Source organism: Mytilus californianus, unplaced genomic scaffold (genome assembly GCF_021869535.1).
Source record: "Mytilus californianus isolate M0D057914Y unplaced genomic scaffold, xbMytCali1.0.p SCAF_7, whole genome shotgun sequence".
NCBI lineage: Eukaryota > Metazoa > Mollusca > Bivalvia > Mytilida > Mytilidae > Mytilus > Mytilus californianus.
The window spans coordinates 32194088-32482445 of NW_026262723.1; the positions used below are offsets into that span (position 1 = coordinate 32194088).

General features: G+C 31.9%; 5 protein-coding genes and 1 long non-coding RNA gene across 30 annotated transcripts in view; 5 read left to right on the forward strand and 1 right to left on the reverse strand.

Annotated features, from left to right (window-relative positions):
- The first annotated feature begins 313 nt into the window (after window positions 1–313).
- On the forward strand, window positions 314–182166 carry LOC127708338 (interferon-induced helicase C domain-containing protein 1-like). The gene is made up of 14 exons (XM_052213191.1): window positions 314–454; window positions 5076–5808; window positions 6689–6730; window positions 10190–10450; window positions 10944–11102; window positions 13129–13217; window positions 15595–15858; window positions 18282–18444; window positions 18913–19008; window positions 19698–19888; window positions 20549–20693; window positions 21865–22089; window positions 24057–24224; window positions 181901–182166. Exons 2-14 carry the CDS (start codon window positions 5130–5132, stop codon window positions 182164–182166), a joined length of 2748 nt encoding a protein of 915 aa, XP_052069151.1. The 5' UTR covers window positions 314–454; window positions 5076–5129.
- LOC127709007 (antiviral innate immune response receptor RIG-I-like) lies at window positions 106736–130232 on the forward strand. The gene is made up of 14 exons (XM_052214250.1): window positions 106736–106871; window positions 108590–109347; window positions 111307–111345; window positions 112193–112447; window positions 113653–113811; window positions 114430–114521; window positions 115415–115678; window positions 116234–116396; window positions 121959–122054; window positions 123952–124142; window positions 125810–125954; window positions 126580–126804; window positions 127597–127764; window positions 129500–130232. Exons 2-14 carry the CDS (start codon window positions 108663–108665, stop codon window positions 130114–130116), a joined length of 3099 nt encoding a protein of 1032 aa, XP_052070210.1. The 5' UTR covers window positions 106736–106871; window positions 108590–108662; the 3' UTR covers window positions 130117–130232.
- On the forward strand, window positions 145755–171674 carry LOC127709011 (uncharacterized). Its single transcript, XM_052214277.1, has 10 exons — window positions 145755–145928; window positions 148222–148946; window positions 149368–149452; window positions 150797–150889; window positions 152381–152440; window positions 154781–155089; window positions 155872–156009; window positions 166307–166345; window positions 169256–169309; window positions 170641–171674. The coding sequence occupies exons 2-10, from the start codon at window positions 148239–148241 to the stop codon at window positions 171132–171134; spliced, it is 1980 nt and encodes a 659-aa protein (XP_052070237.1). The 5' UTR covers window positions 145755–145928; window positions 148222–148238; the 3' UTR covers window positions 171135–171674.
- A 6047-nt stretch (window positions 182167–188213) lies between the features above and the next one.
- LOC127709008 (antiviral innate immune response receptor RIG-I-like) overlaps window positions 188214–288358 on the forward strand; it is a 113300-nt gene continuing 13155 nt past the window's right edge. Inside the window, exons 1-15 of one of the 25 annotated variants that reach the window (XM_052214254.1) lie at window positions 226476–226549; window positions 232342–232432; window positions 235333–236197; window positions 236601–236636; window positions 238046–238327; window positions 242171–242329; window positions 243856–243944; window positions 245421–245684; window positions 246743–246905; window positions 248994–249089; window positions 250768–250958; window positions 251729–251873; window positions 252412–252636; window positions 256363–256530; window positions 257373–257855. In XM_052214254.1, coding sequence (XP_052070214.1) covers window positions 235567–236197; window positions 236601–236636; window positions 238046–238327; window positions 242171–242329; window positions 243856–243944; window positions 245421–245684; window positions 246743–246905; window positions 248994–249089; window positions 250768–250958; window positions 251729–251873; window positions 252412–252636; window positions 256363–256530; window positions 257373–257855 — 2932 coding nt within the window. In that variant the 5' untranslated portion in view covers window positions 226476–226549; window positions 232342–232432; window positions 235333–235566. Of the gene's footprint in view, window positions 188322–198880; window positions 199539–200442; window positions 200479–201519; window positions 201802–202746; window positions 202906–204753; window positions 204843–206145; window positions 206410–226475; window positions 226550–228149; window positions 228249–232010; window positions 232030–232341; window positions 232433–235332; window positions 236198–236600; window positions 236637–238045; window positions 238328–242170; window positions 242330–243855; window positions 243945–245420; window positions 245685–246742; window positions 246906–248993; window positions 249090–250767; window positions 250959–251728; window positions 251874–252411; window positions 252637–256362; window positions 256531–257372; window positions 258221–267197; window positions 268885–269293; window positions 269379–271225; window positions 271319–272563; window positions 274589–275414; window positions 276651–277706; window positions 277802–280408; window positions 280568–281354; window positions 281444–283015; window positions 283280–284033; window positions 284197–286008; window positions 286105–287251; window positions 287443–288358 lie in introns of those variants that run through there. The other 24 variants (XM_052214251.1, XM_052214252.1, XM_052214258.1 and 21 more) reach the window with 24 other exon arrangements.
- Window positions 206829–215684, forward strand: LOC127709012 (antiviral innate immune response receptor RIG-I-like). Its single transcript, XM_052214278.1, has 6 exons — window positions 206829–206989; window positions 207656–207751; window positions 209155–209345; window positions 210752–210976; window positions 214290–214457; window positions 214906–215684. The coding sequence occupies exons 3-6, from the start codon at window positions 209252–209254 to the stop codon at window positions 215502–215504; spliced, it is 1086 nt and encodes a 361-aa protein (XP_052070238.1). The 5' UTR covers window positions 206829–206989; window positions 207656–207751; window positions 209155–209251; the 3' UTR covers window positions 215505–215684.
- On the reverse strand, window positions 258201–265263 carry LOC127709013 (uncharacterized). Its single transcript, XR_007985467.1, has 3 exons — window positions 265042–265263; window positions 258631–258792; window positions 258201–258303 (listed from the first exon to the last, which is right to left on the reverse strand). It is a non-coding gene; the product is annotated as an uncharacterized LOC127709013 (long non-coding RNA).

A 288358-nucleotide genomic window follows, 5' to 3' on the forward strand; every position in this document is an offset into this window, starting at 1 on the left:
AATCATTGTTAATATATAACTTCCATTGCTTCTGACTGACTTTTTTTTTGGAGTATTCGCCATATCCCAACTTTGAACATCATAATCGTATGCCCCCACCCCCTTTGAAAAAAAATTGCATATATTTTTCTGAATAGCGGAAAATAGCTTAAAAAATAAAGAATAAAGAAATGAGGACCCACTCCCCAATCTAGACCCTCATACAATAACTCAACCAAATAATCAACCTAATATTATCAATGTGATCTGTCGACTATTGATTTATAAATAAGTATCCGTTTACAAAGTTCGTTATTACGTAAGCAAAGCTAAATTTAGACATAACAACTCAAGGACAAAATAAGTGTGCATACATGAGTTGTCTAGTTCATAAATAACTGAGCTGATAACTATAATGACTGGACCTAACAAGTACTTGAATCGGGGCGAATGGACTTGATATGAGATATCAATGGTAAGAATTTTTACGATTCTTGTACGATTCATTATAAATGTAGACTAAGACATTCCGTCATGAAGCCATACCTTTAAAAGTCTACTAGAATACATCAATATTATTATTATAATTTTCTATAATAATTTTCTTTATTGCTTCTTTAAACATGTTAAAATTTTGATATTCATAAATCGGCGAAAAAAAAATTGCGTTTTTTAAAACATCAATTCAGCAAATAATCCTTAAAATTCAAAGTTGAATGTAAATTACATTCTAGATTTTCTAGTTTCACTTTCGATTGATCGATCTTCCAGAAATTCATTTTAAAATCCGACTATCATGACTCTAATAGTATTATGATTATCAACAGGCTTTTCTTTAGTAAATACATATTGTTTATAAACTGCAGCTGAAAATGGCCACACTTCTGGTCAATGTTAACACACCAGAAAACAAAGAAAAGTAACGTGACATGTTTATCTGCTGGGGAGGGGGGCGTATATATGTATATTAAAAAAAAAACAACAAAAAAAAAAAAACAAATGGACGCAAATTTACACGGACCTTTTGACCCATTTAACAAAATTTGCTGACTCAACGTATTGATCATTTATGCACACAACCTCACATTTGATAAGGGAAAAGTCATGTGATTTAACAAATATTTTTGTTATACGTCCTTCCTATTTCGTACCATCCTGTAATTTAAAAAGAAATAGGATGAAAACACGAAATCATCAAATGCTTTAAAATTTATTTAGAAAATATATATCATCATTGATTAATCTACAACAAATGGACATATAAGAAGGATTATTAATTCATTTTGGTATCTTTAATAAAAAAGCAAACAGATGAAACCCATAAATATTACAAAAACAAATGCTGCCCGCATGTTTTCTTTTTAAATTAGGACATTGTAAGGGAGTTACCATTTGATGATTTTTATGGGGGTGCTAGGATGAAAAATTTTGTCCTGCATTTTTTTTTAAATTGTAATCCCTGTCCTGCCTTATTATTTTTCACTCTATTCGGTCCTGCCTTTTTTTTATTAGTTTATCCTGACTTTTCTTACATAAATTGTCATCCTGCCTTTTTTTTTGTCAAGTGGCTCATCCTGCCTTTTTTTTTTTTACTCAGAACACCTGTCCTGCCTTTTTTTTCAAATTTCATCCTAGCCCCCCCCCCCCCCCCCTATAAAAATCAAATGGTGGCTCCCTAAGGCAATACACAATACAATTGAAGGGGGGCAGGGGGTCTGGACCCCCCTTATGGAGCTTCCTATATGAAAAATACATTCCCCTTTTTTAAAATCCATGATTCCTCCCCCTATTCCCGTTCCATCCTCCTGTTTGCGTAACATAGGGTTTAAATCAGATTTGATTTCGATAGTAAATGATGTAGCAGATAATGCCAGATTTGTATTTCTTTGAACCCTCATGCTAGAACCTTAGGAAATGCACTTCGGAACGTTCAGTTTTCGAGATTTTATAGATTGTTTCAAACTCTCTCGCACGCAACCCGCTACCGCCAAGCACAATTCCGCGCCAGGTGGATACATTTATGTCAAACTTTCCCGCTTTGCTAGCGTGCTGTGATCGTATCATATATGTTGTTATGAAACTATATGATGAAATCAGCACTAATACGAATAAATCAGCGTGTGCAATACTGATGACATTACCATTATGATTATGATATTAATACAATTTTTCGGCATTATTACCTCTGATTCCAGTATTCCATCGACTCAAGCTGTCGTCCAAGATACATGTAAAGATTGATTGATTGATGTTTACTAAACATCAACTTGGGTTTAGCCAGGATACTAATTTCTGGTTGCAAATGCCTTACATCTCACCAATCTTTAGTTGAAGCGTCATTACACACCAGAAATCCCGATCCAACCGCGGAGGGCACGGATCGATATCCGAATCCCGAGCAGCAATTAATGAAATGTTTGTAACGGTGGATAGGTAAAATCTGGATCTGATTCCCACGGAGCATAATTCCTCTGTGGGAATCGGATCCATATTTTACCAACCCATCGTTACAAACTTTTTATAATTGTTCCGCGGATTTCGGATCGGGATACCCGGTGTGATATATATTTTTATGATATTTCGTTAATTTAATTTACCTTGAAAGGTTTTTAAAGTCCCTTGTTTTATGACCACTTCAAAAAGGGATATCTATAGTCTTTCCGTGTTACATTTTGAGCTCACCTAGACTTTGTGAGCTTTTCTCATCACTGTCATGCGTCGTCCGTCGTCGTCGTCGTCTGTAAACTTTTACAAAAATCTTCTCTGAAACTACAGGACTAGGCCAAATTAAACCCAACTTGGCCACAATCGTCTTTGGGGTATCTAGTTTAAAAATGTGTCCCATAACCCCGCCTACAGACCAATATGGCCAACATGGCCAAAAATAGAACAAAGAGGTAAAATGCAAGTTTTATCTTATCTTGAAAACCGCTTTGAATAGATAAAATATGACAGGGACAGAAATGTTCACAATGTTGAGATCTACCTACTGTATATTTACGTCGAAACTGTCAGACGGGTTATTGTCCTTAAATGACGAAGTATACCTATTTTTTTTCATTTTTGCCTATTATCTTGAAAACTATAATAATTAGAGAGAAACTTTAGATATAAAAAATGAACAGCACGACCAGTTCTACAAATATGTCGAATGTTTGAAATCGTGAGCCGACTCCTTATTGGAGTTATTGCTCTTTAATGGCTATTTCTACCATTTGTTTGCGTTTTTGTCTAATATCTTAAAATCTATATTAGATAGAGGGAAACTGTAAAAGCTAAATTGATCAACAAGACAAAATCTACAAATAAATCAATCTGGCTGAATTCGTAAGTCGATTCTTCATTTGAGTTGTTGCTCTATTATAACGATTTTTACCATTTTTTTTTATTTTCGCCTATTCTATTGAAAATTATAGAAGATAGATAGACGCCAAAAATAACAAAAATGATCAGTAAGACAAGATCTACAAATACGATAAATTTTGCCTAAATCGTATGCTGACTCCATATAGGAGTTCCTGCACTTAAGTGATGATTTTTTACCTTTTTTTTTGTTTTAGGCGTTAACTAAACACGCCAAAGAAGATAAAAAAAAAATGAGTTTTAATATAGGTGTTTTTTCATTTTCAATTCTATTGAATTAATCGCACATTTATGGATTTCAGAAAATCAACATGACCGTTCACATCTTACATCTAGAAATTGACAATCAGGGTTGGTTGAGAGTAAAACAATACGACAAAAGAGATGATTTCAGCTTCCCAATTGTTAACAATCCATTTTTTGTAGCAATATTCCAGTAGCGCCTGCATATGGAGTGTATATATTCCAGTTGATACATGTACGATATTCTATAGTTTGCAATTCCTATCATGATTTCCTTGATAGAGGGTTGCTCACCCGGAAGCTATCAAACCAAGAATTCCAATTTGTGAAGTTGAAATCATTTCTTCGAAGATTTTACGGACCCGATTACGAGTTGGTTGACCGTTATGGAATATCTATTTCACAGATGACGACGGATATTTTCCAAATGTCGTAACCACAATCCCGTCTTTTTTTCTAGAATGTGACCTACCGAATTAGACATATGACCGGGTTTGTTATTACACGAGCAACATGGCGGGTGCCACATGTGGACCAAGATCTGATTACCCTTCCAGATTTTTTCGGTGGGGTTCGTATTGCTCAGTCTTCAGTTTCCTGTGTTCCCGTGTTTTGTGTTTTGTGTACTGTTGTTTGTCTTTTGATAGTTTTTCGTTTAAGCTATGGCATTGTTAGTTTGTTTTCGACTGAAAACTGAGTTGGAATGTCCCTTTGGTATCGTTCGTCTCTCTTTAGTAAATTGTTCATGTTTTTGTACAATTTGGCATAGAAAGATGTCCACTACCAAAACGATGTATGTTGTTTCTGAAAGGTAATTAATAGAATTACTTCAAATAAAACTTTGACTTTTTTTGTATTCATCATGTTTGTTATATGTATCTCTCTGGTCCTATCTTGTCCTCGGAGGTTACAAAAAATATGCTTGTTTTCAATAGTCATACATCAATACAACCTTTTCTCTTATGCCCCAATTTGGCACTGGTCCTTGACATTTAGATTTGTTTTGTATTTAAAAAAAAACAACAGTGAACTTCAATTTAACCCCAGTTCCTAATTAAAATGTGCATGATTTAATCAATGTAAATAATAAATTCAAAACTTGCATTAATGTTAAATTCGACGAGTTAACATGAACCAAACGGTAAAAAGAGAAAGATTACAACACTCTTATGCGTAGGATTCCCTTTGTGATTGCTAACTTGAGTAATTATATGCATACGACTAAATCATTTCACATAACAAATGAAAGTCTTTGGTAAAGTTAATTTTAAGGAACACTTTAAGTTAAAATAGTTTGGGCAAACGGACCCACTTGAAATTGACGATTCAGTGTAATCGCACATTTTTCTACGATACACTTTTGTATTAAAAAGAATTACCTATTGTAGCATATACATGTACGATAAAACAATTTAAACAAAACAATAAAATTACTTTGTTCTACCTTGCTTTGTTTAAAAGTAAAAACGTTGTTGGTATGTTATTTCCAGAACGTCCATGAAAGAAGATTTTTTAGATTAAAACTATAACCAGATTATGCTACAATGGCTACAGCGAGTAGTTCTGGAGTGTCCCATAAGACCCACTATGCACGTCTAGGACACGCTTCACAGCTTCTCATACCAAATATGCTGAAAGAGGTTTTGGACCATTTTATACCACCAAACACTATCTATAAAACAGTTAGTAAATGTAACAAATTAAACAACCGATTGAAACCTGGTGAATGGGCAAAGATAAGAGATGCCGCTACTAAAGGCTATAGCGAGTTCGACATTTCTCTAATATACACCATTTTGCGAAATCTCTATCCAAACATTCAACCTTCAAGTGGATGGAATCATCCCAATGATCCAATGCCTCACGAGGTATCACTTGGAGATGACATGGAACGATGTCGAAGAAGCCGAAATCATATCTTACACAGAGGAAATACAACAGTAACTGATACAGAGATAGATGATATTTTTACTGACTTTAAACTGATTGCAGAAAGGTTAGAAGTTCTTCTTGGTAAGCAAAACAGAGAGTTTTCTTCACAGTTTGAAAATTTGAGAACATGTTGCATGGATGAGAATACAGAAAGAATGTATTTAGACCAGCTTCGTGAACTTATGGAGAAAGAAAAAGACACACTTGAATCAATACAGGCTTTAGAAGAAAAGGGAACACACACTGAAGAGCGAGTATTACAAGTTGAACATGAATTACAATCTCTGAAAGGTAAGTAACCCATTTAAAATTAATTTCATATCATGGTAATCGTGTACAAATCATGAAGAAACTATTGATTACTTCTCTATTGATTATTTCTCTATTTTTCTTTTTAATTTATGGTAATTTTACATATTATTGATTTGTATTTGCGCCACATCAAACTTTCTATTATTTGAAATCGCCAAATAAATGTTAACGTATCTATTTTTATCTGACCAAACTACTGATTGATATGAATGTCACGATTTGTCGTTTTTTTTTTGCTCTTTGGTCGGGTTGTTGTCTCTTGACACTTACGCCGTTTCCATTCTCTATTCTATATAAATAAACTCATCATAGATATACCAGGCTTCAAATTTTGTACACCAGACGTGCGTTTCGTCCACAAAAGACTCATCAGGGGGGGCTCGATTCAAACGAGTTAAAACGGCAAAATTTTACAAGGAGTTTACACTTTAGAAATCTTGTTTACATGCTGTCACTTAATAATCTATCATTTTTCTTGGCAAGCTTTATGTTTGATATTGAGTTTACGTATCCAAAGCAATGCATTACAATAAGCTCAAGATCGGATATGAAATACACTGATTAATTTGAATTTAAGTAATATTTTGTCCAGTCGAGTATTCTGCATACATGTTTGTATACTAAAGATGAGGAATTTATTAAAAGTTTTGATTGCAAAGCATATACGGTATGTCATTTCAAAATTCATTTTGATTTCGCTACTTTCTCATTAAATCGGAAGAACATATGGTCGCTGCACACTAATTGTAAATAAAGGAAAAGCATCAGGGAATTACAAATTGATTTATTAATCTGTTTTTACTTTGAAAAATGCTAAACATTTGTTTATTTATACATAATTATATGTTTTTATTTACAGATACAGTGCAGTCATTAAATACATCACAGGATGATCAAATTCGTAAGTTTAATCCTTGAAAAAAATATATATCACGTTCACTATTAACATTATCAAAGTTATCATGGACACATATTGTTGCAAATTTAATTACAGCGGCTCTTGTCAAAATGACACGAGTAAGGGAACAACCTCAACACTTGAAAACCAGAACAGAAATGGTTGTCGACAACACATTTGTCGAATTTAGTAGGTCGATATTCCAACAAATAGTGGAAAACTTAAGTAGGTAGATATGTTCTGTCAAATCAAGGACGTTTTGCTATTGTATTATCAAGAAGCAGAAACTATAAACAATATTCTTTAGGACTAAAAGGAGAAACAATCTAGCAACTCTTTCATTCAAAACCCTTTTAAAATGATGGTGGCATGTCTAAATGTTTCATTTAATAGGAAAATAAGAAGGTGTGGCAGGATTGCCAATGAGACAACTCTCCACCAGAGACCAAATTATGTAGAATTTAACAAATCTAGGTCACCGTACGGCATTTAACAAAAAGCAAAACCCCTACCTCATAATCAGCTATAATAACCCTAAAATGACAAATAAAAAACAATTCAAACGAGATAACTAACGGCCTGATTTATGTACAAAACAATAAAAGAAAAACAAATATTATACACAGAAACATAAGACAACCACTGAATTACAGGCTCCTGACTTGGGATAGGCACATACAGAATGTGTCGGGGTTAGACATGTTTGCTGGCTCCAAACCCTCTCCATAACCTCCATAACAGTGGTGTGACGGAACAACATAAGAACCATCTAGAAAAGCCTGTTGAAAAGGTTTTAACTAATCAGATCGATACAAAGCACGAAACAACTTACAAACGACACGAAGTAGATCTGACAGTACTCGCTGTTACCGAAAGCTAGTTCAAAGCCAATAACAACTATTACAAAAATCATGTATTTAAGACTGAACATTATGTATCTGAGACTAAACATTATGTATCTAAGACTAAAATACGTGTAATAATCTTCCTTTTTATTTCCTGTATTTCATGAATGTCTGTTTAATATCTTGGTATTTTTTTGAAAATTCACATTGATGATAAAACTAAGTTCAATTGCAAACAAGATAATGTCAATTTTCCTGTTGTCTACTACCAATTTTGGCGAATTACCCTCTTGCATATCCTTTTTACCAATGTTATGAGGAAGACGAATGCAAATCACATTTATACGTTCGATTCTGAATTAGTTTTTTTACTTGCAAGCGAAATTTAACAAACTTTTTGATATTAATACCTGCGTTGTTATCTTGCTGCTTTTGGTACTTAATACTGTAGGGAGATGGGAAACGTTGAGATAGACACGATAGAGTTTTCGAATACTTTGCCAGAATGTTGTTTTTGTCATGCGTTTTAAAAAATATTGTAAAATTCATAGGTCACGCAGCTATCTTTCTGGCTAATTACCAGATTTTGTATAAATTTTACATGTAAAAACAAACATTTTTTGCCAATAGAATCAAACCTTTACGACAGAAGTATAAAGTAAAGTTAGTCTTATAATTTGCATTAAGAATCGAAAAGGGAAAAATGGGAGCAAAAGACTCGAATTGAATTTAATTAATATTGTTTTATTTACAATCCTATTGGTAAGATTAACATATTAAATCAGACCTAAACAAATATTGAATTTTAGGAAAAACAGTGGTAATACATTGATTAGGCCTCATCAAATTAATTACCAGTTCGTTCTACTCCTACTGTTGAAAAAGAGGAGCGAGCGAGCAATATGTGATCTTAAATTTATTCTTTATGCTTTTTTTTCCAAAATTAAATTTTCAGAGGCGAAATAATTATTCTTCTAGTGAGGGACAAGTTTTTGATTAATTTTAAAACAAAATGAATGGAAAGAATTATATTCAAGTGAGCGGCATTGTTTTTCCAATATTTTATTTCTTTAATGAATGGATATTTTTTCAAGCAAACGGTAAAAGAACTTGGACATTATTTTTGCTTTATAGTTAAATACTTTTTGTATGTTTTTTGTTGTGCAATTACTGATTTTGTGTCATGGATGGATACCCCATATCCTTTGTTTTTCTATTATATGTCTATATGGCTTAGTTCAATTGAAAGGGCGCTCATGTCATTTCATTACTCGAAACTAATATGTCATCTCGTAACGATCGACAAAAATAGACACGTAAATTGAAAGAGTTATTTTATTTGCAATTGAAGCCAAATCCTTCCTTCAGTTGAAAAAAAAAATGTAAAGGAAATACCATGTTTTGTATCAGGAGGAAAGACGGGCAAGATCATGGTAATTTAATAAAAGTCAAACGACAAACAACAGTCTACATTTTATGGGTGCGGTCCTAACCTGTACACAAGTTAACTTAAAGCAGTCCTTACGACTGCTCTATAGGTTAACTTGGGAAAATTTTAGCAGACCTGTGAGTTAACTTTATCCCTAGCAGACCAGACCTCATGTCTGCTTTTTTAAGACTGCTGCAGACCAGACCTAAGGACAAGTTAGCTAGAGCAGACCTGTTTCCAGGACAGATCAGCTCGACCAGACCAGACCTGTGAACAGGTCTGCTTGACCAGACCAGACCTGAGGACAGGTCTGCTTGACCGGACCAGACCAGACCTGTGGACAGGTCTGCTTGACCAGACCAGACCTGAGGACAGGTCTGCTTGACCAGACCAGACCTGTGGACAGGTCTGCTTGACCAGACCAGACCAGTGGACATGTCTGCTTGAACAGGCCAGACCAGTGGACAGGTCTGCTTGACCAGACCAGACCTGTGGAAAGGTCTGCTTGACCGGACCAGACCTGTGGACAAGTTTAGTATTTAACAGAGCAGTCCTGTCAATCATGGGGACAGGTCTGCTTTTAAATCGGTTCAATTGATATTCTTTACCACGTTGATACAAACAATAAAAGCAGTCCTGTTTACAAGTTAACTTTGGATCATGTTAACTTTATCTTGGAAGAGCAGACCAGACCAAAGTTAACTTGGGAACAAGTTAACTTTATCTTAGAGGAGCAAACCAGACCAAAGTTAACTTTGGATCATGTTAACTTTATCATGGACCAATCCAAAGTTAACTTTTATAAGAACAGGTCTGGTTTGACTTTTGATAGCAGACCTGGTCATAAGTTAACTTGTGTGTAGGACTGCTTGTGGCAAAGTTAACTTCGTCCAAAGTTAACTTCAATTCTGGACATGGACCTGTCCTGAAGTTAACTTTTCGGGCAATCATTAAACAGTCCAAGGACCAAGTCTGCTTTTTAAGTTAACACAAATTCTGTCCTAGGACCTGTCACAGCAGTCATAAAACCGATCCTATGTTAACTTTAACCAGTCATAAAGTCTGCTTATTAAGTTAACTAGCTGTACAGGTTAGGACTGCACCCATCTGTACATTCAAGTAAAATATATCACAACATGTAGACACATTTGCAGTTTAATGTCTAATTGTAAAATATTCCTTTTGAAGTTGTATTTCGAGAGCCGTTGGAAGACAAGACCTGTTTCGAAGGCGACACAGTCAGCCTGGAATGTGTAATAGAAGGAGGGAAAAAACCAAGCAAGTGGTATAAGGATGAAAATGCCGTACGCGTATTGTCAGATAATTTTCGCGATGAATCTAAAGACCAAACCTATAAACTGACCATTCTTCATGCTACAAGAGAAGATGCAGGGGTTTACAAAATATTGATTGGCAATACAAGTAAAAATGTTCGATTAAATGTAATAGGTAAGAATATGAATAATGCAGGTCAAATTAAATAATCAGTCAATAAATCAAAAGAACAAAATTTTTTTATTAGATACATTAGCATTGTACTTTACAAAATATTTTCTGAAAAAAGCAATTGGTAATACATATTATAATTCAACGATTTCCTTTTACGTTTCTCATGTTTTGAATGATATAGAAGTAATCACAACTGCCTCACATGAACAACATTGAAAACTTTGATGAATATACAACATATATTGCCAATTGTGTTTTACGTATATTTTGATGAAAATTAATAATAATTTGTCAAACTTTATGTTTTACTGCTTCACTGTGTTTCTGAGTATATTTTAGGTCGACATAATTGAAAAAAACATCCTGAAAACACTAGCACTATGCCAGCAATGATATATAAATAAGGTGACTTATTTTCTATACGCATTATTATCAGCGTATTTTGGGGCTAGTTACATCATATATATAATATAGATTGGTGTTTCTTTTCTAGAAAGACCACCATCATTAGTAGAACTCCGTAGTTACCAACAAGAATTAGCAGAAATTGCTCTAAAAGGAGAAAATACAATCATTTGCGCTGGAACAAATGCTGGGAAAACGTATGTGGCTTTCCATGTAATAGAGAGTCATTTGTTAAAAAATCAAAGAGGTATGTTTTTGATGTTGTATGGGACACAAGAGGAAACGTCTTATATAAAAAAAAATACAAAAAATGTCTCTAAAACACATCTCCAATGAACTACAAACTGACATCCATAACATTCACATTACCTGACTCATTCGTTGGGGATTGTCGTTTCTGAAATTGTTTTCTTTATGCAAGCAAATGTGTTTCGTAGCCAAAAATAAATCATGATTAAATATAATATTAAAGAAAATGTGATGTGAATCGCAATATGAGACAACTTTTCACAAGAAACCACATGATGTAGAGGTAACCAACTTAAGGTCCCCGTACGGCCATCAACAATGAGCAAAACCTAACCGTATAGAAAGTTATTAAAGGTGCCGAAATGACAAAATGTAAAAGATTTCATTCGAACAAAAACCAATCAACACAAATTATTGAAATCAGGCTTCTGACTTGAGACATGTACATATAAAATTTGGCGTGGTTAACATGTTAGCTCAAACCTCCCCTTAACCTTTGTCAGTGGTTTTACAGCATATCACAAGAAAATACTATAAAAATCAGTTGAAAAAGACTTGACTCATTCGATCGACACAGATAACAAAAAGCTAAAAAAAAACCCAACTAAATGCCCAAAGTAACAATCTAAGAGTACTCGCAGTTCATCAAAGTGAGTTCATAGCCAATAACAACTAAAATCGAAAGTACATACCAAAAAGGTTAAGTGTAAAAACAACATAAACGGTCTGAGAAAAAAAAAAACATGCCTATGTGTAATGCAAAAATAAAAGTATTCACATTAATTATGACCGTACATTTTCAAATCTGTATGAGAGTCAATATTCAGTTTTGTTTTAATTTGTAACAACAAAAGCAATTTAAGTATCGATCAGAACCATATTCAAAGATCTTATTACAGTATTGAATTGATAACCTTTTAGAATAAGTTTATTTGAAGGATAGTTAAACAAGCATTTACTGTATCTCAATTTACGGGCTATATAAACAACATCATCGTAAAATTTGCCGAGGGTGCAAGACTCTCATGGGTAGTCAATGTGGTTAAAAACTCCCCTCGTCGTCGTCAGTAAAAGTTGGATGCAATATCCAGTTTGAAATAACTTGTACATTAAAGTCTTTTGTCTACATGGTCTATGAGAGAATTTTTTGCCATGGCATTGTCCGTTTGCTATCGACTTGAAATATCGATCGATATGTCGCATCTCTTTTACTGAGCCCAAGGGTGACTGGGGAATAGAAATATGGTCACTTTAGGTCTTCTTCCGACCAGCAGTAAAACCCTTGCCAAAGTGGGGCTTCCGTTTGACTGTGCAGGATGTATCAGTACACAGCCACGTCCGGTCAGAATGGAGACGTTAAATCCGATGCCTCGTATAGAGAGAATCACACTCACGTTAAGAACCATTGCAACAACTCTTTTATTGTTAATTTGTGCTCGTCCTGAACATGCATGAAATATTAGCCACTGGACGTTAATCAACCAACAATCAATCATTCAATATTTACTGAATTTTGCCAGGCACTTTTATTCATGTTTATGCATGAAAAAAAAAACGCTATTAAAGGGGTGCAATAGGAATAGCTTCAACCTGTCGATAGACTTGATGGCTAAAACGTGTATCAATGTTTTCAGTGAAATCAGTTTTACATTTACAACTTAAATCATCTCATCACACTGCCAGTAGGTCAATCTAGCACATTAATCATTTGCATTACTGAAGAAGGCTTTGAATGATGTGGCGCACTTAAATTTGCAGTCTGATTTTTCAACAAAACAATTTAATTGAAAAAAAAATATTTTGGTTGATAAGACATGATAAAAAGACATTAATGAAGTCTTATAAAAAATGAAAATATAGATAAAATTGTGCTTGAATGGACTACAAAACCTGCGTCAACAGTGAAAGCTTAATATTGAAATACCTTAGTAATGTGCAAATGGAACCAAACGTGATAAAAATAATCATCGTTAGATAATTTGATTTATATAGCATTAATTTATAAATATACAATTTATCTGTAGGAAAAGTTGTGTTCATAAACAAGACAAATGTTCTACTGGGACAGCAGTACAAAAGGGCATGTGATACTTTTACAACACTTCACTTTCAGGTATATGTTGATAGATCTACAGTCGTTAAGCTTACAAAATAATTTAGCAACATAACGTTCTTTCGGTTTTTTCCGTCATGACATGTAAAACTAATAACCAGTCAAGTTCGGTGCGATATGTGTACTGACTTCTAAGTTTATACTAAAGAAGACTTTATTAAACAGGACATTCGCCTGAACATCAATTAAGCAAAGGGAGCACCGTCTATAAATAGTTGCTTGTTTAGTATTCATTTCAACTAACTCGAGAGACCAAATTGAATGTTCATCCGAAAGCTCTGAATCATATGCACTTTATTATCAACTTCAAACAAATGTCATTTCATTTTTATGTTGGTAAAGCCGAGTATGATATCTATAACATCACGAATGGTGTGCCATGGTTTTTACAGTACATACATTTTACTACTAATTATAGAATTTAGATATTTTAATGCAAACAAAGAGCATAACCATCATTTATAAATTAGCAAAAAAAAAAAAACAAGAATAACTGACCCTACAGTTTTCTTATTCGTTAATAGCAGTTGACTTAAAATTCTCAATGTATTCAACTTTTGTATGAGCAAGTTTCAATTTCATGAGCCCACTTGTTCCAAATATACTATCTATATAAGAATGATACAATTTGAGCCCTATCTTTATATAACAAATACGTATAGTGATGTATGGTTTATTTATTATATTTTAAAGGCTTTTTTTTATTCAAATCTGCTTCAGGATAATAAAGATAACTATATTTCATAGATATTTTTTCTAGCGTATATATAATTGTAGAGCAACCGTCATTAAAATAAATGAATATTAGATGACATAGTCACCTATATATTTTAGTCCTTGATACATGATTTTTATTAGTTGTTATCGGCTTTGAACTAGCTGTCAGTAACTGCGAGTACTCTGAAATCTGTACTTGGCGTCTTTTTTTGTGGTTAGGGATGAGGGATGGATATATAGTACCCTGACAGCGTCTTTTATGTTGCTAGGGATGAGGAATGGATACATATTACCCTGACACGTCTGGTCTGTAATTTTGTTTGACGTTTTTCTTTGTATTGATCTGATGAGTTAAGTCTTTTTCAACTGGTTTTATAGTTTGTTTACTTATGTTGTGCTGTAACTTAACTGTCCCAGGTTAGGGGAGGGTTGAGAGCTCTCTCAAGTATGTTTAACCCGGCCACATTCCTTATGTGTCTGTCTCAAGTCAGGAGCTTGTAGTTCTGTGGTTGTCGTTGGTTCAGGTCTGTCTTGAATAAGTTCGTTAATTTTCTCAATTGAATTGTTCAATGTCGGATAGTTGTCTTATTTGCAATCATTCCACATCTCCTTATTTTTACATAACAGATCAGAGATAACCAAACATTTATATTAGTTGATAACCTAGATGATGATAACCTTGACATTGTCTTATATATTGTTTGGCAAATTTATCTTGATATTGATTGCCAGATTTAAAATGAAGAAAATATCACTATTTAAAAGTAACTACAATAGATAGTGGTATATATTTGTATGCATTTTTCCTCATATGAGTACAAAAAGGATGCTGATCAGTTGGAGGTATGCAATAAGTACCCATTAGATTAATAACTACCTGTTGAAATATCAATCACCAAACTCAGCAAACATGTTTTCGATTGAAATGTCAATCATTCATGTATAATAGACAATCAAAGAAATCGCACACTTACACTGAAATATTCAGAGACCACGTACACTGATAACACCACATAGTGCAGAATTGTACAGTCAAACGATATGGGACGCATCTTTGTGATAATCATATTGAGAACCATTATGAACGACTGCATTTATCGTAGAATATGGACTACGGGTGGAAATCTTGTTGTGCGAATATTAAACCATTTTTTCTTATTACTCCCCTACCGACGAAGTCGAAGGGGGCTATAGGTTTGCACTCCGTCCGTCCGTCTGTCTGTCTGTCTGTCCGTCTGTCCATGCGTCAGTACGGCAAATCAGTTTTCCACACTTTTTTCTTCGTCCTTGAAGATATTGATTTGATATTTGGTGTTTTGTTTTATCATGACAAGTTACAGATCAAGTTCGAATATTGTTCCGATCGGATGATTTTGTGCAGAGTTATGGTCCTTGGACATAGAAAATTCACATAAACAATCCGTTTTCCACACTTGTTTTCGTCATGACTGAAGATATTGACTTGATATTTGTTATATATAAGTTTGCATTTTCCACCAGTACAATGAATTTCTAACCGGTAGGGGACTATGTATTGCTATGCAATACTCTTAGAATGCTTGTTTGTATTCGAAATTGATGTTTGCATAACGGTCTTTCCTTTTAACCAAACTTAGAGAACAGTTTTGTCCTTAACTAAGAAAAGGGTGTTTTCTTTTAGGGTAAAATTAAGATATGGAGAGCTGATGAAGACGATAGTGAGAATTTTGAAACAGAAATTGCCAATGCCAGGTTGATATTTTTGACACCTAAATCCCTATGCAACCACTTGATAGAGACTGCAGCAAATAAAGTGTCAATGGATCTTTTTACCTTGATCATTCTTGACGAATGCCATCATACACATGATAAAAGTGTGTACAACGAATTAATGTCGTATTATAGGATAGAGAAATATAGAGAAAAGGCACATCGACTTCCTCAGGTACATATATATATATTGCAGTTCGATTAGAATTCTGCCCTATATGTTGAATTAATTCTGAGTTCACTGTACACCTTTAGTACAATTCTTCTCTGTCATTGTACTAAATAAAACTGAAATGCGTAAGACTATCATATCAGCGACTAACTAAAGGATCTTTTTTTGCATATGCAATAGTTGACAATAGAAAACCTATATTATAAAGAGCACAGGTTCAATAATTCGTACAGAAATTGATGAAATGGTCACCTAATTATTATTATATGAAAAAAAATATAGAAAACTAAGTAGATTCTATATGTCCCCTGAAACACACAAAAAAAAAGAAAATAGTTGTGATTAATTATTATATCTTGGACTCAATATAAATATATAAGTGACATCCACAATTTTAGAAATTCCAAATGTTAAAAGAGGGGCCTGTTGTTCAGTGGTTGTCGTTTGTTGGTGTGGTTCATAAGTGTTTCTCGTTTCTCGTTTTTTATATAGATTAGACCGTTGTTTTTCCTGTTTGAATTGATTTACTCTAGTTATTTTAGTGATCAGTATGCTAGTGTTTCTTATTGACAACATATTTGTTGAATTTGGAGGTAGAGTTTTTCAACAAATTGTCGGCATTCCTATGGGAACGAACTGTGCGCCTCTCCTTACCGACCTCTTTTTATTTTCATATGAATCGGAGTTCCTTCAGACACTTGTCAAAAACAAGAAGATCAAAGAAGCCAGGTTATTTGATTTCACTTTCAGATATATTGATGATGTTCTTTCCATTAACAATCCGAACTTTTCTGATTGGGTTCCATTAATATATCCACCAGAACTAGAAATTAAAGAAACAACAGACACAGCTTCCTCCGCCTCATTTTTAGACTTATACCTCGAATTTGACATACACAGTCATCTTAGTACCAGAATCTATGACAAACGAGACGATTTTAATTTTGAAATTATCAATTTCCCCCACCTTAGTAGCAATATACCAACTTCACCTGCATATGGGATATACATTTCCCAACTTATTCGGTATTCAAGAGCTTGCAGCTCCTACTCAGACTTTGTAAAACGTCACCAGTGTCTGAGCAGAAAGTTGATGAACCAGGGGTATGTCAAAGAACGTCTCGTCCTTTTTCTAAAAAAAAGTTCATCAGAAGGTACCAAAACCTTGTTGATAAATATTCGGTATCAACTTCACAAATAATACACGATGGTCTTGAAGTATAGATTCTGCGTACTGATGTTGTTTATCATGTTAATAACATGTTATAGTATTCTTTTATTTGTCTTTATTAATATTACTTTTACTGTTAAGTCTGTTTTTTGAGATATCCATTTGACGTGACTCTGTTCTAATGTATCCCGTCATACTTTGAACGACAAAATTATTTTATTTATTAATATTACTTTTACTGTGAACTTAAGTCTGTTTTTTGTGATATACATTTGACGTGACTCTGTACTTATGTATCCCGTCATACTTTGTACCACAATATTATTTTATGCATTAATATTACTTTTACTGTTAAGTCTGTTTTTTTGTGATATCCATTTTACGTGACTCTATACTTATGTATCCCGTCATACTTTGAACGACAAAATTATTTTATGTCTACCTGTGCGAATTTCAAACGCCCGATTTTACGCCAGTACTTTAAACCTTCCATCCTTTAGGGGTGCATTTTACATAGATAAATAAAATCGTATAAAAATAAAGCAAAATGAGGATGTTAAATTTGATGTATGCCTTTTTGTGCTTCTTCGTTACATTTGTGTGTTTTAATAGTGATTAAGATGATAACACAATGTTGACTGCTGTACCCCTATTTTTGACATTTTTATCTATTGTGTCTGTTTGTTTTGTTCACACATCGTTGTCAATATAATGGAATTTGATGCGACCGTCATACAAGTGAGAGGTTTAGCTAGCTGTAAAACCAGGTTCAATCCACCTTTTTCTACATAAAAAAATGCCTGTACCAAATCAGGAATATGACAGTTGTTATCCATTCGTTTGATGTATTTGAGCTTTAGATTTTGCCATATGATAAGGGACTTTACCTTTTGAATGTTCCTCGGAGTTCAGTATTTGTGTGATTTTACTTTTTAGGGTCTTCTATAGTTTGCTGTTCGGTGTGAGCCAAGTCGCCGTGTTAAAGGCCGTACTTTGACCTATAATTGTTTACTTTTTACACATTGTGACTTGGATGGAGAGTTGTCTCATTGGTACTCATACCACATCTTCTTATTTATATTTGAATGGCAAATGGAACCAAATGTGATATAACACAATATTATATTTTGCAACAAACTATAATTGCATACAATATACTCCATACCATTCCCCATACATCATACACTATACACCAGTACATCATGAGGAAAACAACCATTTAATATTTATCCGTATGCATGTCATGTTTTTGAAGATACTTGGACTAACAGCATCACCAGGTACAAACAAGGCTAAAGATTTGTCGTCTGCAAAGGATCATTTGAGGAAAGTGATGGCAAATTTAGATGTGACTAAATTGTCCGTTGTTCAGCGCCACAAAGAAGAACTGCTTCAATATACGTCTATTCCAGAAAAAGGTAGGTTGGAATTTAAGCTTTGATTTTGCACCTCTTCAAACATTGTCAAATTTGAATTGATTTGTCAGCTAAACTGTTTTTGGGGCAACGATCAGTTATTGAACATATTATTAGCGTGGTCAATAATAAATTGCTTTAAGAAATTTCAAATTCAACAAAAAAATCAAAACGATGTTTATCATTTTTTTATTATTCAAAGTATCAGATTGAATGAATATGCCAAGATTTAATCTGTATTCTTTATTAATAAAATTTATTTCATACAAACATGGTACCATGGTGAGACCTTTTGACTTACTAAACAATAACAAAGAGACTTCAAATATAATAAATACATAATTGAATCATTGTGAAATTGAAATCTAATATTTTAGTCGATGCAAGTATTTCTCACCTCTTAATATTCACAGTTCACCTGCTCATTTTGTATGCAGGTAGAGGTAAGCTCTAAGGTTTACTTTTTTGCAGTTCCTATTGCATCAACTACCAGAAAACTCGATCCTTTGAAAGATATACTATTTGGGGCTATGGAATATGTTGAAAATAAATTGAACTCTCGGATTGGTAAGACAATATACTATTTTGATATATGTTTCTCCCATAACTATTGAGATAATCCAAATATTGATTGTGTGGCATATTTTTGTTTTTTGATTGTTTACTTTTGATCTTCCTATTTTCATCTAGAATCAATTGAGCAGCGTAAATATTCTTGAATGAAGTAATTATATCGTTTTACATGTACATGTTACCTTAGTTGCTAATTCCAGAATTACAAACCAAGAACATATTAAACCCAATAGTTTGGAGAGACGAAGAGTTTTCAATACATCTACAAATTCAAAAACAATGAAGGATTACATTCCAATGGGTGCTTCAAATTTAGATGTTAAAATATGTATTAATTAAAATAAAGAATATCAACATGAGAATATGTCAGAATAATGTCGGTACATTGATATAAGTTTTCTGTCTTGTTTACCTTTTAGTAATTGAAAATAATATACGAACGCTTTTGTTATCTTCGTTCTGTATCTTACTTCATATTGCTACATTTTATTCATAATGTTAGACTATATTGCAATATTAACTTGTAGGGAAAGAAATTAAACAAAACACAATAGTAATATTAAAAATCGGTCTTTATTTTGCGCTTGTTAGAACTATTTGAAACCAAAAATCGTTATGATTTGTTTTACGAGCTTATTAAATTTGTGATTACAAAGATTTATCTATACAATTCTGTTTTTTAGTTTCAAATTTTTTGACTGAAAATCTACTCAATAATAGGGACTTATATGAAGCATTAGGTAATCCACCAGTACAAAGAACGGATGTACGGTACATACAGTGGATCGGAGAAACGAAAGAAAAAGTGGAGCATGTACTACATAAAGATACAAAAGTACCACGATTGCTTCACGCATGTCTCAGACATCTAGAGGTATATCTATTGATTGTTGATATGAATGACGTTGCTTATTTCGATAATCCAACCTAATAAATCATATCACTTTTTATTTGGGATTCACGTTAAACTGATGAAATTTGATGTGTGAAACGTAAAATATTTATAAATATATTTGATAACCAAAGGAGTATGAGCATTAAGGCCTGAATTTGGCGCAACAACATAAAGTGATTTTATTCCTCGGTGTATTTTTCATGAAACTTCGTGAGTAGCAAAGGGAAACAAATAATTCAAGAGAAGCTTAATTATAACTATTGAGATAATCGCACAAGCATAGAGTTGTTTCTTGGGTGTGCATATACTTTTCAAATCCGACATAGACTTAAAAATTTATCGACAACAGGGATAGTCAAGAAATTATACCAAATATAGACATTTCGTCGTGGTTTGTTGCCATGGTTACTTGTTTAATCAGAAGTTTATGTTTATTTTCTGAACACTTTGTATCTTAAAACAAATCTAAGAAAATGTCTGATAACTTTCCAATTTGCACTACTTTTTGTGGCAAATAAGGGCCGTATTGTTTGTTCTTCTGAAATAAGACATATTAAATATTCAAACAATGATAATGTCTACAGGACTATGAATTTATAAAATAGTTATTATTGAAATAATAGGGTTTTTAAATTTTAGCTTTATACAGAATGTTTGGAAATTAATTCATTGCTTGAAATTGATCAAGTTCGTGAAATTGTCATGCAGCGATATGCGGATGAATCTTTTGCAAGTCAGAATGCTAATACAAGTGAAGAAAGAGAAATCGTATCCAAGCTACGAGGTAAAATATACATTAGATATACACCAATATTCACTGTAATATATAACCACATGACATCAAATACTTTTCCGCGCATAAACATGCCTGTATGTCAATTTTTGTAGATGAATCGTGTGATTGTTGGTTTTATTTGAGAAGTCTTTTGTATTGTTATATAAAGAAGAAGATGTGGTATGATTCCCAATGAGACAACTCTTCACAAGAGACCAAATGACACAGAAATTAACAGCTATAGGTCACCGCACGGCCGTCAACAATGAGCATAGCCCATACCGCATAGTCAGCTATAAACGGCCCCGAAATCACGAATGTAAAACACTTCAAACGAGAAAACTAACCGCCTAATTAATGTACAAAAAATGAACGAAAAACAAATATGTAACACAGCAACAAACGACAACCACTGAATCATTGGCTCCTGACTTGGGACAGGCACATATATACAGAATGAGGCGGGGTTGAACATGTTAACGGGATCCCAACCCTCCCCCTAACCTGGGACAGTGGTGTAACAGTACAACATAAAAATGAACTATAAAAATCAGTTGAAAAAGGCTTAACTCATCAGATGGAAACAAATTAGTTCTTTACAACAATTTTTACGCACTATTACGTAATAGATAAAGTAATTAAAACTCCAATTGCTGTTGCATCCTATCTTTTATAGTAAAAATATTTAAAAGATAGAAATCTCTGCATTGAACAAGAAAAAGGAAAAGAACAGTGTTGTTGCAACTTTTCTACATCGTTTACACATAGTTAAATCATTGGCATTATGGGTATACTTCAAACAATTAAAAGTTGCAAGAAGTTTAAGAAAACTCCTAAAATGTAAAGGATATGAAAATTTATATTTTGAAAACCGATTCCAAAAAAATTTAAAAATTGTTTGCTATTTCCAAATTTTTGTCATTAAATTAAAAACCTCAAACGAGAAGTCATTTGGTCATTTTCTTATTTTTTGTCATATGTGTATGAACTTGAAAATATTCATATAAAATGAGGAGATGTAGTATGATTGCAAATGAGACAACTGTCCACCAAAGTTCAAATGAAGTGGATGTAAGCAGTTATAGGCAACCGTACATTTGTTTTCATAAAATGATACATCACTGATAACTTGTTTGTTTTTTAAACATATTGTTTAAAAGTTTCATTTACTTCTCGAAAGACGTGTTTGCTGAAATTCGAGAAATTGGAAGAAACATCGAAGGTAATCCTGATGTAAAAAATGTTATTGAAAGGATCGAAAACGAATACCAACTACTAAAGGAAGATTCCAGATTTATTATATTTGTAAAAACCAGAGCAACAGCGAAAGCATTAGCCGAAAGACTTCCAAGTTATCTACGTAGCACTCATCTAACTGGTTCTCACAAATCTGTAGAGGAAGGAGGTAATTACCTTTTATCGTATACAGACGAATTATATGTTTGATAAAAGGTCCCAGCTCGCAGCAAATTTTCAATCCTTTTATAATGGGATTGTCAAATCAAAACACATAGTTTTGACTTCGAAGTCATGTGAATTAAATTGTGATATACATTTTCACGTGTTTATTCTGGGCTTCTGTTGCTGAACTATAACTCGTCATGGTCCCACCATATATTACAAATTAATACGATTAATTGTAATGTTCTTTTTGCTTATCCATTGAGTGTAAATATTTACAAGCTATTCAAACTTTACATTCCGAATACAATAAGATAGAATTATTTGAATTGTGATTTGAAAAAAATTTATGCGCCAGCTAGCACCATAGTAATAATGATAATCATTCAACAACCACGGCTTTTTGGTGGGGTTTGTGTTGCTAAGTCTATATTGCTATATAACGTGTTATAGTATTCTTTTATTTGTCTTTATGAATATTACTTTTACTGTTTAGTCTGTTTTTGGTGATATCCATATGACGTGGCTCTGTACTTATACATCCCGTCATTGTGTTATTGTTCTATGATAATTTTTGTATTCTTGTCTTTCAATTTTTGCTAATATGCTTTGTCTATATGCTTGTTTGTGTCTCTTTGTTACATATGACGTGGCTCTGTACTTATTCATCCCGTCTTTGTGTTATTGTGCCATTGTAAATTTTTGTATTCTTGTCTTTCATTTTTGCTAATGTGCTTCGTCTATATGCCTTTTTGTGCTTCTTTGTTACATATTTGTTTGTTTTAATAGTGATTAAGATTATGATTATAACACAATGTTGACTGCTGTACCCCTATTTTTGACATTTTTACCTATTATGTCTGTTTGTTTTGTTCACACATCGTTGTCAATATAATGGAATTGTATGCGACTGTCATACAAGGGAGTGATTTAGCAAGCTATACAACCAGGTTTAATCCACTATTTTCTACATAAGAAAATATCTGTACCAAGTCAGGAATATGACAGTTGTTGTCCGTTCGTTTGATTTGTTTGAGCTTTTGATTTTGCCATTTGATTAGGGACTTTCCGTTTTGAATTTTCCTCGGAGTTCAGTATTTTTGTGATTTTACTTTTTGCTACTGTTCTATGTTAGGTTCTGTAGATTGTTGATTGTTAGTCCCTTTTTCGATATTTGCAATTTCGTTGTTAGTTCGTCCTCGACTTATGAGTTTGCAGATCCCTTTTGTATCTTTCATCTCCTTCTTTTCCATTGCATTATTGTTATCGGAAATTTTCTAACAATATATATATATATATAATATGCATTTCAACTTATTATTTAATTTTGCCTGCGAACTCTTTTAATTCGCCAATGATGAATGTTACGTAGACGAAATTCGCCTACAGCGTACCAAAAAGGCTTGTATCTTTGATGAGATTTTTTAAATTAAAGATTTATATTGACTCTAACATTCTTTAGGTTTATATATTTACATTTCTACGTATAGTTAAACAACTATTTACAGTATACATACGTTTTCTCAAGATGTAATTCCACTGCAGTTTATTAGAACGTCTTGTGCAACATAAAATTCGATGGTGGAAACACATGTAACAGTTTTGAACATTTGTTTTGAACGCTGAATGTTGTCAAAAATACAAAGACATTTAAACGTGTCATTGAACTGTTTTACCTGGCACATCATTTGTTTTGAACTTATTTGAGTTCTACATCATTTTAAGTTTTGTAGTAGTTTAAACTTACAGTTACCCTATCAACTTTCTTAAACTGTAAAAAAAAAAGATGCGATGTTTGAGTATGTTATTATATAACACAAAATCCATTGTTTTTTTTTAATAAGAATGATTTTAACAGATTTTTAATCATTGTACGTTCCTTATTAAATATGTGTTGTTCAAGTTCATTAGAAACTATTTCATCGACCAACAATGAAAGTAGCAATTGATACATATGTTCTTAAATATTAGGTCTTCCTGCTCACGAACAGATAGACGTGTTGGAGAAGTTTAGAAATGGCGAACATTTGTGCATTGTTGCAACATCAGTAGGATGTGAGGGACTCGATGTTCCGCAATGTAATATGATGATCCGATATAGATTCAGTGCAGATGAAATAAGCAGCTTGCAAATGCGAGGTATGTATTGTTCTATTTATGTGTCTGCTTCTTCTACTTGGCGTATTATGTAAAAACAGGAATACAAGCTTTGATTTATTATTTAATTTATTGATATGCTATTCTCAAAAACACAATTCAAAACTAATTAATTATGATAATTAAGATTTTCAGATTTATTGACAGAACCTTACATTGTATCAATAAGGACTAATTGATTAAAGGAATTTTACAATTTATCATTTAAAACATTTATTATTTATTGTGCCCTTGTACTTTATATCATCAGCAGTGCAAATGATGTACGTGTTTATGAGTTTAAACTTTTGTGGTCTAAAAGTATTATTATCTATTCTAGACTAAGTGTTAATTATGGAGAAGACTTCATGAGTATTATTTACTTGTGTCTAATCCATTTTGCTTAAATTGAACAAATAAAATATGTTTCAATTAACTCTATGCTAGTGCAGTTCAACTGGTGTTTGGTTGAGGATATTAAACATATTACCCAGCTAATGATATGAAAATTGTAAATAAATGGATCACAAATTTTCTACTTGTCAAATAAATTTGTTTGCCACATATGTTGATGCTACTGTACCTCTGTCACTTATTGTTTTTTAAGTTAGGATATTTGAAATATAAAGTTTACTGTATTAAGCCAATTTCCCAATGATATACACGGTTTGTCAGGTATCATCCATCAATGAAATATCGCGTAATAATTTCGTGTGTCTGAGGCACTTTTCTGAATTTACCTTCATATACATGTATGGGATGGATAATCTATTGTGATGTCAGTTTGAAAACTTTAAAACAGAGTATCGTTTTGGGTTTAATGGGTACAAGTCTTCAAAAACATAGAGTTTAATTCAGTGTCAAATTCAATGTCATACAATGTATGTCGAAAAAGGCAAAACAAACCGTGGCCGAAGGATTGTAGAGGTGTTGAACAGGGTTAACGTATCGTGTGAATGAGGGGAACTGGAACCGGGATAAGAGGTGGAATAAAAATAGGGATATGTTGGGGAAAACAATTTGACCGATTTCGTCTGCGAGTAAGGGGGTATAGAATTTGGAGTAGGGGGAGGAAGTTGGGAGATGAAGGGAGGGAAATAGGATTTAGGGATAGGGAAATTGAAATCAGGGACCACCTGTTTACCGCCTCATAGCAGAGCAACCAATATTCAGTCAACTAACCACTACAAATCAAAATTAAGTTGCAAAACAGAATCTTATAAAAACAGATAAGAACAAATAAAACAACAACATATTACAGATAATTATCAGATAGTTCCTACTCCACCGGTGTCACCATCTTGTTGTTGTTCCGAAAAACTAAAAATACACATTATATATTGAAATAAATCAATAAAACTTGTAATTTATAGGAAGAGTACGCAAAAGGGAAGGACGAGAGGTCATAGTTGGCACTACACAGGAATTTGAGACTGAAAAGAAAAACATCCAGAGACAGTATCTAATGACACAAGCCATAGACGAAGTATCCAAACTTAATATCACTAGAGATATAGCTATAGCAGAGAAAATGGTATATGACATTGAAGAAATTGAAAGAAGGAGCGCAAATATGAAGCTAGGTCAAAAAAGAAGGGGGCTATTTACTATCAATTGTAAATACTGTGGCGTTGTCATTACCGATGGCGACCTAATGCGACAAGTAAATGAGAAATTATTCTTAGTGTGTGACAGGTCAATGTTAGCCAGAGTTGATAGGAGGCAAATACCTAAAAAGAAACAAAGAGAATTTGATGGTTGTAAGAAGCTCGGTAAAGCATACGGGCTAGAGTGTGGACATAACTGGGGTTCAATAATTATCTACAAGGAGTGTGAATTTGTTGCGTTGTCACAAGACTATGTCAAAATATTTGACCGTCAAGCAGACTCATTCATAAACTGTGAGAAATGGTATGATTTGAAATTTAAAATAGAAGAGATATCTGATGAAGACTTTATGAATTACAATAGATAGATTGATTCAAACAGTACTTTCTTGAAGAATTGCAATTTTAAAACTTGTATCTAGGAATCCAATAATTTGACCATGATTTTATTTGCTGTTTCGTCCGAAACACATAATTTCAAACATTTGTTACCAAAACTAAAATATCAAAAGATAAAAGCATCTTTGTATAACAACATGGCTGACTACTGTTTAATATATATAACACATAGAAAATAATAAAACAAATACAAAAAAGTGACGCCCCTTTTCTTTAAACAATGAACATATAAGTTTAAACTCTTAAAAAAAACCTTAGTTTTTTTTAAAGCTTATTTGGATTTCAGAACATCATTTGTTGATACATAATTAAATATATTGCTATATTATTGATGACTGATTGTTTTTGTTTTTTTATTGTGCGTTTCATTTTACGACCTATTGTGTAACTAAGGAAAATAAAAGGTTCGCAAAGTGTGCGGGTTCAACTGGTTGAACTTTATGTATTTTTCTCAGTACAGTCTAGTGTTTGACGTTTGAGTGTATGTTTTTCCGTCTAACGTTTTTAGTAATTCCCTCAAAAATATAAAAATAATGTAATCCATAATTCGAAAATACGGATTGTGTATTAGTATAAATTATTAATGGGTCATGATTGACTGATTACTTTGTCAAAAAATGATTTACCTAAATTTTGAAATAAAACGCTTCTGTGTGGTCCGTGTTTATTTGTGTTCATTTTTTTCCTCTTTACAAATCAAAATCAATAAACAGGGAAACAACATAAAAACATGTAAAATAAAAAGTGTTTTCGTGTTCCGTTTTAATACATTGAAACAAAAAAAAAATAATAGAAAATACCCAAGACATTTGGATCAATTTTTCCTTTCGATGCTGAGTGTCTGTCATTAAAAATGTTGATAATGAGTCTTTTTCGTTCGTCTCCTTTAATTTATTTTTTTCTCTTTTTTTTTATTACTTCATGTAAACATTTATATTGATATACAAATATTTATATACAATATAATACACGCATAGTCAAGAAACAAGGATCAAGTACAAACTGTCATATATCATCTGTTATTTTTTATTTTTTTTTTTGTAATTTCTCTATTTTGTCAATTTCATATACTATATTTAAGTAGTGTCTCTGCAAAATTTTAACAAAAATTATGAAGACATTTTTCTTTAATTTCGATGACTATAAATCAGAACTTATTAGCTTTTTGCTTGACGAACTCTCCGAATGGAAAAGAGAAATTGAATACGATTATCGTTCAGCATGCACCCTTAACTTTTACTCTAATAGTGGTCTATTTTTAACCCATCCCTTAAAAAAACCTTATTAATTTAAAATTAGTTAATTGACTTGATTCTATTCACTAATGTCGTTGGTGTAAATTTATGAATCGTCATCATTAAAGGGATATTTCAATTCATGTACTAAAAATGCATAACACAATTCGCTCGCTATTGTTTCGAAACCTTCAAGATTTAAACTACTACGTGTAAAGTTTATTTAATGGATTGTTGTTAGTCCATTGTAACAGCGAATAAGAGGTTGTTCGTTTGGCTGACTGATAGCCATCGAGATTAAAGATTTTTAGAGTCTTTTTCTTCCGTCTCGTTTATCTTCGTTCGTTTTTCATAGTTTTTCTTATATATAACTTTACGTAATCATTTACATCTTTATTTATACTGTCTGTACACATTGGAGGTTTAGCTAGTTCGAAAACCAAGTTTAACCAACCATTTCTTCGGAAAATGCCTGTACCAAGTCAGGAATATGACAAATGATTTTCATTTGTTCCGTTGATAGAAAAACGTTGTTTTCGTCAGTTTTTATGGGCGTTCCCTTTTTTAATTTACCTTCGAGTTCGGTATTTTAGTTATATTTTTAGTCCCCTACCGACAAAGTCGAGGGGGACTTAAGGTTTGATCTCCGTCCGCCCGTCTGTTTGTCTGTCTGTCCATCCGTCAGTCCGGCAAATCAGTTTTCCTCATTTCTTCGTGCTTGAAGATATTGATTTGATATTCGATAAATTGTTTTATCATGACAAGTTACAGATCAAGTTCGAATTTTGTACTGGTCTGATAATTTTGTGCAGAGTTATGGTCCTTGTACTTAGAAAATTCACTTAAATAATCAGTTTTCCACACTTTTTGTCATCATGCTTGAAGATATTGACTTGATATTTGTTATATAGTTTACACCATGACAAGTTATAGATCAAGTTAGCATATTGTTCCAGAACAATTCATTTTTAACCGGTAGGGCACTATGTATTGCCATGCAATACTCTCAGAATGCTTGTTTTAACCAGAAATCTTATCATTTATCGGCAGAAAATTCAGGTTTGACAATTGAATCAGAAAAAGACAAAATAGAACAGCTATTCATACTGCCATGCAAAAACAGTGATGAGGTATCAATTTGATGATAGAAAAATAGACTAAAGATTTCCTTCCTAATTCGTAACTGTAAAACACCATCTGATAGTGTTACTGCATCTGGCAAATTTGAGATAATGCCCCTATTCCTGTATTATCAACACAAATGGCCTTTTTAAAAACAAGAGAACCGATACAGTAATTATGTATTACTTATATGTAAATTAGATATAGTCGTCTCATATCTTCGTAGCTGACGATACTCAGGTATGAGAAGACTACATCTCTTACGTAACATATTAATATACATAGCAAAGAAACAAAATTAAACTGCAGCGAGCAGTTGATATTTTTATGTTACCTAATGTATACTAATGGTAAGGTTGACGTGACTGTGTGTTAGTAGTGAGTGAAAGTGTGAGTAGCCTTTTTTCGGTAACTGTATGCTTGTATAATATATATTAGTTTAAAATACAAAATAGAAAGTCATGTATATATTTTTCAATGTTAACCCCCCAAAAACCATAGTCAGGTGGTCATTGATTGGATATTGTGAATTCCTAACTACTGAAAACAAACAAAAGATAAAAGAAAAGAAATAATGATGAAATACAAACTGTCATACATCATCAGTTGTGGCCACATTTGTTTTTTTTTAATGTTTACCGATCGTAATGACCCTTCAAAAAGTTTTGATATGTCTTGTCTGTATGTGCTGTTAGTGTTTGAAATTTTCAAAATGACTGTCGTTAACTTCAATATCAGGGTGAAATGCACTACTGATTGTAATTACAATTTGAGGTTTTATTGAAGTTTTTGTTTTGTAGAGAAAAAAATAAATAACGAATTTTTTTGACCGAGGAAGCCTTGAAAATAGGATTATGCCGAAATGAATTTGTGGAATAAAAGTAAGACGGGCTGTAATCAGCATGCACAAATTGTTATTACACCAAATAAAGATAAACAATATAAACTCATTTTGAAAGGCCATTTGTCTTTATACGTTTTGTTCTTTTTCAACCATAAACATGTGATAAGGAATGAATGTTCATTCGTGCCTACAACTTTTCAATGAGCATGCAGTAATGCTTGTAAACAATTCGTTTCACCAATACTTGGCATATTGAAGTAAGCAGTATTGACGGATGTGAAATGGTTGGTTCACATGGAAATAAAATGAATAACCAACCTTATTGTGTTTCAATAATACCTCATGGTGATAGTTATAACGGAGATCATATAACACGTTGCAATCAACGTACCTTTCATTTCTTATCTAAACATGTTTTTTTTTTCTGTTTACAAATAATGATTGCATACACAATGAAAGTAATAATATGAGCAATGAATTGTATCAAAAAAAAATAAACATTTCTTAATTCATTCACATGGACTTTACTTTGTTCAGAAGGAAATAAAAAAAAAGCTTAATACCTTGTAGTGAACATAGTATACAGTTTCTGCAAAAAAAATTATCGAACAAACACAAATATGTGTTTCACCTTTGTGTGCACCGGCATTAATGATTAAGGCCTATGAGTATTATATAATTGATGTGACTGGGGGTCTAAATCTGAGCACTGTCATCTTATTGTCAACAAACTATTTTACAGATAAAAACAGGTAAGCAAATAAGTTTTTGCTTTGTATGTATATAGTATATAAAAGAGTCTCATGGAATCCTTCCTCTATGTTGTGCGAATGGTGAATTAATATAGAAAAATAATGTTTACACCACAGGTCATTTTGCGGTCCTATTCGTGGTCGGCTTAAGACAATGTTGATTATATCCGAAAAATTGTTCAGTTTATAATTAAAATAAAACTAAACTGTTAAGCATGCATTTAAACACTCGTGAACTGAAACAATACAAGGACATTGTAGATAGATACTACATAAGTGTACGTGATGTGTCTTGCTTTCTTTTTAACTTGCACAAATAAATTTGACATTTTCTTATGATATGCGAATGTTGTACATATTGCGGCTATGTATTTAATGAGTGTGCTAGAATCATTCTGGAGTAGGGAACACCATGTGTTTGCTAAAATAAGAACAATCAATAAGGATAATATTGTACCCATTTCTAGTTAAACATTCAAATTAATATAAAATACTTATTTTCACAATGAATCACTAATTAAATATCGGCTTTGTTTTAAATCAACGTTTCATGATTCTTTATATGACTTTTATTACGTCACAACTTTTTTTTATTTAATACGAAATACGATGCAGAAGGCACATTTCCGTTGGACAACATTTGTCAGATCAAATGAAAACAATCGATATGGGTAATATCGTCCCTATTTTTAGCTAAAATTCCAAATAAATATCTTATTTTATAATGAAATCGCTAATTAAGTATAAACTGTTGGTTTCTTAACATTAACGTTTCAGTATTTTTTTAAATGACATGTATAACGTCACAAAATGCAATTACTTTTTTTTATTTGATACCAAATACAAATTACTAATACATTATCTTTTTTTGAATTTTCTTATCGTTTGTACAGAGTATTTCCAAATTTCCAATTCAGTTATGCAGCATGCAAATTTCCGTTGGTGTCAGAAACATTCATATAAATAATGATATCTGACAAACGCATGTCTTGTGAGCATCTAAAGGGTATCATTGAATGGATGATTAATTCTTGTTTTGATTTTTAAATTCCAGTAACCGAAATCACCGTCTTTTAAATTCCCGTGACCGAAATCGTCGTCTGTTAAATTCCCATGACCGAAAAAGCAATCCTTTGCATTCCCGTGACTGAAAACGCAGTCTTTTTTATTCCTGTGACCGAAATCGTCGTCTGTTAAATGACGTAACCGAGTTTTCTGTGACCGAAATTGCCGTTTTTTAAATACTCGTGACCGAAAACGCCGTCTTTTGAATTCCCGTGACCAAAATACACCGTCTTTTAAATACGGGGACCGAAAAGGCTGTTTATCATAGCTTCTTCTCTGATTTCATACAATAACATATTATGCCTTTTTTTAAGGAATACAAAAGAAATATGACATTACGAAATATGTTATGCAACATAATTCTGACCATCAACCATTACAGTAACTGTAGATAACTCCAATAATACTTCCTGGAAAAAATATAGAGGGACATTAACAATAACAAATTGCAGAAAGACATGTAAAACTACATTTGAGCCTAATATCCTTTACAATGCTTAAACATCGATATACAAAGTCGTGTTAAAATAAACTCATCACAGATACCTGGGTTAAAATTGTGTACGCCATACGCGTGTTTCGTCTACAAAAGACTCACAAGTGACGTTCGAATCAAAAAAGTTAAAAAGTCAAAATAAAGAAAAAGTTTGTATTAATTTTTGTATTCTTCTTGATTTAATTGTAGTAGTACCGACAATTTGATTGCAGTCCTCTGACTGTCTTTCAAACAGTTTATTCGTGTAATTTATGTGATCTCTTCTTTATTTTTCAACAAACATGACGAATCCTCTAAAATATACATTTCGTTTATTGTTTTGTACATAAATCATGCCGTTAGATTTCTCGTTTGATTAATTTACATTTATCATTTCGGGGTCTCTAATGTCTGATTATGCTGTATGGATTTTGCTCATTGTTGAAGATCTTACAGTGACCTATAGTTGTTAACTTCTACGTCATATCGTCAATGGTAGAGAGTCGTCGGAATGGCCATTATACCACATCTTCTTATTTCATATAAATGCACTGAATGGGCTGCTGTTTATACATATATCTGAAAAAAGTTTCGAAAATCTAACACATTGTAAACTTAATCATTTTCAAATCTTTTTGGGGTCCAAATACCTCTTATGATTTAAAATCTAGTTGTCACTGATTTTAAATGCGCACAGATTCGATTTTTTTCTATCTTTCCGAAAAAGTGTTTATGTTGAAGCACTTCGGCTGCACCAGCGCCCCGATCAACATAACATTTCTCAATTAAAATAAATGGAATACAAATGCTTGTATTTTCCCTTAATTTTCGCGTATATGTCTAATACATGTATTGATGTATTTTGTTATATGGTAAATGATCTTGTTTGTTTCTGAAAGTACATCCCGCAAGGAATTCGGATTCATTTCGAGTGCATATTTCACTCAAACTTAGTCTTATGATAACAACAAAGTTGTTCATCTTTTGAATTCTTAACCAAGCTGATATACTTTCAACTGGTTTCAATTTCGTACAATTTTTAAGAAGTAAGAAATAACGCTTTTTAAATCTACAAAATTGACACATGCATGCCTACAAGTTTAAATCATTTTGTTTTTATGGTCACGGTCTACTACAGCAAATCTAAAAATACCCACAGAATCGATGAAATAGCTGTCGTATCTTTAAAGCTAGCATACCTTGTTTTGTAAAATTCAATAACGTATAAATTATCGTTTGTCGCGAACAGAAGCTACCTATATACATGATATAAATCAAGTAAAGTAGTTGGAGTAAAGAGGTAAGTAATGATAAACATTATCAAATTTCCGAGCTTTGCTCTTACATGTACTGATATCGATACAACCTTAAATCAAACAAATGAATATATTTGGAACAATACTAGTGACAGTTACAACTATTCTCAGTGGTTCATTTGAATACTCTTCTGACTTACAGTTTAGAAACACAAAACACATATGTTCACAAGCCTTAATCTAAAAAAAAAACATATATTTAGTAATTGTTTGTTTTTCTATACTAGTAGAGGAAAATAATTTTGTTTCATTAACATATTATTTGAACTAGAATTAAAAAGCAATTATGTAATTGTACAATAACAAAATTCCGACACAGTGTTCAAAGTAACCTCTGTCTACTCACAATAATAACGTTAAGTTCGCCATTTTGTTATGCAATTAAAAATAATTTGATTTATTTTGATTAAGGGTCTGAAAATTATAGTTTACCTAATTATGATGACATAGTCTATAAAAAAATATTATCAAAATCCATATTTGACATCAAATATTTTATCCTTGAGGTTAACATATGTATTTCACCTTTGCAAATGCAAACCTGTGTGTATTTTGTGTTTCTTATTAAGAAGGATTTTACAATTTTTTGTTGACTTTAAATGGCAATGCAATGGAGAATGTCATGGTCTCTGTCATTAGTCATGTGATTTTATGTGTTTACCTATTCAATCAATAAAGCAGGTATTTGTGTCTTTAAAGTATGATATCTTGTTTCGTACAATACTTTATTTCGATTATATTACAGGTGTACTGTAAGACAAATTTGAATGGCTTGTACATGTAGAATACTATAAATGGACTAACGAGGTATGGTTAAGTTGGTCATTGTCACAATTGCTTTTGTCGTAACTTACACCTTTATATTTTGCGTTAATCAAAATCCTATATTTATTTCGTATTTGTTTTTTAAATAATGTATGTGTGTTGTTCCATTTGTTTTTGTCTTCACTGATGTAGTTTGACATTTATGGGCTTGCATTTATAAACAATTTGGGTTTTTTTTAATATGTCATTTTCGATTTGCACTATAACATACATAAATTAATCAAGATATAAGAAATATCATGTGAAATATTGTTTGATGTCAGTAGGTTTAGAGGTGTTCATATACTTTTTGATAATGTTTAATGTAAGAACAAGTAAAAGTATTTGTGTCTTTAGCTGAAGATAACTCAAAACAACCAATGTTTTATATATGATGTGATAACCATGATAACTAGCATTACATTTTCAATGGATCCAAATAATGGAAGGTTGGTAAATGGTGTACTGCATTTATTATATTTTGAATGATGAAAAATTAACCTTTATAGTAACATTTTGTTTTAATTCTTTTCTGTTTTAATATATTAAGCAATACTTAACTAGCAATGGATGCACTTACACCAGACAATGAGAGTTGGTACTACATGAAGCTTTTGGCGCTCACCCTTGGTATTGGAATGGAGGTTCTACACCAATACTTCGAGCAGAAAATCTTGAATACCATGGATTTCTACGTTTTTTTAGAAAAATTTAAACACTGTTTGTTTCACGAATGTTTTCCTTCAGTTCAGTGTTGCGAGTGTTCTCAAAAGTCTCTTGTTGTGCATTCAAAAAAAGGATGTTTAAGTGAACTCCAATTTCACCTATTGTTTGATATTGCTCCTCCATGCAAGCAGGACCATTATAAAACAGGACGAAATAATACAATCATCATGGATTGCTTGTGCAGAATTGACGCTAAAAGATCTATTGAGGTAGATTGTATGGATATAACCTTAATGTGTGCTATAATCAAGTCATGTTTATTAAACAACAACACATCCATACATGGAAATCCAAGGTTCCTAGAAACTATTAAAGAAACTAGAAATGTTTTGGCACACTCAACTGATCTTCGCATTTCGAAGTCTGAGTTTGACACCTGGATGGCTACAACCGAGCAAGCCATCATAGGAATAGCTAGTGCGGTGGGAAATTATTTCGCCAAATTGCAGCAGAGAAAAATAGATGCATTTAAAAATAATAAATTAACAATGGAAAGCATAAAAGCAATCATCGAGAGCAATGCTGATGAAGTTAAGAAGGTAGGCTTTGCATGAATATGGAGTAATTTATATTTAGAAACAACGGCATTGTCAATTAAAATAGTTTCTTGGACAGTTAGTTGTTTAAAATCTAAAGTTATGCTGAGAAAAGGGTTACAATCTCTTAGGGTCATGACCTTTGATCATTTTTACTATTTTCAAGTTATACATGTTATAATGTAAACAAAAACTTTTTTTTTTGTGTCCGTTCGTGAAGGTTATTTTATCAATTTATGGCGTATGCATTGGAGTCTGCATTTGGCGTTTGATAGCTCAAAAGCGTATATAAATTTCACACAATTATAGTTGACCTAAAGGATGTACATCTTTCAAATTTTGTGTAATGTTGGACCTCTCAAAAATCCATATTTCTTTTTAAAGAGAGGAAAACAAAACAAAAAACGAAAAATGCATATATTCTAAAACAACTCCGTTTAGGGAAAGGAGGCCAATTGATACTATTTATAAGTTATACATGTTATAATGTAAACAAAAACCTTTTTTTTTGTGTCCTTTCGTGAAGGTTATTTTATCAATTTATGGCGTATGCATTGGAGTCTGCATTTGGCGTTTGATAGCTCAAAAGCGTATATAAATTTCACACAATTATAGTTGACCTAAAGGATGTACATCTTTCAAATTTTGTGTAATGTTGGACCTCTCAAAAATCCATATTTCTTTTTAAAGAGAGGAAGACAAACACAAACAAAAATCGAAAAATGTATATATTCTAAAACAACTCCGTTTAGGGAAAGGAAGCCAATTGATAGTATCTCCGTTTCAAAATTTTCTAATAGCATTTTAACATGTTTGATAAGGTTTTGCATGTTTGCAGTGGCAAATTTGATACAAAAACCAAGTTTCTTCGTGTTACTATATTTTTACACGGTTGGTCTAAATTTCATGATACATTCAGTGTACCTAAAGATAATTCTGGAAACAATAGTTATCAACGTTAGTAGTGAATTTTTATATCGCGTATAATTTTATTAAATATTTCTTATTTTTTTAAAAAAATATCTTTTAATCCACGATTTTTGTTTTTCATTTTTGGACAAAATTCGAAAATTACCAAGGATTTCCTATCTAAGTAATATATTACCTTAGCTGTATTTGTCAACATCTTTCGAAATTTTAGGTCCTCAGTGCTATTCAACTTTGCACTTCTTTGGACTGTATAACCTTTTTCCAAAGCTGCACCGATAAGGTTTCTGTAGACGAAACGCGCATCTGGCGTACAACATTTTAATTCTCGTATCTACGATTTGTTTTTCATTACAAACACAATTAAAGCAACATTAAGAAAATAACATGAATGGCGAAGGGTGTTAAATGAAACATGATACTTCGGACCTAATTATCTAAACGTGGTTATATATTTCATCGATTGTATGTTCGTTGTTTTAAAAAAAAATTGCATACAAATCTATATCTTCTTTGAATACTTTAATTAGTAGTTTAACAATTCCAATCTTTAAATATCCTACAAATAAAATATTAAATCGACATCTTAAGATTGTAGGAGATCACAAGGATGTAAAAAAGGGTCAAAACCACAACATGCACAATATATGTCAGGAAAAAAAAAAACAACAAAAAAGTGGTCTTAAAATGAGAGATTGAAAAATTAACACATTTCTTTTTTCCAATGATTTGTTTTGTTTTCATTAAAATGTAGTATCCCGGAAATTTACAGAGCTCTTCTTCCCTATGTACTAAAAAACAACCACACATAGAACAGTAAAAAGCGGTAATCAGGGTAATCAAGAGAACAAAACAGTATAGCTTGGATGCACACGTGACAAAGACTAATGGAATACTAGATCCAGAAATTAGCAATTTAAAAAAAAAAGTGTAGCGATTTTATGTCTGCTCTTCATTTTAAGGTCAATTTGATTATCTAGTCCTAACAGATAAGCCTACACCCACAACAACCTAAAAACAATGTTCAATCGTTGAATTAGATCAAAATTAATCAATATCAAAGAAACCTATCATGATTATAAGGTAAAAATGTACAAAAACCCACAGAACTCGTAAAGCTATTAGTGATATATTAAGACATTTTTGACAATTTATCTAAATTTATCTACAAAACGATAATTTGTATATCAGAAACCTTTGGCATATATATTCAAATATAAATTGTTCCATGAAAATTATATCATCCTTTCTTAATTAATTGCAGAACCTTCAGACTCTTATTGAAGACCAGAGGAAAAATACAATGCTGATTAAAGATGAAATCATTGAACAGCTTATAAAATACAAAGGTGAACTAATTCTCCAGAAATAGTAAATCAATGTTTCGTTATGTGTTTGTTTCTAAAAGCGAAAACTTAGTTTAAAAGTTATGTTTTATAATAAGTTATACATTTGAAAAATCTCCCGCAATATTTTAGACAATTTAACAATTGTATTGCAGAAGTAACAGAAGACATGTTTCATTTAATATATATTCTTACTCTTACCTGCGGTATTTTTTGTAAGTGCAATGTAATTAGATGTAGCTGCGGTGTGCATTCAGAAACAACATAGTTGGTATAATGTCTTGCGTTAACATTGTTATTTTTTTATTGATATTCCAAAACATCTTTTACCTTAATCATGTTTTATTTCATTTTCTTTCAAGCATAGGATTGGAATGTTTTGCATGAGTGTGTGCGTGTGTGTCTTTTAGGATTTTGCGTCTTCGGGTTGCTGTTTCGGCGACATATAAAGCAAAAACCTTTTGACTTATATATAGGGATACATATAAAACATTTTGTGGGTTAGCGTATGTAACTTCCTTGAGGAATTCAAGGAATCAAAAAATCTTACAACCTTAACTGGAAATATGGACCTGTGCACACTGCATCATTTATACGTGTTTCTTTGTCAACAGTTTACATTCTGTATTGACTATTGGTTGCATTAGAATTTTTATCCTCTTTTAAATATTTGACGATTCTGCTCTGAAGACCTTGCCATCTTTTTTAAATTAAGGATTCAAAACGTGTATAAAACTTGAACTATGTGTACTGCTTATTTAAACAAAAATTGTTGAAAAAATTATGATCTGCTTGTTCTACTAGTGTATCGTTTTTTCCTTTTTTTTGTTTTTGTTACACTTTTTCTGTCTCTGAGTTTTTACTCATAATTGCGACAACGTGTATGTTATTCTTGAATAATGCCACATGTTGAGCAGGATCTGCATACCCTTCCGGAACACCTGAGATCACCGTCGGTTGTTGTTGGGGTTCGTGTTTTTTCGACTCATGAGTTTGTATATCCCTGTAGTTATCTTTTGTCTCTCTCTTGTTATATATGATTTTAAGTGTTGTTTTTTTATGTTCTTGTTGTTTTGATAAAACTTTGTTATGTAGCCTAAATATAGACTGTGTTATTCATTTGGATATATTTTCAGGTAAATTGGATGAGCTGTCAATCGATATAGGAAATTTGAGATTTGAAGTCAAAGAATATGCTGTTAAAAAGTCTGATTCTTGCACTCAAGATAGGATGTTCGTAACACAAGGTAGTTTTAATGTGTTCATAATATTTTTGGTTGTATTATTTCATAACTGCAAATGTATGGCATTCAATGTCTAACGTAGTCCTTTTTGCCTTGTTGTTGCAATAAAGGCGTTGAATAGCTTTCTTTATCATTACTCCACTCGATGAGAGAATCAAACACGCTCGTCGTTATGTTACTAGAGTGCAGTGCCTATTCCTCTGTGACAATAACATTGCATCACTCGCCAAAACAGAAAATAATTTGATTCTCAATTCATATTGTACAAGACTTTTATTTATATATGATTAAATATAATTGTTAAAATTTTTAGCAGAAATACGGAAACTGGCAGTTTTGAAGCGCACAAATCAAAAACAAAGGAGATAAGTTAAATTAAACTATCACAATCAACCAGTATTTGAAGACCCTGTATGATGAATTCAGTTTGTTTTCCTCTAATCATCTCAATTCAAACAGAAATAAGAAGATGTAGTATGAGTGCCAATGGGACAACTCTCCATCCAAGTCACAATGTGTAAAAAGTAAACGATTATAGGTAAAAGTACGGCCTTCAACGCGGAGCCTTGGCCCACACCGTACAGCAAGTTATAAAGGGCCCCAAAATGACCAGAGTAAAATAATTCAGCACTGGAAAACGGGAAACACTTATGAACAACATCAACAAATGACAACCACTGAACAACAGGCTCCTGACTTAGGACAGGTGCAAACAAATGCAGCGGATTTAAACGTTTTAACAGGCGCCAATCTTCAACCTAACCTGAAACAGTAGTGTAACATTACAATATAGAAGGACACACTATAAAATATCAATTGAAATGGCTTTACTCGATCAAATAGAGATATATACAAAAACAAATAAACATACACTGAACAAATAAATTTGATCTATGACGCAATATCAATACAATATTAATAAAAAAAAATCGGGATGTAGAACATTGTCAAAAAGACAACTCTAACCAGGTTCAAAATGGCGTTAAATGAAATAACGTACACATGTTAATTAAAATATAATATTTTTTGTTGCTAGGAGTTAGGAAATAATCTGTACAAAAAAAAATAAACTTGTTGTTCATAGTACGAAAACAGAAGTGAAAATTTATCGTCATACTAAATACTTATCAAAGGTGGTGCATATTGTCAAATTAACACGAAAGTACGATTTGAGAGTACTTGCAGTTACTGAAAGCAAGTTAAAAGCCAAAAATGATTAATAATAAAAAATCATGCATCGGAGACTAAAATCAATATAAATACATCCCAGGGATTTAGTGTTTTAACGCCATATACAGTCAAAGAGGACATTCCTTGTGCAATGCAAAAATAAAAGTATCGACAGGAAATAGGACAGTTAGAATTTAACCTCATAATAAATGTGTGTCGTGTTATATATATAGGTAAATTATATGGCCTTCAAAATACCGTTTCGATTCCTAACATCACTGAAGACACATTAATTATCGAAATCCGGTTATGGTGTACAAATTTTTGCACCTCATGTTTACGGTATACCATCTTTTCCGCAAGTTCATTGTTTACTGTCTAGTAATAAATTATCTATAAGATCCATTTTGTTACATCTTGTGATCCGTTTATTTGGCAATCGCCAATGGCAGTCAGCAGGGTTTAAGAACATCAGTCAAATGCGTTTTGTTAAAATATTATTTTTCACTTTTTTGGTCTTTTGGAAAATGTTGTTTGTGCTGTATTTAGACCCCTCTACCAAGAAATTTGTTTTGCATGCACACGTATAAAAATTGCGGTTTTTATCCAACGCAATCATAGTTTTGAACGTTGTTTTCTATTTAGACTTGTTTATATTTTTTCGTTTGGGCTTATATTATAATTGCCTTCGGGTCTATATGATCCGTTCATCCTATTTCGACTCTTTCAAAATTCAAGAGTCTATCCTACATTGAGGTAAATTATATGGCTGTCCAAATACCGTTTCAATCCCTAACATCATTGAAGAGACATTACAATGTAATTGTCGAAATCCGGATATGGTGAACAAATTTTTGCACCTCATGTTTGCGGTATACCATCTTTTCCACAAGTTCATTGTTTACTGTCTAGTAATAAATTATCTATAAGATCAATTTTGTTACATCTTGTGATCCGTTTATTTAGCAATCGCCAATAGCAGTCAGCAGGGTTTAAGAACATCAGTTGTTCGACCTGCTAGTCAAATGCGTTTTGTTAAAATATACTTTTTCACTTTTTTGGTCTTTTGGAAAATGTTGTTTGTGCAGTATTTAGACCCCTCTACCAAGAAATTTGTTTTGCATGCACACGATAAAAATTGCGGTTTTTATCCAACGCAATCATAGGTTTGAACGTTGTTTTCAATTTAGACTTGTTTATATTTTTTCGTTAGGGCTTATATTATATTTGCCTTCGGGTTTTTATGATCCGTTCATCCTATTTCGACTCTTTCAAAATTCAAGAGTCTATCCTACATTTAGGTAAATTATATGGCCTTCCAAATACTGTTTCGATTCCTAACATCACTGAAAAGACATTCATTGTCGAAATCCGGATATGGTGTACAAATTTTTGCACCTCATGTTTGCGGTATACCATCTTTTCCGCAAGTTTATTGTTCTGTTTGGTAATAAATTAATAATAAGATCTATTTTGTTACATCTTGTGATCCGTTTATTTGGCAATCGCTAATGGCAGTTAGCAGGGTTTAAGAACATCAATTTTTCGACCAGCTAAAATGCGTTTTGTTAAAATATACTCTTTCACTTTTTCGGTCTTTTGGAAAATGTTGTTTGTGCTGTATTTAGACCCCTCTAACCAGAAATTTGTTTTGCATGCACTCGTATAAAAATTGCGGTTTTTATCCAGCGCAATCATAGGTTTGAACGTTGTTTTCAATTTAGACTTGTATATATATATATAAACAAGTCTAAATGGAAAACAAAGTTCAAACCTACGATGAACAGAAAACAATAAACTTGCGGAGAAGATGGTATACCGCAAACATGAGGTGCAAAAATTTGTACACCATATCCGGATTTCGACAATTACATTGTAATGTGTCTTCAGTGATGTTAGGGATCGAAACGGTATTTGGAAGGCCATATAATTTACCTCAATTTAGGATAGACTCTTGAATTTTAAAGAGTCGAAATGAGATGAACGGATCATATAAACCAGAAGGAAAATATAATACAAGCCCAAACGAATAAATATAAACAAACGTTCAAAGCTATGATTGCGTTGGATAAAAACCGCAACTTTATACGTGTGCATGTAAAACAAATGTCTTGGTAGAGGGGTCTAAATACAGCATAAACAACATTTTCCAAAACTCCCAAAAAGTGAAAAGTATATTTTAACAAATCGCATTTGACTAACAGGTCGAACAACTGATGTTCTTAAACCCTGCTGACTGCCATTGACGATTGCCAAATAAATTGATCACGAGATGTAACATGGATCTTAATTATTAATTTCATACCAAGCAGAAAACAATAAACTTGCGGAGAAGATGGTATACCGCAAACATGAAGTGCAATAATCTGTACACCATATCCGGATTTCGACAATTAATGTCTCTTCTGTGATGTTAGGAATCGAAACGGTATTTGGAAGGCCATATAATTTACCTTAATTTAGGATAGACGTTTGAAATTTAAAGTGTCGTAATAGGATGAACGGATCACAAAAACCCGAAGGAAAATATAATACAAGCCTAAACGAAAAAATATAAACAAGTCTAAATTGAAAACAACGTTCAAACCTATGATTGCGTTATTATATAGATATATATATATATATATATATATATAAAGCAATATGCGGTATACCATCTTTTCCGCAAGTTTATTGTTTTCTGTTTGGTTTCAAATTAATAACTTAGATCAATTTTGTTTAATCTGGTGATCTGTTTATTTGGCAATCGCCATGCCAGTCATATACTTTTTCACTTTTTTGGTCTTTTGGAAAATGTTGTGTGTTCTGTATTTAGACCCCTCTACGAAGAAATTTGTTTTGCATGCACATGTATAAAATTGCGGTTTTTATCCAACGCAATCATAGGTTAGAACGTTGTTTTTAATTAGACTTGTTTATAAAGCAATATCTATATAGAAAAAAAAACGTCGACGTGTATTTATATAATAAAAAAAAAAAAAAAAAAAAGTTCGAAATAACACAAATTTAGTTATGTTTTAATTTGTTGATGACAAAATCGATATATGTGCCAATGTAAATAATATTAAAAAAACTCATTACAACATTAATAAAAAACTTTATAAGTTTGTTTAAAGGTTCGATGAGTTTCAAATTGAGAATTGAAATGGGGAATATGTCAAAGAGACAACAACACGGATCACATAGTGATTTCCGCGCTTTTAGTACAATATTATCGTAAAATTTAGGATGTGAAATACCGTTTGTAGTAAGTTTTCTACAGGTACAGCCAAATATTTGTATCTATGAAAGAATTTAGTACATGTTTTAAGTAATTTATGGTAACGAAATCCCTAACTTAATAATTTGCTAGTGATACATTGGTTACGTTCGTTAAAATCTATGACAGATCCAAAGGAACATCGCCGTCTAAAAAAGGAAAATTAACAATAAGTTTAAGAATGAAGTTTCCATTTAGACATTGAAATGTTTAAATCTGGAAAAGGACAACTACTGCTATTTATGCTAAATTTATTTAAAGTAAGTTCCTGTTGGTAAACTTCGGAAGTATATTTAGAGAACTCTGAATTATTAAACAAAACATATCATCGTGATAAAGATAGGTATTGTTGAATGTGTCAAATAATTATATTCAAAGAAGTACTATAATATCCTGGTCTGATTAAATTAAGGTTTTTAAACTTCGTAGTTTTTGTATGGTTCGTTTTGCTCAGTTTTTAATTTCCATGTGGTGTTTTGTTGACTGTTTGTTGTCTTTTAGTCGGTTTCAGTTTTTGCCATGTCTCTATCTGTTTGTCTTCGAAGAATGAGTTGGAATATTCCATTGTCACCTTCTGCCTATCTATTAGATAAAATAAAGTAAACCTTTTAATATTTATTCAGTATGAGAATTTAATGTCAATTTTAGTATCATGTCAAAAAAATGATAAAACAAAAAATTACCCAAATTGTATTGAGTTTGCATTTTATGTAATTTTTTGCGGGTTAGGTGCCAAAATGAAGGCGGCAGCTTGCAGTTCTGAAGCACTTTTAACAGATAAAGATGAACGTAAGTTAAGTATAAGAGTGATTCTTCGCAAGAGTTAGGAATCTGTCACAATCACCAATATTTAAAGGCCACATACAACTTCAGATAACTTCAGGATGACCTTCCCAGTAACATATTAGCTACAAATACGATACCCCAAAATTCTGGTCTGATTATATAACTTTACAGGAGTTGCACGGTAGGAAATATACATATCACACCTTTTCAAAATTAAAAGACAAATTCCTTTGTTTGACAAACCAAGTTCTTTTAGATAAAAATATACAGTCTTATTTTGCTAAGTGTTACATCTATATACGCAAGAAACAATATGCATTTAATAGCTTAATGAAATCTAACTCAAAATTGTAACCATTAAAAGTAAAAATTGTATTATTGTTACCAAAATCAGCATGTATAATGTGAACAAAAACACAATCCATTAAATAAACAAAATACATATTGTTTTTGTAGGCGGCAGGAAATGTCGTGTGGAATGGAGGCTCGAAACACCTAATACATGGAATTTAGCACAGATCAAAGAATCATTAGAGAAATTTTCAGGCCTGTTGAGACAATGGTTCGAAATAGAATTTGTCTATGTTGGTTCCTTAGTAATACAAACTTTAGTCGCAGCACATGTTATAAATGACCGATTTAAAATGAGAAAGTCCGTTCATTCGTTTTTGGAAAAAGTTGTTGAAGTTTGCCAGATCAGGACAGATGTTTCTTCAGTTATCAGAGTAGCTTTGATGGTTTCTAATGAGGCAGACGACAACGGTAAGAATATATTTATACTAGTAAAGACATTATTTTGGTATGTAAATTCATTTTTGATATCAAAGAAACAATGTTGTTACTTTGAAGTAAATTCAACTAATGTAAAATTTGAGGTAAATAAATTATACTTATTCTCATATATACATATAGAAGAAGGTAAAACACATAAGGAAGATGTACTCTAAACAAGTATAGGTTTTGATTGGAAGCCTGGAGGTGTGACCATATAATGACACCATCAATTTATATTCACGAGACATTGGTTTGTGAGGATTTAAAATTTGCTTATTGTTCAGTATCTACTTTAAATTGTGTGTAGTCTCTTTTAAAGTCACATAAAGGAACAATTGTAGCGTGTTCGCTTATAGTGCGAAAGGTTGTAGACTCGAACCACGGCCGGCCAAACCAATGAGTTTAAAATTGGTATTCTCGTGGCATTAAGAAGTAAGAGCGAAAAATTTTCGCCTCGGAGTCAGAATAATGTGTCCAAGTAAGATGACTACCTTCCTGTGGACTGTTACCTTGTGAACTAGCCCGTTACAAATCCGGCTCAGTATGTCAGTCTAGTAAAGCAGGGTTAATATTCATATTACATTAACATGTTCTGGTCCTGAATATGCATATTAATTTGCAACCATCAATCATCTTATAAAGAGACACGGACCAACTTCAAACAATTGATACTTAATATAAAAAAAAGGCGTTGATGAAATTAAAATATGTTTTAAACAAAAAGATATAAGAAGATGTGGTATGAGTGCCAATGAGTCAACTCTCCATCTAAGTCACAATTTGTTAAAGTAAACCATTATAGGTCAAAGTACGGTCTTCAACACGAAGCCTTGGCTCACACCGAACAGCAAGCTATAAAGGGCCTCAAAAATGACTAGTGTAAAACCATTTAAACGGGAAAACCAACGGTCTAATCTATATAAAAAACGAGAAATGAGAAACACTTATGAACCATATCAACAAACGACAACCACTGAACATCATGTTCCTGACTTAGGACAGGTGCAAACAAATGCAGCAGGTTTAAACGTTTAAATAGGTACCAACCTTCACCCTTACTTGAAACAATAGTGCAACATCACAACATAGAAAGACACACTATGAAATACAAGAAGAAGTATACTTAACAACAAAATTATTTTCATTTACCTGTGTATAATATGACGCAGGTTTTTTCAAAAGTGATGATTTTCTAAATATTGTTTAACATTTCACAGTGGTATCATACTTTAACTTTGTTTAATCTGTTTATTTACTTTTGACCTTAATTATTTATCCCTTATAATTTTTATTAACTATGTATTTGCATTCAGGTATCACAGATCAAATTTATTCGTTCATTGTGTGTTAATTTACGTTTTTTGATTGAGTTAAGCCTTCCAATTGATATTTTATAGTGTGTCTTTCTATGTTGTGATGTTATACTATTGTTTCAGAAAAGGGAGAAGGTTTGGTACCATTAAAACGTTTAATCCCGCTGCAAATGTTTGCACCTGTCCTTAGTCAGGAATCTGATGTACAGTAGTTGTCGTCTGTTTATGTATTTCATACGTGTTGCTCGTTTCTCGTTTTTATATAGATTAGACCGTTTGTTTTCCCGTTTGAATGGTTTTACACTAGTAATTTTTGGGGCCTTTTATAGCTTGCTGTTCGTTGTTGAAGGCCGTATCTTAACCTATAATGGTTTACTTTTATGAATTGTTACTTGGATGGAGAGTTGTCTCATTGGCACTCATACCACATCTTCCTATATCTATGTATCAATTGAAATGGCTTAACTCAATCGAAAGACATATTAACACAAGTGAGCATACACTGAACGAATACATTTGATATATGACACAATGTAAATACAAAATCAATAAAATAAGAGGTGAGATGTTAAACAATTTCAGAAAGACAACCATAACCTTGAACAAAATGCCGCCAAATAGAATAATGTACACAGGTAAATGAAAATAATTTTGTTGTAAGGTATACAGTATTAATGAAAAACGGAAATATTGTTGTTCATAGTACCAGAACAGAAGTGAAAATTTATATTGATACCAAACATTTATCAAAGCTGGTATATATTAAAAATAGAGAGACGAGATATAACACTAAACAAGTAAACATTGAATAAGAAAAAAAGCATTACAAATTGCATCAACAGGTTAAATTAACACGAAAGTACGATTTGAGAGTACTCGCAGTTACTGAAAGCTTGTTAAAAGCCAAAAACAATTAATAATAAACAATCATGCATCAGAGACTAAAATCAACTAACACGTCCCAGGAATTTAGTATTTTAACGTCATTAGCAGTCAAAGAAGACATGACTTGTGCAATGCAAAAACTAAAAGTATCGACAAGCAGTAGGATATTTAGGAGTTAACTCTATATAGAAAAAAATGAACGTGGATGTGTATTTATACATCCCGATTGAAAAGAATACAAGTTTTGTAATGTTTAAATTTGCTGATGACATAATCGATATTTGTGCCAATGTAAACTATATTCAAATCACAACACTTACTAATAAGTTTGTTTAAAGGTTCGATGAGTTTACACGGATCACATAGTGATTTCCGCGCTTTTAGTACAATATTACCGTAAAATTTAGTATGTGAAATACCGTTTTTAATAACTACAGGTAAAGCCAAATGTATTATCAAATCTTTATATCTATGAAAGAATTTAGCAAAAATTTAAAGTAATTTATGGTAACGAAATCCCTGACTTAATAATTTACCAATGATGCATTGATTACGTTCGTTAAAATCTATGACATCACTACACACATGGGCAAAACAAACGAGTTGGATATATAAAACCAAAGGAACATCACCGTCTAAAAAAAGAAAACTAACAATAAGGAATGAAAAATCGTTTCTTTTGTTTTCCCTTTAGAAATTGAAATGTCTAAATCTAGAAAGGGACAACTACTGCTGTTTATGTTAGATTTAGTTAAAGTAAGTTCCTTTGGGTAAACTTCGGTTGTATATTTAGAGAACTCTGGATTATTTAACGAACAAATATCATCAAGATAACGATAGGTATTGTTGAATGTATCAACCAAATGTAACAATGACGTGTCTTCACTGAGTTTGGTCATACACTGAGATTCATAGGAATAAATCTGCTATTAGCATGTTTATGTAAATTTTTTATTATTATTCATAAATGATTTATTTTATTATTAAAAATCGTGTTATTGGTCAAAGCATTGTCAAAATTAAAAATGTTTCAGAATATGATGAGATCCATTTAAAAAGAATTTTGACTGGGTTAATCTATGCAAAGGACGTACAATCTAAGGGAAATCTCTAAAACGTTACCTTATGGATGAACAGGTTCAAAAAATTTTTACTTCCCTTTATATTAGTGGGGATTTGCCAGACCTTTTTTGCATCAAAGACCCATGGGAAATCCATTGACAAATAACTACATGAAGGTGACTTGCTTCTAGAAAAGAAAACACTTAGTGTGAATATTTTTGGGTCAGAATTGTATAATAAATCAAATAGGAATCTGGAACCTGATAAGTTGTTCCTCAAATATTTTTGAGAATAAAAGTATGCGTCCATGTCAACGATACAATTTTCATGGTGAAATTATTTTATCAAAATATATTCCAGTAACCTTTTAAAAGTGGCCCTGGCATTACACATGTCGTTTGTTGGAATTCGAATAATCACAGGGATATAATTAAATCAGTTGGTGTAGCATGGCGACAGACATTGCCATCTGACTAAATCAACGGAAATGAACCATACGTTGTCATAAAAATGACAAAAATGAAATCGACAACGATTACGAATATGCAACACTGTCTTAATGTAGAGGAAGCCATATAATTTAACTTGTATCTAGACAATCTAGATACCAGTATGTTTGTATGTTTTTCTTTTGATGTAGACATATATCACTATACGATTCACAAGACAAAATTAAGAAAATAGCTTTCATAGATTGGAAAAGGTTTAAATGATTTTTTTCTTATAAAAAAGTTTCTGTAATAATTGATGTATCCGACATCGACCGCTTTATTAAGGGTCGTCATTAGTAAGCATTAATTGATTTTGACATTCATTTAAATCAATTAGAAACCAGAACTTGTAACTTTTGCTTCTAGAACTGAAACAAAAAAAGACCTCTTCGCTACACAATAGATATTGTGGATTCCTTTCATAACAATCTCAAGGTGATTTAATAAAATGTTTGGGAACGGGATCTACAGCTCTGTTATTGTGTAAACTTATACACCATTGGCAATAAAATCTGAAACGTTATTGGAACATCCATCTGAACGATTCTCATGAGTTAAACATTTAAAGTAACTGTATTCACAGGATTTTATTTTATACACAGTTGTGATTTAGAAGAAAACTGGCATGATTGGAAAAACAAATAATAATAACACCATAACAAACACAATTCTATTTTAATATTCTTGTCATGGTTAAAAAGTACACAAATTACACCATTAAAAACTCAATCCAAATTTGATATTCTTGTATGTGTGTATAAATAAAACAAATTTATTTCAGTTTTAGAAATTTACCTGTGATAACATAAACGTCACAACAAATACGTCATTTTTATGACTTTGGTACATTGATGTGATGCGGATTTTATTTTACGTTTACAGAGAAATACATAAATACACTTAAATAAAATAGTACATTTTAACATCTAAACGGCAATATAACAACGGATACCTCCCAAAACAGCACACCAGGACACTACAAACTGGTTGATGAGTTTCTCTTGGTTTAAGTTTGTTATCCGGATTTCTGTTTTGCATTTACTCGTGCAGACATTACAAATTTCAATGTTGACTACGTAAAGGCAAAATGTGTAGCATAGAAACGCAGTAGGTGCACGTGGCGCTAAAACGTTCGTTTAGTTTATATAAAGCTTGATCTGCACCAAACTGTAGCATTAAGGTTTACAATGGACAGTTTTGATTTACGTATTATCAGGTTTATCGTTACTTTGAACGTACAATTGACATGATGATGCAAGTCATTATATCATTATGATAAACCCAAAAATAATTTTATATAAGTTTAATCCGATTTTACCGAGATACATTATAGGTTTTTTAACAAGTGAGAATGGGATATCGTTTGATATCAACTCGAGTTATTTAATTTCAATAAAATAATAAACGAGCCTTCGGCGAGTTTATTATTACTATTTAACCCTCTTGCTGCCGGAGCAACACATGTGTCCACACCGACGAGCCTTCGGCGAGTTTATTATTACTATTTAACCCTCTTGCTGCCGGAGCAACACATGTGTCCACACCGACTGTGCCGGAGGGACACATATGTCCATGTTTTAATTGATGCAAGCTTCTCTTTATTGCTGTATCTCTTTCAAATAAAAGACCAAAAATTAAACAGTGTTATTTTTTTCTTCAATGGGTCACAAATGTAACGGTCATTATGGCGTGACGTCATATATCGAATGACGTCATTGTTGGGGATCTGTGCAAACAAAAATCTACTTTGTGTAAAACACCCTATTGTCATTGTATACAATTATAATTCCAGAAATCATACATAAGAATCCTCTAGACTAACCAACTGATCATTTTGTGTACACATGCATAACTTACTTTTTTTAACAATGTAAAAAAAAAAATATATCATTTTATGTACTAAATGAATAAAATCCATGTAGAAAAAAAAATAAATGCAAAGTGAAATTAAACTTCTGAGATCATTAATAGTGAAGGTTTATCAAGGTGGGCGGAGTTTTGACCATATCAGTAGCAACTGACTTACAGCAAGGTCAATACTGATATAACTTATCTCGCCAGATCTGAATTTTGATGCATAGGATGTGCATTTTCTTTATATATTTAGAATTGGTGAAATGGAATGCTTTCTTGCTGGTCAAACCTAATTGATTTATGATCAAAGGACAATCCTGAAGTATCCCCATGATACATGTGTGAATTAGATAGAAGTTCATGGGGTGCAAGTAGGAAAATCCTTATTTATTAAATTGTGACACATACATTTTTGTCATGAAAATGTAGTTTTAAATGAAATTATCTCCTAGATGGGTGCCCCTGTATGCCTGATTTTCACACATGGTGTTCCTTGACCAGCTATCTTCAAATCTGTGTCTCAGATTTCCAAAAACATCAATATAACAAATTTTATACCCAATTTAATTTAGTGATCTCTTATGAATTGAGGTTGCAAACTTCATTAAAGGGTCATCAGAGAAAGAAATGCAATAGAAAAAATCTGAGACACAGTTTTGGAGGTCAAACTGTGTTGCATAAGAATTTATAAAATATTTGTGGATGCTATGAATAACAAAGAAGCTAATTTCATTCAAGTGTGGACATCACAATCTAGCAACTAATTACATAATAATTAATTATGAAATAATTATGTCATAATGAAATTATCACGAATTTAAAGATTAATCTTTCTTTCTTCTTTTCGTACATCATCATAAAATTTAAAGGTGGATGAAATAAATTACATCAGTTTAAAGTTGTCTGATTGGGGGTGAAAAAATCTTTGAAAAAAAAATAATTGTGCTACCTTAATCATGTTAATATAGGAAAAAAGAGTTCTTTAAAAAAGATTTAATTTCGATTTTTGTCGAACCCAACCTAATATATTTCATTCACGTGTATCGCATTGTTCATGAATAAAAAAAGTTAAATGGACAAAGTGTTTACATATGTAACAAAAGTAGTTTCAGCATCATGGTATATCAAATAGTAAACCATGGGAAAAAAGCTTACAAACCAATGGATTCAAAAACTAGCCGTAGATCATGTTATAGATATGCAAATCATATAAAAATCATATTGGATTATAAGACTATCTTCTTTTTTGTGACATAATGCACAACTTTCTTGCACAACACTGTCCAATATGTTATTGATTTTTGCACAATTTAATCATGTTATGATATGACAAATCGCAAGATAAATAGAAAATGTAATTACAATGAGTAACATTCAATGAGCATAGACATCACATATTATTTATCTCGTCTCACTATTTTTTATATTTTCAACCTTTGATAAGTGTTTGGTATGACGATAAATTTTCACTTCTGTTCTCGACCTATGAACAACAAAATTATTTATTTTGTAATAAATATTTCCTTACTCCATTGTATACTTTAATACACTATTTTTTATTCATTTACCTGTGTACGTTATTTTCTTTGGCGATATTTTTTCCAAGAATATGTTTGTCTTTCTGATATTGTTTTACATTTAACCCCCTTGTTTTATTAATTTTTTATTCACATTGTGTCAGAGATCAACATTTATTCATTCAGTGTATAATCACTTGTTTTTGTTAGTATGTCTTTTTATTGAGTTAAGCCATTTTAATTGATATTTTATAGTGTGTCTTTCTATGTTGTGATGTAACACTATTGTTTCAGGTTCGGTGAAGTTTTTTGCCTATTAAAACGTTTAAACCCGCTGCATTTGCTTGCACCTGTCCTAAGTCAGGAACCTGATGTTCAATGGTTGTCGTTTGTTGATGTGGTTCAAAAATGTTTCTCGTTTCTAGTTTTTTATATAGATTAGACCTTTGGTTTTCTTGTTTGTATTGTTTTACACAATTCATTTTTGGGGCCCTTTATAGCTTCTTGTTCGGTGCGAGCCAAGGCTTCGTGTTGAAGGCCGTACTTTGACCTATAATGATTTACTTTTACAAATTGTGACGTGGATGAAGAGTTGTCTCATTGGCATGAATGAAATTCTAGGCCTTGAGGTTGAGTGTATCATTTGTGGTCAGTAGAATGGAATCTTCTTCAACACTTTAGAAGTTAAACCTACGCATCGTAGATGATGATCTTTCTGGAATTAGTATGCAAGTCAAATAGAAAGTCTCATCATTCCGTCAGGATCTGCGATTGTTCTAGTGATTTATTAACTATATAATTATAAGAAGATTTTGTAAACAAATATAAACATGTCACAACCCAATAATGTAAACATCTTATAAGACCACACAAAACAAATTAGGTTAAGGTAAATACTTATAATGAATACAATCTCATCACAATTTATCTTTCTCACATTTTTTTGTATCAACTTAAAACATATTATATTTTGAAACATAAAACTTGATAATCGGGACCAGACATGGCCCTTATCGAATGTTCTCCTCCCGTTTAGAGAAGTGTCAGAAACCCCACTAAACGACACTGTGAAGTTGTATTGTTTAAACTTTAGTTAAAGTAAATGTGATGTGTATGCATTGTGGAATGTATTATGTTTAAAAATATATTTTGTAAAATTATCACTTTATTCGACCTTATTTTACAATTTTATATGTATGGCCAGCCCTTGCCAATTGTAATTTTTGTAAAAAAGTAAAGAATATGGTATATAAAGAATATTTAACAAAGCAACATATTTTATATCAGAAAAACTGCAAAATTATGAAAAAAAATCAGGCTTTTAAAAAATTCACCATCTTTTATGACGTCACGAATACATTACGTCACTTTAAGTCAATAAGATCGGAACCTTTACATGATGAGGTAGAGAGGAAGTTCCTTCCTGTTCAGTTTACCAATAAAGGAGTTGATGCCATCAACATAAGCAACGTTCTACATCACAATGAGGTAACATCTCAAATTCCACTTTATTTTCAAAATCAGTCTGTTCCTATTGTATGTATTGTATCCTACAGTTTCACAAAACCATTACACCTAAAGTATTTAACTATAAGCAAGCATTGCAGGACCTTGATTTAGAACAATACTTAAAAAACCCTATGACATGTGACTGTTCCCACTCGCCTTATATTTACAGCCCCTCTGGCCATGTTATTACTGGGGATCTAAACATATTTCAACATGAACATCTCCGAAAGGTGATATATCATGGTCCAAAGTTTAGAGAACCCCAACACATCAATTGGAACCATAACTTCAAAATAATTATGGATACCATTGAAGACTACGCTAGAACATGGGCTAAACGAGAAGAATTCAACTTAACACTTTATCAGAATGGGTCAAACAATCAGGTCTGTGATAAAACTTCGCATTCATAAGTTGAAAAAACTATGTGAATGATCGATTAAAGTCCGTTTTCAGAGACAAAGAGGCTGTGAGATGTCTATCATCTCTTCACGATAAGTATGTTGTTGTTCTTGCGGACAAAGTTTCAAATAATATGCCGCGTATTGTCTATGTATGTAAAAGTACTACTACGAGTGTCTTGTAAAAGAATTAGAAATAAATGAGCACTCATGTAATCCCACATACAAAAACATATCATTTGACAAGGATGAGATTTTGGCGAATAATATGTCCTTCATGGCTTTAATGAATATTACATTGAACAGCAAATCGGAGGACTTACCATGTTTGTGTTGGAAACCTAAGCTTTACAAAATTCCTTACAAACAACGGTACATTGCTGGCTCATCTGCATGTTTTTCTAAAGAATTGTCCATAAGATTGACAAAGATTCTGTTCGGTATGAAAGAGGGTCGTCAGAAATACTGTACAACTGTTTACTTGCGTAGTGGTATTAAAGGGAAAATGAAATGAAATTTTTTTTTTTATGTTCATAAAAAAGTATAAATTCATAAATATTATAGTTTTATTCTGCTAGATAAGAGATCACCATCGATTTTAAATTGAGAGTATCAGTTCTCTGCATTCGGCCATTTTGTAATCTTCCCGGTTTACGAAACCACTTGATATTTATAAACCACAAAGGACCAAAACTAGCAGTAACCTAAAGTAGTCGTAATTGAGTGTCGATATCTTGTCACGCGTACAGTTGTTTTATTCGTCAAGGAAAGCATAAACAGGTAACCGGGTCACAAAATTGATTATAATAGACATGGTTGTGCAACCTTTCCTAACTAACTTGATACGGAAAATGTAATTATTTTTTTAGATAACTATGGTCTGTCGTTTTTGAAACAAGAAATTTAAATGGGAATTAGTTAAAAAGTCAAAGTTCAAATCAAAAATAAGTGTTCCATGTAAGATTGTTTTCGAAAATCTAATTTGTTCATAATTCTTTTAGTTTTATGTAATAAACTTATTTAAATAAATTCGGATCTTCCCTTATCTGATCACCAGCATGGCTAAAGGAATTATTCCCACAGGTATTGTGAGGTGACACGTCCAGGTATTCAAGCGATTTCCTGTCGGGCTAAAAAATTCTTATTACACAATTACAAAATGCAAGTTCATGCATCGCTTCACTTCTGAGGGTATTGATCAGTGTACACGGCCGATAACTTGTAACTTTCCATTTTAAAACTATCAGGTGTAATATACATCTTTGTCTTGTGTGTCCGATAGTGATATACTAAAGTCATTACTAAACTCATACGCTTGTTTACAAATAACATTTCTGGTGTAAAGAATGATATTTATGAAAATCTAAATAATTCCAAAAAAGATTTAATAAAATAAAAATCTATCTACATATTTTTCAAGGGTAAATTGGGGGGAAATGTAAGTATATACTCGTTGTCAATAATTATGGACATTTTGAAACATACAAATATTGATTTAACAAAAATGTACGCACTTGTCGATCATTGGTTTTTACGCCTAGATAGAAAGTTACGGAACTATGGATAGCCGCAATTTAAAATATAAACATGTATATTGAATATAAGAGAGAAACATCCAGAACCAATCTGAATTAAATACAGGTCGATATCTAACTTGCTTTGGTTCATCGAAGTTATGGACACAGTAAAATCAAAGATTTATATTCAATTAGATTGTTCTCGAACAGTTTAAGAAATTCGTCATCATCACAATTGTCGGGTATAATGTATAATAATGTGAACATGGTTTTATTAGTACCTTATGTCAATTTTCCTGTTCCGGGATGGAGGTCAAGTCTATCGAAAGTTACAAAATAAGAACGTTGTATTTATGAATTTACAAGAAGAATTCTGTGCTTGGACGTAGTTTTCTTTTTTTTATTTCAGTGATTTAAATTGAGAGAAACAATCTAATCAGAATTTAAATCGTTCCGTCAATCTCCCACCTAAGACTCCTATAAAATCATGAATGGTCATGCTTCACAATCATCAGAATTTTCTGCATTGGTACATTCTGTATCGTTAGTAATTAAGGTATAACAGAGCTACTTGTATATTACCTGTATGTAGTTAGGTGACGTCCCATGAGGTCTTACGTATACAGGTTCACATTTATAATGGTTTCTGATATAACAAGGTTTTATGACATTCAAACTTCTGCATGTTCTGTATACCAAATTTTTATCTTATTTTCAGACCGAATGAGGATGTGAATATTTTCCAGGAAAAATATTGAGTATCAAATTAATTTCGGGATTTTTTTCTTTCTTTGTATTAAATCACAGAAATTTAAAGAATATACTGCTTGTCCGCTTTAGGAGTATTCTTGACATTTTAGACAGACATATATATGTGTATATATGTCTCTGGTTTAGAGTGGGTTTATGAATGAATGACAAGTCTCGCAAAGGCACAAGATATAAAGCACATTGAAATTTATTCCGCCGGTCTATCTCCATTCAAAAAAGGAAAGTTGACGTTAGACTGATTCTGTTATTTTTTTTTAAACATCGTTGGTCAAATAGCTAAAGTATTTATACGTTGTGGGATTTAAAATATTTTAATAAGGGCATTCCCGATTAGGTAAATGTAAATTGCTTTGGACAGACCAACCTATAGTAATGTAACTGATATAATTTTTTCTGCACATTTAAATATTCAAGGTTACCGATGATAATTTAAAATAGTACAGTTTTTGGTTTATACTCTCGTTTTCGTGGGCCATTTTTATTTATAGAATTATTTAATTGAAAGTAATTCAGAATTTCGATGTTACACCAAAATACTCACCTATTTATTTAAAAACTGAGCTAACGCAAAATTTAAAAAAAATATATAACGGCGATTCAGGCATTTTGCCCCCATATTCCTCCCCAAATAATTTTTTTTCTGTATCAAAACCCGCACACTTCTCTTTTATCATTTTTTTTATGTTTTTCATACCTGAAACGGTGAACCCTTGAGGCCAAACAACACTTTAGTGGAGATCAAAAGATGAAAATTACATAATGCTTTAATTATCGTGAATTAAACCACGCCTTTACCAAGTAGTGTCAGTATAATACACATTCTATTTACACAGTACTAGCGGGAAATGTTTGCTATACTGAAGCAAGGAATTGTAAAGTAAGACAAATCCTTGACTGAAGTAAAAGGTGTGAATACAAACATGAATTTTTATTACACTATCAGTTATAAATGTTTGTTCAACATATCCGTCAGAACAAAAATTCATAAAAATATTCTATTGTATGATTTACTTTTATTACAATAATCATATCAGAAATCCCTAAAATATAAATCGTACATTTTGATTTAAAAAGTTGCACGGCTGATCACTTTACTCACTTAATTATTAGTTGGTTAATAGATACGCAAAATATTCGTCGATGCGCTTTAAATCGCGTTATTAGATGATTAACGAACAAGACTTGACATGAGATTATATCCACTCCCGGCATGCAATTAGACTTAAACTACGTCACAGAAGTCAGGAAGTTCGATCAAATAAAATTAATAATTCCTAATTTTTTTCTTTATTAGTGTTCATATCCAGATAAAACTTGGTGAATATGTTTTTTATGGTGTTATGAACATAATAAGATGATAAGTAAAAAATGGCGAATTTTCCCTTTAATCATATGTGGATTCTAAAAAAACTCTGAAGAACTTAAGGATAATTTTAAATCTCGACCTTTTTCTAAAATTAGTTCCATCATTCCCCATGTGAAATTAAAAAATCGTCTAAAAAAAAATATTCCACAATCCTTTTCAACCTAAAAATGGTAGCATACGCTATAGATTTATAACTTTGGGATACCAAACAGCATATTTTGTTAATAGTGAGCAAAATGTAAAACATGCTGCAAAGAAGAAGAAGTGATTAGTATGCTGAAGTTTCTTATTGACAATATATTCGTTTAATTTGGAGGTATACTTTTTCAACAAATTGTCGGCATTCCTATAGGAGCGGGCTGTGCACCTCTTCTCGCGACTCCTCCTTGTGAGTCGGAGTTCCTTCCGGCACTTGTCGAAAACAAAAGGATCGGAGAGGCCAGAATATTTGATTTCACATTCAGATATATTGATGGTGTACTTTCCATTGACAATCCAAACTTTTCTGATTGGTTCCATTAATACATCCTCCAGAACTAGAAATTAAAGAAACAACAGACACGGCTTCCTCTGCCTCATTTTTAGACTTGTACCTCGAATTCGACAGAAGCGGTCATCTCAGTACCACATTGTACCAGAACCTATGACAAACGAGACGATTTTAATTTTGTAATTATCAATGTCCCCCACCTTAGTAGCAATATACAAACTTCACCTGCATTTGGGATATACATTTCCCAACTTATTCGGTATTCAAGAGCTTGCAGCTGCTACTCAAACTTTGTAAAACGTCACCAGTGTCTGAATCAGAAAGCTGATGAACCAGGGGTACGTCAAAGAACAACTAGTCCTTTTTCTAAAAAGTTCATGCGACGATACCAATAAAATTGAGAATGGAAATGGGGAATGTGTCAAAGAGACAACAACCCGACCACAGAGCAGACAACAGCCGAAGGCCACCAATGGGTCTTCAATGCAGCGAGAAACTACCGCACCCGAAGGCGTCCTTCAGCTGACCCCTAAACAAATATGTATACTAGTTAAGTGATAATGGACGTCATACTAAACTCCAAATTATACACAAGAAACTAAAATTAAAAATGGTACAAGACTAACAAAGGCCAGAGGCTCCTGACTTGGGACAGGCGCAAAAATGCGGCGAGGTTAAATATGTTTTTTGAGATCTCAACCCTCCCCCTATACCTCTAGCCAATGATGAAAAAACAAACGCACAACAGTACGTACAGTAAAACTCAGCATAAGAGAAGTCCGAGTCCGATGTCAGAATAGGAAACAAAGGAAAATAAACAAAATGACAATAATACATAAATAACAACAGACTACTAGCAGTTACTGACATGCCAGCTCCAGACCTCAATTAAACTGAAGATTATGTCTTCATCATATGAATATCAGGAACAATCCCTCATGTTAGGGGTTTAGTATTATACCGTCATAAAATATATGAAAAGAACATAACCCGTGTCATGCCAATAACTGGTTTTAGAATAAATGTGTTTAATTCCGATGCAAAGACCCTATAAGTGAATTAATATTAAAGCCAAAATATGCAATCTTTAATGATCTGACAACAGTATCGTAACTATATCCCTTCTTAATACGTCTGTTTAACGGTTTTGTTAGCTTTTGAGGTGAATACTGACTTTTTTGTGCTTTGTAAAGAATATTACCATAAAAGATTGGATGTGAAATACCCGAACGTATAAGATATATGCATGTTGAGCTATATTTACGAATGATGTCCTTATACCGATGATAAAATTTAGTAAATGTTTTGGCTAGTTTATGATATCGAAAACCCTGGTGTAAAAATTTTTCAGTAATACATAAATTTCTCTCGCTAAAATCTAATACGTTGTTACATACACGAGCGAATCGTACAAGTTGAGATATATAAACACCATAAGATGGTGACAAGGGAACGTCGCCATCTAAAAATGGATAATTAACGTTAGGAAATGAAAAATCATCTCTTTTATCATAAATTTTTGTATTAAGCTTCCCGTTAATGATATAGATATCAAGATCGAGGAAAGGACAGTGGTCATTGTTGGTATTAGCTTTATTTAAAGTAAGTTCAACAGGATAAATTTCTTTAGTATACATACTGAAGTCGTCATTATTGAGAGCCAATATATCATCCAAATATCTAAAAGTATTGTTAAATTTTTGACCTTATTGATAAGTATTCCGTATCAACTTCACAAATTATACACGATGGTATTGAAGTATAGATTCTAGGTATTAACGTTGTTTATCTTCTTAATAACGTGTTATAGTATTCCTTTATTTGCCTTTGCAAGTTATTACTTTTACTGTTTAGTCTATGTTTGGCAATATTCATTTGACGTGTCTCGGTACGTATACATCCCGTCATTGTGTTATTATGCTATAGTAAATTTTTGTATTCTGGTCTTTTGTTTTTGCTAATGTGCTTTGTTTTCATGTATATATACCTTTTTGTTTATTTTTGCTGACATATTTGCTTGTTTTATAGTAGTTATGATCATAACACAATGTTGACTGATGTACACCTATTTTGACAATTTTACCTTTTATGTCTGTTTGTTTTGTTCACAGATAGTTGTCAATATAATGGAATTGTATGCGACTGTCATACAAGTGAGAGCTTTTATACAAATATATTATGCTTACAAGGGGTATTTGCCAAAAATTCCGGTTGATAGGTAAACAAATTTGCAGAGCCGTTAGGTGAGGGAAATTTGTTTACCTCGAAATCGGTATTTTTGGCAAATACCCCTTGTAAGCATGATATGATTGTTTAAATCCACCGAATGTTCTTAGTATCCATCTTGACCTCAGAAATTGTAGTGTAATCAGGTATCATACGGAGTTTCTGCTTGACTGTATAACTTTTGTATATATTGCAGCTGTGCTATTTGCGCAGTCAAATTGCATTGGCCGCATAATCATTTCTGATGTACAGTCACTGACCGAATATCTCCTTATTTATGACTTTGACAATGCGTTTCCGTTTAGTTTTATTTATGACGTCATTAACAATACAGGTTCGCGGAATTTTTACGTCATTCGCTCCAATTTCAATAATGATGGTTTTTATTCTAAATATTTCATTTGGAACAGTTGTAGGAGTTGCAGATTAACCATAAATTTGTCCTATTAGAATAGAAATAATTCATTGGGCTATTTTTAGACATGGAATTCCCCATCTGCCATGGTATTCGCTAGGAAATACACCGGCACATTGAATTCCCTTATGACAAATACAACGGCAGAGAAAAGAAAATCTCAATACATAGAAACTGGTGAAAAATACCATGTCTCACATCCAATCAAAATACAGCATTATTACATAAGGTGGATTTAAACTAGCTATGAAACCAGGTTTATCCACATCTACATAAGAAAATGCCTGTACAAAGTCAGGAATATGACAGTTGTTATCCATTCGTGTGAGGTGTTTGAACTTTTGATTTTGCAATTTGCTTAGGGACTTTCCGTTTAGAATTTTCCTCGTAGTTCGGTATTTTTGTTATTTTGCATTTTACTAATGACGCAAATGGTTGAAATCTTCTTTAACATTTGGACATTTTTGCATACGTTCTTCAATTTTTTACACAACATTATCGCAGCTCAATGTTTTAAATTTTTAGGGCCAAAATTAGAAGTTAGTTTGCTTCATACATATCTGAAGTCAAGGTGATTATCAACAACTAAATTGTTTACAAGGTAATTAAAACATTAGTGTACAAAAAATGACAGGATGCTCTTGAATTATACATTAGTTTATGCAATTGCAGAAAAACTTTAAGGGTTACAATGTCTTGTTAATCATGTTATACAAATTAAAAAAAAATCAGAGACTTACAAACAAATTTGTGTATGTGCTAAATGATCTACAGCAGCTGCTTTTTTTTATTTTGAGTACATAATTTTTTTATAATTACAGTGCTGTCTTTGAATACGTCAAATGATGAGAGCCGTAAGTTTTAACCTTATTAGATTAATATGTGGCATAAATGTTTCATTCTGTCATGAAAGATTTGTTTGTGATAAAGATATATGTATCTGTTTCTTGTACATTTTGTTTTCGATAACATATATTAGGATTTTAAATGATCGATAGTTCAATATATAGTCGGAAAGTTCAGTGGATCCTTATTACATGCCATAGTACAAAAACATCACGAATTACACCTTATAGGAAGAAGGAACAGCTCCTAGCAAATTGTTTAATTGCAATTCCTTATATAATGATGATATTTTTACATACGATTTAACTTTAATATTTTCTACGTCCAATTCAAGAGTAGTAAAATAAGATCTGAGAAGACTTTTCAACTACCCTGGCAAAGACATTTAGATTGCATTTTTAGCTGCTATTTAATGACTTTCATTTTTTAAGTTTATGTTGTTTAGTTTTAAAAATTTAGGAATTAGGGGCAAAAAAAGGGGCAAAAAACAAGCATTTTTCTAGTTTCATGACAATAACTTGTGTGTAAGTGTATAGATCATTCTGAAATTGTACTACACGGTTCTATATCACAAAGGGAAAGCTGGAATTGAGTTTGAGGGTAATTGCCCTAAACGTTAAGAATTTGGGGCAAAAAAGGGGCAAAAAATTAAACTTGTTTACAGTTTCCAGACAATAACTTGTGTTCGAGTGTATGGATCTCTCTGAAATTGTACTGCAAGGTCCCATACCAGAAAGGGAAGGCTGGGATTGAGTTTGGGGGTGCTGAATCATAAGAGAGTTCAAAAAATTAGGGAGGGGGATTTTTTTTTTTCCTTTTTTTCCCTTTTTTTTTTTAGATTTTCCATTTTAAGTTGGTTATTTTTGATCTATATATAAAACCAAATAATAATGATATGGTTTGATTTCATCAAAAATTGAAATATTGGGGTTCTTTGATATGCTGAATCTAACAGTGTATTTAGTGTCTTAATTTTTGGTCCCGTTTTTAAATTGGTCTACATTAAGGTCCAAAGGGTCCAAAATTAAACTTAGTTTGATTTTAACAAAAATTGAATTCTTGGGGTTCTTTGATATGCTGAATCTAACCGTGTATGTATTTAGATTTTGGATATTGGACCATAATAGGTAAATTAAAAAAATTTAAGTTCTTAGACCACATTCATTCTGTGTCAGAAACCTATGCTGTGTCAAATATTTAATCACAATCCAAATTCAGAGCTGTATCAAGCTTGAATGTTGTGTCCATACTTGCCCCAACTGTTCATGGTTCGACCTCTGCAGTCGTATCAAGCTGCGCCCAGCGGAGCATTTTATTTTAAGAATTTATGCTTAAGCTTATTTATTATATTAACATTTTTCTATTGATATATTCATGCAAGCCAATATTAAACTTTTGAAGAAAAATTCTTACAAATATCACAACATTAAGAAAAATCTGCAATTAGTTTCCAATAATATTATGAAGTATTTATTTTGCAGTTGTATTTCGAGAACCTTTGGAAGACAAGACCTGTTTTGAAGGTGAAACAATCAGTCTGGGGTGTGTCATAGAAGGAGGGAAGAAACCAAGCAAATGGTACAAGGGGGAGTATTCATCACGCTTGTTGTCAGATAATTTTCGCGATGAATCTAAAGACCAAACTTATAAACTGACCATTCGTCATGCTACAAGAGAAGATGCAGGGGTATACACTATATTGATTGGAAATGAAAGTAAAGATGTTCGATTGAATGTAATCGGTAAGAATATGAATAATCCAGGTCAAATGAAATAATCAGTCATTAAATCAATGAATAAAATATTCTCATTAGATACATTAGCACTGTATTTTACAAAATATTTCCTGAAAAAGCAATCGGTAATACATGTTATTATTCAACGATTTCCTTTTATGTTTCCATATCGTGAATGATATCGAAGTAATCACAACTGCCTCACCTAAACAACATAAGAACTTATATGACAGGGCTGACCTAGATAGAAATCCAGTTGGATAGCAATTAAGCCAATAAAGAAAAGGGAGGGGCCTAACTATCTTATCAATTTTGTTTATAGAAGTCAGCATGGTAAAACAGAAAACAATCACCTGTGGAATTTACATTTGTGTAGATATTTTAAATCCAATCTAAAATTAATAACTACATCAACTCTGTAAATACTAATTGTAGTTGACATCAAAAGATTATGTTGATTAGAAATATTAGCATGTTGATGATAGTTAACACTTGTAAATTTAATGCATTGGTGTACTTATTCTGTTTTGAAAGAAACTAGAAATATAGCAGTTCTAAATGTTTATCCTGTAATTATAAGCTAGTGTTTTGTAAACTTTATTTCCTTTTTGTGTAGCCTGTGCATTAGGATTTCTTGATTTCCACACTGATGTATAGCCTCTGTCCACATTATCATTCCAATGGCATATACTGCCAAATTTGATCTCAATTTATGTTGATCATCACCAAAGCAAATTTCTTTGTCTTGAAATATGTTCACAACATTATTAAAACTTTCAACATAAAATGTGTCTTTAGCAAGAATGTAATCTTGAGGATATTTATAGAAAGTTGAACTTTTTATAGCATATTCTAACATTTTTCTTACTTTTCCATTTCATTTTACGATCCTAGATGGCTCATAGTTTGAAACAAATTTGCACCTTGATGAATAATGACATTTTACATGGTTATTACAATAATTTTCAACAATGTTATCCAAACTTTCCTTAAGTTTTTTAGAATTTTTATCACAGTTACGGAAGGCCCAGTTAATGTGTGTTGCTATGGGTTTAACTTTATCTCCCAGCTGTTCACTCCACCTTATACCTTCTGAACGTTTAGTACCTTTCGAAATCCTGGTTACAACTTTTTTTACAGCCGTGACAGGATGCCATAAGTCATTCTGATTGACAGTAAATTGAGTGTCCCTCACAAATTTATTTACAGCCAAATTTTTATGGACACATTTTTATTCTCCAAATTTTCATAAATGTTTTGTGTTCCCAGTCTTTCGTGTCGTTGGGCAACTTCATCCTGTGACTTTGTAACATGTTCACAGTCCATCACTTTGTGAGTTTTTTATCCTAATGCTACAACTGTAGTATCTTTGGCATTTTTCCTTCAACCGTGTCTACCATCTGTCATGATGTTGATGCCATCTAGGTTATCATATGAAGAAATTTCAGCATTTATGGCATTGTCAACACTTTTATTTTCAGCGTATTCTTTATATTTTCAAAAGAACTTTGATCTCCCCTCTTTAGTGACGCAGACAATACCTTCTCCATTTACAAATCTAGTGTAATAAACTGGCAAAAGTCCACTACTATAAAATGCATGACAAATCCTGTGATTGACCAAGAACTAATCATTTGGAAGGTTTGAAGATTACGACCATAAATAGGAATGTGATCTGTCCTTGGTACATATCAGTCTTATAGATGCTGCATGTCCTTTTATAGTTCTTTTCAATACTTTTAGCTTTCCATTACAAATACTGGTATGTGCTTCAAATAGTTCTCCATATATACTAAAAGATTTTTCTGCAGTAACAAAGAGTCCTTGGTCTACATCCTGGCGTCTTGTTTGGGAATAGGTGGATGGAAAGGGATGAAGTTCTTTATAATTTTCACTTCGAAGTTGTTGTTTAATCCAAAAGTCTAAAAGTTCCTCTTTTATTAAACTTATTTTGTTAACTGGCTTATTTAAAGTTGAAGTCAAATAACTCTTTTCTCTCTGAAGTTTTTCCAAAATTCTACTTTTGGCTGTCTCATCACCAGGAATTCCAAAATTGGGAGGACGTTTTCGTGAAGAATCTTGTTTTTTAGTAGCCATGATCATGAAAGAAATTAAAGGAATGAGTAGAAATGGGATATGAAATAATCTGGAGATTATGTTTTATGATATTCAGCTACAGTTATTGCCAACTTAGAAAAATGTATCAAAGGGTTTATGAGCATTGATTTTAAATAAATAAAAGTGATCAATTGCAAATTACCTGGATTTTCCAATAAATTTTTTTTTTTTTTTTTTTTTTTTTTTTTTTTTTTTGATTTGTTGTCAAAAAGTAGTATTTTAATTTCTTGATTAATAAATAACTACATGAAATCCCCTAATTGCCTCTAAACTGGTTTACATATAATTTACAAATTTCATGAGGTCACGTGTAGAGTCAGCAACTTTCTATCTTTACACATAACCTGGTGATAAAATCCAGACCACATTATCTTTGAAGTCAGTAATATTTTGTTTGTTTGCATTCTACATAATCTTAACAATGAGTGATAAGAAAGTTACATTGGAATTAAGTGATCTTCAGTAAGAAACTATCAAAAAATTGTTTGGGCATAATGATTGGGAAATTAAAATTCTTGATGACTCTGCTGTTACTAGTGAAAATGGTGGGAATGCACAAAATCCAGGGTCCTCGGTCATAAAAATTTACTCGGTACTCGGAGTACAAAATTTGTACTCGAAACACCAAATCCAGTATTTTGATTGGTTGACTTCTGAGTCTGAGTACGATAATCGTGCTCGAAAGTTTTATGACCGCAAGGCCTGAGATGACCATAGAACAGAGCACTCAAACAGACAATAATTAAGAAGACGAAGACGATGATCAACATGGATTTGTCATACAGCAAGACCCATCCCAAGTAGAATGCAGATATTGCTTTTGTAAGCCATGCATTACTGATGAACAAAACAGACAACTGTGGTGGCATGGTCAGTCAAAAGTACCCCATCAAATAAACTCAAGTTTAAGAAAGGAACACTACAAAAGATTTTGGACTACGCTTCTCCATGGTGGTGCGTGTAATGATGATAGATATTTAGTTAGGAAAGCAGATGTCATGACCAGGGACCACATAATCAAAGATATGTCTGGCACAAAAGAGACATTATGCCAAAATGTGTTGTGACATTTGTGCGTTGTTGGTTTCCCAATCCTGGTTGGTTTAATGGACACATGTGGGAATAATTTTCTTTTTTCTGCTGCAGGATTTTTATTATTTAATTGAAAGTCATTTGTTCTGTATATAACAGAATTTTGGAGGGAAAATGATTGTGACCAGATAAAATAGAATATTATGGTTGTAGTTACAATTTTGTACAAATTAGCTGGATATTTATTTGAATCATGAAAGAAATATATAATGGATATAAGGATTACAATGGAATGGAATAATATAGACACAAAAGGTAAAGTGTTTATTGATACTTTGCAGGAAACATGGCTGCATGGCAACTTTTACTTCCTGTGTAAACAAAAACAATGTTTATATCCGCCTAGCTATCAAATAAAAAATACCACTGCTTCATGATTGGTTTGAGAAATATATAAGAGAATAAACTAAGTTAATATTTTTTTATTTATCCTGCAACAGATTATATAGTTCAGTTTTAGGTTCTGTGACAATTTCGTTTTTCTAAAAATCACTCTTTAAACAAAGTAATACTAAAAAAATGTCCCTGAACTGAATGTGGCAAAGAAATTTGAATTCACCACTATTTCATTCTGATAATGTACAAATTGGCTGATATGCATACTCTTTCCCTGAGAAAATTGATGAATATAACATATATTGCCGATTGTTTTTTTTTTATGACAATTAATAATTGTCAAACTATATGTTTTACTGCTGCACTGTGTTTCTGAGTATTAGGTCGATATTATTAAAAAAAATCCTGAAAACGCTAGAACCATGTCAGCAATGATATATACACAGTTGACTTATTTTCAAAACACATTGTTATTAGCCTATTTCGGGAATAGTTACATCATGTATATCAGTTAGATTGGTGTTTCTGTTCTAGAAAGACCACCATCATTAATAGAACTCCGTAGTTACCAACAAGAATTAGCTGAAATTGCATTAAAAGGTGAAAACACAATAATTTGTGCTGGAACAAATGCTGGAAAAACGTATGTGGCTTTCCATGTAATAGAGAGTCATTTGTTAAAAAATCCAAGAGGTATGTTGTGAGTGTTGTATGGGACACAAGGGGAAATATCGTATTTGAAAAAAAAAACAAAAACAATTACACACTATGTCTCTAAAACATCTTCAATGGTAGAATAACCTGACATACATAACATTCACATTACTTGACCCATTCAATCGTGATGGTCGTTTCTGAAATTCTTTTTTTTTTATTCAAGCAAATGTGTTTTGTACCAAAATAAAATCATGATTTAAACATAAAAATGAGAAGATGTGGTCTGATTCATTATGACATGTATCAGACAACTTACACAAAAACAAAATGACGTAAAAGTAAGTACTTAAGGTCCTCGTACGGCCTTCAACAATGAGCAAGCCACTTACCCTGCAGGAATTAAAGGTGCAGAACTTACAAAATGTTAAAGATTGCAAACAATAAACCAAAACAAACATGATAAAGAGTGACCAACCAACCAACAAAAGTAATTTAATTACAGGCTCCTGACTTGGGACAGGCACATTCATAGTGTGGTATGGTTAGCATGTTAGCAAGTACTCAAACCTACCAGTAACCTTGGTCAGTGGTGTTACAGCAAATCATGAGAAAATACTATAAAAAATCAGTTGAAAAGGTTTGACTGATCCGATCAACACAAATAACAAAAAGCTAACAAAAAGATTAAATGCACAAAGTAACGATCTTAGAGTACTCGCAGTTCCTGAAAGTTAGTTCATAGCCAATAACAAATTATAGATAAAACAAAAGTACACACAAAAAGGTTAACTGTAAAACCATCATAAACAGCCTAAGAAAAAAAAAACAAACAACATTTGTGCTATGCCGAAATTAAAGTATCATCATTAATTATGACCGTACATTTTCAAATCTGTAAAGAGTAAATATGCAGTTTTGCTTTAATTTGTAACTAACAAAAGGAGTGTAAGTACCGATAGAAACAATATTTAAAGATCTTATTACAGTATTGATAACCTTTTATAATAAGTTTATTTGAAGGATCGATAAACTAGCATTGACTGTATCTCAATTTACGGGCTCTATAAACAACAGCAACGTAAAACCTGGATGCAATATGCGTCAAAAGAGGGACGAAAGATACCAGAGGGACAGTCAAACTCATAGATCGAAAACAAACTGACTACGCCATGGCCAAAAATAAAAAGACAAACAGACAAATAATAGTACAGATGACACAACATAGAAAACTAAAGACTAAGCAACACGAACCCCACCAAAAACTGGGGGTGATCTCAGGTGTTCCGGAAGGGTAAGCAGATCCTGCTCCACATGTGGCAACCGTCGTGTTGCTTATGTTATTACAAATCCGGTAAATAGTCTAATTCGGTAAGTCACATTCGTGAAAAGGGAAGGGTATTGTAGTTACGACATAAGGAACATATCCGATATCATCTGTGAAACGGTTATTCCATAACGGTCAACCAACTCGTGATGGCGTCTGTAAAATTTACGAAGGGATGATTTCAACTTCACCATTTGGAACTCTTGGCTTAATAGCTTCCTTGTGAGCAGCAATCCTCTATCAAGGAAATCATGATAGGAAACAAAAGCCCGGGAATATCGTATCAATTGGGAGATATATACTTCGTATGCAGGCGCTGCTGGAATGTTGCTACATAGAAATGAAAATTTCACAATTGGGAAGCTGAAATCATCTCTTTTGTCGTAAAGTTTTGTTTTCAACCGACCCTCATTGTCAATTTCTAGATGTAAGTCAAGATATGAGGCAGACTGTATCTGTAGTATCCTTTATCTCTAGTTCGACGGGATAGATTCGTTCAACATAGTCACCAAATTTTGTATTATTTAGTGAGACAACATCATCTATATAGCGGAACGTAAAGTTAAAGGATATTGCTAACTTCTTATCTTTCTTCCTAAGAAGTTCCTGTATGAAGTCAGCCTCATTAAAATAAAGAAACAAGTCGGCAAGAAGAGGGGCACAATTGGTTCCCATTGAAATTCCGACAGTCTGTTGAAAAACACGTCCTCCAAACGTAACAAATATATTGTCAATCAAGAAATCAAGCATCTTGATAATGTCAGTTTCAGAGAATTTTTTGTTTGAATCAGAGTGATTCTTTACAAAGTAGGATTTATCCCTCCCCAAGACAAGATACTTGTATCTACGTTCGCCATTCTTTTTAATGAAACAAAGTAATATCAACTCTTTCAATTTGTCTTTTAGTTTGGAATGGGGAATACTTGTGTAAAGTGTAGAAAAGTCAAATGTTTTAATACTATTGCAAGATGAGAGAGTCTTAGATTGTATGTACTCTAAAAGATATTTGGAATTTTTTAGTATCCACATCTGATTCACGCCACCTCTAGAATAGGCAGTTTCACAATAACTTTGGAGCCCGTCTTTGATTGCTGATAAAATAGATGTTAATAATTTAGAAAGAGGTTTCGTGGAGCACTTGGAAGACCCAGCAATATACCGTTGTTTGTAAGGACACTTATGTAGTTTAGGTATCCAAAACAGTGATGGAAGATCCAGTTCTTCATCTTTGGTTGAAATTCCAAAGGAACATAGAACAGACCTATGATTATCCAGGATTTCCTCTTTGGTAAGTGTCGTGAGGGTATAGGTTGAGTTTCCAAGTGAATTGTCAATACCTAATTCATTTATCAAGCAGTTTATGTAATGATATTTACACACAAAAACGATGTTGTTTGGGTCAAACGTTTTAACCAAGTTGTTCTGTCTACATGGTTTATGAGGGAATTAATGAACGATTCTAAGTAATCGACTGAAACAAAATAATTTAACAGAAATACGAAGATTATGTTCATTGAAATCTATAGCCTCAATACAAACACAGGCATGTTGAACGAGTTTAAATACACAAACACCGTAAGATAGGATTAGTGGAAGGTCACTGTCACCAACAAGGAAAAGTAACAATAAATTTTTGTGATACTAAAATGTCCGAATCTAGGAAATGACCCTTATTGATGCTTAAACAAGTATAAAATGCTGTTATATAGATACAATGAATAAGCGTTGATTCTTGAACAATAAACCATAAGACCGGAGGGCGAATGGATTGTTTTTTCACGAATAAACACTTATCCATTGTATCTCTAACTTAAACTATTGTGTTGATGCCTTTTCAAAATTAAGCCTTTTCTAAATAAGAAGGTATTGTAAGTGAGTTTAAATAACCATGTCATTATGATCAACGATACATTAATGAATCTACGTTCACAATTAATTGTTTAGAGAAATGCAAGTATAACGTAACACGTTTGTCTTAAAATTATCAGGCATCTGAATATTATCTGAAATCTACAAAATAAGACATATTCGATCTTATTTCCAAGTATATATAATAAGTATGTTACCGATATTACTAGCAAGAAGCCTATTTCTAGGCACATCACGATTTACTCGCATAGGGATTTGCGAAATAACATATTGTAAAGATATGTAGTCAAACAGATGAAATCATACTATATTTATAAAACAAAAATGGACAAATTGAATGTAATTATTTTCTTTCAAAAAAATGAAATAGCCAAAAGTAAACGGATAACCCGCTATCATTACAAATATATCCACAATAACATACAAAATAAAAAAAAAAACGGAGAAACTAAAGAGTAGGGACAACAAAGAAAAAACAGGGATTCGAACCTTAACTGACAAGTCTCTACCTTTAACTTGACTCATTGATCATAACCATGTTAACCTCGCGGCTACCAGTTTATACTAAAAGATTGCCTATTACGTATATGTATAGGTACAAGCCCTGTGTGTTTGTTGTGCCGATGTGTATCATATGTTCATCTATATATATAAAATAGACATTTAAATTGCAACCCATTGGTAGCCGGGAGGTTCCGTCGATGTGTTGATGCCAGTCACACATAACAGATTTCAAGGAGCGGTTCGATTCCTGGTGAAGGCATATACAAAATTAAAAAAAAGTTAAGATTTTAAATTAATTCCATTAGTGAACAGAAATCAGTAAATTACCCAATTCAAACTGAATGAAATAAGGCACACAAAAGAAACAATTAAATATTATTGGTGAGCTCATTTCATCGACAGATTTAGAAAGCGTTGTTTCTAGAAAAAGAATCCACGGTAAATGAATAGGCTGACGTCACGACAATGGTTTAAATTTAAGTAATTTCCTTTTGTTTAGACTCTGTCCGTTTGTTTAGAGAATTATTAATTATATAACACACATATCATCAGTGTAAGGGCTAGTGTTGTTTATTGTTTGATTTAAGACTTATATTCACATATTTGATAAAAAACTTGCTTCCCATTCCGCCACACCTTAGTTATACTCTATGTTTTTTGGTTAGGGTCGTGTTGCTAAGTCTTTAGTTTTTTAATGTTTTGTTTTTGCAGACCGTTTGTCTATTTGTCGTTTATTTTTTGCCATGGCATTGTCCGTTTATTATCGACTTTAAATATCGGTTGATATGTCGCATCTCTTTCACTGAATTTGACCAGACACTGTGATTTATATATATACATGAACAAGACTGCATTAAAAGAGGTGCAATTGATGCCAATAGGAATATATTGAACCTGTCGCTAGACTTGATGGCCGAAACGTGTATTAATGTTTCAGGGAAACATTTTTATATTTACATCTTAAACCATCTCATCACACTTCTAGTAGGTTAATCTAGCACATTAACCATTTTCATTACTGAAGAAGGCTTTGAATGATTTGCCGCAATTAAATTTGCAGTCCGATTTAAAAAAAAAAGACATTAATGAAGTCCTATAAAAAAATGAGTAAATAGATAAAATGGTGTTTGAATGGACCACAAAACCTGCGTCCCCGGTCAATGCTTATTATTTGAAATATATTTGTAATGTGGAAATGGAACCAAATGTGATAAAAATAATCATTTTGAATTATAGACCATTTGATTTATATAGCATGTATTTACAAATATACAATTTATCTGTAGGAAAAGTTTTGTTCATAAACAAGACAAATGTTCAACTGGGACAGCAGTACAAAAGGGCATGTGATACTTTTACAACATTTCATTTTCAGGTATATGTTGATAGATGTGCATTTGTCAAGCTTGCAAATTAATTTTGCAACGTAACGTTCTTTTTGGTTTTTCCCGTATTGACATTATAGTGTAAAACAGTTAATCATTTATGTTCGGTGCGATACATATACCGACGTTAAGGTTAATAGTGAAGATAAATTTGTTAAACAGGAAATTCGTCTGAACATCAATTTGGAGAAGGGGGCACCGTCTAGAAATAGTTGCTTGTTTAGTATGTAGTTCAACTTACCCGAGAGACCAAATTGAATGATATCCCGAAAGCTCTTAATCATCATCTTTATCATGTTTATTGTCAACTTAAAACTGATGTTATTACTTTTTTGGTATTGATAAAAGCCTAGTATGATATCAATACCATCCTGGATGGCCGATACAGAACGATTGCCATCGTTTGTACATTCATTTAACTACTAAATATAGAATTTAAATATTTTAATGCAAACCAAAAGCATTACCTTCATTTATTAATCAGCAATTAAACAAGAATAACTATTATTACATTTGTCTTATTTGTTAATAGCAGTTGAAATAAAAAGTGTTATATAAGTTGATATCTTAGAAAGTGTCTTTAATTTTGTCTGGCAAGTTATTTTTGATATTCATTGCCAGCTTAAAAAACGAAGAATATATCACTATTAAAAAATAAATAAAATAGATAGTGGGAAATATTTATGATATTTGTATGAATTCTTCCTACTATGACTACAACATAAATGACGATCAGCGGGAGATCTGCAATAAGTACCAATTAGAATAGTAACTACTTGTTCAAATACATGAAATATCAATCAACCAAACTCAACAACAATGTTATCAGTCGAAATTTCAATCATTCATGTATAACCGACAATCATAGAAATCGCACACTTACACTGAAGTATTCAGAAGCCACAAACACTGATACCACAAAAGGAATGCATATTTTAGAGAAGTTGCGCATGATGTTGGTACGAATTCCATTTAGCTATAGATTTTCATAAAAATAAATGCGTAAACTGGTGAGCGCGATAAAAAAAATAGTAATGTTTGATTGGATTGAGTTTAATAAGCCGGAAAATATAGACAAATAGGAACCAAAATTTGAAATACAAAAATTATAAAACTTAATATATTTATATGCAAACGTCTATTAATGCAAACTTCTATTAATGCAAACTGCTGGTAATAGGAAAATTTCTATTATGGATCTGAAAGACCGACATATCAGGAAATGAATATTCTTTTGAAAAAAAAACAATTTCGGCCATCTTGAGTTTCATTTTGAGTTTCAATTTTAATTTTTTAATTTTTCGACAAATCGAATTCAAATTACCAAATTCATAACAGTTAACTTAGCTAATCAAATATAAGTTTGAACGCTTAAAACGTTCTTTGGAACAACGTGAAAATCGTCTGATAGGGAACGTTGTGTAACGAGCACTAGTATGAACATCGTGCTTAACGTCACATGTACAGTCGCATCAATATGTGACGCATCTGTGCAATAATCATATCTGAAAACTGATATAAAAGACGGCATTTATCGTCGGAAATAGACTACGGATAGAAATCTTGTTGTGCAATTATTAAACCATCTTTTCTTTTTTATATTCGAAATTCATGTTTGCATAACGGTCTTTCCTAGTAATCAAACCGTTAGGTAATAGTTTTGTCCTTAACTGAGAAAAAGAATGTTTTCTTTTAGGGTAAAATTAAGATATGGAAAGCTGATGAAGGCGAATGTGAGAATTTTGAAACAGAAATTGAGAAAGCCAGGTTGATATTTTTGACACCTAAATCCCTATGCAACCACTTGATAGAGACTACAGCAGATAAAATGTCAATGGATCTTTTCACCTTGATCATTCTTGACGAATGCCACCATACACACGATAAAAATGTGTACAACGAATTAATGTCGTATTATAGGATAGCGAAATATAGAGAAAAGAAACACCGACTACCCCAGGTACGTGTATTGGAGTTCGATTAGAATTCTGTATAATATGTTAAAATGGTTCTAAGTTCCAATTTGTTCTCACTCCGACTCTAGCTCTCACTATTCTACAAATTTTCCCTCCCAAGGTTCATGTTTAGAACATTTATGACAATAAAAATGTTCAAATGTAGTTTTTTCATCCTTACCAAAGGTAAGAAGATTTTTTTTTGTATCATTTGTATTCTTCAGTTAAATCTAAGTAGTAATGTTGTAGATTCGCTCATTCGATTAGGCACGCTGTATAACTTTTCTTAAACGCTCTTCTGTCACTGCATAAAAATGAAATCCGTAAGACTATAATATCAACTAGGGAAAAATTTTCGCATATACAATTGTTGACAAAAGAAAACCTACATTCTAAAGATTACATGTTCAACAATCCGTACAGAAATTGACGACATGGTAACTTTTATAACTATTATATGACAAACAAAATAAAGACAATTAATTAAGTAACTTCTATATGTCCCAGGAAACTTCAAAAAATAGTTTTGATAAATCATGATACCTTGGAGTCAGTATAAATATTTTAGTGACATCCACAATTTTAGAAAATCACAAATGTTCAAAACAGTTTTTAAATGGTGAATGGAAATTCGTAATAAAAGACGATATTCCATTTTGCATTGAACTATAACTGCATACAAAAGAGGGGCGACAGAAAGATACCAGAGGGACATTCAAACGCATATGTCATACATGTAAGCCTGTTGTGAGACATTTTGTCAAACTTAACAATAACAAAGAGACTTTAAATATAATACGATATATATTCTCCTTACCATTCCTTGTACATCATACAATATAGACCAGTACACCATAAGATAATCAACCATTTAATATTTATCAATATGCAAGTCATATTTTTGAAGATACTTGGACTTACAACATCACCAGGTACAAACAAGACAAAAGATTTGTCGTCAGCAAAAGATCATTTGAGGAAAGTGATGGCAAATTTAGATGTGACTAAACTGTCCGTTGTTCAGCGTCACAGAGAAGAACTGCTTCAATACACATCTATTCCAGAAAAAGGTTTGATTTCTCACCTCCTCAAGTTCAATTTCAATGACCTTCGCACTGGTTGATGGGCCATGCTCAGCAATTCAATGCATTATTATCGTGGGCAATACAAAAACAATTTAAGTGAAATAAAAAATAAAACCTAGAAGATGTTTATCCTTTTATTTTATAATTTCAAAGTATCTATTTGAATGAGAAGGTCAAGATTTGAACTTTGATGTTTTGATAACTTATTTTATATACACATGGCCTATTGTGAGACTTTTTGTCAAACCTAGCAATAACAAAGAGACTTCAAATACAATAAATACATAATTGAATCATTGTCAGATGAATCATTGTCAGATTGAAATCAAATAGTTTGATCAATGCAAGTATCTCTCACCTTTTGATATTCACAATTCACCTGCTCATTTTGAATGGAGTTAGTAGTTAGCTATAAAGTTTCATTTTTTGCAGTTCCTATTGCGTCAATTATCAGAAAATTCGATCCTCTGAAGGATATACTACTCGGGGCAATGGAATATGTTGAAAAGAAATTAAACTCTCGGATTGGTAAGACAATATACTATTTTGCAGTTTGTTTCTTCCATAACTATTGCGATAATCGAAATCTTGATTGTGTGGCATATTTTTGTATTTTTGATTGTTTACTTTTGATCTTTCGAGTTTCACCTAGAGTCAATTGAGCAGCGGAAATATTCCTAAATGAAGGAACTATATCGTTTTAAATGTACATGTTACCTTAGTTGTTAATTCCAGAATTACAAATCAAGAACATATTACACCTTATAGTTTGAATAGCGACAAAGTTATCGGTACATCTACAATATCAAAAACAATCAACGATTACATTCCAATGCGAGCTTCAAATTTAAATATCAAAATATGTATTAACTAAAAATAAAGTATATCAACATGAGGAGATATCAGAATAATGTTAAATAGGTTAACCTTTGGATGTGAAACCCTTTTAGTAATTGTAAATAATATACGAACGTTTTTGTTATCTTCGTTTTGCATCTTACTACATATTGCTGTATTTTATTAATAATGTTGGACTTTATTGAAATTTTAACTTTTACGGAAAGAATTTATACAAAACACAATAGGAATAATAAAAATCGATCTTTATTTTACGCTCTTGAGAAGTATTTGAATCAAGAAATCGTGATGATTTGTTTTACGGGCTTAGTAAATTTGTCATTACAATGATTTATCGATACAATTCTGTTTTTTGTTTTTTAGTTTTAAATTTTTTGATTGAAAATCTACACAATATTAGGGACTTATATGAAGCATTAGGTAATCCACCGATACAAAGAACAGATGTCCGGTACATACACTGGATTGGAGAAACTAAAGAAAAAGTAGAGCATGTATTACATAAAGATACAAAAGTACCACGATTGCTTCACGCATGTCTCAGACATCTAGAGGTATATATATTGATATGAATGACGTTGCTTATTTCGATGATCAAACCTAATAAAACATATTACTTTATTATTTTGGAATCACGTTAAACTGATAAAATTTGATGTGTAAAACGTAAAATATTTATAGATATGTTTTATAACTAAAGAGTATGGGCATTAAGGCCTGGTTTTTCCGCAGTTTTATGAAGTTTTTCGTCGGTATTTCTTTTCAGGAAACTTCGTGAGAAGCCAAGGAAAAAAACTTTAAGAGAAGCTTTATTATAACTATTGAGATAATCTCACCAAGCATAGAGTTGTTTCTTATGTAATCATATACTTTTCAATTCCAAGACAGACTTCAAAATTTATTGAAAACAGGGATAGTCAAGAAATTATACCAAATATAGACATTTCGTCGTGTTTTGTTGCCATGGTAACTTGTTTAATGAGAAGTTTGTATTTGTTTTCAGAGCACTTTGTACCTTAAAGCATGACTAAGAAAATGTCTGATAACTGTCCAATCTGCACTACTTTTTGTGGCAAATAAGTGCTTTACTGTTCGTTCTCCTAAAGTAAAAAATATAAAAATATAAAATATTCAAACAATGGTAACGTCTATAGGACTATGAACTTATGAAATATTAGTATTGAAATGATAGTTTGTTTTAAATTTTAGCTTTATACAGAATGTCTGGAAATTAATTCATTGCTTGAAATTGATCAAGTTCGTGAAACTGTCATGCAGCGATATACAGATGAATCTTTTGCAAGTCAGAATGCTAATACAAATGAAGAAAGGGAAATCGTATCTAAGCTACGAGGTAAAAATTACTTAAGACAAACACCAATATTCACTGTATTATATAACGATATGACATCAACTACTTTTCCTCCCATTACCACGCCTGTATGTCAATGTTTCTAGATGAACGGTGTGATTGTTGGTTTTATTTGTGTAGTCTGTTGTAATGTTTGTTCTTAACACCCCTTTTACGCATTATTTTGTAATAGATAAAGTAATTAAAAGCTCAATTGCAGTTGCATCATATCTTTTATAATAAAAAAAGACCTTCATTTGAAGTTTTAGTTGAGAAATCACACTTTCAGTTGCCAATTCAGTTTACCGTGTAATTAAAGTTTACTATTTTATTTTTCCTTTTTGCTTCTGATTTAAAAGGTGAAAATATATGCATTGAACAGGAAAAGGCATAGGAACAGTGCTGTTGCAGGGTTTCTACATCGTTAACACACAATTAAGCCGTTTACATCATGGGTATACTGCAAAAATCAAAAGTTGCAAGAAATTTAAGAAAACTCCTACAACAAAAAGGATATGAAAATTTATATTTTGAAAACCGATTCCAAAAAAAAAGTGATAATTGTTGGCTTTTTCTAAACTTTTATAATAAGATTCAATACCTCAAACTAGAATTCATTTGGCCATTTTCTTATTCTTGTCATTTGTGTATGAACTTGAAATTATTAATATAAAAATGGGAAGATGTGGTATGCTTGCCAATGAGACAACTGACCACCAAAATTAAAATGAACTGGATGTAACCAATATTAGGCAACCGTACATTCTTATTCATAAAATGAAACATCACTAATAACTTGTTTGTTTTTAAACATATTGTTTGAAAGTGTATTTACTTCTCGACAGACGTGTTTGCTGACATTCGAGACATTGGAAGGAACATTGAAGGCAATCCTGATGTAAAAAATATAATTGAAAGGATTGAAAACGAATACCAACTGTTAAAAGAAGATTCAAGATTTATTATATTTGTAAAAACCAGAGCAACAGCAAAAGCCTTAGCAGAGAGACTTCCAAGGTATTTACGTAGTACTTACCTTACTGGTTCTCACAGATCTGTAAAGGAAGGAGGTAATTATCTTTAAATCTATACCGACCAATTTTCTGTTTTATAAAAGGTCCCAGAACGAAGCAATATTGCAATCCTTTTATTGTGAAATGGTCAAATCAAAACCCCTTGTTTTGTCTTGAAAAAAATGTGATTCAAATTGTGTTTACTTCCATTTTTTCAAAAATTGATGTGTTTATTCCTTGACGTCTGCTGCTGTAACACAAATCGTCATGCTTCCACCATATGTTACAACTCATTACGAAGCATTGTAATTTTCTATTTACTAGTCCATTTAGTGTAATCATTTACAAGCTATTAAAACTTAACATTTGGAATGGAATAAGATGAACTTATTCAAATTGTGATTTGGAAAATCTTTATGAGTCGTGTACCACCATAACAATAATAATCATTCGTCAACCACGGTTTTTGATGGGGTTTCTGTTCTTCAGTCTTTACTGTTTTATGTTCTGTTTTGTTAAGTGTTGATTGTCTTTTGATCCTTTTTCGTTACTTGCAATTTCGTTGTCAGTTTATCCTCGACTTATGAATTTGCAGATCCGTTTTGTATCTTCAGTCTCCTTCTTTTCCATTAAATTATTGTTATAAGAACTAGTCTTACGAAATTTATCTAAAATATGCTTTTCAATAAAATTGAGAATGGAAATGGAAAATGTGCCAAGGAGACAACAACCCGACCAAGGAGCAGGAAACAGCCGAAAGCCACCAATGGGTCTTCAACACAGCTAGAAAATTCTGCACCCAGAGGCGGGATACAGCTGGCCTATTAACAAAAATGTGTACTAGAACAGTGAAAAATTAAACCTTTATCTGATTTGGCCTGCCAACTCTTTTGATTCGTCACTGATGAGTCTAACGTAGATGTTATGCACTTTTAGCGTACCAATCAGACCAAACATGTATGTTTGATAAGATATTAAATAAAAGATTTGACAGGATTTATATGGGTTCTAACCTGGTATAGGTTTATCTAATTACATTCCTACGTATAGTAACACAACTATTGACAGTATAACACGCGTTTTGTCAAGATGTAATTCCACTGCAGTTTATTAGAACGTCTTGTGCAACAATGGTGTAAACACATGTAACAGTTTTTAATATTTGTTTTTAACGCTCAATTTTGTCAAGAATACAAAGACATTTAAACGTGTCATTGAACTGTTTTACCTGGCACATCATTTGTTTTGAACTCATTTGAATTCTATGTCATTTTAAGTTATGTAGTTGTTTAAACTCACAGTTTCCCTATCGCTTTTCTTAAACTGTTAAAAAAAAGATGAGATTTGTAGATATGTTATTTTATAACACAGAATCCATTGATTTTTTAAAAAATAAAAATGAATTTTACACGTTCTGTATTATTGTACGTTATTTATTAAAATATGTGTTGTTCAAGTTCATTAGAATCTGTTTCATCAACCAAAAATGATAGTAGCCACTGATACATATTTTCTTAAATATAAGGTCGTCCTGCTCACGAACCGATTGAAGTGTTGGAGAAGTTTAAAAATGGCGAACATTTATGCATTGTTGCAACATCAGAAGGATGTGATGGTCTTGATGTTCCGCAGTGTAATATGATGATCCGATATAGATTCAGTGCAGATGAAATAAACAGCTTGCAAATGCGAGGTATGCATTGTTCTATTTATTTATCTGCTTCCTCTACTTGGCGTAAAAATATATATATATATATATATATATACAATTTTGATAAGTTTACATTTCATTCAGCTCGAAACAAATATGAAAAATGAGTATCATATTTTAAATTATATCAGGAAACATTAATTTCAAAAGTATATATAACATTTGAGAAAACTCAGATCATTTAAAATGCGTTTCCACTTTGTTAGAAATAAAATTTATTAAAACGCAATTCATAAAAACACATTTCAAAACTATTAAATTATTTTAAGTTTGGTTTTTAGATTTTTAGACAAAACCTTACATTTTATCAATTAAGACTTATTGATTAACAGAATTTTATAATTTATCATTTCGAACATATATTATTTTTTGTGCCCTTTTACTTTGAATCATCAGCAGTGCAAATGCTGTGTTTATGAGTTTACACTTTTGTGGTCTAAAAGTATTATCATCTATTCTAGACTAAGTGTTAATTATGGAGAAGACTTCAAAAGTATTATTTACTTTTGTCTAATCCATTTTGCTTAAAGTTTACAAATGAAATATGTTTCAATTAACTCTATGCTAGTGAAGTTCAACTGGTCTTTAATGACGATATTGTACATATTACCCAGCTGCTGATATGAATGTAAGGTTTAGAAAATTGAAAACAAATGGATCACAAAATTTCTACTTGTCAAATACATTTGTTTGCCACACATGTTGATGCTACTGTACCTCTGTCACTTATTTTTTTAATTAGGTTTTTTAAAAATAGAGCTTACTGTATTAAGACAATTTTCTAATGATATGCACGTTATGTCAAGTATCATCCATCAATGAAATATACACGTATCCATTACGTGTGTCTGAAGCACTTTTCTGAATTTAGCTTCATCTATGGGATGGATAATCTTTTGTAGTGTCAGCTTAAAAACTTTAAAACATATTACCTTTTTTTTAAAACAGGTAATATTCTTAAAAAACAAAGGGTTTAATTTTCCTTAGATTAGAAGATACCAAGTGTCAAATTCAATGACATACAGTGTATGTCGAAAAAGTAGAACAAACCGTGGCCAAAGAATTGTAGAGGGGTTGAACAGGGTTAATGTATCATGAGAATAAGAGGAACTGGAACCGGGATAAGTGGAGCGGAGGGAAATTGGAGGTTGGGATAGGGAAGTGGAAGTGGCAATCAGGGACCACCCTCCACCGCCTCATAGCAGACTAACCAATATTCAGTCAACTAACCACTACATGTACAAACCAAAATTAAGTTGCACAACAGAATCTTATAAAAACAGATAATAACAAACAAAACAAAAACATATAACATAAAAATATCAGATAGTTCCTACTCCAACGGTGTCACCAACTTGTTGTTGTTCCGAAAAAAATTAAATATTACATTCAATATTGAAATAAATCAATAAAAACTTGTAATTTATAGGAAAATTACGCAAAAGGGAAGGACGAGAGGTTATAGTTGGCACTACACAGGAATTTGAGACTGAAAAGAAAAACATTCAGAGACAGTATCTAATGACACAAGCCATAGACGAACTTTCCAAACTTAATATCACCAGAGATATAGCTATAGCAGAGAAAATCGTATATGAAATTGAAGAAATCGAAAGAAGGAGCGCGAATATGAAGCTAAGCCAAAAAAGAAGGGGGCTATTTGCTGTCAATTGTAAATACTGTGGCGTTTTCGTTACCGATGGCGACGTAATGCGACAAGTAAATGAAAAATTATTCATTGTGTGTGACAGATCAATGTTAGCCAGAGTTGACAGGAGACCAATATCAAAAAAGAAACAAAGAGAATTTGATGGTTGCAAGAAGCTCGGTAAAGCATACGGGCTGGAGTGTGGACATAACTGGGGTTCGATAATCATATACAAGGAGTGTGAATTTGTTGCGTTGTCACAAGACTATGTCAAAATATTTGACCGTCAAGCAGACTCATTCATAAACTGTAAGAAATGGAATGATCTGAAATTTAAAATAGAAAAAATTTCCGATGAAGACTTCATGATTTACAATAGATAAACTGATTCCGCAAGTATTTACCTGAAGAGGTGCATTTTTAAAAATTATATCTAGGAAGCTAGTAATTTGACCATGATGTTATTTTCTGTTTCGTCCCAAACACACAATTTCAAACATATGTTAACAAAACTAAAACATTAAAAGATAAAAGCATGATTGACTACTGTTTGATATATATGTTCTGGACCATATGAGTATTTTAACCGTACGCGTATGGTCATGACCATATGGGTATACTCATATGTTCCAACCATACGCGTTTGGTCGGACCATTTGAGTATATACTCGTTTTGTTATTAACAGGCCGGACCATATGAGTATTAAGCCCATATAGGTATTTTTCTAATACATTTAAACTTTCTTCACAGACATAGCTCGTTCTCTGAACTAAGTTATTAACTGAAATCTTTTATCTTTGTTACATATTGTCTGAATTTTAGTATATTTGTTTGCTTGCCTTCGCTATTTATAGTCATTTTGAGCACCCTTATCCTTTCGTCTGTTACGTCCGTACGCAAAACCACAGGTGTTTAGGGCATGGACAATTTTTCTTTTCTTTTTTCCCTGTGTTTCGATTAGATTTTCTTAAATTTCTTCTAATTTCCACTTATGTTCACTCAATAGATGTGTTCATACTCTTATTCATACGATCTTACAATAACAGCGGTTTCTAAATAAGAATAGAGTGACAGCACGTATAAACTACTGTAATTGTAAATCGTATAAAGAGGAGCATGAACAAATTAAATAATTAAAAATGATATGAAATGTTTGAGAAATTTTGATTTACAAAAAAAAAAAAAAAAAAAAAAAAATGAAACACCACAATAAATAAAAAGGAGGGTTTAATGCTCCAATTGCTACATGTAATACGTATAACATTTGAATTCGTTCTTTTCAGATCATTTAGCTATTTTCGGAGTCGACATTTTGTGTTTTTTGTGTTTCGTAAAGATAAATTGATAATGACTATGCAAACATATTTGTACTATAATTTTATCTTGTGAGTAAAATTCATTTTATTGTATTACTCCCAATGATTACCAATTTAAATCCAAGTCAAAATTTCAATATTAGAAACACTTAATTTATGACACCTTGAAAGGTTATGTCTAACGCAATTACTGTTCAATGTAATGCACATATTAGTTTAAACTCTTTTTTTTAAAGCTATTTGTTGGTACATTACTTAGATATATTGCTATATTATTGATGACTGATTGTGTTGGTTTTTATATTGTGCATTTCATTTTACGACCTATTGTGTAACTAGGGAAAATGGAAGGTTTGCAAAGAGTGCAGGTTTAACTAGTTTAACTTTATCTATTTTTCTCATAACAGTCTAGTGTTTGACGTTGGGGTGTTTGTTCTTCCGTTTTAACGTTTTCAATTAATTCCCTAAAAAATATAAAGATAATGTAATCCATAATTTATACCTATTGTGTTTTAAAATATAAATGATTACTGGGCCATGATTGACAGCTGATTGCTTGTCCAAAAATGATTTCAACCTAATTTTTAAATCAAAACGCTTCTGTGCAGTTCGTGTATATTTGTGTTTACTCTTTTTTCCGTTTTTAGAAATTAAATCAAGAAACAGGGAAACAAAAACAAAACTTGTAAAATAAAAAAAATTTCGTGTTCGGTTTTAATACATTAAAAAAAACAAAAAAAAACCTACATTTGGATCAATTTCTCCTTTCGATTCTGAGTGTTTGTCATAAAAAATGTTGATAATGATATTTTGATTCAGAGTGTTTGTTATTAAAAATGTTGATAATGAGTCTTTTTCTTTCATTTCCATTAATTTTCTTTTTATTATTTCTTTATGTAAACATTAATATTTATATATAATATAATACAAGCATTGCCAAGAAACAATTATCCAGTTACATTGTCATATATCATCTATTATGTCAATTTCATATACTATGTTCAAGTAGTGTCATTGCAAAATTAAACACAAGTTATGATTACATTTTTGTTGATTTTCAATGACTATGAATCAAAATATTATCAGCTATTGCATGACGAACTCTCGGACTGGAAGAGAGAAATTGTATACCATTATCGTTGCTCCTTTTTGTGTTCTGATAATAATAGAAAAAGATGAAAGAAAATATATCCGTTCATGTTTTTGTTTTTAATATAAAAAAACTACTTTCTTTTTCTGTTTTTCATTTTTATATCTCAAAACGAAAAAACAAATGGACGTAAACAAACAAAACATTTGACAGGCAAAATCAAATACTAAGTTGACGATCAGTGAAAACCAAAACCTAAAAAACGGACCAAAAAAATGCTACCATATGTAAATGTTGAAGTACAGATTTACACCGTTTAATCATAGAGAACAAAACTACTCATTTTCATTTCAGCATGTACGCTTAACTTTTGCTCAAACAATGGCTGATTTTTAAACAATCCCCTAAAAAGCACCTTATTAATTTGAAATTAGTTAATTAACTTGATTCTTTTTCACATAATTATGTCGTTGGTGTAAAATTAGGAAAGTTAATCATTAAAAAGATATTTCAGTTCAAAGTTCTAACAATGGATGACACAGTTCGTATGCTTTTGTTTTGAAACCTTCAAGATTTAAACTACTGTGTGTAAAAGATTGCTGTTAATCCATTGTAACAGCGAATAAAAGGTTGTTCGTTTGACTGACCAATAGTCATCGAGTTTAAAGATTCTTAGAGTCTTTTCTTCCGTCTCGTTTATCTTCGTTCGTTTTCCATGTTTTTTTTTAATTTAATTTGATGTAAACATTATATCTTTATACATGTAGGAGGTTTAGCTAGTTATAAGACCAATTCTAACCAATAATTTTTTCGGTAAATGCATGTGTTAAGTCAGGAATATGAGAGTTGATTTTCATTCGTTCAAACGATTGAAAAACGTTGATTTTGACAGTTTTATGGTCGTCACCTGTTTGAATTTACCTTGGAGTTTGGTATTTCATTTACATATTTTTTTCACACAGAAGTGTTATCATTTATCGGCACTAATTTCAGGTTTTGACAATTTAAACATAAAAAGATAAGATAGAACAGCTTTTTATATTGCCACACAAAAACAGTAATAAGGGATCAATTCGATGACAGAAAAATAGATCCGATTCAGGTTTCTTTCCTAATTCACAACTATAGAACACCTTCTAATAGTGTTAATGCATCTGGCAAATTTGAGATAATGACAATATTCCTGATTTATCAAAATAATTGGCCATTTTTAGAACAAGAGAACAGATACAATAATTATGCATTACTTATATGTTAATAAGATATAGTTGTCTCATATCTTCGTAGCTGACCCTACTCAGATATGAGAGGAATATATCTTATATGCGTTAGAGTTTGAAATACAACATAATACAAGAATAGCCAAGGAATAAAATTATACTGTAATGAGCAGTTGATATTTGTATTTTACCTTATGTATAGACATGCATGCATACTAATGGTAAGGTTGAACTGACCGTGTATTAGAAGTGAGTGAAAATATGAGTAGCCTTGTTTGCAGTAACTTTATTCTTGTATAATGTAATATTAATTCAAAATAAAAAATAGATAGTCATGTATATATTTTTCAATGTTTACCCCAAAAACCATAGTCAGGTGATCATTGCAGGGGTCTTGTAAAATCCCGACTACTAAAAACTAATAAAATACCAAAGAAAAAGAAACAAGGATTAAATACAAACTGTCATATATCATCAGTTGAAGCCAAATGTGAAAATGTTTAAATATTAACCGATCGTAATGACCCTTCAAACATTTTTGATACATCTTGTTTATATGTGCTGTTAGTGAATGAAATTTTCAATATGACTGTCGTTACCTGCAAGATCAGAGTGAAATGCACTATTGATTGCAATTTCAATTTCAGGTTTTATTGAAGTTTTTATTTTGTAGAGAAAAAAAAATGAATAATTAATTTCTTTGAATATGCCATTGAAAATAGGAATATATATTCAGATATGAAATTTTGGAATAAAAAATAATGTAATGCTGTAATCAGCATTTGCAAATGTTTGTTTCACCAAATAATGATATAGTTGCACAATATAAATCAATTTTAAAGGCTATTCGGCTTTATAAGTTTTGTTCTTTTTCATATATTTTTTGACATTTTAACCACTTCTTAGATTATGGTTCACCATCTACGTCGTCTGATCTAATTGGTACCGAACGTGACCAATTCCCGAATGTGACTGTTTTGCCGAGTGTAAATTCGCATTGCTAATCGACCTGTCTCGGTATTTATATATCCAACATTCATGTATTTAGGTATGATGTTTCTTTTGTAAGTCCGGATAGATATTTGGTTATATCTTATGTTCGCTGTTGGAGACGAATTGTTTGATTATTTATACATCCCGCTTTCGAGCCTTTTGTTGTTAATTTCTTATACGTATGGGTCCAGTCAGTCATTTTGTGCTGAGTTGTTGTCTGTCTATTTCGTTTGTGGTTGGAATTTTGTATTTTTGGTACATTTCACATATGTCTTATTTGTCAGTAGTTTCGAGTTACTTGATTCGTCTACAAGGTTTTTGTTTTATGCTGGTTTTTTTCATGTGTGTTTACTGTTTGGTCTTACATTGCCATATAAGCGGGAGGTTTTGCTAGCCAAACATCCAGCTTCAACTCATACCAAGTCAGGAATATGGCAGTTGTTATCCGTTTCTATGTATGTTGGCGTTTGCTTTTGTTGTAGTTCAGTGTTTCTGTTGTTCCATTGTTTTCCTCTTATAGTTGATGTATTTCCCTCGGTTTTAGTTTGTTACCCGGATTTGTTTTTGCTTAATCGAATTATGACTACCTTGACTAGTGAACAGTGGTTTACTAATGTTGCCTTTATTTATCATACACACATAAGGATGTGCTAAGGAATGAATAATCATTTGTGTCTACAGTAGGCATGCATTACAGCTTTGAAACAACGCGTTTGATCAACACATGACATATTAAAGTAAGCAGTAATGACAGATGTAAAATCCCCGAGGAACCAGTAATGACGCACCTAAGGTTGTTTTGTCTCTGCATTTAATCTACCATTTAAAAGAATTAGAAAAACGGAATGGAATAAAAGATTCGTAACTTGTTATTATATTTCAATCATTAAACAGTTGATATTTGAAACAGTAATAGCAATAAAATTCATGTTTGCTAACATTACAAACGGACTGCCAACTAATGATGGGTACCAGTAATGACGCACTGTAAACAAACCAGTAAAAACCACTTGCACGTAACTGATAATCGAAAAATTGCTTCAATCCGGATTCTTTAAAATTAAAACTGTTCAACAGATTCAATTTTATTAACAACTTTTGATATTTTCATTCAATTTAATGATCATGATGATTGTAACACCAAATTTTTAATCAATTTAAATGTAACCTATATTTTGGTATATAATTGTTCAAAATTTATGAAAGTGATATACATATTCCATATATTTGAAAACAAAAAGTAATTGCATTCATAAAACAACATTGACAATAATACATTTATCAATGTATACTTCATACATTGAATGAAAAAAAATCGATAAACCATAGAAAATTATATAAGCGACGATCATTTGTTCTACAGTGATTCCCGCTTAAATGTAAAACCATGTCACATGACAGTCACGTGATTTGAAAAACACAAAATGGGGAAGCATACGGTTACTTAATTTTCTTGACCAAAGTGGAGATAGGACTGATTATCTTTCGGGGAAGGGTAGAATTTTTTTGACCTTAATAAAATGGCGGAAATTGCATTGTCTTTAATATTTTAAGCAATAATAACATTTCTGGGCAGAGTTTTAGGCATCTTTGTTGTAGTCAGATGACCATCAACATCATGTTATGAACAGCAAATGTTGATGACATCACGGCTTTTGTTTAGAAATATAAAACCGTTAACTAAATCGGTGCGTCATTTCTGGTCCGCGTCAAAACAGGTACCAAGACGAAATAAATTGTTCATAAGGAAATAAAATGTTACGAACAACCTTATTATGCGTTAATAATTGCTGATGATTACGGTAATACTGTTATATAGAATGCTGCAACCAACGTTCCTTTCGTTTCTTATACAGCTGTTATATTAATCTGGAGTCTCCTGGATTTCTTCTCTATGTTGTGCTAATGGTAAATCAATATGAAAAGAAAAGAATTTAAGCCACAGTTCATTTTAAGGTCCTATTCGTGGTCGGCGTTTAGACCATGTCGATTTAATTCAAAATCAAAATTTAACGGTTTGGAAAAAAATTTAATAAATTGTTAATACATATGAGAAGATGTGGTATGAATTCCAATGAGACAACTCTCCATCCAATTTGTAAAAGTAAACCATTATAGGTCAAAGTACGGCCTTCAACACGGAGCCTTGGCTCACACCGAACAGCAAGCTATAAAGGACCCAAGGCTCATACCTGTTAAGCATACATTTTAAAATTTGAGAACCGAGAAAATACAAGCACATAGTAGAAAGAAATACTTAATTGTACTCATGATCAGTACAAAAAGAAGAAAAACGCGATGAGTCTATTTCTTTTTTAACTTCAGCATACCCGTTTGACAATTTTCTATGATATACGAGTATTGTATACATTGCTGTAATGTATCCAATTAGTGTACTACATATAATCAGTATTAGAGATGTCAACTCAAATTAAACAACCGATAATAGTAATATCGCCCCCATTTCGAACAGAACATTCAGAAAAATATTGACTACCTAATTTATCAATGAATCACTGATTAAAAGTTAACTTTTTTTAAAGTAACGTTTCAGGAATCTTTATATGACACGTGATACAAAAAATGAAAGTGAACTGTTTTCAATGTTTTTTCAATTTTATTTGTCCTATATTTGGAATTAGTGTCAGCATTTCATTAGGAAAATTCTAAAGAAATAGTGTTTTCATATTTTCTCATCAACCTGCTCGTCATCTATGAAAATTGGACAAGATGGTGTTTTTTTAATCGACAGATTATTTGTCTCATTGTTTATCATACCACATCTTATTATTTGTTTATCTGTACCAGGATAAAAACCATTATTAACATAAAAACGACACGCTAAATGTACGAACCCATCTTATATCAAAAGGCTCTAAACTAAGCAGTCAACACAATATAGAATATCATTAATATGATTTATAATGTTTATCAATTTGATTGTTAACAGGTTCTCCTTACCCCAGTTTTGACAGTGTTCATTCTGCATAGTTTTTTTATGTAGTGTTTATTTTTTGGCTTGTTTGTCTTTTCGTCTTCTTTTGTTGTGTTTGTCCCCTTGTTGTATTCAGCCTTTTATTAACTATAAACAAGATGAAATGTAGAAAAGATTACAATTTTTTGAAATTTTAACTTTCATCAATCGTTTCACAGTAAATGAACCATTACTGAGAAGGCAGGACCAAGTAAATGTATATGCAAATATCACCGGTCAATTGATATGTGCCAATTGATTATTTAACTCTATACAAAATACATTTTTCAAATCAAAAGGAGCATGACTGAAATGAGGGCGGAGTGGGGGGTGGTTGTGGCGAATGTGCTGGTTAAGACATAGAGTTGTCTTTTTCAATGCCATGGATAGTTGAAATAAATTAGTAAAATGGCATATTCACTAAAGCTATCATATTTCCTGCATGTATTCATTTTTGTACAGAAAGTAATAAGTTTTAACTAGTTTCTAAATTGATAAACTTCCAGTATTTAAATATAACTTCAGAATCCTTTAGTGAAATGAGAAGTTTCATCAAGACTTTTTATTTGTGAAATATTGTAACATATCAGATATTGGTTATTACATTAACGGTACCAAATTAACTACATGTACTTAAACAGAAGCGAATTTCAAAAATTAATGTTCAATCAGAAGTTAAGACAAAACAGTAAAATTTTAAATTCGTCTTCCCTCACTTCTAAACTCTTGAAGCCCTTTGGTTTATACATGCATCCAGAACAGACGAATCACACATAGGGGGGTTAAAGGCATGTTCATACTTATGTACAAGGCAATCAGTACGCCGATATAAGACTTACAAAGGTGAAAATACCAAAAGCATATCAATTGTTTCGTCATTAATCAATTTGGCGGAAAATGAACACTGTTGGTAAATGTTTGTTTTGTATAATTACACATATCCTGTCTACCCCCACAAATATAACAATTAAACTATATTTTCGGAATAAAAAACTAACCAAGTAAAGAATAGTTTGGAACTGTTTATCTCATTATTTCTTTTTTTAATATACATACATATATATATATATATGAAAACATTGAATTATAGAGAATATAGAATTCACAATCGGGTTTTCATGTCATCGAGATTTGGAAGTCAATCGAGTTGAATCAGCTTTTGTTTCAATTAATTCTATTACTATTATGTCCCCCTATATCTGATGTTATTCGACAAAGACGTGTCGTGTAATTTGGTCACATCGCAAATATATATAAAATGTTTTACTCTAGATTCGCATTTCTTTAAAATGGTATTAGTACGTAGTCGTATTTGACTTGCTATTTCAGAATAACTTACGAATTAGTGAATATTTCCTAAAAATAAAAAGCAGAAGAAGATATCAAAGAAACAACCACTATTTGTAATGTTTTTTTTGTTATTTAATGTTAACATGGATCTTGTCTATATACCAGCTTTGATTATCTGGTATTACTACAAATTTTCACTTCTTCGTACTATGAACATCAAAATTATTTCATTTTTCCTTAGATGCTGTTCTTGGACCTGTACAGGAAGTTTTATCAAGCAATAATTGTATAGTTTTATTGTTGATATTCACCCCATATGTACCAAGTGTTAGATTAGTTTTATTGATATTAAAGAAATTTCTTGGTATTCCTAAACGGAAGATTTTATACACACAGAAGAAGAAGTATACTTAACAACAAAATTATTTTCATTTACCTGTGTATAATATGACGCAGGTTTCTTCAAAAGTGATGATTTTCTAAAAATTAATTGACATTTCACAGTCATATCATACTTTAACTTTGTTTAAACCTGTTTATTTACTTTTGACTTTAATTATTTATCCCTTGTAATTTTGTATTAACTGTGTATTTGCATTCAGGTGTCACAGGTCAAATTTATTCGTTCATTGTGTGTTAATTTACGTTTTTTGATTGAGTTAAGCCTTCCAATTGATATTTTATAGTGCGTTTTTCTATGTTGTGATGTTATACTATTGTTTCAGAAAAGGGAGAAGGTTTGGTACCATTAAAACGTTTAATCCCGCTGCAAATGTTTGCACCTGTCCTAAGTCAGGAATCTGATTACAGTAGTTGTCGTCTGCTTATGTAGTTCATACGTGTTTCTCGTTTCTCGTTTTTATATAGATTAGACCGTTGGTTTTTCCGTTTGAATGGTTTGACACTAGTAATTTTTTGGGGCCCTTTATAGCTTGCTGTTCGGTGTGAGCCAATGCTCCGTATTGAAGGCCGTACCTTGACCTATAACATGTATAATGGTTTACTTTTATAAATTGTAACTTGGATGGAGAGTTGTCTCATTGGCACTCATACCACATCTTCCTATATCTACTAACAATTATAAGTTACAGAAAACCAAACAATATCATGAAATACAACAAAACGAACAACAACAGCCTACAAAACACCACAATGAAGATTAACACTGCGCAACATGAATCCACCCAAAAAATGGGGAATATAAAGGACTTCATCAGGGTAAGAAGATTCTGCTACACTGTAGACATCTGTTGTGTCGCTCTTGGAAAGTATAAATACGGCGATCAGTCGCATTTAGTGATTTTTTACAGTACATATACAAAGTTGGTCTGTGACTAAGAAATCATAAACCAGACACTACTGACTTACGTGTCGTTTTATATGTAATTATATACCCCATTTAGTGTTTACGCTGCATTCCTCTTTCCTTTATTTCATGAAAACTGCAATTAATTCGCACGGTTCACCGCAGGATTTATAGAGGTCGTATTCTACCAGCCTTTAATTAAATTGTAATTTAAATAACTTTTAATATATTTAATAAATATAAAAAGAAGATGTGGTTTAATTGCCAATGAGATAACCCTACAAGATAGACTAAAATACACAGAAATTAACAACTTTGGTCACCGTACGGGCTTTTAACAAAGATCAAAGCCCGTACCGCACAGTCAGCTATAAAAACCACGAAATGACAAATGTAAAACAATTCAAACGAGAAAACTAACGGCCTAATTTATGAACAAAATAATGAACGAAAAACAAATATGTTACAAAGCAACAAACGACAGCCATTGAGTTACATGCTCCTGACTTGGGACAGGCACATATATAATGTGGCTTGGTTAAACTAAACAAATCCATAAACGTCACTACAGACACGAGCATAGCAAACGAGTTGGGATATATAAACACCGTAAGACGATTCCAAAGGAACATCACCGCCCGAAAAGGGAAAATTAACAATAGGGAAAGAAAAATCATCCCTTTTGTCGTATTTTTTTGTGAAGAGTTTCTGGTGTAGTACTGAAATATTTAAATCTAGGAAAGGACAGTTATTGCTGTTAATATTTGATTTATTTAAAGTAAGTGTCTTTGGGTAAATTTCAGCAGTATATTAAGTATATTCTCGATTATTTAACAAAAAAATATCATGAAGATAACGATAAAAATGGAATTCAGACGGTTCTTTACTTCGTTTGGCCATAAACTGTGATTCATAAGAGTAAAGGAAGAAGTCTGCTATTTCAGGGGTACAATTGGTGTCCACATGGTTGGATTGTATGTCACTTCTGTTATTTTTTATTAGAAAAGGGCATATTTAAAGAAAGAAACAGCTGAATTCAAATGTCAATGATTTTTTATGAATAAATAGCCGATTTACTCTAGAACAGCATTAACATACCTGCGCGGTCGTCGTCGTCGTCAACCGTCTCTTAACTTTTGGAGTCATATTCCACTCTGAAACTAATGGACAACTGGAAGCAAATTTGACCACAAACATCTTTTGGGTTTACAGTTAAACAAATATGTCCGATGACATCCCGTGCCTACCAATATGGTCGCTATTGACACACATAGAACATAGGGCTCTGATATAAGTATAAGTATAAAATGACACAATCTATCTACTACGTGTATATCTAAACGATATTTTGCTATTACCTTGAGAAATCTAAAGAAGATAAAGAGAACTGTAAATGAAAAAAAATATCTCTTAAATTAGATCTTTTAATAAAAATATGAACGAAATCATCAATCGACCCTATATAGAAATCGGTGTTTTACCAGATTGTCTGTAGTTTGTTTTCTTGTTAGAAATTACCGGAGATATTCTTATTGCATTTTATAAGAGGTTTGCCAATATGCAAGATAAGCGATTCAGGTTCAAAGATTTGTAATCCTTTTTCATTATGTTGTACACCATGCATTTGGAAATGGTTTAATCATTAATCAGCATTTCTTTACATTTGTAGGTCATTTATTATCGTCTACCACCAACTACGTGATCCTTTGTGTTGCTGTGAAACATTTAATACCAAATATGCACAAAGAACTTTTACAGCATTTCAGATCACCTTCAATTATCTATGATAGAGCAATGCTTAATCCAAGGTTGAGCAGACGATTATAACCTAGGGAATTGCTTAAAATACAGGGTGCATTGAACAAAGGATATCCTGATTTCGATTTTCAGCTCATTTATATGATATTGCGAAACCTCTGCCATCATATTCAACCAACTAGAGGTTGGGATCCTCCTTCTGGTCCACAACCTCAAGAACTATTACTAGGAGATGATATAGAAAGATGTCGTAGAATGCTAAAGGATATTATACACAGACCAAATACATTTGGTAGCTCTCAAGAATTCAATGATTATTTCAATGACTTTAAAAACATTGCGCGTAGGTTTGAAATTCTTCTTAATAAACAGTCGAACGAACTTGTGTCTCAATTTGAAGATTTGAGAACCTCAAAGGACTGAATACCGACAATGACTCTTAAACGTTTTACTAGCGGTGTACTAGAAGAGATCGGATTTTTTTTTTGAAAGGTGATTTGCCAATTCAGTTATTTTGAGTACGACATTAAGATATGTTAACACCTAAAGAAAGAATTTAAAAGTGTTGAACATTTAATTCTATTGTTGTATCAGACTTTACACACTAGTTTGCATAATTGTTAGTCAGAAGATGCCATATGTGTACAGAACTTAACACTTTAACAAATGTTTAATATTTCAAATGATTGCATACTTATTGTTTCTCACATATTTACTTTATTTTATGAAATATTTGGCTTATTAATTACAATATAACAAAAGCCAACCTATTATCTTGACACTTTGATTGCAAAGGAAACTCTTATTATAAATTTGAAATAGTTGTTCTCGGTGTTCGATGGTATGATAATGTCACTGACATTGTAAAGTTTCAAACAACATTTTACTTAATTTTTTAAGTTGTATTATTTCAACTAACTATTTTAATCGCGTTTTAATGCATATATCGCAGGTAGGTTAATGCATAAATTCATTAACTTTCTAGGCCTTCCCCCTTTTTTACTTTATTTTGAAAGACAAATAATTGATTCCAGAATCGTTTATGTGGTGCACATTGTTGATACGTCTACCAAAAAATATTTTCTGCTATCATTAGCATGACTAGTAAATACCTCGATTTTCAATTTAACCAAAAATGTATACAAGCATTCATCAATGTTCAATAAGCTAACTAATTCTTCTTTAAGCAATTCAAAGTATTTGAAATATTATTGCCGTTGGTAACTTGTTCTACTCGTGTGTTTGTTGTCCGCATATATCGTCTGAAACGATGACCAATGAATAAACGCTTTACTGATCGGCATGAGGGCGGTAATTGAGGCAAAACATTCCAAAGTTGCGTTTACGGGAGTTTCATTATCAAAAATAAAACATGCTAGCGCTGTTGTTTCTGATAATATCATGCACGCATATTAAGGAAATTATTCATATATGGTGGTCAAAAACATTTGTTCGTTATCAAAGAATACCATGCCCTTAATGAAGTACGTTTTTGAAAAAGAAAACAAAAATGTTGGGTGTTTCATATTTCACACACAATATGAATTTGTTTTTGAATATACATAAAGGAATTGTGTAGGGTATGGATATTCAATTTTGTCATACTGTTGGGACATCATTCTGATGTGTTTTATTATTTAAAATAACAAGCAGCATTAAAGTCTATATATAGAAGGTGTTTATCAATTCATTTCTTACTGACTTTAAAGAAGATGGTATAGAGATACAATCTACTGCTTATTCTAAGTCAAGGTTCCTCAATGAGCAATTTCCTGGAGAAGTCTTTATGTTATGTTGTTTATGCACCCCCTGCATCCACTGCAATTGATGCATAAGAGTCAGTGATGAAGCAAAGAAAATATCATAAATTAAATTTCTTTAACTATTTTTCCAAGTCTAAAACTTACTTAATTTCTAACACTTAATCATAAAAAGTACACAAAGATGATAAAAAAAAAATAGCATACAATAAGAGAAATTCTAAGAAAGGTTAAACATTTTTTTATCTTTAAATACAACGGTGAGTATAGTGATAGTAAAAGCTTTAAGCTTTTGGTTTGTGAATTCATAATAAGTATCTTTGAATGATAAAATAGTACACGTCTACTTAAAACGTTTTATGCAGATGTCAGATTAATCTTCATATATTTCTGATAAAAAAAATGCATCATACTTTATTTTGAAAATATTAGATCCTGCTACACTATTTTTTTTCAATACATCCAAATCATATTCAAACATTAAACTCATTCATGTCTTACATCTTCTAGAATCAAATGAGTTGTTGGTTCCTTGTTTGATAACTATTTGTTGTAATATTAAACATTGTTTGACTTCAGGGGTTTCAACTGGTTTATCTTAAATTCACTGTTTAGCATGCCACATATCAGCTTTACACATTTGTATTTAAAGCTATCAATATAAATAAGAAGATGTGGCATGAGTGTAAATGAGACAACTCTCCATCCTAGTCACAATGCAAACTTAACAATTATAGATCAAAGTACGGCCTTCCACACGGAGCCTTGGCTCACACCGAACAGCAAGTTACAAAGGGCCCAAAAATGACTAGTGTAAAACAATTCAAACAGAAAAACCAACGGTCTAATTTATATAAAAAACGAGAAACACTTATGAACCACACTAACAAACGACAACCACTGAAAAATAGGCCACTGACTTAGGACTAATGCATAAAACCTAGCGGGTTTAAACATTTTAACAGGCGCCAACCTTCACCCAAACCTGATACAGTAGTGTAACATTACAACATAAAAAGACACACTATAAAATATCAATTGAAATGGCTTAACTCGATCAAAAAGTCAGTCTGTATTGACATCTTGTTAATAATTGTCACACATAGTCATAAACAATTCATTTTTTATAGATTTTAGATCATCACAATACTATAACATGTTTTATCTGACAATTTCCTTTCTGTATGTAAACTCCACTAGAAACGATTACACACTATTTTCCTCTGATTTGATATTTGTATTTCATTGTCTTCTATGTTCCAGAAACAATGCATATATTCAATATTCAACTTTTTGACATTCGTACTGAAAATTGCATTATTCCTCCGTTTTTCTTTTAATTCACATGCAACATGTCAAGAATCATCTGATACAAAGCACAGTCTTCAATCTGCTATGATATATTTCAATGATAGTTGTTGCATATATATTTTCTAACTGTTAATGCATAGATCCAAAATTATCTTTTTAGATCTTATATAATACACAATTGACCTGTGTTGCATTTTTAAAATAAAGGAAGTCTTTTTCTCTGATTTTTCTTTCTTTCATTGTCCTTGTGTTGTATAACACCCTTGCTTACAGGTCACCAAAGTTCTGAAAATAGAATTGTACACATTATTATTGGCAATTTTCAAATTCATTGGGATAAAATATTTGATCTGATACAAAATAGTAAGCTTCACTTTAAATTCTATCTTCCTAAATAGCATAACAAATAATTTTAATGTAACCATTTAATCAAAAATGCATTTCCAAATCAAAAAAAAGTTTATTAGATAACTTGTATTATATAGTTTTACTACATGATACTATAAATGATAGTTGCTGAGAAATAACCATTGCTTAACAAATATTCTATTTATTTATTGCTTTATCTAAACTGACTGAATGAAACTGAGTCAAGCATAAAAGTTATGTACATCAGTACACCCAAAACAATATAATAATATCAATGCTGACATTATGTAGACCTCTTGTTTGGCATTGTGGAAACTACATGTCTCTTTGGGTATAAGCAATTTCATTCTAATGTGTAGTTATAATCTTTCTACAAAAGAAAAAAAGATAACTATACAATCATAACTGGAATCGTTCAAGCCCATTACACTCGAAATAGTATAAAAAACAACATTTGTCTTAACTGAAGAAAATTAATCTTGTCAAACCATTGCAAAGTGTCTTTAGAGAAACAAAAGTGTCCTAATCTGTACTAGACATCAAAGTTACAAATGACAGACCTCATGTCAATTTTGATAGTTAATCAATATAAAAATAATGTGTTTATGTATATATATATATATATATATATATATATATATATATATATATATATATATATGAATTAAAATGTTATTATGAGATTTTAAAATATGAATGAAATTCATATTGTGTCACATAAAATTGCACATAAAAATGGTGACATTATACTTAATAAGAGGCGGCGTACAGGTGTAAGGGAACATGGGAATGAGGGCGGGAAGCGGGAGTCAGGGGCAGGGAAGTGGGAATCAAGGGTCGGGAACTGGGGGAATAGGGGGAGTAAAATGAGTATATTCGGGGAAAATATTTTGAACGATTTTTGTCTAGGAGTAAGGAGGGGAAATGGAGTTAGGGGCAGTGAAGTGGGTAAGGAAGATGGAATCAGGAATCCCCTGGCCATCCCCCGTATAATTATTAAAGCTAGTTCTTTTGATATATCAAATTCCTTCTTATGATAATTATCTAAATTCAGACAAGCTTTTGGCATGATTTCATCTCGGCTAATCTTTCAGTGCTTTTAAGGTCTCTTAACTATTATCAAAGAACTTTCATTAACTAATGTAATTAAACATACTAGTATGCAAATAATGGAAGTAACAACTTTTGGAATGTAACAAATTCTTTGTATGTTTCAAATCAATAACGTGCTTTTGATGGTCATTTTCATTCTGTTGACAGTTTTTGACTTTTCAACTCTTTACACTTCACTTCCACACATTCTGATCAAATAAAAGTTATCCTATTTAATTCAATAGTCTTTTGATAAATCTGATCGCAAATATATTCATGTGATATTTGCTGCATTCATTTAAAGCCTTCATTTCTAATGAGAAAGGTTCGGGGTCTAGTGCCCCTCAACTGCGAATTTGATTTGGTATTCCAATTGTATTGATTTTAGGGCTTCTGGTGAGTCTTAAGTAGACGAAACTCGAGCCATACATATTTTAAGCCTGGTTTATGAGTTGTTATAACAAGGGTTTTACTTAAGACCTCTACTTAATTCTTCCATGTGCGCCTCTCCTTGCCGCCCTCTTCTATTTTTCTTTCGAGTCGGAGTTCCTTCAGACACTTGTCAAAATAAGAAGATCAAAGAAGCCAGATCATTTAATTTCACATTCAGATGTATTGATGTTGTTGATTCCATTAACAATCCAAACCTTTCTGATTGGTTTCTATTAATATTTCCTCCAGGACTAGAATTTAAAGAAACAACAGACACGGCTTCCTCTGCCTCATTTTCAGACTTATACCTCGAATTTGACATAAGCGGTCATCTCAGTACCAGAATCTATTTTAATTTCGAAATTATCAATTTTACCAACCTTTGTAGCAATATACCAATTTCACCTGCATATGGAATAATCATTTCCCAACTCATTCGGTATCCAAGGGCGTAGAGCTACTACTGCAGAAGTTGATGAACCAGGGTTAAGTCAAAGAATGTCTCGTCCTTTTTCTAAAAAAGTTCATGTGAAGATACAAAGACCTTATTGATAAATATTCCGTATCAAATAATGCATGATGGTCTTGAAGTATAGAGTAAAGGTACTGACGATGTTTATCATCATAATTTCGTTTATAGTGTCCTTTTGTTTGTCTTTGTAAATTATTATCCGTTACTGTTTAGTCCAGCTGTTTTGGTAATATCCTTTTTGCGTGGCTAGGTACTTATACATTCTGCCATTGTGTTATTGTGCTCTCTCATCATGTTAGTTTTCTCTTTTTGTCATTTTTGCTAATGTGCTTTGTCTGTATCCCATTTGGTTTTGCTTTGTTGAAATATTTGTTTGTTTTATAGCGATTAAGATTATAACACAATTTTGACTGCTGTAACCCTATTTTTGACATTTTTACCTATTATTATGTCTGTTTGTATTTTTCACACATTGTCGTCAATATAATGGAATAGTGTGCGACTGACATACGATTGAAAGGTTTAAAACTAGGTTTAATCCATAATTTTCTACACAAGGAAATGCCTGTACCAAGTCAGGAATATGAGAGTTGTTTTGTTTACATTCGTTTAATGTGTTTGATTTTGCCATTTGATAAGGGACTTTCCGCTTTGAATTTTCCTTGGAGTTCGGTATTTTTGTGTTATTTTACTTTTTATTGTTTGAATATTTTATAGGTAATAAGGTTGATGTAAGCGGCTTTGTTATGAGACAATAAAAAATATCCAGAAAGTTAGCAAGAGAGACTTGAATTGAATTTATGCTGAATTGTAGAAGTGTACCTGCATGTTCCTGTCTATAAAGGCGTCCATCTATGTTATAAGCATATGAGGAGTTTATTTCTTTTGCATTATGGATACAAATTCATTTCATCATATTGGTGAACCATCTTTAAGAATATGTCAAAAGCTGTCAATTCCTATTTTGAAAGTCAAACTAGACACACCTTTGTTTTTATACCACATTTCAATACCTTTTACTGATTTTGTTTATCTTTAACTCGTGAAATTATTGATCTGTTGCTTTTGCACAACTTTGCCTTTCGAAATAAATTGCTCGACTTTATTTCATGTATGTTTTACCATTATAAATGTAAATAACTTCTCCATTTCCAATGAATTGCTTGTCTTTTGTATAAGTGTTTACAGATTGTGGTTATTCCGAAGTATAAAAATGGTGATGCATTACCATTAATCCATAGCCTTATGTGTTGGAATAGGGATTGTGATACAGCCAAAGCTGATACAGTCTGTGACAAACCGTTCGGCCTTAATAGACCCTATCATCAAATCGTTGCACAAATTATCAGTGTAAAATATGGAGCAAAAAATGCTTATTATTTAACGTGTATTCTTAATTTATTTTGGATTAATAACGTTAGATTTTTATGTATATGATTGAATGAGTTGATCATTTAGCTCTTGGTCGGTTTCGGATCTTATGCATCCTTGGCTTTCAAATATTCGGCGTACTGAATAAAAGGAAATCCAGAAAACGCTCCGGACGAATGAAATTTCTGAACTGTTGTTTCCATATTTTATATATTCACGTTTTATCATTAATCGGTAAATGCCGAGTTAAAAGCTTTACGTCCTCTTCCAATGAGCAAGATTGTCAGATAAGACTAATCTTTAGAATGATGCTATTTTATGCACTATTGAATATTTTTTTACTACGTATAATAAATAGAAATATTTTGTCATTCAGACGAATCTTGAATTTAAAAAATCAAATTTCAATTTCTATGTGCAAAAATAACCGGTTCGGTCATATTTTGACTTCATTAACTCATGGCTTTTATTTGGATTAAATAGAAATAATAACAGCTTAAACAGACTGTGAATGCTAATTTATGTTAAGACACACAATCGTTTAGCCTTGCGTAAACTTGCATAAAATGTATGTCAATATGTTCCTTCAAAATGATAAGTTTTTCAACGAAAAAAAGAGCACGACCTGTAAAGATCTCAAATCCCTCATGATTGCTCTATTTTAATATTGAAAAATTCTTTGTTTTACGAAAATGATCGTGAAAACTTAAGAAATGGCAAATCGAACCTTTGATACTTTTTGTTTCTTTGTTAGAAAAATTTATGTCCTTGTGTAGTGCTTAGTTTGATGGTCAAATACATAATTGACCAAGTGTATTAAAGAATAACTTTATTTAACCAAAGGACCAAGTGCACTATTTTTCATCACTTGGCGTCCGTCGTTGTCGTCCGATAACTTTCACAAAAATCTTCTCATCTGAAACTTCTTGGCCTAATATAATCATACTTTAGCACACTCATCATTGGTGTTATCGCCCCTTAAAGACGTTTAACCAATTTGTTTACGTGTTTGCCTATTATCTTGAAACTTTAGTAGATATATAGTAACAATTAATAGTAAAAATGACAAGAGGGGGCCATAGATACCAAAAGAACATCCAAACTCACAAGTCGAAAAAAACTGGCAACGTTCTTAGAGAGTCCGTTTAGTACGGGATCGATTTGTACCTTATTATTGAGAACGTTGTTTGATTTTCGCTTGATTCATTTTAGTAGCACTTTTTGATTCTATTTTGGTTGTATTCAAATTGCATTTATAAGTAGAAACTTCATTTAAATATAAACCAAACCAAACCTCGAAAAAAGTTAAGCAATACCATTTCTAACTGAAAATTATGTAAAACAAAATTACGATTTACCTTTTAAATTGTGTGTTTTCGTAATCTTCAATAACTTTTGTATTCAAAAGTATTACAGTTATGTTGGTCTTTCTGACAGCTGCATATGTTAACAAACTATGAGAGAATGGGTCAAAATTGAAAGTATCAATTTAAAAAAAAAATGCACATGTTCTTGTTAAATAAGGTGCATAACGCATAAATTTGACGAATAAGTGAATCGAATGGCATTTTTTCTTTACATATAAAAAGAAAATAACAATTCTCTCGAAAAAAAATGAAAACAATTGGAGGGGCATTTTATCTATCACCCAATTTTTAGCATATTTTTGATGTTTTCTTCCTTCCTTAATTAATTAATTCCACACAATTTAAAACAGGAATACTGTTAATTTCAGATCATTTTGAGCTTTTTTTTTACAAATATATAAGTCATCAACGTTTGTTTTTCATTACACCAAACGGAAGTGCTACAAAACTTTAAATGAGTAGTATATTTTCAAACCTACAAAGAGCTTTTGCACTTAAATGGATTTTCCTTACAAAGAATTTGCCGCTTACCCGTCAGGGGAAAACAACATATATATTTCAAATCTTCTTTAAAGCAGTCTTAATTGATATTTAGTCTTAGATACATGCATTTTTTAGAAGTTATTATTGGCTTTGAACTAGCTGCCAGTAACTGTGCGTACTGTCAGATCTGTGTTTTTTTGTTGTTGTTATGGATGTATAAGTACTCTGCCTCGTCCGGTCTGTGTTTTCGTTAGGTGTCTTGTTCTTGTTTATATTGATCTGAGGAGGTAAGATGATTTAAGCCCTTTTCAACTGCTTTTAATAGTTTGTTCTTATGCTGTACTGTAACACCATTTTCCCATGTTAGGGGGAGGGTTAAGCACTCACAAACATGTTTAATCCCGACACATTTTTTATTTGACGGTCCAAAGTCAGGAGCCTGTAGTTTAGTTGTTGTCGTTGGTTCATGTCTGTCATAACTGTTAGTCAACTGTTTTGTTATGAATAAGACCGTTAGTTTTCTAAATTGATTTGCTTCATATTTTCAATGTCGGGGCCATTTATAGCCGCCTCTACGGTATGGGTTTTTCTCATTGTTGAAGGCCGTACGGTTGCTTATAATTGCTTACATCTACTTCAGTTGACCTTTAATGGATAGTTGTCTGATTCATGCGATTAGCAATCATACCCCATCTCCTTATTTTTTATATTAAATAAAAGAAGGAATTGCTTTAATATGTTTAAATGTAATAAGTGTAAATTCTTTTCGTAATAGTAAAAGCTCAATGATGAGTTAATATTGATATCAAAAGACTTCGAACAAAAAGGGATGTTGAGATCCCCGTCAGGGGGATTTGAACAGACCTTTTTGTGAGGAGGTCTTTGAATGTCAATATTAACTTTAATCATTGAACTTTTACTGACTTACAAACCGCCAAAAACATAAGAAAAGTACACAAAAAACCACTTGCAGAAGCCTAATTCACCTGAATTGGACGAGTCTAGATATATTCAACTCAAATGATAGTTAAACAGTACTCAGACTGATTAGACAAACAGTTACCTAATTGCATTGAAAACGGACTGATTAAATGGCATTATAGCATTTAATTATTTGTTTATTATAATTTTTTTAGCATTAAATAAGACCATCGGATAGTTTTATAAAATTAAGGGGTAAATTTATATTTTTGAATTCCAACTTTTCAATATAACGATTTTCTATTTTATAAATGAGGAAATCAAAACCCTATACAGACCTCATTTGCAACTGACCAATGAAGCTCTGCACCAAATATTCTTGTTATATATATTTGATGTTTTTAATGTGTCATTTCTTTTTTTTTTTTTTGGTTAAGAAAAACTATGCATGTAAACTCCTATAAATAAAATCGAATTAAATAGCCTTAAAGTAATATCTTTAGCATCAAGTTATTTTTATGCCCCTATTTATGGGATTATGTTTTTCGGTCTGTGCGTCCGTCCGTCCGTCCGACTGTTCCGCTTCAGGTTAAAGTTTTTGGTCAAGGTAGTTTTTGATGAAGTTGAAGTCCAATCAACTTGAAACTTAGTACAGATGTTCCCTATGATATGATCTTTCTAATCTTAATGCCAAATTAGAGTTTTGACTCCCATTCTACGGTCCTCTGAACATAAAAAATGATAGTGCGAGTGGGGATTCCGTGTACTATGGACACATTCTTGTTTTTTATTAGTTGTTATTGGTTTTGAACTAGCTGTCAGTAACTGCGAGTACTCTCAGATCTGTACTAAGTGTCTTTTTTTGTTGTTGGGATGTACAAGCTAAGTACCCGTCGACGTCCACTTTGTGTTTTTGTTAGATGTATTTCTATTTGTATCCATCTAATGAGTTAGGCCTTTTTCAACCGATTTTTATAGTTTGTTCATCATGTTCATATGTTGTACTGTTACAACACTCTCCCAGGTTAAGGGGAGGGTTTTGCGCCATCTTACTAGTTTAACCCCCGTCACATTCTGTATGTGCCTGTTCCAATTCAGTGGTGATGTGTTGCTGTGTTACATATTTGTTTTTCGTTCATTATTTTGTACATAAATTAGACCGTTAGTTTTCTCGTTTGAATTGTTCTACATTTTTCATTTCGGGGCCTTTTATGGTTGACTATGCGGTATGGGCTTTGTTCATTGTTGAGGGCCGTACGGTGACCATTATTTGTCAATTTCTGTGTCATTTGGTCTATGGTGGAATGTTGTCTCAGTAGCAATCATACCACATCTTCTTTTCATATGTAGGTTTAAGTGGCTCGATCAAAACGTGCATTGATGAGATATTTGCGCAAGGTTGATTATCGTTCACTTTTATTTTAGTCGTCCGTCATTTCCTTTTCTACAGAAGCGTATTAGGGCCATCCTTTTTTAATTTATTTTTTCAAATTGTCGACTTTAAACTAGGAATTATTAATGTACCCATTTTTATATAACATTCAGCAATAGTTGGTACCTATATTTAGAATATATAAATATATACAAAGAATGATCTTTACTTATATACAATATTTTAATTTTAAAATGCATAGATTCAGGGACTTTATATTTATGAAAATATAAAGTCTCTGATTGATTCAATTACCACAATTGGCCATTAATATAAGATTTCTAAAATAACATATTTATATAAGATATGTAGGATATACCCCAAAATCAATATAAAGTTATGCAAGAACAATGCATATCAATATAGAATGTCATTAAAAAGAAGTGTCATATATATATATAATTCCGCATATTTATGACCCATTTTTTTGACATATCTACGCAGGCGGAAACCCGGTTGAAATAGAACAAAAGAATCGAAGCTCTTTGTTAGAGAAGGCGATAAATGCTTACTGTAAAGTTTACTATAGTAACGATATTTTTAAAAGTTAATAGAAACAAATAAAATGACAGTTTTCGGCTAAATTACGAAGTATTTTATCATAAAAACACAATTTGCATAAGTTTTCAATTTATCTATTACATAATTAAGCAGAACAATTAGATATCAAGTCGACGACATGGGTGTCTATTCAGGTTGATCTAAAAAATGAATAACCTCCGATTTTTTTTTTTTTTTTTTTTTTTACCACGGACGGAGAACATATCAATCTATTTGTTCCTTAATTTTCGTTTTTGCCCTTCCATTATGTAACTCAAGACAAAATTCAAAAAAATGGGTAACAATTGCATCGAAAAGATAAAATTGAGTGCACCTTTTTATGTTAGGGTGTGTTTGAGTTAAATATTTTGTCTTGAAAATGTATAAAGCAAGAGTATTTGATACATCATCTCGCTTTAGATTCTATTATTTTTATATGTACTTTGGGTTATAAATATTGCGTTTTCTTCAGTCTTTTCTTCCAAATCCAACGCCTGAATCAAAATGTCGTCCGTCTTATACCCCGTCCATATTGACAACTGCATACAAGGAGCATGGTGTATTTTTTTTTTTGTAATAAAAATGCACGATACGGCCAACATTGACCTGTTGGTCCATATAAGCACATGCATCTAACGGGATTATACAATACGGCAACTACGACATTTGTAAAATCTACTCACTTGTCAAAATTGAATGAAGATCGTCAAAGTAAGGTTACTAGTGGGGTTTCATCTAAAAAAAATATGCCTTTTCTTATTAGTTATGGTTCGATATTGTCAATCAAAATGCTATCCGTTCTTTTTCATTTGATATTCAATGTAAACAAATTTAGTATCGGGTGTAAGTAAGTTATACACTTCGGGATACGGCGTGTCTGGATAAGATATTTTATATTCTTATCCAGACACACCTATCTCTCAGTGTATAACTATTACTGAAATGAGATTGTCCCAGGTACAAAATGTATCTTAGATAATTATTTTGCTTTGAATAACAATGGAAAATGCACGAACAGGCTTGTAATGCGTTTAAATCTGCACTTTAACAGTAGATTTATTAATTATTTGAGATTCTCGGTCTAAATAAATACAAATCATGCAAATGTTTCTCAAAAATAAGCGTCCATTTGAGTAAATATAATGAATATAAGCATACGTTAAAATATGAGAAATGCAGAATTAAAGCACAATCTCGAATAACATTATGTAAAGTTACAGTAACGTGTATCATACATACTCGTCATATAATATAACTAATCATTAAACACTGCAGTACAGTTATCGATTTTAATGTTTTCAAAATTTTGTTATGACATGGAAGCTAAATTTAGACATAACTCACCGACAAAATAAATGTGCATACATGTTGTTTTGCTGTATGTACGAACATGTGGAAAACTATGGAAGAAAATAATAGTTGGATAAAATTGAATGGACTCCATATTGAATATCCATAGGGTAAGATTTAAAATTTATTGAATGATTCAATAAACACACATTAGGGTGCATTCCTCAATGTACCCACACCATTGAAATTCATCATACTTGTTTTGATTGTTTCGTGTATGCCTTTATGATTAAATTATGAAACTTAAAAGTTCATGAAATATGGTGTATTAAATGGCTCAGCCATTAACCCTTTTAATATAATTAAAATTACAATGTAGATTTTCTACTTTCATTTTCGTTTAGTCGGTTTCCGTTCAATACTTTCAGTATGAGAGAATATATAATATCGGACACATAAGAAAAAGGATAATCGATTATTTCACCAGATGACGTGAATATCTGTAATGATAAACATATTAATAAATCACTCCATAACGGACAACCTTCATTGGGCTGAAACTTATAAATTCATAGAAAATGAAATTGTTGATAAAAAAATATAAGTATGATATAAATGTCAGTGTATATAACTTTCGTTTTTGGAATAATCTAGATGAGTAACGCTGATATACACCACGACGGATTTATGTTTTGTCCTCTTTTTTTCTTGCGAATATCATTGATTGGCATGAAATAACAATTTTTCAAAAAATCATGATCGAGGCTGTTATACTATTATGGAACATAACTTTAACCGTTCCTTCAATCTTGGTCATGACTTAAAATTTGGTATTCCTGAAACATCGAATAGTATGGTATTATAACAATCCGCTGAGTTTATGGTGTAAATATTCTTAATCTACATTAAGGGTAGTATTTAAGTATAATTAATGTGACGATCGTTTTATTAAGAGACAAAACGTCAAAAGAGAATTATCAGGATTAAAATGTTTCCCGCACTTTCTTAATCTTTGAATTCCATTTCCATTGCGGCCAATCAAAAGCAATATAAAAAGTGAAAGACACTAACATTATACAGGCTATTTGTAACATGTGATTTCTGTTGTTGTTAATCTTTTAAGTATTTCAAGAGAAGAAGCAGAAGTTGGTGGTGTGTATGGTCTACTGAACTGTGCGATTATTTTGACGATTCCTGTTATTCTCTTTTAATTTATTAGAACTATGGCTTAAAACATGAAAAAAAAAACATATGTGCACCAAGCACTTCATAGAAAACTCACACAAAGTAACATGAACCCTACTGATTCAAATTTCAATACTGTTTCTAAATTATGCTGACTTAGATAAAGGAAAAATAAGGCAGGAATCAATTTTGAGTTGTTCAGTATACACGTACATGTAGTTCCTTTATGTATCATTAAAACTAAAATATAATAAGAAAAGACTAACAAAACTTAACTAAAAAAACCCGCCAAAAAATAAAATAGAATAGAATTTTTATGACTAATTGTATACTGAAGAAGCCTCAGCTTGGTGTGGTTATCAACTTAAAACAAATACAGGGCCGTTCCTTACATAATGAACTTCTTTGTTCCCTTTTTTGTAAGGAACGGCCCTGTATTTGTTTTAGGTTGGTAACCACACCAAGCTGCGGCTTCTTCAGTATACAATTAGTCATAAAATTTCTATTCTTTATTTCTATTTCTTTTCATCAGAATAAAAAAATCATAATTGCTACAAGTTGACTCCCAAGTTTTGCTATACTATGAGACATGTTTTCGTCGATAACATATGTTTCTGAATGAACAAGTCTTTTGTCTCAATATCCTATAAACAACATGCAATGGAAAGCAATCTATAATGCATTTCTCATCCATTGCTTTCAGTGTCCTTGTTTCATTCACGTATATACCACCAGATTTGTTTTGGAGTTCATGTATCCAAAGAAAATATAAGTCAATGGCTACAGCACATGGCATTGAAGTGTCGCATAAGACCCACTATGCGCGTCTTGGACATGCCTCGCAACATTTAATACCTAGTATTCTAAAAGAATTGTTGGCTCATTATATTCCACCAAATACCCTTCTCGGTCAAGTGAATGGATGCATAAAATTAACCCGAAGTAAACTATTGAAAACTGGAGAATGGAAAAAAATACACAATGCTGCAAATAACGGATACGATGAATTCGATACCCCACTCATTTATACAATTTTACGAAATATCTTTCCTACAATTCAACCAACGAATAGATGGGATCATCCAACAAATCCTCAACCGCACGAGACAACACTAGGAGATGATATTGAAAGATGCCGAAGATATCGTAATGCAATTTTACACAGAGGAAATACAACAGTTACAGATCAAGAGTTAGATGATATTTTTAATGACTTTAAATCTATGGCGATGAGGTTTGAAAATGTTCTAAAAAAACAACCAAACGAATTCGTCTTTGAATTTGAAAACTTAAGAACATGTTGCATGGATGAGGATACAGAAAAGATGTATTTAGACAGACTCCAAGATATTCAAGAAAAGGAAAAAGATGACCATGAATCCATCAAAGATTTAGAAAAAAGGACTAATCTCACCGAACAGCGTATGTCAAAGGTTGAGTTAGATATGCAATCTCTTACAGGTAAATGCAACTTGTTTCGCTCAATATTAAAACATCTACTTTAAAAGCTGTCGACATCTTATACTAGTGCATTGATATGAAACGTGATATAATGTAAATATTATGGTATAACGAATATCAATATATGCGTTCCCTTTTTCAAGAAGCTGTCAATATCTGAGTTGTAGAATGCTGACTTTTAGAAAGCTCTTTTTGTTGTAACATATACATACCTTTAAATGTTCAACATGTTTTAACTCTGTCTGGTTTCGTCAGAAATATCTGTTAGGGATTCCTTCTACTTGTTCTATTACGTCTAACAGTTTACTACCTCTGATTTGTCGTTGAATTTAATATCATCATAGGTCTTTGTTTTATTGTGAAAAATCCAATATATTGTCATATTTGTATCAATAAGTGGATAACCAAAATATGTATCAACGTTCTTAGTTTAGAATGAAGATCTTTAATGCAGTATGAATAATCAAGTCACAACCAGAACCGCGGCTATTTAGACTTTGACATATTGTATATTAATTTACACATCTGTAATGTGTTAGAACACAATCAAAAGGACAATAAAAACAATAAATGAGAGAGAAAAAAAAAACGGAATGACGCTAAGAAAGCTAACACACAAACATAGGAAAAAAACCAATCCTAAGAAACTCGACATAACAAAACCGGAAGATTTTACGAAAAGCAATATGAACCTCACATTGACCAAGAGTTACTAATAATAGATTTCTATACTGTTACTCCTCTTTGATTACATTATTGAGTTCTGTTATATGATTACCTGTCTCATTATTGCGAGCGGTGAATTTCTCGTGTATTCTCCGAAACCATCATACGATTCATAAATCATCGATACATGTACAATACATGTATTAAGGCTGCCCAATTGTGTTTATTCTACACCTCCTGTATATGTATTGCTGTAATGGATGTCTCAGATAAGAAACTTAAAATCATCAATTTTGATAATAACATTCCTTTAATGCTATATAAAGATTTGCGGAGGATGAAATAGCGTTTACTTGTAAAGGAGAAGGTTCGGTAAGCGCTCATTTCGGTCTAAAATTCAAAGTACTTTTGATGAAAGATTTTTGACATTTTTTAAGCACTTGAGCGTCTACTTCAGTCGATTCAATTCGTTTATGTTCAAGATTTGAACAGATTTGTTCATTAAAGACGCTCAAAATCAAGCTTAAATATGACAAAACTTTCAAATAGCCGTAAAACGTCACTTGTCAGATGTTTTTTGTCTAAGATGGAAGTGGCCGCAATCGTGTTCATTCTCAACATTTCTATATGTTGTGTTTTATCATTAAATACAACACATATTTAAATATTAAGATTGAACACAAGTGCGGCCACTTCCATTTTAGACCAAAACCGTCTTAAAATTAGCACAAATGCTAAAATTGTGAAGATTTTAGTATTTTTGCATGAAATAATGATGCTTGTACCTGATGCATGTGCATTGTATTGACAAAACCAGCCCATAGTTATGTAACGAAAATATTCAACTTTTCAATAAAAAGCTAAAAGTTTACATTTTAACAGCTTTATAAAAATGCTATATTTTGGGGTGAAAAAGGGGTCTTACCGGGCCTACTACTTTAAACCTGTTTTGTATCGTTGTTGCATGCTCTCGAGTACATGAAGTTCAGATGGTAGTTAATTCAATTCGTTTCTGATCAAATCAATGACTTTGTAATTTGTATTTGCTGTTTGTTCGATAAACATGCGACAGGTAGGAGAACAGGAAATGTCTCTTCGGTCTTGAGTAGATATAATGTGTAATGGTATGTGGACATGTCTTCCTGAGGACTATTACTTAGTGATCTAGCGCGTTTAAAATCATTCTCAACATGTCAGCGTGTTGTCTTCCTGATTTGCATGTTTTGTCACTGGACGTAAAGCACATATCAATAATCATAATCAACATTTATTTACTGTTGATATATTCTTCAGATGCAATGCAGTCTGTGAATTCATCTACAGATGAGGGTCGTAAGTTTTATTCTAATCTATGATTGTGCTATATATATTAAATTGTCATTTATTTTTATATTGTGTATTTAGAACTAGATTTCATTCATTTGGCCACTGCAAATTAGCAATTTCGAAGACAGACCTAACATTGATTCCAACGTAATCACACGACTACTAACTCATATATTGCTTACCCACTCAAATGAAATTGATTAAACAAAACTGATGCTAAACGATCTAAATAAAAAAGGTAATTTCTTTTAACAATTTCCTTTGACGCCATCAGAACTTATTATATCTACAAAACAAATATTTCTCTTACAATTCTCATTGTTTAATATCTGTCATCACATAAAAGTTATGAGCAAAAAGTCAAATCTCAAAAATACTGATCTCCGAGGAAAATTCAAAAAGGAAAGTCCCTAATCAAATTGCAAAATCAAAAGCTCAAACACATCAAACGAATAGATAATAACTGTTATATTCCTGACTTGGTACAGGCATTTTCTTATGCAGAAAATGGTGGATTAAACCTGGTTTTAAAGCTGGCTAAACCTCTCACTTGTATGAAAGTCGCAGAGCAAAACGACATGTGTCACTACTCAAATGTAGGTTTTTGGTTTCCAGAGTAGGATTGCCACTTTTATATCATTTTAACCTTTTATGAAACAAATGTACAGTTGATAACAGCAAAACGGAAAAAGTGCTGAAAAGGGGACAATACAAATACTTCATCTCCTCGTATCTAAAATGCAAGCAGAACAAAAAACCGTTAAAGCCTTACCTTCTAATTACAATTAATAAGATAATACGAAAATTATGATAATTATAACAAGAAACATGAGAAATTTGATATATTTTATAGTCGTGTTTCGAGAAACGCTGGCTGACAAGACCTGTTATGAAGGTGACAGAATCAGCTTAGAATGTGTAGTAGGAGGAGGGAAGAAACCAAGCAAATGGTATAAAGGGGACGAAGCTGTGCTATCAGATAATATTCGTGATGAATCTAAAGATCAAACATACAAACTGAGCATTTTGTATGCTACAAGAAAAGACGCAGGAGTATACACTGTATTGATTGGAAATGAAACAAGAGATGTTCGATTGAATGTAATTGGTATGAATTTGTATACTGATATTCACTCTAACGGAATGTATTTCATGCGAGCCATTAGATTGATGGATATTTTCACATGGCTCGGGCCGTTGCCGTTAATTTTTTTTTTTTTTTTTTTTTTTTTTCAAATGCAATCTTAAACACAGCGTCTCGGCATATTGTTTGCACATAGGTAACAGTAAACTTGGATATATGTGGCAGATAAATTGTGAGAGCCATCAATATGTACATCTCTGAGTCTGCGCTCTATACATATATATCTAGAATGTTATCACGCTATTGTTTACAAGGCGAAAGAATCACGTCATAAATAAAATCTGATTAAATGGCAAGTTAGCTAGTAGTTTCTTTTAAGTTTTGATTATTAATAAAATAATAAAATTATTGAACGTGTGATCGCACGGCTGTAGCAGATGCGTTTTCCACTAGACTCGAAAAAATGCAACAGCCATGATCAATGCCGATTCGATATGGTCATGGGCAATAATATATATTTATAATGTATATATATATATTTATATATAAAACGTCTAGATATTAGGCAAAGATCTTTCTTACGAGGGGGCTGTATTGTTCCGAGTAACGATACATGTACACAATACATGGATTATATAAACGCTTAAAATGTGTACAAAACAACACCAATATTAAAAAAAGGAAACATTAAATGAAATTATCTATGAATATTTCGGATAAAAGATAACCTTCATCAGAATGATTATGACGTAAAATATCAATCTATTCTGATTCAAAACTAGAAGAATCTCAAAATTTATACAATTAAAATCGAACAACGCTTGTACAATTCTAAAATTTCAAAAATGACGTAGGTTAGGTATTTACAAAGAGACTGCATAGAAATGCAAAAATAGTAATGTGCGATATGAACTGGTACATTTCTCAAATTTCACAGGGGACGAAAGTTAAGATATTACAAAAAAGACTGCGTATATAATTATATATATTTACAATTGTATGTTTGTTTTTTTAATTTTCTTATGATACATTGTATAAATGCTCTAAAGATACATTTGAGAAACTCTCCAATCATTACAAGCACCATTGCTGCATACCAGTTGAAATTTGATTATTAATAAATATTTAAGGCAGTTTGATAAATATTTAATGTACACGATTTCAACAAAATAAATTCATCTGAAATAGTTGCATATAACATATGCTATATATAGTTGCTTTTATTTTAGAAAGACCACCTTTTCTAATAAAACTTCGTATGTACCAACAAGAGTTAGCAGAAATTGCATTAAGAGGTGAAAACACAATTATTTGCGCCGGAACTAATGCTGGGAAAACATACGTGGCTTTCCATGTGATAGAAAGTCACTTGTTAAAAAATCCAAAAGGTACGTTTTTTTTTTTCTCATAGCGGTTTGCAACACATAGCAGGATCAATTTTCTTAACTTTAAAAACATCTGAAAGAAAAATACAAATCTCTTAAAGTAGCAAAATAATATATTATCGATAACAGATACAGCATTTAACTCAAATTTTAAAGATTGTCTATTTAATTATTTTTTTTTCTTTTCATGTAAAAGTATTTTTCAAAGCCGCAAATTTGATGATATATGACAGTTTTGAATATGTTAACTACTTATTCTGTTTATTGAATATTTTGTATTGTTTTTAAAAACAGTGTTTGTAAAGTTCATACTTAGATTCATAAAAGATTTTTTTAATCGACTAGTCAAATAAAAAAAAAGTGTATATGACCTTACATTAGGGAGATATCACGGGCAATTGCACTATTTTTTTAAACTTTTTTTTTATTCGAGCGTCAATGATGGGTCTTTTGTAGACAACACGCGCGTCGGGCATACGAATTGTTAATCTTGGTATCTATGATGATTTTTTTTTATAGTAAAGAAATATGAAAACACATTCAATTTGAAAATAATCACAGTTAAAATATACATATTTGCTCTCATTTATTAATTATAATAATTAATGTATAATTATTCAGCAGGAAAAGTTGTGTTCATAAACAAGACAAATGTATTACTAGGACAGCAGTACAAAAGGGCATGTGATACTTTTACAACACTTCAAATTCAGGTAAACCATGAATAAACATGACTTTGATTTGCTGATATGATGATTTCATCTTTCACGTATTACTGTATTTCCCTTATAACTTCTACAGAATGACAATATACGTCAATTTATTTAGATGCTTCGGTTGCGATAAATTAATTATAATATTGAGTGGGACATCGCCTTTAAAACTTTGCTTGTACAGTAAGAGGTTAATATTTATATTCATTTTTCATTTGCAATGAATGAAAAAAAAAAAATACAATTCAGATAAATAATTAGCACCATGACTTGTTCACTTTACTTTGTACATGTACTAAATTATAACATTTTGTAAATATACTGCAACTAGTTATTCATGAGTTTTATAAATTGCACATGTGGTCAGACAAGAAAAGCAATAACTCGTTTTATCTATCCCCATTTATAAAAAAAACCCAGTAAATATGAACTATTTCTTGCTAATTCGACTGATATCAATTGGGACTCACTAAAATATCTTTAACTTTTATTCACAAGTTATAAGTTAATTCTTCCTTTTCCTTAAATAAACAATGAAGTTGTTAATACTATAATCTAATATTTCGGGAAGATAACATAAGGACACAATTTCACAGACGACATTCAAAATTTGAACAGGTATATAAAAGTGTGACGTAAATCAGTCATCGTCATAAAAATGCACATTTAAGGAAATTATTATTATTTTTAGAATAACGTTGCAAAGGATCAAAAGTCAATAGTGTTCAAATGTCGTCGTAATTCTTTTTGATTGTGAAAACCTCACGATGAAATAGCGGTGAAAAGGTCTATCACTCAAAATAAAATATCAATAAAATATGAATGTACTTCACATTTATTAAATCATTGCATATGTTTTGTCTCAATTATTAACAAGGATTTCTTCTTTTAAGGGTAAAATCAAAATATGGAAAGCTGAAGATGACGACAGTGACAATTTTGAAAAGGAAATTGGCAAAGCCAGTTTAATATTTTTGACCCCCAAATCTTTATCCAACCACCTTATAGATAGTGCAGCAGTTAAAGTTTCTATAGAGATTTTCACATTGATTATTTTTGACGAATGTCATCATACACATGATAAAAGTGTTTACAACGAATTGATGTCGTATTATAGAATAGCAAAGTATAGTGGAAAGACACATCGACTCCCACAGGTACAGATTTTACATTACTTGAGTCAGTCTAGAACCATTGTTAATTAGTTCGAACTACTAACTAGGATTCTCCTGTTTTGTCTCATTCAAACTACAGTTCTTCCGATTCTTAGGAAAATTCAAAACATCTTTTTACCTGAATTTTTTGTCGATTGTTCCAATTTGAATTAGTTCGTTTTATATCTATTTCGTTCATTCTATAAATCAAATTGCATGATCTATCAGCAGAAGCATTGCAAAAGACAATTGTGAAATTCATAAGACTATCATGTCAACGTTCAGTTAAGTTTAGGTTTGTTGACAAAGACCAAATTTGGAAATTCATAATCCAAAGATCGTTCTGGTTATTTGCGTAATAATCCTTCATTAAGCAAAAATAAATTTTGAGAATAAAATAGTTGAAACGACTAAAGTATATTTTTATGTCTTCAGTAAAGTTCATGTAAACCTTGACTTAAGTATGATTATCAATAAAGTAAGATTTAGAAAAAAAAATTTAAATACGTTTACGATATTAATTGTTGTAGAAACTTCTAATTATATATATGTTTTAAGATACTTGGATTGACAGCATCACCAGGTACAAACAAATCTAAAGACCTGGCGTCAGCAAAGGATCATTTAACAAAAGTTATGGCAAATTTGGATGTATCAGAACTGTCTGTTGTCAAACGAAATAAAGAAGAACTACTTCAATATACATCAATTCCAGAAAAAGGTATTTGAATTAGTATTTGTTAAATGGTAATAAACACAGACACATTGAATTGCAAAGGGCCAAATTACAAATGTAAGCTACACAGCTTTATTGTGTTTTATATCAGACTTCATTGTAACGGTATTTTTCAATCATCTATACTACTAGAATAACAATGTCCGATTTGTTAGCCGACATAACGTAACAACGACGAATCAAAGAATTCAAATTTATATATAACTAATACATGTAATATAGGACAATGGCGTTGATTAAAAATTGCACCATTCCCAGCCCTATTGTTTTTCACATAATTAATATTACCAATAATTAACAAGTTCCTGATCGAATCTGATCCCGATACCAATAGTATATGTCACATGTAGTTTCCGGTTGTATGTATGTTCAGAATCATCTTCCTTTAATTGAATACAACACAATGGGGTATGGTGTAAAGGAGGGCATTTCATACTCTGTATCGGTACAGATTTAATGTGAACACTTCCTTACCCCGTTTCCCAGCCTTGCCATGATGGTCTTACTACCAGAAATCAACTACCTCCAAAACAATTAGTAAAATTGAGAATGGAAATGGGGAATATGTCAAAGAGACAACAACCCGACCAAAGAGCAGACAACAGCTGAAGGCCACCAATGGGTCTTCAACACAGCGAGAAATTCCCGCACCCGGAGGTGGTCCTCAGCTGGCCCCTAAATAAAATTGTGTACTAGTTCAGTGAAAATGGACGTCACACTAAACTCCAAAACATATAAATGAACTTAAATTAAAAACAGATACAAGACTAACAATGGCCAGAGACTCCTGACTTAGGACAGGCGCAAGAATGCAGCGGGGTTAAACATGTTTTGTGAGATCTCAACCCTCCCCTATACCTCTAGCCAATGTAGAATAAAGAAACACATAGCAATACGCACAGTAAAACTCAGTTTAAAATACAATGCATTAAAACACACGCACATACACTCACCTGATTCGCTCATCCTCAAAAATAAAAAAAAGGCAAAATATAAAAACAATTAGATACAAAATATGGGATAAGGTTGTAGTTAGAAAACCAGGATGGGTTCAATAAGTAAGATTTTGAAAGCAGAGAAAACTGTGCACCTTAAAATCAGCATGACTATATCAGATGACAATACAAATATTGAAAATATTAATAAGGCGTTGGTAATTTAATTCAGTCACGGACCATGTCGCGGGTGTGTTCTAGTATATGTTAAAGTTATGACGGCGATGAAAATTAGAGTCCAATTAAATAAAACAGCAGAATATCTTGGAAGATTGAGGAAGATATATTTACAGTTTTTAATTATACTTGATTCAAAGTATCTTAATTAATACTATTGGTGAATTGTTATCCTCTGCAGGTATCATCAGCTCAGTTTTTGGTACGTCGACTCAGGTTCTTAATTTTTTCTATTGATAAATTTGAAAATTATTTAGAAACCAAGGTTCTAATTCCATCCGGCAATGTTGACCGTAGTCGGGTTTGGCTTTTCATTAGTATGTCCCTTTTGATATTATAGCTTCTTGTATATTTGTGCTTTCTATATTTCCAAAAAATATGTTTTGAACATTTTTGATGAAAGTAACTCCACCAAAAAAAAAACGTGTAAGAGGAATCAAATTATAAAATGTTATTGTCATTCAGTTGAAAGATTCTTTGAAATTAAGGTCTTATTGGTCTTTTTGTACGTCACCGTGAATGAAAATGAATGGACGAGTCGAGGTTTTTGAACACATTTAGTCATAAAGTAATATATCGGTTGAGCATTGATTTCCAAAAGCATTATTTTACTATTCCAAAAGAATGTGGTACAATGTAATTACTACCTACAAATAACAGTATGCTTTTGTTTGTTATAGTTACCAACCAGTTTGCATTATTTATCAGATATTTTTTTTAATCTTTTTTAAATGCAACTCTTAGTACATACCCTTTACATTATTGATTTTGGTTTCTTTGTGTCTTTTGGTTGCTGTCTCATTGACGTATACATTGTACCTCATGTAGCCATTTATATTAGTAATAAATTTGATGAAAAGCTTACAGTTAAAACTTAATCCTATTTTTTTTTCTTTAAAGGGATTCTAAATAAACTCATCATAGATACCAGGATTGACATTTTGTACGCCAGGCGCGCGTTTCGTCCACAAAAGTGGCGTTCGAATAAAACAAATGTTGAAAAGGCCAAATAAAGTACAAAATTGAACAGCATTGAGGACCCAAATCCTTAAAGTTTTGCCAAATACAGCTAAGGCAAAGTATTCCTGAGGCAGTAAAAGAGGATACTATCAAAATAATATGTCCAAAGTTCTGATAAGGAAACTATACAAAAATATCGAACGTACAAAATGTAACATCACTATTTGTGTTGGCTTTAACGTTTGACTTCGGTTGTTCTGTCAATTGCAAAGTTCTTGAAGTTCATAGTTCACATTATGAATAACCAAGGTGCACATGTAACACATTATCTTACATAATGGAATTTTATGCGACTGTCAAGTGAGAGGTTTAGCTAGCAATAAAACCAGGTTTTATCCACCATTTTCTACATAAGAAAATGCCTGCACCAAGTCAGGAATATGACAGTTGTTATCCATTCGTGACAAAATTGTGTTTTGGTGATGGTGATGTGTTTGTAGATGTTACTTTACTAAACATTCTTGCTCCTTACTATTATCTCTATCTATAATGAACTTGGCCCAGTAGTTACAGTGGAAAATATTTTGTAAAAATTTACAAAAATTTACAAAATTTATGAAAATTTTAAAAAATTGACTATAAAGAGCAATTACTCCTTAAGGGGTCAATTGACAATTTTGATCATGTTGACTTATTTGTAGATCTTACTTTGCTGTACATTATTGCTGTTTACAGTTTATTTCTATGTATAATAATATTCAAGATAATAACCAAAAGCTGCAAAATTTTCATAAAATTACCAATTCAGGGGCAGCAACCCAACAATGAGTTGCCTGATTGGTCTGAAAATTTCAGGGCAGATAGATCTTGACCTAATGAAAATTTTATTCTCGTCAGATTTGCTCTAAATGCTTTGGTTTCAGAGATATGAGCCAAAAGCTGCATTTTACCCTATGTACTATTTTTTAGCCATGTCGGCCATCTTGGTTCGCAGGCGGGGTCATCGGACACATTTTGTGAACTATATACCCTAATGATGATTGTGGACAAGTTTGGTTAAATTTGTCTTAGTAGTTTCAGAGGAGAAGATTTTTGTAAAAGATTACAAAAATTTACGAAAAATGGTTAAAAATTGACTATAAAGGGCAATAACTCCTTAAGGGGTCAATTGACCATTTTGGTCAAGTTGACTTATTTGTAGATCTTACTTTGCTGAACATTATTGCTGTTTACAGATTATCTCTATCTATAATAATATTCAAGATAATAACCAAAAACGGCAAAATTGCCTTAAAATTACCAATTCAGGGGCAGCAATCCAACAACGGGTTGTTTGATTCATCTGAAAATTTCAGGGCAGATAGATCTTAACATGATAAACATTTTTACTACAGTCAGATTTGCTCTAAATGCTTTGGTTTCAGAGATATAAGCCAAAAACTGCATTTTACCCCTATGTTCTATTTTTAGCCATGTCGGCCATGTTGGTTGGCAGGCGGGGTCATCGGAAACATTTTTTAAACTAGATACCCTAATGATGATTGTGGCCAAGTTTGGTTAAATTTGGCCCAGTAGTTTCAGAGGAGAAGATTTTTGTAAAAGTAGACGGACGACGGACGACGACGACGGACGCCAAGTGATGAGAAAAGCTCACTTGGCCCTGTGGGCCAGGTGAGCTTAAAATGTAATCATCATCTTTGCTTTCTTATTCGTTTTTCGTGGTGTGGTTAGGACTAAGTATCACTTTATTTGGTATCAAGTTCAGTATAGAATACAACGTATAATGTCTGTTAAGTAGTGCGTAAAATAACTCATTAATTCGAATTGTTTTAATAGTGGAAGAACATTAAACATGTTATGAAAAGAGAACAAATTCCACGAAAAAGACATAAAACACACGTGTACAAAACTATTTATTTGCATGCCTTTATATTTTGTCGAACACAGAATATTTCCAATAAAGTAAAAACAGGAACAGTCGTGTGAGATCTGGCATTTTTTTTCAATTGAAAGCAAAACATGATGCTTATTTACACATGTACGATTAAACCTTCTTGCGCAAGTTAGATTAAACAAATAAAAATCTAAAAGAAATCGAACGAAATGCCCGAACTCATTTTTCTGCTCCATGATTAAAAGGAAATGTTGGGCAAACGTCTATTAGACCGTTCCAATCCAATCCACTGACAAAAAACATCAAATCAATTTAGTGTTTTTCAACAATTAACTGGTGTCCACAAGATATATATCAAGCTATACATACCGAGTCAATTACAGTGATTATTCTAAATCAAACAACCTACAATCGAAAAATCAAAATACATTTTCTATGCAAATAATTTTATACAAACTATGCGATCTTTTTCTGCTTTAATACTTATATCCAGATATTTCTGGTATTTGTAATATTAACTTTAACTAGCCCTAAAAAAGTAAAGACAAAGAGATTTTTTTAACTAATTCAGTGGCCCTTAGAAAAATATGCATTTTCAACTAAATAAAATAATAAGAGTTCCTTTCACATTTATAGATGTAGCTTATATCATGCTTTTTCAAAAATATAATACAAAATATTTGTTATTTTTCACGCTACAGGTTGTGCAACATGATCAGATTATGTATATATTGTGTATGGAAAATCCAATTTTGTGTGTAAAAAAGAAAACTAAATCATAGAATTTTACGAAAAAATATGAGAATATAGTACTTAAAATGTGCTTTCAGATACATGTAGGGAAAAGAAAAATTAAGGTCATCTGACTCGTTTTCTTGCAACATAATAAAATATGTATATTCAGAACACATTTTATTATAAAAGTTACTTTATCTGTTTTATCTTCCCTTATATGGCAAAGTTGAACAAAATTGAATCAAACAAAAATATTTTGTGTTTTGTGAAATACAGCTATAAAATATGATAAAACACATACAATTGAAAAGCCTAACACATGAAGTACACACTACTCTCGAAATTTGCACATTTCATTTAAAATCTAGACCGATTGTTATCTGTTATTTCAAAACCCAAGATGGAGGAAGACACCCGAGCTACCTTAAACGTATTGATATATTAATTATGAAAACCAATATCTTGTCAAAGATGAGATAAATCGTTGCTTAAGCAGTGGTTAATTTATAAATTATCATAACGAAATATATCAACCCTGTCGGTTTTGCAAGTTCGCCTTGATTGCGGGAGGTTGTGTATTTGATAAGATTAAACCAAATAAAACCTTTACTTGTTGATTTTCCGCTGATTATGCCCTATTACGAAATGAAGACGAAGACTGGTCGGCTGTCTATCAGAAAATATTGTGCAAATTGGTATATCCAAGTATTGCTATGAACTGCTATGCATAGTTAATCTACTTTGAGTATATGTGTATGATGGTAAAATATGTTTTTTTTGTTTCAGTTCCTATTACATCATCTACCAGAAAACATGATCCTTTGAAAGATATTATATTTAGAGCAATGGAATACGTTGAACATAAACTGAACTCTCGAATAGGTAAAATAACATAGTTGTGCAATCAAATTTGTTTATCCTGCGATTGAACTTTCTACTGTTCAAATACATGTGTAAATATACATTTAAACGACTACTCGATTGACGTATAGTATACGCTGATAGTCACCGGGTAGACGGCTTGTGTTGCAGTTGCGTTTAAACTACTTCTAACTTAGCAGTTCAAATCGGGGTCTTAATCGCTGTCCGGTTATCTGATGCGTTTCAATAACAAATTTATTCAGTTTAGATGTTAAATTGCAGGATGGAAACAATACTTGTAGTAAGAGTGAATAAAAAATCTAAACAATACAAGATATAAGAGCCACGTTTCATCTCTGTTTCTAAAGCTCGCACAAGTAAATTTTATATGTTCCTAGCTTGTACGAATAATATATAAATCTGGAAATGTCATCAATTTAATCTTGATTATAATACAATGTTTATTTTAAATTGGTTGATATTTTTTTTTAAATTATGTTTCATTTATATGCAATTAAAGCAACATTAACAAGGTTGGTATGTATCTGTACCATGCAACAAGTCTGCAGGTTTTTATGCCCTTACTAATGCGTATTGTTTTCATGAATTATAGCATCAACATGACGAAAAGAAAATATGTCTAATTTAAACATCTTGAAATGTTGAAAGTAAACATCATTTAAACATAAGTATCTGAAAAAAATATTGCCTTTTAAATGTTTATTTCAAATGAAAATTTACAAAATTCATTCTGTAAACTAATTTGTAGACTGCTTGTTTTCTAACTTGCTGAATATATATTTTGAGAAAAAAATTCGTTAGGGCCTATCAATATTTAACATTATGTTGATTAGTGCTGCCCTAATATTTTCATATCGAGACTGTGTCTTCTGAACCAATCTACTCAAGGTATTACTTTCGTTCTAAAATATCTGAAAAAGTGTAACACAAATACAAAAATCCAAGGCATATTCAAAAAGGGGAAATCCATAAAAACAGACAAAATCAACCGTTATCAATCAAGGAAGAAGTAGAACAACTGCCATATATTACTTGGTACATGCATTTTTCAAAGACGCCAACAAAAAAAGATGTAGTAAATAGTAATTACTCATCAAAGATGTTAACAATGTGTACGCCAGACACGCTTTTCGTCCACAAAAGACTCATCAGTGACGTTAATTAGACAATGACGTCACTGACAAAAATACAAGTATTTGTCGTTGATACATGAAGTATATACCTTATACAATTTACACTTTCTCGATAAAGTAAAATAAAGTTAGTAGGAATACAAGGTTGAACAAAAAACAAACAACACTGTAAAGAAAACCTTTGTGTCCGAATCTCATATCAGGACCACCTACACCATGAATGGCCAAAGTTGAAATGTCAAAAAACCAATAGCCAGATACATAAACATATTAACACGAAGACAATTACAGGAGGTAATTTTACTGTTGGCAGCATGCTTTAATCATTTTTTAAGTAACGGTCATCAATAAAATAATGTTCAGCCAATGGTTAGGACAGTCACATAACTTTCATTGAGTTGAACAATCTGAAAATTAATCACTATTTCCTGATTGTTATAAAAAAGATATGTAATTGTCTTTTTGTATATCATAGAAATTGTTAAGGGAATGAAAATATTTTTCAATGTTTTGATTAGAAGAAAGTATACCATATCACACATGCACTGTCATGCAGTGACCTACTTCAAGGTGCTGTTTCGATTGGTGTTTTTAAATGAATTGCAATTAAAATAGGCAAAGAAAGAGTTTCTTCAAAACGAGAACAAATTGCCTAGGTTAAGTGTACATTCTTGAAAACGAGGTGACTCAAAATCGTTAGAACTAGTCTAGGCACTTTGAAATTGAACTTTTCTATTAAGCTTATCAAATCTTTGATTTTGTAGTTTCAAACTTTTTGAGTGAAATTCTACACCAGAATAGGGACTTATATGAAGCATTACATAATCCACCGATTCAAAGAACGGAAGTCCGGTACATACAGTGGATCGGAGAAACTAAAGAAAAAGTAGAACATGTATTACATAAAGATTCAAAAGTACCACGATTGCTTCATGCATGTCTGAGACATTTAGAGGTATATCAGACTTAAAAAAAAAAAAAAACCGATCTCAGAGGAAAATTCTAAACGGAAAGTCCCTAAGCAAATGACAAAATCAAAAGCTCAAACACATCAAACGAATGGATAACAACTGTCATATTCCTGACTTGGTACAGGCATTTTCTTATGTAGAAAAATTGTGGATAAAATCTGATTTTATAGCTAGCTAAACCTCTCACTTGTATGACAGTCACATAAAATTCCATTATATTGTCAACATGTGTGAACAAATTAAACAGACATAGTAGGTAAAAATGTCAAAAATAGGTATACAGGAGTCAACATTGTGTTATAATCTTAATCACTATAAAAACAAACAAATATGTTAACAAAGAAAAACAAAAAGGCATATAGACAAAGCCCATTAGCAAAAACGATAGACAAGAATACAAAAATGTTAACACAATGACGGGATGTATAAGTACCGAGCCACGTCAAATGGATTTTACCAAAAATAGACTAAACAGTAAAAGTAATAATTTACAAAGACAAATAAAAAAATACTATAACACGTAATTAAGATGATAAACAACATCAGTACCTAGAATCTATACTTCAAGACCATCGTGTATTATTTGTGAAGTTGATACGGAATATACATGCAATTAATAGAATTCGATGATCGATACTAAAAAAGTGTCAAACCTTTATGAGGGATTTGTGTTAAATGTAAAGAGCTGAACTTTGATCAGCGTCTTATTCATATGATACTGACTTAATGATACATCTTTGTGTAAAAGGTGACAAAAAGGCATTATTATCTGGGATTTTACTTCAAGCAATACAACGGATTCAGCATACAACATTAATTTTAAACTATTTCATGACATCTGCATAATCTCAAACTGTGAGGGCTTTGTGTGGCAATTTTTTTTCTATTTTGTAATGTGATTTGCTTGTTCAACTTTAAACATAATTATAATATGTTGATATATAAAGGCAACAGTAGTATACCGCTGTTCAATAGTCATAAATCGATTAAGCGAAAAAAAATCCGGGTCACAAACCAAAACCGAGGGAAGCACATCAAGTACATGTATACGAGGAAACTGATAGACTATGATAGTAACCTAACGACAAAAATATATTTTTTGGGTAAAGAATATACAATGCAAGTCGTTTTCGGTCTAATTCATTAAAAATATCAACATTTTCAAAAAAGTCTAAAAACAGTTAACCGAAAAAACAACAAAAAAAGAGGTTCCTGACCAAATCCTTTATGATTTATATTTCCTCGATTCATTGTTTCATTGTTTCATTGTTTAGTTTTCCCTTTGAACAATATCCCGATGTATGTAAGTTTCAAAGTTTTTCTTTGCAGACGTTTGTTGTTATACAAAATATCTCAATGATTTGAGGGAAATGAGTAGTCGGGATCGGGGACAAGAAACTTTTCTATCATCATCAATGAAATTTTAAAATGAAAAATCAAACGCGAAAGATCATTCTAAAATTGTTAACAAGCCCAACCATATTACCACCCCATCTTTGTCCCCATCTCCACCTTAATCTCTCTTTGTTTCGCCTGCTATGGCTTCCGAAGCTTTTATTTTGCTATTTATCAGATGAAAAAAAGTTAAGAAAATTGGGTTAAGTTAAGGTCAATGTAACGATACATTATAATTACATTTCCTAATTTTTAGTTGTATACAGAATGTCTTGAAATCAATGCATTGCTGGAAATTGATCAAGTTCGTGACGTGATCATGCAGGGATATGCAAATGAATCTTTTGCAAGTCAGAGTGCAAATACAGAAGAGGAGAGGGAAATCGTATCCAAATTACGAGGTAATTTTTTTTTATAATACATCAATTCACTAATTAATATATACGCTTAATAAATAGGGGTAATAGTTCGGGTTAACAAATATCAATATCGCTTTAAACACATCAGGAAAGAAAACAAGTGATCAGTTATCTCTTTATAAGATACTTCATAACTGTACAAATAACACATATTAGAGTATAAATATGAAACACTAGGTAAGTTCCAAGCTTTAAAAAGTGCATGTGTTTACGGAGTATATCTCATATAGCAAACTTATCTATTAAAATCGTGTAGGCCTAAACCACCGCTACGTTTTTGTTATGTGACCTCAACATTACGAAGAGCTTCCATCCATGCACATTGGATTATCTAAAAATATGAAAAGGTGTTATTGATTTTGGCTTGAATAGAAATACATTTTGAGACCTATTCCACAAATACATTCGAAAATGATTGAGGGTATTAAAATTTAATGTTTAACTTTTACAAACAAAATTATTAAACAGTCGTGTATTCATTTTGTATTTATTTTGCCACTATTTTGGTATAAATGTGAAAAATATCCATTTACATTTAATAAGATGCAACCATTATGTTAACCTGTGTGTTCTGAGACACATCATAGTGTTATTTTTTTCCCGGAAGACGTGTTTGCTGAAATTCGAGAAATAGGAAGATACATAGAGGGTAATCCTGATATAAAGGTCGTTATTGAAAAGATTGAAAACGAATACAAACAATTAGAAGAAGATTCAAGATTTATTATATTTGTAAAAACCAGAGCAACAGCAATAGCCTTAGCAGAGAGACTTCCAAGTTATCTTCGTAGTACTTACCTGACTGGTTCTCACAAATCTGTAGAGGAAGGAGGTAATTACCTTTAATAACATACAGATGAATTTTATGTTTGATGACAAGGTCCATAGCGTAGCAAACATGAAGTCTTTTTATATTATGGAATGGTTAAATCAGTACACCGTCTTTTAGTTTGAAAGTCGTGTTGTGCATTTTGTATTGCATTTGTCATTGCCATGTTGGTGTGTTTATTCCCGGACGTCTTTTATTGTAGATTAAATGGTGATTGTTCTGCCATATTTGACAACTTAAAACGAAAAATCATAATCTATTTTGTTTGCATATCAAATGCGTGTAATTTTTCTACAAATTTCGAATAAAATAACATAAACTCGTTTAAGTTGTAAATAAGGAAAAAAGTTAAAAGCCTTGTACCACTGTTGTAATAATTGATAGTCTATTAAATTATTATTATTAGAAATCTAACGAAATATATAAAGTAAACTTAGATTTGAGGAAATAATAAATTTGCATAAAAGATATTTGAAACAGGAGGAGTTGCAAGCCTAAAGTGAGTTACTCTCTCCTGTTTTGGAATGAGTGCAAATCATTTTATATATTTTTCGACGATGGTCGTATATTTGTTTTATGCAGCAAAACTATCAATCAAATATAGTTTTGCCTCAAATTCTGACAGAAAACATCACCGCTTAAGAGCGGACCACGGGAACGACACTTCTATTAATAGTTTTATGTAATATATGACAAATAAAGGTTTCTTATTGAAATGTATTGTAAAGTGAATTAAAAACGTGTCCGTTACACAATGTATAGTTGATATTAGTACATTTCTTGTTTTAATACCAGGTCGCCCTCCTGACCAACAGATAGAAGTGTTGGAGAAGTTCAGAAATGGTGAACATTTATGCATTGTTGCCACGTCAGTAGGATGTGAGGGACTCGATGTTCCGCAATGTAATATGATGATCCGTTATAGATTTAGTGCAGATGAAATAAGCAGCTTGCAAATGCGTGGTATGGATTATTTAAAAAAATCGTATTTTTTCACTTTTGCAATATATTATTACACCAAATCGACAAATATATAAGTATCAATGCATTCAAATGAAAGCAATTGACACACGGAAAACATATTTCAGATTTAAAACAGACATGTGGCCAATTAATTTTACAAATACATGAAATAATTAATTACATTTCAATTATATCAAAGAATACCTCAATTAAATCACAATACATTGTCAGAACATAAATATTTCTAAAATGTATGAAATTGCAAGTCTCTTTCATTTTGTGCAATTGTATCGACAGTTTTAATGTACTGACGATGAGTTAAATCTTTCTGGTCTTAACATTTGTGCAAGCTGAGGTTATGCTGTTCAACTTCTGTTGATCTTGCAGGTATTTTAAAAAATATAATATGCTGCATAGCCGAACATGGGCATTTATAATTTAATTAATTGCACATACATGTACAAAGAATACTATGACTTACTTATTTTTATGATATTTGTTGGTAAGTCAGGGACAACCTTTCAATGTGCAGTTCGGGGAGAATATTTGTAATCCTTTAATTCAGCTTCTTATATATGCATTACATTAGATCCATTTTCCTTTGAAAGCTTTTTGAGATTGGTAATCACAAAACAGACAATACTATAAATTCCGAAATTATTGAGAGGTCTTTGTTAACATGATTGATAATGCGACTTGGTAATCATCGCAAAAATCAGAACTGCATTCTAATATCTGATACAAAATTCTGTACGCAGATTTGCCTTAAATCGCAATAATTAATCTTGCATTTTTGTCCATTCTTCAAAAATCGAAATGATAAATGCAAGCAAGAATTTCTAAATTGACAGTACTCTTTTGCAGTAATCTGTTTAAAGCCATTCAGTACTAATATATTTACATCAAAAAGTTACTAACTGTAGGTCAAGGTACGGCCTTAGAAAATAAGTAAAATCCATACGCCAGCTTTTAAATGTCCGTAATGACAATTGTTAAACAACTCAAGCCAGAAAACTAACAGTTTGATGTATGTTCACAACAATTCACGAAAAACAAATATAATATAAAAAAAACAGACACAAACTACTGAATTGCAAGCTCCTGACATTGGACAGGTACATATAGAATGTGTCGGGGTTAAACATGTTTAAGAGTGCATTATCGTTTCCCTAACCTGGGACAGTGATGTAATAGAAAGCATAAGAACAAACTATAAAAATCAGTAGGAAAGGGCAACTAAAACATGTTTGCTTTTGACATGGGCGTTGTCAGTTCGTATTCAACTTATGAGTTTGAATGTCCCTTTGGTTTCTTTTGCCTTTCGTATACAAATTACAGATCATATATATATATATATATATATATATATATATATATATCAAGATCAACTGCATGCATTATAAAAAATTAGAGTCCAATTCAGAATAAATACTATGAAAAGTAAAAAAGTAAAGAAATACCAAATGGCTAATAAAAAGCCACATTCCGACAAAATCAAGCCAAACAGAAGATCAACATACAAATATTAATCAATGAAATTAAAATAAAAACATTCTAAATATCAGCAGAATTTAACACAAAATCGAAATAAAGATAAATTTAAACCAAATTTAGAAGTTAAACAAAAATGAGCAAGAGTATTTCACTATACCAAAGTCACCATCTTGTTTGTTGCTGCTCATATATATAAAGTAGATGTTTATATAAATTAATAAACACTTTTAAAAATTTGTAGGAAGAGTACGCAAGAAGGCAGGTCAAGAGGTGATAGTTGGTACTACAAAAGAATTTGAAACTGAAAAGAAAAACATTCAAAGACAGTATCTAATGACACAAGCCATAGGAGAAATTTCAAAACTTAGTATAGGCAGAGATATAGCTATAGCAGAGAAACTAGTATATGAAAAAGAAGAAAACGAAAGAATAACTCAACAAAAAAAGATGGGTAAAAAAAAGAATGGATTTTTTTCTGTTAACTGTAAATATTGCGGAGTCCTAATCACTGATTATAATCTATTGCGACATGTTAATGAGAAAATGTTCGTTGTTTGTGATAATTTAATACTTACAAGAATAGACAGGATACCATTTCCTAGAAAGAAGCAAACAGAATTTGATGGCTGTAAAAAACTAGATAAAGTATATGGATTGCAGTGTCGACATAGATGGGGTTCGATAATTATCTACAAGGAGTGTGAATTTGTTGCATTATCACAAAACTATGTTAAGATATTTGACTGTCAAACAGATTCATTCATAGACTGTGAAAAATGGTGTGATCTTCCATTCAAAATACAGGAACTGACTAATGATGATTTCATCAATTACAATAAAATGCCTGTTTCAATGTGATATGATTTATACAACAATTTATCAGCTTGTATATGCTTTGATGATTTTGTTTTAATAGGCTCAGCAGTTACATAATTTATGTGCATTGTTTGTAAATTATAAATAAAATACCTGTTTCACAATAACCGGATAATCAATAACCAAGGTCACCAATGCGTTTTCAACATAGCGAGAAAATCCCGCACCAGGAGACAGGCTTCAGCTGATCCCTAAACAAACTGTGTACTAGTTCAGTGAAAATAGACATCATTCTAAACTCCGAACCATATAATCATGATCAATGAACTTAAATTAAAAAAAGCATATAAGACTCACAAAGGCCAGAGACTCCTGACTTGGGAGGTGGTTAAAATGTTTAGTGGGATCTCAGTATGTTTTTTCGATCGAAACACTTTTATTTTTCATTTTCACCATCATATATAAAGGCAACAGTAGTATACCGCTGTTAGAAATTCAATATAATTAAAATAAAGAGGCTCTTTGCAAACCTCAACTCATTTTTATGTGGACTGTACAGTTTTTTCCTTGTACGAAATATGTAAAGATAAGTAACGATGGAGGTTATGCGAAATATAATTGGTTAAGTGTTATCTATTTTTCTGACATGTCGGATGTTGTTAATGTGTGTACTGTCTGGTGTATTGTCCGATTGGTTTTTTAATTCTTGATATGTATTAATAATAATTTTCAAAAATTATAGGGACCACTTTCCTAGCACACGTTTGCAGATCAGTGGTTAAACAGAATTACTAGTATTTTAGTTTTGTCGCTTAAAAAGAATTACTAGTATCTTAATTTGTCGCTTGATTCTTTGTTCTTGGAGTAAAGGAACGTGGGCTATACATTTACAACATACTGCTATATATACAGAGTAATGCCTTAAAATTATCTGATTTTTTTCTAGGTTAATGATTCTGAGGTTTTGTAACAGTTGTCTGTGAGTGGTAGATTTGCACCCTATAATAAGACAAAAATGCATACTTATAATGCTGTCAAGGCTCATGGGGTTTAAACGTCCTGTTGGTATTTTCCGTTTCTTCACAGATGTTTTGTGGTGTAATAGATATGTTAAGATACATATGAACAATTAACAATTAAGAGTTGAGATTCTAAAACCGACACATTTAAGTATGGGATGATTAATTTAATGATCGACTCACTCCGAAAAGCAACATTAAGCATAATTTCCAATAGATTAAAAAACGTTGTGTGTGAAGTATTTACACCTCTTCTAACAATTAGTTGGTTGATTTGATGTTTGAATGATATTAATTCATTTTTCATATATTTTGAATTGGGTTGTGTGAATGGTTGGTAGATAGGTTCATCAATTTATTGATTGATTGATTAATTGACATTTTGCATAATGTCATATTTGACGAGTTACGCATTCATGAATTGCTTTTGTCTAGGTTCTATTGCTTGAATGAATAATTCATTGATAAATGATTGATTGGTTGACAGTTTCATACCTAAAAATATCCTTGAATGTCCCTTCACATATTCCTTTTCTCTAGGGATCATCGAAACTTATTGATCTATTGTGAATGAATTTGATTTTCATTGTAATTTAAAGTAAACTTGGATATTACCTTTTGTTTTTGTGTTCTAACGTGTATCTAACGTACCTTTGTGAATTTGATATCCAGTCGTGTTTGTAATCGAGCAAATCGTCCCCGCGTATTATACCGATAAAATAATATCCATCCTCTTTCTCTTAGTTTAAGAGGGGGACATTTAACCTGTTTATCTCATTCATGTCCAGTGTACAAAGTAGTACCGATATTGTTGACATCGCAAAGTAGACAATGTCGACAAAATATTGTACAAAGTTGTCGATATCGTTTCATACATTGTCTACATCGTTGACATTGACTATATCGCGAAGTAGACAATGTCGACACGATGTTGTACAACATTGTCGATATCATTTCATTCTTCTGTCTACATCGTTGATATTGACGATATCGCGAGGTAAACAATGTTGACACGATATTGTACAACGATGTCGAAATTGTTTCATACCCTTGTCTACATCGTTGACATTGATGATATCGTGAAGTAGACAATGTCAACACGATAGTGTACAACGTTGTCGATATCATTTCATACTCTTGTCTACATCGTTGACATTGCAAATATCGCTAACACATTACTCGTGTTTACCTTTGTTAATTTTGAATACAACGATGTCGACATGGTGTTGTACTACTTTGTCGATATCCTTTCATCATCTCGTCTCTGCATGGTTGGTAATGCCGACATTGCGAAAAAGTCAATGTCAAAACACTGTTTTACAACGTAATCTATAATGTCATCATCGCAAAGATGATGATGATGATGATGATGATGATGATGATGATGATGATGATGATGATGATGATGATGATGATGATGATGATGATGATGATGATGATGATGATGATGATGATGATGATGAGGAGGAGGAGGAGGAGGAGGAGGAGGAGGAGGAGGAGGATAAAATCCTCCCACCCACCCCATTTTTTTCAAAAATCTGGATGAAAATCTACTTATTAAATTTAGTTGGCCTTAGTCAGTAGAAAGCCAGGGGTTCCAATTAACATTTGGTACTGGAAGGTCCAGGTAGATCTGTTAAAAAAACTAAATTATTTTAAATGTTTAATATTTTTTTTCAGAATCCATTACCAAACGAAAGTACTTAAAATTTTGTGATAACGTGTACACAATTTCTGTACAAGTTAGAACTTGTGCAAAATCACAACTTGTACACGACATACTTACAACTATTAAATTCACTGGTTCTTCAGACAATTATAAATCAAATTTACATCGTTTGGTGTTCCTTGCCAGTCTATCAATATTATACTTAGTAGATATGTACAACATGAATATATTGTACTTTGCATACGACATGTGCTTAGTAGCGTACTTGAATTTTGCAATAAAATTAAATGTCTGCTCGCATGCTTCCGTGTTTAATCTTTAAATTGATCATCAGTGTAAGGATTAACATTTCTTCTGAACCACTTATCAATGTGATTAATAAAGTGCATTTTGTCAACAACCATTCTTATTGTTGCCAACAATTTGGAATATTCAGGTTTTGTCTGCCCTTAGTGGGTTATTAATTTCTTCAAATGGCATGCGTCATCATAAGCAAGTAAATGCGGAAAATCTAACATCTCCTTTGCTAACCAAACAAGAAACATGTAAACTTGAGATAAGGATTCATATCCAAATAACTCAGTTACACCTACAATGATACCACAGTTGTAAACTGCTGTGCAGATGCCAGAGGTATTTTTTTTTTAATTAGACATATTACCTTCCTAGTGTTACAACGCAAATCGTCTACTTGTGCATCTCGACATTTTACATCCCCAAAAAAAAGAAATATTGCCTAAATATCATGATTGTATAGGGCGACAAATATTTTACGACAATTTGTGGTTAAACATGGTTTCCAGTCTGAATATTCCGTTGTAAACTTCATTTCTTATTAATTACATGGCAGGCTGCATTGAAGATTAAGTTGATTCAGGATTCATTACCAATACCACTAGGGCACAAAGGACAGTTTGATAGATTGCGGCTTCTATATATTCCCTTGTTATTATTTTATACGTTGGGTATAGTCCTCTAAATGACTAGTGACTCGATTGATGGTTAGCACTCCTTGTTATATAAACAAAAACTATTCAAAATATTTTGAACTGGTTCTTTATCAAAATTAAAAATTTCCATATACAGTATTGTAACAGACACTAAATTTGGCCATCTAAAACAAAAATTAAAATATTATTACATTTTGAAACATATCTAAAATATACCTCGTTAGATGGGTTCTCTTTCGTTACTGTGTTAGCATGCTTTTTACAGTAGATTGAACCAGCCGCTGGGGTTTTCTTACATCCAACAACAACATCACCTAACTCATCTGAAGTTTTTGTTTCACTCTTTTTTTCTGCACAAACAGACCTTGTCCCCTTCATGTGTCCGTCCAATACTAATGCTTAAGAACATACTGAACAAAACAAAACGTTTCATTAATCATATTAAAACAAATGAAATTAAAAGAAAACATTAAAGCTATGAACGTTAGTCTTTATACATATCAAGGCATATAAATGAACTAAATAATGGCAACAATGTTTCATGCAATACAATATTTCAAAAAAAAATAATTAATTTATAATTTTACAATTAAATTATCTATTGGATGATATTTTACTTATGCAAAACATTTCCACAAATTGTCTACAGAATATGTAAGCTATCAAACTGTCCTAGTCAATAGTATCCGGTTAGTATCAATTCTTTATGAAAAAACCCGGGTTTTTGAAATTATAATTGTAATTTATTCTGTCTCGGATTTTCACTGACATGATCAATGTAAAAGAGGACAATGTTTACTAGCGGGCACATTTAACTGCTTTGATACAAATTTGAGATTGCAATCAAGACATTTAATCCATTTATCACTTAAATGAAGCGGTTAATATACTCCTCACTTATATATTATGTTTTGCTCACCTTTGTGATTAAAACTATCTGTGTGTGATGACCAATCCTTAGTAAAAGATGTCCAAAGTTGATCCACATGCTTTTCTAACGTATTTTCCAGATGATCAGATGTTATAAATTCTATCTCTGATTCATCACAGTGCCGTTGCTTCATCGATATGAAGGCTCTTTTATTCCATGCTTCTGCTAGCCTACGTCGGTCCAGAATTAAAGCTCCAGTATCAAATTTCATCCAGTCTTGTCCCACATAGAGATCGTTTTAAGCAAATGCTATGCTTTCAAATGAAGCAGCTTTCCTGAAACTAAAAAAAAAAGAAGTTACAAATATATAAAAAACGGTAATAACTGTGACTTCGATCACTTTAATATACCCCCAGCCCCAAATTTTGCAATACATTAGAATCCTCTCGTAAGCGCAACTCCCCCAACACCATTTTATGGATTTAATGGATTTAATGGATTACCATGAAACTTTATCTACCAGCAGTATACAGTACAATGCGTAGATGTGCATGAAGAAATATTAATTCATTCTGACAGCAGTAATTTGAGAACATTTTAAGTTTAGGAATACCAAGTAATATCGATTATCCCTCCTGGATACAACGAAGCACCATTGGTATAAATTTATTTTACTGTTGTAATAACCATACATTATTACAAAACTTGTCAACGTGGCAGCTTATCAACGTTTTCTTTCCATATTTGGATATGTTTTTGTAGAATCACAAATGTTAGATTTGGTAAGCTTACCCCTCTTATCGATTTTTCTTTTAAGTGCAGAGATCCTGGATTTACTGTTTTGGGTTGCGGGGATCCCTATTTAAATTATGAAAGAAAAAGTCAAGATGAGGTCGGCATACGGGAATTGAAGAACCGAGGGGCGCGTGATCTTAGAGGAGGCTCAGTGATTTCATATTTAATGACTTTAATTGTTAATCTGTTGCTAAATTAGTTCAGTTATGTTCATTATGTCTTGGAAAATCTTACGTCAGTTTCTTCTGTTGGGCATTCAAAAGGACTGGTCCCCATCTCACTTTACTTGACTGTTTCATTCAGTACAACATTCGAATTACGTGCAAAATTTTTGTCGTATCTACAATAGAAACAGAAGTAGGAACTAGAAAAATCTTATATACAGAACTTTTTCCGTATTAACAGAATTTGGATTCCGTAAACAGTTTACGGAATTTTTACGGCACAATTGTATATAGTATATACGGTAATACAGAACTTGTGTATATACACAAATTGAATCATATAATTTTAGTTGTGTACATACAAAATTTGAATTTCTAATACCCGGAATATGTATTGAATGTTCCAATGAATAGCAGACAACAGAAACAATCCCGAGAAATCATTTGACAAAGACAAACGTGTGGATAAGTATTTTGTTTTTATTTCGGCAAGTTTCCTTTTAATCCTCGTGCGTAACACATGGATTCCAAAAATTTTTTTGACGCTGCACGGCAATTTTTTTTCTTGAGAATTGAACATTATTTTCTATGGTATATGTCTTTTCCTATCCGTTGCCAGATTTGTTTTTCTCAGATCCAGAATTAGAATCAAACTCTTAATCTCAAAAAGGGTGGAGGAGCTTGTTTTTAGGTAAAAAAAATAGCTCCTCCACCCTTTTTTTGATTAAATGGTCGGTCCCTTACCGAGATTTATATATATATATTTGTATATCACAACTTACTGAATATTATTACAAAGATGTCCTTACAGCGCCCTACAAACAAATCTTTATCACTACTTTTAATTCATTGTTTTTGTAAAAAACTTGCAACCACGTTTATTACCCTAAAAAAAAGGAATTCATTTTGCGTGTTATCCTTGCAGTTTTTTTTATTTTATACTGCAATATTTTAGTATGAAATTGTCTGAAACGATCGAACAAGAGCATAATTCCTCTAAGAATTTGAATATAGTTTGGTCTAGTTTGTTATCTTTGGTCTTTATGTCTTGAATTCGAATGCGTATGTAAGACGATCTGTTATGATCAATGACATTAGTACTTTGCAATTATTTCTTTAAGAAAATAGAAAATATTTTATACTTTAAACTTGTTTTATAAAGTCTACAGATACATATATATGTTTAGTTTACCCATGACCTCATCACATGCAAAACAGAATAAAAAATCGTTAATTCCGTACATTTCAAATTTAAATAATTTGCATTAAAATTACATGTATGTCTACCTTGCTAATAATATTGGTTGCATATTTTTCAGAAAATAATTTAATATACTTACATGTCAATATCTACAGAGTTCATTAAATCATTTGCAAAAACTGTATCGCAAGTCGACATAAAGTAGGGCGCTGTAAGGACATCTTTCTAATAATATTCAGGCTCACGACAGCATTTGTAGGTACTAGTCTTGTACACTGTATTGCATTTCTGGCATTTCATATAATGCATTATTCCAACAACAGGTTTGGACAAATTTCTGTACACTGTACAAGGTTTCTGCGAACAACTTTTCAGGGCCCCACAACATGTTTTAATTGGAGGAATAATGTTTAAAATTCCTACATCAAATATGCCATTCTGAATGTACTTTGCTAATTCATTCTCTATGATATCATTATTCATTGCTGAAGGATTGTCACCAAACCTTCGTAGAATTCTTTCTAAGGTTTGAAACAGTGTCGATATTTCTTGCTCGGTAAATGCTTTTTTTTTTTTTTCTTTTTTTAATTCATAATAGCTGTAAAATGTTGAATCCGATTATTCACAGTGTCTGGGATTTCTTTTATATATCCTATACATCTCTGTAAATCTTCAATTCAATTAAGCGGTCTCATCAAGCAGTTGAAGTCCATGTTTATTTGTATTCAAGTGACGTTGTTTCTGCTTTTGGCATTGCTCACGGTTCGCGGATTTCGTAACGTCATAAACGGCAACTTGGCGTAACATTGGCAACGGCGCCCAAACATCGAGCCAACAACTTCATCATACCGTTTCAAAGCTTGAAGACAGGAAGGCAAAGAACAGGAGATGACTTCATTCATCCACAGAGAACGGGTTGAGAAGTGTTATGAAGTTAAACTTGGTCAGACCTTTGATCGAGTAACATCTAGTATATTGCAAAATGTGGCCCCCATGTCAAGTGTTCCATTAGAATTCTTAGTGACACCACTGATAACTGCAACAGCACATTTTCTGAACAAGTTGAAAATTAATCCATGGGCTAATTGGTATCAACCAACCATAATTTATTCAGCGACCGTTGGATTCATTGGTACCAAGGATTATGAAAAAGGGATTTCGGACTGGCAAAACAGAATTTGAACTCATCTTTACAGAAGTTTTAAAGGTAAATACTTCACGCACGAAAATCACAGAAAACCGTTAAACATATTGTACTTTCATTCTTGTATCCATTAATAGTAATAATAATAATTTTTATTTCTTGAAATAGTAGTTTAGTTGTTGTTTTATTTAGAAAACCTGGCAAAGGTATTTCAACTATTGAATAGAATAAATATCTAGAGACTAAAGGTATTATAAGAAAGATTGAGAACAATCTTTACATATCGATTTATTTGGCAATTTATTTTTATTGCGAGTAAGATATATGCTTGCCACCCATTTACTAAGATATACAATTTGAATCAATAATTAATACCCATTATGTATTATAAGCAGTTTAACTTTCAAAACTTTTTTTTAAATTACAACTTCTGTGCTTTGTGTTTGCACATTTGGTTACTCGCATTTGGAAGAATTGCCTTAGTTTACTAAATCCAATAAATCAAAATTAAGATTCTGCATTATGTACGTTTCAGTAATTTTCGAGTCTCGATTGTCACTCATGTACTATTAAAATATTTCTTCGAATATTCTGCAAATCGTTTGATTTACTCATTAACCGACAATGCTTATGCACATTTCAGCTGCCACTGTAGAATCATTATTAAAACAACTAAATCACGACAGCAGGCAAATCCAGTTATGGGATGAGCTTAAAACGTGGCAGAGCAGCCTAGGATTGTACAAGACAGGATAGGCCTCAGATTATGATACGACAATTTACCTTACTGCATATAATGAAGGAACTTTAAAACGACAGACGTGTAGCAGTAAGTATACTTTATGAATAAATGAATGATTAATTTGTTATATGAATTTAAAAAGAAATGAACATGTTGGCATCCGTGTACAAAAAAAAAACAAACGTCCAATTTATTTTTTGTTCATACTGTTGCAGGATAGCATTAAGTAAAATCATTTAGCTTTGTAGTATGTAAGGGTTCAGAGAAGGAAAATCACCTCTGAAAAAACGAAACTGTTTGGCTTTTGGTATTTATTTTTTTTTTATTTGCGCTATTTATTTATAAAGTTTTGTTTCTTTTTTCTCCTTTTATATTTCAAATATCATGAGTTTTACTTTCAAATGATATTGGCGAAAGGGGGGGGGGGGGGGGGGGGGGTCTTATTTGACATATGAAGAAACTTATAATTAGCGTACATGTGCAAATTATAAAATATTATTCTGCCAGTGTTCAACATATTGCGCCTGTCATAGTGATTTTTTTTTTTTTAATTTATAGCTAATTTGGAGAGGTGGTGTTCACTTTTGATACCTTATTGTTTTATAATTTGAATTTTATTTTTTCGTTATTTTTATTTATGTAATTGACATACAAACCCAAACATAAGATGAAAATATGTTAAAAGTTTAAGATTGTCCGGCATTTTGTTCAGTTAAACTTATTAACATGAAACAAATTTATTTTCAGCAAATGTCTCTGTGAAAAAAAAACCTGTTGTTAACATTTGCGGTATGGCCCATCCTGGGGAAATATGTAAAGTATTGGACGAGGAAAGAAAGAACGCAAACAACAATGACGGCCTCTACAGCAGGTTTTTAGTCTGTATGCCTAGACCAGAATTCTTGGACGCAGATGCTAGTGTGCAAATATCTCAAGAGTTGCCTAGTTTATCCAGGTATTATTAAACTAAAGGAAAAAAGTGTCCTGTGAAAAAGTGTCCTTCCCGTTATATATGTTACAAGACAAAAAACAATATTTCATGATCATCAAAGCGTTTTATCACGTCTTCGGATTTAATCATGTAGAGGACTATTTAAACACTTGAAAAATTTCATTTTATATTGGTTCAATATTTTTAAGGAACGACTTACTCAAAGAATGTATCCCTTACAGCCATCGGATTTGAGTGTGTAGGTTCAAAAAAAATTTTGGTTACCTTCCTTGCTAGATAAAGCGTAAAGTCATTACTAAGTTTACCTTTAATACCCTTCTTTGAGAGTAGACTAGTCCGACTGAAAACCAATCTATCGTTTATTGGACGAAACTTCTTCGACGGGAGGGTGTTTATAGGTAAACCTAATAACTAATTTACGTTTCAGTTAGCAATGAAGCTAACCAAAGATTTTGTTTGAACCTACACACTCAAGTCCGATGGCTGTAAAGAACGACTGACGGACGGATTTGTCATGGTAATATGACTGTTTTCAAACTAGGCTAATTGTACTCGTTTTTAATTTAATACAATATTGATTTTCATAAAGTATATTAATTTGTAGGTTATTTTATGTGGTGGACAATCTACACAGAGAGAAGAAGATGTACACATACAATGACGAGGCTAAGGAAGAGGTTATTTAGTTCTATAATGAACAACAAGAGTTTTTATGAGTTAACCATTGCACAGATACGTACACTTCAGGTAAATTCCGTCTGATAAATACAGCGAAATCGTTGAAATTTGCGCACGTTTTAATTGACAGTCCTAATCAAGGAAAACATGAAATGAAGGAATTGTCTGATTATAATCATAATATTTCGACAAAGCACAGATTTTGTTTATTTAATACACCTGTAGAATAAACGCAAACTTAATATAGATAAATTTAGATTTTGAAAAAAAAAAACACCAATTTGGTACAAGTTGAAACCTACCAGTTTTAATAAAAAAAGAAGATGGGGTGTGATTGTCAATGAGACAACTCTTCACAAGAGATCAAATGACACAGAAATTAACAGCTATAGGTCACTGTAAGGCCTTCAACAATGAGCAAAGCCCATACCGCATAGTCAGCTATAAAAGTCCCCGAAATGCAGATGTAAAAGAATGCAAACGAGAAAACTAACGGCCTAATAAATGTACAAAAATTGAACGAAAAACCCGAAAAAACAAATATGTAACACAGCAACAAACAACAACCACTAAACTACAGGCTTGACTTGGGACAGGCACATACATACATAATGTGGCGGGGTTAAACATGTTAGTGGGATCCCAACCCTCCCCCTAACCTGGGACAGTGGTGTGACAGTACAACATAAGAACGAAATAATAAAAATCAGTTGAAAAAGGTTTAAATCATCAGATGGATACAAATAGAAATACATCTAACACAAACACATAGTGGACGTGGCTGGGTACTTATACATCCCATGCATTATGTATGCGTGTTCCACGTCGATGGTTATAATTTAATTACAATTTTTGGCTTTGTACTACATGGGTAACATAGAGATGAGTTGCTGTCTCCTCAAAAGATATTATACCTTATTTATAAGTAAAACTGGATCATAACCTTCATGGGGTATTAATTGGTCATCCTCAGAATTCCCGCTCCACATTTTCAAAAGTTGTTTGAGAAATTTTATATTTTTAAACGGAAAATGTCAATGATTTCTAGGAACTTTGTTCAATATGAGGTATTCCATAAAACTGACCAAGGCTTAAAATACTGTAAAACTGATTACGTCGCATTTGCCTTATTGTGAATTGCAGCAATATTCAGATTTACTTATGTAACTGATACTTACTAATACATATTTGTTTAAAATAATATTCATTTCAATTCTTTTCTTTAGTAGTTGTTGGAAAACTTAAAGGCTATTGTTATAAGCTAGCCATGATAATCCAGTCATTAGATGATGGGTGCAAATTATTAACTTCAGCAGAGGAACTAAAGCCGGGGCAGTTAGACCAGAAATTCATTGAGAACATAAAGAAAGCTTTGTCCGAAAATTTTGAAAATAATTGTAAAATAAGCCTGCAAAACACAAAAAGTGCGATAACCTTGGCTAAGTATTTCTTCCACCACAAAAAGTACATCTCTGGGTACACTGTATCGGGAATGGTTAATGCCCCAAACACTTGCAATGTATTAGCAAACAAAATTCTTTTGTATGTTGGACTGACGGTGCAATGCAATAACATCACAAGAAACAGCAGACACACAGCTGAGCAAGTTAAACTTGAAATGAGAAAATTGTCAGAATGCGGATTAGGTACCACCGCACAAGAGAAACCTCAGGGTGGTGGTAGATTGATGGTGATCTTCAATAAAAAAGCAATCGAAAATTTAAGTATGGAAGAGTCAGCAGTATTCACTCCAATGCTGGCTGTACATGGAGTAGATTATATTGACTATGTTAATTCAATAGAAAACGATGAGAACATTCCACGTGTAAAAAGACAAAAACTGACTTAAATTGGACAATAATGAGTTTGTAGAAATATGCTAGTTTTATAGAATTATATGTTCATGTATCCAAATTGTCCGTGGCTTATTTGTTTGAATGTATAGTTCTTTATACTTTCAATACTGTTATATTTTGTTTATAAACATAAGGGTGTTTTGGTAAATTGACATCTGGAGTTGTTAATATTATATTATTGATTGTAATCATTAATAAGGAGAAATAGTAATCCACGATTAAACGATGTAATTTTATTAAAGGTATTTTTAATTCATTTGGCCATGAAGGGCAATCAGAGCTATTGTATCACTATGTTTCCGTCGTATGTCATCTGTAAACTTTTTGAATACGCAAACTTTTTGAAACTTGGTATGCATGATCTATGACATGTCAAGATTATCAAGTAGACACCAATGGAGTAGGAACTTCCCACTTACAGGCAGCCAGATCTGGATGGTCCGATACAAAACAAGAAGAATCAAACACAAGAGCACAGCAAATATCTAAGTATCCAATTTAAAATTAAAAGGTTTAATAAGACAATGACACATCCATGACCAAAACACTCCTGACTTAGCATAGGCGCAAATAAATGCGGTGGAGTTTAACTGAGTTTTGTTGGATCCAAACAGTCCCCCTCTGCCTAGTCAGAGATGAAAAAGAAAAATACAAAAAGTACCCACAGTAAAAATACATTCTTAATGTATCCAATCCAAAAAAGGAAACGCCACATGACAATTAAACATAAAAAATACAAAAAGTGCTTTTTAAATAGATAGCTCGCACTTACTGAAAGCTAGATAAGGATACATTTATAAAAGATCAGTTCTCGAAATTGCCAATTTAGACTTTTTACCGGCATTCCTCTTCCATTAAAATAGGTCTAGAGTTATAGTTTCATAAACTAAAAAGACAAAATATGAAGTCGTACAATGCCAATTATGAAACATATACTGAGTGTATCGTATAACTAACACAGTAATATCGGCGTTGTCAACAATGTAGACAGCAAGTACGACGATGTAGACGATGTTGTAACAATGTTGTCAACTTTGCGATGTTGGCAATGCCAACGATGTTGACAGAGAAAGGGGATGATATAGACGATGTCGTCACGATGTTGTCAACATCGCGATATCGGCGATGTCAACTATGTAGACAGAAAGAAAAACGATGTAGACGATGTCGTCACGATGTTGTCAACATCACGATGTCGGCGATGTCAACGATGTAGACAGGAAAGGTTGACGATGTAGACGATGTTGTCACGATGTTGTAAATATCACGATGTAGGCGATGTCAACGATGTAGACAGGAAAGGGGGACGATGTAGACGATGTCGTCACGATGTTGTCAACATCATGATGTCGGCAATGTCAACGATGTAGACAGGAAAGGGGACGATGTTGACAATGTTGCGAGCAGATATAAAAGCATGAACGAAGTTGATAATATCGGCGATATCGTCACTACATCGTGCACTGGACATACCACGTTTATCTGAGTAGAAAATGTTGGTTAAATTATCGATACTGGACGTCACAAAAACAATTAATCAATGAATTAGACAATATGGAATGTAAGGCTCTTTACTTTAAACAAGAAATCAATCTATCAATCAATCATCCAATTCATCCAACGACCAACCACCCGATCGATAGAAAGAAAGATCTTGTCACTTGATATAAGTCAAACATTTTATCGACAAACCAATCAAACAATCAACAAAAAATCATGTTTAACTTCAAAAAATTAAAACACGTTATCAATTTCATGCGTCCGAAGCGCTTTTCTGGATTTACCTTCATCAAGAACGCTCAAAGCCGAATATTTGAAAGCCAAGGATGAATAAGGACCGAATACGTATAAGAGCTTTAAACCAAAAAAGACCTATTATAGAATTAACAAAATCCATCTAAGGCCAACTTTGCCTGAAATATGGAATGTATTTCATTATCATTTTTTTTCTAAAATACATATATGCTACAACAATTGTTACATTTTTATTGGTAGCAATGTAATAATTGATGTTAATGAACCAAGAAGACCAAGTTAACTAATAACGACATTCATACTTTTGAGCTGGTCCCTTTTTTGAATGTCTCAACTGTAGACTCTCGACTCTCAATTGTCAATTAGAAACATTTTGCTAAAGCGTCCAGAAGGCTCTTCGAAGCAGTTTATAACAATTTAAACTAGTAAATTAAAGAATTGAAATACAAAATTTGATGTTGGAAAGATCAAATTGCATTAACATTAAGTCGAAGAAAGACAGACAAGACCATCAAAGAAATTAAAGCTGAACACATCACTCTCAGATCGATACTTTCAAACTATTTATCATACATTTATCACCGTTTTTTTTTCTATGTTGGACTGTTAAACCATTGTCAAAGTTATGGAGATGTTTGAGCTCCCGCACACATATGTCCCCCATCCGCATTTTTAATGCACCTGTCATAAGTCAGAAGCCTGTAAATAAACTCATGATAGATACCAGGATAGAATTGTGTACGCCAGGCGCGCGTTTCGTCTAAAAAAAAACCTCATCAGTCACGTTTGAATAAAAAAAGTTAAAAACGTCAAAAAAAGTACGAAGTTGAAGAGCATTAAGGACCCACAATTCCTAAAGGTTTTCTCTAACAGCTACGGATATCTTTTCCTGGGGTAGAAAATCCTTAATACTTGGGTTGTCGTTTCTGCCAGTATATACCTTTAAATTCGTTTATAGTTACATGTATCTGTAATTATCATGCTGTGAGTTGTCTTGTTTAGATTGTCTAACAGTTGCTGTGACGTCGGAAAACCTTTTAGATAATGAATGAGCATCGTATTTTAAATATTTAAAGACTTTTGAACAAACACAGTGTTTGCAAATCTTAAAAAATATCCCTGCCTTGATTTTATTTCTGTTGTGACCCTGATTTTGTCAGTCATTAAACTATTGTTTTCTTTTGTCGACCGCTCCAGGGCTTCATAGCCAGTCGAGGTCGTTAGACACCATTGTATTAGTATTAAACTATTGCTCGTATTCCTTTCGGCATTTAATTGATTTGCATACTTAGTTAAACAAAAAAAAAACCTCTGAAAATGGTCAGAACTGTACTGAATCGACTACAAATTATAAATGTTAGAAAACTGGCAGAAAAATAAAGCAACTTTGTAAAATAAAATTTAAATTTTTGCGGATAAAACACTAAAAAAAGAAATCAAAATCTTCATACCGCTGATTGTAGAGACACAGCGGGTTGATTTTTCCTACCCGTCTTCAACGTGTATTTGCAACCACTCTGACATTATCAGTATTCTGTTCATCATAAATTTCTCAACAGTGAATGATTTAAAAAATATGTTACCTTTTTATTTGATTATACATCTAAGTACCGCATATTTTGTTATTTCATAATTATTGATCTGCCATGTTCAATTCGATACCGAACATAAACCTATTTCAAATGTGTTGATGCCGTGGTATAATTGAAATTTATCTAATAGTATTTAAAGTTTTATAAACACTAGTTTTCTCGGTCAAACTCTGGTACAATTTCTATTTCTTTGCCTCAAATTTTTAGTGTTATACATATCTTATTCCACAGTGAGTAGTCACGCTTTTTTCATAAATCTATAAAATGTATAAACCGAAACATTTATGAAGAATGTGATTGTATGGTCAAGGTCATGGTCTCTTTAAATGAAATCTCAAGCTAAAAAATGTTAAACTAAAAGTTCAACAAATTTGATCACTTACTTCTGAGGTGTTATTGAAGCAGAACCAAATTTGAAAGCATTTTTTGGTTTGACAGTAGCTAATTACAGTTTTCAACTAATAAGGTAAGACGTTGTAAACATATTTATACAATGTTGTCATTGTTACTGATAGAAACCTCCGTCAAACAGATAACTACATTTGACCAAGATATGTGATATTAAGAACGAATTGTGTTTTTGGTTTATTTAGATATGACTATCACCAGACAAACATAAACAAAACAGCAATGTATTATTCTTAAATTAATAAAATATTTGTTTAAGTTTCTACAAGGAAGAAAATCATGTTTATTTCCAATGCCAAGACTTGTTTAATTTGTGGCCATGATAATCATGCGTTTTAATGTTTTTTAACAATAATAAAAGAACTCAGACATTTTCAGCCCTGTCTTAAATGTTACACTTCTCCACTCGCAAATTTCATAAACCGACAAAATTTAGCTTTGTGTTTTTTCCCATGGTGATTTGTGTATATTCTAAATTTAGAAAACCTATATATATGGCACACAATATTTTGACGGCATAGTTATATAAAAACATTTTTTTATAATGCATTAACACAATTTTTCATCACGATTCTGCAGCATGAATTTCAAATAAAAACGTTTCCAAAACTTAGTCTATAGATTTATTTTGATGAGGCTCTTATTGCTCCGTTTTTGTTGATCTATATAATTATACTGTTGTTTTTCGTTTTGTCGGGGTTTTTTTCCATGTCATTGTATGTTCGTTTTCGAAAAAGACGGTTGATTATTCCTTTGATATATTTTGCCTCTCTTTTGCGCTCTTTTTTGATCTTTGGAAATAAGGATTGCAGATATTTGATAGGGAAAGTCAAAGCAAGACCACACGTTAAGAATGATATTGTTCTAAAAAATGGACAAAACAATACACAAAAAAAAATAATTTAAATATCCACACTTCGAAAGCTACAATGTTTTGTTTTGTATGCATATGTACTTAATATATGCAGTTTATACATCATGAAGACAAACACATATTGCACACATGAAAAATGCACACTTCTTTGAAACGGGCCAACAAAATACAACATATCAGCTTAGTAACATTAAAAATCTGGACATGGTTATTATTAATTTGGTTTTTCTTTTAGAGTTTGAATCTTTTAGATCAATTTATAAAAAAACAAAACATGGTTTATTATGGCAGCGATTTTGTTTTGTAGTCCCCGCATAACCTTCCATAGTTTGTTTCTGTTTTTATGTTAAATCCGTTCACAAGATACAAAATACAAAATTTAGATTTTGTTTGATTTAAACGCATCTACTTATTAGGAGGATTTTACTTTACATACAGGTGGGTGCAGGTCTAACATATACATGTACAAACATTAGCTTTAAGCAGTACTTATGATGTTAACGTTTTTAAATTTTTGCAGACCTGCAAATTTACTTTATTCTTATCAGACCAGACCTATGTCTGCTTTTGTAGGACTGCTTTAGACCTGATATGCAGACAGGTCTAATGCAGCAGACCTATCCTCAGAACAGGCCAGCTTGTCCAGACCAGACCTGAGGACATGTCTAATGTAGAAGACCTGTCCTCATGACCGGTCAGCTTGATCAGACCAGACCTGTGAACAAGTCAGACTGACCAGACCAGTTGACAGGATAGCTTGACCAGACCCACCTGTGAACATGTATGATGTTCATATGTCCTGTGGACAAGTCTGCATTTTGACAGACAAGTCATGTCAGTCATGGGGACAGGTCTGCTTTTTATTCGGTCTGATGGATATATCATTCTTTACCAAACTTGTTGATACATGTATGTGTTGATACTCAAATGATTTTCATCAATCAAAGCGGTCCTGTTTACTAGTTAACTTTCGATCATGTTAAATTTATCAGACCAAACTAAAGTTAACTTATTCAAGAATAGATTTGTTTCGGACAAAGCAGTCAACATCAATGACTGCTTTTAAAAGCACACCTGGTCACAAGTTAACTTGTTGTGTAGGACTGGTTGTGGCAAAGTTAACTTCAATATTGGACCTGTCATAAAGCTAATTTTTCGGGCAGTCATAAAAACAGTTCTTGGACCAAGTAAACATTTATTCTGTCTTATGACTGATCTTGGCAGTAATAAATCCTATCCCAAATTTACTTTCACCTGTCATAAAGTCTGGTCATCAAGTTAATTAGCTGTACAGATTAGGACTGCAACCTTCTGCACGTGGTTGTTTTTCTTTCTTTTTTTTTATATTTTTGTTTGAACCACAGGGAATCGATAATTCAAGGGTGGCAGATTAAATGTTTAGAAATAAATTGAGCAGTGTTAACAATTTTGATATACACAAAATTTGTTTTTCTCAACAAACGTTCTCACTATTTAGCTAATATTTAACTGACAATGGAAGCAGTTCCATCTGACAAAGAGTGTTGGTATTACATGAAACTTGTCACCTTCATCCTAGGAATTGGAATGGAGGTTCTACATACTTATTTTGAGCAGAATATTTTGAATGCAAAAGAACATTTGGAGTTTTACATGTTCTTAGATGACAATAAACATTATTTGTTTCATGAATGCTATCCTAGAGTACAGTGCTGTAAGTGTTTTCAACATTGTCTTGCTTCTCCTTCTCAAAAAGGATGTTTAAATAAAAAACAGTTCATGTTATTGTTTGATATCGGCCCTCTAACTGAAATGGACCATTATCAAACAGGAAGACATAATGATATAACCAAAGAGTGTTTATGCAGAATCATCGCAAAACGATCTAATGATGTTGACTGTATGGATATAACTCTTATGTACGCAATTGTCCAATCATGCTGTTTCAAAAATAGTACAGTCATACACGGAAATCCAAGATGTATTGAAGTTATCAAAGATACGAGAAACTTTTTGGCACATGTACCTAATGCACGTATTTCTGAATCTGAGTTTGACAGAAAGTGGTCTGAGACTGAGCAAGCTATTTTAGAAATAGGTAGCTCATTGGGAAATTATTTTGCTAAAGTGAACAAAAGGAAAGTCGATGAATTCAAAAATAGTGAATTATCAATGAAAGCAATCAAAGAAATCATCGAGAACAATGTTGATGAAGTTAAAAAGGTAGGATTTATACATTTTCTTATTCATACATACACAATTGCCTTACGATAGATAAATCATTTAATTAAAATACATGGTCAACAAAGAAACGTTGTTCTTAAATTTATTTTGATATTTGGATATACATTGTTATCATAACGTTTCACATGTAATCGAATAAAGTTAGAATTTGAAATAAAACAACGTAAAAGGCAATTAAGGCAAATAAATAACACCAAACATAGCAAAGTGAAACATAAAATGTAACATGTGTAATCGACTATGATAATTTAAGAAACAAAGGAAAATAGCAAATTAAATATCCAAATTAAAAACAATTCGGCATGCGCTCTTAAATTTAAAAGCTTAAATTGCGAATATGCGTTTGTCATACTCTGAAAAAGACTCAAATTACAAAATCCCAATTATTTAATACTTGTAGGATCTTCAAGCCCTTATTGAAGACCAGAAGAAAAGCACATTGCTGGTAAAGGATGAGATCATTGCACACCTCACAAAGTATAAAGGTAATTTAACTTTAAAGATAAACATTACAAATTTTGTAATTCAGGCTGTTTCTACGTGTGTGTATAATGATCTAACACTTATTTGTACTGTTTATTAAAACATATCAAAACAAAACTAGTCAGGGGTTAACACATATATGTAGATATTCAAACTATATATGTATATGCTAACATCAAGATTTGTTTGATATCAAAGATGCTTTCACATTATTAGACGGTGTCTTTTCCTACAAATATACAAATTGGTGTGAATTGTTTTATGAAAATTGATATAACGTTTATTTATTTGTCATATTTAGCTTATAAGTTATAGTGTAACTTCAGTACATGTTTTTAACATTTGTTTTTAAATATTTATTATACCACATTTTTACCAGCAGGTGTTAAATGCTCATCTTTATTATCCAATTTTGATGCTCAGGTAAAAATGAATCAAATAAAGTCGATACAAATATATATGGTTGTCCGCCTTCCCGTTTTTATCTATTAAATGTTTGGTTCTTTCAAATCATTGTTTGTGTTTCATGCACTGTTGCTTTTTCTTTTACTATCGTGTATTTTTTATTTTTATTTTCTATTGCTGGTTTGTATCTTTATAAACTTTAACAACTTTGGAGACTATATTTAAACTGGCCAAAACAAAGTAAACCATCACCGTTTGTGATATCAGGTTTTGCATTGTCATATATGTTTGCATTGATCATCAAGAAAGAGACATTAACTCGTATCGTGAATTTTGCTACTAACGCTAAAGGGACTGTTCGTCCCAAAAATATCTTCAGCACAAGACCCAGTACCAAAGCAAACGGATATTGTGTTATCAAAATGATTATATTTTGGAAAAAAAATATTGATTAAGGTCTAAAGATACCAAATGGACATTCAAACTCCTAAGTCTAAAATAAACTGATAACGCCATGTCTAAAACATAAATCGACAAACAGATAAACAATAGTACACAACACACAACATAGAACACTAAAGACTGAGCAACACGACCCTACCAAAAACTGGGGTTGATCTCATGTGAATTATTTTTGTTAAGCATAGTTTTCATTCATTTTCCTTTTTTTATTTTTTTTTTTTTTATATATCTTTTTAAGTCCTTTTCGGTTTATCACATCTTCAACATTTGTATCTGGTTTTGGAATTTGTCATAAATGTTAGTCTGTAGTATCACTAAAGATCCATTACTTGTCCAAACGAATATCAGGCACAGTAAACTTTGAACCATCAATATTATATGAAGTTATGAAGTTACTGAGCAATAGTTCTTTTGCAGATTTTTCTTTATTCTATTTTTGCTCATTTCTACATAATTTTTCATATTTTCATATGAATAAGATGAACTCTCAGTTGATATCAGGAATCTCAGATTTGAAGTAAAGCAATATACATTAGCTTCTTGTTCTACAGAGGAGACATTCGACATAGAAGGTACATTGTGCTTTTTTATTAATTTATGATATCGTAAATTTGGTTGCATTTATTAAGACAATTTCAAATTATTTAGCGCTTGGCCCAATACAAAACCCTCTTTTCTGAGTATCGTCATAACATCGTTACCTTCATATCGAACTTGCTGACTAATAAAGAAAGAATAAAAAAAAAGTATTGTCAGAACACGACAAAACAATTTTGTCTGCGACTCAAGCCTGTTATTACTTCCAAAATAGATCTAAATGAAAAAAAGAGCTACATGTTTCTATGGAAATTGTCGTAATGTCTTCCCATTTGATATAAGCAGCATTTTTATTTCAAATCGAATTTCAAAAAAGCAATGCTGCATGTAAATGAAATAATAATTATCATATTCCCTATTTAAAGTAATATTAATTTGATGTAAATAAAAAAAAAATATCATTCACACATTGAACTGTGGAAGCACAATGCCAAAGCATGTTTATATGTATTTATTTGATAAATAATTTTTCACAAAACAAATATAGACCATGCGAATATTTTTAAATCTTTTTTCCGGAAATAAGTGTTGAGAGCGCCCTTAACTATTACATGCCCCCGCCAAATGTGTCTCGTTCAAGAACAGAGGTATTAGCAAAGCATTCATTTGTAAATTAAATTCTTCCATCCGCAAAACTGATTGTAAAGGTGATTTTAAAATTGAATGACACCACACGTAACAGAAGATGTTGCTCTGGCCAACAAAATCAGTGCTGTGTACAGTCTTATAGACTGTGAATTTGACTAATTTCAGGACACTGTTTTACATATAGCACTAACTGCTCTAATAACTAGGTGTGCAATTGACGTCGCCGTCGTTAATTGATTCCGTAAATGGCGTAGGTTGGCGCGATTTCAATGGTACAGTGTCGTTACTTGCGATTATGTGGTTCTAGGGTGACGTTTTTCAGTTTCGGTTAATCCGTAGAGTTGAAACATACGATTTATTGTTTAGTTGCTTACAGAATATTAAAACTTCTTGCAACAGCACGTTGACTGATTCCTGTCTGTAACATTTCGATAGCTTGATTTCGAATGTTACCATAAAGTCGCATCATTGCAACTTCCAAAAACATTCCGATGGCTTGATATCGATTTTATCACGGAGTCGGGGCATTACAACATCCAAAAAAATAAACCTTAACTTGTTATTCATTTTAACAAGGTCATTGCATGTTCTTGATACATGTATCAAAACCAGTTTGCAAATTTTTCAGTAATCTGCAGTTAATTGTTACGAATTTCATGCTCATCTGTTTGTTTCCCTGTATTTACCTGGATTGCTCATGTGGGTCATTGAATTATTTTTTTACTCTCCAGTTGATCTACAACGGGCGTAATTAACAAAATAACATTTACTTGTTTATAATTGTTCAAACAAATTAGAAAAATTATGTCTCGTCCTTAAGTGACTCAGAATTATAAACTAATTATCAAATATTTGACTGCAATTATCATCTTCTCCAGTTCCCAAAATGAATGCTGCTGCAAGCGGTTCTAAAGAATATGTGACGGAAACGGATAAAAGTAAGTTATACAAGTTCAAATAAGAGGTTGGAACAGGACATTCTTATATTATCATGTATACGATTTAAGGTTTCATCTTGCTTGATTATATTCTAGGTGATCAAACTTTGGAATCGTATTAATAAATGCTTTAATAAGTGCGCAAACAAATTTACATAATTTCAAAATCACTTCATTTAGTACACAATATCTAGAATCCTGTTAATAAATGTTAATTTATAACTGTTTGATATTTTAACATGTCAAATTTTAGAATGCTATCACTACAAAGTAAATGCAATATATGCAAGGACGTACGTCAGTGAGATAACAATTGAACATCAGAAATATTGATATTGCTCTATAAAATGTATACAGTAAAAAAAAAACTAAAATATATCACCTTTGTAAAGCTTTAGTCACCGTGATTTTAGAATAAAATACTAGCTAAAGATAGTAGAATTTACGGATTTAACATTTTTACTGGTTTGGTTCTAGCACAACTAGTATGTCCTTTGTAGACGAAATGCATGTCTTGAGTAATCTTAGAAGCCAGATATTTTTGATCAGTTGTTTGAATACCAAACAAGTATCAAATGTCATAAAAGTAAATTCATAGTGGCATTTTCCTTGACTTTACCAGTCAATAAGATCATGAATATATTAAATAAACGATATTTGACGTCTCCCATATAATTTGTATGTGTTGTTAACTTCCAATCTCAAACACTGATTTTATGATAAATGCATTTGATTTTAATTTACCATGATGCCTGAACCCCGCACTTTTAGTGACAATTCAACAAGCATTTTGATGTCAAATGTGTCTGATCATTTATTATTTGTTTCTGGATATTTTGTATTGGGAAATTTTTAGCTAGTTTCACTTTGAAATTAATAAATTCTGGGATTTAAACCAGCCGACGAACAAGTGAAAACAAGAATCCGGGTTCTTTGACAGAGTAAGCTACTTCTCGTCCGCATGTTTAACCAGTAAACCAATTGTAAAATTACTTTCAGTTGTACATGTCAAAATAATATACAAGCCAATCTAACAATATTGTCAAGTCAAATCTGCGGCCTGAAAAAAGTTAATCACGATCAATTAAATGGTGATGTCGGCCTATAAAACCTAGTAAAAATTCAGCCGTTATTCTGTGCAACCCTTCTGCAGAAATTGATCATTCACAAACCTTTAAGCGCACCAACCCAAATCGAACTTGATCCGTTTCGTCTAGTTCTTCCATTGTAGACTTTGTACACATTTAAATATGCTAAACAATTAAAATTCCATTTTGTAATCTACAAGGATATATTAGCTGAAAATATATTCACTTTATGTTGGTGATACTGTCGAATGTAATACATTTTATCAGTGGGATATCCAGTGAACGAAAACAAAAGAAAATTCACTCTTCTTATGATAGAGTTGAGAAAGTCAATAATGAAACAATACCGGTGACGATACTGATCGAAAGTTATTTCTAAATAATAATTGTACATTTTAAAGAAATTATTTCTTAAACTGTGTTATCAAAAATATACGTTCAAATACACGATGTTTTATGTTCAGTATTTGTAGAGATAATTGCTTTAGAAGCTTGTGAAACTGAAATTTAAAAACTGCCAATCTTTGCTGCATATTGATAAAAAAAATTAGAAAACATCATGAACAAACAAAATCGAAAGATATTTCGGGTCACCAATTTTCTAAGTGTTCCAAAAAGTCCTTAGCATGTTACAATTTCCAAAAGTATACCTTTTTTTTACACCTAAGTTATCGAGCACACCGCTCTGCTCTTGTCACATGTACATTCAATAGAGAACTCTTGTCTTTTTGTGAGTATAAACATTTAAAAGTATGTTAGCGCAGGTTAAAAAATTAAAGAAAACTATTTTTATAAAGTAGGTATCTTTCTACTCTTTGGTATACAATTTTAAGAAAAGGTCGTCTCGAGTTTTGTACAAGTATTTGCGGTCTTCTCGATCTATTCATATTCAATGTTTACATCGACATAAGGTCTGTTTGATTTTGCTTAGTAACTTAATTTCAAAAGTGTCAATCTTTGCTGCATATCAATCGATTCCTTTGGAATTTTTTTTCCTGACTTTCTCTGTTATATATACGAATAATTAGCATGTTCCAGAGAGGTATACAGACAGTAAACAAATAAATTGAAGTTGGTACTCAAGGAATTTATTCGCATAGCAACATTTTTAACCAATTTTGCTCCAAGAATCTATAGTCTGCTGTACTCGTCGTTTGCTACTTCAGGATACTAATTCTTTTAGTTTTTGTATATAATATTATAAGAACTGGACCCTTATTTAATTTATTAATATTTTCTTCGTCTTCTGCAGATGTGAGGAAATGTCGTGTCGAATGGAGACTTGAAACACCAAGCACATGGAATTTACCAGAAATAAAAGACACTTTAGAGAAATTTTCTGCACTGTTACGACAATGGTTTGAAATAGAATTTGTTTACGTTGGGTCCCTAGTTATAAAAACATTGGTGCAAAAAAATGTTTTAGATAATCGAGATGAAATGCGAACAGCAGTACATTTATTTTTGGAAAAGTTTGTTGAAGTTTGTAGAATCAATTCAGATGAACATACTGTCATCAAAGTAGCTTTGATTGTAGAGCCTGATGACTTGGATAAAGAAGGTAGTATAGATTTCCTATAGTTTTCTATTGTCATATAGGTGCATCATGTATCCAAATGAACAATAATGCATACAATACGAATTCCCAATGTTGTATAGAGATAATAAATAACATATGAAAAAGCGTCTGCCACCATATGTTGATTGTGTTAGTTTCATTAGTCATAGAGTGTTAAAAATTTACTTTTGCAATTTGACGTTTTTAAGTCATACTGTAAAGAAGAAAAAATATCAATTGATGAAAATGCCTGTGCTTTTATAGTGATCTAGTGATTCAGTTTTAAAAAGTATCTTAAAATTAATTTAGCAGTTAGTTTGATTGCATGTAAACAACAATTCGTCAATCGGTCTATTATAATTAAATTATTATACAAGGAATTTTGCTGTACATCAATGAGACATATATGCCTTATTAACTTTCTAGATGAAACAGTTAAACTGCCTTTTTTGTCCGAATTCTCTTCAGTATGGTTGTAAGTTTATTTCATTAATATTGCTTTTCATGTACAAATATGTCCATTTGTTCATCTGTTATAAAAGACATGTTGTTTTTAAAATGTCCTTAATAGTCAGGCATGGTATATACTCATATAAGGATCACTGAAAATGGATAATGGGGTAACATTTCAACATTTAATATGTTTCCTTTTTAATGAAAGTGCTTTTATTTCTTCTAAAAATTTGCTGATGTGTTCGTCCTTTTGTGATTTTTTTCTATCGAATTGGTCAATTAACTGAGTGTATATGTTAATATATATATCTAAAATATATTTTCCAAAATAGAGGCAAAAGAGCAATTATCGAAAATAGAAATGAATAAGAAAGACAAAACAACATGCATATTCTGCAACAAAAGCTATGATTGTCAGAATTGTAAACAGAAAGCTAAAACTATTTCACGCCTAGAAGATGAACTATCTGGTAAGTATTTTCAGTTCTATGTATGAAGCAAGTGTGTGTTCTTCTTACACGTCTTTGAGTTCAAATGTAATCAAATTTTTTATTCAAGATTATTAGTTTATTTTAACCTTTATATCAATGTTGCTGAATATATATATCATCTGTTACACATTGTGCTAGTGAACTAATACGATATACAATAATTTAGAAAGGGTTCAGATGGGCTGAGATAGAAGCTCGAATACGATATATACGGGGTCAGTAAATTTCATATTCGCTCTCACCCCATATGGAATTTACTGACCCATATATATTGTATAAGGTCACTACATCGTGTACCTGTAGCACACTGTGTAACAAATTTATCTCAAAATAAACCAATACGCCCACTAACCCAATATTAAATAAACAGGGTCTCCACGTGTTTGCGTTTAACCAATGATAGTCCTAGAAATGTATAGGATGACAAAGGAGCTTAATATACAAAAGCATTGCTGTCTAAAGTTATGGTAGTTTTGGCAGAGTATAGTTTACCATGGCTTTCCAATATTTAGGATTGAGACCTAAAGATAAATCATTTAAAGCAGTTCGGATGCACAAAGTATATAAAGAGCTATATTCACCAGCTAGCACTTGGTTGATACCACTGCTGCTGGACCGGGTGTTCCCGAGTGAATCATCAGCTCAGTAGTCAGTGATTCAGTTCTGACATGAATTATGTTTAAATTCTCTGTCGATAAAGGAAATAAAATCTTCAATTAACTTAGGTTCCACCTTCTTAAGGCAAAGTTGACGTTGTATGAATTCAACTGTTTTTTTTTTTGCTCCATTTTGTTCATATAGCTCTTAACGATTCTACGTATTTACACGTTCGTTGCTTTGAAATGTTAAGCGTTAGCGTAACTTGTAAAGGTTAATCCAGAAAAGCAATTGGGATGCACATTACTAATAAAGTGTAATTTTCTTAACCTATATTAAGACATGTGGATTAGCAATATTCAAGTTTTGGCTACAAAAACTACAAACATGATCATTGATGCTTTTAGTTGGGGTTTATTGCAGACAGGAAATATATGGTAAGTCTTTTTTTCTGACAGTAAGGTAATTAGGTCTTTCCACTTTTCCGTGGAAAGACATATTGAATTTGTGTTGATTATTATCATTATTAATGTTTTTTCTTCCGCCACTTTTATTTCTTGCGAGAAGATTTTATTTCGCAAGATGACGCTAAGATATTTGGATTATGATATCGAACAGTTAATACGCTTTTGAAACTGACCCCGTTTAACCGAACACTATTTTTTGTATGCGTTAATTCCCCAAACACTGTTTTTCTTGTGATTGCTTCTCCTTCGCAACCGTAAAAGAAAACGACAAATTAATTTTTCCAAATTGCTCATTACATTCCTCAGGTTGTCGAAAAAAAGGTTGACCTAAGCGATCCAGAGACTCCATATGGGGGTTATGTCCCCTTATATATTTGATATAAATGAAATGTATTTGAAAAGGGTAAATCATAAATAATAAATATCTAGGGTCTTTTGATTTGAGGTCCAGGGTACAACAAAAAGAAAAGGAGTTCAAGGTCATGTTTTGGATTTTGATTTGGCTAATTATAGCTTCTCATCAGAAACTGTATAAGATATCGACATAATATTGTTACATAATTATTAGTTACGACATGTCGCAACACATATGCTTTGGTTGATAGGGTACGTTGACAATAATATGAGTTTTATCCCCTTTTATATTTAAAATTAGCTGTATGGTGCTATAACTCGTTAACCATATTGTTAATAATTGCGCTAACGTTAAACGTACCCTTTTGCGGTGCGGCCGCTATCTTTGAGACGTCGCGTTATTGTGATGTACGATTATGTTTTTTTAATAGAAAGTTGTAATGGCAGACGTTTATATCTATAACGCCTTAGTCAAGCTTACGATCACGATAAACAATACACAACGCAACCCATTAATCTATATTGGTGCCTTGACTTCAAACAGAGAGAATGGACATCAGCCGATTAAAATCTTTGAGAGCGGGGAACAGAGCAGCGGTGACAAAAGTTTTTAAAAAACTGGAGGAAGCCATCGGAGATTCGCAAATAGACACGGAGGAAGTATCAACATTGCTCGACGCAGTTGAGAAGAAAAAGAAGACGTGAGCCACAATAGACGAACAGATACTAAATGCAGTCGAATCTGAGGATATTACTGATGAAATACTTGAAACAGATGAGTATTATCTAGAATAAGAGGGTAACATTAGAAAATTCAAAAAGTTCTTGAAACCCGTAGCACAAACCACATCTTTAATACTAGATTCCAACGCCCCAGAGTTTGTACCGTATTCAAACCCATTTACACATGCAAGTCAGCAATTATCACAATCAAGTTCGACCTCAAGTAATAACCATCGCCTATCAAAGTTATCGCTTCCCAATTTTAGTGGAGATATTTTTCAATGGCAATATTTCACGATTCATCACAATCAAACATTAACTGACATTCAGAAATTTTTGTATTTGAACTCATTGCCACAATATGAAACTGCAAACGTAATTTCAGGATTGATCATGACAAATCCAAACTATCATAAAGCAATTGAATTATTGAGAAACCGCTATGGCCAACCACACAAACTCATTAATGCATATATGAGAGCGCTACTTGATATACCCGCACCTAATGATAATTTAGAAAGTTTGAGAACATTTCACGATAAATCAGAAGCATACATACGCGATCTATAGTCTCTCGGACTTTGTCAGGAAATGTACGGATCGCTATTGATACCAGTGATTCTCGGGAAATTACCGCATGAAGTACGGAAAAATATTACACGCGAAAACGGGAGCGACCCTTGGAATATCCAATTGATTAGAAACGCAACAGGTAAAGAAATTTCTTTTCAAGAGTCGGGATACGCGGATTATACACACAAGTATTCAACCGCTACCCCTAGCGCAAATTTCATAACAGGCGTTAAACGAGTAAATACAGATAAAAGCCGTCCGATAAACACAACAGACAAATCATTACCCTCGAATCGGAAGAAACAATGCACATATTGTGACGGAAACCACTGGCCAAACGAATGTAAAGAGGTCATAGATCACGATAAAAAGTCGCAATTATAAAAGAAAAGAGGTTATGCTTTAATTGTTTAGGTAAGCACAAAGTAGCCGATCGTAAATCTAAGAATACATGTAAGTGTTGCCACCGGAAGCATCACTCTTCATTATGCAAAAAGATTTCGTTCTCAAATAAACATCCTATTGAAGTTGAACAACCGCAAAATAAAGTAGACACAGAAACTTCTATGTTTTATACCGCTAGCAAGGAAAGGTCCAATGTTTTATTGAAAACCGCAATCAGTCCAGTCGTTCACTAGAATACATGTATAGATGCAAACATACTATATGACGAAGGAGCTCAACGCTCATTTATAACCGAAGAGCTAGCAGCTAAACTGGACATTATAAAAGAGGGATCTGAAACTTTGAGTATAGCTACATTTGAAAGCAATACAAAAAAGATGAGAAATCTTGACAAAACAACAATTAATCTAAATTAAAGTCTAAAGAAGAAGAATTAATTTCTATTAACGTTTTAATTGTATCAACCATTGCTTCATCACTTCAAAGTCACAACATAAGAATGACGCAGAATTTTCCATATTACCGTGGTCTACAATTAGCCCACCCAGTCATGGAAGGAGAGCAATTTGAGATATCCTTATTAATTGGAGGTGATTTTTATTGGGACATATTTCAAGACAAAATAGTGCGTGGAAACGGTCCAACCGCAGTTAGCTCGAAAATTGGATATTTACTTTCCGGTCCTGTCCCTACACGAACCAGTAATGCATCTTTCTCAATGATGAATATATTTGTATGTCACAAACAAGAAGAGTGTGATCATGAAAAATTTTGGAAGAGCTTGAATTGTTGGGAATTGACGCCAAAGAACAAAAAGATCCAGAACTGGCCGAATCAATTGAAAGTTATATACAGACCTCAATTACGAAGGAAAATGAAAGGTATATTACAAAATTGCCATGGAGAGAAAATGCGCCAGAGCTACCGACAAATGAAGACATCGCAAAACGCAGAACGGAAAGCCTTATTCGACGCCTAAAGAAGGATCCCGAGATGTTCCGAAAGTATGGAGAGATAATTAGAGATCAAGAAAAAGAGGATTCATTGAAAAGGTATCTGATGAAATTACATGCACAAACAAGGTTTATTACATTCCGCATCATCCCGTAAAAATGGATCCAGTCACCACCCCGATACGCATAGTATATAACTGTAGCTGTACAGCGAACGACAGTAGTCCTTATCTTAACGATTGCTTAGCAACATATCCACCAATTATGACAAATTTGACGGAGATATCAATACGCTTTAGAATGTATAAAAATGCGGTTACAGCGGATATTGAAAAAGCAATTTTGCATATTGAATTAAATGTTAGTGACAGAGATATCACAAGATTCTATTGGTTAGAAAATCCCATGGACGTAGATAGCCGTTTGATAACATACCGGTTTAAGGTTGTACTTTTCGGCGCCACCTGTTCGCCATTCGCGTTAACCGCTACGCTAATGAAACATTTTACTACATCAACAGAATTACAGAGAAAGTTATACGTGGATAACGTCTGGACTAGTTTTACAAATGAACAATCACTTTTGAAATTCTACACGCAGTCAAGAAAATTATTGTCAGAGGCAGGATTCAAACTACGGTCTTGGAATTCTAATAGTACAGAATTACAGAACGTTGCTGGACGAGACAAGATCGGCGACAATGACGCCATTGTCAAAATTCAAAGCATGAGATTGGATAGGGAATCCGACGATCTGAGATTTAAACAGATGGGTTTTATAGAAAAGGACAAAATGGTAACAAAGCGTGAGGTTTTGCGCACATCGTCTAGAATTTTCGACCCCCTAGGATTAATCACGCCAATAACGGTAAAAGCTAAGCTGTTTATGCAGACTCTTTGGAAAGCAAAGTTGGATTGGGATGAATATGTGTCCGACGAACTGAGAAGTAAATGGTAGGTAATCGCTTTGGATATCGAGGAGGCTACCAAAATAGTATTTCCACGAATGTTAACGGAAGGAGTTATTAACGAGAAAACGTCGCTACATATTTTCACGGATGCCAGTCAGTTAGCATACGGAGCTTGTGCCTACTTTGTTACAGCAAATTCATCGGTCATCGTCATGGCTGAAAACAGGCCTAGGGTAGCACCGGTAAAACAGATTTCACTACCACGTTTAGAACTTATGGGCGCGCTTATCGGAGCCAGATTAGCCATGCATCTCCTTAAAATCAAAACAACAGAAAATGTGTATAATTATGTGGAGTGGTAGTCAAATTGTTTTGAGTTGGATTAAATCTTCAAAAAACTTGAAACAGTTTGTAGCAAATCGACTTAAAGAAATAAGAAAATTAACAGAGAATGCTGAATGGAATTACTGCCCAACAGATGACAATCCAGCTTATTACTTAACTCGCAGTCGACATGGACGAGGAACACAGAAGACTGCAGCACGATGGTAACTATCAGCGATGACTATACAGACGATGAAAGTATAAATGCTTCAACACAAACAATTCCATGCATAGAAATACAACGATTCAGATCTTTAGAAATAGCAATTAGAGTAACAGCATACGTCTTGCGTTTTATACAGAACTTACGGAATTCAAAAGATAAACGGCAAATCGGATTTATCAGTGTTATGGAGCGATATAAAGCATTACACGTTCTAATAGGAGCAGTACAACAGGAAATTTTTAAGGATGAACTTGATAACTTGAGTTCATCTTCGCGGAAAAAAGTGCCACTTGTTCGACAACTTAAATTGTACACAGACAAAAATGGATTACTACGATGTACCGGGAGAATACAAAATGCACCTGTGAAGGAGAGTACAAAATATCCGTTGTTATTGCCAACACATCATAGTTTTACGTCCTTAATTGTAATGGATGCGCACACCAATACTTTACATGCCGGACTTTACAGTACAATCGCTTATATTCAACAGAAATATTGGATACCCCGAATAAGGCAGTGCGTAAAATCACAAATTCGTAAGTGCGTTCAATGCATTAAAATATCAGCATTGATTTGCGGCGCACCCGATCCGCCACCGCTACCTAAAGACCGAGTCAACTACATGTACGATTATCCTTTTTCAGTAACCGGCGTTGTTTTTACAGGAGCTTTGTACACAAAAGGAAAATACAGCGAATTAAACAAAACATATATTTGTTTATTCACATGCGCCGCTACACGTGCTATACACTTGGAGATAGTCACAGATTTAACCGAGGAGTCTTTCATACTTACATTTAAAAGATTTGTTGCCAGAAGATCTATACCAAGGATTATGTTGTCCGATAATGCAACAACCTTTAAGGCAGCCGCCGAAAGGATAACAAGATCGAACCAAGACAACCGTATACAAGAAAAACTTGCGGATCAAGGAACTGAATGGAAATTCATACCCAACAGAGCACCGTGGTTTGGAGGTTTCTGGGAACGCCTTATTGGACTCACGAAAAAGTACTAGGAAAGTCATGTGTCACTACGGAAATGTTAAATACAATTGTAATCGAAACCGAGGGAACTCTAAACAATCGTCCGATAACTTACATTTCTACTGACATTAAAGATCCCGAACCGCTGACGCAAGCGCACCTGTTATATGGTCGCCGACTTGACACCCGATCGGAACAAAATATTGACAGTGTCACATCTGAAGATTTGCACGTTAAACTGAAAAAAAATCAACAGAGACAAAACGAACTTATCAACCACTTTCGATCAAGATGGAAACACGAATATCTGACGTCACTCCGCGAATTCCACCGTACATCTGGACGAAACGAACACACATTACAAATAGGAGACATTGTACAAATATACAATGATACAATCGTATAATATGGAAACTAGCAGTTGTACAAGATTTAGTTCGTGGAAAAGATGGGCTCATTCGATCCGCGGTTATCAAGATCGACACAGGAAATACCAACCGTCCAATTGTGAAGCTCTACCCGCTGGAAATACGCAGTACACATGGTGACAGTGAATGAACATTTTCCGCCCAGGAGAAATTAGTTTATGTATAGATTTTTTCAAATTAACTACGGTTATTAGATCAGTGAAGTTTGGAGAGATCTAGGGTCTTTTGATATGAGGCCCTTGCTCTATGACCTTGAAATTTTCGTCAAGGTCAAAGGTAAATTTGACGTTTTAGATTTTGATCTTCTTTATAAATTCATATTTATGCAGGATATTGCTATGGGGTCTTTTGCATTAGGCTAGCAGATATATGATTGTGAAAAGGTAAGTCGGAAGTGACCTTTTGTAAACCGGAAGTTGCCATTTTCAGCACTGATTTCATTGAAATGTATCTAGAAAACCATATATTTTTCGAACCAGTGTGAAGTAACTTATCAGATGGTACCGAAAGTGAATTTGTTTAAACCGGAAGTTGCAAGTTATCTCCCTTATGTCAAGCAAAAGTATACACAAACCATATATTTTAGGAATCAGTGTGAGTAAAGCTATCATCTGAGGGCAAACGTGACATTTTCTAAACCGGATGTAGCAAGTTATCTCCCATATTTCAAACAAAATTATGTAGAAACCAAATATTTTTCAATCAGTTTGAAGAAACCTACGAATATTTACTTTGAGTAAACTGCAGGTAGCTTCTTATTACTTGTTTTCAATTTGATATGGAAAGACCTTCAATTGTTCTCGTAAAAATTGGTTTTAATACTTTTTTATCCGTACAAATGAAACAAATTAAATTACTGAATTGACTAAAATCTACTGAATTGAACTGGATTGACTGCAAGAGAAATATTCAAACAGTACTGAAATAACAAAACATTTGAAAACAAAATTTTCATCTTAAGAGTAAGTCTTCCAGAAAACCATGCAATAAGCTCAAAATGCAATGTTATCATATTAACCTGGAATTTTGTATACATAATAACTCCATGGTAACTACTCTCTGTGCAAAATATTTAAAAAAAATGTTCAATGGTAGTCTCTTAGTGGAGCGCCATCTATAAATAGCTATTTATGGTCACAATAAAGATGAAAATGAGGTAATTTTAGCATTTTTGAGCTGCCAAATATCAGTGTTTATCATCATACTACTGTATTTTATTATTTTCAAAATATGTTAAAACCTGAGGTTGACATTGTTTCCTACATTTACTCATTCTGGTCAGTTTTACGAAAGTGCCAAAATGGTTAAATTTGCTAATTTTCAAAAGTGTATATTTTCTTAAGTGGCAAAAATATTTGAATTCTATTACTTTTTTTTAAACCCTAATCATATATCTACAAAATATTAAAATTATGAATATAAAAAAATTCCCATTTCGGCAAATGATCATAGTACTCAATGTAAAAATATTAGTTTGGAAGGAACTGTGGTTTAGCAGGTGATATCCTATATACATTGATAGTATTTCTCCTATTTGGACCCGTTAATAATTACCCACTGGCGGCACACCCTATAGAAACTAAATATAGGATGCACAATTTAAATATTTAATTAGTATATCATATAACTTTCACATTGAACTTTTTAGTGGTAGCGGATGAGTTGCGGACCATAGGTAGCTACACTATAGCACTACTGATTTTCTCCTTTTTGGTCTACATTTTCTAATTAAGTATGTTGAGAGGAAATTGTAGATGTATTACAAACAGATATATAAACAGACAGATACACAAACCGACCGACCGACCGACCAACCGACAAACCGATCGACCGACCGACATAAACAATGCCAATAATGTCAAGGTCAGATAAATCCTTTCAGACAGACATGTACACCTTACAATCATTCCAAACACCATTGTTTACCCATTGCTTATAGTAATTGAAAACAGACCAATCACAAAATTTTAACATTGACCAATGAACCGCGAAATTGAGGTCAAGGTCAGGTGATACCTTCCAGACAGGCAGGTACACCTATCAATTATTCCCTATACCAAATATAGCTGACCATTTGATATTAATATTTGAAAAATAGACCAAAACACAGAAATTTAATATATGCCTATGGACCATGAAAATGTGGTCAAGGTCAGGTGATATCTGCCACACTGACATGTACCCCTCACAATCATTCCATACACCACATATAGTTGACCTTCTGCTTATAGTATCTGAGAAATAGACCTAACCACGAAATTTTAATCTTGGTCAATGATCCATGAAATGATGATGAGGTCAGTTGAACTCTGTCTTTCAAACATGTAGACGTTGCAAAGAACCCATATACCAAATATAGTATCCAATTAAATAAAAACCTATAAATTAAATATTGAAAAAAAAAAGAAAATGTATAACACAAATGTATCTCTATATGAATTATATACAATATGTACAAATATGAACAATGCTATGTGTTCCAGTTGAAATTATAAAACTGAAAAGAAAGAGAATTTATTTGCAAGAATATTTTAATATCTTGCGATAATTTGCCAAAATTGGATTTTTGATATTTTTTTACAATATCCAGTGTCTATTCACTGAAAATTATTTCGTAAAAAATTATTTGCCAGTTTAGGAGATTCATGGACTCAAACTTTCTACAAAATTCGCTGAGGCCTACAAGGCCTTTCATAATTCCCCCTACAGAAATATCCTTCTACACAAATATTTCGAGACATAGTTAATTTTTGTCTATGAAGGTACTGTTTTTTGCAAATATAAGTTTACATGGCCAGTAAAACTGTTAAATATCAGAATTCAATGAGTTGAAAATTTACACATTTTTCACCAACATTTTGGTGATTTTAAGCATTTATTCGAATGACGCTGTATCTAAAATTAGACATGATATAACGAAGTCTAAGATATATTCTTACTTTTCTCTTATACAATGTATATGAGATTTTAAAAATACAAATATATCCCAAAAGTTCCGACATGCAAACTGGACAGTATTTGTTTTCATTTTGCATGGTTTTCGGACAGAATGGCTCTTAAGAAGACAATGTTTGTAGGTACAGACTTTTCCGACAAGGTTAATATAAAAACAGTTGTTTGAGACTAAAATGCAATTACTAGTGGAAGTTTTGTTTATTTTGACTCAGACATGCATAATGTCAATTAATGGATCTACATTTAAGTGTCCATCCAGAATTTTAAAATCTTATCCTTCATTTACTTTATCTTGCTGTTTGTTGTTATTCAAAGGAATACATTGAGAGGTATCAATTTAAAAAATGTATCATATCGCTGATTATATTTTAGAAATGGATAAAGATTCGCCTGACATCAAATTCGAATCAGGTAGGTACAAATTTAACGGCTATGTATTATTTGAATACACAACATGGTGTCATCTGTTTTAGTCTCTTTCAATATTAAAGGTTGTTTTGCATTAATAAGATATTTTGACTTTTGTTGCTGATACATTGTCTTTGAACATAAATGCAGATGCTTTGTCAAACATTTAAATAATCTTTCTCTTGAATTTCCGGTTAAGCAAAATCTTCACAAAAGTGAATGTTACTTTCAGATTCAAATATTTGAAAAAATGTAAATTGAGTATAATAAATTTAAATAATACGAAATAAGAGCAAGTAACCATAACATTTTAAGAGGAGGCGCCTACGGGGGCTCATGCAATATGTAGATGTCTCTTGCGTTTTAAAAATTTTTCAAAACACAGAATTTAATTTTTTAATATCAAAAACAATTTGATAATGCTGTCTCAAAATTAAAAATAGTTTTTCGACCATTTAGGTACATTTACTTGAACAAAAGATGATTACCCTTTTTTTTAGCACCTAGCGTGTTGGTTGGGTTGTTTTTTTTTATTATTGTTCGTTCATTGGTATATGTGTGCTACAGGCCTCTTGATATCTTCTGATATTTTTTTTTAAATGAGCTATCTGAAGAGTAGTTTTCACCTGTAAATTTACTTAATTTACAAGTTTTTTATTGTATTGTTGATTATTATTTGGTAATATATTATGAATTCCTACGTCAACTTTATATGTTCGAGACATGTAGTCATATATTACATGTATTAGAGTCTAGATTCTTGGTTTAACACAATAAGTTACAATGTTAAGACAACAGTTTATGCCTCAGATCTCGGCAAAGCAAAACTGCAAGCAGGGTAACAAACCATTACTATTCTGAGGAAAAGTTTAAAATTCATCACGGAAAATGCGAAGTATACACATATGGCAAGCAATGTATGACCTCCCAAAATATAGTTTGAATTCGTGATCATGGATAACATAAAAAAATACATAATAGGAACATCCGACAAAATCCTTCAACTATTCAAGAGTTGAAGGTTTGTAACCAAGCATCTACATTTTTTGTAGTCTTATAGTAAATAAAAATTTAGCTGGAAAATTTACAAAATTCCCAAGTCAGGAGAATGAGACAAAAACTTCTCAAACAATTCTATAATAACAGATGCAAACTACTTGCATTTTATGTTCAAGTAACTAGGTGAATAACTGTAGGACACATTTGTTTACACAAAACAAGTACCATCGTATGTATTTTTTTTGTTGAAAAAAATTACTAAGTTCAATCATGTGTGCAATCTGTTTTTGATGTGTCAGGAATCTAACATGAAATTGGTACAATATTTGAAAAAAATATGATAAATTTTCCAAGTTTGGAAAAATGAAGAAAAAAATGCACAAACAGGCAGTATGTTTTTGAAACAATATAGAATGATATATACTGAATATTTAGATATATGGAAATATAAAATAGGAAAATGGAATAAATATCTTAATAACGCTTTACAAAAAGTAGGGACACTTCAACACACAACTCCATAATAGCAGGTGTGCAATTTTTCTGTAAAGTGTTAGGGATCTGGGATAAAAACCGTAGGGATAGATGATTCCATAAAAAATAATTGATGCATTACATGTGTACATGTACATGCTTTCCGTTAAGTTTCATCAAGGATTTAGGTTGAAAACTGTCGGAGTAGTTGATTTTTACACAAAACTGGTACCACCTTTTGTGAAGTTTGTTGAACAAACAGCCTATAAAAGTTCCCAAGCGGTTGCTTGAAAACTGATATGTCGCTTATCTATTTTTTTCAATGTTTCTTTTAAGAAATATGCATAACTTTTTTGTATGCAAAAAATACAAATGCAGTTTATCATAAGTAATATCATAAGAGTTAATATTTAATGTAACATTTGATATAAAACATTTTCACTCTTGATTTATGGAGATGTGAAGAATTGTTGAACTACAAATAATTCATATTTCCATATGTTTATCCGACTTTCCAAGGTTGAACACACGTTTATATCTTCGGAAGGCAAAGTCAAATTTTATTCAACTAATTTCTTTGACTTCCTGAATTAGAATATTTAGGTGCATCCATTTTCGCATATCCCTTGGATTTTAGAATTATGAGACACAAATCGCATATCAATAATAGATCACTCGTATTTCATTCTGATTTGATTATACGCTTTAAATAAGCTTGACCATAATATTGGCCATAAATATGTTGTGAAAAAAGTGTTGAAATGTTATATATAATTGAAATCATCATAGATACCAGGATTTTAAAATGTGTAAACCGCGCTACATGTTTATGTCGCATGAGGTGGCGACAATCTTCAGATGGGTATATGTCTCGAACGATAGTCTTAACCAATCAATTTTTTTCCTCGTATCTATTAATATTTACCTACAGTAAGTTGTAAAGATATTTGATGTAAATATTCAACATGTTCATTTCTGAATACATAGTCATGTATATTTCAACTCGATAATGTAACAAATACAATTTGAATTCTGTTTGCTATAAAGTTGTGTTGAACCGTTCTCTGATATCAATTGAAAGACGAAAAACAGGGGACTGGTATATATGACGTTATATGAACAACAAAACACAAAGTTACCATCGAGTGGAATTATTGAAAGTTAACAGACATATACATATAAAGCTCAGTAACAGCACAGTCTAGATCTTAGGTTACATTACCCTTTTGAACCAACATATAACATTAACATGCAGAACAACAACATACAACATATCAATTATCGTTGTTAATTGAAGCAAATAACCTTTTGTAAAAAGAAAGTGATGAACTCGTTTTTTTGTTAATCGATTTGAATAACCTTAACATCTGGAAATTGTCAAATGTTTTATTTACAGACTAAACATTTCAAATTAATAATCAGAACAAAAATTTATTTCAGACCTAGAAAACATTGGTGACAACTTTTGTGCAAACAAAGCTCAAGTAGCAACTGGTATGTATATAACACAGAATAATTAATTAAATGTGTACTAGAATCAAGCGAGCTATTCTTCTATATGATCAAACAGAAGTTCTCCTTTCATGCTTTTGATCTGAAACAATACGACTAAACTGCTTATTTCTTTTGTTTATCTGTCCTTATGTATTGTTTCAAACACATAGTCTTTTTTATATGTTTTCAAATCACCTAGCTGATATGGCACTGTGTCTCATCAATTGGTGTATGTTGTCTGTCGCCAGGGGTCGTCCGCCGTCTCTAAGCCTTTAAAAACGATTTCTTCTCTTAAACAACTGGACCAATTAGAAGCAAATTGACTACACACCTGTTTTGTGTTTATAGTTTGAAAGCTATGTCTGATGACCCCATGCCAACTAATAAGGAAACAAATAAAGCATATGCCTAAAATATAAGTAATGTCTGCTTGTTTTAACCATTACATATAAAGAAATTCTGAGGAGGCTGAAATCTTCAAAATGTCACGATCTACCTATTATCTTTGTTTATATTGCACTCGTTCTATTTGAGCAGTCAAAATGTGTTGACTGTATATTTCTATGTCATATACAGTCACTGACCCGATATCACTTTTCCTCTTGAATATTCAAATGGTAGTTACCGAAACTATATTTAATTATTTATACGACCTCTTCAACCTGTTCTTGTTTCCAATGTATACAACGAAGCGTGGACCGACTCAAACTTATTTCTTTTACAATTTTTGGAAAAACATCTTTCACTTGTTAATATTTTTTGTTTGAAAACTATAAATCATTATGTTTTATGCTTATCGTTGATATTTTAGTCCATACCCAAACGAATTCGTTCACCATCGATTGCGGGTTTCAACAGGTAATGTACATTTCATTGTGTTGTATTTTTCTCCGCCTTATATGAGATGAGGCCTTTTTAAAAGGGGATTTACCCCGATATTTTAATCAAATAAATAATATTAACACATTAAACAACAATTGAAAATGTTTTCTAGATTGCAGTAGAAAGACAATAATAGTGCATTGACTTGACATATCAACGATATAAGATCGGCCCGAAACGGGCAAAAAGCTCGGCAGAGCCTCGCATTTCCCCGTTTCTAAGCCTCATCCTTATATCGTTGATATGTCAAGACAATGCACTATTATTGTCTATTTACCAAAACGAATGTTGGCTATTATTCAACTGCATTGTACCAAAATGTGAGGTTGGTTTTATATGCTCCATGGAGCTTCTAGTAATTTGTAATTGTATTTCATTATTTCATAAATCTGGAAACCGTATATCAGAAAATGGTTTGAATCATTAAACAGTATCAATATATATTTTAGGTCATGTATTATCGCCAAACGCCAACTATGCACGTCTGATTATTGCTGTTAAACATATAACACAAAATATGTTGAAAGAAGTTTTGGAATATTTCATACCACCGAGAACTCTTGTGGCTCAAGTGAGAAATCAAAAATGGACACAACGACTGAAACCTTCAGATTTGAAAAAAATAAATGATGCTAAGAATAAAGGATATATTGATTTTGATTTACCTCTTATATATACAATTTTGCGAAACTTTCGCCTTGATATTCTCCCCACGAGGGGCTGGAACAACCCCACTGATCCTCAGCAGCACGAGATATCACTAGGAGATGATATAGAAAGATGTCGTAGACTCTATAATGTCATTATATACAGACCAAATGCAATGATCATGATGATTAGCTCTCAAGAATTTAAGGATTTTTTAAGTGACTTTAAATGCATTGCAAAAAGGTTTGAAAGTGTTCTTAATAAACAGCCAAACGAATTTGTGTCTCAATTTTAAATTTAAGAACACGAAGGTATTATATAGCACCAACAGCAGTGGTTCTTTAATCAGACATGAATTATGTAAGAGCTTATATGTCACTTTTTTTTAGTAAGACATTGAAAAATGTTTCAAATCGTACATTTAATGAAAAGAATTTGAAGGTGTAAAAACCTTAGTTGTATTATTGTACAAGACTTTGCACACTTCTTTACATAGCTCTTAGTATAAAAATGCAATAGTTGTACACAACTCATCAGTATAACATTTTAAAGGGTTGTATACATGTTGTATCTCACATATTACATAATTATGAAAGCTATCTGATTATTTTCAAATTGACAGTTTCATAGCACTCAAAATTTTTACTATATCTTTTAAATATTTCAAAGTTCGATGAATTGATAATGTCACTGACACGGAAAATGGTGCTTAGCATATTATATTCATCTTTGAAGTCGAATTTTATCACTTGGTTATTTTACATGTAGCATTTTTCACATTCAAACTGTATTTGTCGATACATTTCAAAGTATTAATAAATGAGACTTATACCTTTGTTGTATTTATATATTGCACACAATCCCTACAATCGATTGACATAAAATCCAAGAACAAAGTTCTTACACACACTTGACATACAAAATAGCAAGGAACAAAGCTTGTATGGATCTACATAATCTTAAATTGGCAGCAAGGCTTGAACACAGAGCAGAATATTGCACCACACTGTAAGTTCAATACGGACCATTTCACCAGAATCGCTGGAATTGCAAATCTACACATCGAAGAACAAGAATAAAATTTCGTGCTTAAACAATTAACAAATTCTATAATACTTTTATAATAATAACTTTACTATCTGACCGTCAATTACTGACTCAATTCAACAAACCATAGGATAAATCTACATTAGTATGTGTTTATTGTTAGGCAGGGAGGGGGGATTGTATGAAAAAGGCAAATAGTACGAATTGTGTGAATTGTAAGTATATGCCTATTAACACAGATTGACTGCATGCATACGGACGCCATAGACTTGCATTCAGCACAAGATTCTAAATTATGAAATATATATAGAAATCCTCAAAACTCATTTCGATGTCAAAAACAAATGCTGACGAAGTTTTAAATACTAACCACTTAATTATTAAATACTTATATCATTTTCATTAATTTTGTACTTGCTCCGATATACAGTCGAGGGCATTACTTAAACAAGTAACTTTTAAAATTACCTATACAAATTATGTTGAAAACGAGGCTATTTTAAATATTAATTATATAAGAAACTTTTGTAAATATTATTCTTATAGCTGTCGATTCATACAAAGTTTACTAGCTTTAGCAAATTTTCACAGGCATCTAGTTATTTTTCCCATGAAGTATAAAACTAATCCTCCTGAAACACTAATTGCCTTTCTGACGAACTTATCTTTCATATCGACGCTTCAGGTTCAAAGATGGGTCTCTTGGGACTATCAAAATAACATATTCCTTGAAAATCTTGAGATAGACAGATAGAAATAGATAGAAACTTGTGATTTAATTAAGACTTGAAGTTATTTATGATGTGTAACCCAAAACAATTATTGCGTATGTTCCTTAAATAATTGTAATTACTAATTCTTTCAAAGATGTATAAAATAACTTAAACAAGATATATTTTTGTAATTTTTTTTTAAAGTAACCTTGTATCTTTATATACTCATCTCAAATTTAATAAATTCGTCATTTCATGTGATAAAAGGATGTAAAATTTCATAAAAACTGCATTAAGTCCATGCTTCTATTGAAATTCAAAATAACTCTATTGAGTAATTGAATAATTTTTAAAAACAAAAATTACCTATATAGGTGTAATACAACCATTGTTGTTCCCCTATTAGTCTTTGTTAAATTTGCACGTTTCAAAAATTCTGCAGTATTTATCTTTGTTTCAAATAAAGAAATACTTGGCATGAGTAACGTTTTATCCAGTCCAGTAATACAGACAATATTTCACATAACATTTCATTGCATATAAGATAATTACCATCACTGGAAATTAACCAATTAAATTTGCACCCCTATTTTTCCTGTGTACAAGCTTTAGTAACCATGTAACCTCAAGTTTCCAAAATATTCTATAGAAACACCAAATAAAAAAAGAATGGTGCTTTGAAACACCCAAGATATATGTTTATGACTCAGATTTTTTTTTACTGCAATGAAATGTAGGATTAATTTCCTACAGCTGTCAAATTCAAGGTAATATTTTTTTTTCGACCCTTTTTCGTATGCAACCGGATGTGACGTAATATGATTTGGTGGTATTACACCTAAAGAAGACTTTTTTGTTAAATAAAATGAATGTGATTTTTTCCCTTTGTAATACTGGTTACTTCAAGCATTACTGTCAAGTTTTGTCATAATCAGTTGTATAGTTTGAGAAAAATCTAGTATAATGTAAGAAGACATTTACAGCGATTCAAGCAAAATTTCTTCCAAAAATCCAAATCAAATGGCATTATGATAGAATATAGTGTGGACAATTAAAGGGTCAAATACTTATCTCATCTGCATACAAACAGTTGAATATGATACAAAAGATGACTCTAGGGTGATAAATACCTCTAATGGACCTCTTTGTCTTAATTATATACCCTTTTTGGTCCATTTATACCTTTCATTTCCTATAAATTTCAATTTTTGAGGCCAATAAATCTAAATTTTGGGGTAACTTTCACACATTTATGAAAGAAATGTGATAATAAATGAGTAATTGAAGTATTCAAGCTGAATGAGCTATCCATATAAAAGTTTACTAACTCCATTGAGATTTCAATAAGTCCTTACGTAAAACTTCAATTTACGCCGCGCTCCAGAGATGGACATAAAAAGCTTCCTTTTTAGTGAATAATTTGTTGTTACTGCTTCAAAAATAATTTCATTTACTTATAACTGTATATTTATTAAAGTATTACTTAGGAAAACGTTTTCTTTATAGCAAAATTTAAGAACTAAGGAGAAAAAGTAAGAAAAAGCTCCCAAAAAAACACTGAGTGTGGCTTGCTCTTTCTACTAATATTCATGGTAGAGTCCTATTTCAAGGCAATTGTCTTATAAAATTTGTTTTTTTTTAGACTCAATCCACTCAGAATATTTCATTTTTGTAATATTTCTCTTAAATAGCATACAATTTTAACAAATGAGAGTACATACAAGGTACATAAGCAGCGTCCCATAATAGGTGTAATACCACCATTGTTTTTTTCCTAATTAGTCTATGTTAAATTTGCACTTTTTAAATATTGTGCAGTATTTATCTTTGTTTCAAATAAAGAAATACTTGGCATGGGTAAAGTTTAATCCTTTCCAGTACTACAGACAACATCCACATAACATTTCATTGCATATAAGATAAAAACCATCACTGGAAGTTAACCAATCAAATTTTCACCCCTATGTTCCCTGTGTACAAGCTTTAGTAACCATGTAACCCTAAAATATTCTATAGAAACACCAAAAGAATGGTGCTTTGAAACACCTAAGATATATGTTTATGACTCAGAATTTTTTTTACTGCAATGAAATACTGTAAGTTCATAAATTATTGCGTGTATTTATTATTGCGATTTTGCCATTTTAGAATTAAATGCGATTTTAATTTTTGCGATATTGAGAACAATCCTGTTTAATTCAAATAAAAAAATTCAAAATGCAAGTTTAAATTATTGCGATTATAACACTGTCGCATTTTTCGCAATAATAAAAATATCGCAATAATTTCTGAATTTACAGTATAGGATTAATTTCCTACAACAGTCAAATTCAAGGGAATATTTTTTTTCCGACCCTTTCTCGTATGCAACCTGATGTGACGTAATATGATTTAGTGGTATTACACCTATAAGTAAAAAAAATAACTTTTTAAAGTAACGTCCCTGACTGATATAAACTGAGTTGGTTAAATCAAAATGTCAAAATATTACATCAATCTCTTGGTCTCATGGGCAGAATTCATAAAAGTACAAACATGTGTGACGATAGAAGAATTACTAGACGAAAATATTTTGGGGAATTTTAATTTTTACAATAAAGTGGAATTAAATATATTATGCATTTTTTTTTCAAAAAAGTGGGATTAAAACTGAAAATGATTTCTGAGATGTAACTATGAAATGTTTTAGAGCATCAGTTGAAATATTCAATCGACTTATCAATAAAAAAAATTCGATATCAGAGCTAAGTCGAATCAAACAAGCGTTCACATCTGACATTATTAATATATTAAAATCTAAACATAGCATTCCTTCAAACTCTTATGAATTTTTCAAAGTTAAAAACCCCATCCATTTTACAAAAATAATGAAAACATAGAAGTAAATAAATTACGTTTATAAAATATTCAATATTTCTTTGATACCTCTATTGTACCAAACTGTGAACTACAATGGGGACTGTATTTTGAATGTAAGATGCCTTAGTAACTCATTTGGAACTGTTTTAACGAATATGTTGCTTATAGAAAAGCAACAAAACTTTATTGGAAGCTACTGCACAAAATTATTTATACAGAAGACAAAAAAAATGAAAAAACTCATATGATATTTGCCACTTCAGTCAAGAAAGAGAAACTTTACTCCATAGAAGACGATTAGAAAATTATAATTATTGTAAATTCAAAGTGTTTCAAAATATAAAAATATGAAATAATCTCCCATTTGTATTTTCCCTGGCAAATGGGGATTAGTGAACTAGCAGGGGCCGCTAAGCATGCGTACCTGGGCTGCTTAGGGGTTTTATACATCAGGTTTCATATAATAACACGTGTTAAAATTTCAAACGTCAAACACTTGTTTCTGAAAAAATAAAAAGAAGCTAGCATGTCTCTCATGTTTACATCTGCACCTTTTTAAGAACATACCTAATAATTTAATATTTGTCAATCATCAAGTCTTCGTTTGATGACAAAGCTGACACCTTCTTGAACATTTGTTTCAATATACGAATTACGAAGAACAGGTGTTTTATATGATCATGACTTACAATATACATGTTGATATTGTACGCAATATCTCTTTTTACGCATAAACATCCAGAAAGTAAGTGTCGGTTAAGGATCAAACAAACACAAATGGGATGACTTCAATTTTTTTAATTGTGAACTTTCGAATTTAAGGTAGCAACAAGATAGCAGCACAAACATATGAAATTTCTATCTCGTACATGCAGTTGATACGATATTCCAGATAATAGTGTTTCTATCCTGCTTTCCTTGACATAAAATTGATTTCACAAAAACGGATTAATTGAACAAAGACTGTTTAAAGGCATTATTGCATGTCCACGAAGGTTTAAAGTTTTTCATAATGTTAACATTTATGAAATAATCTGCAGCACAGATATGTTGCGTTTTCTTAACCATCATCTCGTCCGCTGTTGCTAGTTTATCAAAATTAATATGTTTTGATTGATCATATGCAACATGATCAAAGATAAGCCCGGAGCACATATATACTTTCACGGTTTTTTTTTAGGTTTGATCGATATCTAGTCTCTTGCAGTATTATTTTTTTTTTGCATGCTATTTTTCTTTTTTGGGCCATTGTTGTGATATGCATTATATAGACGTTAATATGTACAATTTTTTTTATGTCAGTTATCATTCAAATCCTTGCACTTTATAAATAAAAATGAACGATATAACTATTCACCTAACCACAACAGTATAAGATATCGCTTTTCGTAACCAGGATATATTGTTATAAAACAATCAAGCATTCGTGGATATCGATTAAACAAATCACTGGAATATATTATCTAAAACGCCTATACAGGGAGTGTTGTTATCACTGATTCGTTGACATGATATATAATATATATGTTAATTTTCTGTATTAATTGTTTATAGAATGTTGAGATATTTAAATCATTTAGGTTTTCAACTCCAAGCCATATATAGCTTTAGTTTTTCTATGTCGCAACTTTTCGAAATTTTCGGTCTTAAATGCTCCTCAACTTCGTATTTGATTTGGCTATCCAACTGTTATGATTCGAGCGCCTCTAATGAGTTTGACGTAGACAAAATGCGAGTCTTACGTGTTATAAACCTGGTATCTTTGATGAGTTATTTTAACAAGGGGTAAATACAGAATCGAGAATGCCGTCAGTCTAACTGATTAAAACGTTTCATAGCTTTCTTAGTTAATGAAATCGGCTTTGTGATAAGACAAAACAGTTATCTAATAATTTAGCAATGCAGACATAATTAAATTGAAAGATGATTTGAAGAAGTGTACATACATGCATGTTCCTGTCAAAAATGGCGTCCATCTATATTGTAAACATATGAGGAGTTGACATAAGCGGTCATCTTAGTACCAAAATCTATGACAAGCGAAGCGATTTTACTTTTGAAATTATAAATTTCCCCAACCTTAGCAGCAATATACCAACTTCACCTACATATGGGATATACATTCGGTTTTCAAGAATATGTAGCTCTACTCAGACTTTTTACAACGTCACCAGTTTCTTAGCAGAAAGTTGATGAACCAGGGTTATGTCAAAGAACGTCTCATCCTTTTTCTAAAACAAGTTCATCAGAAGATACCAAGATCTTGTTGATAAAAACTCCGTATCAATTTCACAAATAATACATGATGGTCTTGAAGTTAGGATTCTAGGTACTGACGTTGTTTACCATCTTTATTACGTGTTATAGTGCTCTTTTTATTTGTCTTTGTATATTTTTAACCTTTACTGTTTAGTCCTGTATCGTCAATATCCTTTTGGCGTGGCTCGGTATTTATACATTCCGCCATTGCGTTATTGTACTATGGTGATTTTTTGTGCACTTGTCTTTCATTTTTGCTTATGTGCTTTGTCTATAGAGTGTCTATATGACAATTTATTTTTCTTTGTTGACATAGTTGTTTGTTTGTATATTGATTAAGATTATATTACAATGACGACTGCTGTACCCCAATTTTTTACATTTTTACCTATTACGTCTGTTTGTTTTGCTTACTCATTGTTGTCAATATAATCGAATTCTATGCGACTGTCATTCAAGTGAGAGGTTTAGCTATCTATTAAACCAGGTTCAATCAACCATTTTCTACATAAGGAAATGGCTTCACCAAGTCAGGAATATGGTAGTTGTTTTCCATTCGTTTGATGTGTTTGAGCTTTTGGTTTTGCCATTTGATAAGGGACTTTCCGTTTAGAATTTTCCTTGGAGTTCGAAATTTTTGTTATTTTCCTTTTTTTAATACCTTTTACTGATTTTGTTTACCTTTAACTAATAAAAATTGATTGATTTCAGTTGCTTTTGCAAAACTATGCCTTTCAATTTAAATTGCTTGACCTCTTTTCATATATGTTTAATCAATTTCGCTGTCGGGGTAAAGAAGTTTTCCATTTCTAAAAAAAATGCTTGTCTTTGATATAAGTGATTACTGATTTTGACAGTTCCGAATAATAAAAATGTTGGTGCATTCCCTTAATCTATGGCCTGATGTCTTGAGATTTGGGTTTGGATTCACTCAAAGCTGATACTTTTTGTGACAAAATTATCGGCCTTAATTCACCCCCAGCGTCAATTTACGAGAAGTGTAAAATATAAAGCGATAATTGTTTTTCATTTTAAATGAATCCTTATTTATTTTGGTTTCATAATGCTCGATTTTGTTATGCATGTTTGAATGAGTAGATTTGTAAAGTTTATTGAAGGGTTATAATGATAGCCATATAATATTTAAAATAGTTTTCATGTCATACATCAAAACCGTCAGATATTTTCATATAGGAGTTATTGCCCTTAGATGAAGAACTTTACAATTTATTTTCATTTTTGCCTATTATCATAAATAAAATAAGAGATAGAAAGAAACTTGAAAGAGCAAAAATGATCAACAAGACAAGATCTACAAATCAATTGAATAGCCGAAATCGTCATAAGGCTCATTATTGCAGTTATTGCCATTTAATGACGATTTTCCCCATTTTTTTGCGTTTTTGTTTAATGTCAAGAAACTTATAATAGATAGATGGAATGTTTGGATAGCGAAAATGATAAGTAAGATGCATCCGCAAATAAGTCTCACGTTCAATATCATCAATTGACTCCCTATTGAAGTTATTGCCATTTAATGGCGATTTTGACAGAATCGGATGTATCTATTTTAAAAAGTAACCGATGATCCCGCCTGCTAACCAACATTGCCGACTTGGCTAAAATTAGAAAATGGGGATACAAAGCAATTTCTGTCTTGTATTTGCAAAATTGCTATAAATAGAAAAAAATAGTATAAGTTTTTTAAATGTATTCATTAGAACCGTCAGACGTTTTTTTGTAGGACCTATTACCCTAAAATTACTTGTTGCCTAATATTATGAAAACTATAATAGATAGAGAGAAACTTGATGCATCCATAATGATCAGCAAGACAAGAACTACGAATGAGTTAAATGGCTGAAATCGTCAGTCGACTCCCTAATTGTTTGAGTAATTACCCTTTGATTACGATGTTTACCAATTTCTTTTTTACGTTTTTTGCCTATTACCTTTAATCTTTAATAGATAGATAGTAACTTTAAATAGCAAAAATGATAAGTTAGATAAGATTGCACCTGTGCTAATTCCCAATTCACATATAATCCGGCTGGCCACGTTATTACCGGAGACCTCAACATTGTCAATAACACTTCCCTGCGAAATTTGTTATCCATAGGTCCGAAATATCGTGAGCCTAAATCCATCAATTGGAAATGCAACTTCAAAATACTGATGGATTCAGTCGAGGATTATGCCAGGCAATGGGCTAAACGCGAGAAAGAAGACGTCGATACTCTTTCCGAATGGATTAAGGCTGTGAGGTCGTTGATACATATCCGAATTAAGAAACTAAATGGGTCTATTAATACCCACGCTACGTCAATTTTTAAAGATCCAAATGTTGCAAAACACTTGTCCTACCTCCATGACAAATATGTTGTTGTCCCCGCAGATGAAGCCCCAAACAACATCGTTTTTGTGTGTAAATATCATTACATAAACTGCTTGATAAATGAATTAGGTATTGACTATTCATTTGGAAACTCAACATATACCCTCACGACACTTACCAAAGAGGAAATCCAGGATAATCATAGGTCTGTTCGCAAATGCAGTAATCCAACTGTGCGACATTCTATTTGTTGGCGTTGAGCTTTTAACAATATCAAATTGCACTGAAATAGACTAATAAAAGGGTTTAAAGATATTGTTCTAGTATATAGATATATAACTGAAGACAAACTTGCACTCATAACTAACCCTATTGGTTTGTATCGGAAAATATTTTATACAATTGTATTGCTGTCCATCAACTTACAAACAAAGTGCGATTTTGGGTAAAACTGCCTTAGTGCTGGTTTGAGCAATATACTTTGCTATATATCGATCACACAATGTAATACAATGGAAAATTCAGCCTTTGAATAAAAGTCATGTCATAAACAAAAAGTAAATTATAAAACAAATCTTACAAATTAATATAGCACAAATTACCGATCAATCTCATCGCTGAACACAACACTACGTATATTTTGATAACAACCGTAACAATCAATATATAAATTAGCTGTTATAAACGTACCAAAAAGGCAATTGATTTGCTCTGACTGAATATTTGTCTTAATAACCCTTTGTTAAATGTTAAAAAAGTGACAGTAAATTATCTGTCTTACTTGATTCCGGGACTTTTGTTCAAAAAATTCAACGTGTATATATTACCATGTTTTTGTATAGGTATAGAATCCATTGATAATATTTTCTTTACTATAAGTTCAGCCTGCTTACGAACAGATGGAAGTTTTGGAGAAGTTTAGAAATGGCGAACATTTATGCATTGTTGCCACGTCAGTAGGATGTGATTGACTCGATATTCCGCAATGTAATATGATGATCCAATATAGATTCAGTGCAGATGTAATAATCAGTTTTCAAATGCGAGGTATGCATTGCTCTATTGATATTTCTGCCTCCTTTACTAGGCGTATCATGTAAAAACAAAATAAAACAAGCTTTCTCAATTTCAAAATTCATTCAGCTAACAACAATGATCACGTGCAAATAAGTCTCATATTTGAAAAAAGGCATGGGGTCATTAATTAAGTATAAATTACATTTTAGAAAACTTCAATCAAATGTAGATATTTTTCGCCAGAAACGCCCAGACCTAAAAATTAGAATTCTAGGGATATAAAAATATGCTGTCCAAGAAGTATAGCTAGGAGGGTTCCAAATTATATTTGTTGATTTAACAATAGTTTTATTGTTGTAGTGCAAATTGTAATGATCATGCACCTCTACTACTAATATATGTGTTGCAGCAGAATTGCAATACAGAAGTTTGTCTTCAAATGTCTTTTTATGCTGAATTTCATAAAATATAGCAAAATGTTTTGTTCAATAATGTAATATAATACTTGCATATTTTGAAAATAATATAATAATATATTGTGATGTCAACTATTGACGACGGAGAATCTATTTTGTAAACAGGTAATAAATAGACTTCAAAAACATAGAATTTAATGTGTCAAATTTAATGCCCTACAACATGCACAGTGAATGTCGAAAAAAGCAGTAAAATCGCGGCCGAAGGATAGTAGAGGGGCAGACAGGGAAAAGGTATCATAAGAATGAGGGTTTCCGCGGGAAGCTGCTCCACCGGTGTCACCATCAGTTGCCCAGTAAACTAAAACTATACAGTAAATATTGTAATAAATTAATTAAAATTTTTAATTGATAGGAAGAGTACGCAAAAGGGAAGCCCGCGAGGTAAAAGTTGGCACTACAGAGGAATTTGAAACTGAGAAGAAAAACATCCAAAAGCAGTTTATAATGTCAAAAGCCATAGACGAAGTTTCCAAACTTAATATCACAAGAGATAAAGCTTTAGCAGAGAAAATGTTATATGAAATCGAAGAAATCGAAAGGAGGATCGCAAATATGAAGCTAAGCCAGTTTGAGGAATTTTGTATTGTGCGTTTCAAGACTTGTAGTGTAACTATGTAAAATAGAAGGTTCGCAAAGAGTGCAGGTTCAACTGGTTAAACTTTATCTACTTTTCTACAGTCTAGTGCTTAACGTTGGGTAGGTTTATCTAACTTTTAATGTAATTCCTAATTCCTTCACAAACATGAAAATAATGTAATCCATGATTCGTATATACGAATTGTGTATTAATATAATTGATTAATGGGTCATGATTTACTGCTTACTTTGTCCTAAAATGATTTGAACCTATTTTTTTATTTAACACGTTTTTTTTTTTGTGGTACCTGTATATTTGTTTTAATAATCTATAAACAGAAAAACAAACAACAAAAACATTTTAAAACAAAAGTGTTTTCGTTTTTCATTTTAATACATTAAAAAAAAAGAAAAACAAGGCATAATTTTCAATTTCTTCTTTTGATTCTGAGTGTTTGTCGTTTTTAAATGTAGATAATGAGTCTTTGTTTTTGTTTTATTATTCCTTTTTTATATTTGTATGTCATCATTTGTATATGTTATATTTTTTACATAAATAATAATATGCAATGTTATACATTTGTACAAGCATAGCAATGAAACTGTGAGAATTGGAAAGGATCAAGACAATACAAACTTTCATATATTATCTGTTGTTTATTTTTTTAATTATATCTATTTTGTCAAATTTATTTACTACATTGTGCAAAATTAAACAAAAATTATGATTACATTTTTGTTTAGTTTCGATGATTATGAATCACAACATTATTAGCTTTTTGTTTGACGACCACTTGGAATGGAAAAGAAAAATTGAACACAATTTCCATGCTCGTATAAAAATGCTGATCATTTAGGATTTACAATATCAAAGGCAATAAAACAAATTAAACAGTTCGTGTTGTGTTTTTTAATTTGATATCTCAAAACGGGAAGAAAAATATATATACAAATGAAAACGTACCATGTACTCGTCTAGGTAATACTTCGTCATCAGTTACATAACTTCTTATCTGAATGGGAAACACAACAATAAAGATACAAGGAAATGGTGTAGTACACCTGACGTGTGATGTGTCTATTCAACAAATTTATTAATCAACAGTGTTCAAATCGAAACAATTGACAGGTAAATCAACTACGAAGCTGATAATCATTGAAAACCAAAATCTGTCAAACGAACCAAAAAAATCTACCAGATGTAAATGTTGAAGTACGGATTAACACTTCTTAAGAATAGAGAACAAAATCACTCAATTTCCATGTCAGCATGTACCCTCAACTTTTACTCTGACAGTGACCTCTTTCACCGCCCTCTTTTCACCAAAAAACTTATTATTTTGAAATAAGTTAAATAACCTGATTTTTTTTCAAAGACTAATAACATAAGTACCGAATTCCAATAGAATTTAAAAAAGTAAAGTCTACAAAAACAGACAGTCAATCAACCGAACAGATAAAAACAATTATCGTATTCCCCGACTTAGTACGTGCATTTTCTGAAGAAAATGGTGGGTTTAATCTGGTTTTATAGGTAGCTAAATCCCCACTTGTATGAGCTATGCTTATAATTTGATTATATTGACTAAATTGGGTGAGCTATCCTTACAGACATAATAGGTGATGTGAAAATAATGAGAACGAAACACCCTAAACTGTTTAAATATACATCAAAGACATGCAACACAACTGCTTTAAACATTTATACAAAGATACAAATAATTCAAACAAAGACCCCAACAAAAAGATGTAACAGAAAAATAAATTTGAACCACTATTTTCTACATAAGAAAATGCTTGTACCAAGTCAGGAAAATGACAGTTGTTCTCCATTCGTGTTATGTGTTTGAGCTTTTGATTTTGTCAATTGGTAATGGACCTTTCGTTTTGAATTTTAAATAGAGTTCGGTATATGTATTTCTTTTAATTATTTGTTAAAGACGACAAAAAAAAAGACTTTGTCGTTGATAGTACACATCGTATAACATATATCCTCCCTATTTTGATAACACAGAACCACCTATTATTTCATACACATACAAAAAACCTAGCAGAAGTTTAATTTTTAATTATACGCCGGTAACATCAGACGTCAATGTAGAAAATAATACTCCTTTAACTTGAAACTGTGAATCGTCGAAGTTTAGATATGTTCCCTATGGCCATGTTATTACGGGGGACCTCAATATCGTCCAGGACAGAAAGATTAAAAATTTTTTGAAAAAAGGACCAAAATATCGTCCTCCATCTAAAATAGATTGGAAACAGTGTCGTCAGGTCACCAAAGATGCTCTTTCCTCGTTTTGTAAAAATTGATGTAAACGGGAAAAATCTGATAAAAAATCTCTTGATTCTTATTTAAATAAATGTATGAATGTGGTAGATAATAGAATATTACATTTTGAAAACAATTTAGAAGTAAATAATAGAGTACATAATACGCCTATTTCCAGAATAAGAAAATAAATTTCAAGAACTTTCAAAGCGATTTGTATTTGTACCGGCCGACAAAGCAGCCATTAATATGGTGGTGGTATGCCATAAATACTACACGGACGTTCTAAAGAATGAAATTTTAAATTCATCTACATTCAAGTCCATGCGCCCCACAGAGAGTCATATAGTTAACAAACATATCATAACCACATCACAGCTTAAGGCTTCTTCTAAACATTTAAAGGTCCCTACTGTGTATTGGTTACCTAAACTACACAAAAAACCAGTAAAATATCGTTTCATCTCGGCCTCTAGTAAGTGTTCTACAACTAATCTTTCAGTGCATTAACAAGTTCAATAACAACTATCAAAGAGCTTATCATAAACTATTGTAATAAAATATATGAAAATAGTCGAATTAACTTTTTTTGAAATGTAAAAAATTCTTTGGATGTTTTAGATAAATTACGTGCTTTTGGAGGTCTTTTCGATTCTGTTGACAGTTTTGACTTTTCTACTCTTTACACAACACTTCCACACAATCTTATCAAATATAAATTTGACTATTTGATTAAATGGTCGTTTGGTAAATCTGAATGCAAATATATTTGCTGCAACTAATTTAAAGCCTTCTTCTCTAATGAGAAAGGTAAATATGCTAGATATACTTACTGGAGGTGTGATGAGATGATTGAAGCTGTTAGTGTTCTCCTTGGTACTATTTATGTTCGTTTCGGCAGCAAAGTTTATCGACAGGTTGTAGGTATTCCTATGGGCACTAATTGCGCCCCTTTAATAGCAGACTTGTTTTTGTACTGTTATGAATCACAGTTAATGACCAAACTCAGTAAAGACCTGTCTAAATTGCATTTAATTGATAAATCCAACAACACTTACCGTTATCTTGATGATATTTTTTCGTTTAATAATCAAGAATTTTCTCAATATACTGCCGAAATTTACCCAAAGGAACTTACTTTAAATAAATCAAATTTAAACGGTAACAACTGTCCTTCCCTAGATTTAGCTATTTCAGTTTTACACGGGACACTCCACACTAAAATTTACGACTAAAGGGACGATTTTTCGTTCCCTATTGTTAATTATCCCTTTTTGGATGGTGATGTTCCTTTGGCACCATCTTACGGTGTTTATATTTCACAACTCGTTCGCTATGCCCGTATCTGTTGTGACGTTTTTTTATTTTAACGAACGTAATTTATGTATTACTGATAAATTATTAAGCCAGGGATTTCGTTACCACAAATTACTTAAAACCTTTACTAAATTCTTCCACAGATATAAAGATTTGGTTTTGAATTTGGTTTTACCTGTAGAAAACTTATTCCAAACGGGATTGCACATCCTCATTTCTACGGCAATATTGTTTACCGTGCCCGGAAATTTAGAAACGATCCTGGTAAACTTATCGATCCTTTAAATAAACTTATGCTAAAAGGTTACCAATTCAACACTGTAATTAGATCATTAAATATTGTTTTTATTGGTACTAATATTGATTTTGTTATCAGTAAATTAAAAGCAAACTAAATATTATTGTTATATACATATACACATTCATGGATCTACAATCTGTCGATACCTGTATCTTGGCATTGCACAAGGTCATGTTTTTCTCTGACTGTTTATGACATCTTTACACTAAATCCATTGGATGTTGGATGTGTACGGATTGATAATTTAGTCTTACATGCATGATTTGTTTTATTAGTTGTTAGTGGCTTTGAACTAGCTGTCAGTAACTGCGAGTACTCTCAGATCTGTACGTAGTGTCTGTTTGTTGTTTGGATGTACAAGTACCCGGCCACGTCCACTTGTATTTGTAGTATTTGTATTTTTATCCATCTGTTGAGTTAGGCCTCTTTCAACTGATTTGTATAGTTCGTTCTTATGTTGTCCTGTTACACCACTGTCCCAGGTTAGGGGGAGGGTTGGGATCCCGCTAACATGTTTAACCCCGCCACATTCTGTATGTATGTGTTTGTCCCAAGTCAGGAGCCTGTAATTCAGTGGTTGTCGTTTGTTGATGTGTTACATATTTGTTATTCGTTCATTTTTTGTACATAAATTATGCCGTTAGTTTTCTCGTTTGAATTGTTTTACATTGTCATTTCGGGGCCTTTTATAGCTGACTGTGCGGTATGGGATTTGCTCATTGTTGAAGGCCGTATGGTGACCTATAGTTGTTAATTTCTGTGTCATTTGGTCTCTTGTGGAGAGTTGTCTCATTGGCAATCATACCACATCTTCTTTTTTATATAGTATAGCCTTTCTCCAGAAAGTTAATATTACGTAATTATAAATACAAACGATGCAATATCGCACCCATTTCCATCTAAAAATCCAAATAAATATTTAATATAAAATAATGAGATGTGCTATGATTGCCAATGCGACAACTATTCATCAAACTTCAAATAAAGTGGATTTAATCAATTATGGGCAACCGTACTCATATTTTCACAATGAATAACTAGACAACTACGAACGTTTTTGGTATGTTTTAAAACAGAGTTTCGCGATTATTTATATGATATGCGTCACAAAAAGTAAGTATTTCTTTATTCATTTGTAATACCAAACAAGTTAGCAGCCACATTTTTGTTGGATAACATTTGTCAGTTCAAATATGACCAATCGATAAAGGTAATATCGGCCTCGTTTTAAGTTAAAAATCCAAATAGATATTGATTATCTATTTTTTACAATGAATCTCTAATCAAATGTAAATGTTAAGTTTCTTTTAACTAAAGTTTCATGATGCGATATATGACATGTAAAACGTCACAATAAACACTTATATATTTCTATTTGATACCAAATTCAAGGCAGGAGGCCGTTGCTAATGCCCATTGGTTTCAGAAAACTTATGCGCCGGAAAAATAATCTTGTTACTTTGTGCCAAACTTGATCTTCGACTTTAAAGTTCAGTTTTCGATCTATGCGCCGTATGTTTCCAAGGCCTACATTTAGATCAAATACAGTTGATTAAGAAAACTTTTATCATAATCTGTTTACTTGTCATGTTTTATTATTAATACCAATACTGTATTCGGCGAATTCTACAGAAATATTTTGGTTTTGTGTTTTCTCTTGAAGCAAATATTACCATGCATGAATGATCGATTTGGAATATAACATCCATCAAAACTTCGCCTTTTATGTGGTCTCCTGAATATTGTGAATCGGGCTCACGGATGAGTCCTTGAAGACGGAACCGAGACTGATGTACAACATTATAACCCGAATTTTTTCGATGAGTTGTTTTATACTAAGATTAAATATAAGATGGCCTAATAACACATTTATCGTCTTTTGATTTTTGTTGTGGATAATGTATTAGATGCAAATCTTTTTCATACAACTTCGAAATTTATTTCTTCGTGTGTAAAGCCTCAAATAGCAAGTAGGGATTATCACTGCTTTAACTTATACAAACACTTTCGCAAAACCAATGCATATATTGATACAAAATGTAGCGCTTGGAAAGTAACCTAACCGAATGCCAATTTTAACATCGATAAACCAATTTCATGGGTCAAATTTAACAATCTTTCAAACAATCCAATAATTTTTTCCATTTATAGATTTAGTTTATATTGAGACATGCATTTAACAAGTGATCCTATTCTAACATACTCATGCATGAAACATACCTTTTGTGCATTGGGAAGTATTAAATGCAATATCAGTTGGAATGTAGGACAGTAAGTTTTACATTATCTTCATATCTTAATCAAGTAAGTGTTGTTTTTTTTTTCCATTATCATATTTATTTAAATCAAAGAGCTGTAATAAGACAAGAACGTTTATGATAGATAAAGAAGTAATAATTGAGAATGGAAATGGGGAAATGGGGAATACCATGAATATTAAATTTATATTTTCACTTTCGTTTTCAGGTTTTCAAAAAATTGAAAGTATAGAGTAGCTTTTCAACTTTTAAATAAGAGACTGGCCATTTTCTTGCAATGTGGGGGGGGGGGGGGGGGGTAGGGGGGACATATCAGAATTTTTCTTGATTTTTTTCATATCCCCACCTTGAGAAAGAAAATAAATGCAAGACCCACCTTGAGAAAGACATCTGATTTTAACACTCCCTTAAAAATCCCAACATTTATCGATACTTTTATTCTTTATAACAAAAAAACATATTTATACTATTATCGTTCAATGAAATAGTGCATCAGTAGTTGATATAGAGCTTAAAGTGTGGGGCAAGTTGTTCGTCCTTTCATGGGACTTTGTTTGGATATTTCCTGGTCAACAAAAGAAACGATACAAGGCAATGTATTTTCAATATATAATGAAATTGGAAGCACTGTACCAAGGTCAATAATTGCTCAATTGGTCTATTATTTACAGAGTATTATTTTCTTATCAAAACCATTGATTTAAGACAAATAGATTTTTTTTTCAATTTTGTTATTTGAAAAATCGCATTTTCACCCCAAAATTCAAAAATCGATATTAGAACATACAACTTTGAACTTAAACATGGTCTGCTTAAAATTTTGAATGCCTTTGCAGATATTTGAATATTAAATTCTCATCTTCGAAATTAATTGCCGACTTTTGTCATCATTTTCCGCAAAATAAAGAGGTAGGGCCATTTTTTTCATATCCCCACCTTGAGAAAGACATCTGATTTTAACACTCCCTTAAAAATCCCAACATTTATCGATACTTTTATTCTTTATAACAAAAATACATATTTATACTATTATCGTTCAATGAAATAGTGCATCAGTAGTGGATATAGAGCTTAAAGTGTGGGGCAAGTTGTTCGTCCTTTCATGGGACTTTGTTTGGATATTTCCTGGTCAACAAAAGAAACGATACAAGGCAATGTATTTTCAATATATAATGAAATTGGAAGCACTGTACCAAGGTAAATAATTGCTCAATTGGTCTACTATTTACAGAGTATTATTTTCTTATCAAAACCATTGATTTAAGACAAATAGATTTTTTTTTCAATTTTTGTTATTTGAAAAATCGCATTTTCATCCCAAAATTCAAAAATCGATATTAGAACATACAACTTTGAACTTAAACATGGTCTGCTTAAAATTTTGAATGCCTTTGCAGATATTTGAATATTAAATTCTCATCTTCGAAATTAATTGCCGACTTTTGTCATCATTTTCCGCAAAATAAAGAGGTAGGGCCATTTTCCCCTGATTTCTTTTCATTTGATTAGGTAGGTAAATCATGTTGTAAATAGCCCCATAGATGCTAATTATAGTACATGAAAATACGTCACATCATCTATGTTCATACCCTGAACAGGTATTCCTACAATAAACAAGGCCAAGACTATTGATTTTTTGATTTATCAAAACCAATATTGATTTTGTTTATTAACGCCCACGAGGAGCATAAAATACCATACCACGTAACCTGTCAAGAAGCCAAATAATATCGGACGCATTTAACTGGGATATTGTTTTCCTATTCTGGGTGTATCTATATCTGATCCGGTTTTTAAGGTTTTACCGTCTATATAAACCGGACAACATCTTACACCAGTTGGTACTAGAACACCAAACACATGTAATCTGGCCTTTTCTGGCATTGTAACAATTGGACCTTTTGTTGAGATACAGATAAAACACTTTCTTGATGCTTTACCTACAGTCACGATTGGTAGTGTAATTGATTAATTTTGTTCTGTTGTGTTGTTTTATTTTCTGATGACTAAGGTACCGATGCAGGGACGGTGGTAACAATGTCAGTACTAGTATCTACACAGTTGGTGGATTGGCGACAAAATTGCTGTCAGAATTTGTTACATATAATACCATTTTTAAAAACGTTCTTGTTCAAGATTTCGAAAAATTGTTTGTGCTATGGCCTTTTTTCGTTATGTGTTTATTACACACACAATATTTGGACTTCATTGCTATATAATCAATTATCGTGTTATTGGTTATGTACAAGCACCTACTTCAGTTTGACGGCAATTGTTCCTTGTATATATATAATAAATGTAAACACAGGAATAGGAATGAAGTAAGTCAAGAGTATGGATAGTAAAAGGAATGCACACAATAAGCAACACATCATGTTTTTGCTTTGATGAAATGATATATAGTCAAAATGATCCATACTGACTCTATGAATTAAACAAACATCCGATAAAATATGATAGAAACATTAAAATTTAATATTTCAACACAAAAAAAAACCAACAATCTATCATTTACAGTTCTATGCTCTACTTATGGAGCCACGGCGATACATGTAGACAAAGCGGTAATTAAGCAGCTATATAGGTACAATTTAGTGATGTTCGACTTTTTTATTAAAATAGTTGTATTTTAGGTATTAAGGACACACTAAACAAATTTCATTTTTAAGGGAAAAAGTTGTATAAATTACAAGAACAACAAAAAACATAACTTTGTTTTGGTTTGAAATGTCCTTCATGGGGAGTTAAATTACATTTTTCAGACATATCATAATATATAAAAATCGAGATATTGATCAAAAAGCATTTCTATTTCTTGTTTTTAGAGTTAATTTTATTCTTTCAGCCCTTTTTGAAATTTGCCCTTCTGTGTAAAAAATCAGGGGAAATTGGCCATACCTCTTTCACCCCTGTGTTCAATACCAAAGTATTTTCTCACTTTCAAATTTGGTCAGATTCTTTTTAATCATATACATTTGCTTTGCAGATGATTGTTTTTCATTGGATAATGTAACAGTTTTTCCGATTTATTACATTTTATGACAAATTTTAGTTTAAACATGTGTATCGTTACTTTTGTTGACTAGTATATATATGTCGTGTACATGTTATCATTTTGTACACGTTATTACTTGTACAAATAGTTTGTACAAGTAATTACTTGTATGATGCCATCATACAAGTTATTACTTGTAAAAATACAATTGTACAAGTAATTACTTGTACAATTTTTGTTGAGAAAAAGATAATAACTTGTACAAATCCTTATTCTACCTTGGCCTATTTGATGTTCACAACAAATCAGTACATTGACCTGGTAGATCTAAAACTGCCCAAAATTATACATACACAGTTAACTGAAGTACTTTCATTATTATAATCCGAATTCAATTTGAATATGTATGATGACGGTTTACTTTTTTGCTATTTTTAGAAACCTAAGGCCGCTTGTGATTTTAGGTCTTTTATCATGCAGTGAATACAAAATTTCAACAAATTCTCAAAATTTGTAAAAATGTAAAATTATTTCATATTTTTCTACACCTGATTTATCCCTCAGTTTGGGAAAGTCTGTTCAGTGGATACTATATTTTGTGTCCAATCACACTGTTCAGATACATTGACTTAAGTTCACAAAAGAGCAAGCTGAATTCCTGGACATGCTGAATGTAAATACTACCGTTCCTACCTTAATGACACTATCTTTACCTGAATTTGTTAATATTCATCTGGATAATATTTTTTAAGTTTGATTGTATGTCCGTCCGTAATATTTTCCTTTTTTTTTGTAGCATACATCTTTTTTATCGGTTTTTGTTCAATTCCTTTTTTTGTGTAATCAGAGTAAAGATTAGTGACATAATGCATGCCGTTACCATAGTGAACCGTCTTTTATAAATGGGTCACTAACCGAAAGTATACTGACTGCGTCAGAAAAAAAGAAAGGAAACAAACACAATATAAATTTCAAAAATACATACGCTGAATGGTGTCTCTTAAGCAAAAATAAACAAACAAATAAATAAAAAAAATAGTAAAAGAAAAAAAACCAAACAAATGACACAACCAAAATAACAAACCCAAAGAAAGGATTTTTTTTTAAATAAAACAGAAAAAAAACAGAAAAAAGAATCAAATATAGCTCAAAGATAGTGAGTTGTACAAGTTATTATCTTTTTCTGAACAAAAATTGTACAAGTAATTACTTGTACAATTATCAATGATTATATCTGTACAAGTAATAACTTGTATGATGTCATCGTACAAGTAATTACTCATACACAGTTTATGTACAAGCAATAACTTGTACAAAATAATAACATGTACACGACATATATAAAAATTAGAAGATGTGGTATATTTGTCAATGAGACAGCTATTCATTAGTGTTAAAATGATGTGGTAGTAAGCAATTATAGGCCACCGTACGGCCTTCGAAATGAGAACAATTCACACTGTATAGTCAGCTTTAAAAATGGCCGATATGAAAAATGTTTAACAATTAAAACGATGAAACTAACGAACTAATTTATATCAAACCAATTTACGATAAACAAGTACATGTGCAACAGACCTGAACTAACGACGATCACTGTACTACAGGCTCATGACTTGGGACAGGCACATACACAATATGGCCAAGCGAAATATTTTAGTGAGTGCTTAATCGTCCCTTAATCTAGGACAGTGGTGTTACAGCACAGCATAAGAACAAATTGTAAAATTCATTTGAAATTTGCAACTCAAAAGGTCGGTAAGAGGCACTAAAACAAAGCAGCTACTGAAAGCTAGTTTAATGCCAATTACAATTAATAAATATATCATGTTTTTCCAGACTAAGTATATATTAAAATAATTTAGTGTAAAGTCATCTACTGTTTATTATACAAATTCTACAGGTGCAGCCAAACTTTCTTACCAAATCTTTGTCTAATTGAAAATAATTGGTAAAGTTTTTATTAATTGATGGTAACGAAATCCCTGCCTTTTATACCAGTTATACATAAATTATGTTCATTGAAATCTAAAACCAAACTGATCCTTTGCTTTTTGTATCTTTTTTTGTTGTGCATTTGCTGATTTTGTGTCATGGATGGATACCCCATGTCCTTTGTTTTTCTATTGTATAGACAAAGGCAAAGCAAGTTGTATTATTACAAAATATATTATCACACTATCAGAAGCGCCAGGCTAAAGGAACATGCCTATTATGGTCTCATTGACATTTACCACACATTCATTTAATTTCAGCACATAGATCATGTATATCCTTTATAAACGAAGTTGGTAAACTAACTTTAGATAATAAAAAAACATTGTTGGAAGAATATCTTGAGAGTAGTATGTGGGAAAGGTGAGTGTCGGTCCCCAAAAATTTCAATGCCCCTCATCTGATGTATTGAAAAATTTGACCCCCCTTTCCATGCCCAAAAACTCTGCAAGGCCCCCTTATTTTCCTACCATCCCCTTAAGGTTACAAATGATCTCCCTAATTGGTCGCGATCAAATGTCTTGACAACATCACAAAGAAGTATGCAACATTATTCACTGGTCACATTTAAATATATGTGACTAATTCATTGGCATCTTGCATGCTATATATTCAGAATAGATTTAATGTCAGTCGTAATTCAAACCACAGGCACCTGAGTACAGGCTTCGAATTTGTCTTATCTTGTTTCTCTGAACATTCAATTTTCTGTTTTTAAACCATTTTATTAATATTATTAAGAGTCTTACTTTGATGAATGTGAATTTATTGTCTTGTTTACTTATTTAGTAGTACGGAAAAGTTTGGTTCCGTCTACAAACTGTATTGATAAAAAAAAAGACTTAAACCATAATAAAGTATGTTAAATTTTATTTTTCAAGTTTTGTAAAAGTCGAAACATTAAACTTGTTAAATATATTAAAGAATTGAAAATATTTTAGTCATGGTCATATACAATTTTTTTGACAAGATACAAGCGAGACAAATCTATGGAATTGTTATCCTAGAAGACTTTTTGTATTCTACACTTATTTGTAAACAATATAGCGTCGCAATGAAATATCATCTGGTATGTCTAGTGAATCATTCAATTACACTTTGTCACATATAAATGTATCTGATTTAGAATGGATAGATTAATTATCATGGCCGCTAAACTTCGTCACAAGTTTTATTGCAAAATGTCGGATTATTAAGTCGATTTATAGATTTTTGTTTGAGAATATGTTTGTTGTCTTTTCAAGACGAAAGTGAGTGATTTAAATCTTAAAGATTATTCCTCGATAAGGCTGTAGAATTTGGATCCTTTCGACCGGACGTGGCTACTTTTTTAAAACAACCCGCACCTTAATTAGATTCCTTTTCATACTAAGTCACGTTTCATTATGGGGTTGGAGAAGTCTAAAAATAGTTCATATACTAAGGTGCTGGATTGTGACTTTTACATCAAGACAAACTTTTAGTTTCGAAAACTTTAGATGTTGTCCTTTACTTATTTTGTTATTTTCTTCATCAAATTGAGAATGGAAATGGGGAATGTGACAAAGAGACAACAACCCGACCAAAGAGCAGAAAACAGACGAAGTAGGCACATAAGGTGAGAACCTTAGGAGGGATGAGGGTCAACAGATTTTTCACTTACAATGACTAGTTTCTCAAGATGTTTATTTTTATCGTCAACTAAGTTGATGCTGCTTACCCCTTTCAACACAGATGATGATCTGATGATACCATTTATTGATCAAGTGCATTCAAAATACAAAATGTATAATATTTCTATCAAATACCATCCTATATACGTTTAAGACCTCAATTGATCAAATAGGGTCTATAAATAGGAATGGTAATCACTGGATTTCTCTCGTCTTGCCATAAAACACTTTCGACGTAAGGTGTTATTTTGCCTGTCCGGAATGTATAAAACGCAGTAACGTCTTGTTACATGTACGAAGGAGATGTTAATCCCGATGCCTTGTTTAGAGCAATGCTTTCTGCACATTAAAGAGCATAGCAACGACTATTTGGCTGGCCCGTTGATGACTATTGCATATAAAAATTCAGTCAACAACCGGACAAATTCTAATATTCTAGTGTCAGCCCAATTTTTATCCCGGGCAATATTAGTAGAATCTACCTATTGCAATCAGTATTAATTCGTTCTTGTAGTTTTGATGCATGCACTATTTACGGTTGAACGATAAGAAATCATCAATCAATTAGATGTTTACAGACATACCTTTGTCATATAACTATATGTTTTCTTGATAAGTGTCTTAAATATTTGTTTAAACATTGTTAAATGCCTCATTTCGGTATCAATCTCACAAATAATACATGATGGTCTTGAAGTATAGAATCTAGATACTGACGTTGTTAATCACCCTATTTACGTGTTATAGTGTTCTTTTTATTTGTCTCTGTATAATTTTAACCTTTACTGTTTAGTCCATTGTTGGTAATATATTTCTGGCGTGGCTAGTTATTTATATATCCCGCCATTGTGTTATTGTGCTATGGTCATTTTTGCATTCTTGTCTTTCATTTTTCCTGATGTTCTTTATTTATAGTGTGTCTATATGCCATTTTGTTTTTCTTTTTTGAAATAGTTATTGGTTTTTTATGGTGATTAAGATTATAACACAATGTTGACTGCTATGCTCAAATTTTATTTTACATTTTTACCTATTATGTCTGTTTGTCTTGCTCACACATTGTTGTCAATATTATAGAATTCTGACTGTCATACAAGTGAGAGGTTAAGATAGCTATAAAACCAGGTTCTATCCACAATTTTATACATTAGGAAATACCTGTTTCAAGTCAGCAATATGACAGTTGTTTTCCATTCGTTTGATGTGTTTGAGCTTTTGATTTTGGTATTTGATAAAGGACTTTTCGTTTTAAAGTTTCTTTGGAGTTCGCTATTTTTGTTACTTTACTTTTTATCATTAGTGAAACAAAACTGCAAACATGCCTTAATAGGCTTATTTCTAAGATCATGTCATTAATAGTAGATACTATACTTGATAAGGTACCTGTATGTTGCTAAAGGATGTCTAAATACAGTTTGTAATGTAGGTAAAAGTCTTTTTTGATATAGATTATTCAAGTTTAAGATACAATTTGAGTACAACGTCCATTTGATGCAACATGAGAATTTTTATATGTTTATGACGTCAATGATATCGCCAGTGACATTCTGTACGAGCATATATAATTATACCATCTATTTCATGTATTTATTCAACAATCAAACCATCACAATTTTTAATTGTTAATATGTTTGCATTTTGGGGAGCCAAAGAACGGCTCATATCATACCCACTCATTATAAATGTATAACAATAATATGATGGTCTTTCCAATTTTTTTGGTAATGAGTATTTACTTTTTCGCAATTTTTGTTTCTTTAATATCGCTTTTGTTTCGCAACATGTCAATAAGATATTTGGTATATGATATCATACAATGCGCTTTTGACACTCACTGTAATCAAGCGAACAATTTATATCGCATCTTTAAAATGAAGTTTTCTCCCTTTAAATTTCAAAACTTCTGAACCATAAATATCATAAACATAAAATATTTTGATGTCGGGACCATAACATTTGACCTAACAATTTAGGTCAAGGTTAAGGGTGAATTTGACAGTCCTGACTTTGACCTCAGTTATAACTTCATACAAGCCGTAGTGTCTTTAGTATTAGGTTGCACAAAATATGCCTTTTTGTAAACCGACAGTTTGCAATTAACACAAAGGACAGGGTATGATAAGGTTAATTTCTGGCCCCCCTTTTATTAATTTGACCTTTAAAGTTAAATACTAACTTGCATATAAAATGATCATCCGTAATATCTGTTTCTTCACTTAGTACCTTATTTTGTTGTACTATCTTCTTATTTCTGTGAAAACTGAAACTAAAAAAAAAAACTATAAACGTGGAAAATTAACACAATTCTTCAATTTGGCAATGAGTAGAGAGGAAATCAAACATCAGCAACAAAGTATATATATTATTATTTGCATTCATCTACTCTACTCTGACATGTCTTTCATTATGTAAAACCTGGATAATCTACTTAAGTGCTCATAACTTAAATGAGAATATGAACTTCTTACTTAGAATACATGATGGCTACTAAGATATGATTTCTTATGGAATATCACCATAGATGACAGCCATTTTTCTTAATTTCGCCAAATCTATACATCACATAACAAGAACAATAATTTTTTGAAACGTTGCTAGGCTGTTTGTAAGCATTTAATAACATAAAATTGGGCTGTCCTTCATTTCTTCCAATTATTTATTTTTCTACATTTTTTTTATATGTATTTATATCAATTTGTACAATAGTATGAATAAATTCACTTTCAGTTAATTCATTTTGTTTTTGTTTAGCAACACGTGTGTGCTAGGTTCAACATGAACATCCTAATAAAGAATTTTGACGACTTAAATATGTTTCGTAGTGTGTAACCATATATATATTGTCAAATTGTTCAACAATTGTTAAATACATTGTTCAAATATTGCAAAATGAACCGTTGCTAGGCAATTATCCTGTTGCTAGGTTGCCAAGTTGGTTATTGATAAGCATTTAGTAAACTTTTATTCATAACGCATTCTAAAATAGCCAATCATTTTTGCGGTTGCCTTTTCTATAGTTAAAGCAAGGCATGCGCGATAATTTTATCATGTAATAAAATATGTTGCTATAGGCAATCTTCTGTTCATCGGAACATAAAACAAATCACTGTTTATTCAATCTTTTATACATTGGCTAACAATGATAAGAATATGAACTAATTTAGAGAAGGGACAAAATGGGCCTCTCATCAGTCTACATCCTTTCATTATAAAGCACATGAAAATCTTATACTTTAGATGTAATCTTTTGATCCCTGTATGCCGTTTATCTACTAATAAAGGCCAAATGCATTCCGTTTTGTCATTTGTGAAGCAAAACTGCAAAAATGCCTTAATAGGCTTATTTCTAAGACCATGTCATTAATATTAGATAATATTCTTGATACGGTACATGTTTGTTGCTCAAAGATGTCTACATACAGTTTGTAATGTGGAATACTTTTACAAATTGTGACTTGGATGGAGAGTTGTCTCATTGGCACTCATACCACATCTTCTTATATCTACTTAGCTGAAATAAGAAGTAAAGAATGTAATCAAAATTTGTCATTAATTTAAATAGCAATGTCATAAAGAAGGAAGCAACATGCGAGCTGTAAGAAAAATATTATATTGATAAACAAAATAAATCAAATTTAACCTATTTAAGAATGCACTATAACGTATTGCAAGAGAGGGATGAAAGATACCAAAAGGAACATTAAACCTAATAAATCGAAAATAAACTGACAACGCCATGGCTAAAAAAGAAAAAAAGACAAACAGACAAACAGACAAACAATAGTACACAAAACACAACATAGAAAACAAAAATCTAAGCAATACCAACCGGATTACCTTTTATTCTTGTCACATTTAATCCCATCATGATTTAATGAGACAATATATTTCATGGTTAGCTGGGACACGAATGGTTAGAATTGATTAAGATTAACTCGGATTATATATTTCTGGTATTTCCAGGAGACATGATGATAATACACTAAGACAATGTTTACTTCTATTGGTACTAACGTATCTCATAAGACCCATTATGCTCGTCTCGGTCACGCTGCACAACATCTATTACCTACATTCTTGCAAGAGGTTCTGTTAAAATTTGAAGAGCCCCGTACAATTTATGCAAAATGCAATCAGGACAAGTATTTAAGTCGCCGACTCAAACCCGGAGAAATGACAAAACTTAGTACAGCTGTGCAATATGGATACACTTACTTTGATGTTCCTCTCATATATTCTATTCTTCGGAATCTGCATGGGTCTTTTATACCACCAACAAAAGGATGGGAACATCCTACGGACCCCTTGGTAAATGAAATTGAAATTGGAGATGATCTTGAAAGATGTCGTAGACTACGAAATAAGATTATACACAGAGGAAACACTATTGTAACTGACCAGGAGTTACATAACTATTTCAATGAATTCAAGACCATTGCAGGTAGATTTGAGATGTTTTGTAAAAAAAACAACAATGATTTTGTTTCCGAAGTTGACGATTTAAGAACATGCTGTATGGACGAGGCTACCGAGCAACGGTATTTGGATGATCTTAAGGATTTTCAACAAAACGACAAAGACAATGAAGCTACAATATCAGATCTGGAAAACAAACTAAAAGGTATGCACCAGTAAATTATAATAAGTTGCATATTCGAATCATTCTAATACAAATTACTTGCTTTGAATTGAGCGTGTGAGGAAATTCTCTTTATCTTAGTCTTACAGGCAATAACGATCAATTACTAAATATGCACAGAATTTTAACATATATAAAAAAGAAGATGTGGTATGATTGCCAATGAGACACCTCTCCACAAGAGACCAAATGACACAGAAATTAACAGCCGTCACCGTACGGCCTTCAACAATGAGCAAAGCCCATACCGCATAGTCAGCTATAAAAGGCCCCGAAATCACAAATGTAAAACAATTCAAACGAGAAAACTAACGGTCTAATTAATGTACAAAAAAATGAACGAAAAACAAATATGTAACACAGCAACAAACGACAACCACTGAATTACAGGCTCCTGACTTGGGACAGGCTCATACATACAAAATGTGGCGGGTTTAAACATGTTAGCGGGATCCCAACCCTCCCCCTAACCTGGGACAGTGGTGTAACAGTATCACATAAGAACGAACTATAAAAATCATGCATTGTAATGTAGTTCAGTAAAGTAAGTGTTATTCATATTTCATAGAGAAAATAGTTTGCGTACCAATGTTTTAACAAACAAGTGAAGATTCAGTCATTCAAACGTTCAAAGTGGTCTTTGTAATTTTACACAACCGTATACCATCATAAAACAATATTCGAAGACGTTGACACCCATTCACAATTGATAAATATAATTTTTCTTCAGTTCTCAAATTGAAGTCCCATTGCATTTTCTATCTTGTTAACCATAAAAATACACTAATGTAATACTTGTAGTTTTCGGATTATAACATGTATTTGAATTTTAGAAAAAAATCATTAGAAATTCAATTTTTAACCATTTTCATTTGCCTTTTTACAGATTTTAGTATATCTGATTCGAACGGAAACGTCGAAAGTAGGTATAACGTATAAGTATAGAAGGTAGATTACAAATGTGATGAAAAATAAGCACTGCTGAAGCCATCTGAGTGACAATTTAAACGATATTCAAGCGTGCGTTTAAATAAAGCACCTCTAACAGTATTTAAAACACATAATCTTTTGAACTATAGATGATTCCAAAGAAAGAATCATCTATAAATAACGATATAACCATTTTGTAAAATGATACGCACCTTTACGGTTTTTGCAAATTATGGCATGGTCCTTTTTTAAACAAGATATTTGTTCATACTGTGTGTTGTTTGTTAGGTAAAATTTGTAGCATATGACAATGTTTGTGTGATAAACTTAAATGACAAGAACATCACATGTCTTACACTCAAAATATTTAAATTGAATAAAAAATGCATCACTAAATACTGCTCTCAGGTGGTGCTCCGGCAATGTAATTGTTCGCGTCGTAATGATTATTTGAAGTAAAATTGAAAAGATCAATCAATTAGTAGTTTATCAAAATCAAAGGCTTCAATAAGTGCAACATACTCATTATAATTTGCAACGAAACACAATAGTAAATCCAATAATAATGGCGTTACCTTTAGCTAGGATAACTTCTAAATTACAAATGTATCATTAAGAACTCTGAATTCAGAAACTTCTTTCTAGCCACAAAATGTTATTCATAGAAATCACCATCGATTATGATATTTCAATAAGAAAAATATGTTACTCTATATATCTGTTGAAAGAGCAAAGTATAGCTACAAATCGATAAATGTTTGTCTGCTTAATATATCTTATGAATTTTTATACATTATTTAGAAGATATATATAGGCCTATTTATCATTTGAATCGTTGACAAGCCATTAAGTTATAATTGAATCTTTGAACATTTGCTTGTAGTGCTGGTTACTTTTCAAGTTTTAATTAAATTAGCTACAAATCCCTATTGGCATATAGCTTTGATTTAAGAATGGTTTCAGACACTGCAATCTATGTTACTCCAAAACGTGTTTTAAATGTGCATTTATACTATAAATTTTATTCTTTCAGTCAGGTTTATTCAAACTCTTCAAGATTTAAGATGTGTAGAGGGTGTCAGCGTGACTTTAGAGTGCTTACTTACAGGACCTGAGCATAAAGCAAAATGGTATAAGAACGGCAAAGTAATTTTATTTGACAAAGAAGTCACCCGAGCAAATTTATGTTATCATGTGAATAATACCAATTTCCAGGCTCACAAACTCATTTTTTCAAAGATTACACAGGCAGAACGGGGTGCATATACCCTCCACGTTGGAAAAGAAAGATGTGAATGTTTCCTTGACATAACAGGTTGCATTTGTAATTTATATTTTGTAAAGTATTGTGTATGTTCGGTTTACTCTACTGAAAATCTGAATAATCAACTTCGATGTACTTGAAAACGATTAAGTCGGTTTTGATAGTTTCTTTGAAAGGTATATCTAAAGAGCATAATAAATCTCATACAATATCCCAGGCTTATAAGTTTGTAAACAAGACGCATGTTTCATATACATTAAGCTCATCCATGGCTCTAGAATAAAAACAGTTGGAAGACCAAAATATTCAAATGCTCTTTATTTTAACATCGTTTATCTAGGGTGTTGTAGATTTATAAACCCATCTTCATCCCATATTATAACGTTACCTTTTACTACTTATTATTCAGTGGAAGGTAACGTTAAATGTTAGCATAACGTACGAATACTCCATTCAATTTCGAATTAACCTACAAAAAAGCAAATTCAGAGTTTGTGTCAATAAAATTAATGTAAAGTTAGTTTACGTAACTTGTATTTAAGATTGGCAGCTAACATTATAGGATTCAAATTAGCAACAAATAGTGTAACAGAAAGACAATAAAAAATCATTGTAGGAAAGCATTTTCATACCCCTGAATTGTGACGCAAGAAATATAAACTAGACATGTGTCATTACTTCTGCCTAGAAATGTATCCCCTCAGGAACAGAATTACCGGGAATTACGTCCAATGATTTAGTTGATGTATTCTCACATAAAAGAGAAAACGATAAAAGGAAAAACAAGATTTTTAGGAAAAATGGCCAACCCAAAACTTTGTATTTTTTTATTATGTTTCATCTTTGGCTGTCAAATTATTTTGAAAGAACTTTTTGCCATTATTCTGTTTCATATATAAGACACATACAAATACCCATGTCATTTTTCAAACGAGCGGATAGATTGTACGTTTATCTTTTTTTCTTCGTTTTTCCAATTACATCGTTTATTTACAGAGAGAAAACCTTGTCTGGTAAGTCTCCGACAGTACCAGGAAGAACTTGCCGTGATAGCCTTGGCAGGACAAAATACTATTATATGCGCTGGTACGAATTCGGGAAAGACTTATATAGCATTCCACATCATAGAAGATCATCTCATTAATAATCCTGATGGTAAGATGTATGAAGTACTTCTAGCAATAAATAATAAATTTGTAGATAAAAAGCCTTTCAAAATTAATATTTGACCTCTTCCCAGCAAATGTCGAAAAATGATGATAATATAAATTGACCAATTACTTAACACCTTTCCTACAAATATTACCTCTGTTTTGTTTATAGAAGAAATTATTCTGTGATTTCCTTTCTATGCTTCATTTTCTAATAAAACACATCAAAGTAAGCATCGATAATTTAATGTCTGTAAAATTCTAAGACATCAAAAAACAATTCAAAGGAATTCCAATGAAGACTACACAAATGTAACTGTGCACCTCTAATTGCGGACCTGTTTCTGTATTGTTATGAGTTACATAGTATTACTTAAATCAGCAAAGACCCATCGAAACAACATCTGATACAAAAATTTGATAACACTTTTAGATATTTGGATGATATATTGGCTCTCAATAATGACGACTTCAGTATGTACATTAAACTGACTTTACATAAAACTAATACTAACAATGAATACTGCGATTTCCTGGATCTTGATATCTATATCTTTAACGGGAATACAAAAGTTTAGAATAAAAGAGATGATTTTTAATTTCCTATTGTTAATTATCCATTTGTAGATGGTGACGTTCCCTTGTAACCATCTTATGGTGTTTATATACCTCAGCTTAGTAGATTCGCTCGTGTATGTAACAACGTATATGATTTTAACGAAAGAACGTCAGAAATCTCTATATTACTGAAAAATTACAACACCAGGGTTTTCAATTTCACAAACTAGTCAAAACATTTAGTGAACTTTATCATCGGTACTAGGACATCATTTGTAAATATAAATCAACATGCAGACATCTAATACGTTCAGGTATTTCACATCCAATCTTGTATAGTAATATTCTATATACAAAGCACAAGAATGTCGGCATTCACCTCAAAAGCTAACCAAACCTTTAAACAGACTCATTCAGAAGGGATATAGCTACAATACTGTTATCAGGTCATTAAAGATGGCATATTTTGGTATTAATATTGCTTCACTCATAGGATCTTTGCATCGGAAATAAACACATTCATTCTAAAACCAGTTGGTGCCATGATACGGGTTATGTTCTCTTCTCATATATTGTATGATGGTATGATACTAAACCGCCAACAGGAGGGATTGTGCTTGATTTTCATATGATGAAGACATAATATTTCAATCAGTTTAATTGAGGCCTGGAGCTGGCATGTCAGTAACTGCTAGAAGTGCTTTGTTAATGTATGTATCATAGTCATTTTGTTTAGTTTCTTTTGTTACCTATTCTGATATCGGACTCGGAATTCTTTTAAACTGAGTTTTACTGTGCGTATTGCTGTGTGTTTGTTTATTCTACATTGGTTATAGGTATACGTGGAGGGTTGAGATCTCACAAAACTTGTTTAACCCCGCTGCATTTTTGCACCTGTCCCAAGTCAGGAGGCTCTGGCCTTTGTTAGTTTTGTAAAAAAAATTTCAGTTTTAGTTCATTTCTATGTTTTGGAGTTTTGTGTGACGTTCATTTTCATTGAATTAGTACAAAGTTTTGTTTAGGGGCAGCTGAAGCCCGCCTCCGGTTGTGGGATTTTCTCGTTGTGTTGAAGACCCATTGGTAGCCTTGGGCTGTTTTCTGCTCTTTAGTCGGGTTGTTGTCTCTTTGACACATTCCCCATTTCAATTCTCAATTTTAAAATTAAGAAATCAATATTCTTGATTAAAAAGAGCCAATATAATGAGACTTAACATGCTTAATGTATATAAATAATCAATGCTATTTCGTTTCCATTAAATCAATTTATTGGCAATCATTCAATGTACTCTTACAGGAAAGGTTGCATTTATTAACAGAACAAATATTCTCTTAGGACAACAATATGAAAGAGCATGTAGTGTTTTTTCGACGCTGTTTTATCAGGTAAATGAATTGTATATTTAGCTGAACCTCCTGTTGTGTTTTTCGATTTTAATTTTCAATCTGTGACTTTTTGCTTAAATTCATTCCAAGAGAAGTACACTCAACAGTGATAACAGGATATAAACATTATTAGACAATATAATAGATTATATAAAAAAAAAAATTCAGCAAGAATATGCATTTCAAAAGCACAAATCATTTGTCTTGACAGCGTTATTTGCTACAACGCTAGAAATACACCAGTTTGTGTGGTACTCGGATCTTGCCAAGGACTACAAACCAAGTACTAGTAATCCAGTTATAAACTAGATCATTTTGTTGGAATTTGAATGTTCAATAAGCTTTAAATGATAATCATGCATTTAATGCATGATTAAGGACAACTTACTAGCCTGCGGGTTTAATTAAACCTTATTGGTTTGCACGATTCAACATATGAAAAAAAGTATAAAGATAGCCACATACACTAGTTCGTGATGGTGACCTTTAAACATTTGAACTACTGCTTCCAACAGACTTCCTTTCGAAACACTTTATACAGCAGTTTAGAAATAAGAAAAACATTCTTAATTTCAAACAAGAAGATGCGGTATGAATGTCATTATGGCAACTTTCCACCACAGACCAGATGACTTTGAAGTTTGTTTGCAATTATAGGTCACTGTACGGCCTTTGACAACGAGCAAAACCCATGATAATAGCCAGATATAAAAGACGCTAAAATAAAATGTAAAACAAATCAATCTAAAAAAACTCACGACCTCTTTTATTTAAAACATATACAGTATCCCACGACACTTAACGATGTGCAGGCTGTTGATTTAGGACAGGCATATACAAAATGTGGCGGAGTTGAACACATCTATTGAGGACTCCTAATCCTTAAGTCTTATATTTTGTTGTAAAAAAAATATTACGTGTACACGCACATAGACTAGCATCTAATGTCATATACGATGTTTTGTATATTTTCGTGTCATTTCCTCATATTCAACTCCATATGAAAATGCAGACGGTGAATATGTATTAGTTATTTGTTTTGATATCATTGGCCATGTCATGCTTGATAATACTTGGGCCAAAAACGGATATTGCTGAGTTAACTCAACGTGCCCAATATGCTTCATTTTGATTTGAAAAACCTAATTTCTAAACACCATAGTATGTAATCCAAACTTTCGGAAATAACAAATGCACGTTTTCAAATTATTGTTTCACTTGTCTATGTTCCTAACATGTATTAATCCAAAATTAAAGGCACATTAAAAAAGTTATATATATTTCATTTTTATTTATTTTCAAGGCGAAAATTAAGATATGGAAAGCAGAAGAAGATGACAATGATTATTTTGTAAACACAATAAAGAATTCAAGCTTGATTTTTTTGACTCCACAATCCCTTAGTAATCGTTTAACAGAAAAAGCAACAGCTAAGGTCTCAATAGCGGATTTTACTTTGATTGTCCTCGATGAATGTCATCACACGTTCGATAAAAGTAACTATAACGAATTGATGTCATATTATAGAAAGGCCAAATATGGAGAAAAGATTTCATCTTTACCTCAGGTAAATGAATATGTTAGTTGACATAAAACTTCGCCCTATTAGCATTGACATTAGAATAGTTAGTGACAAATTACTACTACATCTTTTTCACTGGTACATAATTGACAATATAATTGTGTTTACTTCGATTATAACAAAATCTTTGCAAGTAACGGGACTCTGGAGTTTTTAACTATAATTCCGCTTTTTAAATATTACTATTAAATCAACTAAAATAAAACATGTAAAACACAATTCTTTTCCGTTAAAAATATATGTGCTATTCGGCTCAAGAAAACGGGATAAAAATATGCCCTACATAGTTGCTTCGAACATGTTATACCTTAATCAAATGCTTGGAAACATAAACAATATGAGCATTACAATACTATATTAAGAAACTCCGTTTATTTTTATCTATATGCTTGATTATTTGAAGATATTGGGTTTAACAGCATCGCCAGGCACAAACAAGGCAACAGATGTACTATCTGCCAAACATCACTTACGAAACGTGATGACAAATTTAGCGGTTTCAAAGCTGTCTATTGTCAAACTAAAAAAAAAGAACTCCTGAAGTACACAACTATTCCTGAAAAAAGTAAGAGAACTTGAATATATTATTTAAATGATACATTTTGTTTGTAATTTATGTAAGTAAGATATGTACTGAAACTAAAGTAGCAAATCACTCAGACAACTGTTTCCCTTTGTCAGTAATGGTTGTTCTATGAAGGTCTTTTCGATTTATAAACTTCCAAACGTTTACTATCGAGGACTTTTACAAACATTTGGTAGTAAGCGGATCTAATAATTTTTTTTTAGAAAACTTGTTGGACACAGGACACAAATAAGTTTCTAAACAATATACCAGTAAGTTTTGTTAAATGTACTTAGTATGCTTATATAATCAAATATTACTACTTCCTGTTTCCTTATTGTTTGGTCGAAATGTTATCACAAGGACCTTTTTAGCTACTCGAAAAGTGTACATCAATGTATTCAATGAATGTAATCATTATAGCATTGATATATATATATGGTGAAAAACAAGCTTATTTGAAAAATGAAACATATTATATGAAAAAAAAAGCATTTTTCAATTGCAATATATTGTATTCAAAGCATTTTCCATATAATTTGTTGGTTGACCCTATCTTATGTTACATGGAACATTAAATAGTCCGCTTTATTGCTAACAATGAAAAAGAAAGGAAATTCAGTATATATGGCAGGCAAAAGAAAACAAATATTTTTTTTCTTCCAGTATTAATTACTTCGAATCCACGCCAAGACGATCCTTTGAAGAAAATAATCATGAGAGCAATGGATTTTGTGGAAAATATGTTCAATTGTCGGAAAGGTATATTCATATTGTAAGAGATACATGTAATAAGTAGCCTTACAAACGTTGAATGTCAAATTTCTGTTTATCGGTATTGCAATAAACAAATTTCTTTTGATAAAAAGTCATAAACTCAAATGTTATAATTCGGATTGAAAAATATTTGTTAACTCAAGTCACTGTTTATCTGTTTTTTTTTTATTGTTTTATTTATGAAGACGCAATTATAGTTACTAGACATTGGCATTTACCTTACAGAACTTCATATACTTATCTCATTGGACGTGTCCCGTCTTCTTATATATCGTCATTTTTAAAGATATCAAAACTGTTATGATCCCCTTCCAAAACCACTTATATATTTTTAACTGCAGTGACAGACCCTTTAATCGCTCAATAGAGTTAATTCGGGGGTTTCATTTGGAGGTGATATCTCATAGCTTCATATCTTAATAACATTTATTTAACAAATTTTACTGCATCAGATGTGTATTTCGATAATAAATGTCTCTTCAGTGGTGATCGATGCAAAAATCCAAAGGTTATTAACAAAAAATATATATAATTGTTAAATGTACTGAAAACAGTAAAATTACACAACCACCAACTATGTGTTTATTGTTGTTTCAATCAATAAATAAGAATTTCGTTTTAATTCGTTTCTTAGTAGACTACACTTAAATAATGTAAAGGGTGACATTAGTTTGAGTCAACTAAATACTCCCAACTGAGATCACACCCAATATTTGATGGGGTTCGTGTTGCTTAGTCTAGTTTTGTGTGTGGTGTTTTGAGGGTTGATTTTTTATTTTCGTTTTTTTGTTTTAGCTATTACGATGTCTATTTCTCTTTGACATGTTCTTTTGGTATCTTCGACCTATTTTATTTTCTAAATTCGCTATACAAGAGAGGCGAACTATTCTAAAAAAGATTGAGCAATAATCAGGATCAGACGTAACAAAAGTTTGATCAACTGAAGAGTGATAATCAGACATTCCTTCATAATTCGGTTGTTGATCGTACAATTCTATACAGAAACGAAAAGGTTAACATGTGTTTATATTTTATAAATGTCCTCACTTTGTATGATATTTATGGAAATGTCGTTCATGAAATATGCCCGAGATGAGCAACAGACTTTTCATTATAATTATATCCAGGATATTTCCTTATGCTTGTTGAAAATAAAGGAAGAATAACAGGACGCATAAACTACAGTTGGTGTGGATTGTATGGGTAGGAACAAGAACATTTAAAGGGAAAATAAATTTATGTTGAAGATATTTTTTTTCTTAATCATGTTAATGGAAAAGGGGTAGGTCCGTAACCAACGAATTTTACCAACAATGCATAAACTGATCACTTGTTTATAAAATTCAGTAACTCCTATAATTATAGTTCTTTTACATATTTTTTTCAAGTCTCAAACTTTCTTATCGAGCACATGGATGATTGTCGAGACCTGTATGAAGCATTAAGTAATCTCCCGAAAGAAAGGACCGAAATCCGTTACATCCAATGGACTGTAAAAACCAAAGATGCAGTAGAACATGTATTACACAAAGATCCAGCTGTACCAAGGCTACTACATGCATGTTTCAGACACTTAGAGGTACAGAGAAACATTTAATAATATTGATTTTTCATTACTAGTTTATTCTTTAGATATAAGAAATCAAATGGGTAGATATTTTTTAGTAGATTTTCATAGGTGATGAATGAACGTACATAATTGCTTGGGCATACGACGGAACTACTTTTCCATCACAGTCGGTGTTACTTTTTGTGATTGTTTCTACCTATGTTCTTGTAATTTGTCTGTGTTGTATCTACCAGTGACTCTGGTCATTACTTTGGTCTTAGAAGAATGTTTTCATCTCCTACATTCACATTAGGTCAAGTATGATTAAAGCGATTTTTCATCCGACATTGAGCCATAAACTTTTATATGTCATGGGGCAATTTGCCAATATATTGATACAAATCATCTGATATGACTAAACAGTGAGAGTTAACAGTAAAAAAAATTACGGCTGAGATTGATGCAACAGGAACTGCTGAATTATTGGCAAATCGTCCGAATTTCCCCAGTTTGTTTGACATCTTTTTTGTTTTATGTTATGTGTTTTCGAATTGCGTGTTTTTGTTGTTACTTTTTTAGGGGGTGGTGTAATTGAATATTGTTTTTATGTTTCGACATACGTTTTTTGTTTTTATTGCCCTTTTGGTATGTTCGTTATCTTTTTAAGCTATACACAGAATGTCTTGAAGTAAATTCATTGTTGGAGATTAATCAAGTTTGTAATGTTATTACACAAGGATACGCAGTTGAGTCCGCTGCAAGTCAAAATGCAAAAACGAAAGAGGAGACTGAAATTGTCAATAAACTAAAAGGTAATAAAAAGGGTTTATGATATACATGAAACAATCAGTCATTTACGTAAGTTTCAAATTATCTGCTTTCTTTAAATTTCTGATATTTAAAAAAACAAAATCTCAAATAGTATCTACATCTTAATTGATCATTCAATACGAGTTTATTTAGGTAATTAACTACTGCAAATAATCATTATCGTATTTATTAAAAAAGCAATGAAAACAACAGTATTGCTTTATTGACATTTTGTATTGGTAAAATAACTGTCACTTCTGTATGACATAAATGAACTGATTAATAGAAATAATACAAAGATGTGGTATGAGTGCCAATGAGATAAATCTCAATCTAACTGTGCATACTACCATAACTACAGGCTAAATGATATGTTTTATGAGATATTTTCTGGATTGGAGGTGAAACAATAATCATTATACGAAATAGACTGTATGCAAAGCTTGAAATATGTAAAAATCAAGGTATGTGATATGATTGCTTATAGCGCAAATATCTACCAGAGACCAATGGAAGTTGTTGAACTGAGTTATATGTCGCCATGTTTAATAAATTTATTTTTTTTCGGGGTTTTGGGTTTATGAGTATTAAAAACTAATTTGAGTATAAATCTTAATTTCTGACAGACGTTTTTGTCGATATCCGGGAAATTGGAAGAAATATCGAAAGAAACCCTGATGTTAAAGAAGTTATTGAATTATTAGAGAGCGAATATAGAAAACGCAAAGAAGAATCAAGATTTCTAATATTTGTTAAAACAAGAGCCACAGCAATAGCTCTTAAGGATATATTGCCTGGTTATCTCCGAAGCACATACCTGACAGGATCACACAAATGTATAACTCAAGGAGGTAAAAGTCATTTATGGTTTATGTTTCTATGATCATAAGTAAATAAGGGTAACAAAATACTCATGTGGTCATCACTTCTTTTCTCTCATCTGGCATTACTAGTGAATCAACCCGACATTAGTTTACAAATGTTTTAAACCTTTGCAAGAGAGAGTGGTCGTTTGACTGGGCTGGATGTTTGAATGCAATATATGTTTAGTCAGAATATGAACTTCAAGTATGTTATCTGCTGTAGGGAATTTTCATGCTCTCTTCCCGTTACTAAAGTTGCCAAATCACTTAAAACAACTCGTTGAAGGTTCTGTGTGTGGCCCGTTACGAAATGCCTGCCTCCTTCATTTAATAGTAGATTTTGAAATGCCAGACTATATATTAAATTTGCAGAATCTACCTTTTGAATATATTGTTGAATTTATTCTTATCCTAAATATACATGAAATACTAGCAATTTGGTTTTGAGCAAATAACTTTTAGGCAATCATTATTGAATATAATCAAATAAAACGCCCTTGAAAAATAATCGTCAACCTTAAACATTTTAAACTAAAAAGTTTTTATATATATATATATATATATATATATGTATATATATATATATATATATATATATATATAATCAAATGCATTAGATCACTAGGGTTGATGCTTGCTCACGGCTGGCAAATTAACAAAAAAGCGTGATTTAACGAATTATTTAAATTTTTATAAGTCATTTCAATTCAACATTTATTCAACGTTATCTGGATCCAATTTCTACGTTTGTTTGTAAATTTGTTCTTTTAGTTTACAATGATTGTCTACAAAATTTGTATACAAGTTGGATGTTATGCTAGCAATAAAACCTTGTCTAACCACCTTTTTTTTGGCAAATGTCTGTACCAAGTGCAGAATATGAAAGTTATTTTTCACTCGTTCTTTTGGGCGGATAACGTTTCATTTTGTAAGCTTTTTATGGAGTTCAACTTTTTGGAAGTACTTTGTGGTTCGGTTTTTTAGTTTTTTTTTGTTTTGTTTTATTTTTTGTTATACTTTTTAATACTGGTATTTTTTATGAGATTTAATGAAGGTATAACCAGCCCAGTAGTCATCACGCTTCTGTTCACATGAAATAATATTGATAGCCATCGTTGTTGTACTTACTGTGAATAAAACTTTTTTAATCATTCAAAATGAATGCAAACGGGTTTTTCTTCCCCAAACACTGATGGCATTAGCCAGATTATTGCTAATTTTTTCATCTTTTGTTTTTAATTTTCTTCAATTCTTTAATTGATCTGGTCTCACTTCTGTTTTGATTCGAAGTCCTCTGGTGAGTCTTGTTTAGGAACGCGCGTCTGGCATAGAAAATTGATATTCTAGTATTATTGATGATGTTTTTTTTTACAACCACTGGATGGATGCCACTGCTTTTGTAATTGATGGAATAACCAGTCTAGTTATCAACATTCCTCTGTTGACATGATTTATCATTGATATGTCACTTTTGTACATTCACTGATTTACTGTGTCATAACATTTATCACAATAGAAAAGAGTGTCCTTTACTAGACAAAGATGGACTAAGCGACATTCGGTACACACCTTTCGAATTATTATTTTTAATCTATAATCATTTTAGGCATGCTTTAATTCGAGTTGAAAAGTCTTGAGTTAACGAAACCCAATCCCTCCAACATGACTATAGTGGTGTTTTGTTTACTTTCTATCATAGTTTCGAAATGCCTGACGTATCTGGCAAAAATATGGCAATTGTTTATTGATTAATTACTTTTGTATCGATATTTATTGTGGTAAAGGAGAGATAACGCAATTTGAACCACGTTCAAAAGTCCATCACTAATTCATTATACGTTTGATACTTCCTTGTGAGTAAAGAATGCATAAATTTAATCGCTTATGTCTTTTCCTCTATAAGGCATAATCACTTTTACTGTGAGATACACCCACGCAGATTTACGTATTGTAAGGAACCGAATAATCGATTATGCATAAAGTAAAATCACGAAAATACTGAACTCCGAGGAAAATTCAAAAAGGAAAGTCCCCAATCAAATGGCAAAATCAAAAGGTCAAACACATCAAACGAATGGATAACAACTGTCATATTCCTGACTTGGTACAGGCATTTTCTTATGTAGAAAATGGTGGATTGAACCTGGTTTTAAAGCTAGCTAAACCTCTCACTTGTATGAAAGTCGCATCAAATTCCATTATATTGACAACGATGTGTGAACAAAACAAACAAAAACAGGTAAAAATGTCACAAATAGGGGTAAATAGTCTAATTCGGTAGGCCACATTCGTGAAAAGGGAACGGGATTGTAGTTACGACATAAGGAACATATCCGATATCATCTGTGAAACGGATATTCCATAACGGTCAACCAACTCGTGATAGCGTCCGTAAAATTTACAAAGTGATGATTTCAACTTCACCATTTTGAACTCTTGGTTTAAAAATGAAAATCCACAATTGGGAAGCTGAAATCATCTCTTTTGTCGTAAAGTTTTATTTTCAACCGACCCGCATAGTCAATTTCTAGATATAAGTCATAATCAAATGGCAAAATCAAAAGCTCAAACACATCAAACGAATGGATAACAACTGTCATATTCCTGACTTGGTACAGGCATTTTCTTATGTAGAAAATGGTGGATTGAACCTGGTTTTATAGCTAGCTAAACCTCTCACTTGTATGACAGTCGCATCAAATTCCATTATATTGACAACGATGCGTGACAAAACAAACAGACACAATAGTTAAAAATGTCAAAAATAGGGGTACAGCAGTTAACATTGTGTTATCATCTTAATCACTATAAAAACAAACAAATGTAACGAAGAAGCACAAAAAGGCATACATCAAATTTAACATCCTCATTTTGCTTATATTATACGATTTTATTTATCTATGTAAAATCCACCCATAAAGGATGGAAGGTTTTAAGTACTGGCGTAAAATTGCGCGTTTGAAATTCGCACAGGTAGACATAAAATAATTTTGTCGTTCAAAATATGACGGGATACATAAATACAGAGTCACGTAAAATGGATATCACAAAAACAGACTTAACAGTAAAAGTAATATTAATAAATAAAATAATTGTGTGGTTCAAAGTATGACGGGATACATAAGTACTGAGTCACGTCAAATGTAAATCACAAAAAAACAGACTTAACAGTAAAAGTAATATATGTGCCACTTTTTAATATGTTCTGTCACTTAGCTTTTTCTTTTCCTTTGCAACAACTAAAATGCCCAATTCAAAGACAATATTTACCACTTTGATTTTTTTTATATATATTTAAAAGGCCTTCCAACTGATCAACAGATGGCTGTCTTGGAAAATTTCAGAAATGGTGAACACTTATGTGTTGTTGCAACGTCGGTTGCTTCTGAGGGATTGGATATTCCACTATGTAACTTGATGATACGTTACAGGTTTCGAGCAAATGAAATAAGCAGCTTGCAAATGCGAGGTAAATATTTATCTGTTACTTATTATTTTTAAAATTAAGAGGTTAACAAAATTGAGGTTCAACTAAGTCGAATGGAAAAGCAAAGAAAGAAAACTTCAGAGAGAATTTTGATAAAAAACTATTAGGGTAATAATCTCGTTGACATTTTACATGTTTGAGTGCATAAAGTCACTTGTTATGTCGCTATCTATTAAAAAATCCAAAATGAATATTTAAATTAAGTATTTATTATAAAATCGTACTTACAAATACTTGTGCTAATTTTCATCGTGCGTAACCTGTTCTTAGCCTAGCATCATAAAATTATTTTTCATTTTTGTTTAAGTTTAAACTTTACATCATGCCAAAACTATCTTCAGATTTCATGTATCTATAAGAAGAACTCTATGTATCTATGTTTTTAACCATTTACTTAATAAAACTATAGAAACATAACTTATTTTTGTAGGGCGAGTTCGCCAAATTGATGAGGGCAAAGAAATCCATGTTGGTACGTTAGGGGAATTTGAATTAGAGGAGAAAAATATCAAGAGACAGTACTTAATGACGAAAGCCATTGAAGAATTCTGTCAATTTGATATTGACATATCCACTGCTGAGCAAGATATTTACCAGAGGGAAGAGATAGAAAGAAACTCTAAAACTTTAAAAATCAAACAGCGTCGGCCAGCGTTATATTCAGTCCATTGTAAATATTGCGGATTTTTAATAACTCATGGAAATTTTATGCGACACGTTAATGAGAAATTCTATATCGTTTTAGATAAAGAAGTACTGAGACGAGTTGATCAAAAAGAATTACCAAAAAAGAGAAAGAGAATAATCGACGGTTGGGATAAGCGTTGTAAGGCACATGGTCTTGAGTGCGGGCATGACTGGGGCTCTATTTTTATTTACCAAGAATGTGAAATACTTGCCTTGTCACAAGAAAACACTAAAGTGTTTGACATTGGAAATGATAAATTCATAGATTGTCGGAGATGGAATGACATACCGTTTACAATCGATGAGATGTCTGACGTCGACATGGACTTATATAAATTATGATTAGAATGCGGCCGAAACTCAGGCTTATCATCATCTATCTCCTGAATTTAAAGTAAAACATGCGGTCGCTGAGTTTTGTTCTAGTAAAATAATATTAAAAACATATTTGTACAAACTTTCTTGTTCAATGTATAAACACACACTGCCGTGTGTAAATTGAATAAGAGCCTCCAAAGTTCCTGACTCGTTTATACCTATCTATTAACGTTTTTGAGATAAAAAAAAAAAAAAAACAAACAAAAAAACAATGTCTTGAAATGTCAATAAATCCTACAATTAGTATGACATAGTATGGTTGACCTACTTGAAGATATCATTTTGATATTTTTATTAAAATCTCTCACTAATAACAAATATGCAAATAATAGATAAAATCATCATTCAGATGAAGCGGATAGGGTTTATTCCCGGATTATGTCTACTTTTAGTAGTCTAATGAAGCTTACTTCTTCGCGAGCAAAAATAAGCCGTGATTCAAACAACTGGAATTGTTGCATTATATGTCATATTTCAAATGTGAAAAACTGCCCTCTCTCTAACTGCAAAAGGGAAGTACAACTTTATCAATGCTGTAAATTCAAGAAAGATAACATGTACCGCAGACTCCACGATGGGTATGGTAAAGAAGAATAAATGGATGAGTAAGATATTTCTGAACATGATGAGGCTTTTCGTTGCCTAGTTAATGACACGAACGAAGCCTTGCTTCTTCACACATAAGCCTTTTTCATGTCTTTTCGTTTGGAAAATTCTGTTTCTTTCTACCTCATGATTTGAAAACTAAGTGCACTACTGTCAAATTACAGCGTAGGTTAGAAAAAAACATTATGGAAAATCAAATGTTACTCAAGCACAGAATGGGTCAAGGTAGATATAATATAATGTTCAGTAGTTCATATACGATTTCTGAAGCCATCCAAGCAGCTATCCCTCTAAAATCTGAATGGAAACTGTCCGAAATTGACACAGAGGTTGAGAAAGCAACTTTAAGTGAAGATCAAACATTGCACGTAGCTGCTTCAATACTTCGTAGTCAAATGCAGTCCTTTCAAATATCAAATGAAACTTCCATTTGAAATATCTTTGGCATATTCAACACAACACACTCCTTGCTTACTAATGAAATGTTTGTTGTTGATAATTGATGATATATCTTGAAAATAGTGATGATAATGCTTCTGAACTTCCTGCCGACAAAAATGTTTAAGGTCGTGGCAATATGAGAATGCATTTTTGCTTAAAACAAAAATCTTTTTACCCCATTTCATCTTTGTTTGGCATTACAATTGAGTTCGGCACAAACAATCTATTAAAAATCTAAATTCCCATGGTTTTTGTGCATCCTACTTTGAAGAATTATGACATAGGCAGAATCTAAGACATGTCCTGTATACCTTATGGTATTGCTGCATTTGAAGAAAGTGGTAGTATATTACAGGAGGGAGACAATCGATGGTAAAAAATACATCTCACACAATGACTAGACCTGTATTTCAGTATCGAAAGGACTCATCAAACGCCCATATAAGTTCCATTAAGGTAAAACGAGGACTATAAAGATCTTTGGCGTTGGGGGATTCTAATTCCAATCTTATGACATGCTTAACGTTCGACAAGCCAATAGAACGATATGGACCTCCTTGTAATTCTAATGCTTAAGGAAAGATTTTGTCTGTTTTAATGGCAAACCTAGATATATGTCTTTGGTATTTCTGCGACTTGTTTCAAGATAGAACTTAAATTCGAATCCATTTTTTCCAGAAAGCACTGAACATATTATTCCATTTTGGACCGGTTTGGATAAAAGGTTATTAGAGGTTAAATCTGAATTTTTATTTGGTGTAAATGTCAATGACATATGATTTCAATCACACATTATAAGACTCGAAGGATTATATGGGCTTTCTTGTTTTATAGAAACAGTTGGTAAGTAATGGGCATCACCTGGGCTTTATGACTTATATAATTACTTGTTGACTTGTTTATACTCCAAATACAGTAGATTAGATCGATTCTTGTTAGCAAACTGTTTAATGATGGTATTCGAGGTTTAACTTTGACCTATAAGGTTTCCATTGCTCTTTTGTTTAAAGCATTCTTCAGTTGGTACAAAGACAAAAACCGTTTAAACAGTATTGACCCAAATGTGCGGAAAGCTTTCTTTGACTGTCGCAGTTCATTTGCTGGAACATGCAAAAGTACTGAAGGTATTGAAGATTTCTTTTCTGTTTTTAAAGCACATATGTACCATTGTTTGAAGAATTCACTTCACACTCTTGAAAACTATCAACAACTTTTGATTGTTTTTACGGATCATTAGGGCTGAACGGAATGGGTTGTGGCTTCTACATTTGCAAACGGTACCTGCAATGTTGCCATACTTTTTTAATACCAACCAGAAAAACTATGTTAGGTGGACGCCAGCATACATATTGGATATGTTGAATCTGACTGAAACGGTAAAATCCGCCTTTTTGTCAGATGAATTTTCAATCACACAAAGCCTGGAGCCTGTAATGGTATCTGGAGTGATATGGCTACAGAGAAAACTGTCATTAAATATTCCGAGGTTGTAGCATCATCACAGGACTGACAAGAAAAAAAAACGGTATTACACACAGACGCACACACTGAACATGAAGAAAAGAATCCAAGGCAACGGCAATGACATGAGACGAGAAAAATGTCTCTGATTTGATAAGGTACATTGTGTATGTGCATTCAAACATGACCGATCCATTTAACGTCCTAAATCATTGAGAAATATTTCTAAACGGATTCAAGCCCCAAAAGATGTTCCGGATTATCTTTTCAAATCTCTAGAATGTGGCAACCAAATGATTACATTTTTTGTGGAAGGCTGCTTTAATTAGACTGTTTTCTACAGCCTATTTCGAGGTATCTCAAGACCTTCGAGGATATGACCAGGACCTCAAAATAAAAATGTAACGACTTTGTTAAGGCACATATAAACCTAGAAACAATATTTTGACATGCTTTAGCTCTTTCCTATGTTCGGGACGATGTGACTGTAGACAGGATTTTGACATATCGTATATAGCTGTTGCACCCATATCTTCAGCTCTGTTCCACGATGACGATAAAATGTGGAAGTGTTGAAAATCTGATATAATTCACCTCCTTAAAGCGAAAATGTGCTCTTCTTTCAATCTTCCAATGTATGACAAATCACACACAGTTTTATACGCGATGGTATGGGAATTATTCAGTGTATGGACGCCAAGAAATGTAGCACATTTAATGATCTTGTTCAAAGCTACCTCAAAATTCTGCTGACATTTTTTCCCAATGCTGGAAATGTAATTGATGTTTTTAATCGCTACGATTTAAAGCATTAAATCAAGGCTGCGGAAAGACTCTGTCGTATTTAGTCATTTGGAGCGCAAAAAGTGTATCAAGTTATCGAAGGGAGAGCAATTCAAGATTGGAAAAAGGTGTCTGTGTAATGCAGAAAATAAACAATCACTGATCAGAATACTTGGTGAGCATTGCGAGTGGTATTTTGAAGAGTCGACTTTAGAAAGGGACGCAGTGTTAATTCTGGTGCGTGTTTTTAATAACCAAGAGGTGTTAAAAAAATTCAAATGACGGTGTGTCAATTTCTGTTGATTTATACAGCACACAGGAAGAAGCAGACACTCGATTACTTTTACATACGTAGTATGCAGATGATAAATGTTCTCGAAAAGAATTAAAGGTCGTATTATTGTACAATCTGACACTGAAGTATTAGTGCTCTGTGTTCATTATTTGTCTATACTTGCAAATCTAAAAGACGGATAGTGTTTCTTACCAGTCCATGAAATGTTCGTTCACTTGGACCTTCAATTTGTAATCTACTGCCAGCTTTCCATGCCCTGACAGGTTGCGACACAAGTTCATCTTTTTTCGGTCTAGGTAGGATTTCCATATATAAACTTTTGCAGAGGGGTGCAGAAAATGTCAAATTCTTCTTATAAGCTTTTCAACTGCAGATCAAGAAACCGCCGTTAATAATGGACGTGCATTTGTCGCTTCGTTGTATGGTCAGAAAAGAAAGTTCAGGAATCTACATGATGATCTAAACAAACCTAAGGTGAAATTTGGCAGCACAAAGGATGCTTATGTTGGAAGAATTTCTTCATGTGAAAACTCGTTTTTACATCACATTCTACGTGCAATGCTACAAACAAAAGTTTGGATGAACTCTCATATTCCTTTACCTGTGATCAGACTTCCCAACGACTCTGGTTGTCAAAAGGAAAAAAAAAACGGTTCGCTCCCGGTTTTCTTTGGGGACCTATGGCATCAGATATCCTTCAATACCTTGTTTATACGTGCAAGGGTAAAACATACAACCACCATAATTTGACGTGTACTTGTATTTGTTAATGGAAAGGGTCTGATGGGTGTAAAAGAGAGCAAAAGATACCAGATGGACATTCAAACACATAACTAAAAAATAAACTTACAACGCCATGGCTAAAAAAGAAAAAGACCAACAGACAAGACAAACAATAGTATACAAAAAACACAACATAGTAAAACTAAAGACTAGGCAACACGAACCCCACCAAAAACTGGGGGTGATATCAGGTGCTCCGGAAGTGTACACAGATCATGCTCCACATGTGGCACCTGTCATGTTGCTCTTGTTAGTACAAACCCGTTAATACGTCTAATTTGTTAGGTCACATTCGTGAAAAGGGGACGGGATTGAAGTACTAACATTTGTAACATATCCGCTATCATCTTTTGAAACGGATATTCCGTAACGGTCAACCAACTCGTTATGGCGTCCGTAAAATTTACGAAGAGATGATTTCAACTTTATCATTTGGAACTCTAAGATAAGAAATACAAGCCTTTGATTGTATCAACTTGGATATATATACTCTGTATACAGGCGCTGTTGGAATGTTGTTACATAGAAATGGACAGTTCACAATTGGGAAGCTGATATCATCTCTGTTGTAAAGTTTTTTTTTTAATTAGACTCTCATTATCAATTTTCAGATTTAAGTCAAGATATGAGGCAAACTTAACTGTATACGTTGTATCCTTTATCTCAAGTTCGATGGGATAGATGCGTAATTCCACATGATTTTGAATCATTTGATGAGAGAACATCATCTATATATATAGCGGAGAGTAAAGTTAAAGGATACTGATAACTTCTTTTCTTTCTTCCTCAGAAGTTGCTGTATGAAGTCAGCCTAATATGAATAAAGGAACAAGTCGGCAAAAAGAGGGGCACAGTTGGTACCCATGGGAATGCCGATTGTTGTTAAAAAACGCGTCCTCCAAACATAACATGTATGTTGTCAATCAAGAAATTAGGCATCTTGATAATGTCAGTTTTAGAGAATTTTTTGTTTGAATCAGAGTGCTTTTTTACAAAGTAGGATTTATTCCTCTCTAAGGCAAGATACTTGTATCTACTTTGGCCATTATCTTTTATGAAACAAAGCAGGACAAACTCTTTCATTTTGTCTTTTGGTTTGGAATGGAATGTAAAAATTATCCAAATTACCGATCATTATCTGAAGAAACCGATGACTGATGTCAGGTAATAGAACATTGCCATGCACTTTGCTTGTACAAGTAGCCTTACAACCACTCTTTCTGGTGGGTCCATATGTGTTTCTGTAAGGCACAATCCCATATAACCTCAATTGCTAGAATATATGATCACCCTTAAATCCTTCATTTAACTTTTTCTTTAAATGCAATGGGCTAGTGAAATATTTGCCACTTGCAACCGATATTTTTTTCAAATCAAAAACCAAATTGACTACGATTCGTTGAAAAAAACGTAAAATTTAGAATATGTCTTTAGATGTACATGTTATGTGAAAAAAAATTGATAGTCGGTTGTTGTTCCGTCTTGTATTTTCTGACTGTTGCTAGTCTGAATTCCGTTTAAAATGGGCATTTTGTGTTTATTTATTTTTTTTTAAATTCACCATATTTTGATTCTACGACCAGGCCAAAATTAAAGTATAAACATTTCTCTTAACGAAAAGTCATGATTTAGCCTGCAGGTAGGATGGTCCACTTAAGTTGAAAATGTGTTGGCTTAATCACTCTATTAACATGGCATGTATACCTTCCTATTTTAATTGTATATATATTTTTTTTCATTAAAAAAATCTTTTAACTAGGGTTCTACAGTGATCCCATGTTCTTAAGCTTTCATTTGAAAACTACCCACATATTTTACTCATTGACAGCTATGCATAGGAACTAACCTATTTGAAATATGTACGAATTTATCATGAACAATGTAAGTAACGAAGTATTGACTGCAGAGCTGATGATAGCAACAGAGAATGATAGTCAACCAGCATCGGTATCGGCCTAGTGCTGTAAAAAATAAAAACAACTCTAATTTATATACATTTCATTTGAAAGTATTAGGATTTATAAAAATGTATATCACATGGGAACGCACAGAGAAAAATACAAAGAAAAATATCATAGTTTTACAACACGTGTCCATGTTGTCCTGATCATTTAATCTTTAGCAAGTTAACAAGAATGTACGGAGTTATATTTTTTTTTAATTTGTCATGTCAATGCATCTCAATTAGAAATACCTGTTTTATCGGCCAGAAATATCTCTAAATACATATATGTACTTAAACATTTTAAATTGACGTCAAATGTAACTGTTTTATTTTTCAAAATGCTTTTATAAGTAAGTTTTCCTCAACTCTTTGTTGTAAGTAAAACATTGAGATGAACCAACTAGTACCGAGAAAGCCCAATCATCAGTCAACAGAAACAACTAAATCTTGAAAAATAGTTTTTGTTTTCGTTTTACAGCCAAAATATGACTATTATTGCTACCTGTTATCTTTGATGAGTTTCTACAAAAACTGGTTCGATTCTAATGCTGTTAATTTATTGCTTATAAAATGTTCAACTATTCGAAACACTAAGGTGTTTATGCCCCAAGGTATAGATTGCTTAAGGCTTATTTGGCACAACTTTTTGAAATATTTGTTTTCGTAAGGCTCTTAAACTTCGTATTTGATTCGAACTTCTAATTATTTCGATTCGAGCGCATAGACGAGTTCTGAAGACGAAACGCGCGACTGTATATAAAATTATAAGCTGAATATCTCTGATGGGTTGTTTCATACCAAGATTAAATGCAAGATGGCCAAATAACACAATTATCGTCCTATCATTTTTTAATTGTGGATAATGTATTACAAGCACATATTTTTTATACACCTTCAAAACTTATTTTTCCGTGTTTTGTGACTTAATTAGCAATAAGGGAATGATCACTGTTTTAACTTACACTAACCTTTTCGCTTTACCCACGAACACATAGAAACCAAATGTAGCGCTTGAAAAGTATTATAACCTTATTTCTAAACACATACATATTGTATTAAAATGATATCACATCATTTTACCGATAAAAATTATTATAAGACTTCATGTACTACTTACAATGAGAAATAGTTTTGTAACATGTTTGATTCGATAATCAATTGAGGTACATTAAATCAATTAGAAAATGAAATAAAGATGAAATATTAAAATAGTATTTGTTAATTTCACATTCATATCAATGACTTTACTCTCAAATGGTCCATTGAAAAAATGAATTCGATCTCATAAGAATAATATCTTACAGATAAGTATCTTGAAATTTTGTCTTATTATCCCACAAGGGTAACAACTATTCTGTTTGTGCAAAATACTAGTATATTAAATAATGGGTGGAATAATAATGAACATCACATATTAAGTTTTGGCTATGTTTTTCAATTGGTACAAGGGTAGAGTATGATCAAAAGTAAAAATGAGGCGAATGTATGAATCATACTATCCTGAATGTTGCTGAAAGGTCGTTAAACCATGTAAGAGAACGATCGTAATACTGTTCGTGTAAAGCGGCTATACCCCTTTGATATTCATTCTTTGGAATATGACGAAAGGTTACGTATGATTCGAATACTTATAAATTAAATTATTAATTTTCTCCTTTGGATTGCCCCCAAATTTTCTAAATGTGAGTAAGTTAGACATCGTGATTTCAGTATCAATAAAAATTAATTCGTGTACAAGACATGATGTAGTCGTAATAAGCTGTAATCAGTAATCATACATTTACCGATTACAAATTATTCATTATGATTAATGATTGCTCAAATACAGTTTATCCTATTTACTATTCAAACAATTTATATACATATATGGAATTATTTTCTTTCAAACCGATAGGTATTTTTTTGGAAGAATCAACCCAGACGATACTATGTTAATATAAAATATGCTTCAAAGCATAAAATAATGACCTCTTTAAAATGCAAACTAAAGTGTACCAAACATTTAATTTATTTAATAGTGATCGTTTGTTGTTGCCAATTGGAATTTTTACTTTTTTTCATTTTCCATCTTTTATATGTTTTAGGACGAAATAATCCTTTTAATATATAGACTCAAATACCATTTTAACTATCAAAATAATAATGGGAAGTTTTGTTTATCTATCGCTACAATAAAGAGACAGTATGTGAGATAAATTGAATATGCAAAACGTATTACAAAAAGTATACAATCGTAGTAATTATTATCTAATTACTACCACAATTTGATATTAATAAGTATTGTAATTTTCATTGTAATTAATAAATGTAATGTCAGTATTACAAATCTAATCTTGAATCAATCCTAATCCTATCTTATTTTTGGGAAATATTTTTACAAATTCAAATGTGACGTCACTTTGTGTGTTTTTTTAGAATTTCAAATGTGACGTCACTTTGTGCGTTGATGCTTTTGCTAACTCGGCTGTGTATTTTTATATGTTGGATTAAGTTGTTTTATGTAATGTATCCGTTTTTATTCTGTAGTTAGTCCCCACTTAGGTTTTATCATGTATATCTATTATATAGTCATTATATACAATTTACTATTTGCAAAATTATAAATTATTCTAAATAATAAGGATGTTCTTGTCCCAGGCAGAAAACCCTGGCCGTGTTAGGCGCAACTTTTTGGAAGTTTTGGTCCTCGGTGCTCTTCGGCTTTGTACTTGTTTTGGCTTTCAAGCTGTTTTCATCTAAGCGTCACTGGATGGTCTTGTGTGGACGAGACGCACGTCCGGCGTATTGAATTTTAAGCCTAGTACCTTTTGTTAGCTATTATTCGTGTTTCTTTGTCCTATATGTTCTCCCATTTATTTGTATTGTGGTCCTGTCATGTGATGTTGTCGTTTTGGTGTTGTGTTTGACGTTTCTATTTAAGCGGGAGGTTTGGCATGCCACAAAACCAGGTTCAACCCACCATTTTTTTTCTTAAAATGTCCTGTACCAAGTCAGGAAAATGGCCATTGTTATATTATAGTTCGTTTCTGTGTGTGTTACATTTCTAATGTTGTGTTTTTGTTGTGTCGTTGTTCTCCTCTTATATTTGATGCGTTTCCCTCAGTTTTAGTTTGTAACCCGGATTTGTTTTTATCTCTATCGATTTATGAGTTTCGAACAGCGGTATACTACTGTTGCCTTTATTAGTTCACACAGTATTGGAAATCGTGCTTTGACCTATGGATAATAGTTGTTTTTGTGTTACATGTACTATACGATGTTGTGCTCTCTTCGTACCAGATCTTGGTGTTTGTACATTTATTTATCATGTATATACCCTTTTCTCTATCAAACGTCCAAATATTCTTATTTTCTATAGGCGGACAACCACGTACTTTATAATGGGGAGGGGTTTACTATTCTATCCTGATTCTCATTTTTTGAAGTAAAATTGAATTTCCAGACACAACAGAAAAAAAAACCCCAATTATTCTGAATATCTGAATGAATAATATGTTTTTCCGCGTATAAAATAAATTACTGACAAATGGACTTGTATTTTTCATACACCGTGTTTCATTGTGTCTTGCTTCATATCATTTCTGTAAATGAACAGTGATATTTAATTTGAAAATTAATAAGCGAGTTTCATCATACATAATTAATGAGCCGTAGAGCGTATTTATATCTAAATGTAAAAGAAAGGAATATCCCACTTTAATATGATTCATAAAATAAAATGCAAATTTTGCTATTTTTTTGCAGACAGTTATATTTTTTGACGGTATATAAGTCCAATAATGCACATTTTAAGGTTTGTCGTGTCGTATAACACGTCTTTGGGCATGTTGGGTGTCAGGATTGCCCACAAAAAAACCTTCCTAAATTCGAAGTTGCGATCAACAACAGTAAAAACATATGTTAATTTGAATTATGAACCCACAGACAATAAGACTACTTGATAATGATGAAACAATTCTTACATCTCAGTCCTGTTGCAGATCTAAAAAGCTGATTCATGACTGTTGTACGTGTATATTTGATTATGTTGTAACCTCTATTCACTAAACAAGTATAGCGGAGTAATTCTAAGATATGTGGAGTAATAAGGTAGTCCTAAATAGTGTATCTATGTATGTGTGACTCAAATCATTCACTGTTTTGATATCTTTGGAGTCCAAAGTAACATTTTTTTTTAAATTAACCGAAAAGTCACAAGCACTTATGAAATAGAGAGCACAACTTTTACTTATTATTTTAAGCAAAACGAAAAAGAGACAACAATTATAATTCATGGTATCAACACGGGATCACGCAAATAAACAGACCAAATACTTTCTCTGTAAACTTGTATTTAGATTTTTTAAAGACGAAAATATCTATCTAATAGATATTATAGAATAATGGATAAAACAGAAATTCAACCAATAAAGTCTTTAAATATATAGCATCCTGAACTGTTCATCGCTATATCCAAATCAGAGGACCTATAGCACTCAGATCAGCGTACTGTGTGGCCATGTAACTATATACACATTTAAAGATCGATACACCAATATCATAGGAAAAATTATCAGTGTTTCGAAAAGATCCGGTAATGTTTCTATTAATAGACTTCATGCATTTAACAAGTGAACTTATTCAAATATGTCCTTGCATGATATATTCCTATTGTACATTTTTAATTATAGTCAATATCAGATGGAATTTTAAACGGTTAGTTAATATTATATTCATATATAAAACTAGAAAGTGTTTTTTTTTATCATATTTATTTGAATCGAAGTGATGTAATAGTAAATCAATATGTATGATAGATAAAGAGGTATACCAGGAATATTGAATTATACTTTCATTTTCGTTTTCAGGTTTTCAGAAAATTTAAGTAAGAGAGTTATCTTATATTGGTTGCGTCCAAATGGCTAGACAAAATCATAATGGAGCATGCGCAATTAAGTAATGTTCATATTTAGATATTTGCAATTAATATTGTTTTCTTGCATGCTATATTTTTATAATTGATTTAATGTCAGTTAAACATAAACCACAGACAATTGGGTGCTGGTTTCGGATTTATTTTTCTTTGATTCACATAATTCACATTTCACTACATATTAAATTTTCTATTTTCATACCACATACTCATCACTTAAACGATTGTTTTACCTTGCCTTTGAAAAAATTATCGACGTTAAGAACATACTCACCCCTTCTAATCCAATGGAAAACCTGTTTTTTTCCATCTATTTTTCATAGTACATGGCTTTCCATGCAATATAAAATGCTATACATGAACAAATCTGCAAACGCTATTTTCTGTGTTCCTGCAAACTTTTTTTGCAAGTCTGCTGCATGTTTGCGGCAAACAATTTAGTTCCATAAGGGTACTATTGGAAAAGAGCAAACAAAATCTTGAGTACTGTCTGATTATGATAAATGAAAACAGGAGAATAGAATTATAACAAATTTTATTTGAGTTTTGAATATTGCAAGCGTTATATAATGTTACATTATCATGTAGAACCCCCCGAAAAACAAAACGAAAAGGGGGCAAAGGTGTAGGTAAAATAATATTTAATCTAATTTTTATACAAGACTTTAGAGTCATGTTTCTTAAGAGAGATGACTGTTGATATATAAGGCAAAGGAAAAAAAATTAAAAAAAACAATGCATTCATCAATAAAAAAAATAGGCATCTGAAGTTGGAACGATGGTTATTTTAATATTTGTTAATGAAGTTTTATTATTACTTAAAATTAAACAATTTTCGAAAATCTTATTTAGATAACATTGTGTGCTTTTTGAAAAGAAGATAAGTTTCAAATTTTACCTGAAGCAGAAAACAATCATTCACTGTTTTGATATCTTTGGAGTCCATAGTTACATTTTTTTTTAAATTTAACCGAAAAGTCACAAGCACTTATGAAATAGAGAGCACACTTTTTACTTTTTTATTTTAAGAAAAACGAAAAAGAGACAACAATTATAATTCATGGTATCAACACGGGATTACGCAAATAAACAGCCAAATACTTTCTCTGTAAACTTGTATTTAGTATTTTTAAAGACGAAAATATCTATCTAATAGATATTATAAAATAATGGATAAAACAGAAATTCAACCAATAAAGTCTTTAAATATATAGCATCCTGAACTGTTCATCGCTATATCCAAATCAGAGGACATATAACACTCAGATCAGCGTACTGTGTGGCCATGTAACTATATACACATTTAAAGATCGATACACCAATATCATAGGAAAAATTATCAGTGTTTCGAAAAGATCCGGTAATGTTTCTATTAATAGACCTCATACATTTAACAAGTGAACTTATTCAAATACGTCCTTGCATGAAATATTTCTATTGTACATTTTTAATTATAGTCAATATCAGATGGAATTTTAAACGGTAAGTTAATATTATATTCATATCTACAACTAAAAAGTGTTTTTTTTTTTTATCATATTTGTTTGAATCGAATGTAATAGTAAACAATATGTATGATGGATAAAGAGGTATACCAGGAATATTGGATTATACTTTTACTTTCGTTCTCATGTTTACAAAAAATTGAAATTCTATGTAAGAGAGATATCTTATATTGGTTGCGTTCAAATGTATAGACATAATCATAATGGAGCATGCGCAATTAACTAATGTTCATATTTAGATATTTGAAAATAATATTGTTTTCTTGCATGCTATATTTTTATAATTGATTTAATGTCAGATAAAATATAAACCACAGACAATTGGGTGCAGGTTTCGGATTTATTTTTCTTTGATTCACATAATTCACATTTCACTACATATTAATTTTTTCTATTTTCATACCACATACTCATCGCTTAAACGATTGTTTAACCTTGCCTTTTAAAAGTTAATAGACGTTAAGAACATACTCACCCCTTCTAGTCCAATGAAAAACCTGGTTTTTTCCATCTATTTTTTATAGTACATGGCTTTCCATGCAATATAGAATGCTATACATGAACGAATTTCTATTGTAGATCAATCATGAATGTGAATTCTTAATAACTGCACACATGAAGTGTACAATCCCCCGAGGCAATTACTATTGGAAAAGAGCAAAAACAAATCTTGAGTACTGTTGTTTGTCTGATTATGATAAATGAAAACAGGAGAATAGAATTATAAAAAAATCATTTTAATTTGAGTTTTGAATATTGCAAGCGTTATTTAATGTTACATTATCATGTAGAACCCCCCGATAACAAAACGAAAAGGGGGCAAAGGTTTAGGTATTTAATCTAATTTTTATACTAGGCCTTAGATTCATGTTTCTTAAGAAAGATGACTGTTGATATATAAGGCAAAGGAAATAAAATAAAAAAAACAATGCATTCATCAATAAAAAAATATACATCTGAAGTTGGAACGATCGTAATTTTAATATGTGTTAATGAAGCTTTACTATTACTTAAAATTATACAATTTTCGAAAATCTGATTATATAACATTGTGTGCTTTTTGAAAAGAAGATAAGTTCCAAATTTTACCTGAAGCAGAAAACAATCATTTGTTTAACAATCTATCCTTTTGTGTGATCACAAAGCTATCTCAGTGCTATTTCATTTCATCTATTGAAATGACCATTAAATAAATGTTAACACTTGAAGGGAACTCATATAAAGGTTTGATTATTACAAAGAGTAAGGACGGAAAACTAGTCAACAGGGCTACTACCTACCAATAGCAAAACGCCATCAAACAAATGAAAGTGGAATCATGTTTGTGGTGCGGAATGTTTTTGAAAAAGAATCATCGTTCAGTCGGAATATGGACATGAAATATAAAAAAAAAAATACAAGATTGGATTTGATTTCTACATAATTATTTATGTACTTGTATGAACAAAAGTATATACCAAAACGAAAATATATGAATAAACCTAATTATCTGGCATTTTACAATTGATTTGATGAATAATTATTTCAGCTATGATACATCCATTATAACCTATTTATTCTTATTCTACCAAACACATTTACAAATAACGCCATTCGAATTGGATACTGTAATAAATATGTCATGTAGATGCATTATTTTCACAAATGAATAAGTATTCTAATTTCAAAATTCAATTACGTTGTCTTAGTTCTTGCCAAGAAATAGTTATGTGGCCAATGATCACATCATTCTTTTTACCAAATGTTTCGACTTTTATACTGAAAATATAGTTCAATATTTCATGGTAAAGGTATAAATTTGTAATACTACAGTTTATAGGGTATACCAAATATTTTCGAAAAAATATAGTGCTTGATAAGTGAATAATAATGATACTTATAGTTTAGATAATACTTGGTCATGATTTATGAATATTAAAAGCCCGAGGCATAGCCGAGAGATTTAAATGTTAAACAAACATGACCAAGTATTGTCTGACCAATTTAGAACATATTCACACCTTCGAGTGACATTACAAAATTGAACCCTTAGTGTTCGGATAAATAGGTATTCTCCGGGTAGTGATATGTATATAAATGCTTAACAACAAATTACATTATCTAAGTTTCTGCATTATGACTTTCATTCGTAGTGCGTTTAGACAAAATTGTATGTTACAAAAACTTTATAAGATGAACTAATCTGATGTTTGTTTTCCATATCGAAATAATAAAACCATGTTTCTTCGGAAAATAAGCAGGGGAGGTTAAATCTCTATTAGAAATGAACGTGAAGAGAATTCTTAGTTACAAGGAGGTACTTATCAAATTGTTAATTTTCATGTCGACTTATTTGAAGCTGATAAACTGACAGAATAAGGCCTCTATTTGGCCAACGGAATTGCAAAATCAAAGCGCGTAATATTCCATTTCTCGTGTTAGGCAAGTATAACTTTCTCTTAAAAAGTCTTGAATAAAGGACTATCTGGGTAGTCTTTTTTGTGGCCTGTTGAAAGGAAAAATTGCGACACAATTCCTGAAGCTCATCCTCAAGTGGCAGTCCCAATTTCATCCGAGTTACTCTTCTTAGCAGAACTTTCCTATTGTTTTAATTACTTACTTCTTCTCGCCCTTAAATGAGCATAAGCTGCCAAAATCATACACATCAAACTGATTCAAACTCTCAAATATGATTTTATATATGCTAAAACGTAATACAATGGTTCATAATTCCATAGAAACAATACAGCTACAATGTATCAACTGTTTGTGTGTATTTCTGACCGGACGCCATCTTATTAGCCATCGACATGACAAAAAAAGGACGAAAGATACCAGAGGGACAGTCAAACTCATAGATCGAAAACAAACTGACAACGCCATGGCCAAAAATAAAAAGACAAACATACAAACAATAGTACAGATGACACAACATAGAAAACTAAAGACTAAGCTACACGAACCAACAATGAGCATGTGTGACCCATTATATTCATAACTTTCAACAGACAGGTTAACATAGATTAAACATTTTAACAAACCGTTAAGCATATCCAATAGCATATAACCTGTAAATAGGAATTTTTGCCAACTAATTCATTCGACGAAATTTGCCTTCCCTAATTTCACCTTTTCAGCTGATGTTTGTTTCAATCACACATTCGGCCCATGCGCAAATTAAAGGGAAAAGTTGCATGGATTTTGTATTTCACTAGCAGATTATCTCCCATTTAACATGTTTAAAGTAAAATATTAAAAAACATAAGAAATTTTTACAATGTTTAAAGTCAGCTATTATTGGATTTCTCTTATTCATATAACGACTTGATTACATATGATTTTGTAAATAGGTGTAAAGTAAGCTTCCTACTAATTATTTAAACAATTATTCAAGCCGTTAGTAAATATTTTCATCACTATTTATTACAAAACAAAATTTCTGTTCATTTCTATAACATCTTTTTTCAAGTTTATTCTAGCTTTGACATGTTTGATGAATATTAAGTGTGAATTCATGGATAGAAAAACCCTAGGTTCTTCCCTCGGTTTTTAATTATATATACTAATATTATAAGTGCGATATAGGGCGTCTGGTCACAAGTGTCATTATTTTATGTGAATTAGTCAAATATACTTGCCTAATACATTTTACATTATAAAATACGTTCCGGTTATTAGAATACTCGCATCGCATACCCCGGACGTCCGGATTTAAATATACTGTATGCGCTTCCGGGTGCCATCATACTATCAAACTTCCCTGAGTAGAAATCACCCAGGTAAGATTAGTTTTAATGTTGCGTTTAATTGATTATATAAATCAATAATCATACAACACCAGAAAATATATGAAGGGATGGAAGTGGATTGAGGCAAGTATATTTAACTAACATATTCACATAAGAAGTGTTTTCTCTCGCACAAATATAATAACAATTTGGTTCAATGAGCTTTTTATCTAGCTTTTAAAAAGCTGTCAGATTTGGTTAACATCCTACAAAGAAAAAAATAATTTGTGTGAATGAAAAGAACCCTTGACGATAGCATTTAAACTTAAACTATGGTAAGATAGCACCTATTATCTTTTTCAGAAAATAAAAATTAAACATTGGTCATGAGGGTCGTCTTCTTTCTACAAAACAAAAATGGTATGATTTTACCAAGATGGCAGAGGTACCAGAGGTATTTATTATATTTTGTTAAGTTATACCTCAGTTCTTTATTGGTGAAATGTGCATTTGGTCATTTTAATTAAAATTGGTACTTAATAAGTTAATGTTATAACTTTACCACGGGTAATTGTGACTTTGTGATTTAGAATCTGAAAGAGCTTTTCTTTTTGCCAAATTCAACATGATCTAATAACGTTTGAATTTATATTTTGTTACGCTGACCTGTTGAAACAATTGTCATTACTTGACATGTAGTGTTTTACTTTTTATAACCAATCTTCTCCTTTAAAGGGACATTAGATACGAGATATAAAAACAAATAATTGAAATATGATTTTTGTTTTGTACAATCATTAACAGAAATGAAAAAGTGAAATAATAACTCACCTTTAGCAGCCAATTAGATTCAATTTTGTCAAAAACAACTATGAAATATCGCTGATGAATTATTCACTTGCAAGTGAATAATTCGACCACAATGAACATGTGTTACGCATGTATTCAGCTTTTAAAAAGAAAATAATGTCAACATTGAAAGTGAAACAAGGATGAACAATGTGGTTGACCAATTCGATCCACAAACAAAATCATTCTTATACAGGTAAAACAATGATAAAGTTTAACATACTTGTAAACCTACAACACGAAATCAAACAGACAGAGAAAAATCCAATTGCACGAGGTCGCTATCTATTTATATTGATATTTATGTTTATGTCGGGTCATATAACCGTCGACAGTCTTCGTAGGTCATATCGATAGTTGATTAGATGACGTCTAGACAAAAATACACATGAAATTTTGATACATATGATCGAGTCCATGCATTGTTAATTGTTTATTACAGACTTTTTTGTATTTTGAATATATGTTTAAGTATGTTATAAATCAAATATGAGAATTTGATTCGAATCTGTGAACATGAAGTTGACAGCTTATGCCCCTTTAAAGAGAAAGAGGATACCAAGGATAATATAAAAAACCAAAACCAAAAACAAATAACGACGCAATGGTCAAAAAGAATAATATAGAAAGACAAACAGTCTATAAAAAGCTACAAATATATAAGGTATATATTCAATATACAGCTTATTAAAAATCCTATATGAGTGTCAATATAGTTGACCACATTTTGACCTTATTAATCTCCCTGGAAAATATATGAAGGCATTTGTGAAACACATATTTTAAAAGAAACATTAAAGGAAACATTATAGGATTAAACACATGTTTCTAGAGGTTATCGGAGTGTAAGCTATGGCGATCAACTCACAACTAAAGGACTTTTTATGCAAATAAGTGATTCAGCGATCCAGTTTACACACCAATAACTTCTAGAAAAAATGTGTTTAATCCTTATTATTCTTTAACCAAACATTTGCAATTTTTAATTAGCAATTATTTGTTCATTGGCTTCTTTTTACAATTCAATGGAAAATTGACATGTCGTAGCAAAGGAGTTAGCCACCGTATTGACTTTCTGAAAACCATAAATGTTTTATAAATGCATTATACTCTAAAATGATATATCACCTACCTTAAAAACTTCATGTTGATAAGATAGTATCCGAATTTAATGCGTACAAGTAACGGAATAACCTTCAGCTTCAGAGTTTGTATATGTATAACGTCATCTCTTGCAATGATTTTAATGCACCAAGATCATTCATGAAATTTCGCGAAATTTTATTTAATTTCAACTTTTTACATTTTTCAAGCTTTAAGGTGGTATATAACACCACAGAGAGATAACTCTGTAAAAATCAGCTGAACGTTTTAATTACGTTCTGTTGTTAAGGAAATATTAAAGGCCTCAATGATCAAAATTAGTGGTTGTCAAACTTCTATATATCCAATGAAATTTTTCCGATAAAGTGTGTGGTTCAAGTTTTTTGAAATTTTTATATTTTTGTCAAAGGGTCAAAGTAAATATTTTGCAAAAATCTATAAAAATTAAACGAGCCAAATTAATTCTAGTCAACGTGATTGGTACCACTTTAATTCATCATTTCTCTTTGTTAAACATTATAATAGAAATGAAAGTTATGTATTTGGGTTTTTTTATCTCAATTTCCTTGGAAGCCCTGGATCCCATGCATGTGTATCGCGCATAAATAGGTCACAGTGAAGGATACAAAAGTAGTTTCGCCAACATGGTCTATCGAAGTGTAGACCAAGGAAAAAAAATCTAACGGACAAATTCGATTCATGTGTTTGTAGATATGCTTGTGAACTTGAGAGTAAATTTGCATTTTAGCTATATATTAAAATAAAACTGATATTATGTTATATAATTTGATAGACACAAACTATTTATCTACAACTTTATCTTATTGATTTTATTCGACGTTTAGATAACTTCATTCAATTAGAAATTCAAAATGAAATTAAACAGAGATAAAATACAACGAGCCACTCGGTCAAGACAAATATATGAGTTAAAAATGTCGGTAATTATGACATCAACATATACATGGACAGATATATTTTAAAGATACCGTGCTACTGGGTTCAATATGAAAATAAACAAGTAACTTAGTTAATTTAACCTGCCTAACTAATACCGAATTATTTTGTTGAGATCTTTGCATGGTATTCTGTTATCGAATGTTGAATAAAAAACTTACTTGGTTATCATTATACAGTCCGTGTTGGCAGTATCAATGCCCAGATAAAAACGGATAAGTAATTTAACATGAGAGCAAGGCACACACTCTTACGATTCGACAAGAATAAAAGTTTCCATGTGAAAAAGAGAAAGCGAAATATGAGATGAGGGATAAATTCTTATTTCATACACAAAATAATAAAATTTGACCAATTTGAAAATGCATTATTTTATTGCGAGAATTTCTTTCAACGTTGTGACATTTAAGCCCGTCATTTTTCTTTTTTATTAACCTAAACCAGATGATTCTGTAAATGAGCGCTAAAAAAGCAAGGACATTTTGCAAGATGATGGATTTACCTTCACTATGCAGACAGTAGATTGAATTTCCTAGCTGGGAAAAGAATGATTTGAACATGTTGAACGTTGTTTGATACATAACTATCATAATGCTTAAAGACAATGTATTAAAACTTCCTGACTATATTGGACTATATTACTGATATTTCCTGGTATGATTATGCTACACTGAAACAATGTCTTCTGTTGATGGTACTTACGTATCCCATAAGACCCATTATGCTCGCCTTGGTCATGCTGCACAGCATTTATTACCAAGCTTCTTACAAGAGATTCTTCTGCAATTTGAAAATCCCAATCAGATTTATATCAATTGTAAACGAAACAAATCTTTAAGTCGTCGACTCAAACCCGGAGAATGGGAAAGACTTAGCAATGCTGTACAACATGGATACTTTTACTTTGATATTCCTCTTATATATTCTATTCTACGGAATTTGCATGAGCCTGCTGCTCGACCAACAAGGGGTTGGGACCACCCAATCGGACCATTGGTAAATGAAATCGAAATTGGCGATGATATCGAAAGATGTCGTAGAAGTAGAAATGAAATTATACACAGGGGAAACACCAGAGTTACCGATCTGGATTTAAACCAATATTTCTATGTATTCAAGACCATTGCAGATAGATTTGAAAAGGTTTGTGGAAAACATAATAATGAATTTGTTTTCGAAGTTGAACACGTAAAAACATGCTGTATGGACGAGGCTACTGAGCTAATGTATTTAGATGATCTTACGGATTATCAAGAACAAGACAAGGAAAATGAGGCAAAAATATCAGAACTGGAATACAGACTTAACGGTATGCATTTGTAAATACCCATATTTATATGCCAATCCTTCTAATTTAGACATTCTAATTTCTAACTTTGAATAATAATATATAACGATCAATTGAAAATATGAACATCATTCTAACATATACTGCAGTTCAGTAAACTAAGTGTTACATGTACTTAAATTCAAATAATTAAAGAGATCACACACAGATACAGTAACAAAAACGTATATATTTACAGTGATTATTTCATCTTGATGAAATTAAACTACTTAGTATCGGTACCATTATCTTTCTTCTGTATAATGATAGTATAATAATTAGTTATTTGTAACTGTTTTGTTTTTTACAGACACACATAGTTAGTAGTTAAAAATCATTTGGAATACAATATAGTTATCAACTATTTTCATTTGACTTTTTACAGCTATTAGTATTACAGAATCTAGCGGAAACGTCGAAAGTATGTATTGAAAACATTTATTGTCTGACATTATGTAGCTTACAAATTTGTCAAAAATTAGAACTGTCGAAGTATATCACATGACCAATACGATATTCAAGAATTTGTTTATACCCACAAATTTATCCAGCAATTAATAAATCAATAATCTTTAAAAAGGTATAAAACTCCATATTTAAATAAACAATCAACAACGATAGAAAGATTTTTTGTAAAATGATATTCTACATTGAGATTTGATTAACAGTAACTTTTTTTTTTAGGATTTTTTTGTGTTTGATTAGTTTTTCAACCTTTTTATAAATTTTGGGCTTGAAATATTTCTTACTTCGAGCATCATTTAAGAGACATTTGTTGTCGAAAAACGAATCTTTTTAAAACGCATAAAATTGGTTTCCATTAGTGTTGTTGTTGCATATTGTTTATTATTTGATAGCAAGATTTCTAACACATCGAATTTTGTGTTTGTCGAAAGAAAAAAGGCAAGAATACTAAAGTTCGTACATGCAAATTACAGTCATCAAAACACAAGAAATAAAACTATGTGATTGAATAACACGTACATAATCAACAATGTAGCCGGCACATGAGTGCTCAGATTGAGTAATTAGTTCCTTCTTTACAAATGACACGAGTTGTTATGCTTATTGTATGCATATTAAAAATCTGCAGTGATCATTCAATTAGTTATGAATTATACGACTTTAATTTGGCTACGAGAACCGAAACACATCAATGCTGATGTGTGATAGATCATAATCGTCTATCGAATCTTGATGGCGTAATTTTTTAACATTGATTACTCCCCAATTATCATAGTGAACCCTGGATTAATTAATTTCCATGTGAACATAAGTTCTCTGTAGTTGAAATTATTATGGTTATGTCAAATGTAACCGCGGAATAGTATACCATTTGGGAGATATACAATTGAAGTGCTATGAAAGTGCTACTGGGATACAGCTGGTTACCTTTGTATATCAATGTAAATCAATCAAGCACATTATATCTTATAGTCTCATCAAACTTTTGTCATATAAGTATATAAGTCCTTGCATATGTGTATGTAGAGAAATTGAATTACAATTTCAAATCGAGAAAAAGTTTGTGTGCGTTATGGATTTAATTGCTTAAAGCTTATACTCGTCAATATTCAAACTAATATTTAAAAATTGGCCCATTCAACATTGAGATTGGTTGATAAACATATTGGCAGAATAGAAAATTTGCATACTTTCTTGTAGTTTCAAGGTACCTCAAAGTTACAATCCATTTTTACACAAGTCACACTTGTCATACGAACGGTTTCAATCAATGCATTGCATCAGTTTAAACAACGGTTATATGATTATAAACACATTTTGAAACTTATTTTGAATATTTATCAATTTATTGTAACATTCTTTCAGTCAAGTTTATTCAAACTCTTCAAGATTTACGAAGTGTCGAGGGTGTCGGTGTGACTTTAGAGTGCTTACTTACCGGACCTGAACATCAAGCAAAATGGTATAAGGATGGCAAGGAAATTTTATTTGACAAAGAAGTTACCCGAGCACATTTATGTTATCTGGTGAATGATATTAATGTCCAGGCTTACAAACTCATTTTTCCAAAGATTACACAGGTGGAGAGGGGCACATATACTTTGCAAGTTGGAAATGAAAGATGTAAATGTTTCCTTGATATAACAGGTATTTTTTATTTTTATTTTCTATAATTTGCATTTTATTGTTTATATTGCGAGCTAATAATAGATATCGGCTTTAAATGGGAAAAAGCTATCAAAAATCAATTGGAAGAAATCGCCTACACGTGATGGATGTGAAGTAAGCATCCGGTTCGTTATTCGATATTCGATATTCAATATCCAACCGGCTGCTAGCAGTCGGTTTGATATTCAAATTTAGTTGAAAATCATAAAAAAATAAAATATTTGATAACATTAAAAGCATGATTTTCAAAGTTAAGTGGAGTGAAAAGATACATAGGAACTCGTTTTATGACCCATTTAAACTGTCGTAAATTCTCGTTGTCCTCGAATATAAACCCTTATGTTAGTTGCATATTTGTCTTTATGTAATATATATTGTTATCAATAAAACGACATCAAAGATGTCATTTTATATATAATATATAATTCAAAAACAAAATCTGATCACTCCGATAACAAATGGCTGCAAAACTTGTGAAATTTTAATAACAGATGCTCAATTCACTAGCAATTTAACTAAAAAGTCTTATTTTACTAGAAGTTACGATGATCTGAATTGTAAATCTATAAATGTCGTCTACGGATTAGAGCGTAACCATTGCGGATTGGTTTACGTCGGTGAAACGAAAGGAAGGCTAAACAAACGTATGTGCAGCCATAGATCAGATATCAACCTCAATGAAAACGACATTCTGTACCAGCATTTTAATCAGCCTGATCATTCCATACCATTTCTATGACAGTTCGTATTATCGACAAAATATACCACAAGACTAACAATCCTCAACTTGCAACGCCTCTCCGTAGACAAAAAGAGGACTACTGGATTCGACAATTGGGAACTGCGACACCATAAGGTTGCAATGACAAAATTGATGGTATAGGTATTATATCTAGTCCTTCCTGTAGCTCGATGAATGTGATGAATATTTTCAACTCTACTCCTCGACGTAGACGCAGTCATGGTCATCGTCATTATACATCACCTACTTTGCATGATGTCTTTAAAAACTTTACGACAAAAGAGATGATTTCAGCTTCCCAATTGTGAACTTTCCATTTCTATGTAGCAACATTCCAGCAGCGCCTGCATACGGAGTATATATCTCCCAATTGATACGAAATTCCCGGGCTTGTATTTCCTATCATGATTTCCTTGATAGAGGATTGCTGCTCACAAGGAAGCTATTAAACCAAGAGTTCCAAATGGTGAAGTTGAAATCATCCCTTCGTAAATTTTACGGACGCCATCACGAGTTGGTTGACCGTTATGGAAAAACTGTTTCACAGATGATATCGGATATGTTCCTTGTGTCGTAACTACAATACCCTTCCCTTTTCACGAATGTGACCTACCGAATAAGACTGTTTACCGGATTTGTAATAACATAAGCATAAGACGGGTGCCACATGTGGAGCAGGATCTGCTTACCCTTCCGGAGCACCTGAGATCACCCCCAGTTTTTGGTGGGGTTCATGTTGCTTAGTCATTAGTTTTCTATGTTGTGTCATCTGTACTTATTTGTCTGTTTGTCTTTTTATTTTTGACCATGGCGTTGTCAGTTTGTTTTCGATCTATGAGTTTGACTGTCCCTCTGGTATCTTTCGTCCCTCTTCTAGAAACATTTAGAAATATCAATAGAAATGTATATGGAAAGCCCAAAAATCAAGAAATATATAGTGAGACCGCTTAAATGACGATGAGACCCCCCTGATCTTTCAATGTCCATCAAATTCGACGAAATCATAGACTATGTATATATTAAGGTTGTTATACAGACAGTTAGTTAATATGTAGATACAAACGTTACTAAAAGGAATTTGGGTAGACCTTCTGTCTTCTATGCTTACGGAAGGCCCAAAGTGCCAGTTGGATATTCAAAATATATAGATTATTCTGGGAAATCCTTTTAATACAATCTTTATATGTACAAAATGTATGATTTCGTCGAATTTTATGGACATCGACAGAACAGGGGGTCTCACCGTCATTTAAGCGGTCTCCAGTAGGTTTTCACTATATATTTCTATCTATATTGATAAATCTTTCGAGAGTGATCGATTTTTGTTTTTGTATAATATATTATATATCTTTGATGTCGTTTTATTGATAACAATCTTTATTACATAAAGACAAATATGCAACTTACAGAGGCGGATTTAGAGGGGGCAGGGGGTTGATTATATAGGGAATCACTGAAGCATGACCTGAGCGGGCCCCCTCTTAGGCAGTCAGTGGGCCCCCACTTTTCTGGATCCGCCACTGACTTACATAAGGGTTTAGATTCGAGGACAACGAAAATTTACGACAGCTTAAAGGGGTCATAAAACGAGTTCCTACGTATCTTTTCACTCCACTTTACTTTAAAACTCATGCTTTTAATGTTATCAAATATTTTAATTGTTTATAATTTTCAACTTAATGTGAATATCGAACCGACTGCTAGCAGCCGGTTGGATATTGAATATCGAATATCGAATAACGAACCGGCCGCTAACTTCACATACATGTACAAGTGCAGTAAAATATTCAAATTTCTTGTATTTTTTTTTTATCTCGTGTGTTACTGTCTAAAAGATTTATGTTATAATTTCGTCATCACATATTATCTAACAATTGTTTCACATTTTTTTTATGTTATTCTTTCACTATCGACATACCTTCAAGTTATACTTTACAACGTTTATATAATTATAATATAGCCAATGTTAATTGACGTAGATTGAATAAAAACAATTACAGCGACAATCTATGTTCTCAAACATTGTCATACATTGTTATAGCAAGTGAAATGACTACTGGTATAAATGGAATGAGGAATAGGAATAGTTAACCTTAGCTTGGAAAACTATTTCGACATTTTGGAGACAAACGCGCGTCTGGCGTACAACATTTTAAACCTGCTATCTATGATGATAAAAATACGAAGATGTGGTATGGTTGCCAATTAGCCAACTCTCCACCAGACACCAAATGCCTTAGAAGTCTAAATTTATAGGTTATCGTATGACCTTCAGCAATGAGCAAACCCTATAATGCATTGTCAGCAAAAAGGCCCCAAATTTAAAAATGTGAATCAATTAAAACGAGCAAATTAACGCCCTGATTTATGTACAAAACAATGAACGAAAAAAAAACAAATATGATATACAGCAACAAACGATAACACTCAATTACAAGGTCCTGACTTTTGTCAGGCACATACGAAATGTTGCGTGTTTAAATTAGGTTGTTGGCGCCAAATCCTCTCCCCGTTACCGGGACAGTTGTGTATGTTGGATGTTTTGCTAATCCCGATTATCTTGTACTAGTAACTCTTTCATTTGATTTGATGAAGTCATGGTTAACAATTGTGTTGTTTGGTAATTAAAAAAAAACTATCAGCAATCTCCAAGACAATTTTTTTTAGAATATCCTCCCAAATGCATATACACAATGCTTAGCAAAAGCGTCAGCAATACTTAGGTGCACTTTTCTGTCCACTGAATTATCATTAAGATTTTATGGTACATGTTCAATAAAAAAACCTGGTAATTACGTCATGATTTATTTCGTCACTATGTGGAAAATGCGATTAAGAATAATCTTAATTTGGTTTCTATCCCACCAGACAAAAAAAATGAAATAAAAATATATATATTTTTTTAAACATCGATCGTTTAGATGTCACGTTTTTTGCTGTATATCCATATTGACAATAATTTTTCAGTTTTTTTTCCCCTATTTATTGTGACAACTTTTTGGGCAAATGCAGACACTATTTTCATTTTGTAAAGATGGTATTTTTTTTTGCCCTTGTCGAATTTATACTTTTATTTACAGAAAGAACACCTACATTAATTAGTCTCCGGCAGTACCAGGAAGAACTTGCCGAATTAGCTTTAACTGGTCAAAATACTATAATATGCGCTGGTACAAATTCGGGAAAGACTTATATAGCATTCCACATCATTGAAGATCATCTAATAAAACATCCTGAAGGTAAGATGTCTGAATGTACCGAAAACAATAAACTAATGAATCCATGGATGTACAAAAACAATAAAGTCTTATAATAGAAATGACCGTTATTATTTTCGCTGAACAAGTATACATTTTTAAGGGGTCAGCTGAAGCCCGCCTCCGCGTGCGGGATTTTGCCCGCTGTGTTAAAGACCCATTGGTGGCCTTGGGCTGTTTTTTCTGCTCTTTGACACATTCCCCGTTTCCATTCTCAATTTTATTTTAGATATACCCTAAGATGTAAAAAATGAAAACAAAAATTATCTCGACAATTGTCTCGACAAAGTTTGCAATGATTACCACCACTGTTTATAGACAGAAATTAGTCAGTGACTTTGTGTTTTTCTGCTCAGAACTTAAATTTTAGTAATCATACTTCTGTCTATTAGTCAATTCCTTACAAATGAACAAATTACTTTATTCAAAATATTTAAAAAGACTTAAAATGGCAAAACCAATTTGGAAAAACAAAATGAAATGCAAAATGGGATAAAAGATCGATGGCAAAAAGATAACTGAATGCATATCAGTGACAGACTCGAACAGACAGTTATCACCATAATCTAATGTGTATTTTTTTGTTCTTTATAATTATTATGAATTTTCTTTATCACATTGCATTATAAATTATTCTAGTGTTGAAGATTCAGAATTCTGGATAAAAAATGGGCAATATACATATATATATATAAACAAGTCTAAATTTAAAACAACGTTCAAACCTATGATTGCGTTGGATAAAAACCGCAAATTTTATACGTGTGCATGCAAAACAAATTGCTTGGTAGAGGGGTCTAAATACAACACAATCAACATTTTCCAAAAGACCAAAAAAGTGAAAAAGTATATTAAAAAAAACGCATTTGACTAGCAGGTCGAACAACGGATGTTCTTAAAACCTGGTGACTGCCATTGGTGATTGCCAAATAAACGGATCACCCGATGTAACAAAATAGATCTTAACTATTAATTCAATACCAAACAGAAAACAATAAACTTGCGGAAAAGATGGTATACCGCAAACAAAAGGTGCAAAAATTAGTACACCATACAACATACATATTAATGGTAGAGGGGTCTAAATACAGCAACATTTTCCAAAAGACAAAATAAGTGAAAAAGTATACTTAAAAAAAACGCATTTGACTAGCAGGTCGAACAACATATGTTCTTAAAACCTGGTGACTGCTATTGGTGATTGCCAAATAAACGGATCACCAGATGTTACAAAATAGATCTTAACCATTAATTCAATACCAAACAGAAAAGGATAAACTTGCGGAAAAGATGGTATACTGCAAACAAAAGGTGCAAAAATTAGTAAACAATACAACATACAATTTCGTGGTAGAGGGGTCTAAATACAGCAACATTTTCCAAAAGACCTAAAAAGTGAAAAAGTATATTTTAACAAAACACATTTGACTAGCTATATTTATTCAACAATGCTATTTTGTTTTCATTTTATTCCAAATAAATGTCAATATTGAAATGTATTGATACAGGCAAGGTTGCATTCATTAACAGAACCAATATTCTCTTGGGACAACAATACGAAAGAGCATGTGGTGTGTTTTCAACTCTGTTCTATCAGGTATATATATTTTATGCTACATTTCGCGACTCTAGTAGGTCTTTTTTTCAATATTAAACGTGCTATATTTAGCAAAAATTCCTTTTTTGAGTATAATACCTTAAAACAAAAGCTTGACTAACCAAAAATGTAAAGTTGAGCAGACTATGAAAACAAACCAACAGCCAAACCTTAAATTAATAGACGTCCAAACACCGATAGTCAACCCATGCGCAAAATCGTCCTTATTGTTACAAGCACAAAATGACCTGTTGATAAACAGGTTTGTGTGCAAACAAATCCCTCCAGTGGACTTTTTGGCTTCACAGGTATCACTATCCCAGTAGTCAGATGTCGTGTGTACATATGACACATAATTTGGTCGGTAATTTTATACATTTGTTTTGTTCATAAAATGTTTAAATCATGTGATATATCAGGAGCAGAATAAAGGATTTAACCAACGTGACCAAGGCATGGTAACTGTATGTTTAACCTATATACTAGTATCGTTTCAGATGTGATTAGTCCAGACATATAATATCGTAACTCATTAAAGTCATATATTGCAACAGTTGCGTCAATGCATTGACCTGCACCGCAATTGATTACGGCGATTATTTTTTTTCGAGCAGGCGCTGTACTTGTATTAATTGACATCATTGTACATGTACAACTTCTTAAGGATCAAGTTATTTCATTATCATGTTGATGTTAGTATTAAACCAATACGATATATCACAGTTTCTTTATAGCAAATTTAAATACAGTAATAAAACCATGTTATCTTGAGTATATTCTCAAAATTATAAAGGCCAAGAAATATCTAAAAAATCAAATCATAAACTGTCAATTTTTCAAACTGGTTACTGATTGTCTATGTAACACAAACCGGCAAATTGATAAATGATATACATCTTAAAAATAAAGTAAAGTGTTTTACTTCCCACATTTGTCCCAGTGACGTACTTACATACATATTCAGATATGTCGTCTATATACATGTATGCATTGCTGCAACATACACACATGAAAAGAAAGTAACATTTTTTTAATGTATAGTTTTAATAATTCATATGAAAGTAGGCGTAACAACTGATTTTTTTATTATTCTGTGGCATTCTAAAATCGATAGTGTTGCAGAGACAACAACGCAGATTGTGCAAATGCGCGCGCGTAATTCTGAATTAAAAATTGGAAATCATTGAAATCCTGTTGAAATCTTTTTTTTTTTTAGTCAAATGTGTCATTGTACTATTACAATGTTAAGCTTAATGAAGATTTAATAGTTACAACTACTTCGTTGATAAGCTTTCGTTAACTTAATTTGAAACCACTAACAACTTATATTCTTTTTTTCTTCAAATAATGAAAACGAGAATAGTATGTATGCATCAAACCAATTGTCTTTATTCCTTCAAAATACAATCCAAACTAGCAAAATGATAAAAAACGTTTTTATAAATATTTTATGGATGTTTGTCTTTCTTTTTTAAGAGAAAGATCAATATATGGAAAGCAGAAGAAGATGACAACGATTATTTCATTCATAAAATTAAGAATTCAAGCTTGATGTTTTTAACTCCCCAAGCCCTAAGCAATCATCTAACAGAGAAAGCAGCAACACACATCTCAATAGCGGAGTTCACATTGATCATACTTGATGAATGTCATCACACATATGATAACAGTAATTATAATGAATTGATGGCATATTATAGAAAGGCTAAATATGGAGAAAAGCTTTCATCTTTACCTCAGGTAACTTACAATGAAATGAAATAAAACTTGCAAAATGGGAAGACAATATTTGATATTAAAACGGATCCAATATTTTTATGCCCCAGCCGTAGCGGGTTACCCATGGCTATACTGAATGCGTATTACCACAAAACACAGATCAAGTTCGAAATTGGGCGGTGTCACTTTTATCGTTCTTGAGTTACGCCCCCTTATAAACATAAAAATTTCCTGAATTTTTCCTTTCCGTTCTCAAACTTAAGTTTGACTCAACAAAATGTTATAAAACTTATACAAAATGCTAATGACCACAAAACACAGATCAAATTAGAAATTGGATGGCGTCACTTATACCGTTCTTGAGTTATGCCCCTGTTTAAATGGATTTATTTTAATCTGTCGTTTCCGTTCTCTAACTTTAGTTTGCCTCAACTGCTATACAACATATACACAATGCTAATTACCACAAAACACAGATCAAATTCGGAGTTTGGTGGCGTCATTTTTACCGTTCTTAAGTTATGCCCCTTTATAAATCGAAAAATTGCTAAATCGTCGTTTTCGTTCTCTAACTTTAGTTTGCTAAATGTTATGAAACTTAAACACAATGCTTGTAATCACAAAACGGTCTTAACTACGTGAATCCTGAATCTGTATGTGGAAGTTGACGTATGCATATTTACAAGCGGGGGCATCTGTGGCTCATAGACATATTTTTCATTTATTTACCATTAACCACTTCACGTGTTTTATGTTTACATTGCTGTATAACCGAATATCTTTTGTTATTAGACTAAGTATCAATACTGAAAAATGTTTCAAATTATCAAATGTTTTGAGTTTTGGACAAAAATGCAACATATTAATGGTATGCAAGGGTTGCATTTACATCTGTTTAATTCCTTATTTTCAAATCTTACTAATAAATCAACTTTACATTTGATTCATTCAAATCACATAAGAGTTTTTCTTTTGCGTTTTAAAAAAAAATGTTTTGAGTTTCGTTCTGGTGAAAAGGACGAGTTTTGTCTTTAGACTCGGTCTACCTTAATTTTAAATATAGTTGAATATTTTAAAAGATTTTGGGTTTGACAGCATCACCTGGCACAAAGAAGGCAAAAGATTTAAACTCTGCAAAACATCATTTACGTACTGTGATGACAAATTTAGCCGTTTCAAAACTGTCTATTGTAAAACGTAATGAAGAAGAACTCCTACAGTACACCACTATTCCTGAAAAAGGTAAGACATTCAGAAACGGACAAGATATAAATGATACATTTTGTTGATAGTTTCTCATGGCATAAAGTTATCATGAAGTTTAAAAAAATAATAGATTCCCCATCGGGAAACTTGTTCCCTTAGTTTTTTGATTTTTTGTTTTTTTGCTTTTCTATTTATGCGCGTGTGAATGTTACGTTCACAAATAGAAAAAAATGTTGGAGCTTTGAGCAACCCTGTCATTATTATTGCAAGAACTAATAGCTTGTTGGTTGAACCTTGTCTGAAAGCAATTATGTGCGTAATCAGATTCATGTGAATAGATCGGAATTCCCAGAAATGTATTTTAAAAACAAAATAGAAAATAGTTTATGATTTCATAAAAAAATCAGCATTATTAACTTTTGTAATAAATCATATGAAAATATTTAAGTGTCAAAAGCTCAGATGTACTCATCATCAGGTTTGACAGTTTTTAATTGCGATTGTACGCTACATGTCTACACTATATAATCTTGATAGATGTTGGAATATGAACTCAAATTCTTAAATATTTGCTTTTTTTTTTATTTTTATTTTTCTTATGTACTATCAATGACAAAAAATAACGGTTTTTGGTGACGTCATTGTCAAATTGTTGGCTACTTTGTTAGATTTAATTGTCTGTGTGTTTGAATTTTTTAGTCAGTTGTGTTGTATGTCTGTTATGTATAATTGCAAAGTTGTTACTGTTTGGATAACCTCCTAATTTCAGTTCAAAATAGAATGTATCAGTAGTATATGTACTAAACACGAAAATAATTGATTCAACAAAAGGAAATGTTGAATCTTCTTACGATTCAATGCAGTTCTAATGATAGATATTAAAAGACGTGGTATGAGTGCCATCATGTTTAAGGTGTTAATAAATCATATTGAAATATATTGCGAGTTACCGGATTATTACTGTTAAATATGTAAATTATACTGCATACATTTTGGTACGATCCTTGGCGTTCATAACTCATTCACTAATGTGTAAAAAGGACATTGGCTATAACTGATGTTACATTGAGTAATAGTATGTCAGGTGGATACAGTTGAGTAGTAAATTTAGGAACACCTGTATTGTTAACAGCAAATTTAGCATATACATTTGTACATTGAATTGTGTATAAAAATAAGGTGATGTGGTATGATTGCCAATGAGACAGCTATCCACCAAAGTTCAAATAAAGCTGATGTAAGCAATTATAGACAACCGTATGGCCTTCAACACTGAGAAAAATCCATACCGTATACTGTATATATATTTTTTTCTCGGTGTATTTATTTTCACGGATTTCGTAGTAGGTATATATTCGCGAATATAAATACACGCGAAAACAAATGCAACTTACATGAAATGAAATACACTGAATAAAGATCACCGGAATCTACGACCACCTGTACATGCAAGTTAACCTTGTTTATTTTACATAACCTCATTTGAACTGTATAACTGTTAACAACACCAGTGATCCATACAGAAAAAAATTAAGGTTAAAGAATAAAAGCTTTTTTTTAATAATGCCCAAAGCCAATTATGACAGTTTTATTGTGTGACTAACAACTTAATCGTATAATAACTTCTATCAAACAGACGATCTTATTTGATGATGGAATATTCTTTGTGTATTGTGTTTCATACAATTATTAAACAAATAAAAATTTAATTAATCATGTTAAAGCGCATTTTAATCTATTAAGTCTGTTATTTTTGTTTTGACATTTAAATACCGCGAAATTAAATACACGCGAATTCATCGGCAATATTCAATTCGCGAAAATAAGTACATGCAAAAAAAAGTACATATATAGTAGTTGGCTATAAAAGGCCCCGACATGATATGAATCAATTTAATTAAAAAAAAAAATAACAGCCTAATTTATAAAAAAAAAAAAACAATTGACGAAAGACAAATATGACAGACGTGAACATGTACGTATATTTAAAAAGAAATGGAAATACTAAGGATTGTGTACTCCGAGAATAGATATTACATTTTTCTCAATATATTTCATTAGAATATAAAATAACACATTTGATGGAAATTTATACTTATCTATATTTAAACTCAATTCTTTTAGTATTTATAAGGTCCAATTCACGCCAAGACGATCCGTTGAAAAACATTGTCATAACTGCAATGGACTATGTGGAAAGTATGTTCAATTGTCGAAAAGGTATATTCTTTTTATATTATATAATGAGCTGTTTTGCAATTTTATATATTAACTCTATTATCAATATCAATACAAGTAAGTATGTTTTGAACCCAAAAAATCACGATATTTTTAAGCTGCAAAGTTGTAAATATGTTTATTTGTCTCATCATGGTGTTATATAATCAATCTTCGTTTAGTATTGTTTGGCAGTTTTATTCTTTAAAAGAATACCGATTGTGTCTGTTTAATCAAAGGTAATACTTACAATTTAGAAGTTGCGGTTTCGTATAACTTGGTATTCAAAATTGGCCAAAGGTATCAGAACACCTTTTTAATGGAACGGAGATATAGACCATCAATTTTATATATCTCCCAATTGATACGATATTCCTGGGCTTGTGTTTCCTATCATGATTTCCTTGATAGAGGATTGCTGCTCACAAGGAAGCTATTAAGCCAAGAGTTCCAAATGGTGAAGTTGAAATCATCCCTTCGTAAATTTTACAGACGCCATCACGAGTTGGTTGACCGTTATGGAATAACCGTTTCACAGATAATATCGGATATGTTTCTTATGTCGTAACTACAATACCCTTCCCTTTTACGAATGTGACTTACCGAATTAGACTATTTACCGGATTTGTAATAACATAAGCAACACGACGGGTGCCACATGTGGAGCAGGATCTGCTTACCCTTCCAGAGCACCTGAGATCACCCCCAGTTTTGGTGGGGTTCGTGTTGCTTAGTCTTTAGTTTTCTCTGTTGTGTCATCTGTACTATTATTTGTCTGTTTGTCTTTTTATTTTTGGCCATGGCGTTGTCAGTTTGTTTTTCGATCTATGAGTTTGACTGTCCCTCTGGTATCTTTCGTCCCTCGTTTTTAAATAGTGAACTATTAAAAGACTAGTGAAAGCAAGAGCACTGCTTTGTTTCTTACATCGCTTGTATTGAGTGAATAACGTGCATTTCCTCAGGACGGAAAGAACCAACATAATTGAATAGTACATTGTCCACTTCAACTACCAACCACCAACTCATTCGTTTAACAAGACGTGCAAACAAAGGCATACAGCAACGCAAACACATAGTCCAAGGAGCTTGACTTTGTATTCGCATGAAAAGGGGTGGTGGTAATCAGCTTTACGTGCGCACATAATCTATCTATTTGCCTATATGGACTAACAAGATATACCAAAGCCTGCTGTTTACGTAACTCATCTACGAGCAAACAGCAGACCACATTGTAAGGCATGCAGTTTTGATTTGTTAAGTTACATTTTAGACCAAAAAAAATAATGAAAGACGATTTCTCATTTCGTGCGAACCTGCACTAATATTGACTTTATGAATGATAAAAGTACAAAATTGATAACAAGTATTGGGTAGCACATCTGAGTATGCGTTCTTACTTTTTGGAGCTTTATTTAAATTGTTTCTTCTTTGTCTTCTTTTTTTCTATCACTCTCTCTTTCTTTCCGTTTACTCCAACTTTGTCAAACATTTTTATGATTAACAATAACTCATTTGGTTTTGTATTCGTAACTAAACAAATCTAAAAACGACAATTGCCAGATTCCTACCCCGTGCTTCTAAATGTAAAGCTAAATGTCATAACAACTAATAGTTTTTGCAATAGCTTCTATAAAATACTGGTGTGGTATGAATACGGAATGTTTTTATTTTTCATTTTCAGTCTCAAGCTTTCTTATCGATCATATTAATGACTGTAGAGACTTGTATGATGCACTAAAAAATCCACCAAAACAAAGGACCGAAATCCGTTACATCCAATGGATTGCAGAGACCAAAGATAAAGTTGAGCATGTATTACACAAAGATCCGAAAATACCACGGCTACTTCATGCATGTTTCAGACACTTAGAGGTACAGAAAAACATTTAGTGACATGTTATCATTTTAACTATATTTATAAGACAAAATGATAAATAAAAAATTGGTAAATATCATTGTCGGGCAGACATTCATAGACGGTGGATTATGTTGATGAGTGAGATATTGTCAACAACATTTGAATTTTGCGTTTTTTAACACAATATGTCAAAATTTTAAGTTCATTTTTAATAATTGTTGAGTGTAGAGCTGTATGTTAAAGATTACATTGTCCCCACCTTTAAAAATAACTGAAAATGTCTCATCAACAAAGTTATACTTCCAATGAGCATACTAAGTGTCCCATTAGTTTTAAGAGAACTGCCTACCATACCTAAGTATCTGCGTTTACCCCTTGTTTTGTTGCTACGGGGTTGGTGTTGTTTTTGTTAAAGTTTTGTATTTAGCCTGCGTTGTAACTCCCGGTTACAGTCTGATCTATCATTTGTTTTGAAAACTATGTCTCATTTGAAATGCAAGATAACTGTGCCGATGGTTAATCAACTAAAGGATTTGTTCTCGATATATACGAAATATACAATAATTTTCAATTATATGAACCATTATCCGCATTAGCACAGATAAGAGTACTACAGGTTATCCGAGATGTTTTATTGGGATCTTGTTGGTCTTTGTTTATTTGTTATCTGTGAGGTGTTCTGTTTATAATTGTTTATATTACTTTTTCATTTTCTGTTTTTTTTTTCTCGATCTGGGGTATTTAATTGCTAGAATCCATTTGGTATCTTCATTATCTTTTCCAGCTTTACACTGCATGTTTAGAAGTGAATTCATTGCTGGAGGTTGATCAAGTTTGTAATGTTATTACACAGGGATACGCAGATGAGTCCGCTGCAAGTCAAAATGCAAAAACGGACGAAGAGACTGAAATTGTCAATAAATTAAAAGGTAATAAAATGTGCGAATGGTTGATCAGTCATTTCTCTAGTTTGAAGAACGACTGCTTTCTAAGCATTAAATAATTAAAAAAAATTAAATAGCATTTAAATGGATGGATAAGTGAATAAAATGTTTGATGGATATCTTTGTATTGCACGTAATAATCAACTTAATCATGCATTGAAAAAAAAACGAATAAAAAAGAAGTTTTAGTTTTTAAATGTATTTTTTTTAAACAAAATTGAGATGTAAGATTTTTGGTATATCACATTTTCATCAGTGCCATGGGCATACATTTATTACATAGTTTCGCAGGATAAATGAGATATTTCAGAGAATATGTTTGGACTTAACTCTTTTAATTATCAGCAGGACGAAATAAATTGGATTCAAGGCTTTAAAAATATCCAATTCAGGAGATGAAGTATGACCGCCATTGAGACAAATATCATCCAGAGACAAACGTAAGATGATGTTAACAAATATAAGTCATTAAGGGTAATTAATATTTTTTTATATTATTTGTTTAAATCTTATTTCATGACAGAAGTGTTTGTTGATATCCGGGAGATTGGAAGAAAAATTGAAAAAAATCCTGATGTTAAAGCAGTTATTGAATTACTAGATAGGGAATATCAAAAATGCAAAGAAGACTCCAGATTCCTAATATTTGTTAAAACTAGAGCAACAGCAAGGGCACTCATAGATGTATTACCTGATTATCTAAGAAGTACTTACCTGACTGGATCACACAAATGTATAGCAGAAGACGGTAACCTATGATTTATGTTTCTATAATCATTAACAAATAAACAAAAAGGGTTGACTCTATTAAAGCAATACACATCTATAACCCTACTATTGCTTCATTCGGTTTTTAAATCCCTACCATAGAGGGTCTTCCGCTTGACTGTGCACAATCATTTTAAATCAGAACTACGTTCGGTCAGAATTATGACGATCTATACGATTCCTGGTGTATGGAGTGTGTCGCCTTTTCTGTTCGTTTAAATTTGCTTGCAATAACTATACGAGGGGTACATTCAGAAATACAATGGTAGAGACAAAAAAAATAATAGAACTGTCATCAAATTCACACAAAAAATCGTTCGATTTAAAAAGTCATATGAGTCAACGAATGACATGGTAAAAATATACTCTGTAAAAAACCCCCGTCCGATTCCTTATTTTTTAATCCAAGTATTGATGGATTATAAAAGGAGTATTTCAAATACAAAATGCATAAACGAACAATTCGGCATTTAATAAAGTGTAATTTTCAGCACCTTAAAATTACGGTTGCTGTTAGCGTGCAGAAAAACTGTTCATGTTTCCCTTATAGGGAACATATTGGGTAAATGACTCGTGATACTATAGTGTATATAACTTCCATGTTAAAGACAGGCTATTGACATACACGCTACTGTAAAATGCAAGATACTTAACAACGGTATCAGTCGTCTTCAGGGTAGACAATTTTAAAATGAATTATCCCACAAAATGCGTTTACCAGTGTACACATTCACGATTTTGGCAGATATTATATCAAAGCGTCGCAGTACAAGATCGCCGTAAGATTTATAGGCAACGCATCAAATTTCCAGCCAAAAACGGTTCATCCGGGTGATTCATCATCTACAAAATCAAACTGTCACTATTAAACCGACTGCTGCTTGTAATCTATATTAGCGGTAGACTTCCGCACAGGCAGTATGTAATTGGTTTCCCCAACGCCAATTTTGCCAATGACCGGTTTAGACATACTGTGATTTCATTTATATTCCATGTTTTTGTGAGCACCAATTTTCGTGGATCGAGGGAAACTAACATTTGTGTGGATATTTGATGACATGGTTTTGTAAAAGTCTGAATATAAGCCTATAGATAAATCGTAATTCGCTGAACTTTTAAATACGTGCTTCATCTGTTTCATCCAAATCCCCCAAAAAATTGTAATCCACGAAAATTGGTATTCCACGAATAATGAAGTATCCACAGTAGGTACATATAAACTTGCACATGTTCGTTGGTGTCATACATTAAAGGTCTTGACCCTTGAAGAATGGAAGACGAATTTGGTTCAACAATGAATCATGTTTTCATACCAAAGATGTGAGAGACAAACTCTCGTAAACCGGCTTCGAAATGAACGTTCGACCGGTAATTTTGCGATGGGAGTGTCATAATGTCTGAAGCAATATCCTACAACTCCAAAACAAACAAGCTTGTGAGTCTCGAACACAATTCAACGACTGAACGTTACAGATACCATACTTTGCAGTCACATATGCTCAATATTATTGAACGAAGATGTTTCAGCAGGACAATTCCCGGTCCAACAAAGCAAGGGATTTCGTGTATTTCCTAACAAAATGTATGTATTGCCATGGCCTACGAATTCGACGGATTTAAACTCCATACAACATCGTTGGGACGATATAGATAGACACGTCCACCAACTTCAACTCCCATCTACGTCATTCGACCAACTCAGTCAAGCGAATATAGGAAAGGAAACCACAGGTCCAAAAATACAAAATTTTATTCGATCCATGCCAAGGAGATGCAGAACTGTAACAGTTGTACCTGCATATGTTAGTTACAATATATACTTACATTGGCCCAATTTTTCGTATCTGTCTGTTTTTCAATCTCTGTTCAGTGTGCTGTAAGAAAAGTTGTTAAATTTTATAATTATAAACTTAAGCATTGCTGTCAAATATCGATTTGAAGTACACAAAATAATATTTGAAAACAACTATCATGCGTTATGTTCTGCAAAGTATATATATATATATATCTGAACTCAATCAGGAACGCCTGAGACTCAATTGAGGTCTTAAAACATTATTAGTATAAATGTAGTATAGTAACGTTAAGCGGCAAATATAATATAAAAATAAAAAGATGTGGTATAATTGCCAACGAGACAACTCTCCACAAGAGACCAAATGAAACAGAAATTAACAACTATAGCATGTATTTCGGTGATCACAAACGACAGTTACAGTGGCCAAGCGAATTGACATAAAGTGTGGTTAAATGAATTTTTATGAACTGGTCCTCATCCCCTCATTACTTTTGTAGATCTATATTACCGCGTCTATTTTATTATTTCACATTACATGTATTATTCTATCTTTTCGTGAATTGTTGTTAGTGGCAATGTAATTATTCGAGAGACGTGAATGAATTTAAAAAATAATAACGTCTTCATACTTTTTTTTAACTGTTACAACAGCGAAGTGATATGAATCAATGCAAGTGCCCCAAAAAAATCAAAAGGGTTCAATATGTCAGCACAGATCATCCATTTCCATATATAAACATGCATTGTGAATTAAAAATTTCGCATTTAGCTAAATGATTTACTGTTCTGATATTATCATTTTGAGTATGTTCTTTCGATGTCAAAGCTACTTTGTTAAGGCAAATACACAGTTTGTCTTATCTAGCACTGTTTTATTCTCGATTTGGAATGAGAAGATTGATTTGTCGACTGTTGCTTGTTTAATATCAAGGGGCAAATATGTTATCCATATGATGAATAAAAATAACATTTAATACAATAGATACATGTAGGATCTGCTCAGTATACCGATTGGGATGAAGTGCGGAATTTTGGATTTCAAATGGACATGATATTGAAAGAAATATGCGTTTCAAAAGTCAACCTACAGAGCCTACAGAGGGTTGATGCATGTGTTTTTAAATGTACAGAGAATGTGGTAATTTCCCATCCAGTGGCATTTCGAAAAATTGCATATGTGAATGTATACCCCGCGCATAGTCAAACGGCCACCTACTTAAGCAATTGTTTTACTGCTGGAACGTTCATAAAAGAGAACGAACATCAGTGCCGATTAGTTATTGTTTGCAGGAATTATGTCCTTCTGTAATGTAATTTATTTGAACATTGCATTGTAGGCAGTCTCACACCTATCGATTGCTGGAATTTTATGAAATTTACATGAAGGCTTTATATCAGCAAGGTCTTAGAATAGTACAATAATAAGCGCTGATCAATTATTTTTATGAGAGTTGTAAATCATATGTAAAATAACATTGTTAACGATTTTATGGCAACAATTCTTGCAGGATATTTTAGAAAACAGTTAAAGTACCAAACACATTTTTTAACTTGTTTCCTTTGGACAGATAAGATATGAGCGTCCGCTGGGTCATTGGGTCGCTGTTCTTGTGTGGTATATATTAAGTTTAAAATGTGTACCCCTTAAAAAATCAACATGTTATAACATAGTTAAAAAGTACTTGTACTATTCATTCTGCTTTTCCTATATAGGTGTATTCAGTTATTAGCCCGATACCTTTTATTTGGTTTTATTTAGTTTTGTCCATACCTTTTGTTTTAAGCTTTATATTATTCCAAATCATATTTTCGCTTTTTACAAATCTATTATTATTACTTACTAAATAGGTATATGTAATCAATTAGTTATGACAACTATAAAATAAAAGTATTCTCTCTTTGTTTTAGGCCTTCCTCCAAATGAGCAGATTGCTGTGCTGGAAAATTTCAGAAATGGTGACCACTTATGCGTTGTTGCAACATCTGTTGCTTCTGAGGGATTGGATATTCCATTGTGTAACTTGATGATACGTTACAGGTTTAGAGCAAATGAAATAAGTAGCTTGCAAATGCGAGGTGAATATTAATACTGTAGCTAATACGAGGGGAAAAAAATCCGGTGCAACTATGTTGGATGACAAAACAAAAACAGAAATGTCCAGGCATGAATGAAGGGCGGAAACAAAATAAAAAAAAAACTATACCATACTAAGGGGGAAAAACCAACACTGAATGTGATTTTCAGCAATGATACGATATGAAATAAGGACTTGAGGTATGATTTCAAATCAACCTTGTTTTGCATCGTAAGCTATTCAATAAAGCAGAATAGTGTATAAGGTTTTCTTAAATATATTTTGTATTTCAAAAGAATAAATGTATTCAAAATAGAACATTGGCATAACTCCAATTAATGTTTTTTAATGTAAACTATTGACAAAAGCAAATAATCGGCGAATGAAATTTGTGTTACTTATTATTCAATCATACTTAGTCTTATTAATACGCAAAATCCTTATCTTTCAGATGTGTTAATGTAGGAGCATTATATCATTTTGTAAAGACTTATTTCATTTAATTGTGTATCTATTACTTTTTACGGTAGATTGGATGTCGTTTTCTGGGCATTCCTTCTCGGCATGTTGCAAAAAAACTTTTTTTTTTTAAAATATTTAACCAGTATCATTCATGATACAACAAAAGTATATAAACTTGAAATTAAAACATTAAACTATCATAAAAAAATAAATGTCCTTAAGTGTATTCAAAATTTTCCGAAAAAAACCTTTTAAAATCGAGGTCAGATAATTATACTGATTTTGATAGGACACCCCAGCTACCTTAAATTTACATATTCATTATCGTTTAGCTATTTGAACAAATGAACATAATAAAATAATCATTTTTTAATGTTGTAGGGAGAGTTCGTCGAAGTAAACAAGGAAAGGAAATCCATGTTGGCACGTTAGGAGAATTTGAAACGGAAGAGAAAAACATCAGGAGACAGTACTTAATGACGAAAGCCATTAAAGAAGTCTGTGAACTTGATATTGATATATCCAATGCAGAAAAAGATATTTATCAAATGGAAGAGATGGATAGAAACTCTAAAATTTTGAAGAAAAAACAACGGCGGCAAGCTTTATTTCGAGTCCATTGTAAATATTGCGGAGTTTTTATGACGCATGGAACTTTTATGCGACACATTAATGAGAAATTCTTTGTCGTTTGTGATAAAGGAATACTTCGACGAGTTGAGCAGAGAGAATTGCCAAAGAAGAAAATGAGAATAATCGACGGTTGTCAGAAGCGTTTTAAGGCATTTGGTCTTGAGTGCGGGCATGACTGGGGCTCAATTTTTATTTACCAAGAGTGTGAATTACTTGTTTTGTCACAAGAAGGCACTAAAGTATTTGACATTGAAAATAATAAATTCACAGATTGTCGGAGATGGAATGACTTACCGTTTACAATCGATGAGATGTCTGATGAAGACATCGAATTATATAAATCATAATTATAATTCAAAAGCGATACAGAAATTCTTTCTATTGTCTCATGAATTCAACTTGGATCTCTTGAGCGCTTTGGTTTATTCATGGAAACTTATATTTATAATAAATTACTTCTGAAATTTTTAAACATACAACGCCATTTGCAAGACAAAACATAATCTGGTGTGTTCGGAGCGCTTTTCTAGATTTACCTCAATAGGAACGGTCACTGTAAGCTTCACTTTGAATAAATACTTTTCACATTGTAGGAATCCTGCTTTGAAGTTTTTCTAGAATAGTGTCCTACTTGATATTATGATTGTCATCGGTTTACGTGGATATGGAAAAGGTAGATCTAGAAAAGTCAAGAATTATCTTATTATACATGAACATTTTTTTAAAAGCTCTTCTTCGGAATTACGTAAATTAAGAACGTCCATTATATGCATTTGTCTAATAATAACTTGCCACTTCTGGTGGACGTTTCGTCCTCGATGGTATCATCAGCCTAGTAAGCCAAGATAAATAATCATAATAATCACAATCTGATAACACCAAGAATCTTGGCATATAGACCAAACATATAAATAGGTAGATATAATAAATATTTGATTAATATCATTAAGTCAATGACCATTTTTTTTAAATGATTTTTTTTAAAATAGGCTTATATAAACGTTACCAGAGCTTAATGTGTGTCCTCAACACGCGAATACAATTTCTGCTCCGTGTACTCTCTTCTTCTTCTTCTTCTTCTTCTTCTTCTTCTTCTTCTTCTTCTTTCTTCTAACAATTCATGTTCTCCTCACGATTAACTTATATATTCCTTTAAATCTCTAAACTCCTTTAAAATGTAACGTCAGTAAATAATTAACGTTCGTTGATGTGGAAACGTCAAACATTGAAGTTCATTTGTTTTAAGAAACACGCGACAGTCTTTCGTTACATGTACAATATAAAACAGTTGTATTTACAAGCATATTTCATTGTATCATAATGATTTTTGTGATCTGTTGAAAGATCAACATAACCAAGTTTCAATCGTGTAAAGCTTTCGTTTGTTCGGTTACTTGGTAAACAGTTCATTCAACCCATATAGAATCTAGATCGATAGATAACCTGTTAATCCAATAGAGTATGAAAATTGAAAAAAAAAAAATTAAAAGAAACTACACCACAACACAATTGGAATGATTAGTGAACATTAACTCCACGCCCCTGACAAAAAAATTAACTTAAAAGGTCCCTATTCAACCGTTACACACATTTAATATAAATTGTTAAATTGTGTTTCTGAAGATGTTGAATTGTTTGTTTAGGGTTTTTTTGTTTTTGGGATGTTGTCTCATTGACGTAAATGACATTTCTCCTTTTATTCGTGAAGCAGATATATACCATATAAATTGTCATATGTATGAAAAAAAAATCTTTGAGTTGATGTATATCACGATTAAAGCACACTTAACCCGTTTTTGGTTTAGTGTACAAGATTTACAATGTGTGATACACATACATCAAAATACTCTGAAAAGCCTATGCAAAGATCATGTTATTCATGCATATCGCTCTATTTGCTCATAAATAATACATATGACATTTACCTGTATAAACCTTCAAAGATATATCATGCATGACATCTTTACTATGCAACAACAACCACGTAACCCAAAAGCACAAAAGACAAATAAATACATGCTATATTTGTATGGCAGTATAGCCCATAATGCATGACGGGATGTCTAAAACTTTATCTTCATTATATAACAAAGCTAATAATCTATTTTCTTTCAAACTTTTTTGAAACGTTAACGTATCAATCTGTTACATGTGTAACTTCACAATAAATGAAACATATAAAAACAGTAGTATGCCATATTTTTTTTAAAAAGAAATTAAAACGTGATTATACAGCCGTTATAAGGAATTTTGAGAAACGTAAAACGGATGTTTAAGAAATATGTGCAATACGGACGATCTTTTTAAAGGACGTGGTACTACACGTCTGTAAAACATCCGAGACACGTCCGAAATAAAGGCAACAAATAAAAGCTATTGTTTCGGTTGCCAACGAATACTAGTAGGAAGGGTAAATTTCACGTTAGTATTTTCGCAGAAAGGTCTATTACAACAGTTCTTTGAAGCTGTAATATTTAACAATAAACCATGAACATGTTGTCAGGGTCAAATAAAACCTGCCAGTCGAATCTTTACACCTTACAATCATTCCATACACCAAATATAGTTGACTTAATGTTCATATTTTATGAGATACGGACTTGATCACGAAAACACAACTTTCACCACTGATCCATGAAAGGAGGTCGCAGTTAGGTGAAACCTGTTGACCGACATGTTAACCTTGCAAGGATCTCATACACGTACATGTATGTCTTTAGTCGCAGGTACAATGTATGACAAACAAACAATAATAAAGGAAAACAACAGTCGTCTCTGATCACACAATTGAAAACTGACCAACACAAATTCCAGCAAAAACCAGGGGATTCGGGTGCTCTGGAAGGATACGCAGATCCACATGAGGCGCTTGTCGTGTTGCACATGAAGGTGCACATTTCTGGATAAATCTAATTCGGTGCTGTCATATTACGAAAAATGGCGGCGTTGCAGTTACGACGATTAAAATGTTTATGTCGTCATCTGTGTGATCTGTGGAGCAGATATTCTGTAATGTTCAAGCAACTGGTGATGTCATCCGTAAAATTTATGAAGGGATGACTTTAGATTCACCACTTGGAATCATCGGTTTAATAGCTTCCTTGTAAGCAACAACCTACTTTTAACTGGGAGATATATATTATATATTTAGGCACTGCTGGAACGTTCACAATTGCGGAGCTAAATTCATCTCTTTCGTCTTATATTTTTGTTCTCAACCTACCCTCGTTGTCAATATCTACATGTGAGCCAACATACGAGGCAGACTTAAATGTATCTGGTGTACCCATCATTTCAAAGTCGATTGATAGATGGGTGGAACAGGGTTCTAAAGTTTAAATTATTTAGTGAGAGGCAATTATCAATCAAATGAAAAGTGAGGTAAAGGGGTCATATTTATAATACCACTTCAAAAAATGTTTGAGGCTGGAATACTTGAAAATTGAAAAACCTTATACGATTTTTTAAAAGCCAAAAAAATGAAACTAAAAAGACTTAAAAAGTTAAGCACAAACCGGATAAGAAGTCATAGGTATGCAAAGGATGATGTATGACTCTCTAAGTACTTTTACAAGTTTTTAATAAATCGAAAACAGAAAATCAAAATGAAACACATTCTGTTGTAAAACATTAAGTTTCCGTATTTTCATGTCATTACTGAAGTACTGTTTCGACAAAGTGACACTAATAAGCGTGCAATCAAAAGTCATATTGAATCGAATATTGACAATAGTAGAAAGAATTTAAGATGAACACTCAGACGAACAATCAAAACAATAATAATAACACAGATTAAGCAAACCAAAAATCTAAACACAAACTGGTTAAGGGAGAATCGGGTGTTAATGCAATGGAATCATTGTATGACAATTGAAATATAAACTTTCATTATATATACTGCCGCATGCATTTCTAAAATCTAAAAGTAGACAATGAGAGTCGTATCAAAGAGCTAAAATATAGAACTAAGGAGCCAATTGTATATGTAGTACGATTACAACAGTTCCTGCATATGGAGTACTTATTATCAAGCTGAAATGACATGACAAACTTGCGTTTTCGGTCATGATTTCCTACTTACAGGATTTTTGCATGTATGGAAGATATTGAACAAAGGGGTTTTTAATAACAATTTAAAGAGTGCTCATTGGCGTTATTCTTTGTTGTTGAGAGGAACGTGGGCAATAAATTTACAACATACTGCTATATAACAGAGTAATGCCTTTAAATTATTGGCTTTTTCTTTAAGATTGATGTTTCTGAGTTTTAGTAGCTGAAAAGTAGATTTACCTCCATATAAGACAAAATACATAATATGATACTGTTAAGGCTCATGAGGTTTAAATGTGCTGTTGGTATCTTCCGTTTCTTAACATATGCTTTCCGGTGTATAGATCTGTTAAGATAAATATAAACAATTGACACTTAAGAGTCGAGAGTCGAAAACCGACACATTTAAATAAGGGCTCATCTTCAAATTATTAATCTAATAGTCGATTTACTCCGAAAAGCATCACTTAACTTATATACCTATGTGGAGTTATATTCGTTCAGAACGACAGGTCTTTCTTTTGAAGAATCAAACCGGACGATACCACATTTCTATGAAGTTTGCCTCAAGGCATAAAGAAATGACATATCTAAGGTAAATATTTACTTGGTTAAAATGCAAACTTTTATTTACATAAACATTCGTTTGATAGTTATCGTGTGCTGTGGATTAAGACATTAACAATCCTGTCCTCCGTTCTTTAGACTGAATTACAAAAAACTGTCGAGAACGCACATTTTAACTTTCGAAACAATTAATGTGAAATTTTGTTAATTTATCGCTACAATAAAAGGACAATATTCGAGATAAATTTGATAATGCAAAACTCTTAATAACACTTTTAAAACAAGAAACAACAATCTTAACAAAAATATATCGAAGATTATATGAAACTGGAATAGCACCAACGATATGGAAAACAGCAAATGTATATCCAGTTTTTAAGAAAGGCAAATGATTTGAAGCTATCAATTATAGGCATGTATCTCTTGCCTGCAAAATCATGGAGCATACAGTCACCAGCCACATAATGAATCATGCAAATAAAAATAACATCCTCTACAAAATGCAGCATGGGTTCACAAAACAATTGTCATGCAAGACAAAACTAGTGGAGTTCATTGACGACATCACAAGGAACCTTGATAATGGACAACAAACAGACTGCCTCATCATGGATTTCTCAAAGGCATTCGACAAAGTAAGTCACAGTCTCTTAATCCATAAACTTGATCATTATGGAATCAAAGTAAAAACAAAAGCTTGGGTAAAAGGCTTTCTTTCTGATAGAACACAGTGAGTTGTCATAGAAGGGCAGATATCTGACATAATAAATTAATGAAGAATCCGGAGTTCCGCAGGGATCAGTACTGGGACCCAGCCTCTTCCTCTTACATCAATGACATACCGGACAACATTTCAACAGTGAGGCTATTTGCAGATGACACAATTGCATACCTCACTGTATCATCAGAAAGCAACATTCTATAAGAAGACCTTAACAATCTAGCCACGTGGGAAAAATATGAATGATGCAGTTCCACTCCAATAAATGTGTAGTTCTGCCAATCACCTAAAAGGAGGAACCAATACACAATAGTCACATCATCCAAGGCCACAACTTAGAACATGTAGCATCAGCCAAATACATGGGAGTCACCATAACATCTGATCTAAATAGGGGTGCTCATATAAACAACATCTATCAGAAAGCTAACAGGACAATAGGATTCCTTATAAGAAACTTGAATATTGCAAATAGTGAGATTAAGGAAAAGGCATGTACAGCTTTAGTAAGACCGACAGTTGTATATGTAAGTTCATTTTGGGATCCTCACCTCAAAAAGACAAGTATAAACTAGAAATGATACAAAGAAGAGCAGCAAGGTATTTTCAGAAGCAGGTACCACAACACATCATTAGTTAAATCTATGCTACAAAAACAAAAATGGCCAACACTAGAGGAGAGGAGAAAGTATGCTAGACTTACCCTATTATATAAACCAGCATTAGGAAAAAGTCCTTCTGTCCAAGTACGATAAGAGATTGGAACACCTCGGTGACCGCTGCAAATAGTATTGACTCGTTCAAGAGACTACTATATGCAGATTAAATTTTTTAAGTCTCATGTTTTATTTGCACCATGTATAAATGTTATGTTACAGTACAAGCACAAATTTATCATTTCTGTTAAAATTAATTTTGGACTTGTTAAATATGCAAGTGCACACCAAACAGTGACAGGATATTCAACCTGACGACGGTGGTTACTTAATGGTAGAAGTAGAAGTAGAAACAAGCCAGATTTACCACATTTGAGTGTAGGATTTTGAAAATCTTATTGAATCACACTGTATTGGAAATCATACATTAACCTATGGATATTCTTTCTTCGTGTTATTTGTAGACGTATCACGATTTACGGGATAGGTTTTGCTCATGTTTGAAGACTGCAGGGTGATCTATAACTTCTACGTCCTCTGGTTTCTGGTGCAAAAATTGTCGCATTGGCAAAAATACCAAATCGTATTGTATATTGAGAATAGAAAAAAGTTTGAAAACCTTTTAAACAATGAATTTGCATAGGATTTTGGATATTTTAAGACTTTCAAACAAACACGGTTATTTAACAGCAGCATCAACTACAATATCGGAACATACAAAAGTAAAGTCCTATAAAAGTGTTTGTTATTTTTTTAAGAAAATATTCCTACCTTGATTTTATCAGTCAATACTTTTTACTTTTGCCGACCAATCCAGGGCTTCATAGCTAGTGGAGGTCGTTAGACACCACTGTATTATTATTAAACTATTGTTCGTATTCCTTTATGGTAATTGATTTATTTGCATACTCAGTTAAACAAAAACAAAAACCCTCTGAAAATGGTCAGAATTGTACTGAATCGACTACACATTATAAATGTCAGAAATATGGCAGAAAAATTTCGCAATATTGTGAACGAACATTTCAAATCCTTGTGGATAAAACAATCGAAAAAAATCAAAATCTCCATACCACTGATTGTAGAGGCATAGCGTGTTTATGTTTTTTACCCGTCTGCAACGTGTATTTGCAATCACTCGGACATTAACAGCCTTCTTTCACCATAAATTTCTCAACAATGAATGATTGAAAAAGTATGTCATCTTTTGATTTAAATCAACCACTTAGTACGGTATAATTTTTTTATTTCATAATTCTTGATCTGTATTTTTCAATTAGATTATTTACAGTGTGTTGATGCCGTTGTAAAATTGAAATGTATTTCAAATATTGTTTAAAGTTTTATCAACACTAGTTTTTTTTCAGTCAAACTCTAGTACAATTTCTATTTGTTTACCTCAAATGTTTAGTGTTACACATACCTTATTCCACAGTGTGTAGTCACGTTTTTTCATAAATCTATAAAATGTATAAACCAAAACTTTTAAGATCAATGTGATAACATGGTCAAGGCCATGTCCGCTTTAAATACAATTTTAAGTTACAAACCTTATTAACTTTTATTTTAACAAATTCGATCACTGATATATTATATGTTTTATTAGAGCGGAACCAAATTTGAAAGCATTTCTGTTTGATATAATCTAATTTCAGTAATCAACTAATAAGGTAAGACGTTGTAAACATATTTAAACAATTTTTCATTGTTACTGATAACAACCTTCCTTAAACGAATTAGAACATTTAACCAATGTATGATATAATCTATGTGTAGTCACGTTTTTTTCATAAATCTATAAAATGTATAAACCGAAACTTTTAAGATCAATGTGATAACATGGTCAAGGCCATGTCCGCTTTAAATACAATTTTAAGTTACAAACCTTATTAACTTTTATTTCAACAAATTCGATCACTGATATATTATATGTTTTATTAGAGCAGAACCAAATTTGAAAGCATTTCTGTTTGATATAATCTTATTTCAGTAATCATCTAATAAGGTAAGACGTTGTAAACATATTTAAACAATTTTTCATTGATACTGATAACAACCTTCCTTAAACGGATTAGTATTTTTAACCAATGTATGATATAATCTATGTGTTGGTTATCTAAATATCGATATGACGACACAAACACAAACAAGAACAGATTCGTACCAACCTTAGGGAAATAATCACTTGTTTATATTTTTACAAGGACGATAATCATGTTAATTTAATAGCATAGTTCTAATATTCATCCAAATTATGACTATCACCAGATAAACAAAACAACTTCTTACTATTCTTAGGTTAAGAAAGTAAGGAAGTAAATCATGTTGATTTGATCGCAAAGCAATATTTCTAATACTCATCCAATGTCAAGGCTCTTTTAATTAGTAGCCATGAGAATCATGCGTTTAAATGATTTTTAACAATAAAAAAAAAAGAACTCAGACATTTTCAACCCTGTTTTAATTATTACACTTCTCCACTCAGAAATATTTGCCTATATCGCAAATTTCATAAACTGACAAAATTTTCGCATTGTATTTTTACCATGGTGATTTGTGTATATTCTAAAATTAGACAACTAATATTGTTGTACATAATATTTTGACGGCATAGTTTATATAAAAAGGATTTTATAATGCAACAACACAATTTTTCATCACGATTCTACAGCATGAACTTCAAATACAAACGTTTCCAAAACTTGGTATTTTGGTTTATTTTGGTGAGGCTCTTTGTTTTTGTTGATCTATGTAATTTTTTGTATACTGTTATTTTTCGTTTTGTCGGTTTCTTATTCTCCATATCATTGTATGTTCGTTTTCAAATTAGGAGGTTGATTGTTCCTTTTGTATATGTATTTTGCCTCTCTTTTGCATCCTTTATGATCTTTAGAAATAAGGATTGCAGATATTTGATAGGGAAAATCAAATGCAGGGCACGGATAAAGTATGGTATTGTTTTTAAAAAAAAGGACATAACAATTCACCAAAGAAAAAGAGATTTAATTTAAATACACACACTTCGAAAGCTACAGTGTTTTGTTTAGTATACATGTGTACTTAATATATGAAGCTTATACGTCATGCAGACAAACACATATTGCATAAATGAAAAATGCACATTTCTTTGAAACGGGCAAACAAAATACAACATATCAGCTAAGTAACATTAAAAATCTTGACATGGTTGATATTAATTTGGTTTGTAAACTACCGCAAGAAACTTCGATATTAAAGTAAAAAGTATAACAATTTCTTTTAGAGTTGGAATCTTGTAGATCAATTAAGAAAAAAAAACACATGGTTTTATTATGACAGTTATTTCGTTTTGCAGTCCTTCGTTTTTTTCTGTTTACCTGTAAAAATCCGTTAACAAGATACAAAATACAAAATTAAGATTTTGTTTGATTTAAACGCATCTACTTATAAGAAGGATTTTACTTAACATGCAGTTGGGTGCCGTATTAACATGTACAAAAGTAAGCCTAAAACAGTAATCATGATGTTAACTTTTTAAAATTGTAGCAGACCTGCAAGTTAAGTTTATTCTAATTAGAGCGGATCTGCTTTTGTAGGACTGCTGCAGACCTGACATGAAGACAGGTCTAATGCAGCAGATCTGTCCTCAGGACAGGTCAGCTTGACCAGACCAGACCTGAGGACAAGTCTAAAGAAGCAGACCTGTCCTCATAACAGGTCATCTTGATCAGACCAGACCTGTGAAGAAGTCAGATTGACCAGACCTGTGAACAAGTCAGATTGTCGAGACCTGTGGACAGAACAGCTTGACCAGGCCAGACCTGTGAAAATGTATGCTGTTAACTGTCCTGTTGACAAGTCTGCTTTTGGACAGACAAGTCATGTCAGTCATGGGGACAGGTCTGCTTTTTCATAAGTCTGATGGATATATAATTTTTTTAACAAATTTGTTAATACATGCATGTGTTGATACGCAAATGATATACATGAATCAAAGCGGTCCTGTTTACTAGTTAACTTTCGATCATTTTAAATTTATCTTGGAACAGACCAGACTAAAATTAATTTGCAAAGAATAGATCTGGTTCGGACATAGCAGGTCAAGATCAATGACTGCTTTTAAAAGCACAGCTGGTCAAAAGTGAACTTGTTGTGTAGAACTGGTTGTGGCAGGGTTAACTTCGCTCAGAGTTAACTTCAATATTGGACCTCTCATAAAGTTAACTTTCGGGCATTCATAAAAACAGTCCTAAGACCAAGTTATCATATCTACTGTCCTAGGAGTGGTCAGGGCAGTCATTAAGCCTGTCTCAAATTTACTTTCAACTGCCGTAAAGTCTGGTCATCAAGTTAACTAGCTGTACAGGTTAGGACTGCACCCATCTGCACGTGGTTGTTTTTCTCTTTTTTTATTCTTTTTTTTTATTCTTTTTTTTTATTCTTTTTTTGTTTGAACCACAGTGAATTTATAATGCAAGGGTGGCAGATTAAATGTTTAGAGAAAAGATTAAGCAGTGTAAACAATGTTGATATACAAAAAAATTAGTTTTTCTCAACAAACGTTCTCACAATTTAGCTAATATTCAACTGACAATGGAGGCAGTACCATCTGACAAGGAGTGTTGGTATTATATGAAACTTGTCACTTTCATCCTTGGAATTGGAATGGAGGTTCTACATACTTATTTTGAGCGGAATATTTTGAATGCAAAAGAACATTTGGCATTTTATATGTTCTTAGATGACAATAAACCTTTTTTGTTTCATGAATGCTATCCTAGAGTACAGTGCTGTAAGTGTTCTCAACATTGTCTTGTTCCGCCTTCTCGAAAAGGATGTTTAAATAAAAAACAGTTTATGTCATTGTTTGATATTGACCCTCTAATTGAAATGGACCATTATCAAACAGGAAGACATAATGAGATTACCAAAGAGTGTTTGTGTAGAATCATCGCAAAACGACTGTATGGATATAACTCTTATATACGCGATTTTGCAATCATGCTGTTTCAAAAATAGTACAGTCATACACGGAAACCCAAGATGTATTGAAGTTATCAAAGAAACGAGAAACTTTTTGGCACATGTACCTAATGCACGTATTTCTAAATCTGAGTTTGACAGCAAGTGGTCTGAGAATGAGCAAGCTATTTTAGAAATAGATAGTTCATTGGGAAATTATTTTGCAAAAGTGAACAAAAGGAAAGTCGATGAATTCAAAAATAGTGAATTATCAATTGATACAATCAAAGGAATCATCGAGAACAATGTTGATGAAGTTAAAAAGGTAGGATATGTTCTTATTCATACATACACAATTGCCTTACGTTAGACAAATCGTTCAATTAGAATACATGATCTACAAAGAAATGTTGTTCCTAGAATTATTTTGATATTTTTATATAGTTTGGTATCACAACGTATCATATATAATCTAATAAAATTAGAATTTGAAATAAAACGACGCAATAGGCCATTAAGGCAAATAAAATGACATCAAACATGTCAAAGTGAAACATTAAAATGTAATCGACTATGATAATTTAAGAAACAAAGGCAAATAACAAGTAAATATCCAAATAAAAACCCATTCGGCATGCCCGCTTAAATTTAAAAGATTAAATTGCGAATATGCGTTTGTCACACTCTGAAAAAGTCTCTCTAAGTACTTAATCCCAATTATTTGATAATTTTAGAATCTTCACGCCCTTATTGAAGACCAGAGGAAAAGCACATTGCTAGTAAAGGATGAGATCATTGCACACCTCACAAAATATAAAGGTAATTTAACGTTAAAGATAAACATTATAAATATTGTAATTCAGGCTGTTTCTACTGTGTGTATAATGATCTTAGGTGAATTGACGTTGTCTAACAGTTATTTGTACTGTTTATTAAAACATATCAAAACAAAACTGGTCAGGGGCTAACACTTTCATGTAGATATTGAAACAATTTCTCTAATTCTAACACGGGTTATCCTTTTCATGACCTGTTGATTATTTGTATTTAATCAACGTGTGGTTCGTTTGATCTCAGTTCTTCATTGGTCAAAATTCGATTATGACGTCAAATTTTTTGCTTTCCTCTGAATTTCCTATTGTGACGTCATGAAAAAAGGCGACCATGCCTGATGACGTCACATAGAAAGAATACATCTGTTTGCAGATCATTCGAAAGGAAGGATTGACTTATTAAATTTGTTTGCATATCGTTTAAAAATCATAAAAGAAACAGATTCAACCACCAAATCTTGTGCAATACGATATTTATCCACTCTCGACAGTTAAATTTTAAATATCTAAAACACTCGGCGATCCTCGCGTTTTAAATTTGAAAATGTAACTGTCTCGAGTGGATAAATATCGTATCACACTCGATACAGTGGTAAAATCTATATATATATTTGTATGCCGACATCAAGATTTGTTTGACATATAAGATGCTTTCACACAATTTTCTATATTAACATAAACAGTCTTACACAAAAGTTACATACTACTTTCTAAATTTGCACATTTCATAAAAGATCTAGATCGATTGTTATCTGCTATTTCAAAATCTAAGTTGGAGGAAAACACCCCAGCTACCTTAACATTTGTTTTTAAATATTAATCATACCACATGTTTTCCACCAGGTGTTTAATGCTAATCTTTATTATCCAATTGTTATGCTCAGGTAAAAACGAATCAAATAAAGTCGATACAAATCTATATTGTTGTCCTCTCTCCTGTTTATTTTTTCTGTAAAAATGTTTGGTTCTTTCGATTTCTAGTTTGTGTAATTTGCACTGTTGCTTTATCTTTTGTCACATTGTGTTTATTTTCTATAGCTGCTTTGTATCTTCCTAAAATTTAACAACTTTGAAGACTATATGTAAATTGACCAGAACAAAAGTAAACTTTCAACGTTTGTAATATAAGGTTTTGCATTTTCATATATGTTTGCATCGATCATCAAGAAAGATACATTAACTCGTACCGTTAATTATGTGACTACCACTTATTGCACTATTAGTCCCCAAAATGTCTTCAGCACAAGACCCAGTACCTCGGCATAAGCATACAAAATTACGGAAATTTTATCATCGAAATGATTATATTTTGGAAAACATTATTAATTTAAGAATACAAGAAAGCCTAAAGATACCAATGGGACATTCAAACTCTAAAGTCTAAAAGAAACTGACAACGTCATGCCTAAACAATAAAAAGACAGACAGACAAACAACAGTACACAACACACAGCATAGAACACCAAAAACTTAAAAACACAAACCCTACCAAAAACTGGGATTGATCTCAGTTGAATAATTTTTTGTAAGCATACAAAGCTCCCATCCTTTTTCCGCTTTTAAAAAAAAATGTTTTTTAAATTTTTAAGGCCTTTTCGGTTTTATAACATCTTCAACGTTTGTATCAGGTTTTTGAACTTGTCATAACTGCTGGTCTGTAGCATCACTAAAGATAAATTAATTGTCAAAACCGAGCATCAGGCGCATTTAACTTGGAACCATTAATAATATGTTAAGTTATGAAATTACTGAGCAATAGTTCTTTTGCAGATTTTAGCTTTATTCTATTTGTGCTTATTTCTACATCATTTTTCATATTTTCTTATAAATTAGATGAACTCTACGTTGATATCAGGAATCTAAGATTTGAAGTAAAGCAATATACTTTAGCTTCTAGTTCTACAAAGGAGACATTCGACACAGAAGGTACATTGTGCATTTTTTATTGATATTTGATATCGCATATTTTGTTGCATTTATCAAGACAATTCAAATAATTTAGCGCTTAGCCCAATACAAAATCCTCTTTTCCGAGTATCGTCATAACATCGTTACCTTCAAATCGAACTTGCTGACTAATCAAGAAAGAATTTGAAAAAAAGGATTGCTGGAACACGATATAACAACTTCGTCTGCGACTCAAGCCTGATATCACTTGCAAAATAAACCTAAATGAAAAAAAAAAGAGCTACATGTTTCTGTTAAAATTGTTGTAATGTCTTCCTATTTGATATAAACAGCATTCTTATTTCAAATCGAATTTCTAAAAACCAATGCTGCATGTAAATAAAATTATGATTATCATATTCCTTATTTAAAGCAATATTATAGTGATGTTAATAGACGAAACCATGCACACAATTTACTGTAATACAATTACTGAGGACTGTGGAAACACAATGCCAAAAAAATGTCTCTATGTATTTATTTGATAGATGATTTATCACAAAACATCCATAGGCCATACGAATAATTTTAATTTTTTTTTTTTTTTTTTTGGGGGGGGGGGGGGGATGAGCGCCCTAAACCATTACATGCTAACCACCATATCAACCTAGATAAGGAAAGAGATATAATCGGAGCATTCATTGGTATATTAACGTTCTGCCGTCCGCAAAACTGACTGCAAAGGTGATTTTAAAATTCGATAACACCACACGTAGCCCTGGCAAACATAATCAGTCCTGTGTACAGTCTAATACACTGCGAATTTGATCAATTGTATGAAACTGTTTCAAATATAGCATTTATTGCTCCAATAACTAGGTGTGCAGTTGACGTCGCCGTCGTTAATTGATTCCGTAAATGGTGTAGGTTGGTGTAATGTCAATGGTACGGATATGTAGGTCTAGGGTGATCTTTTACAGTTTCGGTTAATCCGTAGCTTTGCAACATACGATTAATTGTGTATTTGCTGCTTACAGAATATTAAAAAATCTTGCAACAGCACGTTATTTGTTTCCTATCGGAAACATTTCGAAAGCTTGATTGTGATTTCTACCATAAAGTCGCAGCATTGCGACTGCCATAAACATTCCAATGGCTTGATATCGATTTAATCCCGGATTCACATCATTGCGATTTCGAAAAACTCTTACATTGTAATTCATTAAAATAAGGCCATTGCATATTCTAGATACATGTATCAAAACCAGTTTACAAATTTTTCAGTAATCTGCAGTTCGTGCTTCCCGGTTTGTTTCGCCGTATTTACCTGGATTGCTCAGGTGGGTCAATGATCGATTTTTCACTCACCAGATAGATGTACAATGGGCGTAATTAACAAAATCACATTTACAAGTTTATTATTGTTCAAACAAATTAGAAACATGGTTCTCGCCATTAGTGACTCAGAATATAAACTAATTATCAAGTATTTGACTGCAATAATCATATTCTCCAGTAACCAAAATGAATGCTGCTGTTAGCTGTTCTAAAGTATATGTGACGGAAACGGATAAAAGTAAGTTATAAGAATTCAAATAGGAGGTTGGAAGAGGACATTCTTATATTATCATGTTTACATTTTCAGGTTTCATCTTGCTTGAATATATGATAGGAGATCAAACGTTGGAATCGCATTAATAAATGCTTTAATAAGTGCACAACCAAATTCACATAATTTCAAAATCACTTCATTTGGAACAAAATAACTAAAATCCTATCCTTTAACTGTGTAATATTTTAACATTATTTTGAGAATGCTATCACTAGAAAGTGAATTCAATATATGCAAGGAATAACGTCAGTTTTCAGCAAAAGAGAAAAACCCACGGGTTTTATCTTTGTAAAGCTTTAATCACCTTGACTCTAGAAAGTACGACTTGCTAAATATAAACTTTATAGTTTTAACATTTTAACTGTTTAGTTCGGGCACCACTAGTGTGTCCTTTGTAGACGAAACGCATGTCTTGTGTAAACTTATAAGCCAGGTATCTTTGATCAGTTATTTGAATAACGAACAAGTATCAAATTTCAGAAATGTAAATTTATAGTGGGGGTTTTCCTGCACTTTTCCAGTCATTAAGACATTTATTTAACGATATTTGACATCTTGTATATGATTTTTATGTGTTGTTAACTTCCAATCTCAAACTCTGGTTTTATGATAAATGCATTTGATTTCAATTTACCATGATGTCTGAACCCCACACTTTTAGTGACTATTTTCAAATTATTTTGATGTAAACTGTGTCTGATCATTTTTATTTCGTTTCTGAATATATTGTATTGGGAAATTTATAGCTAGTTTTACATTGAAATGTAAAATGGGATTTGAACTAGCCGACAAACATGTGAAAAGAAGAAACCGGGTTCTTTGACAGAGTAAGCTACTTCTCGTTCACATGTTTAACCAGTAAAACAATTGTAAAATCACTTCAAGTTATACGTGTCAAAATAATATACAAGCCAATTTAACAATATTGTCCAGTCAAATCTGCAGCCTGACAAAAGTTCATCACAGTCAATCAAATGTTGATATCGACCTATAGAACCTAGTAAAAATTCAGTCTTATTCTTTTAACCCTTCTGCAGAAATTTATCATTCGCAAACCATTATGGGCACATAGCCAAATCGAGCTTGGTCTGTTTCATCTAGTTCTTCCAATGTAGACATTGCACACATTTAAATATGTTAAACACTCAAACTTTTATTTTGTAACCTACATGGATAGTTTAGATGAAAAATATAAAGATTCACTTTAAGTGGGTGATACTGACGAATATAATTCATTTTACAGAAATTAAAAGTATACTTCATGCATTTGTGGGAACTTGTACATTGGATATTAGAATTTTTTTTATATGATATTTGCAAAAACTATAGGAGCTGAACTATATACAGTGATATGTGTAGCTTATTAATGTTTAAACCGTCTTCTGCAGATGTGAGGAAGTGTCGTGTCGCATGGAGACTCGAAACACCAAGCACATGGAATTTAACAGAAATAAAAGACACTTTAGAGAAATTTTCTGCACTGTTAAGACAATGGTTTGAAATAGAATTCGTTTATGTTGGGTCCTTGGTTATAAAAACATTAATGCAAAAAAAGGTTTTAGAGAATCGAGATGAAATGCGAACATCAGTACATTTATTTTTGAAAAAGATTGTTGAAGTTTGTAGAATCAATTCAGATGTACATACTGTCATCAAAGTAGCTTTGATTATAGAGCCTGATGAATTGGATTAAGAAGGTAGTATAGATTTCCTATAGTTTTCTATTGTCATATGGGTGCATCATGTATCCAAATGAACAATAGTGCATACAAAACAAGTTCCCAATATTGTATAGAGATATTAAATAACATATGAAAAAGCGTATTTTGATTGTGTGTGTTTCATTGGTCATAGAGTGCTAAGTATTTTTTCTTAAAATATTGACGTTTTTAAGTCATACTGAAAATGCCTGTGCTTATATAGTGATTTGGTGATTGAGTTTTAAAAAGTATCTTAATATTGATGTAGTAGTTTGTTTGATTGCATGTAAACAACAATTCGTCAATCGGTCTATTATAATTAAATAATTATAAAAGAAATATTGGCTGTACATCAATGAGACATGAATGACTTATTACCTTGCTAGATGAAAAAGTAAAACTGCATTTTGTGTCCGAATTCCTTGTATGGTTGTAAGTTTATTCCATCAATATTTTTGTTCATACAAATATCTCCATATGTTCATATGTTACAGAGTAATTTTTCTTAAATGTCCTTAATAGTCAGGCTTGGTATATACTCATATAAGGATCACTGAAAAGTCCAATTGTATACCAACCTTTGTTTATGTATATCTAAGTTATTAGGCTTGCGGACCAACTGCATTATTCACTGTTACAACTGAACATGAATAATGGGGTAACATTGCAACATCAAATATGATTGTGTTTGTTTTTAAATGAAAGTGCTTTTATTTCTTATTGATGTGTTCGTCCTTTTGTGATTTTGTCTCATTGAAATGGTCAATTAACTAAGTGCATATGTTTCTATATATATATATCTAAAATATGTTTTCCAAAATAGAGACAGAAGAGCAATCATCGAAAATAGAATTGAATAAGAAAGACAAAACAATATGCATATTCTGCAAGAAAAGCTTTGATTGTCAGAACTGTCGACAGAAGGATGAGATTATTTCAAATCTTAAGGAGGAAATATCAGGCAAGCATTTTGATTTCTATGTATGTAGCAATTGTGTTTTCTTACACGCATCAATGTAGTTGCATATATATAAGGCTCTAAGGTGCGATAGGGACGCGTAAACGCGATGGTCACGCTAAAGTACAATGGTCTAAGCGGAATTGCCATGGTTTGGTACACTGAAATGCAATGCTGTGTGCAATTCAATAATCGACTAGTGTAAAACAATGCAAACAAGAAAACAAATATCAAAAACAAAAACAAACGACTACCACTGAATTTCATGTTCCTGGCTTGAAACAGTTTCATAAAGTATATATTAGCTTCTTCAATGTACCCATTAAACTTTTTTTAAACAAATATCGCACTTTAAATAAAAATAAAAAAATGTGGTATAATTTTCAATGAGACAACTATCCAACCAAGATCAAATGTCGTTGATGTATTCAAAAAGTAATCGTACGTCCTTCAATGTCGAGCCTTTGCCCACGCCGCACAGCAAGCTATATAGGGCCACGCAATGACCAGTGCAAAACAATTCAAAGGAGAAAGACAACGGCAAGAATTATAACAAGACAATAAACGAAAAACTAATAGAAACAAAGCAAAATACAAAAGCCATTGCCGGAACCCCATTCCCGTGACATCATCGGGATTAAGTGTGCTATACCATCGCCCTTTAGCGTGTTACATCATCGTTCTTTAGCGTGTCATACCATCGCACTTTAGCGTGTCATGTAATCGCACTTAAAATTAAAAAAAACAATATCTGCACTTTATCGTTTGACACAATCGCACTATAGCGTAGACCATCGCATTTTAGCGAAATATGTCTATTTCAGTACAAACTACAAGTGTCGTAATCAAATTATCTAATGTAGCAACAAGTTAGGTTTTAACGAAAATGAAAAGAATATTTTAATGTTAAAATTCTATTCCGGTAATGAACTGAACCTTTGCAATATCTTACAAATTTATCTTTTCTATTTAGTTAGGAGCTAGTGATTTAACTGCGTTTAAACGCGCTACCACTGAAGTATTTTTACCTTAACTATAGTTGCCAGGGAAAGCACATTTTTAATTTATGCTATGTTATGTTCCAAATCGTATTGCCCCAAGGTAACTTATATGCTGTCTTAAATTAAGATGATAATTATGATTCTATATAAGCGGATGTGTTGAATATTGACTTGTCGATTTCATATGTTTCTTTATTTTTTTTCCCGATCAGCCGTCTATCATATGTCTATATCTTGTCTGCTTATTATGAAATCATATACAAGGAAACTTGTTGATAAAAATAAATTGCCAACTTCACATGATGAAGTTTGTCTATTTTAATTTATTTCCATCTCTTTTCGGTGTTCGCTTTTATTTGCCATAATTATAGGCTGTTGAAGAATGATGTATTCACTATATCATATTTACATTGTTTTTATTCTTTACACGTGAAGTTATAGTACTTTAGATAATTAACTTACCTCCGAGGGGTATGATTGTTTGGTTGCAGATTTTCACTTATTTAATGATAAGTCTTGTTAATCAAAATAAATATTAAAAATAATGATTACTGTAGTGCTTCGTTGTCTGTTTTTCTTTAAACAATTTCTTTTAGTTGTAACTAAGATTTATAGCTGTGTACAAATATATATGTCATATGCGAGCCATGTAGGCAAACCTCTGTAATACACATGCATTATGTACTACTTGTTGCAAATATCACAAAATGTCAAACATATGTAAACAAAGGTGTATTCAGCCAACTCAAAGGTAATTTTAAACATAGGAAGTATATATAAACTGACAAAACCAACCGCTCGGCCATATCAATCGTTGGAATGAATGAATAATAACAGTCATATTCCTGGCTTGGTATATGCATTTTCCGTAGCAAAAAGTAGGTTTAAAGTTAAAATATATCTAATATTAGGGAAGGTTGTTGTAATACATAGTGGTCATATACTACACACGATGTGGAAGACTTAATTCTACAAAACTCACGGATTTTGTGACTTTCCCGTGAGGGAACGTAACTATGATATCATTTTACTGTAGATCTGTCAGCTCTGAATTCCGAGATGCAATTTTAAGGTTTCGGGTTGTTAATTTTTGTAACATTTTAATGCGCTCCGTTGTTTGAATATTAATTAACATGTGAACATACATACATGTGTATTAGATGATCTTTCTAATGATGGATAACACTATTATCTACTTTTCAGAAAATAGAAAAGAATCATCATCAATGTTTTTGGAATCGATTGTGTCTGGTTTGTACACATTTCATATCTACTGAATTCGTGTGCATATTTGACATACTTCTTTTTGTACTTTCTGATTCTTCTCAAAATGAAACGTTAACAATAAAAATACTTTAATTCGATATTGGAATGTTCGTATATCATTATCAATTTTTTGATATAATACAATAATCCGTAATTAACAATTCAGAGACATCATGTAACAGTTATTTTATTTTCGATTACTCAATCCAGAAAGCAAGAGACCTTAACATTTTGCATGAAGCACGTAGGCGTTTCCTCTTAAAAATAACATGGTAACATGCTTTCATTTCGTTTCATTTTTGTCAAAAAACACAGTTTTCAATTCTCATATGTACAGAAATTTTGAAGCTAAAAGTAAAATTTTAAACACAAAAATGTTCTTTTGCGAAGACAATATGCGCATCTGGCGTACAAAAAAATCAATCTAAGTATCTATAACGAGTTTGTTTATAAGACGAAACGCGCGTCTGACGTACAATATTTAAATCCTGGAATCTATGATTATTTTATTTTCAACCACTGAGTCGATGCCACTGATGGTGGAGGTTTCCTCCCTGAGGGTAACACCAGCACTTCTGTGTTTACATGAATTATCATTGATATGGTCATAATTATAAAATAACTGTTGACAACACTTTGAATTTTTAGAATACTAAGGATTTTCTACCCCAGGAATACATAACCTTAGCTGTATTTGTAAAACCATTTCGAAATTATGGGTCCTCAATTCTCTTCAACTTCGTACTGCATTTGGCCTTTTCGACTTTTTTTATTCGAGCGACATGGGTGCATTAGTCTTTTGTAGACAAAAAGCAAGTATGACGTACAAAACCTCAATCATGATATCTATAATGAGTTTATTCTCTACAACTGGGTCGATGCAACTGCTGGTTGATGTTTCCTCCTCGAGGGTTTATCAGCCCAGTAGCAACCACATCGGTGTTGACATGAATTATTATCGATATGGTCATAATCATACATAAAATGTTTACAAAATCTGAGTTTTTAAAATACTTAGAGATTTCTACCCCAGGTATAAATTACCGTAGCTGAATTGGTTGTTTTAACCTTTCGAACTGTTGGGTCCTGAAGGTTCTTCAACTTCGTACATTACTTATTTTGTCTTTTTATCTTTTTTTCATTTGAACTTCACTGATGAATCTTTTGTAGACGAAACAAGCATCTGTGATACTCAATTTCAATCCTGACATCTTTTATGAGCTTATTAATAACGATTAAAGACAATTTCACCCTATAACAGCACCCTAGAACATTTTTAAACAGTTATATCATAAGGGAGGAGGGGTTTCTGGCGTAATAACTTTTCGTAATAAATATGTTGCTGTATCAACCAAGGTATAAAATCAAAAACTTCAATAAAAAGTAAAATAATAAAAATACGGAACTCCGAGGAAAATTCAAAACGGAAAGTTCCTAATCAAATGGCAAAATCAAAAGCTCACACACATCAAACGAATGGATAACAACTATCATATATCTGACTTGGTACAGGCATTTTCTTATGTAGAAAATGGTGGATTAAACCTGGTTTACAGCTAGTTAAACCTCTCACTTGTATGACAGTTGTATAAAATTCCATTATATTGACAACAATGTGTGAACAAAACAAATAGACATAATAGGTAAAAATGTCAAAAATAGGGGTACAGCAGTCAACATTGTTTTATAATCTTAATTTCTATAAAAACGAACAAATATATCAGCAAAGAAAAACAAAAAGGCATATAAACAAAGCTAATTAGCAAAAACGAAAGACAAGAATACAAAAATTTACCATAGTACAATAACACAATGACGTTATTTATAAGTTCCGAGCCACGTCAAATAGATTTTACCAAAAATAGACTAAACAGTAAAAGTAATAGTTTACAAAGACAAATAAAAGAACACTATAACACGTTATTAAGATGATAAACAACGTCAGTACCTAGAATCTATACTTCAAGACCATCGTGTATTATTTGTGAAGTTGATACGGAATATTTATCAACAAGGTCTTGGTATCTTCCGATGAACATTTTTAGAAAAAGGACGAGACGTTCTTTGACATAACCCTGGTTCATCAACTTTCTGCTCTGACACTGGTGACAGTTTTTTTCAGAATATAATCCAAATTCATAAAAAATGTTTAATAAAAGCGTCAGCAATATTAAGGGGCACTTTTGTTTATAGTTCTGTCCACTAAATTATCATTAGAATCATAATTTAGATCACAGATTTTATAGTGCATTTTCTTTAAACAAAACTGGTAATTACGTCAAATGATTTAATTCGTCAAAATGTGGAAAAAACGATAAAGGATGATCAAAATTTGATTGCCATAACCCTCATTCCCCCAACAAAAAATAAAACAAATATATAATTCTCTTTTTAACATCGATCTTTTGGATGTCACATTTTTCGCTGTATATCCATATTGACAATAATTTTTCTGTTTTTTTTTTTTTATTAATTGTGACAACTTTTGGGCAAATGCAGACACTATTTTTATTTTGTAAAGATGGTACTTGTGCATGTTGTAGTACTTTTTATTCTGTTTTCCCCTTGTCAAATTTATACTTTTATTTACAGAAAGAACACCTACAATAATAAGTCTCCGGCAGTACCAGAAAGAACTTGCCGAGATAGCTTTAACTGGTCAAAATACTATTATATGCGCTGGTACAAATTCGGGAAAGACTTATATAGCCTTCCACATCATAGAAGATCATCTAATAAAACATCCTGAGGGTAAGATGTCTGAATGTACCGATTGCAATAAACTAATGAATTCATGGATGTAAAAAAACAATAAAGTTTTAAAATAGAAATAACCATTATCAATTTTGCTGAACTAGTATACATTTTTTAAGGGGCCAACTGAAGCCCGTCTCCGGTGCGGGATTTTTCTCGCTGTGTTGAAGATCTATTGGTGGTTTTGGGCTGTTTTCTGCTCTTTGGTCGGATTGTTGTATCTTTGACACATTCCCTGTTTCCATTCTTAATTTATTTTAGTAATTACACAAGATGTAAAAATAAAAAAAAATGATTTCAATAATTGTCACGACAATCTTTGCAAAAATTACCAACACTGTTTATAGACACAAATTAGTCAGTGACTTCGTTTCTATACTGCTCAGAACTCAAAATGAAGTAATCATATTTATGTCTATTAGTCGATTCTTTACAAATGAACAAGTTACCTTATTTAAAATATTTAAAACAGATTTAAAATGGCAAACCATGTGGAAAAACAAAATAAAATACAAAAGGTGATACAAGATCGAAAGCAAAAAGACAAATGTATGCACATCAGGAACAGATTCAATCAGACAGTTATCACCTTAATCTAATGTGCAGTTTTAATTCTTTATAATTATTATGAATTTTCCTTATACATTGCATTATAAATTATACTAGTGTTGAAGAATCAGAATTCTGGATAGAAAATAGTCAATATACATACATTTATTTAACAATGCTATTTTGTTGTCATTTTATTCCAAGTAAATGTCAATAATGAAATGTACTTTTACAGGCAAGGTTGCATTTATTAACAGAACCAATATTCTCTTGGGACAACAATACGAAAGAGCATGTGGCGTGTTTTCAACTCTGTTCTATCAGGTATATATATATTATATTATACATTTTATGCTTCATTTCTCCACTCTAGTAGGTCTTTTTATCAATATTAAACGTGCTAGATTTAGCAAAAATCTATTTTTCGATAATAATTTAAAACGAAGACATGAATAAACGATAATTTGGAAGTCAAGCAGACTAAGCAAACAAACCAACAGCCGACCCTTAAATTAATAGACGTCTAAACATCGATAGTCAACCCATGCGCACAATCGTCCTTAATGTTACAAGCACAAAATGAGCTGTTGATAAACAAGTTTGCGTGCGCAAAAATCACTCCAGTGCACATTTGGCATTCACAGGTATCACTAGCCCAGTAGTCAGTTGTCGTGTGTTCATATGACACATAATTTTATCGGTAATTTTATACATTATTTTGTTCATAAATTGTTTAAATCATGTGATATATCAGACGCAGAAAAAAAGGTTTAACCAAGGTATGGTAACTATATGGTTAACCTATAAACGAGTATCGTTTCCGATGTGATTAGTCCTGACATATAATATCGTAACTGAATATGGTAATATATTGCCGCATTTGCGTCAATGCAGTGCCTGTACCGTCATTGTTTATGGCAATTACTTTTTTCGAGCAGGCGCTGTCTTAATGGGTTTTAAAATATGCAGGATAGATAAACATCCGTCGATGAGTTGCATTGAACTATTTTGCTACCTGTAATGCTCATACGTACTATACATGTACTTGTAATTATTGACATCATTGCTCATGTACAACATCTTAAGGATCACGTTATTTCATTATCATGGTGATGTTAAAATTAAACCAATACCACAGTTTCTTTATATATTAGGAAATTTAAATACAGTAATAACACCATGTTATCTTGAGTATATTCTCAAAATTATAAACATTATAAAGGCCAAGAAATATCTAAAAAAATCAAATCATAAACTGTCAGTTTTTCAAACTGGTTACAGATTGTCTATGTAACACAAACCGGTAAATTGATATATGATATACATCTTCAAAATTAATAAAGTAAAGTGTTTTGACTTTCCAGTGACGTCATTACATACATATTCAGATAGGTTTTTTAAATATGCATTGCTGCAACATACACACATGAAATGAAACTAACATTTCTTTTATGTATAGTTTTTAAAAATTCATATGTTAATACGCTTAAAAAAATGATTTTTTATTATTCTGTGCCATTCTTAGATCGATAGTGTATCAAAGACAACAATGCAAACTGTGCAAATACGCGCGCGTAATTGTGAATGAAAAATTGGAAATCATTGAAATCTTTTTGTAAGCATTGTTTTTTAAAAACAAATGTATCATTGTACTATGACAATGTTAAACTTAATGATGATTTAACTGTAACAAATATTTCGTTGATAAGCTTTGGTTAACTTAATTTGAATCCACTAACAACTTGGCATATTTTTTTTTTTTAAAATGAAAACGAGAATAATATGTATGCATCAAAGCCATTGTCTATATTCTTTCAAAATACTATTCCAAACTAGCAAAATGATACAAAAACGTTTGTTATAAAAAATTTATAGATGTTTCCTTTCTTTTTTAAGAGAAAGATAAAAATATGGAAAGCAGAAGAAGATGACAACGATTTTTTCATTCATAAAATCAAGAATTCAAGCTTGATGTTTTTGACTCCTCAATCACTCAGCAATCATCTAACAGAGAAAGCAGCACCACACATGTCAATAGCGGAGTTCACATTGATCATACTCGATGAATGTCATCACACATGTGATAACAGTAACTATAACGAACTGATGGCATATTATAGAAAGGCTAAATATGGAGAAAAGCTTTCAACTTTACCTCAGGTAATTCACAATATCAAATGGAATGAAATTTACAAAATGGGAATACAACTTTTGAAATTAAAACGGATCCATTTTTTTTTACCATTAACCAATTCAAATGTTTCATGTTTACATTGCTGGATAACCGAATAATTTTTAAGATTGGATTCATTACTGAAAAAAATGTTTAAAATCATCACATTTCTTGCGTTTTGAAAAAAAATATATAGCACGTTATCTTATGGTATACAAGGGTTCCATTTACATCCTTTTAATTTCTTTTTTCTTTTGCGTATCTGACTAAAAATCCACTTTACATTAAAATGTGATTATTCAAATCACATTGGAGTTTTTCTTTTGCAGTTAAAAAAATGTTTTGAGTATTGTCCTTGGTGAAAAAGACGAATTTTGTCTTTAAGTTATTGACTTGAAGTTTAAGCAAGTAAAACAACTACGCATCAGAATTTTCTAATAATAGATTTATTGACTGGTGTTTAACGCCACTTTCAACTCTATTGTGTATTTCGTAGCGGTCTGTTGTTTATTGTTGGAGGAAGCCGGAGTACCTGGAGAGAACCACCGATCTTCGGTAGAGAAACCTAGTCAAATACGATTTGAGTCGAGCGCACCCGCCACGTGCGGGATTCTAACTCCCAACCTCAGTGTTGACAAGATACGTTTACAGTAGTTCGACTACTTATACCACCCGGCTACCGAGGCCTCTTCTTATAATAAACTTTGTCTAATTAAATTTATACAATTGATTGTTTTATAGATTTTGGGTTTAACAGCATCATCAGGCACAAAGAAGGCAAAAGATTTAAACTCTGCAAAACATCATTTGCGTACTGTGATGACAAATTTAGCCGTTTCAAAATTGTCCATTGTAAAACTAAATGAAGAAGAACTCCTTCAGTACACCACTATTCCTGAAAAAGGTAAGACATTCAGAAACGGACAAGATCATGAAGATGTAAATGATATATTTTGTTTCTCATGTCATAAAGTTAACATGAAATTAAAAACATTTAATAGATAGCCCATGAAGAAACTTTTCCACTTATTTGGTTATAGCTATACCATTTCAGCGCTTTCGGGTGTAATGCTCCCAGGTAGTTAAAATTTCTTAATTTGCGAACAACCATGCTATCATGATATTTTAAAATTATACTGCTAGAACCAATAGCTTATTGTTTGAACGATGTTGGAAAGCACATTATGTGCGAACTCTGATTCAATTAGATAAATCGGAATTCCAGCAATGGTATTTTAAAAACAAAATAGAAAATAGTTAATGGGTTCATCAAACATCAGCATTAGTAAGTTTTGTCATAAATCATATGAAAATATTTTAGTGTCAAAAACTCTGAAGTACTCGTCAATAGGTTTGACAGTTTTTGATTGCGATTGTACACTACATATCTACACAATCTAATTTTGATGTTCTGACGTTGGAATATGAACTAAAAGTCTTTAACATTGGTTTATATAGTGTTGTTTTTATTTTGTTTACCCTTATGTACTATCAATGACAAAAAACGGTTTTTGTTGACGTCATTGTCAAATTTGTTGGCGTCTTTGTTAGATTTTTTTGTATGTGTGTTTGAATTTTTTAGTCAGTTGTGTTGTATGTCTGTGATGTATAATTGCACAGTTTTTACTGCGTATCCCAATAATTGCCAAATTAACCTATTATGTCTGTTTGGGTTCTCACCCAATTTTGTCAATATAACGGAATTTTAAAATAGCTGTAAAACCAGGTTTAACCCACCATTTTCGTTGGAAAATGCCTGTACCAAGTCAGGATTATGGCAGTTGTTTTTCACTTGTTCCGTTTATTGAAAGCGTTTGATTTTGTCAGTTTTTATGGACTTACCCTTTTTGAATTTACCTTGGAGTTTGGTATTTTTGTTATAAATTTTTAATATTTGCGTGTTTAACGTGTAAACAAAACTTGGATAACCTCTTGATTTCAATTAAAAATAGAATTTATCATTAGTATAATGTGCTAAACACTAAAATAAATAATTGATCAAATGGAAATGTTGAATCGTCATACAACGATTCAAGCAGTTCTAACATGTCTAACGTAAAACATGTTTAAGGTGTTATTAAATTATATTGAGATATATAGCGAGTTACCGGATCATTACTGTTAAAAAAATTAAATATACTGCCTACATTTTGGTATGATCCTCGGCGTTCATAACTAATTCACCAATGTGTAAAAAGGACATGGACTATAACTCATGTTACATTGAGTAACAGTATGTCAGGTGAATACAGTTGATTAGTAAATTTAGAAAAATCGTATTGTTAACAGCAAATTGACCATATATATATTGATGTGTATATAAAAATGAGGAGATGTGGTATAGTTGCCAATGAAACAACTGTCCACCAACGTTCAATTCAAGCGGATGTAAGCAATTATAGGCAACCGTACGGGCTTCAACAAAGAGACAAATTCATACCATATAGTCGGCTAAAAAAGAGTCCCGACATGAAAAATATGAATCAATTTAATTGAGAAAACTAACGGCCTAATTTATAACAAAACAATTGAAAAACAAATATTACAGACGTGAACGTATACGTATGTTTAAAAAAACGGATTTTTTTTGGAAATACTAAGGATTGTCAACAGCGAGAACAGATATTACATTTTTCTCAATATAAATCATTGGAATATGAAATAACACATTTGATGGAAATTTATACTTATCTATATTTAAACTAAATTCTTTTAGTATTTATAAGGTCATACCCACGCCAAGACGATCCGTTGAAAAACATTGTCATAACTGCAATGGACTATGTGGAAAGTATGTTCAATTGTCGAAAAGGTATAGTCTTTTTATATTATATAATGAACTATTTTGCAATTCTATATACGCACCCTGTTATCAATATCAATACAAGTAAGTATGTTTTGATCCCAAAAAACACGATATTTTTAAGCTGCATTGTAAAAATGTTTATTTGTCTCATCATGGTGTTATATAATCAACCTTCGTTAAGTATTATTTGACAGTTTTATTCTTTGAAAAAATACTGATTGTTTGTGTTTTGTAAAAGATGATACTTACAATTTAGAAGTTGCGGTTTTGTATAATTTGGTATTCAACATTGGCAAAAAGTATCAGAACACTTTTTTAATGAAACGGATATATAAACCATCATTTTTAAATGGTAGATTGCTAAAATTAACTAGTTAAAACAATAGCACCACGTCGTGGCTTACGTCGCTTGTAAGAGAATAAACTACCTGACAACATTTCCTCAGGGCGGAAAGAACCAAAATAATTGATAAGTATATGTCAACTTCAACTACCAACAACCAGCTCATCCGTTTACCAAGACGTTCAAACAAAGGCATACAACAACGCGAAAACATTATCCAAGGAGCCTGAAACGGGATAGTGGTAACCAGCTTTACGTGCGCACAAATCTATCCATTTGCCTATATGGACTAACAAGATATACAATAGCCTGCTGTTTACGTTACTCGTAAACTACCAGTAAACAGCAGACACATTGTAAGGCATGCATGTAGTTTTGATATGTTAAGTTGCATGTCAGACAATAAAAAAAACTGAATTAAGGACGAGTTCTTAATTCGTGCGAACCTGCACCAAAATTGACTTGATGAATGATAAAACCACCAAAATATAAGTACAAAATTGATAACAAATATTGGGTAGCACATCAAAGCATGCGTTCTTACTTTTGAGGGCTTTATTTTGAATTGTTTCTTTTTTGTCCTTCTTTCTTTCCGTTTACTCTAACTTTGTCAATTTTTTAGGATTTGCAATAAAGCATTTGGTTTTGTATTTTTAACTAAACAAATCTAAAAAAAAGACAATTGCCAGATCGCTACCCCTTGCTTCTAAATGTAAATCTAAATGTAATAACAACCTTTAGTTTTTGTAATAGCCTCTATTAAATACTGGTGTGGTATGAATACGGATTTTTTTAATTTTTCATTTCCAGTCTCAAGCTTTCTTATCGATGATATCAATGATTGTAGAGACTTGTATGATGCATTAAAAAATCCACCAAAACAAAGGACCGAAATCCGTTACATCCAATGGATTGCAGAGACCAAAGATAAAGTTGAGCATGTATTACACAAAGACCCGAAAATACCACGGCTACTTCATGCATGTTTCAGACATTTAGATGTACAAAATAACATTTAGTGACATTTTATCATTTTAAGCATATTAATAAAACATAATAATAAATATAAAATTGGTATATATCATTGTCGGGTAGACATTCATAGATTATGTTTATGAGTGAGATATTATCAACAACATTTGTATTTTGCATTTATTAACACAATATGTCAAAATTCAAAATTCATTTTTTATCTTTTTTTAATTGTTGGGTGTAGAGCTGTATGTTAAAGATTACATTGTCCCCATCTTTAAATATATCACTGAAACTGTCTCATCAACAAATTTATACTTCCAATGAGCATACTAAGTGTCCCATTAGTTTTAGGAGAACTGCCTACCCTTCCTAAGCATCTGCGTTTACCCCTAGTTTGTTGCTACGGGGTTGGTGTTGCTTTTGTTGTTTTTAGTAGTTAATTTTTGTATTTAGCCTGCGTTGTAACTCCCGGTTACAGTCTGATCTATCATTTGTTTTGTAAACCATGTCTCATTTGAAATGCAAGATAACTGTTCTTGTGCCGATGGTTTATCAACTGAAGGAATTGTTCTCGATATATACGAAATATGCAATAATTTACAATTATATGAACCATTATCCCCATTAGCACAGATAAGAGTACTAGAGGTCATCCCAGATGTTTTATTAGGTTCCTGTTGGTCTTTGTTTTTTTGTTATCTGTGAGGTGTTCTGGGTCCGTGTATATTTGCGTCCATTCGTTTTTCATTTTGAAATATCAAAAACAAAAAACAAAAAACGAGAGTGTTTTCATTTTTCGTTTTTGAATTCTCTAAAACCAAAACGAAAAACAAAGGTGTTTTCATTTTTCGTTTTTGATTTCTCTAAAACCAAAACGGAAAACGAAAGTGTTTTCATTTTTTGTTTTTGATTTCTCTAAATCCAAAATGAAAATCAAAAGTG

Bases quoted from the DNA above. Each gene is read 5' to 3' on its own strand.
- LOC127709012 (XM_052214278.1), top strand. From the start codon at position 209,252: ATGGACTGTAAAAACCAAAGATGCAGTAGAACATGTATTACACAAAGA. The intron at 209,346-210,751 runs GTACAGAGAAAC...AATTTCTGACAG, and splicing joins CATGTTTCAGACACTTAGAG to ACGTTTTTGTCGATATCCGG. The intron at 210,977-214,289 runs GTAAAAGTCATT...TATATTTAAAAG, and splicing joins CAAATGTATAACTCAAGGAG to GCCTTCCAACTGATCAACAG.
- LOC127709011 (XM_052214277.1), top strand. From the start codon at position 148,239: ATGGAAGCAGTTCCATCTGACAAAGAGTGTTGGTATTACATGAAACTT. The intron at 148,947-149,367 runs GTAGGATTTATA...TAATACTTGTAG, and splicing joins ATGTTGATGAAGTTAAAAAG to GATCTTCAAGCCCTTATTGA. The intron at 156,010-166,306 runs GTAAGTATTTTC...ATTATATTTTAG, and splicing joins CCTAGAAGATGAACTATCTG to AAATGGATAAAGATTCGCCT.
- LOC127708338 (XM_052213191.1), top strand. From the start codon at position 5,130: ATGGCTACAGCGAGTAGTTCTGGAGTGTCCCATAAGACCCACTATGCA. The intron at 13,218-15,594 runs GTATATGTTGAT...GTTTTCTTTTAG, and splicing joins TTACAACACTTCACTTTCAG to GGTAAAATTAAGATATGGAG. The intron at 19,009-19,697 runs GTAAGACAATAT...TCTGTTTTTTAG, and splicing joins TAAATTGAACTCTCGGATTG to TTTCAAATTTTTTGACTGAA.
- LOC127709007 (XM_052214250.1), top strand. From the start codon at position 108,663: ATGGCTACAGCACATGGCATTGAAGTGTCGCATAAGACCCACTATGCG. The intron at 122,055-123,951 runs GTAAAATAACAT...TTGATTTTGTAG, and splicing joins TAAACTGAACTCTCGAATAG to TTTCAAACTTTTTGAGTGAA. The intron at 124,143-125,809 runs GTATATCAGACT...CCTAATTTTTAG, and splicing joins CATGTCTGAGACATTTAGAG to TTGTATACAGAATGTCTTGA.